At 42.7% G+C, this 215,524-nt stretch overlaps 2 protein-coding genes across 9 annotated transcripts; one reads left to right on the top strand and one right to left on the bottom strand.

Moving 5' to 3' along the window:
- Positions 1-2,164: 2,164 nt before the first annotated feature.
- On the top strand, positions 2,165-146,089 carry STOX2 (storkhead box 2). 8 transcript variants are annotated; one of them, XM_036381832.2, is made up of 5 exons: positions 47,592-47,901; positions 100,490-100,588; positions 126,356-126,508; positions 133,446-135,711; positions 140,350-146,089. In XM_036381832.2, the coding sequence occupies exons 2-5, from the start codon at positions 100,504-100,506 to the stop codon at positions 140,543-140,545; spliced, it is 2,700 nt and encodes an 899-aa protein (XP_036237725.1). In that variant the 5' UTR covers positions 47,592-47,901; positions 100,490-100,503; the 3' UTR covers positions 140,546-146,089. The 8 variants fall into 8 exon arrangements, with proteins under 8 accessions (XP_054370547.1, XP_036237725.1, XP_036237728.1 ...); XM_036381829.2 differs by lacking the exon at positions 47,592-47,901 and adding an exon at positions 74,143-74,880; XM_036381833.2 differs by lacking the exons at positions 47,592-47,901; positions 100,490-100,588 and adding exons at positions 119,534-119,549; positions 119,873-120,006.
- Positions 146,090-159,915: 13,826 nt separating this feature from the next.
- ENPP6 (ectonucleotide pyrophosphatase/phosphodiesterase 6) lies at positions 159,916-189,171 on the bottom strand. The gene is made up of 8 exons (XM_036382855.2): positions 188,916-189,171; positions 178,759-178,938; positions 172,675-172,786; positions 168,307-168,448; positions 167,233-167,412; positions 164,829-164,966; positions 161,838-161,961; positions 159,916-160,997 (listed from the first exon to the last, which is right to left on the bottom strand). Exons 1-8 carry the CDS (start codon positions 189,169-189,171, stop codon positions 160,774-160,776), a joined length of 1,356 nt encoding a protein of 451 aa, XP_036238748.1. The 3' UTR covers positions 159,916-160,773.
- Between the last annotated feature and the right edge of the window lie 26,353 nt (positions 189,172-215,524).

Below are 215,524 nucleotides of genomic sequence, written 5' to 3' on the forward strand. Positions count from 1 at the left end.
CTGAACATGTGTTTATGTCAGAGGCAGCAGAGGGGTCACAGATTTGGCTAGCACTTGGGATTTGGGGGCTGTAGGCAAAGTGTGGGGCTCCACATCTAAGCATTCAGGATGCAAAAGGCTAAAAACAGTTAAAGGGCTTAATTTGCCTCCTTTGTTCTGCAGGTTGGAATAAAAATGAAAACTCATCTAAGCCCTGAAGTTACCTGGTGACTCTGCTCAGCAGTTGAGATGTCAATGTGATGTGCTCCACATAAAAGCTACACAAAGGTGAGCCCTGCCCAGAGAACTGAAATGCAAGTATGATGGGTGAGATAAAAGCCTGATATAATACAGAAGAGGAAGGCACAAGGTAAGAATAACACGAATATGACAAGATCATGACAGTAGTTTCAACACACTGAGACTAGGTCTTTCAACAGACAACCAGTGGTTCAGTTGAACTTTGGGAAGCATTTTGGAGGACAATGAGGGTGCCAGAGGGGTCCTCTTGCAAAGCTTAATAAAAGACCTCCTTTGAAATCCTGACAGCAGCAACATTAAAACTATTCCTGGTTGTGGTGAGGGGCCTCTTGAGATCTTGCTGTGCTGGATACTTGGGAAGGGATAGAGACTTGCAAACTGAGTATTAATACTCTCTGCTCCTGGCTCAAAATTACTCCCAGTGTTTCTGGATAATTTATTTAACCTCTGATTTCTGTATGAAACATGGGTTTCATACAATTTGTTTCCTTGTAAATCTCTTTGGGATACTGGTAAATTTGACCTTCCACAATACAGTGACAGCACTGAATGAAACCCTGAGAAGGAATTGAATGAAGCCAGCTGGCAAGTGGCAGAGGATTTGAATGAGATTGCAACCAAATGGGTGATAGTTTAAGGGGGCCAAACATGTCAAGGGATGTTGATGTGAGTGAACTCAGAAGCAACAGGTAAAACATTTTTGTTTGTGCATAGCATGGAGTGTTGTGAGTGTAGCAGCTCTCATACTGCTACCTGGCAGAGAGGCTGCTGCCTGCTCCCTCCTCTCACTCACCTCTCTTCTGCCTGCATTCTTGCCCCTGCCTCTCTACACTAGATTTCTTCTTTGTGTCATTTGTCATTCTGGTGCTTTCTCATGCTTCACTGCCTGTGGCCCAAGTGCCATAGTGCCCTGCTCCCTGGGGCAAGATGAGAGTTGCTGCTGAGGACACCCACAGTTCACACACCACACGGAGTCCAGCAGCTACAGACCATTCAGAAACTCAAGAGTCTTTTCAGAATTGAGACTCAGTTATACTGTGGGTTTTCACTCCTATAGAAGATAGGAGTGAAATTCCTAAATCTGCCCTCTCACAAGCATGACCAGCACCTTGCTGCCGGCACCCGCAGCTCAGCAGCCACCTACCACCTTGATGCACAACACAGCTGCCAGCCTTGCACTGCCGGCAAGGGCTCCTCCAGTTCTGCTTGCACCTTGCTCAGCTTTGCTGAGCTCTCCCTTGAGCCTCACAGGCAGCTGTGATCCAGAACGCAGAGGAAGCAAAATATTAAATTTCTGGGAAAAAGCTACAGAAGCAAGGAATGAACTTTACACTTACTCAATATTTCAGTACTACTAAGACTACACAAAGTGACTCAGGACTACACCGAGTGAAGAGAGAGGCGTTTGGACATGGCAGGGTCAGTGCTGCTCACTGTGTATGTTACTTACAGATGTGTAGCGCCAGGAAGAAACAAAACCATAAAGAATTATAAGCCTTGCTGGGATAATCTGGCTGTGGCTGGGGAATGCTTCACTGGTGGAAGGGAAGGGTGAGGGGTCTCCCAAAGGTGGGGAGTGGGGATGGTGCCGAGAAGCCTAAACTACCAGCAGGGCCAGTAGCCGGGCTCGTTTCTAGGGATGGTGCTCCCGTGCTGGGACAGGGAAGCACCAGGCGGGGAGCGGTGGGTTGCAGGGCGTGCGGACTTCCCGGGACCGACAGCGGCGGGATGCCGTTCCCGCCTCGCCCGCGGCACCGGACCGCGCCGGGGGTGTGCCGGGGGCGGAGCGGGCCGGGCCGGGCCGGGCCGGGCCGCGCCGCGGCGGGGGCGGAGCGGCGCGGAGCGCGGACAGCCGCCCGCGGGAGGAGCGCGGCCGCGGCGAGCTATGTCCGTGTCCGTGTCCGGCGGCGGGCGGTGAGCGGCCATGCCGCGCAGGGTGGAGAAGTGCCTGCAGATCGCCCCGCACTCCCTGGCCATCGTCCTGGACGCCGCGGCCGGGGGGCGGCCGGGGGGCGACGGTGCCGGTGGTGCCGGTGCCAGTGCGGGGCCGGCGGCAGAGCTGGGCCGCCACCGCATCGGCTACGAGATCTTCGCGGACTTCAAGCGGGAGAACATGCAGCACTTCTGGGACCGGCGGGCCACGGCGGCGGTGGCCGAGACCTTCTTCCTGGGCTGGATAGACGAGCAGGTGCTGCTGGTGCAGGGCAAGGAGGAGCACCTGGAGGTGCTGCGGCAGGGCTGGGCGCGCCGCTCCCTCAAGCCCCCCAGCGGCTTCCACATCAAGTGCCTGGGTAGGTGCCGCCGGCCGGGCCGGGCCCCCGAGCTGCCCCGGGGCACCGTCCGCAGGGGCCCGGCGGGGTCAGGGAGCGGGGGAGGCAAGGGGGGGCCTGGTTTTAGCTCCCAAAGTGGATGTGCGCGGACGGGGTGAGCCGGGGTGGGAGCGGTGGCATGCGGCTGAGTGGTGCTCTCCGGGAGAGCTGCCGGCCACGGCTGTACGGTCGGTAGGAGAGGCGCGGTCCCCGTTCCCTTCGGCGGGCGAGGGTAGAAGCATAAACTGGAAGGGTTGGAATATACCCCTGCAGGGTGAAATGCCCGCTGGCCTCCTACGGGCCGGCTCCGCCCGCAGCGTGCTCCCAGGGCTGCTTGGCTCGGGAGTTAAAAGTTTTGTTCAGTATTTCCAGGTGTGCTGAAACAATATTTTCCTTTATATTCGGCTCTATGTGCTATATCAAACTTGTATCCCAGCGTTGCTGTGAAGGTGTCTTTCCCAGCAAGAAGTAGTAGTAGGAGGAGATGAATAACGTGTTTTTTTTTGCGGTGCAAGCAGGTGGCTTTTGAGGCTATCAACGACAAGGCTGTTGTGCCGTGATGGGCTGAAGTTTCAAGTTACAGTGTGATTCCCTAAGGGATTCCCATCAGTGAGCGTTGGCCTAGGACAAAGCACACCTCATCCTGAATTTTCTCTGGGAAACGAAAAAATCCTAGCATGGAGAGCAAAAGTGTTTCAGCACTTATTTTGACATGAAAAAAATGAACAAACATGGCCAAAAAAACAACCCAACCCCTCCACCCCCGTCCCCCCTCACCCCAAAACCCTAAGATATAAAGCTGTGGCTGTTTAGTGGGTATAAGAACAGCAGAGCAGAAGTTTTTCTTAAGATTTAAGGCAACTCAACATTCATCACAGCTTGAAACATGCAGCTTCTCTTGTAGAGAGAAGGAAAATGGTGAGAATTTGGTTTATTGCTGGCTTAATTACTTGTTGTGGCTGCTGCAGTGATGGTGAGGCAAACTGTCTCTTCCTTGTGTACAGTTTATATCATCTATGTCCTGTGCAGCAGGCGCCATGAACAGGTCACAAAACTAGAGATGCTCTCTCTCTGTGCTGGGAGTTTCAGACCCTTAAATCAGGATACTTCCATGCATTTATTTTTAAAAAAAATTAGCTGAGTAAGGTTCCTGAAAAGAATGGAACCTAAATATTCGAGGTTTCCCAGTTTCCTGTTTTTAATCTGGCTTTTGAATGTTTTTAGCTGCCTTTGTCCTTTTGAACAAGCAATGCTGACTCATATAATTTCTGGTTATTAGCAGTCTTGTCTCTTGCAGAGTTGTCAGACACTTGTCTGTCACTCACTATTTCCCCATCAGATTTTCTTGAATATTACCAATTTTTTCTGGGCTGAGAGGGGAGGTCAAGACAAGTTGCCCTGTTAAAAATGAGCTGTTGGACCTTTTTTCCCCATAATAGCAAATTTTCCTTTGAACCTCAGATGACAAGACAGTGTTGCAGAGCAGGGGGTTAATCCTGTTCTGATGATAGAAAAGTTTTGTGTGGTCCACCACTATCTGGAGAAGGGAAGGAGTTGGGCAGTGGTTAGTGCTAGCTGCTCAGCCTAGCTCATCTGGGCTTTTTGGCTGCAGTTGGATGGAGGATGAAGAGCTTTTGGACTGGCCCTGTCACCTGATGGAGTATCAGGGTCAGTGTTTGATTTCTGGGGTGTTCCTGGACCTTGCTCATTGGGTGACATTCCTCAGCCTGCTGCCCAGGAGGGCTATGGAAAGGTGCTTTCTGACCTTGACTTTACTAAAGCCACCCAGGAAATGTAAACAGTTCTTTGTGGCCTATCTTAAAATATGGAAACAAAACTTTTGCTAGAAGTTCACGTTAATAAGTAAGCTCACTGGTGTGCAAATAATATGCATTCCTTTGGGGGTTATCTTTGCTGCAAACTTACAAAAGACTGGAGCCAGAGTTTTTCATTCGGCTTTAAAAATAGCAAATGCCTCTCAGCATTTGATTTAAGGCTATGAAAGAAGAGCAGGGACCTGTTGGAGTCTTGCCTGTTGTGTAGTGCCTTAGCTGTGCTAAATATGATGGAAGGAACTGATTGACTTTATTTTTTTTTCCGTTGTTTTTTTTTTCCACTCCCAGACTGATAATTCAGGTCTTGTATCTAAGTAGATTCAACTTGCACTTACTGTAAAGTTAAAGAATTGTCAAAATAATGGGCTTGGCCTGTGGGCATGAGCATCTGCTTAAATGCATGTAATTGTATTTTCAGCATAATTAGGTAGCTAATGTGTAAGTGGCTGTGACTTATTGAAGAACTCTCTCACAGTTTATTATCTACTTTGTTTCATTAAAGCAGCAAACAACACATAGACAGGAAAAGCTCCAAAGCTTTTCAGCTTTAAAAAATGTGGTTGGTATCTTAGGCTGATAGGAAAACCTGCCTGCTGGGAGTTGCAGAATAGTAATATTTTACTCCTGTTAATAAATAACTGGTAGGGTCAAGGGGGAAAAGTGGCATAGTGTTTTTGATGAAGGTGACATTGTTGTTTTCTCTTGCTCTGGGTCCAGCTGGTAGTCCTCATGCTTTGGGGGCATAGGGGTTGCCATGCCTGGGCAGTGGGGGGGGGTGTGCATGGGGAGAACTGACCAGAGGGTCTTTATCTGCACCCCAGGGCCACTGAAATACCTGGACAATGCTGTGATGAGTTGTTGGGTTGGTTCTTGTCTCTTTTCTCAGCTGGCTGTCTCTTTGTGCAGTCAGGTGGGGGCAATTTTTGCCTCACCCACCCCTGGAGTCCAGCTGGGATGGAGTAGCTGGATGAAGAGCTGCCTGCCCCAGGGTGGGTGTGGGGACAGCATCCCAACCTCCTGCTGCTGTCTAGCATGGGACGAGGGACAGAAAGGTCTCCTCAGCTGCACAACCTCCATGCATGGGTAGTAGAGAGCCTTGGACAACACTTCCCCTATATTAAGTGCTAACTTGACCCAGAAATCACAACTGCAGCCTGGCTTTCAAGCCTCTGCTGGTGTTGCTGGTGTTTCTTTTACATTGTGGTCAAGTGCCTTGGCTCTGGTGGGTTGTGGTAGCTGTGGAAATAGTAACTGGAGGAAAATATAGCTGGTGAGGAAGAGGGAATGCTAAATCTCTAGTGTGCATATCATGTTTTCTGCTGCTGGAATTGTAAAATGTAAACCAGGAGAGACTCACTGCTGAATAGTCTTCCCACCTTTAAGTAATCCTGACTTGATAATGAAAAGTTCATGAAAGTATGCATGTAGTTAGCAGGGACTGGGCAGTCCTATTGTGATCAGTGCAGCTGTACCTGAGCTACAAAGTGAACGGATTAAAATCCACATGAGATTCCAGTCTCTGAAGATTTGAATTATAAAATTAGACCTGAGAATTAAATACAGGAGGAATATGAAGCACATGAGAAATTTGCTTATTGCATTGACATCTTAGGGCTGGAGGGTATGGCAGATGAAGTGATTCATGTGTGACTTTTAAACTTACTCCTCTGGCAGTTTTCTTGAACTAAATGGTTACACCATAAAAGCTTGCTCAGTTACCAGTTTTGCAGTGATCAAAGTTATTCGGATATTAGGAAATTGTTGGGTGTATCGAGGTTTATAAGTTGGCAGATGGGAAACTTTGGGAAACATAAGTAGTCTTTGAATAAACAGAATCCACAAACCAGCACTTGCTTAATATGTTGATTTAGGGGGTCAAGGAAGCTTTATGCAAATCTATAGGTCCAGTGATGAAATTCATTGTCTTCGGGAGCTCTCTTGTAACTTTGCAAGACTTTTGCAACTTAAGTCTTTAATGAGCGTTAGTATTTTAATATTTCTTTTTTTTGACACACCTTCTATTTGCACTCACAAATATTTGTCATCCTGAGAGCTGTTTCTTTATTTTTTTTTAACTTTTCAGCTCTTCTGTGCCAGGTGCTGTCAGTCTGGCAGGATGTTCCACCTCATTTTCATGTCTTCATCTCCCTTTGTGTTCCCAGATGAGACTTCCTTCTGTATCTCTCTCTCTTGATTTCTGTGTCACGGACAATGGGCATCTTTGAGAAGTTTTCATACGCTTCGCAGAAGGGCCATGCCCTTCTGTAAAGATTGCCTGAAAAGAACTGACCAAACTTTATAACAACCCTTTGGCCATGCCCAGAGCAATTTCTCCAATTAGAAGGCTGATGTTCAGATGGAGTTTTTAAGAAATGTATGTGCAATAATTAAACTAACTAGCAGGAGTTATAATTCAGCAAAGTTGGCAGGGCCAGGCTGTTGTGCATTGTTCCTGCTTGGCCAGGCGTAGGGGGGAAACTTTTTTTGCCACACTGGGAGTTGGAGCTAAGTGCTCCTTTTCTTTTCCTCTCCCTGCCATATCCTCTCATGCCACCAAAAAATTAAATTAACACCCCACCAGTTTAGGTTTGGTAATTTTCACAATAAGTTTTGCAGTCATTAGTGGATGATTATGGTGAAGTGTAGACTGTTGGACATAAAATGTTATTCATCTGTAGGCATTTATAAATCATGAAATTTTTCTCCCCATTATCTCCTTCATATAATGAAAATTTCTTTTCAGTGAGGGAGCATTAGGTTTCATAGTAATAAAACCTCCACTGACTTTACCACACACTCAACTACACCTTTTGTATGCCTGACATGGAATTGTATTCCTACCATGGGAAATTCGGTGGATTTAAACTACAATTTTTTTTTCTCCTTCTCTACCACTCCAACCTAGAGCCAGTTAGAGATTCACTAAGCACTTTTTATAATTGTGAGGTGGTTGTTGCAGCCTGAAAATAAAGGGTAAACTTAAGCTTATGGCCAGGCTGAAGTGCTTATGAATTTACTCCCAACTCTGAGTAAAGAACTTCACTGCTCACAAGTGTTGGGTTGGGCCTTTAATGTAATCTGTAAAAGCAGCTTTCAGAGACTGGGGAGACAGACACAAGAGCTAAATGAGTATGGACTGCATATAAAGTGCCTGATTTCTCAGTATGTGGTTTGTGCTTGTGTTGTGGGAAAGAAGTCTTAGAGTCAGAATTGCTTTCTGCTCTTTAAAGAAAACTGTGGATGGCCTGCGAGGCTAGTGCTAGTCATCAAAAATGTATTGTGAAAGTAAAAAACACAAGGGAAGGAAAGATATGGCCTATTTAATTTCATTTTTTCACTCCAAGCAGCTTCTCTTGAACAAGCAAAGTCAAATACACAGATCTGTGGTATTCATTGTGCAACTCAAGGGAAGGATTTATACGGTTAATAGCCAGCTAGTACTGTCTCCCCACCTCCTTCCTCCCCACAAAGAGCACCATTGTGTAGCAAAGCATCTTTTCCTGTGGCAGATAAGTCATCCAGCCCTGCAAGTTAAGTGCATGCTCTGTGTGAAAAGCAATGTGTAAAGGAGCTGTGGTGGCCGGGAGCAGCCCTTGGCCATGGGGCTTTGACAAAGCAAGAGATCTCTCACTCTCTCCATCTCTTTGCGCATGAGGGTCTGGTCTTTAATTAAATGCTCCTCATTCCCTTCCTCAAAGGGCCCTTGTCTTTGCCAGGGAGCAGCACAGTAGGTGTGCACTGAATGAAGCCCTTGTCAGGTGTTATTCCCAGCACTTAAGTGGGCTCCTGGGCTGCCAGCATCATGTGCCACCAGACCAGTCACTAAATCACCTTTCCATCTGTCCCACTCTTCTTTTTTACATAGTCATTTTTGGATTTAAGAAGACTGAAGTGAATGAGGTGTCCAGGGGCCATGCAATGGATAACCATGGAGCTGCTAGTCACAAGCACCTCCATCCTGCCCTCTCAGTTTTGCCATTTTGTGGCATGAAAACTCAGTTGTGTTTCCCCTTTTGTCCGTCTTTGTAATTTGCTAATAAGAGGCATGTTGTTAAATGGTTATGTTGTTAAATACTTTACTTATCAAACTGTAATGATTTTAGTTGACAAAGTACAGACCGTCTATGCATGTTGCCACAGTTTAAAATTTTGCTTTAAATGAGTTTTGATTCATAGAATGGCTTGAGTGGGAAGGGACCTTAACAATAATCTCCTTCGAACCCCTGTGCCGTGACCAGGGAACCTTCCAGCAGACCAGGTTGCTCAGAGCTCCATCCAGCCTGGCTTTAAGTGCTTCCAGGGATGGGGCAGCCACAGCTTATTTTGACAACCTGTTGTAGCAGCTCACCACCCTCACAGGAAAGAATTTTGTCCCAGTATCTCTGCTAAACCTTCTCTCTTTCAGTTTAAGGCATTTCTCTTGTCCCATCCCTACATGCCCTTGCAAAAAGTCTTCTCCAGCTCTCTTGCAGGCCTCCTTTAGGTACTGAAAGGCACTAGAAGGCCTTCCCAGAGTCTTCTCAGTGTGTCTCTATGAGAGAGGTGCTCCCTGAGCCTGGAGAAATGTGCATTAAGTGCACAGAGAAGGGTGCTAGGAAGGGTCATCTGTGTCTGAAAACACTGCTGTCCCTGGGCTTGACTGGCAGCTTTTTGTTTCAGCTCTTTTGTAAAGGCAATGATAACCAAGTTGGCGCTCTCCCCCAGCAATTCTGGGGCTGTTTCCTCAGGCCATGAGTTTGGATGGCAAATCTCTCCTCCTTTCTGCAAGTCAGCAGAATCACAGCTTGTCCCCCGACAGGATATGCCAAAGCATTGCCACATTCTCGTCTGCATTTTAGACACTCTTTTGGAGAGTGTGGCAGAAAAGGTGCAACCCAGGTGGACTGGGTGTCCTCCAAAACTCCTGGCATCAAAAGCTGCCTCCCAAGCAACATCACTCCTTCCTTTGGCTATGGCAAACATGATAGGCAGACTTCTCTTTCCTTTTAGTAGTCAAGGAAAGCCTAAAGTGTTCAGAGAAAATGAAAACTGCAACCAGATGGTGGTTTCCTCTGCAGAAACTGAGGCTGTGAAATGTGAGGATGGAAGGAAAACTTAATAGTTTTCTGCAGAAATTTAACAGGGTTCTGAAAATTCAAGCTGTCTTCAAACTTTTTCTTCTTTGTTTTAAATACAAAAACATAAATATTTTGATTATTTTCTAACTATGTTGACTGCTGGGAATGTTATTACAGTCTCTGGTTTCCGGTATTGAAACTGCTCCTTGGGTGGGCCAGATCTGGAAAGATTTTAAGGCTATTACATTCTTAGAATAAAATCCCTTCACCTAATATGTAAACATGCTTTCTTCTGTCTGCTGTACTTGATCCCTCTATTTATGACTTGGGATTTCACCTGAGACCTGGGATGAGAAGTATCTGAATGCAAAGAATGTACAAACACACATATTTTAATGAAACAAAGTGGTTTCATGTTGATATTCGAGCAGGTCTTCACGCCTCCTTTTTAAATTGGGGTCCTGTTCTGAGCCACAGTAGCATTTGAGCATGCATTCAAAAGTCAGCAACTACCCTGAATCTGAATAGGGCTTCTTCTAGTTGTGTTTTTTTTTCCTGTAACAGAAAAGCAATGGTGCAATATTACTATCAACACTTATTAAGCTATATTTGGTTTTCTTATGAAAGCAAGTTAGAATTCTGTGCACTAAATTAATGCACAGAGTAATTACTTCTGTAAGGTATTTTCTGGACAGAATTCTAATCCAGCAATATGAGACTTGGTTGTTGTTCTCACACGTGCGGTCAGGATGGGGTACCAAAATAGCAGGAGTTGGAGTAAAACACAGCAGCCTTTTAGCTTAACCTTGAATTCCAGCATCAGATAATTGATAAAGAGACTTGCAGGTGTATCAAACATTGCTCTTTTAGAAGTGGAAGCCAATTCACTTAAGCTCTGGGAAACAACTCCAAATTTCGTTCTTTATAATATACTGTGACTGTGTAAAATGCCTCTACCCAAAGAGCTTGGTTTGGGTATATTCCAGAAGCTTTAAAGCAATTTTTGGTAACTGTTAGTGCTTCAGAGGGTACATATTCTGGCTCATGCATGTCTTTAGAGGAGGATGAGAATGCTGAAGGACCCATTGCTGGCCCCAGTGTGGGGAATCCCACAGAGAGAGCAGAATGGGCTCTTGGATGGTGACCCAATGGCTTTGACAATTACATGGCCTAAACCACAGTGGCTCCAGGACTGGGCTGGCCACGAGACAGGCTGATTGCTCCTTCTGGTGCCAGCAGAAGGTGAATAAAGGTATGTTCTGGGGCTGGGCAAGTATCTCTCTTCCCCTGCACTGGTAGCAGGGCAGTTGCATTGCTGTGTCCATCCTCATCAGTAACTGCAGCTCCAGTAACTCCTGCTTATCAGCTGCCTTGCAGTTGCACGTGCTGCAATGTCTTCTCTCACTGGGTGTTCAGAGGTTCCTGGGAAGGAGTGAAACTGCAAGGACTGTGTTTTCACTGGAGCTGTAAAACTTGCAATGTATTATTAGCATTAGAACAAGCTGGGTGCTGCCAGTGTATTTGAGATTTGGCAGCAGAATCTTAGGTATTATTGAGGGGCTATAAAATGAGTATTTCTTTTTTAAAATGGATTTTTTTTATTTTGTTCTTTAAAAAGCCCTATAGCAAGTATAGCAAAACTTTTGGCTAAAGAAGAAAAATTAATATTCACTTTTTCAGATTATCATTGAAATATAATCAAGGTCATAATATCCATGGATATATTTCTATATGCAAAGAATATAGAAGAAGTACATTTCTGGATGCAGCAGCCTTTCTCCAGGTCACTGGGAAAAAGGCTTAATGGCCTAATAAATATCGTGTCTACTTACCTTGTGTTAACAGTATCCTTGGGTACATGAGGTTACAGAGTCCTGCTACTGTGCCAGTAGCAGGGCATACAGTTTATTATTTATGTCCCTTTACAAAGAGATCAACTTGACATAAATAAGGTTCATCATTGTCTATTAATTTCTTGTGTTTGAGTTCTAAAGGAGTAACTGAAGTCCTGTAAGCTCCATGTGATGCTGCAGCAAACTTCTGTATGTTTGGTGGGGCTTTTTTGTAGTTTTGGGGGTGGGAGTTGGGTTTTTTGGGAGGTTTTTTTTTTTTTTTTTTCTGTTTTTTTAATTGCTTTTCTTTCAGGGGAGTTTTACTCAAATGATTCTTATTGTGGTTTTTGGGTGCCAGTAGTCCTTCCATCCACTCTTCACCCTGTGTAGAACTGGACCATGCCCCTGACTCCCAGTCTGGCAGTCTGGCATTAAATGTTTGCTCTCCTGCTTGTGCATATTGCAGGGCTAAATGGGCTATGGCTGTTTGGGCTATGCCCAAACAAGTTCCCTTTTCACTGACAGATGAAATAACAATACCTGGCGTTAAGAGAAAGCCAAGTGTTTTCTTTGGGTTTCCCTGAAGGGCCTCCTTTGTCTCCACAGTCTCTGCTCAGGGCAACATGTACACATTGCTAAATCTGAGGGTGCTGGCTGGTGAAATCAGGAGTAGGTCAGCACCCATGTGAAGATTTCCATCCACTTGGTGTGCCTGCTACTCCTGGTAAGGCTTTGCAAGTAGTCCCTGTCCAGTGAGGTGGTCCAGGCTGATGTGGGCAATGTTGCAAGCTCAAAGCAGAGGGTGGAATATTCACAGCACCGGGAAGGAGGTCCTGGTGGACTGCCCTTTACGCAGTGTTTATATGGCTCAAAGGAGGAGAAAGTTATAGACAGCTGGATGAACCTGAGCAGATGTTTACAGATGCCTGGTATCACCTGAATGGCCCTGGTCTAGCTTTGGGAAGTCAGCAACTCACCTGGGCTATAGGGATGTCCTAGTTAGTCACATGTTCACAAGGTGGCTTAACCAGTTGAAAACCAGGATTTTAAGATCTATTTTAAAGCAGATACAGTATCCAACATCCTAGACATTATTAGCAGAAGGGGTTATTGAAAATAAATAAAAGGGAGAAGGCATTTTCTCCCTGGTTTAGTCATAGAAAAAAGAATTTAAAGGGGCACATTCACCACTCTCCCTGAAGTGGGGAGGGAAAAAGCTTTGAGGACACTAAACTTCACTGCCATCATTCCTGGTTTATCACAGTTATCCTATTGGATAAAAAGAAATATCTTATTGATGTTACTGATTGAAAAATCCTAGGTAGCTTGAGGGAAAAATTGTAGTTTTGTGAGAAGCTGCAGAGAGGAAAAGTCACAAAGGGCTAAACAGTGGATGAAAACAGAGTGAAGAAAAATAGCTCCAAAGCTCTGCAATCTTAGATGTTCTAGAAAAAAGTTTATTTTTCAAACAGTTATCTTCAGACCAGATGTCAGCCTTGTAGGGAATCCTCCTTTATGAAAATGAACATCTGGAAAGGGTGGGAGACCAAAAGAGAAGGGAAGGCAGCCAGCCCTTTTAGTGAAATGAGATAATCTTGGACATACTGTGGTAGGGAAGCAAGGTAGATAGGTGTCAGGTCTGTTCTGGTTTTATGAGAAATGGATACTTTTATTGTACTTGATGCATTCTCTTAGGGGGTCTAGCTACATGATATCTCCATCTTTTGGGAGATTGTGATGTGTCTGCAGCATGGGGATGGAAGAACATAGGGGTCATAGGGCCATGAAGCTTTGCAGTGTTTCTTGAAGAAATTTTGTGTGCTTAAGTATTCCCTGCTGAAAGCTTAGCGCAATTTTCAGCTGGGCTTGCTTCATATAGACATGTGTGTGAGGGTGTGTGTAGTGCTTTAAGTGCTGTATGAACAGAGGTTTTCCATTACTTTGAGTGGTCTTGATTCAACAAAGTACAGATCCCCACATGTGCTTATAGTAAGTTAAGTCTGAGTCTGGTAGAGGAGTCACCATTTTTGAATATAGGCATGTCATATATTCTTGCATTTACCTGACTGTTGTTAAGAGATTTGCCAGAGGAATCTCTTCCTGGTTAATCCCAGAGTGGTCATCTGTGTCTAAACCAGGAGCCCTTTGAGAATTCAGCTTGGGAATCCAAAACTGGTATTCTTTGCATTTGTATTTCGATGTATATAGTACTCTGAGAACTAAATAGCAGAAGAGCTTACCCAGCTTTTGTTGGTGACTTCAGGAAAATATGAAGAGGAGGTATTAATTAATACTGCAATAAAAATATGAAGAGGAAGTCTTAATTAATACTCTGTCACTAGATAAAAAGTCGTAAAAAGTAGGCAACTTGACCTACAATCATTCTGATTTCTTTCCTTGTGTAGGAATTAGTGACTATCATCTTGTCATTTTTTATTTATGGCAGCAGCTTGTAGCCTTTAGCTTATAGATTTCTTATTAATTCAAGGTCTTTGGTTTGGTTTCCGAGGTATTTTTTTATTGTTAGTTTGTCTTTGCTAGAGGTGTGCAGATAGAGCTCCTCAGTGAAGCTGATGCCAAATAGCTGTTGGAAGGTCTGTAGGGACTTGCTTCTTGGCTGCCTTTCAAGTGCAGTATGGTTGTAAAATGTTTCAGTGTCAGAATCACTACATCTATCATTGTTCTGCTTTTCTCTGTCAAACTAGTCTAATTCAATGACATATTTGTTCTTAAAGGGGGAAAGAAGATTCATCTGTGTGCCAGCACATGAGTCTTTTCAATTTTTCTGCTCAGATAATCATTGGGCTTCAGGTTTCAGTGGTTACTTAAATTAATCCCAGTGATATCTTTCCAGTCTCTTCAGTGTTTGCGTTGAGAGAAAGGCCAAAACATATCCTGTCTGTTGGGAAGCACTAGACACCAATCATCTGGTGAGATGGAAGAAAAGAGAGTGCAGGCTTCAGTGTTCATTTTTGTGATGAGTGACTGGGGTTAAAAGGAAATAATTTTGACAGAACTTTTCCCACTACCTAGGACAATATTTAACAACTGGGATGTGTTATTTCAATTTTTCCTTTCTTTTTGTGCTGGGAGCACTTTTGCTTGTTGGCTTGTGCACCCATTTGGGTCATTTATGCTACCTCCTGTCCTGGTGAGTAACAATCCACTAGTGTGATGATCTTCACTTTTCTTTAGTTTGCAGATTGCTGAGTTTCCAGTGAAAATACAGCAAGTGTAAGTGGTAATTTTCACTTTTATCTTTTTGTGGACCATTTGGAAAAGAGTACAAATCACTTGGGAACTTGCAGACCCAAGCTGAAAACTCCTGACCTCGCCCACCTCACCATTTTACACCTGAATGTGCAGGTATCTGCACAGCAGAAGCTTGTGATCCCCTATGAGTATGCTGCAGACTTACCAAACTTTCCCTTCAAATAATTCACAATTTATCGTCTGTGACAGCTACTCTGAGCTCTGCACCTTTTCCTCATCTTCTTTTCTTCAAGGACACCTGTGGTGGTAACATTTGGAGCAGCAGGGATGACTGGGAATTTGATGACTGCAGGCTGGAAAGGTTGGTCCAAGCACTGTTCCTTGCCTTGTGTTTGAGAGCACAAGTCTTGGGGCAGAGAACTTGGTGGCTCTGTCACACTGATGTGCTGGGCACTGCAGTGCTGAGCTGGGGCTAAAGCCCTTAGGTGCTCTCACAGTGCAAAACCTTATATAGTAATACACACATATGAGGTTATTAGTGAATGAGAGGTAATCTGGAAATAGGCAGCTAGGCAAAGAATTCTTGCTCAAAACCTGCCTGGATTTGCTTTACTTGTTTTCTCACCACTTGGGCAATAGTAATTACTTTTTGTGGCAGTCCTCAGCCTGCTCCATGAATGAGTTGCATGCATAAGTCTTGAAAGTTTTAGTAGAGCTGTGGTGAGTTTGCAATTGCAGATACGTAGATATGTGTTTGGCTTGAATCTGGAGCCATAAATGTGTAATAGTGCATAAATGGGCTATCCTTGCTTTATGTGCTCTGGTTGTTAACTAAGAAAATGGGAGCAGGGCCCAATGGGTCAAGAGGTGTAAGAGGAGACATGTCATACTGTCCCAGTCTGTAGTCTTGTACTCTTGATATATGACCAATATACCATATAATATGGTGATTGCACAGAAGGGGACTAGAGCTTCTCATGGTTTATATGATGTTTCTTTTAATAAACTGCAAGATAGTGATTCTCGTCTGGTGTTACCTGTAGCTTTTAGTACTGTATATGGCTTCTTGCAGGCTTGTTCTTTCCTAATTGTGGTAAGAAAATACGAAATTTGCCCCTCAAGACATCTCTGCATCTTCTACTGAAGAATGCTTGTCTGTGCAGTCCTTTTAAGGTTTGTCAGTAGGGTCTCTTCTCTCTGTGGCAATGCTCAGAAGTACATCTGTGGAAGTGAGCTACTCTTGTCCTGGAAAAGCAGAGGTGGAAAGAGAAGTGGTATCTTGTGGGGTATCTTTCCTTTCCCTTCCTGAAACCACAGGTCTCAGTGCTTCTGCAAGATGACTAAGGTTTCTTTCAGCCTTGGGCTCTTTGACTTTTCCTGCATGTGTTTCAGCTGAACATAAGTGTATCTGAGTTAGTTTTGAAGTAGCCAGCTCAGGTGTGGTTTGCATTCTTCAACTCAAGCAATAATTATGGTTTTCAGCAGTGTCTAACTCCCCTTGCTGCTCAGGGAGCCTGTGATGAGCTGCTGCAGTAAGAGACTTGAGTTCCTGGATTAAAGCCAGCTTGGCCTTATCCAGACTGCAGTGCTGGGATACGGTAACTCTCTTTTACAAACTGAGCTATTGCAGTGAATTCCTCAGGGCTTTTTGCTTCCTGCCTTTTGAATTTCTTTTTCTGTGAGCTTAGCAAGTTTGACTTTTACCTTTATCCATGACTGACCTTTTCTCAATGCTATCTCTCTGCTTAAAAGCTCATGCCAGCATGTAAGCTCTTGTCATCTTCTCCAGCAATGGCTTTGTGCCAGGATCACACCAGTCTGATAAAGTGCCCTGAACAGCCTATCCCTTCACAGCCTACCTGCCTCACTGCTTGCAGCATCATCATTCTCCTATTGGCTCTGCTCTACCTGCTTCTACCTTCTTCAGAGACATCTCGTCTTTCCTGATGGCTCCAGAAATTCCACTGGCTGCATTAGGTGCTAGCTGGGGCTGAGCCTTCAAAAGTTGCCTCTTGGTATGGATATGGTGATATCCATACTATGCTTTGAAGTCAGACCGTGTGTTTTGTAAAGGGCATGTTTTTGATTCTTAAAAACATGAGATGGTTAAGGCAGGGCATGATGCCAAACAGTGTGGGAAAAGTGGGGTTGAGAAACCAACCACAGGTGTTGCAGTGTGATGCCATTTCAGGTGTGCCAACCTTTCCCCTCCCCCTTTGCCCTCCTGCTAAGAGCCGTCCATCAATCTTAACATTCAGCAAGGGCGTCGTGTGGTTGGCAGAAGTTCAAACGATGTCCCTCAGGTCCGGGCTCATTGGCCTGTCCAAGTGTCTTTATCCCTTGAGCCTTCCCCTCCTCACACCTGGTTGGTGCCTCACCTGTCCCTTCCCCTCCCCCTGTCCCCGGGGCTTAAAAGGACACGAGACCATGCGGTCTGGATTCTGTTGGGAGCTGTTTCAGAGATCTACCATCCTGCAATAAAACTCTGGATTAAGACTCCACAATAGAATCCTCTCCTTTCTCTCTTCACCATCGCCTGAACCTTTTCCACCAGAGGTAAACTGAGTTCCTACTCTGCCTGGATTTGTTCCGAGTGCCAGCTGCAGCACCCAGCCGGCCAAAGGTATCTCTGGGGTGAAACACCACAGCTGCAGCCTTTGGCCCAGCAGCGAGGGTCAGACGAGGCCAGGCACGTCCCACCTGAAATACTGGAATTAATATTCCATACACAGGGACTTAGTAGATAGATGTGGGAAGTGCTTGAGTTGATCTGTGCCAGTGCTGTCCCTAACTTGCCATTTTTCTTTCTGTTTACACTTCATTGAGGAAGGCACAGGTCCATTTCCAGATGTTTGACTGCAGTACTGTAGCCCTCCTTATACTTAGCAGGAACTGAACTTCCCTCTGGATCTGCCCTGCCACAGTGATTTGAGCAGGTGTGGGTCAGCACACCTTAGCTCTGACATGGGAGCCCACAATGAGCCATCTCAAAGGTGAAAACCTAACCTGGAGTGAGGAGAGAGGAAAAGAGAGTTCAGGATAAATTACTGTGGACCTGCTGCCTTATCTTCTCTGCATTATAGTCCTCAAAAAATATGTGTGGAATCATAAGGTAATTTTTGTAGGAAGAGACCTCCATGGGTCTCTGCTCTGACCTCCTGCTTACAGCCATGACATTGGGGTAAAATGTTCCCATCATCTAACCTGTAATGCCCTGCTGAAGACAGCAGCAGCCAACAGAAGCTCTGGTGGATGATTTCCCCAATTCCCACATGTTTTGCTGTGGACGGGTGCTTTTGGAGCCCTGGCTCCTGCCTAACAAGTTCCCCTGGTCTTTCTGCCTCCAGCTGCTCTGCGTAATGGGGGACCTGGGAGCACCCAGTGCTGTCTGGCTGTCTCTTCCACCCACACTGTTTGGACACTGGCTTTCTTGAGGCACATGGAATACCTTTTTGAATGCACAGTTCTGAACGAGATTAGGCAGCTGTTGCCTTTAGTTGAAATGTGTCTAAAAAAAAGAAGTGTAACTCCTTCCCCAGCCTGCCTCAGATATATTTCTGTTTTGACAGATCCTTAAGGTGATTGACAGACCTCTAGTTGCCAGAAGCTTTTTATAGGAGCTTTACTTACCACGCTTGTCTTGGGAAAGATTTTTTTTTTTTGAACCACTTAATCCCTGACTTAAGCTTTTTTAGAGTCTCAGCAATACCTGCTTTAGGTGATCTTGATAGATCTTTTGAAATGTCCAGTAATCCTGCCCTTTCTTTAATTTTACATACTGAGAAGTTGTAATGACTTGGTGACTGGAAGTTATGGAAAATAAATCATTAAGTGCTTTTTCTTCTCTCATAACCTCATTTTCCCACTTCTTTTGGGACTTTTCTGTCTGCAGTTGACCTGCTCCTTGTGCAATCACAGTCTTTTTAATCAGATCATTAAATCATGTTCTTCATCAGAGTTTAGACTCTCAAACTACTCTTAGACAACATTTCTTCTTATCTCTTTACTTTATTCTTCCCTCAGCTGTGGCAGAAAGCACTTAATGGAGGCTGCAGTCCTTGAAGTTGGTCTCAGAATAGAGGGGAGGAGGAAACCTTGACCATTCATACTTTAATTAGTGTTTCTGCAGTCTGACAGATACCCTTTGGACTGTGAAAATGTGGCTCATCGACTTTCACAGAATTCATTGTCTGAATAAGTGACTTATAAAAACAAAAAGAAATAAAAGTACCCTAGATATATATATCCAGGGTATATCAGTACATCAGTAAACCCACAGAAAACATACAAGGTTTGTGAGCATTTTGGCTCATCTGCTGCAATTTCTAATACAATAGCAGATCTATTAATCTGCTCCTGGTGAGATTGGCTGTGTTCTGTGTGCCTGGTCAGTAGATTTGGGCATCTGCACCACAGCAGATCTGAAAAGGGTCTTGCTAAAGGGAGAAGCAAAGTAGATGGATGACCCTTGTACTTGTAGAAGCTGTTACTTAAACTGTGGTGGGTTACTGGAAGAGGCAGGCTTGGGAATTACAGATCTTCCCATCCCTTCTTACATGAAATATCCAACTTTTACTTCCATCAGTGGGAATTTCCTACTGATAGTAGGAGTTAGAAGGTATTTTCAGTGAAATGAGAAGTAGAGATGCTTCAAGCTAAGAGGAGCACAGGAGAAAAAGAATATATTAAACAAAGACTTTGCACTTTGTCTGATTCTTTCTTTAATATCCATTTCCTCACTTTTCTATTCTCTTTTGCACAAACTGTAGCTTTATTTGTGGTGCTAAAGTGGCTGTTTTCAGTGAATTGTAGAAGGGACAATGGATAAAATCAAGCAATTCTCTGCTCAGCTGTCCTAGTTACTCTGTTTGACGTTTAAGCAACTGAGAAGTTTATATGTGTAAGCAAAGTTTGCTGCCAACTGAGAAAGATTATATACCTTTCATTTGTATGGTGCAACTCATACAAAATACACTGCCCAAAGCATTGCTAGAAATGGGATATAGTGGCATTTGCAAGCCCAGGCAAATATATACAAGATTTTCTACATTTCTAAATGTAGAATCCAGAGCTGCCTGTCTGACTAATACTTTGGTAAGGGCATGCCTGACTTTATTAGATAGGAGTCTGTGTTTTGGCTTTATTCGATGGCACTTTTTTTTTTTTGTTCTGATTAGCTAGCAGTGTCTGGGCAAGCTATCTCACACTGTTAACTCCTGACATCTTGAAAGTAAAAGCACCATTCTGTTTCTTTGGAAATTTGCAAAATTTATTATTGTGCATTGTAAACAAGGAGAGGAAAATATAAATGTTATGTTAAAAGGATTATTGTTTGATGCAGTTTGTATTTCCTTCTTTCAGTCCACTTACCACTCATTTAAATAACTTCATTCCTCATCCCATGTTTGTGTTGGATGTCAGGTTGTCTGTTATTGTTTGTGGTGGTGACCTGGGCACCCACACTCCTGGCATTCATGACCATGCTGATGACTGGACAATACTGAGAATGCAGATGCACGACAAATGCAATTAAAATGTCTTTTTTCCTTTCAAGAGCATGTTTGTTAGGTATATTTAAAGGCAAGGGTGTGAATCACCTTCTAACTATGGTTAGGTTTATTTTTTTCTTTGAAGCTCACAGCTTTTCCATTGCAGGAGTTCTAGTGTTTTTTCTGGCTGACCAGACAACTGGACTAAAGGTTTTTGCTCAGTCTTCTTTCTGAAGTACTGAGGCAAAGGCAGCAAAGTACTTGGACATTTTCTGTCTAAAGAATAGGAAAATATTTCAGAACATACTTAAGTTGATAACAAAAAGATAAATTGAATAGAAATAAATAGAACAAAGGCAGGAACTTAAGCTTCCTCTTTGATTTTTTTGAAACTTAGTGTTTTGCCAGTTTGGTTTGAACTTAATGTATGTTTAGGAGTTTTTTTCCAACAAACTGATGGTTTAAGAACTAGGTAATAAAATGGAAGGTGGTAGAATATTAATTTTAAAAAGCCAGAAAACTAGAAGAGATGCAAGGACAGATATTCTTGAGGTTTGGAGAATAATTTTTGCATGTAGCAGCTATATTGTGGAGACCAACTGCATTATAAGTCCTGGGAGAAAAGAAGTTGAGCAATGATGTTTTTCTGTTTGGGCTTTTTTTTTTTTCTGATGTAAAGATTTGGGGCATCAAATTAAAATATAGGAGGTAAGTCTGAAACAAACGAAAGAGCAGTATTTTCAGAAAACATAATAAAAAATAAAATAATAAACATAATAAAAATAATAAGACAATGAATAAATAATGTCTTAGACTTCTGTATTCTCCATATCTTACATGAAAGATTTCTCATAAAAAACCCAAACAACAGAACAATCTGTTTCCCCCCAAACCTGAACCTTTTCTCTTCAAAAGTAAATGGATACATTCACAGAAGAAAAATTTGGCATACACAAGAACTTCTTTGTGTGCTGCCTGACCATTCCTGGCTCCCTGTGATCAATTTGGAGCTGGCTTTTGTAGTCACAGGTGGCTCCCAGCAGAGTTCCTGGGAGCTGTGTGTGGAGATGCTCCTTTTCTGCTCTGGGTTGTGCCAGTGGCCACCGAGTCTCAAGGGCCAGGGCAGTACCTGGCCTGCAGTCTCAGAGCTGTGTGAGTGTGGCTGGGCTAAGAGGGGGGCAGTAGGCACAGCAGGCAGGGCCCCTCCTCCATGAGAAGCAGAGCATGGCTGCATTGAGCAGGAGATGCCAGCCTGGAGGTGCAGGTTTGAATTCCCCTCGTGGGTTGAAGGGGGTCAGTGCACTGGTATGCCGCCCATTATACGATCTTCCTTCTGCTTTTACAGACGCATCATTTTCTGCATCTGATAATTTGCTTCAAGGACCAGAAAAGTGAGTTTAAGGAATTTGCCCCCAGTGCTGAAAGAAAAACCTGGGGACCTCTCAGGAGCTCATTATAGAGTTGTAAAGACCTACATGAAGCCAGGGGTTCTTGGTGTCAGGGGCTCCTTACGAAAGGAGGTATTTGCTACAGTATTGATTTCAAAATGGGCTGTTTTATTTAAAAATGCTGAGCTTGGAACAAACTGAGTTCAGCACATTAGTGGTTTTTGGTCTCTTCAAATGCCAGCAGAGGAGATGAAATGCCTCTTCGTAGGGATACTTACAATGACTCTCATGTTTACTCATGTGAATATTTTCCATAGCGTGACCATGAAGTACCATTTGGAATAACATGCAAACCTAGGGAAATGTAGGGAATTCTTTTGTCATGTCTGTTGAATAGCATGAGCAAGACAAGGATAACAGTTCATTAGCACCTCCAATAAAAAAAAATGCTTTATTGCTACCTGTGTGATGTGAAACTATTTGACAATTAAAAATATACTTGCTGAACTTCTGTGGAATACAGGATCTCACACAGGATCTCATTTAGGATTTTTGCTAATTTCTGATTGTTGCTTAGGAATTTTTTTGTTCGTTTTTGGTTTTTTGTTCTGTTTTCCTTTATTTATTTTTTTTTAATTTTCCTTCTGGAATAATTCAGCATGGCAAATGACATGGTGTGAGACAGCCAAAGTGGGCTTTTTTTCTATTGGTGTCACTCCTTAAGATTGGGTGAGCCAGTAAGAATGACTTCCCAGTTTTGGCTTGTTGTATAGCACTGTATGCAACAGGTAGTAGAAAGGACAGAAGTAGCTGGGCCCTCTATAAGTAATGTATTTCCAAGTAGCAGGATGCTCACTTGAGAGAGGCCTTTCTTACACCATCTCATGTGATGGTTTGAGCAGCAGTTACTTGGAAATCTTCCTTTGCCCAAATCTGCTCAAGGACTGGTTGAACAGGATGTACTGAGCTGAGGCAAGAGCTTTTCAGTGTGCTCCTAGGACTTACCTAGACCAGACACAACCTATAATGGTGTGTCCCCAAAAATTGCTTTACTTAGCCAGTCCTAGAGCAAACAAACAGCTGAGCCCTGCATATCCAAAATGCCAGGTGTGGTGGAACAGAGGAACGGCTCACTTCCATAGGTTGGGGAGCAAGGTCCAGCCCATGCTGGGTGTTGGGAATTTGTTGGGATAGTGAGAGGGGAAGCTGAGCATGTTAGGGACTGCACTCTTAGTTGCTCTGCTTGTGTGCAAGACAGACTTATGGCAGCTTTAGGAAAAAGGCTTTCAGATGTTGGTGTGGCAGACTGAGCAGAAAGAAGAAATTTTGGAATGTTTACTCCTTTGCAGTAGTTTTTCCTTGCTGCAGTGGCTTTGGCATTATTGGATATTTTTCTAAAAATCTTTACTTGTACCTGCTAGTGTGGCTTAGCCGGACCAAGTCCTACAGTGGCAAAGCACCTTGTGAAAGGCTAAATCCTAGGAGAAATCTTTAAATCCCATGCGTGCTTTGGGATAACCACTCTCTTATGCTTCAATCTGCTGGGCAGTGCACCAAACAGTTTGTTGACAAAACATTTATTGCACTGATACCTGCAAACACAAAGTAAGATTGTGTATTAAGGAGGATTTATGCTGCATCTACATGCAAGGGAATCTGGTCTTCAAGCTTAAGAAAATGAAAACTTTCAGAGGTGAATCCTGATATCAGAGCTTAGTCCTTTGCATGATCTGGCTGGCCCAGCCAACCAGATTGGTGGCCAAGAGACATCATCACTGTATGGGTTATGTCTGGTGTCAGTGTTATGGAGAACAGGGGGAAGAGAGAAAGGAAAGAAAGAAATGGGATAGTAATAATAAAAGTGAAGAGAACATCTGGGCTATAGATTCATTTGGAGAGGAAATCCCATGTAAGTCATCCTGTGGGTCTTGTACATGTACATGTGTATATTGTGCTGTGGTGGTGGCAGTATGTCCTCATTGTGGCTGGGGTTTCAGGGCTTTGGCCTTTGTGTAAGCAGGATGTCAAAAAGATTCTCTGACTTAAAGATTTAGAAGTAATCTGTAAGCGTAATGTGATATTGGATGTAGAGTATTTATTGATCAAAATGTGAACAGAATAGGCAAGAGTGGCTTCTTGAGGAGGTGAGTTTCATCACTGCATTTTGGATTCCCATTCTTCTCTCCTTCCAAACTATTCTTCCCCACTAAAAATCCCAGATGAGGTAAGATGTATTAGTGTGCAATCCAGTGGGCTTCCTTGCCATTGTGTAAGGTTGCTTTGCTGTGTATTTTGGAGGATTTATCCCTGTGGTGTTCTGTTGGCATTATGGTACTTGCTCTCCACTTCTAAAATAGAGGCAGAATGTTGTAAAATCAGGCCTTTATCTTTGCTGTGGGTAAACTTTATTACAGAGCAGCACTCCAGCCTGCATCTTCACTTGCATTGACCTACATAAACGTACTGGTTTCACCCTCTCTCTTGCTTCTCTCGTAGGTTGGACTTGATCTTGGAGGTCTTTTCCAACCTAATTGATTCTGTGATGGCTTTGTCCAGCTTATTAGTAGCCTTGTGGAAGTGCAGGTTTGTGTGTCTTGCTGGATGACTGGTAAAGCCTAACTCATGTTTCTCTAAGCCATTTCTTGGGTTTATGTTACAAAAGGCAAACCCCTTTGACGCAGTGCAGAACAGAGGGGCAGCTATTACGGGTGTAATTATCCCAGTGAAGAATGCAGGGTGGTTGAGTGCTGCTGTCAGGCTGGGCTGTGTTTTAGCCACAGCCCACTTTAGACACACACACTTTATCTGACAGGTAAAGAAGACTAAGAAATAGCTGTATTTTTCTCCCATGACCTTGTTTAAAGGTGATACAGGACCCTACCCCTCTTGCTTTTTCTCCCCTGCAAAATACACATATTTTGTTTAAGTGCTGATCCCACAGCCCTGTGAGCAGTTTCAGCCTGACAAGGAATGCTTGATGTAATCTTCTGAAATTAGGCATGTAGGTGTGTTGTGCTTATTAGCCTGCTAGTGGCCATTTAGTTATTTTATCTCAGTTATAATTAAAAGAGTGTTACCAGGAAAGGAGGAAGGGGAGGTGGGTCAGGAAGCTGAAGCTAGATCCAAGGGAGGATGTGTTTGGGTCTGTGGATGGGCAGTGTCTGGCAAAGATGTGCCTGCAAGTGTCTTCTAGCTATCAGACTACGTTTGTACTGAAAAAGGAGATTTTTGGTTCAAAAACATTCATTTTGCACTGTGATTTGAAGAGGTTTCTTGCCCCTTGGTGCAAACTTCTGCATAACTCTGGTCAAATCACCCCCATTAATGCACAGGGTGTTTAGGTCAAACTGAGATAAAGCATTTTCCTCCTATAAAATTATTTATTTTCCCATACAGAGAGATGACAAGGTGCATGGAATTTAAATGTGACCTGCAAAGCATATCTATTTGTTTCAAAGTATTTTGTTTTAACATCTCACACTGACCATATTTTTCCTTGTGACTTGTGACTGACTCTTCAGGCCTTGGGAAAACAAACTGTGTTTTTGTTTCAAGAATCCTCATCTACAAAATGAAAATAAAGTTGAAGACCTTACTGCATGTCCTTCTACTGTTATGGCATTCCCTTGGAGTAAATTTGACAGGAATGTTGATGGAGAGCCCTTAGAAGTGGCTGGTGCTCTCTGGCTCAGTGTTTATACACCCCTGGAGGATCTGCAACTAAGCCAGTTCAGAATTGCACCAAGAGATTGGGAAATCCCTTCTGCCTAAATTAGTGCATTTGATGGAAGTTTGCAGGGGTAAAATGACCACCCCTTTAAAAGTAACTGGTAGTGTCATCAAGGGAATAGTGTTGTAGCACCAAGTAGTGATGAGGAAGATAAATCAAAGCTGTTCTTGCAGAGAACATGCAGAACAGTCCCCTTTGCTGGGCAGACAAATAGACAGCCTTGTGTTACTTGTGATGGGCCAGACAGGGCCTTGTGCCAGAAATTAGTGATGGTTTAAAGAACCAGATTTTGTTTCTGAATGGGGCAGTAATTGTGTAAATGAGATTTTGATTGTTTTTAAAATTATTTTAACAACTGCCAAGTGAATTCTTTTATTTTGATGAAATTGAGGATTGAGTTGTTTCTGGTAGAAAAGGAAACTCAATTTTTTTATGGAGGGGGAGGGGGCAGAGTGCAAAATCCATAAAGATGAGACCAATGGCAGGTCTCTGGTGAGGAAGGAAACTCACTGTAGGTGTTGTCAAGGAAGGGGTGCTGCTTCTCATAACCCAGAGGAAAGGGTGTGAAATGTGGTAATAATTGTAGGAAATAATTGTCGTCGTTGTTCTGGCTGGACTGCGCCCCACGCAGCAAAGGGAAATAAACACGCATCTCTCTGAATCTTGTTACTGCGCTTGTTTAGTTTCATGGTGTAGTAAGAAAGGAAATGATGGAGTAAAAGGGATCTTGGCAGGCTTTGGTTTTCCTCTGCAGAGGAGTGGGAAGGAGAGCAGAGTTTAATTGTACCCTATAAAATGTGTATGTTTGGTCTGAAGTATTTCAGGCTCAGGCAGAAGGTAAAACACCAGTATAAACTCCTGCCTTGTGCCTGTGGGTTATGTCTGTTTGGGGTTCTGATATCTGTGATATATAAAAGTTCTGGGGTTTTTCCTCTGTCTTCCCTACAGTCTTTTCGCTATGCATGAGGAAACTTTTCTCCTTGAACTTTGATTTATATGCACATCCTTTCTGTCTCAACACCCTTTCTTGGCCAGGCCACTGTGACCTCTTGCCATCTGTGTTTGACTGCTTTGCTTTCAACTCTCCTCCTTCCTTATCTCTTGATCCTCACTGACCTCTCTGGATGTCTTGCTGGCCCTTGGTTCAGTTCTCCCAGCTCCTTTTCTGCAGATTCCTGTTGGCTCTCACCAGTCCAGTCTCTTGCCTGCTGTACTCCAGCCTGCTCTATGGTCTTGGCTCCCCTTTCCATACTGCTCACCTGCTCTCTTTGTTCATTGCTTCCCACTCAGCCTTTCAGTGCCTCTCTCTTGATGCTCCCCTCAGTAGCTTACTGGTGGTATGAGCCATTTCCTTACCCCTCCCTCCCAAATGCCTTTTCTTGATCCTATCACAGTTTTTGCCTGCCTATCCCATTTGGACACAAAGTGAGTGGCTGTTCAGTCTCTTGCTCATCCCTTGCGTCCAGACTACGTGCAAAACCGGCAGCTGCAAACTTTCGAGGAAATCTAATTCCATTTTTATGAGCTCCAACCTTTGCAGGCTATAATTACCTGTTGCCATCATCACTGGGACCTCTTTGCTGCCGGCTGCCCTGACGCAGGCACACGGGCACACACGTGTACAAATACCAGAGCCCTGCTTCCCCGGCCTCAGCCTGTGCAGCCATCGGCTCACCCGCACTGGACACTTGCTGTCACTGCCCCTTGGCACAGCTCTTTCAGCTCCTCCAGGCCCTGCCTCATTTTCCTCCTGTCTGCCAGGTATTGTTCCCTGTGCTACCCTTGCCCACCAAGCTGGTGAGGAAGGGCTCATTTGTGTGTGTCTGCAGTGTCTTTCTGGGCTGGCTGGGCCTTACTTTTGCTATATTGAAATGCCCCCAGTGGTTGCCTCCACTGGATACCTTCGTACCTTGGTGTGGAGATGCCATTTCTGTAGCATGTCCAGCCCCTTGTCAATGCCCAGCCTTGGCACAGCTGCTCTGATTTGTTGTTCGCCTTGGTTCTCCTTGTCTTGACCTCCTGGTCTAAGGCAGGTGGGCACCTTTCTACATAAGGGTGCTTCCACATTTTAGTCTAGCCTAGGAAATAAACAGCATCCTAACCTGGTACTGAAATATTTTTTAACAGCTCTGGTGAACTTATCCCTAGTGTGACATTGCCTCTCAGTGAGGTTAAATTCTTATGCTGACCTTTGTAAGAAAAAACAAAAAAACCCATCCACTTCAGAAATTACTTGCAGGGTGTCTGCAAATTTATGGAGGACATAAAAAGTAAGCTTTCATGGAGAAACATCCTTTTGTCAATGTACCTGCTTTTTCTACCCCTGGATGCATGGTGAGCATTGTCACCACTTGTTTCTTGGGTAAAATGCCCAAACCCTTAATATACAGAGCAGCAGAAGCCCTGGGATGTGAGACATGAAGTAGTGTTGCTGCATCCACTCTGGTTTGGGCATGCTTGTCTGATTTCAGAGTCAGTGGAGCAGTCATGGTATGTCCTTTTGTCTTCTCCCTGCTTCTCCTTGAAGGCCCTCTGGCAGGTCTTCAAGGGCAGAACTTGCAATCCAGGGTTGCTTGATTCAAGATTTGAAAGCAGAAGCCCAAGAAAATGTCATTTTAAACATAACAAAAAATCTCTGCATATCCAGCCCTTCAGCACAGGGCTCCCATGTAAAGGCTTCCCTCTCCTGCCCTTCATCTCTTGATTAATTTCCCTCATTTCTTGGTGTACATGAGTTCATCTGCTTCAAGCAGTGGGGCTGCAGAACAAAGCAGTTTTCAAAGGAAACAAACGTCATTTATATCTGGTTTTCATTTCCTTTTTCTTCTATTTGGTAAACTGTACAATATTTAATAACAGAAGACTTGCTCATTCTTGTGTCTCAGACTCTGAATTATTAAATCTCAGAATCTCTGATTCAGATAAAGAGTAATTAGGATATGCAGTATCTTCCTGACACGTGCTTGAGATGTAATCAGGAACCAAGGTGCTCTTAGCTCTTTAACAAATGCTTTGTTAAAGTATACTGTAAAGTACTATCTTAGCAGGAATGGAAAGAGCCTGTAGTCAAAGGAAAAAAAATCTTCTTGGAAGCTGAGAGCTTTGGGAAGGTGGGATCAGGTATATGTAGTGTTAGAGACAGTGCTCATCTGCTGGGTTTATCCTTCATTAAATTTTCAGCATAGATCCTCATAACATAGTGTCAGCAGAAACACAGGCAAAGCTTAAGGGATTACACTGGTTAATACATGGATGTAAGTTTTGGGTTTTGTTTGTTGCATTAGAGCTCAGGGAGTCATTTGGGTGCTTTGCTTGGACTCGTGCCCACAGCTAACCATATGGTACAGCAGTTGATGGAATGCAGATAATAAGTTCGTTTTCTTTGCTATTTAGGTTCAAACTTGTGCTACAGGTCCCCTCCCAAGCTTTGTTCCAACCCACTAGGTGAACCAAATAGGGAAATTCATCTCTCTGTGCCTCAGTTTCCCCATATAGCAAACAGCAATAATAGTAATAATACACTGCTTCTCTTTTCATGTGTTTGGAGTGTATGGATGAAAAGCACCAAATATGAGCTTGCTATATAATTATTTGGCCTACTACATGTACTCAGTTTGTCTGACCACGCAGAGGAACACCCATGTTTGGGAAACCTGGACTTCCCATATCTACCTGGACAGTGCCGCCAGCCTGCCCAGTTGGGTTGTGACCTACAGCATGGCAAATACAACTGGCATTAGTCAGCTGGCCACTTCAAAAGGTGAGGGGGAGAAGGAATGAAAACTTGCAGGGGGAAACCATGCTTCAAACCTGAATAAAGGAACCTTTTTCTTTTCTGACCAGGGAGCCTGGATACACAGGCAGTGCCACTTCCTAGGTAATTTTAAGATGTATTCATGTTTCAAAAGAGAAGTGAGTCAAACCAGCTAATCCATGTAAACTGTTGTCATAGGTATGTGGTGAAATACACATCTGTCAGCCCTGAGCAGTTGCTGTGTGGGTCTGGGTCAAGGCATATTAGTGCCCCTGTTTCCCTGGGTGGTATGGGAAGCAAGGTCAAAGGGTGTGGGAATACCAATTTCTCTTTCCCTAGCAAATTACTGATGAATGACTCTTCAGATCTGGGGTCTTGAGGCACACTCTGTGAGCGTGGATAGCATGTTGTTACTACTCTTTACAGGATCAAACTTATCCCAGGAGGAATCTGCTCTAGAGTAGACTTTAAAATTTGGAGGCAGGCTAAACCAGCCCCAGAGGGCTGATAGCAATGTGTAGCTGTCCAGAGGTGTCCTGACCTTCTGAGAACAGGTGTATATATTTATATTAAAAAAAAAAAATAGACATGACATGCAATAGCTAATATAGCTACAATATTGATACTTATTTTAAATCTTCCAATTTAAAAGGAAAATGTTTAAACCTTGAAAATAAACCAGTAGTTTAGAAGAAAGTGTAATATGGAGCAACTGTACTAAGAACTGTATTGTGCCATATAATTACACTAATTCTACCAAGCCTATAGGCAAAGGCTTATGCCTTGGATTTAAAGAGTATCCAGTGTGTCCTAGTCTCACTGTAGAAACCACATGTAGGAGAAGACAGTTTCAAAATGCAAGACTTGCTGTCATTAGTTGTTCCTCAGGCTCCTGACTCTAAGGCTGCTCCACCTGAAAGAGGCCAGCAATCACTTTAAGGGGTGTTGGAGCTGATCTTCAAAGTCATGTGATTTTTATGATGTTTTTAAGGAACAACCTGACTGCAGAGTCACGTGTTACTCCATGAAAATTTTGGGGAGATTAATATTTAAGTGTAAGTGGTTCTTAGTGCCCCTGAATTTACAGGAAAAGAAATATTTGATTTCATAGCTCTTATCCAGTTTCTGCCAATAGCAGTATCTTCCAGTAACAAACTGATGACCTCCAGATAGAATGGAGAATGCAGATTTCTCTTTTAAGTAGCTGAAATATAGATTTTTTGATGCGATCTGGAAAAAGTCTGACTTTTGGAGCATTCCAGCTGTTTGTGAGCTAGTTTCAGCCTAGCCATTTTCCTGTGTAGTGTGACCTACCTAACATATTATTTGCTTTTCCCCTTCTGCTTTTTTGTTCTTTTCTAGTTTCATTGCTGTTTCTCCTGTTTCAGGGAGATGATGCTAATGATATCTTTTCTGTGTGTGTACGCCACCATCTTTCCTCCTTCTGCTCCATAGGGCTTTTGTGTCTTCCATTGGCTGCCACAGCTTTTATGTGAAATAGAAGTTATTAAATGTAAATGGTATCTCAACAGCAATTGAAAGTTTAAGTACATATAATGAAATTGGTTTAGCTTTAAAAGAACAAGATGGAAGTGACCCTCTATTTGGTTTTATGCCATAAGCAATTGCTTTTTTTATCTGAATGGCCTGAATAACTTAGATACTGCATGTGGTCTGCAGATACCTAGGTTTTGAGAATTATTTTTGCACCAAGAAGTTCGTGATGATCACAAAGTTTTTGCAGGAATAGTGTTAGTTCTCGCACTAACTTTTTCAAGCACCTAGCCTACATACTGTGATTTTTTTTTTGCAGTTATGCCTAAACCCCAAACCCAGAACTTGTTTTTAAATACTGCCTAAATATTTTCTTGGTGTGCAAGCTGTCTTACTAATTCTGACTGAAGTCACTGTAGCATTAAATCACAGTGCAAAAAGCCAGAAATATGCAGGATCCAGGCCACTAGCTGTACATAATGAGGGAGGAAAACCCTGCACCATCCCACACTTAAAATTTCCCATTCAGCCAGCCCTCAGTTTAATACCTGATGTCCTCATTTGTGTTATGTGGGAGACACTTTACATGCCAAGAACTGGAGCAACTTGCTCTGGTCTATGATTTTGACATTGAAAAGAAAACATAATTTCTGGTTCCTCTGCATACGTATCCCCAGTGAAGCGAGTCTGGTGGCAGATGCCTGGCTGTCTTGGCAAATGCTTCCCACTGGTGTTAGCAGTGGTGAAGGTGAGCATGTGAGTCAGGCTTCCTGATTTCTGCTCTCATTAGTCATGTCACTTAGGTTATTACTGCTGACCTCAGGAGCTCTCCTTTCTTATCCCTGCCAGCCACCTCCACCTCATGGGAGAGGTATGTTGGGGGAAGTTGTAAAACAGTAGGGTAGAGGCAGTCTAGGCATGTACTAATTTTTAATTTTTCCCCCCCTGCTTAATGCCTTTTCCAATATTTTCCAAAGGTCGGGAACTGCAGAATGCTTGCTGTCAAGCTTGCACTTGCTTTGCTGCTTTTGAAATCTGAGCTGAGTTTGCCTTTTTCCAGACTTTCTGAATGACTGCAGGTCTTGGAGGTTTGATGCTTCACATTACTGAATAATTTATTCAAGTAGCAACTTGTGCTGTATTAACCCTGACTTTTGGTCATGATACTGCAGCCTTGTTTCAATGTCTGCTCTGTTTCTGGGGGTCAGTCACTCAGGAGGCAGCTTTGGTCCTTCTCTGGTAGGAAAAGTCTCACATGGCTCTTGGTGATGCTGTTGGGGGCTTGGTGTTGCCATCTTGGTATTCCTCTACGGGGACAGTGAGCGAGGAGGTAAGAATTTGCCTTTTAGCATTTTTAATGGTTTGGAGTTGTGTGAAGACACCCCAAGCTCCGTGTCTTTTCAAGTCCTGAGATCCTGGGAATGCTGCTGTGGTTGCACCCTGGGAGTCCTATGGCATCATGGCAAATACCATAGTCTCTGTGAAATGCATGCAATGATGTTTGCAGCTTCTGCATGCTCTGATCATGACAACTCTGGCAAGCTCTATGATAGCTGCTGGCTGCAAGTAGGTTTTGTAAGTTGTGGGAAGAAAATCAAATGCTACTGTGAAAATCTTTTGTAAACCTTCCTGTGTGTCCTTAGCTTGGCTGTGCCTGGCCCGCTCTGAAGTTCCAGAGCAGAAAAAAGCACTGAGCTGTTGAGGATGCTAGAAAGAGAGTGTCATGTTAACCCAGGGGTTTCTGTGTTTGGGGCTGCCTGGGACAGTCTTTCTGTAGCCCATCACATTGAGGGGCCACCTCTGAGCAGGCTCAGCAAGCTGGTGTTGCCAAAGTGTCATTTTTCTGATTTCCATGTCAGCCCTCCTTGGTGGCAGCAGCAGGAAGGCCATCCCTGGCAGATTGCTTGTGGTGAGGATGGGGTTTTTTTGGAAAAAAAAATCCAAACTGGGAGTGTGATGGGGTAAAAGCATCTGCCATGGGAGTGGATGTGGGGTACAGACTTTGCACAGATCCGTGTGTGTAGTGCTATGACCATGACCCTTAAACACTGCTGTTTCCCTGCTCTTGGGTGTCATTACCTGCCAGGAAACAGGTGGAAAAATTGTCCAGGAAAAATAGACCAGGCTTTTGCAATAGGCAATTTGGGTTTTGGCAGCTGGGGTGAGAAGACCAGTTTCCATTCAGCATCTGTTTCAATGTGAAAAATGGCAGGAAATCTGCTTTTTCAATCCTTTTGACCCTTGTCTATTCATTGACTCAAATGCCCCAAATATTTCACAGCTGAGATAATATCAATAACAAAATAATGCTTAATTTCAATGTTACAAATATCTGAAGGAACTTTTTTTTTAAAAAAAAATTGCCTCCATCCAGAACAAGTGTTGCAAAACCAGCAGTATGTGTAGCCCTGCATCATGTGAAGCTAGAAAAAGCTTTATCCCCTTTCCTCTACCCATTTGTCTTTGCCACCTGCTCCTCTGTTTGGATTTGGGCATCCCTCATGTTTCTCCATAACAAATCTTTCCAGTTCCCTTAATCACAGGAGTGATGCAAGGTAGTTGAAGGGTACTTAGTGGCAGTCCTGTTCCACTCCCTTTCTCTCCCTGAAACTTGTGCCTGCTTAAATGTGCTTTGCCTAACTGGCAGGTGGGCAAGACTGTGTTCCTGTGGAGTCAGGAGTAAGAGGAGCATCAGGAAACTCCTGTGCTATGAAGACTGGTGGGACTTCTCAGGTTCTGCTCTCTACTTGGAGATCAGGACAATTTCAGAGTCCTAGTTTTTTTGTACATTGATTAAAATGAAAACACGGAGTGTGCAGCTTTGAGCCCTGTGTCATTTTATGTATGGAAGAATAAAGTGGGGCCCTGGAGAGCAGGAAGCAGAACAATGGTCACAGGCTGCCTTGCTTCCATCCCTAGAAATACCCTGTTGTGTATTTTTTACCTCTACTACCACGGAGGGGAACCTAGCTTCAAGCCTGTGCACGTGTGAGCTGAGCAGGGTGGTGGATGACACACTGCCTGGCTCTGTCCTCAAGAAGCACGAGCTTCCTTCTACCTTCATAACCTCCTGTGTAAAAGTTCCTGGGCCCAGCTAACCCCAGCAAACCAATCAGTTTGATTTTCCTTCACAAATTACTGTGAAATCTTGATGCAACACAATACAAAGGACCACACAGCTTTTGTTTCTTCAAGACCAAGCCTGGACAGAATTTTGCTTCTGAAGTGTTGAAAACCTGCAAATGTAACTTAAATAAAGAAAAAAACTTAAAAGCAATTTTAGCTACTTACAATCTATGAAACCTTCACATTTTCAAAATGCACAGTGTACAACACAGGTGCACTTCCAATATCAAACATTTTTTATAGTGAGGAGGTCAGATCTCCCCTACAGTTTCCAGCAGGACTGCACCTTTCAGTACACATTTTTCCACCCCATTTTTTTAGCTGTTTGAACTGCTCTGGAGCAGAGATGAAAACCATTAAAATGACAGCATGACAGAAATACTCCACAAGTAAACAATCTAGGATTTTATAAAATATTTTATTTCCCCCTCCTTGACTGACTGCAAAAACAGCTGGAACAAAAAGGATCCAGCTTCATGTTTGGAGAAAAGAAGCCTTTGGACATTTCATCAAATAATTGCAGCAGCTAAGATTTTTAGCTGGCTGTAGGGCCCTTTGCTGTTCCTGTGTTCCTACCAGTCAGTCTGGATTGACTCAGGATTTATGGCATGAACTGAAAGAAGAGGCTGATGGCAGAGCCCTCTTGCAGAGGCTTCCAGGGCCACAACCTCCTCTTCATCCTCCATCACCGAGGCACCTGGCAGTGTGGTGATCTGTGTGGCTTGCAGATGAGAAGCCACTCCTCTCCAAAGAATGAGCTCAGGAACACCAGCCCTATTAATTTATTTTCATTGGCATTATTAGGAAAACGACCCAACCCCAAACCCTCTATTGTCAGGATTTTCTTTAAATAGCCAGTTCTGGAAACAGGAAATTCCTTTACCTCTGGAAACAGGAAACAGATCTGACTATTACATATTGGTTTTAAATCTTTCAATTATCCCCTGCTGCCCATCATCTCTGACTTTCTGCTGCTCAGCAAAATTCACTATTTATTTTTGATAAGCTAGTGTCTGGGGGTGTTGTGCAAGACTCAGCCATGGAGTAAATCAATATATTTTGTTTTAAAGCTGGCAGGGCTGGTGTCTTCTGTGTCCATCATATTCGTTATGTGTATGAAAACAAGAAGTTTTTGATACAGAAGGGTACAATCTGTTGACTAAATAAAATAAGAAGGAAGAAAATGAGAATTGGCATCACAGAAGTCAAGGAAGCACAAGATTTTTTTTGTTTTAAGGTTAAGAATCAAGGCCTACTGACAAGAAAGGGTATACCAGTGAAAATGGAATACTCTTAGAAACTCAGGGCCGGAAGCTACTTAAAGATATCTTCTAATCATCTCCTTGCCCCTGAGAAGGCTAGATGTTTATCTTCAAAACCTCTGATGAGGCTGATTTCATAACCCATCCACAAATCCTATGTTAGGTCTTTACTGTCCTTGTTTTCATGATGCCCTCAAAAATGATTAGGTGTATAGTAATGTTTTGTTCTTCTTTGTGCAGTAGGGCAATTGCTGACCATCCTTTTCAAACAGTTACCTGGCTTCAGGTCTCTATATTCTCAGGATGTGTTTGCCACCTCTGTAACCTCTTAAGCATCTGAGCTTTTTGCTGTAGATTGTGATTCCAAATGTTTTTGGCTCTTGTTGCTTGCTTTTTGGACTCTAGGCCAAATGTGCCTGCCTTTTTTTTTAAGGGTTATTTCCCAGATTGGGCAAAGTCTTCATCTGAAGCCTCACAGCTGATAGCAGAGAGAAATAGCTGCCTTTTGAATTGTGCCTATGATACCCTCCCAGTCTGTGCTTTGGGGGTCCTTGCAGAAGCTGTGTGGCATTGATGCCTGACCTGTTTCCAAACCATTTTATAACTTTAGTGGCACTGCTGCCTCTCTCTTCATTCCACTTTTGTTTCTGTGGAGTCCTTCTTTCTGAGCAGAGCACAGAGCTATTAACTGTTCTGGGAATGTGTTGGCTCTTAAATAATCACAAGTGGAGGCACTGTGCCAAGTTTTGGTTTGGAGTAACTGTTTTTTCTGCTTCCAGACCTTGATGTAGCTCCAGAGAAATAAAGGTGTTTACGGATGCATTATGAATTAGCACCCTGGCTGCCAGCCCTTTGTAGCCAGGTCCCAGCTCTGGCTGGGTGCTGTGACACCTCTTGTGCTGTGAACATGCTTGTGCAGGTGGGAGTCTCTCCATTGATCTGTTGTGTTTGTGTTCAGATTGTCTCCCTGTCATGGTGCACTGGGTCATCCTCAAAGCATTTTGGTAGCCTCTTGCACACAGGGTGAGATTCCTCTTTGCTGCCTCTGCCCTTGACACTGAACCATTACCACCTCCTGGCTCTTCCCTCCAATGCTGGCAGGGCATCAGTGCCTCACAGCCTCTTCTCAACCACCCCCTAAGAAGTGCAGAGCTGCAGCGGGGACAGGGCATCAGCAAGCTGTATCTGCTGTCCAGTCTGTGTAATGTTGGGCTGTAGAGATCTCTGGAATCAGAAGGGAGGAGGGCTCCCTGCTGCTGCCCAGCACTGCAGCTCACTCTTGCAGACCCAGGACACAGCATTCATATCCATATCACGCACTCCCTGTTTGTAACCATACTTGCTCCTTAGCTGACTTCCCCTGCAAGAGTCTCAATCAGAGACAGAGAGGTAGTAGTTAACACCAGTTTAGAAATGACCTGCTGCTGATAGATGCAGCTATTGATCTGTACACACCCTCCTGGGTAGCCAAGCAGGAAGTAGCTAACCCGGGGAAGTCAATCTTGTACAGTAAGCAACCATCCTAAACTTTAATTCACTTCTGGTCCTTGCTTTAAACATCACATCTCTGCCAGGCACCGTGCACTGCACTGCTCAGCCCTGCAGTTCCACCTGATCCCTGACATTGGTCTGGTCCAGGACTCAGGGCTTTTGATCTTAACTTCATTAGCTCTCAGCAAAGGGTAGCTGCTCTTGGCAAAGGATCCTAAAACAGTCGACACATTAGTAATGAATTAAAACAAACCTGAAATAACTCTTTGTTTTAATTCCAGCGTAGCGTGTTGAAGCAGTTCAAGTATGCTTTGGCATGCTTAGTAGTAATGGAGATTTTTTTTTTCCTGTGTTAGTTAGTTTGAAAAATAACGACTGCTTGCAGCTGAAACAATAAAGATGTGTCTTCCAGATCAACTGTAGTTCTCAAAGAGTCTGCACTGTTCACTGACTGTTCTGATACCTTCTTGGTCTAAATAAGTGTTATGGTTTTACCTTTGAAATATAACCAATGGGGGGAAAAAAAGTGATTAGCCATTAGTTGGAGAGAAGCTTCCAAGTGATGTCCCAAGAATGTATGGGAAAAGAACAAGAAATAACTTTTCTCATCCAAAAGAGTAGTGATATTCATTTTTGTCTTTACAAGTCTCTGGAGCCTGTCATGGTGTGTTCTAGAGTTTACCTGAGGTCAACAGGAGCCTTGCTGGTGATTTCATCATATCCCCACGCAGCTCTGTCATGGTGATGGCTCATCTTTCCAGCTCACTTGGGGAGGAGGCTGGAAATCCTGATTGTGATGCAGAGGAGTGGAATAGCCAGCTAACCAGCCTGGCTGGGTGGTTTTGGTGTCAGCTTCCTGGATTTCAAAAAGGCAGCTGAATCTGTTTTATTTGGTGTCCCTGAGCTGGGGTGCTGTGTTTGTGCCATTTAGGTGGCAGCTCTTGACAGTGTCAACTCAAATGTGTGTACAAATGTCATTTTGCATAGAGGCTGGGTTTCCTACTTATGCAGCAGTGGCTTGCTAGGGCCCCTGAACATGTACAAGAGCTAGGCTTGGGCTCAGTACTTGCTCTGACTGGCAATTCTTGCAGCTCTGCCCAAGGATGTGGCTTGTGGCTGTAGCAGAGGAGGAGGACTGCTGCAAGAGTAATCTCCCAGGCTGGCCAGATATGCCTCCTGTGCTTTCTTTACCTGGGAGTTGTATTCAGAGCTCATAATATTTAATTATTGCTCTTCCCATCAACAAATACAAAGGTCCTAATCATTCTTGTAGTGTTTCCCCAAGTGCTGGGTACTGAGCACAGTCTCTGGGACCACAATGTGTTATTTTCTAATACAGCCTTCCTGCAAATAATTTACCTGCAACACATGATCACTATACTCCTGTTGGTGTGTGAATCAGAAGACTCTTTTGGTATAAAGCATGCTAGCATTTGGAGCATGACTTCTCTTGAAGGCATTAAGTTTTTAAGGAGTTAAGTGTGTTCATGTGAATTTCACAGAGAGCTAAGTGAAAAATGGTAAGTAGGTTCCCTCTGCTGCCTTGAAGGAGGGTTGCTTTTATTTATTTTAAACATAGATGGCCTCTGCTGTCTGCCTTTCCTTTAAGTAAATGCATAGCTGGTAGGTTTGTTGCATTTTTGGTGGAGAACTATTGAAATTTGGACCTGTGGCTTCAGACATGTATTTTAAGCTATTTTGTTACTTTCTATAAAATATGAGTGGCACATTGTGTGAAACAGTCAAACGGCTGGGCTTCTGATGGCCAGGGGGCCTGCAGCATGTATTCTGGAAGAAGAGACTGAGGGACACGGCTTTGTTCAGCCCTGAGGAGATGATTTTGCAGGAGACCTTACTGCAGCCTGCCCCTATCTATGGGAAAGCTGATGAAACGATGTAGCCAGCTCCAAGGAGCAAGGATTGCAAACTGGAGTGGGATTTTCAGAGAAAATATTAAAGTAAGAATATCTCCATAGGGAAAATTGTGCATTGATAACTCGCCTAAAGAGACTGTAGGAGCTTTGTTCTCAGAGGTTTTCAAGGCCCAGGTAAACCAAGCCCTGTGCAGCATCACACAAAGTCAGGGTTGGCCCTACTTTGAGCAGGAAGTTGCAGACTTCCCAAGGTTCCTTTCCACAGTCTTATTTAGAGACATTATCCATAAATACAGGATTTGGAAGTGAGTGGAATGCAGTGGGGCCTGTGCTTGCATTCCCTTTGGTATTCCACTTCTAAATGGGGTTTAAAAAGTGACTCTATGTGATTGTGCTGAACTTGGTGTTAGTGGGAAAGTCTGTCACCACAAATGTCTCCATGAGCATTTGACTCCTGCCTAAGTGCATCCCCGTGGGGGAACACTGACAGGGTGAGCGGGGTGTTTATCTGTGATGCAGCAAATACACCCCTGGAATCATCTGAGCCTTCAGCCTCGCCGTTATCCCAATTGATGGGTGAGTGTTGATATACTGTATGAGCTGACCCAGCTAATGCTGCTAATCCAGGTTTCATTGCAGGAAACGGGAAGAAAAGTAAGATTAACGTTTTCTGGGCTATCTGGAGTTTGCTCACCCCAAGCATGCTGGCTGTCCAGTTGTTGGGGTGCATCTTCCAGAGGTCAGGGGCTGGGCCACCCATAGCTGGGGATGGCAAACCCTTGGCAAGCAGCAGAGCTGGTGTCCGTTGGGCGCGGGGCTGATGGCAGCAGGTGGGTGGCAGCCGCGGGTGGCTCGGCATCCTCGCCAGCTCCGCCTGGTTCTGCTGCTGCGCTTTGACCAGGCTCTGGGAACTGCAGCCCCCGGGTGTGCGGTGTGCGGGGTACCCCGTGGGTGTGCGGGGCGCCCCGTGGGTGTGTGGGGTGACCCGTGGGTGTGCGGGGTACCCCGTGGGTGTGCGGCGTGCCCCGTGGGTGTGCAGGGTACCCCGTGGGTGTGCAGGGTACCCCGTGGGTGTGCGGCGTGCCCCGTGGGTGTGCAGGGTACCCCGTGGGTGTGCAGGGTACCCCGTGGGTGTGCGGCGTGCCCCGTGGGTGCCTGCGGACGGTGCGCGGCTCGGGAGCGCCCGGCAGAGCCGCTAGAGGCCCCTCCAGGCGCGGCCACGGCGCCACCAGCGCCGAACCACGTCCCTGCCGCGGCCCCGGCGGGCGGCGCCGGGGGAGGGTCCTGCAGTCGGATCCGACCTCTTTAAAGATAGAGATCGTCTCAGCAGACCGGAGCAGGGGCGGTGATTCTGCCCCTCTACTCCGTTACCGTGAGACCTCCACCTGGAGTGCTGCATCCAGCTCAGCAGAGCCGTGGACACGTTGGAGGACGGCCATAAAAATGACTGGGGAGCTAGAGCACTTCTGTGGTGACAGGCTGAGAGGGTTGGGGTTGTTCAGCCTGGAGAACAGAAGGCTCTAAGGAGATCTTTGAACAGCCTTCCAGTACCTAAAGGAGGCTTATAAGAATGTCAGAATAAGCTGAGTTAAAAGGGATCCACAAGGATCATCGAGTCCAGCTCCTGGCCCTGGGCAGAACCATGCCCAAGGGTCACACCAGGTGCTGGAGAATATTGTTCAAGGGTTTCTTGAACTCTGTCAGGCATGGTGCTATGAGCACTTCCCAATACCCTATGGATGAAAAACCTTTTTTCTAATATCTAGCCTATGAAAGATGGGGACAGACTTTTTAACAGGGCATTTATTGATACTACAAGTGGTTATGGTTTTAAACTAAAAGAGGGATTTAGACTGGATACAAGGAAATTTTTACGAGGGTGGTGAGGCACTGGAGCAGGTTGCCCAGAGAGGAAGTAGATGCCCCATTTCTGGGAACAGTCAAGGTCAGACTGGTCAGCAAGGTTGGTGCTCTGAGCATGATGATCCAGTTGAAGATGTCACTGTGCATGGCTGGGGTTTGGACCTATAAAGGTCCCTTCCAACACAAAGCAGTCTATGGTTCTGAGAAAAGGGAGGCAATGCATTGTGGCCCTCTATTTTTGTGGGCTCTTTGGCAGCAGTCCCCTTAGTGGATCCTCAGACAAACCCCATAGGAGGTGAGCTGAGCTGAAACGTCTGCCCCAGCAGTGGACCAAGGCAGAGTCCTTTCCAAATCTGATCTGTGGCTCAGCCTCCACAGATCCCATGTTTTGCTATTTCTGCAAGCACTTGTCTTTCTGCTGACACACAATGTGAGATTGCAGAAATGTGAAGTTGAAAGTATTTCCACTATTCAGCTTTTCCTCTTTGCAGCTCTGGATTATTTATTCTGCCTCCACTTGTCATATTCTCTGGGAAATCTGTGCCACTTCAGGTCACTGGTACTCACTTATTCCCTATTTTCATTTTTGTCCTGCCTATCTTCTTAGTTATGAGGGTTTTAAGGCAGAAATTACTGGTGGTCTGAAGACTTCAGCTACATAAATTCATCATATGGATTGTGTTTGGCCATTGCAAAGTATGTTTGACAGTACTAAGGTAAGAGGCTAAATGCCTTGGTGATTTATAGTCGACTTAGGGCACAAACATAATTTTTCATTTACCTCATCAAAACAAAGAAGTTCAGCATTAATGAGGGTAGATCATCACAGCTCAGCTGCCCTGATGTAGTTTGAAACTCGGGGATCTCAGATGGGCTCTGGGAAGGGTGCAGAGAGCAGAGCCTGAGTGCTTGGTGTGTTCTCAAGCAAGGTGCTGCTGGGTGCTTGCCCTCTCCTTGCAGCCTGCTCCATTTGGCCTTGCAGTAATTGCAAGTGAAAAGGAAGGAAGTATGGGGGTTTTTTAACATGAATCTTCCTGGATATCTTTTTACTGGTTTTGGGTACTATTCTGCTAAGTGTAGTGTACATAGTCTATATAATAGCAAGCATTATGCATTTAAAATCTGTCCAAAATTGTTTTGCCAGTGTAGGGTAACCAGAGAGTATTGAGGTACTCCTTCCTTTCAGAAACTTTATTGAATTTTTGGCAAACACTTCTGTTAAAATGGTATGTGTGTAGTCACTTAAAAACAAGTGATACGTGATCAACTGATGAAAAGCATGTTTTACACTGTTGGTCCTTTTCTACAGCTCCAAATGATACCAGTTTTTATTTAATTTTTTTTTGTTTAGAGGCATGCCAAATCAGCCTTTTCAGTATAGATGCATTGTTTTCATAACCTTAAGTACAACAGCACTGGGAATGTAGTTCTGAGCTGAAACTTGAGCTCCCAACTTTCTGCCTTGCAGTCAGATTTTGTATTTGCATTTTTACGCTTGTAAAAACTAGGGAGTTAAAAGTTGTGCAAATGGTGCTTCAACATGTTTCAATAACACCCAGGCTCCAATGCCTGTCTACACAGCTCACCCCATCTGCCTGTCTCTTACCCTTTGCTTTTTTTCTTCTTTATATTGTTTAGGTTTGACTTTATCTAAACAGCAGGCCGGCTACCTATACACAATATCTTCTACTATTTTAAAGTGTAGATTTACAGTACAGAAAGACAGAGGAAATGCTTCAGAGGTGAGAAGAATGGTGAAAGGGAGGAAATCCCTTTGTGATCCATGACTTTTAAGGGATAAATGGGAGATACATTTCTATTAGCTCTACCTCATGAAGATTTTAACACACCATTTCCCATCATCTTATCATAGGAGGTCTTGGAGAAAAACTGACCTGCTCATTCATCAATCCATCAGCAGTAACCTGGTTGTTTCTTTCACAATCCCAGCTGCCCAGTCTACAGCAGATGGCTTGCCCTTCCACAACCCTCTTTGTTCTTTTTCCATTTTTTAGAGGTCAGCTTCTGTTTCCACCATATCTCTTCCTTCAAAGCTGCTTTTCACAGAGCTATCTGTCCTCATTCTGCATCTTGTCCTGCTCTGCAGCTCTCTTGGATGTGCAGTGCTCTATGGCTTGTTCCTGCACGTATCCCATGGTTGTGCATCTTGTTCCTGGCAGGGGGAATGGTCATCAGGATCCAGCAAGGAACCTGAAGGAGTCCAGCCAGCAGGCAGCGTTTTACCAGGTGAGTGTGCAATGTCAAGCCAAGAGAGCAGGAATGAAGAGCAGGAGGTGTGATGAAGGCAGCCAGGTCAGGGGTAAGGACTGCCAGGTTCCTGCAGCTGCCTTACCCTCAGGTGTGGTCCCATCCTGGGATGTGGCACTGGTGCCTGTCCGAGCCTCTGAGGCTTTTCTTAGCTTCACTCTAGCAATCTGAGACATAAATGCACAAAGGGGAAGAAAGAAGACATTTTGAAAAGTTTCTCATTGATTACATGGCAGCAAGTCAGAGCAGACTTGGCCTGGGGCTCAGCCCTGATATCCCAGTAATCTTTACTTTTTAAAGCACTAGAATAACAAACAGTGAAGTGTGCAAGAGAGAACATGAGAATCTTCTCTCCCTTTCTATCTCTCTCTCTGTCTGTGCTTTTCTTTGGTCCTGGGAATGTTCCCCTTTGACCAAAGAGGGTATAAATTATGGGATTTACTTCTGAGCAGCCCATGGAATAACCTGGGGCAAGTCATTCCTAGAAGGTGCTTTCCTCTTCTTAAATGGGTCATTAACGTTTGCAGCTAAATACCGAAGCAGGGAGAGGAGAGAAACAAATGAGGAAATAGTTTCCTGAAAGGAGGAAGAAAGAGCTGTTATTCATATTCCCTCACCAGAATATTCTTAGATGTGCGTGGGAACAGCCTAACAAAAGCAGGGAGAAAGAGAGAGGCAAGCCAGGTGACAGTGATGTGCCTGGGACAGTCCTGAGGGAGTTTGAGCCATGCCATCCTTAGGCAGAGACCTGGTAATTCTTCCTGAAGGAGGTTTCTTTATTTCCCATCTCGGTCCCCTTCTTGCAGTACAGGAAACTGTAGGACGGGGAGGTGTTTATAAAGAAATCCATCAGTTTTGGTTGCTGCTGTGTGAGTGTTAGTTGTGCTGTTGTTGTTACTCTGGTGCAAGGAGCTCCAGGGAGGCATTGCAATGCAAAGCTGATCTCGGGTTGCTCTCCTGGAGATCCCAAAGTGTTCATTTGCTCCAGTGTGCTCTTCCAGGGTGGCAGGATTGTGCCAGAGGAGCAGAGGCAGTTCTTGTCAAAATGATGGGGAAAATGTGTCTCTCAGAGACCTGGAGAAGCACTCTACACAGGGAGTTTGTGTAGCCTGTGGGGAGGAGAGCAAACTCCTGAGGGAACTGGTTTAGGGTTTGAGGCACGTTAGGAGAACAGCAAAAGATTAAACTTGCTGCCTCTCTCTGTTCCCTACTGTCAGATCACTTTTGACCCTAGTCAGACTTCATTACTCTGGATGGGTAATTAGCAGCCACTCTTACTCAGTAATTAGGGGAGTGTGTGATTATATTGCGGGGCGGGGGGACAGTTGTGCCTGCAAAGTCCAGCGGGCAATACTGCTTTCATTTGTGTGCAGTACCCAGTGGTACAAGGTCCTCAAATCCCTGTAGATCTTCATTCCCATGGCAGCAGCTGTAGGAGGTATTGCTATAGACTGCTTGGATGTAGGTTTGGCTTTTTTTTCCTTTGCCCCTGGCCATCTGAAATGAAAGAGTGATAAAATAGATTTTAGAAGATGATATGCAAGACAAGCAGTTTGTGGAAACTGTGGAAGTGCTGGCATTGCTCTGCATGGTTGGCAAGGCTAAGGGAGGTGGGAAGGGTTGTGCTGAACTTCTGTGGGAAGAGAACATGAGCAGTTTGATGGTCATCTCTCCAAGCTTTCATAAAATACTAGATCTTGGGCTACAGTGGCAGCATTAGGATTTAAATGCTGTGTCTATTATGCTGTAGCTAAAAGGAGACAAAGTGTCTTAATAGGTAGCAAGGTTTTGCACCTGCTTAATCAAATTATCCTTCTTTGCCATATTTTCACTCCTGTAGATGCTTCTAATAGGGGCTGATGGATCTACTGTGGCATAAGAAAATAACATTTGTGTTGCCTGTTACATTAATTTCCCAGATAAAATGAGGCTACCAGGATGACCCATCTGACTCCTGTGATATTTCTATAAAGAGCAAAGTTGAATACTGCTGTTATGATTAGTGTATTAAAAGTATTAGGTTTGTTGTCTTAGCTGTGCTGTGTTTTCTCATGTTCCCTCTGGTGCTGATTGCTAATGACAGGCTTTGGCAGGAGCTAGCCTAGGCACTCCTTCCTGTGATGGGAACCAGATGGATGGTTCTGCTCTGGCTGCCCCTCCCACTGAGCACCAGGAACAGGAGGGGGGGAGCCCTTTTGGGGGGTAGGGGTGACATTTATAGAAAACTCAGTGAATGGCAGAGAACCAGTTCTTGTCTATCCACCACTTCTCTTCCCTTGAGGCTCCCAGTTTTGCAACTTCTAACCTCACCCTTGGCTTCAACTTCTTGGCTTTCAAGTGATTGTGCTGTACGTTACATTTTCATTACTGGTAAAATTGATGGAAAATCACATTTTATTATGTGAAAAATGCAGTGTTCTTTACTGTCAAAGCTCCATTCAGCTGGAAAAAATCTATGTGAGGCACTCTTTTATATTTCATGTATTTTGTGCATTGGTTGGAATGAAAAAATAATGAAAGGCTGTATTTTGTCAACTTTTGCATCTGTCTGACTGGCAGCACTGACTGATTTGTTTTTTAAATGTATTTATTTCTTGCAGTAAGCACTATTATTCTCCACCCTTTCACGATAAATGCAAATAATATGTGGAATGTGCAAATAATAAGGGAAAAAGAGAGATGCAAATTATTCAGTCCCTCCAGGTAGGTCTGAGAAGAAACTGGAAATGTGACTGCAGCGTGAAAACGTGCTGTCTTTATACCAGCTGCAGCAATGATAACAGGGCTGCTGTCTGTCTGTGTTTCAGGGTTCTGTGAACACATCTATTGTATCTTTTTAATTTTGTTTTTTCTTCTTCTCTTTTTCCCTTTCCTCTCCCGCTGTGAAACTTTAAATGGGATGTGGGTACTCTGAATGTCTGAAGTACATCACTCCATCCATGAACCCTTCTGCCCCTCATGGGACCTCTGCTGCTCAGGTGTGGTGACCCCAAACTGCTGAGGCTCTTGGGCTGAGCACAGGGAATGAGCTAAAAAGCCTTGGTGTTAGGGAGCACAGGTGGATACTGCTCCTGAGATCCAGGCTGGAATACCTTTTGGCATGAATCAAGCTTCCCCTCAGGGGAAAAACGTGGCTTCCCTTGCTGCAGAGCCATGTGCCAGCTGTGTTGGTACGTGGGCATGAGTCAGATGGAAGGGAGCCAGACTGATTGGCATTGTGAGATGCTGAAGCTCTTGGGATATCTTTGCAGCAAGAATAGATTGCAACTGCCTTGCAATTGCCCCTAACCATGCTCCTGCCTGGGAGAAGTTGTCATGACACTCTGCCCTGCTGAGCAGTGGGGATGTGATCCTGTGGGTCCCCATGATCCAGTGGGGGTGTCATGATGAGCAGTGGGGACTCTGCACTGCTGAGCAGTGGGGATGTGACCCTGTGGGTCCCCATGATCCAGTGGGGGTGTCATGATGAGCAGTGGGGACTCTGCACTGCTGAGCAGTGGGGATGTGACCCTGTGGGTCCCCATGATCCAGTGGGGGTGTCATGATGAGCAGTGGGGACTCTGCACTGCTGAGCAGTGGGGATGTGACCCTGGTGTCTCAGCCAAGCTCCTGAGCCCCGTCTGAGGCAGTGACTGGGGGAGGGTGGTGAGGTGCAGCTGACAGACCCACCCTGCCAGCAGCTGGGGTGTACTCCATGGATCAGGCACACCTGCGATTCAAGATCTCCCTGCAAATTAAAACAGTGTTTTCTTTTATTACAGCTTTTTTTAAATGTCAGAATTGTTTTCTACTTAGATCACTGTAATTGCAATTTCAAGTGAAGAGCCTGTGAAAAGAGGTGTCAGGGTGTTCCTTCTCAGCATTGTTTCATTGTTGCCATGTGTAAAATTCACTCCCAATTCCAGTAAAGATTTTAAGTGACAACAAATTTTCAGTTATTCTAAATATTAAAAAGTGATCTTTTTATTCTTGATAGTTCCATATAGATTTTTCTATCAGTGCAAAAATAAAAAGAAAAAAAGTAAACTCTACAGTAAAAGCTTACGGACAAAGTAGTAGAAGTAAAAGCTTATGGAAAGATCTAGAAAATCCTTCTTTATAACTGAGACGTTGTTTATTTCTGCACTTTTTGACTCCCAGCCCTGTATGTGTTAGAAGCTCTTCACTGTGAGCTATTAGTCATTAGGAGAACCCTAGTCTGGAGACCTTCCTGGCTGGAGGAGGGTACCTTGCTGTGCTTTTGTAGTTAATTTGCTCCAAAATCCTTGTGAGGGTGCTGAGCTTGTGAGGACTTGCTGGCTGAAAAGTCAGTGGTCAGCAATGCATTTGTTTGAGTGCAGTCAAACAGAAGAGGATTCCAGAAGCTCCTTGTCAGAGCAGTGCCAGCTGTGAGATCAGACAAGGTTGTTCAAGGCTTGATCCAGTCAGATGAGACTGGGAAGTCTCCTCCAGAGATGTGGATAGCACATCCCTGCTGGGCAGCCAGTTCCAGGAAACTCTTGATATTTTGATGTTTGTTACCACGTGGCACTTAGAGTGGTCAGAGGTAAATATGTGGCACTGTTCTCTCTGTAGAAGATATTCCGAGATTCTTTGTTTAGGAGGCAGTGTAAGTAATGATCCCACAAGTCTAGGACACTTCTACATGGTGCTCCCTGCCATGAAGGGGTGGGTGCAAGGGATGAGGACCTGCTTTGTCCTTTTTTAGGGGGAGGTATGGGGCAAGCGAAGCCATCCTGCCAATCCAGGGGGAGAAAACCAGTCCAACCCCTTCTGTCCCTGGTTTTCCTTGACCTTTTGCCACAGCCAGTGATGCAGTAGGAATGGTGGTGGTCCTGGGCTGTCCTCCTTTCTCCCCAGAAAGTGATCCATCTGTCCTGGCTGAAATAGTCTGCCATGGATTAGCAACCTGGTAGCTGTCACTGCAGTTAATAGCAGGGCTGAGCCTTGGTGTCCACTGCTAGTGGAAATAATTCTCTCTTTATGTTCAGACACAGGGCTGGGACATGAGGCTATTGGAGCACCTCACTCAGGGCCTGAGATCCCCAGTCTAAGCCTTCAGATAGATGGGCACCTCCTGCAGCTTCAGCTGGGGGTAGAAGACCAAGCCTCACTGGCAGGAGGCAACCCAGGAGGTGCCTGTAGGACTCATTGCAATTTTGCATTTTTCTATTCTGCTGCCTAAAGCATTATCTTGCTTGCTCAGACAAGTCATCCACCACATCAGGAACGTGTGGGAAAATAACTCAGTCAGGATAACCAAAGGAAAATAAATGGTTGTGTAGTTGGCCATTTGGAGCTGAGCTAGCTTGGGAATTTTTTCTTTCAGCAACACCCTGAAAAAAGTAGTGCAAATGGGTGTGAAATATAAAGAGAGTTTGCTTCCTTCTTGCATAGGCGTATATCCAAAAAAAGACAACAGTAAATCTAGAGACATCTACTGCTAAATGCTTTGGTAGGGCTTTAAAGGATCTGAAGGCTCAGTGTGCTTGACTGGTAGGATATCGGATCTTCCCCACTGAAATGAGCTTTGAATACAAGGGAAATCTCTGACACAGCAGAGAGGAGAAGCCACAGTGATCACCTGGGGTGTTTTAGTGTGCTGCTCAGGCACCCAGACTCTACTTCACCCCTTGATTCTCCATTTGTGCTTGAAGAGAGGATTCCAGACATAATGTAAGTACCGAGGGGGAAACCATGTCTATGTTATGGGCAGCAAAATCAGACTGCAGTGGGTCAGATCCCAAAAGGCACTGATGTTTGTTACTGGGGTGCAGAAAAAAAAAATATGTTCAGGCTATGGCACTTCAGAAAAATACTTCACTTCTGTGAGATGTAAAGTGGATTTCACAGCTACTGTTTCTGTTGCTATTTAGGAGACATCAGTGAAAAAGAACAGGATAATGTCTTCTGCTACCGTAGAAATGCCAGTGTAAATTATTTATTTCCTAATTAGTAGACATTGCTCTAATGATAGAGATGTTTAACAACAAGTTATTTGTATCATATCAAACCCTGTATTCTAGAGATGGCTTTTTTCCTCTGTTGGGTGTTAAACCAGTTGCATGGATTAATCACACCATAATGCAGCCAAACAGCTCATCCCTGCTTGACTCAGGGAGAAGAGGCTTTTTGGCTTGATACACACACAAGGAAAATCACATCCTAGTTCTACAAAGTATATTTTGAGAATAAAAGCTGAAGTTTAATTAAAAAAAAACTAAACAAAACACCTTGTTTTTCCCAGCAAATGAGGTCATGCAGCCTAATTGCCTGGCCCATCTGTTGCTGTTCATAAGTATGTTATATTTTTTTAAAGGCCAATATTAAATGGTATTATGTAGTTATCTACTTTTTTTTTTTTTTAATTCCTCTTGGCTTGTCAAGCACTGTCATTGTACCAACCACTGTTCTTAAAACAGGGTTTTGGTTAAAATAGCATATACCTGCCATCTGGTTGAAAAATGTTAGCTTCCTACACAACTAAGTGGAGTTGAACTCGGTATTAGGAATAGCTCATGTTCTCTTGAAAATAGCAGCTGATGGCAGATTGCAGAAATCAGCCAGTTATCAGTTGTCATTAAGCTATTTGATATCTGACACACATGGAAAGCATGCTATTTATAAGTATGCAATTATGTTATAGAAGTATTCCTTTTTTTTCTTTTCCTCCTTCCCTTTAACCATTTAAATATGTTGGTTTGACTGGACTGGAAAGCAAAGTCTCCCTTGATATTCACAGAATAGATGTGCTGTAGACTGAATGTGTGCCAGACTGTTTGTAACATTTCTGTCATCAAAAAGTGATCTGAGGTGGGTATAGAGATAAATTTGGTGTTCCTGTGCTATATAGCTGTAGGTGTCTAAAGAGAAATACCAGCTACAAAGAGCCCAAGAAACAGAAATATGTGGAACTAGCTAGTAGAAGACTGCAAAGCTAGAAATCATAATGGAAAATATGCATTTTACTTTAATAGGTATTAGCGTTTCTGCTAGCAGGAGAAAAGAACTCAGGTCTTACCATCAACTAAAGCAGACACACTAAAAGCATAAGTATTTGCTAAACCTGGGCAAGGCACCACAGACTCTCAGAAGTGTAAGTTAGTCACTAACATGAAAGCTTAATGCTCAACCACTAAGCAAGGACTGGAGCAAGGCAGGGCAGAGGGTGCTGCTGGAGAGGGCAGCGGGGCACGGTGATGCTGTGACCTGTTCCCTTGTCATACCTTGTGAGGATGATTACAGAAAACAAAGCAGAAACAGCCTGCTCAAAAAGAGGGATTAGGAATTATTTTGTGAGTGGAAATGTGAACAAAAAAGCAGTCAAAATAGGATGGGGTGCTTTAAGACTAATAATTTTATTCAGAGGGGGTGTGAGGAGGTGTTATTTTCATGTGGGCTCAGGGTTAGACCCTGATTAATCTGCAGCAATGGCATTGAAATCTTGTGAGCACACCCTGCAAGATTTTGTAAAATATATATATATCACCTATAAATAAAATATAATACAAAATAAATTAAAATATAATTCTATATAAATAATATCTGATTATTCTCACAAATTTTTGGTTATATTAGACCAGAAATGTTTTGAGTACAATGAGGAGTTTGTTGACCCCACTGAAAAACCCCCAATCTCTTCTCCTGTATTAGTATGGTCTGGAAAATTAAGGTCTGTGGTGTTTTGGCTTCAGCACAGTCTTGATCAGGTTTGAAACTGTTGGGTTTGAATCTGAATCCTCTTGCTTTTCAAATGACATCTGAGATTCTGGTTGTGAAAGGTCTCTAGTCCTTTTGCTTTTAAAAGTTACTTCACCCATAACCATCCAACCATATTAAAAATGTATTCAGCTTCATAATTACAAGTTTTAGGTTTTACAGTCAGCAGAGGTATGTTCTAACAGAAAATTAGGTAGCAAAGGTGTGGGTCATAGGTTGCGGTTTGCTTTTTATTCGTTGACTTTTCCTCACCAGAGTATTTGAAAATTTTATTGTGGAGACTAATCACGTCTCCCTTGCTTCAGGCTTTTGCAGACCTTCTTAGGCCATCAAAGCAGCTTCAGCAATCTCAGCATTTTGGCAACATTGCAACTACCTTGACCATAAAAAGACTTGTTAGTGGTGCAGAGAGCACCTCCCACAATGGAGGGTTTGCAGGAATGAGGGACGCCCAGGAGCGATTGCGGCTCTCCAGCGCTCCTTCCCAGGTGTGTGTACCACATGCCAGCTCTCTGTGCTTTCCTGCAAACCAAGCTGCTGTTCCCAATGAAAGTCAGGGTCTGCAGCTGCTGGGGAGAAGCCTTCTGCTGGCACACAGGGAAGGCTGGCAGAGGAGGCAGGGGCAGACTCCCTACAGAGTGAAAAATGCAGATGTTTGTCAGTCTGGGGCAGTTTGACAGAAAGTGTCTCTTCCTCTCCACTTCCCAGACTGCATACAGTTATTTGCAACTCCAAGCTGCTTATTCTCTAACTTAGTAGCTAATGACTCATCTGCCCTGGTGTGCTCCTCCTTCCCTCCCAAGCCACCAGCTCTTCCTGCTTGTTCACTTGCTCACCTACCAACTGGAGCAAACCTGCTGCCTGCTTTAGTTCCCTTTGGCTCGGCCTTCACAGGTCCTTTCAGCCTCCCCACCCTGGCAAAAGGTTAGTGAAAGCCCATTTATCTGCCTCTCTTTCTTTGATTTTTAATTTTTTCATGTGTTCATCTGCACAGCAGATGGCTAATAAAAAAAACCCAATCAAATAATCTGAGTGTGTCTTGTGGGGGGTGGTTGGCAGAGAAAATTGGGAGGGAGAACAAGCACTTGTGGATCAAAAGTAGCTGTGTAGGCAATTTTATTTAAAGACAGAACACAGTATTTTATTTTGCTTCTCACATTTGAGGAAAAAAAGTTAAAAATGCTGACTATAGTTGAGGAAAACATTTTTAAGCGTATCAAAACTGGTAAAGGTGATCAGGAGTGGTCCTTGGTAATTAGATTTCAGGCTGAGAAGCATCCTGGAAGACAAGGACGTTTCTCAAAGGAGCTTGATGGTTTTGCAACTGCATAAAAAAAATTTCCTTTATACTGTAGGCAGATACCAAAAGTATTAGATATGGTGGCATGTTACACCTAGAATTTTTGTAAGGAGGTTAGGAAATGATGTAGCAAAAGGTAGTTGTTTATTCACATGGGCTCTAAGAGTATTGCATGTCCGGATGAATTCGTTGTGTCAGGTGTAAATGTGAGAATTTACTCTCAGCAGTCCTGAAGTACTAAAGTTTTCCCAGCAGAAACTTGTCTTGGAAATGAGCTTTCTGGGACATTGTTCTGGTATTGTTCTCAGGTTAATTGTTCCAGGTCAAGTTTTCATGTGGAAGCTTAAGTCATTTTCTCAGCTTCTCAAATTCTGACCTCTTTATGTCAGTGGGGAATCTGGTAACACCCATATTTAGGCCACCAGATGCACTGCATTATGAGCATGTGGGGCTTTTCCTTTTTTAGGGGAAGCAGGAGGTGAGAGAAAGGAACTCTAAAACTGGTTTTGTTTGCAGCAGCATATAACTTGCCTTTGGCTTAAGGGAGTATCTTTTCTTTGACTTGGGAACTTCTGCTTTTACTAAGACAGAGCTAGAAAAGGAAAATTTTCTCACTGTGGCCTACATTCCTTGAGAAACTTTAGTTGTGTTGGAAACTATGTGCTCTGTCTGACCACACAGCCTTTAAAGTAGCAGCAGCCAGAAAGGTTCTGGGATTGCCTAAGAAATTGCAAGACTAAGGAGAACTTCCCAGCAGGCAGTGCATACCTCAGGTACTTTGCTGAAGGGTTGACAAAGCCATCAGTTCCAGCTGGGAGCTGCCCAGGAGCACCCTGCAGGCCTTCAGTGCTGGGGAGGCAGCTCTCTCTTGCTCCTGGTCCTCACAAAGTAACCACAGCCTTTCCCCATCATCTCATGTTGCTCAAGATGAGAACACGTCTGCTGAAGTTCAGGATCAAGTTCCATGGGTAACATCCAATATAATCTGTCTAATCTGAATTTTTTTTAATTTAATTGAAGTTTTATGTCATGTAGTGGTTGCTGGTGCCAATAGGTATTTTGCATATAGATTACTGGGTATATTGCACAGAAAATTAGTGGTTTGGGTTAAGATCAGGAAAGAAGAAAGAATAACTTTTAAAGTCTGTAAACTTGGCACAAAGCACTCTTGGGGGCAAAAATGGTAGAAGCAACATGAGGCCCATCAGGGCAGTATGTTCTGGGATAATGCTTTCCACAATGTAACAAAGCAGATGTTTAGGGTTGTATGCATGTAGTGCAGGATGTGCAAGTAATTAACAGTCTTTCTGTTTTTCTTAAGATACTTTGGACATTTATGTGCTGAAACCTAAAGTTAAAATCTCTGAGGACAACTGCTTTCAGCTTAAGAAATGGCAGGTATTTAATTTCTGGTACAACCTAAAGTTCTGGTGCTCTCCTGCCTGCAGGTTATGATGGACAAAACCTCTTTTGGAGTATGTATATGGACTGTGCTATCTTTGTACCAGAATGTATGTGACATTTTTCTGTGATCACCAAAGTCCTTCAGGGAGGGATATGTTACAGTTGCCATTTTACAGCTGAGAGCATGACAAAATACATGACCACATACTGTGTTTTTCTCCAGGGCATCTGTTTCATACCAGCCACACAGGTATATGAGGGAAAATACCTGGGGATTCAAGTGAGGGATGCTTGAATCTGGGCTATTGTGCTGGGAAGGGTGTCCTTGTCCACAAGGCAATGCACTTGTGGCATTATTGCATCACCTCAGGGACTCAGACATCTTCTCACTGACTGGATATTTTCATAAGAAGGTACAGGGAGAACTGGAAGCTAACATGCTTTACCTGAAATTATGCAAGGATTCTTATTAAATACTTTCTTTTTGCTGTAGGGGAGACTTGCTTCATGACTGTGGTTATTATGTGCAAAAATAATGGTTGTGAAGCACTCATTAAACCCTGCTGAAGAGGATGATTTTGGTGTGTGTGTGTGGGGGGGGTTTCCCATGGGCTCAGGAGGCATTGTGCCCATGTCTTTGTCATTCTGTACTGTTCAGTGTGAAAGAGAAGTACTTCTGCTTTAGATAATATAAAGAACTATCAAGAGGCTTTAGAAGAACAATGTGCTTTGGACTTTTTAAAAATGAAAGCATAATAAAGATGTTTCCTTGACTACAGGAAAGATGCAGGCATTCATGTGTACAAGTGGAGCATTACATTACCTTCTCAGGTAGCAAGCAGAAGCCCACACACAGTGTTCTACTTGAGGACTGATTTGAGTTGCCCTTGGATCAAAGTCCTCTCTAGATTAAAGGCTCAAATTGAGTCATGTGAGGTGCTGAAACTGCATGCATACTCTTTGCTCAGGACAAATGTGAAGTTATTTGAATTATTTGGCATCTCAAGTAAAAGCCCTGGGGTTAATAGTGTAGAGAATGTTCAGCTGATGTCTGGTAGCTTCACTATTAATTGACTACTGAGAAAACAGGAGGAGTGTAGGTTTGTATGCTGCCGGGTTGGTTTCATTGCTGACAACTCCCAGGTAAAGCCTTACTTAGCAATGAAATGCAGGTTAGCTCAGTTTAAACCAGAACAGGCTGAATTGAACCAGCCAACATAGCCAAATTCTTGAGGATTGCCTGATGTGCAGTGTTTCTCAGCCCTGATTTAAATAGATGTTTGGCATCACCATTGCTCTGCTCCTGTCACCCAGCAGAGATGCCAAGCATTCAGCAGGGCTGCAGGATGAGCTGGATGGAGTGGCTTGTGACCATGGAGCAGATCCCCATGCATCTTGTCTCACTTTGGATCATCAGAGGGACTTCTAGGAGGCAGGAGTGATGGCAGTGATCTTTCCTTTTGTCCACTGTAGTGCCTACCATGCTCTTCTTGCTTCAGACAGACCCTACTGGAGCCCCTGGATTTCTAGGAAAAAATACACCAAAAGCTTAGGACTGGACTATCTGGGAGAATGCTGGCTTAGCAGGAATGAGAGAAGTGGGAAAGACAGCTCCCTTGCTTTCTTCCAGGGGGAAGGAAGCTGGACAAAGGAAGTCAGCTGGCTATACTTGTCAGTTTATTCAAAGGGAAAATGAAGGAGAACCCTGAAACTTGGCCAGTTACATAGATTCCTTGGGCAGAGCAAGCACAGCAATGATAACAACTGTCTGCCTGTACTCAGTCTGTGTAAGATAGAAAAAGGATGTATTAATTAATTCTTCTTCCTTCTATGAAATCTCCCTTAACCAGGCTAGAACAAGGATTATCAGTTTGGAAAAAGGTTTTTTAGAACAACTTTACTGCCATAACATCTTTGTGCCAGTTTTTGTTCAAGTACAGTGTGGAGATCTTGAATGCTTCATATCTCCTGCAAAATTAGATACCTTATGTTTTCACATCTTACATTTTTGTGTCTGTGCACATGTGTGGCATGCCTGTTTAATGCAATTTGAATGCGTGCAAATGACATTTTTTTATGTCCCCACTTCCTTGAACAGGTTTTAATCATGATCAACTGTTGATTTAGTTTTGAATAGAATGCTAATAAAGTATTTAAAATGCACAAACTTTACTTCTGGAAAATATGCTTAGTTCATTAAATGGATCAGAAATAATAGAAATAATAGTCTGCTGCAAAAGAATTTCCATTAATCTTCTCAAAGGCGGGAGATAAGATTTCAGAATCAGATTAAATATTTGTGTTCCACATTAGGAGACCTCCTCAGTTCTGTCTGACAATTAATCCTCTTCAGGGTCGCAGTTGCTCTCGTCTGCATTTACCTCTTTCATGTTGTGCATGAAGGACCTTTTATAGACTCTTAATGCACATTTATTTGGAAGTTGAAAATTGCACTGGAGGCTTGACCTTCCCCTATGTTTGTTTGTCTTTGTTTTGTTTCTTTTAGCTGAGAGCAGGGAGAGAGGGGCACTTCCCACTCCCCTGAGTTCCGTGGGAGTGGCAGGGGCGGTGTGTGGACCACATTCCACTGAGCTGCTCAGCTGTCATGAGCATCTCATGATTAAATCTCACACTGAGGGTGCTGTACACTCCCCTCACCCAGCACCTCGACTTGCTCAGCGTGCATTTCCCACTATGTAAGATGTGGGAGATGAGGTGACAGCTTGCTTGCAGGCAGAGCGCGGGATACTACATGGGAAGAGAGGATGTAAAAAGCACCTGCTTAAGCTGGTACTGAAGATATTTGCATAATTTATTAGTATTTTTAGAAAACAAGGGCAATTAAGGAAATAAATATTTGTCATAGATGCAACATATCGTGTTAATACCAGATGATGTCATTGTTCAGTGATGCTTTGCATATTACCTCTGTATGCAGCAGAGGGCACTAAGTGGTGCTTAGCTTTTAAAGTACAGGAAAATTCTGCATTTTTTTTTCCTTCATTACCCAGATTGCTGCCTTAAGAGTACTTCTCATAGGTCTCAATTACTGACTACTACTTTTTTGTGCGTCTTTGTCACATTTATTACATTTTGTCTTCATAAAATTTAGAGAGACAGCCCATCCAAGACAGTCTGTCACCAGGTTTACGTTTTGAAAAAAAAATATCAAATTTTATGTCAACTAATTTTCTGAGTTGATTTGCAGTCATCACTGTCATTATGATTCCTCATAAGTTTCCAGGCACAACCATGGGGAAACTGGGGAAAACCTAGACAGATTTCTCATCCTACAATGATGATGTAGATGAACTCCCAGAAAATCAGGGCTAAAGTCTGAAGAATTTGCCAGCCACCACAAGACTGGAGACAGAAATATTTTGATGATTTCAACAGCAATGATATTTTGCACAATGACATAATCACTTCTCTCAATATCAAAATAATCTAAACTTTTCTGGAAGCTGTATGATATAAAAAATGTGTGTGATGGTTCATTCCAAGTTTCATAGCCCTACACTAGAAAGTAGTTTATATCACTACCATCTTTTGAGTACATTCAATTTGCCTGGTTAAAAATTAAATTGAAATAAAGCAATAGTTCATTGCATTTACATAAAACATGTCAGGGATGAAACCATTCTTGATGGTAAGAGATGAGGTGAACTGCTTCTTCAGTTAAAATAATTTGAGGGGAAATAAAACTAGAGGGAGATGGATTTAAAAGCAAAAGGAGGCAATTCTTCATGCCAGAGGCAGGACCTACAGGACTTCAGATGATGCTGTGAGTGCAGAAAGTTTACACAGGCTGATGGAAAGATTGGGCACTCCTTTGGCAGAGAAGCCTCACAGAGACTACTCAATAGAGGAACCAGAGCAGGCACAGCAAATCCTCTGAGCTGAAAATGGAGCGAGACAGAGACTCTTACGAGAAGGTGTAAGTGCCACCTTATTCTCCCCTGGCTGTGTACTGCTGGCCTCTTTAGCAGACTAAATATTGGAGTAGATTGTACTGGGGATCGCTGGGGAGTTTCTTCTATTTTAATGGAGTTATGATTAAAATCTAAAAAAACCAGGCTGTTGAAAGCAGTCCTTGTGCAAATGAATCACAAATGTAAAGCAATTTCAGGTGCATGACGACTACGTTCATTGCTTTGCTATCAGACTATAAATCATATTTATAAACCCCTGCCTCTGGAAGAGTTCTGCTGTATTTATTTCAGATGGCTTTCAAGCCTCACTTAGGAATGTGTTTCTCCAAATGTTTCCAAATGCTACCTTCTTGCACTTTTTTGTTGAGTAACTTTCTAGAATGGTTTGAACCAAATAATTGTGCTATTTATGTTTCATCCCTACTCTCCTGTATTCAGTTGGTCCACTAATACATCTCCAATGTGCAGAATGTTCGATTAGTAAGGTGAATAGCTGCTTTCTTTAATGTCTTATCCTGACAATCATGCTATTTGAGCTGGTTACAAATGCCACCTGCTATTTAAATGACCAAAACATAGAATTCTGGACTAAATTGAAGCGCATCCTGTGGCCACAGTAGTAGGTCCAGTTTTGTCTCTAGCAGAAAGGCAGCTGGTCCTGGCAGGGAGTTACAGCTGCACGTCCCACACTCACTGCATCTCAGTCCAGCAGAGCAGTGCTGGTGTCAAAGACATGGCCTGACACCTTTAAAGGAGCCTCTCACTCTGTGTGGTGTGATCTCCCCTGCCCTGCACGGGTTGGTACTGAGGGGAGGAGCCCATCTTACTGGAGCTGCAGCCCTTGCAGGGGTTTGCACTGGAGGAACAGGGACCCAGCCTGTTTGTGGGCTGTTCCTCTGCCTGAGCAGCGCTCACCTTCCTGCCGCTGCCAGCAAGTGCCCGTGCAGGGCAGGGTGAGCAGATGCCAGGGGTACCATAATGCTGTGGGTGCTTGGAGCAGGCAGGCACTGGGGGCTCATGGGTGGTGGGTGCCATATTTTTGCCATCTTTTTGCTTGGCTGGGCTTTTCCATGGCTGGCTAGCCTGCCTGGGCTTGGAGGGTGCTCAGAAGTACATGTTCGAGGTTTGATCTGCATTGCTTTAATCATCCCAAACAAGCCAGTCCTGTCCACATGCAAATACTCAATCTGTGTAACCCTTTTGTGTTTCATGTAACAGTTTTGTATTTTTCTTAGTTTGGCAACTTCTGTGTCTTATGAGAATCAGAAACAATCCCTTTGCTTGGAATTAGCCCTTTTGCTTATTTGCATATACAGTTTCATATCAGCATCATTATATCATGTTCTGCTTTTTCCTTCTTTCTAGCCCAGAGCGGAAAGTGCCCGTGGTGGGCCTGCTGGGATGGTCTAGAGACATGCAATATGCCCCCTGGGAAGGGGGCTGAGGTGGGGCAGAACGTTTTCAGATGTAAGCTGATGGCAGCTTGAGCCTGGGGCTGGTGGGGCTTCCTCTGACAGGTGAAAGGTTTTTGTGTGGTGATGAGCTCAGTGAGCAGTCTTCCTTCTCTTCTCCTTAAGTCACTCCGGTGTTAAAAGCATGTTCCTTATTTTCTTATGCCCTTCTTCCCCATGTCGAACAAAACAGTTTTATCATGAAGTTGAGCAAAAATTTAAATCCTTTAATTTTTTTAAAGGCATTGTACAGGTGCTTTTGCATTAAAGATAAATGAAAGATTGAGATAATTTTTATCTGTGTATGTCAAAAGCTACCTTGTCCTTCTATCAGTGCTTGTTGGTTTAGGGAAAGCTGATATGTAGCCCACAGACAATAGATGCATGAGGAACATGTTTTTAATCTCATGTTAAGATGTTTGGTTGGCACTAGAAGATGTGAGGACTTTTTATAACACTGCTCCCAGCATGGTGCTGGGTGAGTTCCCTGGGACACTTGGGAGAGCAAGCAGTATGCTGGGGTGTGTCCCTTTAGGGGAAACAGTTGGAATCTGCTGGGAACTGATTTTCTCCTTGTTTTTTTGCCCATTCTGAAGCCTAATAAGAGCCAAGTGGTTACTTTTGCAGTTGTGGGACTTTGGGCTTCTGTTAAAAATAAATTTTAAAATATGATCCTTAAGGACACTGCAAATCACTGAACAGCTTTTAAAAAGAGAGTGTGCCATGTTGTGTGCCTCTGTCTAACTTGCTGTTGTATCTCCAAGAGCACTGGGGGGCTATTTCAGTTACTTGCATTCCAAGCTACAGAAATGCTGTAAGTAATATGTATCTTTTTTATAATTAATAGATGATACAGTTGTGTGTGATTATAATAAACCCCAGTGACATGACAACCCAAGTACTTGGAAATTTTTTTTCTTTTTATTTTGAAGTACAGATGTGAATAGGAAAATGATAGTTAGTGATTTCACATATTTAGGAAAAAGGTTTTTTTCCTGATCTGGATGGAAGTTTTTGTTGTGTTTGCATTAACGTATGAAATTTAGTGTTCTTTCTTTGTAGTAGAATAAAGGTACCATGGGGAAAAAAAATTGTTTCCTCTGTAGACTTTACATTACTGTGCAGATGTAAGTGTTGCATGTGTTTATGCCTATTAATTTTTATTGAAATAAGAGTTTCATGATCCCCCAGAGTTTTATGGTTTTTTTTGTTTTTTTTTTTTTTTAAGAAACACTGCAAGCAAATCCAGTTAGAATAACTAGAAGCAGTGTTACGGGAGAAGAAAAATATATTTTGATTTTGTTTTTGAATGGCTTGACATACAGATATGTAAAATGTAGGACTGTATCAATATGCTTAGACCATCTCAGAATATTACATGCTGGAGGAAGGGAGTCAAATGCCACAGTTGAAGCAGATGGTGTTCATGAGTCTGTCTGTGCAGCACTTCCTACACCACAGAGTGGGTGGAATGATGGGAGTAAAATTCTCTGCACTGTCACAGAGCTCAGATGCTGCACCAGATACAGCACCAGGCTGTCTTGCACCAGATGTTGGTGGGTCAGAAGGGAGCATCCTGCTTGGAGTTCAGCTTTTTTTCACTGTACCTGATTCCTTCTTTTGGGTTTCAGTCTCCTGACTGCTGCTGTGGGATCTGCTGTACCTGTGGTCCCACTCAAGTCCTCAGGACTGCAGGGATATTGTTGCAGGAGCTGTTTGGAGCTCAGTAGTTTATTCAAAGACACTCCCCTATCTATCCCCATGGTAATATACCTATGAAGAGGATCTGATCCTTAACCAGCTGATCAATGCAGCCATCCTACGTCAATGTTACCAGCACACACTGCTCTGTGAGGGTGCCTATAAACACATTCCTCATCACATTTACATCCTGGCAATTTGAAGAATCTACTGAAAAATATCTTGCTCTACTTTCAGGACTCTTCCAGTATATAAAATTACACTGACTACTTTGAATCCTTTACTTACTTTAGTTGCTCCACAAAAACACAGTGAAACTTTGCTAGTGGGAAAATAATGCAGAAGTTCTTTGTCCATTGCCTGCTCTTTGCCAGCTAAGAGGTGGTTATCAGTTGCCTTTACAATTAACCATAGCTGAGGGCAGTAGCATTCTTGTAATTGCAGCTAGAAAATACTTCCTGGTGATTTTCAGGGGGGTTAAATGGTCACACACTGATCTTTCCTGATTTTCAGCAATTTGTTAGCTAAAACATTTTAACTCTTTTTCCCAACACTGTGTTTTTACATAATTTGATTTAATGTCCTTAGAAAGGCTGCATTATTTTTCTATGCCCAGAAGATAATGAGAACAATTAAAGTGAAGATAATGAGATCAGTCCTAAAGAGGGGGTGAGATGATCTAAGAAGAATCTGTATTTTTGAGGCTGGTTCATTTGGACTCAATGACAAACAAATGGTGCCTGTTGCTTCAGGACCATATGACAGTATTTTTGTCATGCATCATGCAAGGTTAGCATGGGGGTTGCATCAACAGGGAGTAGTGAACGGAGAGAAGTAGCAGTTCCTGAGGAGTGTAAAGGATATAGCCACTAATTACAGAGTGGATGGTGTAAAGGGTATGGCCAGTAATTACAGACTCACTTCCCTGCCCCTGAGGACCTGAGCACTTCTGTCCTGTCTCCAAGCCACTGAGCAGGGCAGCTGTAACACTGATCCTCTTTTAACCCTTTCTTGAGCTGTGGTGTTAGACACCAGTCATTTAACTCCCTGGCCCTGGGAAGGGTCAGGTGTGACTTCATGGTTGTGGGAGAGCCCATAATTAGAGGGTAAATACCTATTTACCCTTGTGTTGAGTGTAGGTAGAGGTATGTACTGTGTATATAATATACATAATATACAATATTGCTGCTGCTAACATAAGGAAAGTTACTTTTTTTGCAAATATGTGAGTAAATAAACAAGTTAAGCCCACATAAGTCATCAGATCAGGAGTGATAACTCACTGGCCATCTGTTTCTCTCTGTGACTCTGTTTTTGTTGCTTGCTCTTTGGATACAAATATGTATCCAAATGAAGGCACTTCAGCTTGCCATCTTCACATAATTCTTTTGTTGCAGACATCCTTGGGAATGTTGAGTGTCTATGTTTTATTTCTGACTGTGAAAATCATGATATCCAGAAAAAAATTGACTTAAAAATGCCAAGCAAAACATGAACTTATATATTAATTATAAACATGATTTATCCAGTTTGTCTGAATAACTATTTTGTAGCTGGAGTTATTTAATTTTCATCCAGAATTAGTAACCCCCTGTTCAGTAAATGTGAAACCCTACCTTGTGCAGGAATATCTTGAAACTTGTGTAAACATAATTAATAGGAGCATTAAGTATCTGATAACTTGCCTCCACTCTTTGGGAGGTGTTGGTGCTTGTAGCTCTTCTTGGAACTTAGGTTCACGTTGCATTGTAATTTACATTCACATTGCTGTTTATATCTCTATAACTGACTCCATCCCTCTGCTTTGAAAAGGGATTGTACCCTTCCTGCCATCAAAGGTGCATAGTATCATATTTTTTCTTCAAGAAGGCAGAGATAGAATGTTTTCTGAATATGTTTTTTGTTTTGTCCACTGAATTTACTCACAGCTGGTATGCCTAAGTCTCTTGTACATTTTTATATGATTGTAAGGTTTCAGTTTCTTACCTGATTGTTCTGGGGTGGTGGAATACTGTTATCAGAAGTTGGATATGGTGAAATTTGTGTTTCTAACTGTCTTCTCTTGGACTAAAATCTATTGGTTCTGAAATCACCAAGCTTTGCACTGATTTTCAAGATTGTAGCAGTCAGAGAGAATGCAGTTTTCTGAAGTGGTAAAGATAAACAGGAATGTGTTCAGACATCCTCTGAACCAGGATCTTGTCACTTTTGAAATGGCCTGCTCGACACCGCAGCTCACTAAAAGAGAAATGTGTTATTGTAGTCACATGCTCAGAGGTCAGTGTTCTTGTTTGGTTTAGGCTTTTTTTTTTCTTTAAATAGGAACAAAATAAAATGTGGTGGAAATTTCTTTGACTGGTAACACAGAAACAAGAATACAATTTCATACAATTATGAAAAAATCTTACTTTTATAATGTTTCTGGTATAGATCTCATTAAAATGGACAAGTCTTATCAGAAAGATGTGGTTTTAAAAAACCCCAAATACTGTTGAGTCATCAACATTCTTTTGCAAATAATGCATGGTTGGTTACTTTAGTTGAGCACATAGAGAACCAGGAGGTTCATTTCATACTGAAATATTATCTTTTCCTCTTGGATAAACCAGGCAGACTGATGGTGGTTGATACTACGAGCAATGTGAGGCAAGGCAAGACTGAACTGTGTCAGTTGAATCATTGCTTCTCATTCCTCAGAAGTTCTATGGACCTGATCCCCTTCAAGAATAAATTGCCTTCCTGCTAGGGTTTCTTTAGGGATGCTTTTTTAGCTGTTTGCTTTGCTGAAGCCTAGGTTCAGGTTGCAACTGCTTGGAGTTTGTTCTTACTTGTTTTATAGAGGTAAGGAGTCCAACAGACAGGCAGAGATCACCGTGTATCTTGAGTTGATTCCTGCCATGAAGAGTGAGGATTGAATACAAGGAGCATTTTTGGCTGCCAGGGCTATATCTAGCAGTGCCTGCTCTCCAGATGCTTCAAAGGCTTTGTGCCACTTCACTAGCCTAAAGCAGGGAGTCAGGGCAAAGCCTCTGTTTCTGAAGACCCTCATCTTTTTTCAAACTGTGGAGAGCCAATAGTGCCTGTATGACTGAATTACTGAGGCATGTTTCTCTGTGTGCTAGTTTGGCATGTTATAAAAGATGTCAGTGATCTGTAATCATAGTTTCTGTGCTTGTTTAATCATTGAGGAACAATAATTCTGCTCACCCTCCTTTGCCTTTCATCCTCCTCTGTCTCACCTTGCCAAAAGCATGCGATGTTCCTGAGCTTGCTGTAACCTTTCAGTCTTTTTTTTTGTAGCTGGAACATTTCTGTCAGCAGGCTTTCCCTCCTGTGAAGGTACCCCAATATTAGACTGATGTCAAAAGCAGAGGACAGCAGCCTGTCAGACATGCATGTAAGTCACAGCAGTGGCAGTTTCTGTGAGCTGGGCTGTACTAATTTGCAGATAACCCAAAATTAAACAGCTTAAATGATTTCAAAGTGCCGCAGCCTGATTCTACAGGATCACCAGTGATTTAAGCATGCATTTGCTGCTGGCTGGAGTACTTGCTTCCATTAACCACTTCACCTAGTTGGAGGTTTTAAACTCCTGGTACCTTTCATGACACTGAAGTCCAAAGGCTCCTCAGACTGTGAACGTCACTATGACAACCAGTTACTTTTCTCCTCAAGTACACAATTTGTAAATTTGGGCAGGGATGTTTTTATGGATGTTTGGTGGAACATCTTGTCAGAACCTAGTACGGATAAGGCTCACAAGACCTTATGAGACAAGTAAGCCAAACACAAGTTCTTCAAAATGAATGTAAAAATGAATGTGAAAACTCATTTTATCATTGAGTTTATGATACCCAAATGAGAAAGGAGAGACACTGAGTGTTCAGGGTGAGACAGGGGACAGAAATAAGGCTTGTATCATCCTGTTTGCCTCCAGAAGAATGGAAGTGGACAGGAAAATGTAACCACCTCCCAACAGTTAGGAACCACAAAGCTCATTGCTTACAGCTGGCCCCTATGGCAGTGGCAGGGCATCATTGTGTTTGCCTGCTCCCCCACAATGCAAGCAAGTCCCTCAGAGTTTGAGATGACAGTACTTGGCAAAGCTGATATGCTGAACTGACTGCTTTTTTTTCCTTTTATCTACCTTGAAAATCCCATCCTGCATAATTACCTGGTTTTGTGGAGAAAAGCTGCAGTTGAAAAAGGCTTGTTAGTTTATGGGATAAGAGGGGATAAAACAGGTTTCTCAATCCCTGTTCCTTTTGTGCATGCTAGAAGGCTCTTGGCAGAAAGATAGCTGGATTTCCAGGGCAGCAGGGAACCACACTGGCTTCTATTGCAGTAATTGGGCAGATGCTACAGAAGATGATGCAATAAAACCTGTATGTTACTTCTACATAGCTGGGCTTTTAGTAATTGCTGTAGGACCATTTACTAGGTAAATAATTCGTTTTTCCAGAGAAGAATTAGGATACGATATATACATTGGAGAGATTTATGAGAGCTAAAAGGTAACAAATTCGTATATTGGCAGCTGTTTATAACACTAATTTGTGTGCTTTATTTAATTCCTGAATTTTATTTCAAAAGCTTCAGACAATGCAGGATTGAGAAAATGGTGGCTGGAAGCAAAGCAACTGAGAAATGTATTTGAAAAGCCTGCATATGATATCCATTCCTTTTGTAAAGAATATTTCCTTTATGACCTCCTCCTGCTTTGTATTTAACATTTCAAAGAACTTTGAGGGACTCTCTGTAGGCTGTGTCTTCACGAAGCCAGTAGCCAAGGATTTAGAGTATTGTCAGTGCTGGCCCAAAGCTGAAAACTGCAGGCGGTTTTAATCTCAGGGTGGGGGGTGGGTGTTTAAACCCAACCTTTTGTGTTCAGATTAGGGAGTGCAGGAGGATAGACTTAAGGGGTGTTAGGGAGAATTTTTTCACTGGCAGTTCAGTAATAGCATCAGGCTTTGGAAATACTTTTTTCCAATTCTTTGTTATTTCAGTAATTACTATGCGGTGGGTAGAAATCCATAGGGTTTGTGGTTTTTTTAAATACCTCGGGAATGACATGGGGATATGGGCAATTAAAAAAAGTACTTGTTTTTATAACTTTTTACTCTTGGATGACTGTGGGCACTTAAATGCCTTTTCAGATAGTCTATCATTGTTTCAGTCCTGATGTCTGTGTTTATTTTGTCTTGGTTCCATCAGCTGGGATAATAGTTAAGATCCATCTTTAGAGAGGAAGGAAGACAAAAACAATTTGACACTAGCATCATGCTCTGACAAATCTGAACCCTGCCAGTTGTTAAGGCAGATTGTCTGATCTACTTTACACTGTCTGAGAGATGGAAAGGTTACTAAACATCTCCCCCATTAAGAAAAAGATCAAAGGCAAGTCGCTGAGCACCTTGCATTTGGAGTTTCTTTTACTTCATACAACAATCTGAGAAACCTTTGCCCTGAGTATTTGCTGATTCCTGGAATAGCTGGGGGTACAAAGCACTTGAAATTTTTATGTATGGGAACATGGTGACTCCTTGCTGAAGTTTCTGAGATGATCACCATAACTAATAAGATTTACCACAGTTGGGTTGTGTAGGTATTGAGTTCAGCTCAATAGTGATCAGTTTTAATGAAGACTAAAGAGTTTCTAGCTCTTAATTTTGTACGTGATTCTTTCAAATAGAATTCTAATGCTAGGAAATTTTACTTTCGTGTAAATGGTCTCACTTAAGATGTTTGTTTCTTTTGAGAAATATATTTTTGGGTTTCTGGATATTTTAAATGTCAGTGGTTCTCTGTGCCTTACAAAAGTTCATTGTAATACATAAAGCATTTTGAAAGAAATTTTATCCTATGCTACTGTAATTCATGTGCTTTAAAGGATGTAAGTATGGTATTGTGGTAGATTGTGGTAGAAGTGAGGAGTACGCTTTTCAGAATTACAAAGGACTTTTCTTACTAAATTTTCTAATTTGATATTAATTTAATTCTCCTAATTTCACAATTTATTTATTTTCACAATAATATTCCTTTGTCATAAGAGAATTTTTTTCTCCATAACATCTTCATTTTTCACTTGTTATTATCCTTGATCTGGCCAGAAAGTTATAGGTTGCAAAATTCACACCAGAGATGGTTCTTGTATCTGGTGTGACAGTGCAGTGTTGTGCCAGAAACATTTTGCTAAGGTGAGGCTTTGGATGCTGCTCCCTTCCACTTAGCTCCACAGAGGAGTCAAAGATCTTGCACTGACCTGCAGAAATCTGGGAAGTAACTGCGCTCTCCTAGATTTAAGCCTCTCTTTCTGTTTAAAACAATATTAATTAATAACAAATCAACTGACAGCCCCACAGTAATCTAAAAGGATTTATAGAAATAGAAAGTAGCAGAGCTCCCTGGAGATGATACTTTTGCTTTAGCAGATTGCTACTGTTGTATAGGGTGTCACTTAGTAAGACAAAAATTATTTTGTTGCACTGGACCCCTGAGGAAGAAGTTAACTTTCTTACTAGGTGGTGGGAGAAGTTTGAGACCCAGTGCTATAAAATGTCTTTTTCTTGTTCCTCTACTAGAATACAAAAATCTCTGCATTCAGGAGAAGTGCTAAGAACAGCTTCTACAGAGGCAAGTGCAAGTAGTGCCTGCATAAACCTTCATCTGAACAGGGCAATGGGAAATTGTCTCTGGTTGCACACAGGTGGGTAATATCAGAGCTTCAAAGGCCAAGTGGGGGAGGGCAGCAAGCTGTGGTAACCAGGGCTTGTCAGGGTAGGTGTCCCAGGAGTGGAATTGTCCTTCTGATGGGTGCTACTGCAGAATCAGAGAAGGGACAAACTCCAGGGTCCTGCTGAAAACCAATGACTAAAGAGTACCACCTTCACAGGAACAAACTGCCTCTGCAGTGCTACAGTCTGGTCCAGAGGACAAGCAGACTGATGATTTTGCATTGATTTTCCAGAAGCCTTGGGTCAGGCATGTGTACAGTCATGTAATTTTTGTCTGTTCTTCTGATTCCTCTCTAGAGTTTTTTCATGCCCAAATGTATGTGCCAATGAGACAGCCTCTGAATCTGAGACTATAATAAACATCCATGAAGTGATTGAACTACTTTTCTGTGAGGTGGGAAATTGGTACTTTTTTATTTGTAAGTTTATCTCTTGCTTACATTTTTTTCAAACTTATTGGTAGAAACCATACATTTTCAGTACTAAACCACTATTTTGAAAGCCTGTTTAATTTAGACAGAGCTTTGTGCACATATGGAAGTAACTGAATGATAAGAGGTTGTTTACAAAGAGTGGAGTAGCCTCTTTTCAAGAGGCTACTCCCAATTTTTCTAAGGTTTTAAAGATCTCTGCCTCTTGTACATGCTATATATATACAACTATAAAATATAGTCACTATATTGCACAGCTGTATAAGCAAGAATTTTGAGAGGGCCCTTAGTACTGGGTTATTCAGCAAATGTTCTGCAGTGTTATAGCAGCTGCTGGGATTTAGTTTCCTTGGTATGCTGCTTTTAGGACTGCCCATCAAATATGTTCATTGTCCTCTTTGCAGGACAATGCAAGCCATGCAAGATGCAAAACACTGCCCACTTCTTACTACCAAGGGCCTTTTCTTCTTAGTGCATTTTTTCTTTAAGAAGTACCTGCCTGACACACAGAATCTCCTTGTTTGTATTGATGTAGCACCCAGAAGTTTCACAAGAGCCCAAGGCCTGCACATGCATGGTGCCATCTTTGCAACATAGACTCTGTGGAGGAATGAGAATAGATAGACACAGAGATGTGGGAATTAATGTCTAGGAAGATAATTTGTGATGGCTTTTACTGCTGGTGGGACCTACACTGGCTGTTGACTTCTTGCTCTCCATTGTTTCAACTCCCAAAGCAGAAGGTTAGGCTGTTATTCTAAGTTCCAGTACAGCTGGTCCCCATATATCAGTGTGTTACTTAAATACCAGGGTACTAATGATATGTGACACCAGTGGAAAACAAGAAAGCTGAGACCAACATTTTTGGCATATCTTTTGCTACTATATCCTCTGGAAGAACAGCCGGTGAATGAATTGACTTGTGATTTGAATTGCTGTAAGTCCACATCTCCAAGTTTTAGAATTCTGTTATATGTGAGAGGAAATTTGTGCAGGATTCATGGCTTGTCTCCCTCTCTTGTTAGTTTTGTACACTGAGGAGTTACAAGCCCAGCTTCCACTCATTATATCTAACTTGCATTGAGTCAGTGATAATAGGAGAAGAAAAGCATGCATCAAAACAAAAGCTGTATCCTACAAGTGTTCCTGCTTGTACACTGGCTTTTAGGTAGATTTGGGCATCCAGATTGAGAAACCTTCTGCATCAATTGTCTTCTGTGCAGAGGAAGCACAAATGCAATCAGAAGGTCTGGCATGAAAAAAAAAGAACGAAAACAGGGGAGCCTTTCTTCTCATTACACAGACAGGTTTTTCTTAAAAGTCATGCAAGTTAAAATAAATACCACAGCACATAAGGCAGCACACAGAAAAATGAATTGGTGAACTACAGCACGTGTGCAGCAGCAGCGCTGCATTCCTGTCATCACACATTCCCAAAGCATAACACTGAGAGAAATATGATCTGAAACTAGTTTAAGAGGTGCTGTAAGTAAGCCAGGATTACTACCATGGTATAACACAACCTGATAGCAAGACTGAAGACTTGCTTGTGATAGGCTTTGAAACATTTTTCTTTTTTCTATTTGGAAATTTTTTCACTTATACCTTTGCTCTTGGGGTTTTTTTCTTTCCCTTTTTGGTGGAGTTTCTCAAATGCTCTCTCCAAGAAGAGAGTTGTCTGGGCAAGCCCAACTTTTCCTTTGCCAATAAATCCATCAAGAAAGACTCCCTCTTTTTGTGACCTGGACCACAAGCATGGATTACAATTACTTAGCTTCTCTTGCATATTTGAGTAACAACAAGTACTAGTGAGAAGTTACAAATTAATAGTGTTAGTGTCAGAAGTCTAAGGACTGATGTGAAAGGGTGTGAGTGAGGTTTCTGGTTTGTTCTTGCTAGTATATCTGATTGCAAATATCTGGAAAAGTAGTGCTTCCTACAGACAAAGACAATTATGGTGTATTGCCAGACTGCCTTAACCTGTAAAAGATTGCTTAAAAACATGTCTTTCAGAGTTAGAGCTCTTAACCTTTGTTAATAGAGAGATAAAAGAATCCACACATGAAAATGGTGAGTTTACGACATGGAAAACTTTCTTCTTCGTGGATTTATAATGTTAGAGATGCTGGCAATGTATTTTCTCAGGAACTCGATTATGCAAGGCTATAAATCTAATAAACCTATAGATTACCAAACCCTGTGATGTTATACATGAGCTTGGGGTTTTTCACAAGTTCATAATTACATTTTTCCCACCTCTTCTCACACTCCATTTTTCCTCCTCCTCCTCTGCTTTCCAACTGTTTGTACTATAGGCTTTTTTCCCCACTTTATTTTTTTTTTATTCCTTTCCGCTCTCCCTCTCCTACTTTCAAAAACCCTGCAATTCCTTCCCAGAATCTCACAGCATCCAATCTCCCCCTTTTAAAATGTTACAGATTGTGATGGTTTTGTTTTCATAGGCCACAGAAGGACCCTCTGCTCCCTGTTTTACCTGGTTGCCTGTGACTGTGGCCTTCCTTAGTGCAAAGTCTCCCCTGTGTCCCAGTATTACCAATGTTATTTGTAGTGTTTGTTGCTGAGGCTGGGCAGGGGAAAAGGACCCCTATGATAGACCTGCAGTGTGATGCCACAAAACTCTGTGTGGCACTTGGCATCTTGGGAGTGTTAGCTCCTCCAGTGGTGTTGGGTGCTTGTCAGGCACCAGCTCAGCTGGCAGTAATAAAGTGAAGCTCTCCTAATTTCTTCCGTGAGGCAGCCACATCAGGCTGTGTGCCACAGGCAAGGTAGAGACAGGGTAAGGGAGAACCCAGGCTTTGAATGCATAGTTTGAGAGAAAATTATTTTAGAGGTGTAGCTTGTCTTAGTTAAGAGGGGGATTTCCTCCTTGCATGTCCTATTATTTTGCCTTTTTTATTTTAGTATTTGGCTTGTGTGCTTATTTAATTTGAAAAACCTCATGCAGTCAGTCCCCAAGCCAAGGAAGTAGCTAAGGCAGTAACGCCAGCCCACCCTCTTACTGAAGCCTGCTGCTGTCCCTATGGAAACTTGTTTGTCATAGGAAGGAAAAAAAAAGTAGTCCCAGCTGAAACTTGAAATACCACATTACATGAGAGCAATTGCCATATACGTACAAGCACGCATACACATACACATGCAGAGAAATATGTATACAGGTCACCATATTGTACTCTGCTACATAATTATTTTTCAGATAAGGAAAAATGAACTTTGAAATAACAGGTGAGATCCCAAAGTTTTAACACTGCATTTGCCACTGGTTTCCTACACTTTTCTGGGCAAGTTATGTCCTTTTCTGTTTTTCTTCTACAAAATGCGAACAGGCCTGCTCAGCAACTAGTAAGTGTTTATGAAGATCACATGCAATAGATATTCTTAGTAAGATTTGTTTTCTCACTTATTAAAAGATAAAACATATTTTCAGAAGCAAAGATTTTGAATTGTTTCTCCAAAAGACTTCAGGCTCCTTATGAACTTGGGCTGAACAAGGGTTTTGATGGAACATATAAGAATCCTTTGTAATGTCTGATATGGAACTAAGCTTCTTTTTTGAAATTCATACTGTTAAATCTATACTTTTGAAATGGCTGCTATTATATTGCCAATTCCTGATAAGGAATTGTTAGGTTATGAGGCAGGCAGGATGTCTAATTTTTGTTTAGTTCAGACCTTTTCCCCAAGATCTCTATGGTCTATTTATCCAAGCATCACCTCTCCCTCTAGTAATGCAAGATAGAGATGGTTCCTGTTGGACACTAAATACCAAATTATAAAAATGAATGCTTTATCTTATTCTCAGTAAAAAGCTTCTGAGTTTAACCTTTCCCTTATTAAACAAAAAATCTCCCCAAAAGAACAAACAAAAAATCAAAACCCAAAACAAAACCCCCTCCAAAAAATTATGGATGAATAAAAAAACCAAAACCACAAGCTTTGCCACCATCTCAATTTTTCTCATCACTACCAAGTGTTCAGATTCCCATTAGTATAATTCATGCCTGGAAGAAGAATTTTTCCTTACTTCTAGCAAGCTCTATTAGACAATTTCCATAGCTCAGAATCTTTTCCTTACTCTGCTCTGACATAGCCATACAAATCCAGAAATTTATTTTCCTTCATTAAAAAACAAGTAAACTTAAATGTCTCAGAATAAAATGTCGTGGATTTGTTTGTTCTTTTGTTTTGTTTTGTTTTTTTAAAGCACTTAAGTTTTAGCTTTCAGATCACATGAAGAAAATAGTTTTATTTCAGTTTGGCCACTGAAGCAAAAAAATCAATTACACTCAGAGTTCTAGCTCTTATTCCAAAGAAAACAGCCAAATCTTAAACTTGGTCTTTAATTATATATTTGATTCATCCCAGTAACAACACTTAACTTCAAACAATTCAAGAGCAGGAGGAAACTTGCTCTGAATTCCTCTCTTCAAAGAGGAGTACTCTTTCAGATACCATGTCAGAAGACTTTAAGCTGAAACCAAACAAGATAACTGTGAGAAGACTTGATAAAAGGAACTTTAGGTGACCACAGGAACAACGTCTCAATACTGAGATGTTTTTAAATTGTTTTTAAACAGATCTCCTCACATGTGGGAAGGGAAAATTGATCTTGCCAGAGGGCCAAACCACTACAGTTGCTTATTTCTCTCATTCCCTCCTCCTTTCGTAGTTGTAGGAGCAAATTATTATTCATTTAAAATTACCACACATTGAAAATGGGTCATTATCTGTACCCAAAACTGTGAACCAGTCTAATTCCTACAACTGATAAGTAGATGATACCATGTGTTAATTATATGTACTGTATGACTCTTGTGACAATTCATGGAAGTGTACAAATTAAGTCAATTAAAGCCACTTGAAAGACTTCTGTGCAGCCACCAGTTCATTAGTGCACAGCACATTGCTTGAAAAGAATTGGGATGTGTGCTTTATCTGACACTTGCAGAGCCATCCCATATTTTTTTATTTGATACTTGTTAGAATATTTTAGTTGGGAATAATTATACAAAAAGCCAGTGTAAAGATCACTGTGGCCTTGTTTATTGTCAAGAGTGTTTGTGTGTGTGTCCTGCTTTGTTCTGTCTTTCTACTTCTTGACCTCATTTTTCCTCCTCATTGCTGATTCCTATTTGTCTCTTGTCTCATGTCATCTTTTAATGGAACAGATTGATATCTAGGGCTGTGTCTAGACTAGGAGAAAAGTTGAGTTTAGTTCAGCAATAAGTTGAAGCTAGCTGGCCAACTATATCCAACCACTTCTTGACTGCTGGAAAGGCAAAGCCATCATTCATTCAATGTTTAGATAGTGGAATATGAATTTATGCTCCTAAATAGAATTTAATTTGCTTCTACATTTGGTAAAATAGGTACATTTTTTAGGTTTGATTTATCTAGGTAGTGCTAACCAATCTACCCCAACCTCAGCCTTCAAGGAGAAAAATGGAATGATTCTAAAAGTTCTTATGGTTTTTCTGGTCTGAGGGTGAAAACATGCTCTATTATAAGCTTTGCGTAGGTTGATGAGTAAATTGCTAGATGAGTAAGTTTCATGAGGGAAAATCTTATGTTTTTACTAGAGGAGCTCTAGGCCATCTTTTTTCTCATCTTAACTTTTTCCTGTTGCTACCAGTATACAAAGTATCAGTGGAAACATGTCTTTCCTGATTGCTATTCACAGCTGGAAAAAGATGAGGCTGAATGAGAAAGAACCCCATAGCATTTAGCTTTCAGTTTTCTTGCTGAGTTTCATTAATGTATATTCTATTCATATGAAAGGGACTGCTGCATCCGAGCCCTTGCATAATTCTTTGGTGTGTGTGCTGCCCGCAGCAGCGCAGGCAGATGGGCTGAGGTGGCTGCTGAAGTGACTCACCCATAGCCATGCAGCAAGGCAGCCCAGGGATAGTATCTCATGGTCCACTGCCTTTGGTATCAAGTTCGTTCACTGATGGTCATCCTTTTACTGGTTCACCTCTATTGAAAAGTGCCAGTTACAAAATTACAGCCCTCTGTTTTTCCATGCTCTTAGAAATATGACACAAGCCACTGTAAGAAGGATTAATTATAAAAATATAAATATATAAGTAATTTAACTAGGCTGCAAAAGCAACATTTTTACATCCCTGCATTGCAGTTGTCCCCATTGATAACGGTGGCAGCACCTGACAACACCGGGCGTGCTCAGAGCCGTCTTGCAGAGGAGGAACCGAGTCCCTTTGCACAGTTCTGGTTAACTGGAGTTCATAAAATGCCTGGGTGGCCAGGCCCCACTCAAGAGGGTGCCCTGGGAGTAGATGTGTGAGCCACTGTGAGAGGGTGGGAACCCCCTTCCCGCCAGCGAGGGGGCAGCCCGGCTGTCCTGGATACCCTTGTGGAGTGTGCTGGGTTTCAATGTGGCGGTGTGGCTGACTGGGCCCTCCTGGGGAGAGCCGCTTCTTCAGGCGCCCATGGGGAAAGGCGGCGGAGGATGCGAGGGTGAGCCCCGCAGGCTCTGCGCAGGGTGCCCCGGGGATGCACATCTGTCCCGGCGCCCTTCCCTCGCTCGTGTCCGCCCGTTCGCCCCGCGGCTGGCCCGGGGCGGCAGCGTTGCCTGAAGGGGCCGATGGCCAGGCCCGGCCCGCACGGCCGCCCTGCCCGCCGCTCTCCCTGCCCGCTGCCCGCAGCCCGGCCGTGCGGGGTGCCCAGCGCTGCGCACCCGGCCCGGCGCTCCGCCGTCACTGCCCCCGCCAGGAAGGAAGGAAGGACGGACGGACGGACGGAAAGGAGGCGGAGCGGGAGCGGGCGGGAGGGGGCCGGGTCCCTGCCGCGCACGGGGTTTCGTACGCGGGCGCCTGCGAGCCGGTGCCGCGCGGGGGAGCGCGGAGCCCGGCGGGACTAGCGCGGCTCCGGCGGGAGTGGCATGAGCCCGGGCGGCGCTCCGGCAGCGGCTGCTCTCAGCGCGGCGAGGCGGAGGGCAGGCGGCGGGCGGGCCGGGCAGGCGGGCGGAGCGGCTGGCGGCCTCCCCCCCCGCGCCGGCCCTCCCTAGCGCGGAGCCGGCGGCGATCCAGCCCCGGGGACGGGCGGGCGGGAGTCGGCGCCGACCATGGCGAGGCGCGGCGCTGCCGGGGGCCGCGGGCCGCTGCCGGTCGCCCGGGCGCCGCGGGCCTGAGGAGGAAGGAGGCGGCGGACGGGGGGGGGGGTTCGCGGCTGCATCCGCTCGCTCGTCCCGCGGCCGAGAGAGGCGTCTCTGGGCCCTCCCTCCTCTCCTCTCCCTCCTCCTTCTCCTCCCGCCGCTCCTCCCGCCGCGCCGGGAGCTGCCGCCTCCTCCCCAGCGCCGGGCGCGCCGCGGTCGGGGTCGCAGCCGGCGGCCGCGGGATTTTCCTCGTTTGTTTGGGCCTTTTGTGTCGGGGCTCACAGTTGGCTAAGCACGGCCGGGCTGAATCGGGCCATTGTTCGGGACCCCCGAGCTCCCACGCTGCACATCTCTCGTCCCCAGCCCCCCTCCAGCTCCCCCTCCCCCCCGTTCCTTTTTTTGCCTGAGAAGCCACATAACGTGCCTTTCCTCCACGCAAATCTGGGAGCTATAAGCCGGACCGATTGCAAATGAAGTGTAATGCATTGTGGGACGTGTGTAAAATTGGATCATTCGAGGGAGAGAAAAAAAAAAAAGGAAGGGACCCGCGGCTGGCGCCCTAGAAGAGGGAGCGGCGAGATGCGCGCAGGTTGCGGCCCGGCGGTGGCCGCGCTAGGCTGATGGCCGGCAGCGCGCAGCCCTGACCCATGCTGCGGCGGGAGGAGTAGGCTCGGCCATCCTCAGGATGAAGAAGACGCGGAGTACGACCTTGCGGCGGGCCTGGCCTAGCTCCGACTTCTCCGACCGGGCCTCAGACCGCATGAGGTCCCGCAGCGAGAAGGACTACCGACTGCACAAGCACTTCCCCCCAGCTTTTATTTCCCAGGCATCACGGGGCTACATGACATCAGGTTTGTAACATAATTTGTGTATGCGAGAGAGCTTTATTGCGAGGCTGCTTCGGGATGTGTGTCTGGCTGGGAAGGATGTGTTGGTGGGTACGGAGGGGAGCCTGCGATCGGGAGGCTGAGTTGTTAGGAATAATGAAAAAAAAAATAGCATACATCCACCATTTTGTACCTCTGCAAGATTCACAGCGGTGTCCTCGCAATATGGTGTTTAAAATCTATTAGTCTAGTGAAATAAAATGTATGAGAGAAACGGTTGCATCTCTGTTGCGGAAGAGCAGACAAAAATGACTGGATGTGCAGAGCATGGAGCCCTTTGCGCCTTTTGTGCGTAAAAGCATGTGCTGGATATTTACTGCTCTCCCACACATTCCTCTTAAAATGCAGTTAACTCTAGTTAATTCATCAGGCTTTCGTGTTTTTCCATTTTGGAAAGGAAAAGGGTTACTTGTGGTTGCAAATGCAGTTGTCTTGTTACAGTCTCTCAGGCTTTCAGCTGCATGTTTCTGCAATGTCAAGGCATGTGTTGGTGAAAATGACTGTAAACACATTTGCATTTATTTTTTGAGGTGTAGAAGGAGACCAGACCTCTGTATGTGGTGGAACGCACACGTGCATGTATATTCATTTGTCAGTGGCTTTCAAGGAAGGCCGTAGGGAAATAATGGACACTGCACCAACATGTTTGTGCATGGGAAAGAGAAAGCACAAACAAAACAAAAAACAGCGCAGGGAAAGGCAGGCATCAGGGAGAGGCTTGGCCTCCGATGGAGTGCTGGTGAGATTTTGGAAAGCCTCAGTACTATTTGTAGAATCTGCTCCATCCAGAAATGCATCTTAATGGCCTTGGAATTAAGGCATTTCATAAACATCCAAAAGACGACTTGGGAAAATGCTGATGGGGAGGGGGCCGGGGGCAGAAAATCCTGGAAACCTCCTTTGTTGTTCTGCTGCCTGTTTATTGTGATGATAGGACATAATGTTTCATTACTATGATGGCAAATCCCAATTTATCACAAAGGCACGTTTCTCCCTCTGAGGCACAATTTAGGTTGAGTAGGCAGATTCCTTGAAAGGAGAAAACTAAGGTATTTATAATGCATTACTGAAAACGTCTCCAGCCCTGTACTGCTGTCCCCCTTCCGCCCCATTTCTGCTGCAAAGATTGAGCCAAAGATTGTGGTTTTCAGTTATATGCTCACTTTCCTGTCCCTGGCCCTAATAAACATATCTCTTCAGTCAGGATTGGTTTTTCATGTTTTAAAAGTGCCTCGTGACTATTTTTTCTTTCATGCCCAAGTACAAGAGAAATAATGTGCATTTCATTGAAAAATCTGCCTGTGTAAGAGTATTGTGCCATTTTGGCAATTGGTGCTCTGGTTCCTGGGAAGTCACATAGTGAGTAGAAACAACAAGGAAAATTTATGCTTGGACAGCTGAAGAGGAGAATGGTTGTGTTGGTGAAGTGGTTGACTTGTTCCATTGGTGCTGCAGGACGTGAAAGTGTCTGGAAAGCTGAATCTGACAATACTGCAAATATTTTTATTGTTCTGGGTGAATGTCCTGGTATTCCCAGTGTAACATACCCTGTGGCAGATCTGTTGAAGTCAGTACTTTTTAGGCCCTTCTTTCAGTGTGAAAGGCCATATTTAAAAGAGAAGGAGCTCACGTGAGCATTTTGTGCCAAGTGCTGTGGTTCTTGCTTGTTTTTAATTCTTCAGCAAAGTGCTCTGGCTCTGTGAAAGCTTTATGTTGGCAAGATTGGTACCAACCAAGCAGACAGTCGAACACCGGCAATCTGCAGAATCAGATATGTCACCCTGCATTTGTTGGCAGATACCCGTGTCCTTGAGAGGTAGGAGGGGGCACAGAATTTTAATCTGCTACAGATATTTTAAAGTAATTTCCAGACCAAGAATACTTGTTTATGACTATAGAGGGTAGTCATTTCAATTGCAACAACTGAAGATAAGAACAAATGTCATGTTAAGTTCTACTAATTTGTTAAAGTTTTTGGAGGGAGAACATGTTGAAAATTAAAATCAGCAAATATTTGTTGGTTTTGTTGTTTTGGGTTTTTCTTCTTGTTGTTGATTTTTTCAACCTTAACAACAGCTTGTAAGGCTTTTATCTGGAAATGTAATTGTTCTCTCATAATGGAGAGTTGCCACATTAATTTTTTTTAAAGGATCTTTGTCCACTGCCTTTCCAAATATTAGTTTTGGGAGAAATAGCTACTGTGTACACTTCTCACTATTTGAAGGAAACTTTCTTCCTTGCAGGAAATTTGTAGGAAGTCCACTGGTGTAAAAATTGTGAGGATCAGAAATACAAATACTTTCTTTGTCACCCAGAGTGTTGTAGGGGAGAAAGTGTCCTGAAACACATGGGCTTTTCAGAGGGCTGCATTCTGTTTATCCAACCATTTAACCTCATCACCATTAACATTGTTGTGGTTATCTTTTAATTAAATGCCTCATTGTTTGGAATGGGGGTGGAGGGTGGGAAAGAAACCTTGGGGTTTTGCCTCAATTACTCTGCTTGGGGAAATATGGAAATGCATACAATCAAACAACCTTCAGTAAGATGCTAAAAAGCTTGAAATGTTAATATTCAAGTATGCCTGAATTGAATGGAGAAGCTATATATATTTCTTTCAGCACAGAGAAATACTGAGTAATGGTTCTGCAGTCAATGCCATGGTGTTTTGTATGAGGAAAATACAGTCCCTAAGCAGAACCATGTTTATTATGGAAGTGCAAACCTCATGCTACAGTGGTGAAGCACATCTGATTTTAAGCAGCCTTTTCAGTAAAACTGAGTAAGGAGCGGTTTGATATTTGCTTGATTTGAAGCCGCATTGGTGGCTGGCCAGTCACATTTTCAATACTCGGGGAACAAACTGCCCATAATTATAGAAAATTGATGCAGATGCAATTCATATGAAATCTAAAGATTGTTTGACAGATGAATGGAGATGGAAGTAAGGAGGAAAAAAAGCAGACAATTTAGAAAATCACACATTTTTGCTTCTGAATAATCTCTTGATACGTGCTATTAAATAGGCTGTACTCCAGGGTTTCTTTAGGCCTCCTAGCAACCACTAGGTTCAAAGGCCATGCAAGGAGTTCATTGTTCATGCAGAATATTAATTTCCCAGTGGAGGACTGTCTTGGAGAAAAAACACTGAAAAAGAAAATTACAACAATGTAGAGCTTCGACCTTGTGTGAGAAGAGAGGCTGAAAGTTTGAATCCAATACAATTCATATACATGTATACAGTACCTCTTACTGAAAAGGGGGAAATATACTTGAAGTTTGTGATGAATTGCTGCTTAATTCAAGGGAAAATAAAGAAATCATATGCAACTGCCAAGCAGGATAAAATTTAATGCAACTTTGGTGGTCTCCAAACAGTTAAATGAATTTTTATACATATATATATATATATATATATATATATATATATATCTTTTCAAATATTGGAAGCTTCTTGCCTTTTTTTTCCTCTTTTCTTCCTTCTAAACACAAAAGAAAATCCTGGATTTTGTTTTAGCAGAGAGGGGAGCTGCATCCTGTGATTGACCCAGCCATTAAATATTACTGGAACTGAGTAATGCTCTTGAAAGAAAAAACTTTTCCTGCAGCCTTCTTCATTTACTTTAATTGACAGTTCTGGTGTTGAAGGTAACATGTCAGTTTGAGATGGAGATGGTCTAGGGTAACAGTCACAGCATGAAGAAATGTCTGAAGAGCTTTCTGCAATGGAAAAAACTAATTCCAGAGCATGGTTGTTTGGAGGTTACCTTTGAAAAGTGTGCAGCTACTTTACTGCTCTTTGCTTTACATTTTCCTTGCTGAGGTTTCAGTCCTTCAAAGCTGAAGAATAAAATTCAGTCTCGTTGTCTGCTGTTACTGGAGTTTGATTACCAAGTTTAAGTAGAAGGGAAAGGAGAGAAGTATGTAACCCTGCTATCCAACTGATGGTATCTGTATGCAAATCAAAATTTGTAGGAGGAAAAGGTAACCTCATTCTCTCTTTCAGGAATGTTTGATGAAAGGTCTAAGATAAACTCTTGAAGCTCCTTGAACAGTAAGAAGGATCTTGGGAGTCATCTGAGCAAATTTGAGAGTCCTAAGTTTTTGTTTTGATTTTTTTAAAGCTTGAATCTGTAAGTCTAAAGATTAATATTTGGAGATAATTACACATGAGCTGAAGAACTCGGTTTAACGTAATTGAGAAGTGCCAAATACACACAAAGCTCATTCAGTTCTCCTGTCCCTTAATTCAGTTATCTAAAGGAATATGTTGTAGCTTGAAAGCAGCTGTATTGTAATTAATATTTAATGGAATAATCAGTATTGCATCACCTTCTTTTTTTAAATGTGGTATTCAGAAACAGCTTCCCATATATCTTCTTAACAGTAATGTGATCTCCTTGCTTGCCTGAATTCTGAGTAGTTTTGTGTTGTTTTAGGCCAGACCCACTGCTGGGACAATAAAACCTGAGAGTATATGGGTGTCAGTGGCTAGTAGGACCAGCTTTACCTCCTGGATCCTGCTCTGTCTCTTTTGCTTCAGTCTGTGGTGAGCTGGTGAACCTGAGGGGGTCACTCTGTTCAGTTAGTTCAGGGGCTGTGCCTGCTTTATTTCTTGGGAGGTTACTGCTGGGCTCACTGTGTTTTTCCAGTCCCTTTTGGTCTCTGTGGCATCCACTTACTGTGACAGAGAATTAGGAACTTTCATTGCATCCTGATATGGGGGAAGGATCTAAGTGTGCTGTGTCTTCAGACCACAAACTTGGTTCAAGTTCACGGACCAGTCATTTTTGTGCAGTTTCTACTTCATTTTGTTTTCTCCCCGGTTTCTTGCCTAAAAGAATTCAAAAGACAAGCTCTTCTCTCCTGTAGAGCCCTGGTTTTTGTTTCTGTGGTTGTATGTGTGGTTTAACTCACATACAGTGCTGTGCCCATGCCTGTGTGTTGTGTCACGTGTATGCCTGGTCCTTGCCCACCAGGTGCCAAGACATTTTCTGCATGCCCGTGAGTTCACTTTTAGACTGAGCTGTGGGCAGTGTCCTGAGCACTGCTTGTGTGACCAAACTGCAGCTGAGTACCTGTTGCTCTTTCTGGCTGTTGTGACCTATGAGTGTGGGCATCCGGAGTCTCTTTTCTTCATGGCATTAGAAGTAAAATCAAAGAGGAATGAATACAACAAAGAAAGAGAAGACTGTGTGCCTATCTTACCTACACCTGTTCATGTTTCTATCTCAGTTCAAAGCACTCATCTCTGCAGGGCTAAGTTCCAGGTTATTTTTCCTTCCTAGCCCCTTGCTCTTGCTTGCATTCAAAGTCTCCATGGTCTCTCTGCTGGTTTGCTTGGACCTTTGGCCAGGTTGGGGTGCACAGAGGCACTCCACAATCAAGTCACCAAAGGCTGTCATTGACATTTGTATTGGAATGTCAGTCTGGGTCTGAATACATTTCTAGTTGTGCTTTCTGGTAATCCTGTGACTGAAGTAATTTTTCTATATGAACACTATCATGATAGACTACTGAAGATACAGGAAGCTCCTCTTTCAAGAGTAGACAAGGGTTCAGAACAAACACAGTACTGATTCATCACGAATAGCTCCCAGTCTTTCACAGATGTAGAGGTTATACCCCATTGGTGACACTTGATGAACCTGAAGGGTGTTGAATATCTTGCCATTTTGGAATTGAATAGCAGCCACATCTTTGCAAAATGCGTTATTTGTTGGAGGGGCCTGAAATGTGAGGATTCTTCAGATCACCTTGGGTTAGCTCGATAACCTCCTCAGCTATGAGCAACAATAGGCCTTCATTTGTATGCTGGAAAGTTCAGCCCAGAGTAAACTAGTATCTTTGTAACATTCTTTGCACGGTTTAAAGATGTAAAAGTACCATCAGAAGACCAGAAAGATTCTATTTTGCTAAGCATGTTGTAGAAATCCTCCAAAAATTGGGGTTTTTTTTTCAGTTTTCTGGAAGGCTCTTTAGTATGACTGCCTTATATCCCATAGCAGGTTGTAAAATATCTCTGTGAACAGCATTAAAACAGAATCAAATCCAAATTCTGGGCCACGACTCAAGTAAAGCAGTGCTGAAAAAAATTGCAGGTACAGTTACTCTTGGATCCCCTTAAGCATGCTTTTACATAGTTGGAAGTGGCCAGACAGTATCAGCCGTGATCAAAAATTGTCAGCTAAGTTAGAGCTTGTATAAGAATTGCTGAATAACACAATGATATTTGGGTTTTTTCCTTGAAAAACATTATACTTTCCATTAGTGTAAATGACAAAACTACCATTAAATTACCAAAACTGGATATCTGATGGGTTTGGTGGTGTAGATGTAAATCTTCGCTTGGAAATATAGATTGCCCCTTGTAAGAAGTAGCTAATTAATGCTTCATGCAATTCTGTCCAACCATTGGGTTTAGTTTTTATCAGAAAAGGGAAAAAGGATAGACATCATTAAAACTGAGACCTGAGTGCCTGAACTTAAACTGAACACGTTCATTTGTAGGTCTTTTTTTCTAGATTAATTAGATAGGACAGGAAGCAGAAACAAGGGTTAAAAGCTTTTCTAAGAGTCTCAGGAATTTGTCCTTCTGTACTTGTTCTTGCAGAATTTTTGGTATCAAGGCCAGTAGCAACCAGAGTAGTCCTAGGGAAAATGCTTGAATATTGAAGTTGCAAGAATTTCCCAAACCAGAATTTGTTGCTCCCAAGTGATTGCCTGTAACTATGAAAGGGTATGAAAGTTGTTTATAGCTACCAGCTTCCTTTTTTCAGCATATTTTATTGAGTTGGCTGCTCTACTGATGCTGTTTTGTATCTCACTCTTGGATGACATATAGGTGCTGAAATTATCTTGCTCAAATTGCCTGTGGAGGGGGGCGGGGGAAAAGGAAGACCTGGCTTTACAGCAAGTATATTTGGGTGTGCAGCATGATGGAGTGGGTAGAGCAGTCTAGTTTAGACAGAATCCTGATCTGTATTGGCAGCTTTTAAACAGGCTGCAAAAGGTAACCGAAACAAGAAAACTTGATTTTCAACAGGCTTGAATTCATTATAAAGAGGATAGCAACTTCCCCTTTTCCTTCCCTCAAAGAGAGATTAAAATCACTGGGTTTGAAAGTTAGTAGGTGAGGGATGTATTCCCAGTTGTATCAGTCACTGACTTTGTTTTCCTGGGTACTTTTAACTGTTTCTGCAGTTCTCTGTGCTTCTGTTTTAATCAGTTCAGTAGGAGAACCTTTTCCTTTGTTTTATACTGTAATATTGCCCATCACAAAAAAGGATCCTTTCTCAACCCAGGCTTTGATTTGGTAATGGCAGGTAAGAACAGACATCCAGTAATAGGTGTGTTCAGTGTGAACATAGCAATCCTCATTCTGCAAGTGAAATCCCATGTTCAGATCAACAAAAATAGTTTTGTTTTTCATCAAATTGTAGATTATGTGATTCCTAAAATTTTAAAGTATATGTGCGTTTTTTTGTTGCTTCAGTGGGAAATACTATCTGCAGAAGATAGCTACAAATGCACAATTTATGAGAAATTTTAAGTTTTGATATTGAAAAACACATCTTGATGTTTTTATTAAATTTCATAAGGTGTAAAAGCACCAGAGTAAGAATAAACTTAAACTGCTTTTATTTTGTGGACCTTATGTGGATATTTGGGTATTGTGAAAAAGAATGAAGGAAAAGTTGATCACATTTATAGTAGGTCTTTTTATTTAACTAAAGGAGCAAGAAGAGACAGCTGAGGCATCTTGCCAGTCTTTCATTTTGCATGTCTTGCAAAGTTACTCCTAACTTTTGTTTCTGTGTGATACATTAAAGGTATAGGCAGTACAGTGCATTCAGCTTTCAGCTCTAAACAATTAAGCAGTAACTGCTTCTGTTTAGCAGTTTTTCTTTTCAAAAGTTGTCCAGATAACCTAGATGAGCTGTAGATCTCTCTGTTCCTATGCCTTACTGACCAGGGGTTTTATTTTGAAAAGCATGTCTAATGTGAGAGTAGAACAGGCCCACAGATACTACTTGTCATCTTCTCAAACATGATCAGAAGTGCAGGTGCAGTTTGGCTGGGATGCTGGAAGTGAAGGAATATGAGAATATCTTCTTGTGTTTCGGTGATATCTGTCCTCACTGTGGTATTTGTGTCAATGAAGGATCTTGTACACCCATTGTTCAGGTGCCAGTAGTGATAAATCTGCATTTAATGATCTCAAAACATCTTTTCTAGCTACCATTTCCTTTCCCAGCTATATTGTTTAAAGAAAAAAACCGGAATGGCTCTTTTTAGTGAATCTGACCTGCACATTTTGTGGCTTAGAGAGTATAATAGACACTTCAGAAATACTTAATGCGGCCTGGAAAAGGCAAAGTTCAGTATGAAAGCTGAGTTCATCATAGCACAGGAAGCTGTGCTGGAAGAATCTAGATTGTATAAATTAGTTTCTTTGCCCATTTGTGTTCTTTTAATTTCCTCCATAATTTCCTATGAGTTTCCTGTTGATGACCTGTGACCTAGTTTGTAGATGAACTTCTGACCATATGCAATAATGTTGTAAATGCTATAAATTGGACTGTTTATCCTGTAAGCCAGTAAAGATGATGTACTAAATTTCATTGTGATACTTGACTTTGCCTCTTAAATTTTCATGACATTTCAGAGTGAAGTACCATTCTTCATTTTCATAGAACATTCTAAATTCTGCTCTTGTGAGACTTTGCATTCTTGGACCATACTGTGGCCTGTTTCACAAAATGTGAGCCTTAAACTAAATATTTTTTTAAACGGAGTGAAGCAGAAATATTTTTTTTACGAGTTTTTCTTCAGATTTGTGTGCTTTTGGGTGTAATTACTGCATTGCTGGCTGGGTGAGTAGAGTGGCCAGAAACTTGAGAGAAGTTTATTGCCTGTAACATGAAGTTCGGAACAGCTGCAACCTCCACTTGTAAATTGGGCGTGTCTGCAGTACATCTCTTTTGAGGGATGGAGGACAAATTCCAGTGGCCATGGAAAGTTCACCCAAAGCCCGAGCAATCCCTCAGCCTCTGGTTTCAGGGCAGTTTCATGGATGAGGAGATGGGATTACAGGTGGGAGCAGATTGGCTGGCTGTTTGTCTGTGCACTGACCTCCTCCCCTTGCACTAGTCCAGTCAAAAATTATCAATAAAGGAAGTCCATTTTCAGGGAATATTCAGGGGTTTGTAATATGTTACAAATAGATCTTTAGTCTCTGCTTTCATTATGGATGGATGTAGTTACTTTTCTTTCTATTTAGATACAAATGTTCCATAAGCAATGAATTTCAAGAGTGAAGTCTTAAAATTGTATTTGCATGGGATGTCTGCATAGGAATGGATTTGACTGAAATGTTTTCACAGAACAGAGAAGCAAGAAATGGTTTTCTGCATTTTTTTCCTTCCAGTTTTAATGAAATCTCAGTTTCTGAACAACTTCTTCCAATTTTGTTGGAAAAATATATAGCCATCCCTAAATGAAATATTTTGCATTTTTTGCTTGTTGCTAAAATCATGAGGCGTTTTCCTTTGAATCGATCTTAGGTTCAGTCTGTGTAATTATTTTAATTGCAGAAATATTCTTCAGTAACCATAGGTGTAAAATTCAGGCATGTTTCAGAGACCTGGCTTTAAAAATCACATTCTTAACTACCTCTTTTCACAAGAGGCTGGAGTAGCTATGTGAGGCATTGTTTATATTAGAGCCACATACAATAACTTTTCCCCAGATGTGGTCAGCCATATAGCCTGTTGTGCAGCACAGTAAAATATGATTTATATAAGTTTATTTAATTGGATATGTGGCGAGCCTGTGCTCTGTGTGTGTGTGTGCTGATGGTTCTACATGAGAATGTACCTTAAGGCCCCAAGGGTCTGACTCTGTCCTTTAGTGGGAAAGTGCACAGAGTTTTGGTTGACTGTTTAGATAGGAAACCTTAACACACAGCAGTGATCCTTCCATGAGCAATGCATGTACTCATCTCTCTTGCACGTATTCCTTGCCTCCATAGGAGAATTGGAAAGGCTGACAAGAATGTAGTTGTAACTGCTGAGTAATTCTCCCTTTTAATTGGAGTCTGCCTTTGAATTAGGGCCACAGATGGGACAGCTAGAGAAACTGGGACAGGTTTACCAGAAACAAGGGCGGGTATGATGGCAGAGCACAAAAAGAGGAGTCATGAGCAGAATTGCTGTTCTGCCAGAGACGGCTGATGTTGTTGTGTTCTGGTCATGAGAAGTATGCTTCACTTTTACCAGCTCACCCTCAGATTTCAATTTAAGTCCTTAACCTGGCTGTATTTAAATCAGGACTATTGGTCTTTCATTTGCATGTCTCTGAGCTAATTTCAAAATTGATACAATATTTTTTCTGCCTACCAGATGATAATCTCGTCTGGTTTTCATTGCAGTGCTGATTGTTCCAAATAGACCAACAGGCTCTACAATACAACACTTGGCTTTTTATGGTTATTTTTTTTTATCCTAACAGTGATCCCTTTTTCACACCTACAACAGTGTACTTAAGTACAATGAAGTGTTTCACTGTAGATTACATTTAGAGTTAAATTATGAAAAGGTAAGTTAAAAGAGTTGAGGTAAAAAGCTCAACATGCCTGTGTCATCATAATTCATTCACTAATTAATGTTGCAGTTGAATAGGATGGTGTGGATCAAGCAGTGAGAAAGCATACAAAAAGGTATTGATACTGAATTTTACTAGTGTGTCCGTGTCAGACCAAGCTTTGTCAGTACTAGGCATGTCAAAATTGTCTGACAGCACAGCTACCCATGGGAAGTGTCATTTTATCTCTAATAGCAAATTAGCTTCAAACCTGCTCCTCAGATCAGAGCATTTGACCTCTTATGTACTCCTGAATGGATGGATGCATGTGTGTGATTGCTGTGCATAACTTTGGGAGGGGTATTTTGCTGTGGGGGACCAGCAAGGAGAAAAAAACCATCTAAAACCTGCTCTGGTATATGTTGTCTTTCAATAGCAGTTTTGGATTATGTTTTTCCAGCAACAAGTAAGAACCTGAGAGTGGCTGTGCCAGTTGAGACCCTGGTCTGCCTTGCCCACTCTGCTGTGTCCAACTATAACCACAAACAGGTATCTAAGGAAGTGGAGAGAGAAAGCAAGTGCATCTGGTGCTCCCCCTGGTATGCTTCCCATCCTTTGCTATTGGTTCAGGCAATACAGTTTGTTTAGCAGTCCTCATGAAGTTTTGCTTGCAGGTGCACTCTGTGATACCAGGCAGTGTTAGGGGAGTGACAACCTCGCCTTGCATGAGGGGAGCTGCACTGTGGCAGCCCCAAGTTGTGTGCATTGTCAGTACTAAACTAGCATTAGGTTTCATCCTGTCCTCTTTTGCTGCTTTTCCTAATAATGAGAAATATATGCACATGAGAAGGAGGTTTTCAGGTTCTTGGTATTTTTGGTGGTGGAAAAGCAGCAGATCAGTTGTTAGGTCAAGAGGCAGCGTTAATCCCATGTCTCCAAACAACATAGACATTGCAGATTCCTGTAACTGGGATTCATGTCATCACACATTCTCTTCTGAAGTCACGAAAGAAGCATTTGTTAATTATTTCTGTAATTCCATTTACTCCTTTCACATAGTTTTCTTCTCTTAGTTCCTTCCTTTCCTTTCCCTCTGAATTCTGGGCCTTAGGAGCCCTCTCATCTTGAAGGTGACATGCCTAGATGAAAGGCTTGCATTAAGCAGAAATTTCTTGTTATATCAACTCTTGACATTCCAAAAAAAATCAACTCCTGATTCAAATTCCAAGCAGGATCTGGTGCCAAGGCATTAGTTGTTTCCAAGTCTCCTGCTTATTGGTAAAGTGGAACTGCTGTTTCAAGACAGCTGTTGACCTGAGAAAAGGATGCAGAAGTGGATCCTAATGTTTCATGTCTCTAAGGTATCCCTTTTCCTTATTTTGAAGGCATTGGGGGGCTCACAAGATTGATCTTGGTTCAGCTAATAGCTAAAGGCCATAACTTTACAGCATGGCTTCCTGAGCCTATGACACATTGGGTGTCTCTGTAAAAGTGCTGGTTTTTTGAAGAAGGCAAATGTTCAGCATCTCTGAAGGCTGATGGACTGCAGGGATTTCAAAATTCACATACCTGGATTTTCATATGGGCCTGAACTAACTCTATCTATGTGCTCAGTGGGTTGCCTTTGAAAACACTGGTGGAGTGTGGAGCTGAATACAGTCAACATTCTCTCTGCAGAGCTGCCTGAGTATCCATCAAAATTATGTCCCCAAGCTCTGTCAATCCATAGACCAGCATAAGAGAAATAAGTGTTCTGAAATAAATTTCAGATGTGTTGTGTAGAAGTGGATGGAGACAGCTGTGTGTGGTGATTCTTCCAGAGATTGTCTGTGTATACACTGCACATGGTCCAGCCTTCCCAAGAGATCCACCATGCACATTCACTGATGCTCACAGGAATCGTCTTTTTGCTGTGTATGTACAAACCAACTTTGCTGCATGTACTGAGTGCCATAATATATTCATACATGTTTATATAATTTTACTTTATACATATATATTTATATGTATGTTCTTTTTAAGACTGCTCTTTTTAATCTCCACCCTTCTTGTGAAGATTTCTGTATATTACTTGTTAATGTAACATCAGAGCACATCCATTTAATATGTTTTACTTGAGGAGGCTGTGTTTTATACCAATATGAGTGTATTTTGTTTATGCTTTGTGTACATCTGCAGGTGTTTATTTAGACGTGCATGCTGTTAGTAATTGTAATTGATGTTGGAGATGTGTTTTCTAACAAGAGTAAAATATAAACATTGAAAAAAAACAATGCAAATGGTAGAAAATACAGGATAGAAAGCAGTAAATATGATAACAAGTGATGAAATTTTCATAATAGACTTCAGTTTAAAAAAAATTTAAGAATTTCCTCTCAGCACTCTGAATTTGTCACTTGTTTTATTTGCAGAACTGTTCTTAAACACCATTGTAGCTCTGAGATTCTCACAGGACATTGGTTTTCATCCATTCCAGTCCATGATCCAATCTGTCTAGTGAGTGCTTAATCAGAGTACCTCCAAAGTCCATGATTTTAGAGTCTGAAGCTACTATTCCACATTAAAAAAATAGCATTTTAAACTCTAGTGCACATTGAAAACATATAAAATGTCATTTGCAGGATTTGAAACATTTTTTTAGTAAATTTTTGAAAAAAGTATGTGCTTTTAGTCTCTCTTAGCTAATTTAGAAGCAGCAGCAAAGGTAAATTGTTAAATGTTTAATTTAGTTTCTCTAATTATAGGATCATTAAAAATCAGCTCATTTACCATGGGGTCAGATTCTTCTTTGTATACCAGTACAATTCTATTGATTTTTACCTGAGTTATTGCTAGTTTATGGTAGCATGAGAACAAAAGCAAGGCCGTTGAGTTCATTGCTGGCAACAGTAGGATGGTTTCTGTAGACAGAGCCAGGCAACAAAATTGGACTTCACTTGATGGTGCTCAGGGAAGACCAAGGATCATTTGCAGTATGAAAGCCATCAGGCTTTAGTCCTGCATTTATTAGTGGTGTTGGTTTATTCCTAATTGTCTGATTTAAAGGAAGATCATCACACTGCTGTGGAGTATCTCCCTTTGCAGTAGCTATCATTGAAAGGGGTGCTGTCACTGCTGTGGCAGTGGTGCCCTCAGTGTGCTCTCCCATGTGCATTGTAGGTGGCAATCCCCTGCTTGCACAGGGGTGAAAGGGAGGAGCTGCAGCTCTTGGTGCTCGGGTAGAGGGGAGGACCCTGAGGCACTTATGTCCAAAGCATGTTGGTGGACAGAAGGGGAAGACCTGGAGCCAGAAATGGTTACTGCTGAGTATTGTAGACTGTTCTAAAATCAGGGCAAGGTGCCTGATTTTGTGGTGTGATGTCGTACCTTGCTGAAATGTGCGCTGGTGTGACATCACAAAGTTTGCCTTTCCTTCCCATGATTCTGACCTGTGCCTGGCTGTCATTGCAATATGGCAGCGCCTCCCCTTGCTTTTTACAGCAGAAAAGCAGGCAGAAAACTGAAGTATTCAATGGGAGAATTCTTTGAGTGGAGGTTGCAGGACTTTTCCCTGGTAGTTACAATGAGCTATTAAAGTGAAAAAAAGCCAGGAAGTCTTTGTGAGCTGTGTTTTCCATCCCTTTCTCTCATCTCTCCCTTCCAGGTAGTTTGATGTCTCTTTGTATGTCTGGGCTTTGGCTTCAGTCTTACCTCAGTACACCTTGTGGTGGGTCACCAAGACTTGTGGGAACATAAGTTTGCTTGAGGCTCTCCAAGAGCTGTGATATGGAAGAACAGTGCTAAGAGAGCCAGCAGTGTCACACCACACATTCCATTATGAAACCAAACTGTCCAAGAAGTTTACAAACATGTCTCCTCTGTGGAGATCCTGATTTCAGATGTTATAATTTACTTAATAGTTAGGTTATAGAAAAATTATGGTTAGACCCAAAGCATTTTACTAAATGCAAAAGCTACCTTTAATCCCAATTTCATGTTCTCTTGACAAATTAACACATTCTTTTCTGATTTTCCCCTTTCCTCTTTCAGCAGTGGAGAGGAATAAGCTGGGTAACTGCTGGAAACCTGTAGGCTGTGCCCTTTGTTGTAAAGCATACGTGCTCCTTTCTATTTGAAGCTAGGATAGTATATTTAATGCAGCATCAGGGGGAACATTGGATGTGTAAATATTACAGAAGCGGACCATAAATAAACTTGGAACATTCAGCAGCACTTCACAACACTGAAATGAAATATATGAAGTGCAGTGTTAGCAAATGTTTATATAAAACATGCTACAGTATTACATTGAACAATTATACCTCTCTTATCTCAGGCATTTATCTGTAGCTAAAGCCAAGTGGCTTGCAGGTTTAAGTTGCTCAGTGTTTTTGAAGTGAGTGTGGTAATGACATATGCTAAGCAGCTGCATTTTATGTGTGAGCATTTTGGGTATTTTTCTTGGCCTGACTACTTTTATCTTTGAAGACACAAATGTAGTCAGAAGGAAAAGGCCAAAGTCTAATGAGTTTAATTGCAAGAACTGATGTTGGCACTTGCATTTAAATCTTCTCTTTAGTACTTGCATCTCAATTTTGCCATTTTTGGAAGTCTTTTGTATAGAAATACTAATATGAGTGTAAATCCTCTGCCAGCCCTCTTGTCACCTCTTTCACAGCCAAAAAGGGTTTGGATTGTATAGTCCTGGGTGGGCTGGTGGGACTCTGAGATCCCTTGCACAAGAGCTGATGACCCGCCATCAAATCTGTCTGACCAAGCATTTGTGAAAGGATGGGTGTAGTGCAAGCTAATTTGTTGAATATATCATGGCTACTGCTGTGTTGAAAAATTGTAAAAGCTGCCTGAAACCAGTTCAGAGCAGCAGTGAGAATATATAAAGAGTATATATATGGCTTCTTTAAAGTGATCTAGAAATCATAGTTATGCTCAGCTGTTTCTTGGTATGGGTAGGTTTCTTGTATTGGTTTTGTTCTTTGAAAAGGAAAAGACATAACCTGCTTTTGTAGATAAGAAATTCATGTTTGCTGCATAGTTTTTTCATTTAGTGTGTGAATCACAAAAGTTGGAACCTTATGTTGCTTGTCATGCATTCATGATTAGAGAAGATGACCTCATTGCGTTTGCAGCTATAATTTACACGGAAAAATAGCATTAAGGATCAAATTAATATTGAATTGATAGCTGTTCTTATGATAGTTCATCAAACAAGACCAGCCAGCTCTTCTTGTGATATTAGCAAATCTCTGTGCCTTGCCAGTAGTGCAAAGCTTGGAAATACTGTGGTCTGGCTTTGGAGGTCAAGGGAGGGATGTGCTTTCTGGTGATTCTCAGAGCATCAGCAGTATGGAACAAGTGAAGCCAAAAGTAGTGATGTGTGAAGGGATTTATAAGCTGCTTTTGGCAGGATTTATAGCCATTTTTTCTCAAAACGTCACTGACAAATCTTTCTCAGACCACGGAAACAAGTTGTATTTCAAAGACTGTGTCACCAAGAGAAAGAGACCATTTTTATTTGTTTCCTTTGCTGTTATCTTGTGGTGTCTGCTCAGACACCTTCATAAATCTCAGACTTTTGGTGATCTGACAGTGTCTCTATTCTGAATTATTTTCAAAAGCCACTCTTTAGATGCACTTCACCAGCAAGTTTCAGATAGTTTCCTGTTGCATTTGTAGAGTTTGACCTGTAAAATATCAGCAAGTATGAGCAGAATTTCGGAAAACTGTATCAAACCAATGATTTTGAGCTACTGTTATATCTGCTCTGCTTCTGGTTCTCAGGGATGAGAGTCCATCTGTGCAACATTTTTGCACCTGGCCTTTACCTTGGACCCTCCTGCTTTTATCTCACCCTCTCCTCTTCTGGGTGCTTGGTCCCACCCAATGACCCTGCTTTCTAGAAAAGCTTCCTTCCCACAACTTTGCCTTCTGCTGTTGTAAAACACAGGCAGAGCTAGAAGTACAAAGCAAGACCAGGTTTACTTTTACAGGGGAATCAAAATAGAACGCTGACTAATCAACATAAGCAAAATATCAAGATCTATTGGATTTGGGAGTACAATCAATTTCTCTTCAAGGTGGAGAGTATAATACTGTGAATAATAAAATACTGTATTTGGAGAGAGAATATTTTTGATTTTTGTATTAGTGGGTGGTGTGCATTTATGTACTGTCTTTATATAGATTAATTTACTTATGCCCAAAAGCAGTAGTGCTTTCCTCACACATAGTCAAGATCTTTTTTACTGGGATCCAATGCAGTGCAAATCAGTATCTTCTCAGTAGAGATCAACAAGAAGTCATAGCAAGTTCAATCTATTTTGAGGTTTTCTTGCTATCTTTTTATTAAAAACCAGCTTAATTTGAAAATCAAAACCAAATATTGTGCACCGATCATCAGCATGACTCATTTTCTGATTTGTGGGTAAGTTGCTTTGTTGATTTTGCTGATTTGAAGCTTTGTGATTTGGGGGAGAGTTAAGGTAGTTGCATTTATTGTTTGCACAAGCAGTGTGATATTTTGTCTGGAGATGACAGTGGTATGTTCAATTAATAGTTTAAAACTACTTAAGTAACAGTTTAAAACTACAAAATACCTGTTTGTTAGGGAAAAGTCACTAGCCAAAAGCTATAGCAAAATGATCTTGAGTTTTTTAAACTAACAAACAAACTTAATCCCAGAAATACAAATTCAGGTGTAGCATCTAGGATACTGTTGTTCCCCCATTTTTAGGCCATTCATTATAAAGAAAGAAAATAAAAAAGAAACCAGGAGTAAAAGCCTAAATACTCTGACTTTCAATCATTCTTCTGTGCAAAAATATTTTTTTTAGATCACGTGGCTCACTTAGGTTGCACTTAAGCTCTAGTGGCAAGAGTACTTGTTCAGGATTTAGTGCATTCAGGATTTTAAAGTAGTTGAATCAGACTTTTATATTTGAACTAAAATAAATAGGCATATGGCAAGTGGAAGAACATACAACCACTCTGCTGCCTCAAAATTCTTTTGAGGTCAAGAATTTGAAAACAGGAACCTATAGTGCAGTTTGTGAATACAATAGGAACAGCTGGTGCTCAGCACTTTTGAAAATGAGGTCACTTTATTCTTGGTTGAAATGTGCAAAATGGGTCATCTGGGCATAGGCTTAAGACAAAGGCTGAGCACGTGGCCATTTATAACCAAGTTGTCCATGTTTCCAGAACTAGTTGGTTAAAAGGATTCAGTGAAACAAGGAAACACTGGGATAGGTCTGCACTTTCCCAACTTTTGGAAGCATAGCTCCTTATCATCTACCAGGATAATAAATCACTGCCATGTATTTTCAAAGATCTGCTAATGCTGAGGATGATATCATCCATATTTTCCACAGTCACCCCTCCCTCTGATGCCTTTCTGCTCGTCCTTCACATAACCTACTTTAGGAAACACTGCTCTATTGTACAGTCCTTGGGAACGCTGCCTCTCCACCAGTCTCAGCCCTGGGACTTCTCTGGTCCTGCCAGCAAAACAAAGGAGAAAATCCCAAACATGCACAAACTCTGTAGCATCACTAGCAAAATCTAACAGTGCATTAGGCAAGATAACAAAAACACTACTTAGATCTGACTTATGATTTTTCATTATAAATATTCTGTTAAAAATATACATAGGTTAATGGCATCAAGGCCACATTTTACACTTTTGTTACTTGAACAGCTGTTGCTAACACATCCAAGATGATAGCATGAGTCATAGGATACAGGTATATTGAACTGGCAAATTTGAGACTGATACTGGTTGCTGTTGAGTGTTTTATGACAAGCATAAGAAGTTTGGCATGAGAACTTTTATTGCATTCAATAAGAGTGTGCAGGCTCTTCCAGACCCTGCCTCCAGTCATCCCAATAGCCTGTACAGACTGGCATTTGAATGAGCACCTGGAAGTATCAAGATCATAGGAAAAATTCACATTGGAATGGATCCCAGGTGATTGCAGTCCACTCTCTTCCATGTGAGGCCATGCCATTCCTCTCAAAAGGAGTTGAATCTTTGTGCTCAAACAATGCTTTTTAAATCAAAGTAAATTCTATTAATTTATTTGGGGAGCATTACATGCAAATCACATTGCTAAAGTACTACATGCAAAGCCCATGCTAAAGTAAAGTTAATTCAAGGACTACTCATTTTGTCATTAATGATCTTGCCTAGAAGAGTATTTTGTTAAACCTAGCCATTTATAGCTTTAGTTGCAAAAATAATGATTTTATTGATTGCATAACACTTCTGTGTCTTTGTTTGCATTTTTCATGCAGTTTCGGGACTTGTTGATGTTTCTTGGCCCAAGACAGTATGTAGTTACATTGGAAAGAATAAACAAAGCAGAAGGGGAAAACGCCACCCTGTTCTCAAATCCTGTGTATTTTGTCTCTGAAGGTGGACTTGTGCTGGAATTATTCAGGGCTGCATCTCATAGCTAGCACCACATTTCAGATGAGCCCATGGGAATGCTTCTCATTATTTTCTTATAACTGTAAGTTTAATTTACTGAGGCAGGCTTGAAGATTGCCTTTGTATGAGTGAGGTGATTTGCCTGTCTAAACCAGGCTTACATTTTGGCTAGTCTTTAACAAGAGCTGTCAAAACGAGCGTGGAGGAACACAACAAAGTGGTGATAGCAGCAGTACAAGGAGTTCTGGACTGGAAAAGCAGAATGCAATTAGACATTTCCATGGCTGGCAAAGTGCAGTGAGTACTAAGCTGGGATATCAGCACACATTGCTGCAGAACAATGTTGCTTCTTTGATGGAAGGAAACACTTTTCAAATCCAGACCTATAACACACATGGTACAACATGTGTGTTATAGGTTTGGATTTGAAAAGTGTTTCCCTTCTCTCAGAGAAACTTTCACTGAACATTGATGTGATAAATGACAGCTAAATACTTAATATGAAGATGCATAACAGGTTGGGGTTTGTTCTCTGTACCACAAGGCAGTCAAAAATAAAGGAATACTACTTTCTGATACCATGTGGCTTTATTACTTTCAGTTTGACCAGTGGAGGAAAGTGCTTAAAAAGTGCAGAAGATTCCCACAGTGTCTTTCTTGTTTCAGAGGTCTGGCTTGGATGAATTGCTGCACTGAAGTGTAATTAATCACTAGCTGCAAGATGGAACAAGGGTGGCTGGCATAGCAGATAGAAGAAAAATTGTCTGCAGGATGCACAGATGCATGGGCCATGTCTGGAGGAGCACTGGTGTTGTCTGTATTGCTGTCATGACATGAATTGTGTCTCTCTTTTGACTTCATCCCAAGTTTGAGTAGTTTTCAGGTAATGAGGGAGGCTGTTCCAGCTTTTGCAATCACTGTAATTGATTCTGGCTTTGCAGAAGAGATATTTAAAGAGTAATGGTAGTATTTAGTAGTCATTTGTATTTAATTTCATCCTCAGTTGAAACTGTCGTTGAATTAATGAATATAACACTCTTTAGGATATTAGGTGTAGTCTTTCAAGTCCTTGCAGAAGTTGCATGCTAAAGAAGTCATGTTTAATGTGGATCCTGCTTAGAAAAGAGCAGTGTCTGGCATCCCTGCAGTACCTTTTATGTGACCATATTTTCTTTATTAATCAGAGCTGAAAGCTTTGTGCATGTGTTATGTGGATAAAACTCTGTGTCCTACAAAAATAGAGCAGTGATTTAGGAACTTGGTATTTCCCTTGAGATGGGACATTTTCTTTTAAACTTTCTGTGCAGCCAAGACTTGAAAGCAGCCCTTCAGAAAAGCCCTTCAATACAGGTAGGCTGCAAGCCAATTCTAGTTTTGCTCTAAATATTGTCATTGAAAACCTTTGAACTGCTTGTGTCCACTTAATGTGGAACAAGAGGGATAGAGGTGTGTCTCAAAGCCTGTGATCTGCTTGAAAATAAACTGTCCTCAGCACAGAGACCATAAAGCAGTTTTAGGCATGCCTTTAGAGGACAGTGCACAAGCTCTGAGTTGGGTGACTATTAGGAAAACAAAAAGGTGTGTTCTGGGATAAGACTTCTGCATGCAACTTCAGGGAGATGGTTGAGATCAAACCTTTCTGAGACCACAGAGCAGGGCAAAGGGAAGGGCCCAGAAGCGATCCAAAGTTGCCTCCACCAATCTCTGGTAAGCAGCAACAAAAGGAGACTAGAGCAAACCTAGAGTGTGGGTATCTGTGCTGCAAAAAGAAAGACTGTAAAATCCATTGCCTTGGATTGTAAACTTAGGCATTTTAACCACAAACAGCTCACTGCCTACCAACTGCTTAGGTCAAACATAGGGCGCTTTGCTTCCTTAAGATAATGACTGAGTAACAGCTCTGATGTCTTCCCCTGTGAAATGCAGTGTTGCTGCTTGCCATACTCAGTCTTGGATGATTTGTCAAACCCCTTGATTCAAACAATATTCAGGGTGTAATTAGCATTGTCTGCAATGTTCTAGTGTTAACTGTCATAAGAAATATTACTGAACATCTTACCTGTGCTAAAATCTTATTCACATGCTTCAGACCTCCCCCCCAACACTTATGTTGACTGCAGAAGAAAAGTTAACAAGCAATGCATGTTTGCGTGTATGTGTACATATCACAAGTACACAGACATGTTTGATGCTGCACTTTTTCTCTTTTCTGTGCAGTTTTTGTACATTCTCTACTATTTAGTTTGTTTCAATGCAACTTACTGGGATACTGAACACTGCATCTCCTTTGTTGGGTTTTTATAGTATTTTCACATTTTTATTTGAAAGCTGTGGGGGCCTATGTAGATTCTTTGTCATGCATATGAGCACATTATGCAGGCTTACTTTATTCTATCTCCATGAGTCTTGTTTTAAGTGTTTTCTGTCTTCTGCTTTTTGTGCTAAATGCTAAATCACATGCATGATGCTTTCGTTCTCATTTTGTGGACAGATGACTCCCAAACTCTTGAGACCCTTCGTAATTCCCCTTGTCATTACAAATACTTATATCAATATATGTTTTTAGAAGCATTTACTATGCCTTATGTATCAGCACAAAATTTGCTTCAAATACTCTTGGAGAGCATGCACAATGTTTTGTTTATGTTGCTACAGTGGATTTTCATTCTTATTTCATTTAAGTAATACAGTTTTGCCCAACAATTATATTCTAGTTCTTCAACTGCTTGGTGTCAGATGCTTTTGTCTTAGTCTTTTTCAAGGGTATTTTGTCCAACAAACTTAAGTCTTTGCTGTTTTAAATTGATTTTCAGAGTAATTCTTAGGTATCTAAAAATACTTGTAAAAATAATTGTAGTTTGATTCTGAGGGGAAACAGTGGGAAGGACCAAGAGACAATTTCTTAGGACCCATAATGACATTGAAGTTTTGGTTTAGCCTGACCTCTGCTGGGTAAGTCTTGGACTTGGCTCTTCCTCCCAACACAGCACTGCTCTCCATACTGTCAGAAACCTGTCCATGACCAGCAATTCAAGTCTTGACTCTACAAGTACAGAGACTTCACCTGAATTCAGGTGCCTGATGTGTTGCTGAGGAGAAAATGCCCTTCTATTCCTGTTGTACTTATTTATTTTTTATTGCACTTGGATACCTGTTGTGCTGGGCACATAAAATAAGGGATTGTAAATGCTGCAAAGTCTTAAACTCTATGTACTGAAAGAGAAATAAGATGCAAAAGAGATGGAGGAGCAAAATATATGCAGAATAAAATATTCTCCTGCATTTTATACTGCCATTAAATTCTGTCAGTGAAATAATAGTGCAGCAAAGAAGAATCCAGATTATTAACTATTGTGTGCAAGAGAAACCTCACTTTGAAATTTGGGTAGTGTGGAAGAAATCATCCTTTGGGAGCCTGGGAGCTCTTATTCCCTCTTTTTGCAGCATAGCCATTACCTTCCTAATCGCTGTGTGTAACAGCTGAGTTAAAAACAATTTCTATAAATGATACATTCATTGAATTGATTTTTGTTTCAAAACTATCAAGAAGGCAAAAAGAGATAGGAGTAATTCTTAAACTTTGATCATTCAACCATTGTTTGATAATAGGAACCTGTGTGTGTGTGCATGTGTGTGTTAGGGAGTGTGTGTATATAAATGGAGAAAACTGTTGGTACAATAGAGCCTGTCCACTCTGAAATGAATAGTCCTGTCAGCAGTGAGGATGTAGGATGTTGTTTATCATTTAGGTCATCTCTTTCTATTGATTTGATGTTAATCCCTGTTTACCCAAGATGTTGGGAGAGCAATGGGCATTGCCTGTCTGCCTCCCAGTCTTTGTGGCTACCAGCAGGGCCAGAAGGGTCCTACCACAGTGCCAGGTGAAGTCCCTCATGGTCTGCAAGGAGAGACTCGGTAATGTTTGCCTGAGGGTTGGTCAAGACAAAGCTGGTTTACAGACCTGATACCTGTCATCACTAAGGAAGGGAAAAGGGAAAAAATGGAAATGTGGGGTACCATATTCTCACGTGTCAGTTTGACTTGACTGAACGGTGCTGTAAGGGAAATGGTGTGCATTTGCTGTTGTGGCACGTGTTCAGTATGCATCACTCTGCTGGGTGGTGGGGATGTAAGTGATACTTGTTTTATGAGGTATTATGGAACTTTGAGAACCTGTTAAAAGCTATGACTAAACTTGCTAATCTTTTTTTTCCTGAGAACTGACACCTAGAGACTGTGAAACTAGCTTGATTTGTTAACAAGTTAAAACACTGGAAGGGAAAAAAAACCCCAAAACCTTTTAAGGTTAATTCTAGCTGCTTGTACTCAGTTGTATTATTCTTTAAATATGTAAAGTAAGGGATGTCCTAGTGCATGGAGAAATAGGGCTTCTCATTTCTAACTAAGCTTATATTCCTTGTGTGGAGGTACAAACTCTACTGTGAAGAGAATGGGGTTCATGGAAGTGTAATACCAGGTTGTGTATTCTCAGGAGACGTTATGCCTGTGTAACTAAATGTATAACAAGCAATAGAGATTGGTAACCCATGGAGGCAACCACTGGAAAATTAAGTTACCTCTCAGGTAGATTACACGCCTAGACTGGGAGAGATTATGGGTAGATATTAACAGCATGTTGAGCTGACTGCTGACACAGAGCTGGTTCCCTTTTATTCTTGACTTTGAACCTTAATTACACCCTGATAGTTGACCAAGAAAGAAAAATAAAATATAAAAAACCCCTCAAAACAATCCTACAGCCCCCAAACCTCACCCACCCCCTCCAAACCAACAAACAAAAACCTGAAAATGACCAAACCTCCAATCTCCAAAAAAGTTTTTGAGAATCAGCTTTGGGTAGTGGGTTGTGGGAATGAAGTGAAGGTGCTGCTGCCTGGGAGGAATTCTGACTTCTGCTGTAAACTGAGCAGAAATTCTTCCTCTCCACACTATCAGGTTATCCTGTGATTAGCAGTGCTGAGCAGCATTTGGAGGCTGTAGATTCCACTCTGCTTCCAGTCCTGCCATTATCCAGGCCAGCAGCAGAGGCCTGTATCCAAACATGCTTGGAAAATGTGTTCAGGATGCCTGTTTAGCAGTGGTTCACATGGCCATCCACAGAGGGCCATCCCTTCATTCCCATAGCCAGCTGAAGAGCTTGTTAGTTCTGTCTCTTTGGTCTGGGTAGCCAAGGGTGCTGATGCTTGTTTGCTTGTAGGTCTGCGCTGATCATAGATTCGGTTTGCTGTGAAGGAAAATCATTTTCCAGACACCTTCCCCTTAAAAATTCAGGGCTTCATAATGCATGGTGTCAGCATCTACTGGAAACCTGCTCAGGATAGGTCTCTCTCTCACCTTTTACTTTAAATCTTTTGTTTTTTTGCCTTTCAGCTTAAATTTTAAAAATTACATCCATTTCCGTAAAGCTGTAGATGTTTTTTCTCTCATGAGTTTAAAAACTGTCTCTATTTTTTCTTCATAACTGTTGAGATCCCTTCCTGCTCCCCCTCTACCCCTGCTTCCTTCATTTTCCATCTCATTCTGGAAGAGCGTTTCCCTTTATTATATCATGTGTGCTCTTGTGTGCTCTTTTGCTGTCCCCCATCACTATCAGCCCTCCCCTCATCCTTTCAGGCAGGATAGAGCACACTTCTAGTTACCTGTACTTTTTATCTTCTTTCTGAATCTTAAGCAGAGCTTTTCTGATCTCTCTGTGTGTTCTGGAGCAGAACATGCCAGGATCAGCACAGGGTGAGGCTGAAAGTGAACTCACGGAAGCAATGATTGAGAGTCATCTTGAAAGTAAAAAGTTAACTTTGTGATTCATTATCTTCTTTACAAGAGCTGGAAGGTTCTTTCCATGTTTGTACATTTAAAGTGCTTGCATTTTGAATGAGCTCAGGAGATTATTTGAAGATGCAAGATGCTGGGATGAGAGTTTCAAATGCATTGTTCGAGCACATTTATGAGCTTTGGAGTCTGGCATTTGTCACATCAAAACATTTAAATTGTTTTCTGTTTTTTTTGGTTTTGTTGGGTTTTGCTTTGTTTTTTTTTTTTGTTTTGTTTTTTTTCTTCTTTTGAAAGAGGTGCAGAGGGGGTTAGTCAAAGAATAGGGATAATGGCTTTAAGAAACGGAAATAGTTTGTGTGAATAATTCCAGAAGCAGATCTTTATTCAGGCATTATTAGAAACACATTTTAAATCACTTTCACCCATATATTATTGTGTGCATCCTTTGAGTTTATAATAGCAGGTGGTACAAAATCAACTCCTAATATAAGGAATTCTCTTTCTGAAGAGGTTGCATGGCAGCATCTGGGGTATTCCTGAAGGATCATAATTTTTTTTCCTCTTTTTTTTCCTTTTCACGTGCTCAGAATTTACCTGGATTATTGTGGCAACTTTCTACAAAAGTACAAATTCCTGTTAGATAAAGCAGAGGTTCAGGATGAAGTTGCTAGCCTAAATCCTTTTCTGCTTCTGAAAGTTTACCTGTGTCTCAGTTTACTGCACTTTCAGAAAGTTGGTGCTGCTTTTTAATGGACATTTTATTTTTTTCAGCTAATAGCTGGTTAATGAATAGCCCTGACTGTTGCAAGGTTACGAGAATGATGCATCCAATACAAGAGAGGCATTTGGAACATGGGGACATTTCCAGTGGTATGTCTGCCTTGTTTTGTGAGACACTATTTATCATTAAATTGACATTTAAAACAGCTGGTGTTAGGTGCTTCACTTTGTGACAGGCAGGAATTATGTCACAGGACTTGTCTCTTTTACATATTGGTAATAGATAATGAATATTAAATGATGCTATTAAGGATCTGGGCTCCAATAAGAGGCAATAGAAAGACTTCTGGATAATCTACTGTTGACAGCAGACCTCAGGCATAGGATCACAGAAATTACAGAAAAATGTCTGAATGTTGTGTTCAGGTTTCAAGAACCTGTCCACCAGTTGGATCTTCTTTTCACAATGCTTGTGTATAATTGCTATTTGGTATGCTCTCAAGCAGTGAGAAAATGACAGCTTTTCATGGGCTTTGAGCATTGATGAGCTTTAAGACAAAACCACAGCAGATCTTTAAAACAGTTTGGGAACTTTTGCCATGCAACCAAAACTTGTTTTTCCAGGGTATTTTTGTATACTTTAGAAATGGGCAATACAGAATGCTTTGCTTAGTATGATTTGTTCACTTCCAGAAAGGTTACTCTTTCAGATCCCTTGAGCATCAAAGTAGGAACAAACTGAGAGCTGGCAGTCCCTTCCTACCTAAATGCTTGGTTAGGTGCCCCAAATCTTCTTCCCAGGAGCAAATTGTCTGCTCCCGAGACTCCCACCTCATTCACGGAAGTTGCTTAATCTGCAGCATTGTACTAGCTCCAGCCTGACCTGAAAAACCCTGCTAGCTTCACATTCTTCCAGCAGCAAGCCTGTGCTGCTAAGCTTGTCAGTGTCCTTCTGAGCCAATAAGCAACTTGAAAGGTGGGGAGGATGAAATCATGCTCTAGACAACATTGCCATTCTGGTTCCTTTGCTTGTGGCATGATGTTATCACTTCAGAATCAAGATGGAAATTCCAAAAAAATATTTTCAAAGCAGTCCTGCTGCCCTGCAGGGGTTTGTCTTAATGCTTGCTCCTTTGTAGCCTGTTTTCCAGGTATTCAGATGCTTTTCCAACTAGCATCCTTCCCATAGCTGCCTTCTGGTAGGGGCCTGATTCTGAAGATAGATGCACTTGGGGTCTTTGAGTCCCACCTCTTGCAACTGCTGCAGGTGACCGTTAAACCTTTCCATAAGTGATCAATTTTAAAACCAAATTTTGTCCCCACTGTTCCTCTTAAAAGACTCTGCCATCACTCACTGCTGTCATGGTCTCAGCTCCAGTCTGGATTTGCTGTTTGCTGAAGCTGCTGTTTTCTGGGTGACGCATGGTGAGTGTCTCCCCCAGTGCTGGCTGACTTGGATCCTTACCATTTGTTCTGCCTAAATGCATAGCTCAGCTTAAAGAGTAGCAAACTTCTGTGGTGTAAAATTAGGTATTTTTTAAGGTTTACATTTTAACTGAGAAGAAGGATTGTTTAGACGGTCACATTAGATGCTGAGTAAGTTTTTGGAGAGAATCTGTTCCATAGTATGTCAGCTGTTTCCTTTTGGTTTCTTTTCAGCTTGTTTTCTGTGTGAGTGTGATGAACAAGATCTCTGTCTCAGACTTAAAATATTCTGCTTTCTTCTTGTAACATTTCTTCAAGCTTTTTTTTCTCCTTCTTGCATGCATGAAGTACTTAATGCCCTCCATCTGTATGAAAATGTTTTGTATATAATTCTAAAAGCTCCCTTAGGACTGTAGACTTTTTTTAAATGAAGCAATTTAAACATTTTCCACACAAATGGGCACTTGGGGCAAATGTCATTATAAAAATCATTAGAATATTTGTTAGATATTTTCACAGATTATTGTTGGGGTTTTGTTTATTTTTTTTTTTCTTTCAAGACCTGCCTCTCCAGTCACAGTGGAAATTGCAAGTTAGAGAGAGTCAGCATGATTTATGTTACTGGCAGAGCAGTAAGGCATTTGCAAGGCTGGGAAGGCAGACATTAATAAGGAGGAGAAACAATAGACAGTCTTCTCTGCTTCAGTCAACATGGTGCAGGTGTTGAGGCTGATGTAATGCTGTTCCTGCTTTCCTACTCTGAATTGTACATACATATTTATAAACACATGCGAGTCAATCAAGACTTGTGTTCACAAGATAAATTAATCTCACACAGATTGAGATACAGAACAAGGCAAAAACGCTTCAATCCAGCTCAGACTAAATGAAAGTTTTCATTTTAAACGAATGTGTTAAGATTCTCAAGTTTCACATGAGGAAATACATGATACTGGATGTTCTTGTAAGGACATATGTTGAAACTTGTTTTGTAAAATTTGAAGCTTGCATACTGTTGACTAGTAGACAGAGGCTCTGTTTTGTGGAGGTTTTGGGATTCTAAGGAAATTGTTTTCTGATTTGAAACAGAGCTCCAAAGTAGACAGATTTCATGTGTAAGAAAATCCAAACCCCAGTATTTTTAGATCACATAGAACACTTAATTCCAGCAGGATCAGACTGGTTTGTTTCAAATTTGACTGTTTAAATGTTTTAAATATTGCTCTACCTAATGCAGTCTTTTAGAACAAACTAATTTAAAGGGAGAGAAAGAAACATTTCTTGCAGGAATGCCGTAACAGGAAGTTCTGACATTTGTCAAAATATTTCTCCCTCTTTCTAAAATTAATATGTAAAAAAGTATGGTTTTCTAATACAATTTAATATCAGTGGAATTGTATTCTACACAGTAGGATGTCTGCCATTCTTTGTGACTATGTCATCTGTGTTTTGGGAAGATATTGCAGCAGTGGATGGAGAAATGCAGGATCCTTCCTGTATTCTGCATGTTATATTCCACTAGAATGGTCAAAATCTGATGTCTAATAGACCATATTCCTTGGGAAGCTCAGTTATTGCAAGTGATGGTTTTTACCAGATCTTTGGAACTACTGATGAAAATGGGTACATGCTGTTTCTGTAAGAACAGCACTATTTTTAAACATATTCTTGGAAAGTGTGCTTGCTACTTATTTCCTTGTTTATTCCAGCTGCATGTCCATACTTTAAATCTTGATGGTCTGCTGGATATGACAAACAAAGCTTGCTTTTGCAAAACTTGCTCTTTGTAGTTGAAACCAGTGCTGATAGACCTGAACCCGGATGCCATGAAAATGAATGGAATTTTGTAAGCCTTTTTAAAGCCCTTTGAAAATTCCAGCTGTCACATGGACCTGCTGTCAGGATGGTGACTGTGTCAGTCATTTTAGTGATGAGTGGCCATATTACTGTGCAATTTTGTGATAACTGAGCAGTTCTTACCCATAACTGCCAGCTCTGAGAGCAGGAGGCTCTACTGCCTGTGCAGGCTGCCTCCTACTTTGCCCTGAGACGGGATCTCCTCTGTCTTAACAGACAGGGCACCCAGTTGGAGTTTGGCATACAATGGGGTTTTTTGTTTGTTTCTTTCTTTTTTGGTTTTTTTTGGTTTTTTTTTGTTTTTTTTTTTGGCAGGACTAGCCTTCTGCTAGGTTAGCTCCCCAAACTAACTCATGAGAGCAAATCAAGCATAAATGGGGGCTGTCCTGGCCTGGATGAGGACAGCAATGGATAGATAGCCTTTAGGTTGGGTAGCTCTGTTGTGCAGTTGGGCATCTATGATAAATGCCTTGACAAATGATGACTTGTCTGTGCAAGGGCTTTCAATTTCCTGTGGACAAAGAAGAAGTACCACAGAATACCACCAGCATGGTGATGGATTCCTCAGGCCATCTGAAGTAGTGATTATGATATCCAACATTATTTTCCAGATTTTCTTGTCAGGTTTTAGCACAGACAAGTACATAATTTCCGTCATACATTGATGTGAGTGTTTCAAGGATGGGTATGTTTGGTCTTTTTATTTCCTGTTTAACCCTATTACTCTCTTATAAATGAAAGATTTCTGGCATGGGAGATACCATTTTGCATAAACTATTCAATAAGGTTTTATAGACACTTAAAATTTCAAAATAAATGAAGTTTAAGGAGGGCAAACATATATCTAGGATATGGCATGTAATAGGAGCTGTATAGGCAGGCCAGAGCTCTCTCTGACCTGGTCAGCTCTGTTAATGTGAGCCAAGTAACTGCTGAACCACAGTGTTCAACACAGACTACAAAAACTGATGCAGATACATTTCTGTTAATTCCACTCACAGCACTGAATGCTGCACAGATGTCTTGAGTAGCTTTCCAACATCTTGACCATCCCTTGCTTTTGAATCAAAGCTGTTTTCCTGGTGCTGTTTAGGAACTAAAGTAGCCTGCAGGAGTTAGTAGTGTAGAGTGTGCTAGATCTGTCCTGGAGCTTTTCCTGGTGGTTGGAAGAATCCAGGTCTGCTGTTTGAGAAACTCCTGGAGTCCTTACTGGTAAGTGTGGGGTCTCAAATTTGGTTCATGCTGTAACTAATTTACTTGATGATCATTGGTTCAGTTCAGGTTGACATTTTTAAACCAGCATCTGAGAGGGGTAAGAAGTTGGAACAAATTGAGTGCCTAGTCTAGTTAATCTTTGCCATAATCTTTCCTATTTAGCAGTGAAGGAGAAAAGAGCAAAAACACTTGTAAGCTTACAGCTTCAGAATTTTAGTATCTGGGAAAATCCTATATATGGAGATAGTAATTAGATAATTCCAGGTTTTCAGTTAACAGAAACTATGTGGAGAAAGCTAAGGGATTCTTTGCTTTCAGATACTGCAGAAATATGTGACCATCAGATTATTTTGTTATTTTCTTGAAATACAAACAAGATGTGCCAATAAAAATTATGGCTATTAATTATAGGCTTATCATCCTCAAGCTAATATTCATGGCATATCTTCTGTGGATGGTACAATTTGGTTGAGCAGTTGCTAGTTTAGCTGTAAGCTGCTGTCAGTCAGCTTGTCCTCCCTAGTTGATTGCCACATTTTTCCTCCTGTATTTGAGGGAAAAGGGAATCATAAATGTTTAATAACTGAAGGTAGATGGTTGGTCCCAAGGTCAAACACCAAAACTGATAAAATAATTTTGAGCATTTTTTTTTTCTTTTTCCAAAAGAAATTTTAAAATAACAGTAATTGATGAGTATGTTAAGCTGAAGCTTGCAAGGAGAAAGTGATCTTACTGCTTCCATGGCCTCACAGATAACCATTGTATCTGAAATACGTTGGCTCTGTCTGAGCTCGGTTGAAAAGTCCTTCAGGCAGTACCAGTCATCCAGATCTTGTACAATGCCAGACAGAGCTGTTGTCATCCACCAAAGAACCATTTCCTCATATTTGACTTGTAGAGAAAGCAGTGGATGTCAGTGGCATTAATGAAGGAAATACAATTGCCAGCATGTAAAGGTCTTGGAGATTATTGGCAAATAGAAAAGCCAAAGCAATACTATGTGAAATTGATGTACAGGCTAGAAAATGTTTCAGCACAGTATGGTCATATGGCTCCTTAAAGCAACTTTGCACTGTCTTCACTTGTAGCTTCTGTGCTGAGTCTTGACCTGGGATTTCCTGTATGCCAGAGGTTGCATGATCATAGGAATCACCTGCTCTTGCTTTTTTATACTGCCTGGCATGGGGAAATTTGATTTATAGAGGGGTTGGTTGGTTGGTTTTTTCCACTCAGCTCTTCATTTATTATGAAAGGGCAGTGCCAGTGGTCCTGTGGGTATTGTGTGTGCATTTCCAGTGTGTAGTTGCCATTTCCAGTGTGTAGTTGCAGGGTGTGGGAGATCCTAGCACTTATGCTTCCATCCAGTAGTTCTCAGTCTTGCTTGGAGGGGTTGGGAATTGCCTTTCAAAATTGATATTACTCTGCTGAGTTACCTTCTTGATCTCTTTCATCCATTGTTCAAGTGGAAAGTTTCTGTTTAGTTCACCTCATCTCCAGTAATAGTTTGTATGTCAAAGTTTGGAATTAAAGCATTTGTGCTTTAGTGTGTGCACTAAAGCACAAATTGGACATCTTCCTTAAGTAATTAAAACAATGGATGAGCTTATAAAAAGAGGAATATTGAAATTCAAGCTGAATGAGTGGTTAATAGGCTGCCAATCTGATCTCTGGTCCCTCTGTGCGAGTGCTGGAGGCAGATGAGGTCATGGTGCTGATTCTTGACCACAGCACGCTGCAGACACCTCTTGTGTCTTACCAGTGTTTGCCCAGCTGTGTCCCAAACACCGAATTACTGTGACTGCTGCTTTAGCTTTCCTGTAAATATCCATCAGCTAGGTGTGGTTAGGCTGTGCATGTTGCTGATGCCTGAGGACCATAAGATATACCAGCCCTAAAAACCAAGATGTGCATTTACTCTTGTGAAGAAAGCCCTCAGCCCAGGTTCAGAGAAAGTTCAAATTCATGCTCAGGATCCACAGCAGGCACCTATTGTTACCCTGTGATTTGCCTTCATGAACTTATTCTCCTGCTTGCTTTTGATGAAGCAAGAGAGATGGACAATGTGGTTTGATTTAGCTTTCGATTTGCTCTATAGCTGTGGTTTTCAGCATGTGTGCTGATCACTGTTTTGACAAACCATATTTTGGTCATAGAACCTTCTGCATCCATTAAAAATAGAGGCAGTGGGTCTTTCTACACTTCTTGTGCAAAAACGTTTCCATTATGGTTGCCCTTTCAGACAGTAACTTCTAAATATAGGTGACTAATCAGCTGAAATTTTTGCACAAGTTCAGATTCAGATTCTACTCAATAGCAGCCAGAGAGGAGCATTTTGCTGTTGGTCCTTTGACCCCCTTAAACTCTAAAAACAAAACAGCAAAAACCTTGGATCAGTCCTGAAGCCGTGTTGAATTGGAAAGTTGCATAGAATACTTGATGGGTATTTTGAAGTACTTTTGAAGTGGGAGGTGGGTTTAATCGCAGTGGCTGTTCAGATTTATTTCTGGCATCAGCAGCACACATCCCATCACATCACTGCCCTCAGGGAGGCAGAGGGGTTTTTGTCCCTTTGTCCTGCTTTTTTAGATTACCAACCCCAGGGTTTCTTGTGAGTGCTTGTAGATGAATCGGATGGAAATCTGCTTTACCATCATGTAAGATCAACAACCTCGAACAAAACCAGAAAGCCCCACGACCTCCAGGCCAAAGAAAACCTCCCTTCTTTTATTTTAGTTTCCGAGTTCTCCCTGTCTGGGATTTTGGCCGTTCTGAAGCAGCAGCAGCAGCACGCAGGGGGTTGCATGTCCTGTGGGAGTTGCTCATGCATCCAAAATGGCTGGGGCGTGGGTGGCCTTTGCTAGGGGAGAACACTCTGCTGGCTTTTGGTTGAAAATGTCGTGCAAGGGTGGGAGTAACGTCCTATCTTCCGACTAGGCGCATATTGCTTTTTCTCCGTGTTTCGGGGCCCTGAAGCGTTGGCAGCTTTCGGGGATGGGTTCGGGATGGGAGCTGTGGGGGCCGGGCCCCGCGTTGCCGCGGCGGAGGGCGGGCAGTCGCGCCTGGCCGCTGCCGGAGGTGCCGCTCGGTAGGTACCGCTCGGTAGGTGCCGCGTCCCGGTACCGGGGAGCCGCCGGGCTGGCATGGGCGGTCCTTGCCCATTCGGCTCGGTTGCCCGCTTTGCTGCGCGATAAAAGCTTCGTCAGCAGCGCGGGGCGCTGTGAGGCTGCGCCGCGCTCCCGCCTGTACCGGCGGGCGGGCTGTACCGGCGGGGCAGCGCTTCCCCCGGCAGGCGCGGATGGTGCCTTGCCCGGTGCTCGGCATTAGCCTGGCCTGGCTGCGGCGGGGCGCTGGCAGGTGCCGGTGCCGGTAGCGGCCCAGCGGCTCTGCAGCGTTCCGGTGCACGGAGGCGGCCGCGGCGCCCCCGGCGCTGGCAGCGCTCGGTGCGGCTGAGCGCGGGGATCGTGTCTCACGGCACGGCTCAGCCCTAGGAAGCTGCAGAGCTCAGTGGCAAAGCGAGTAAGTCTGCTCTACCTAAGCACTTCCTTTGAGGTTCTTTATTGCTAGTGCTGGAGGGCAAAAGAAACAACGCTTTTAAATAGGTTGCAAAATTTCAAAGCCTATTTAAAGCACACTGAAGCATCTCGTCAGTCGTCTGTGTTGTTTTTTCTCAACGTTTTTAATAGCTGTCCTGCTGCAAAATAGAAGTATAAATTTTCCAGACTGATGGGTGAGACTCCAGGTAAAGCCTCGATCAGCTACTGCAAATCTGTCCAATGTTTTCTTCCAGTTCTAGAACTTAGTGCCTACCTCATAGTGCTGGAAGAATCTCCCCCTCCAGCTCCTGTAGGGCCTTAGTAAAGATTCTTCCTGAAGCTGCAAGATACTCTCACACTGTACAATTGCTTGCACCACAGGTCAGACTGAAGATTGTGAGCCAGTCTGTTCTAGGACTTTTAGATCTTAATCTTAAAATCTGGGACAGTCCCTGAGGGATAAATTATGCATACATAGTACACCTGATGTATTGGACCTGCTGCTCATGTGAGATTAGACTGTATGCATATAGTAGCTAGTTTCCAGACATCAGGCAGCCTGAGTTTCCAGGCGTCTAGAAAAGTGAGTAATTCAAAAATATGGGAAAAATCTGCATCTGTAGGCATGCATGGGCCATAGGATTTCTGTGAATAATGTAGGTGTCTGTTGTCACCTGGTATCACCCTTCCTTTTATCCCTCCTTCCCCAAGCAGATATTTCTAGACTTCCTTTTGTATTTTTTTTCTAGTCACTTTCTGAAACTTATTACTAGCTTTGAACACTTATGAATAAACTAACTAGCAGACCCTTGAGGAGAGTGGTCTGACTGATGTCTATGCTTGCAAAATCAAATGACTGAGGAGTCCAAAGGTATAAAAGTTTCAGAATTCATCTCCCATGTAATAGCTCAGGAGGTAGCCTGCAGTTTATTCCATTACTTAGGAGCTGTTAATGAAAGCAATATCTTATTTTACAGTATTATTGAAAAAAGGGTACATGCCAGACAAAGACAATTTGCAACCCATTTATTTTCAGCATTCTCTTAATGCCCATTATTTGGAGTAAAACCCATCTTCTGACAGACCAGCTTCTTAGTTCCCTTAATCCTGCAACAAAGTGATAATCCTTTATTTGTGACCTCATAGGCTGTTGCTACAGAGAATGCTGTGATATCAGAAAGCCAACACTGTGACTTCACTGTTGATGGAAGCCATAGTTGAAGATGACCCACTCTGGAGGCCTGGGGGCAGTTTATATCCTTTTGGTATTGTGCAAGTGCTTCCTAAGGAGCAGTATCTGGCAAACAGAACTGCATAATGTCTGTCTACCTAGGTGATGAATGAGACAATCAGAGGCAGTGTGAGAGGGGAAAATATGCGGTGATTATGTTTTCGAGGTTATTTTTGCCCTTGGAAGATGTTATCAGGAAGAAAACTGTCACTGGGAAGCTGCACTCAGCTTTTGTATCCTCAGTCTCCAAAGATATGAAGAACACCAGAACTGTACTCTCTAAAGCAAGAACTACTTACTCTGTGTACCTTAAGAATATAATTTTGTAACCCCCAAACTTTTCTTGGAAACACTAATTACATCAAAACTTCCATCAAAAAATGTTTATCAGGAGCAAGGCAAAAGACATGTAAATCACATACAAACCTCTATGCCCTAAAGTAGACTTTTAGGCTCTTGTTTGTAAACTGAAGTATGAAGGAGAAGTGTCCAAGACTTTCAGGTATTTCCAGATACCTTACATGCCTGGATTCTTTTTACATTTGAGTGTAAGCTTCTGTGCCATGTTCCAGAAATGAGTGCCTAAAATTAGGCACTCTTAGTAAGTCTTGATTTTAAGAAGTACTGATAGTACAGCAGCACTCAATGGAGATAAAGGGAAATGAAAACCCACATCAGGTTTGAAACTCAAGCTGCAACTATTAGAAACAACATATGGCAATAGAAGCCACATTTGCCTCCCTTACTATCTCTGCCTTTTCCTGTAACAGGAAGATTTTACAGAAATAGTACTTGCAACTCTAAATGTCAATGGTTATGTACTCTTGAAGACTGAAGCTATCAGAACCCAGAAAAAAAATACTAGTCGAGAGTTAATTCCTTTGTTTAAACATTTAGTTTTTGAATGCATCATGATCATATGATTGAACAACAGGAAGATATATGCTTGCCTGTAACAAAATTAGTATTTTATTTTTACTATTGTTTATTCCATTTTTAACTTTCACCTTTTTGTGCATGATACAACAGGTCATGCAGATGAATTTAGCAGGATTGTGCATGTACTACCAACCCCATTGATAAAACTTCTGGAAGTTTTACAAACTAAATCAGGTTAAACAAAATACTCTTACTCCAAAATAAATGGCTATTTATGTAGGTATAGTTACACCAAGATCGTTCTGACAGTAAATTAGTCTTTTAGACCAAAGTCCTGAGGTCATTTTCCATCTTATCCCCGTTACACAGGTGTTCTTCAAATTATGTTCCGAGCTTGTATCAAACTGGATACTGCATAACAAATCCATGTTGGAATAACTCAGTCAAATGCAGTACCAGAAATGAAATACCACAGTTTAAAGCAAAAATTCTCATGCATTATGCATAGGCTTTGCAGACCATGCAGGACACCCTTTGGGTAGCCTCACATTTTCAAGTTCGTGTGGATTACACCATCTTTTTATGAAACTACACGTGCATGTGTTTTTTTAAGAGCTGCTCAGAATGCAGCAGAACACTTCTAAAGACAGTATTGGTGATGACATGCTGAACTGCTTTCACGTGTTTCTGTTCAAACTACCCAAACCATTAACATGCTCCCTTAGTGATGTTGTATGTGTGTCTTATTAGCATGCACACTACTAATTTACTCTCAACTTTTTTTACTGTCCTGTAAGCTCCCACCCTTCCACTAGCTTTGATCTTTCATCATAAAAGCTTAGAAGCAGCTTTTTGGATATGAAGCTAAATGTTTCTTTTTAGCTATTCTGCCTGTTCCAGGCACTGGGAGGGGAGGAGGGCTCTTTCAAGGCAGTGTAGTAATATGTAGGTACCCTTGGCAGGTGCTTGGTGCTCTGCTGGGGATGCTGCCTTTCCTGGGTCATTGGCACCTGGGCTCGGGCTTGGGTCTGCAGCACAAGATAACATTTGTTCTTTCGGGCTTTTAATTGAGACTTTGAGTGGAGGCTTTCTCTGAATCCTTTGTGTGGCAGGGGGTGAAGGTCAGCCCAGAAAACAAAACAAAGGCAAGCACCAAGTGGATGCAAAGCACATGCAGATCAGCTGTCACAAAACAACTGTCCTTTGTTCACTTATTTCTTCACTGATACACACAGCCGTTCTGACTTTGCTTATTCCAGCAATCCTGTAGATCCTTATTTTTTCCCCAGCCTTCCTACAGCTGGAGGTACTAATTTTATTTTTTAACATTTGGTTATTATTTCTGCATCCATGTAGCCCTGCTAAGCATTTAGATTCTTTTAACAAGTCTTCTTTCAGAAGTAACATCTCATATGCTGCATTATCTGCTTTAGGAATAAAACAAAAATCAGCTCATTCCTCACATTTCCTTTTAACCTTCCTGTGTTCTTTCTTTCTTATACTGTTTCTTGTTTTTCTCTCCTGTCGTCTTCTGCTGCTAATTCAATCTTTATAGCCTAGATTTTTCCTTAGGTAGCCTCTGTATCAACTCTCTAAAGCTTGTAGCTAGTCAGATAGGAAGAACAGCAGGGGTTTCAAAAAGTGCATCCCCTGTAGAAGTGTCTGAGGGCTGGTCTGTGCCGCAGTTCCAGCCTCACAAAGGGAGTGGCCAGGTGAGAGAGGAGCATGTACCATCCCCTTCACCATGTGCAGTGCCGTGTTTACTGATAATCAGAAGTGCTTTTGCAGCAGAGAGCCTTCTCAAGCTCTGGTTCTGACCTAACTAAAACCTAACTTAGGTTTTCACCTAAGTAGGGAGTGCCCTCAGGCCCTCAGATCTGGGTGAGTTAAAGTACTGCCTGTGGAGATTGCTTGGTGAAAGAACACGATGGTAACTATAAGGAGTTTTTTCTTAATGGCCGAGAGTAAGAAATTACAACATGGTGACAAGATATAAGGAAAGACTTATTTTGTTGTTTTAATGTGTGTTAGAAAATAACTATCTTGCTATGGCGTAAAATGTAGTAATTCAGAGTTTGGGTTTATGTATCCTCTATGCTTTGATCTCAACCTTTTTTGATACATTATTTTTTTCTCACTGTGTCCTATGTTTGCTTGTGAAATTTGTTAAAGAAATTATCTTGCTTCTCCTTTTGCTAGCCTTTTGGTTAAGTTCAGTTGAAGGTGAGATCATCATCAGCTCCTGAGATCATCTCAGGAATCTAGCCTTGATATCCTAGTTTAGGTGTCTCTATACTGAATAAGAGGGCAAAGAGACAACTATTTTTATGTGCTCTCATCTTTCAGAAAACTGGGTCATAGCGACACTCAGGGAGCACAAGAACTCCACACTCTAGTGCTTTATAAATGCTTGGTGGAAGTCCAAAAGAAGAGTCTTGTCAAGCTCAGTTTAGTGTGGAGAAGAGAAAAAAGAAGGATGGCCCCTTCTGGGCCCTGTAAATGGTTAATGGTGCTTTGTGCAGCAGGGATCAATACCAAATGTTTGGGGTTTAATAGCTATACAAAAAATCTGAAGGATGGAATGTATAATGAAGTGGTAACCCTGTCTGTCAGATTGCAGTTGTTCAGGTTCATTAAGACTGCTGAGGAGGATTTCTGAAGAGACTAGCGACAGCTGAGTGAAACAGCTGAGCAATTCTGCAGAGTAGTGACATCAGCACTGTAGGATGAAGCAGTGCAGTGGGCACTGACAAAATAGTGCTTAAATTGGTTAAGTTTTGTGCTTTTTTAGGAGCATGGTCTCTGCGTGTTGCTGGAGACGGTGCATGCGTTAGATGAGTCAGGAGTGGTAATTAAAAGTCTAAACTTACGGCTATAAATGAGGAGGTATGCAAGAAGTCATACAAGAGAGGTTGCTCTGTGAAATTGGTAATTTTATCCTTTTGGATACTATGGTTTTATGGCTCCTGTACAAGGCAATTTTCAGATTTCTGAGATTTCATTTTTAAATGGTAGAGCAGCAGGTAGAGATGTATTGCTGTTTAAAAAGTAGTAGAATGTCTGTTGTAGGTTTTAGTTTACTGCTTCCTGTAAATAAGTGCTCAGTAAAATTCAAAAGTAAAAGATTTGTGAAATGGACAGGAGGAAATACTTCATCCAGTGAGTTGTTTAATTGTGGGAACCCCTGGTTCCAGGTCATTTATTTGGGGAGGTAGGTTTTGGTTGCTGCATTTGCTGATAGTTATACTCATTGGGATAAAAAGTCAAAATATGCCAGTCCCTGAGGATCTCAACTGTTTCTGGAACACGGGCATTTCCCTTTAAGGTGCAGTATACACTAGTGGTAATGTGTGCAGTTGGATTTCTAATGCTTCCTCTATAAAATGATTGATGAGCATGAGGCAGGCAGCAGATTTGGTGAGTTGCTGAACTGTTGTGCCATGGCATTTCCTTTGTTCCCATCCTCACAGCTAATCCCCACACAGGTGAGACCAAAGGACACAATTTGAAAGAATTTCGAACCACTGTGGGAAGCAGGGGTCATTGCATCTACCTCGTGCAGGTAGAGCATAGGGGCAGAATATACTAATACAGCTTCTTCATGTATTGAGGTGTAAAATATTTCAATTTCACTTTAAAGTACATCTTCTTAAAGGTACTCCAGCCATATTGAAAACTCTACTCTCAACTACAGGGAAAAAATGACCCAGTAAACTCTCAACTGCTAAGTCTTTGGAGCATCTAACCTTTTCTTTTTAAAAGCACTTCGGCACTAAGTTAATTGATTCCATGCCTGGCCTTTTCATCAGTTCTCTCCTAGCCAGGAAAAACTGGGCTGTTAAAGGCTGCTGCAGTACCATGGGACTTGTGTTCAGTGTTGCAGGTTCTTATTTTAACCTGATGTTATCTGCCAGTCATCACTATTGGTTTGAAAAGCTGTAACCACTACAGTACTGTCTTTGGGCTGAAAATCTTTTAATGGTTACAGCAGTCAATATAAATGAGAGAGAGTGCACTATGTCTTCGGGTTGTGTTGCTAATTATCACTTCACCTTTCAAGAATTTTTTCTGCTGACTAGATTCTTGCTGAATGTTTGCTGCAGCATCTCCAGCCATACTGCATATGTTCTGGCTAAACTGAAGAGGATAGTGAAGAACATCTTGTTAAGACCTTCAACAACTGTGTTTTGTGCTTTCAGAAGTGTTTGGAAAGGAGCATTTTTATCTGTGTTTTTAAAATTTCTATAAGAAAACATCTAGGTTTATCTTTGTTGGGTTTTCTTTCTTTTGTTTCTCATTTGCTTACTCTCTCTTGCCAAACCTCCTCTAGTGTCAGGTTTTTAAAATGCTTCTATCTTTCCTTTCATTTGCTGTTTGCTGCCAGAGAACAGGCAGGCTTTGTTTTTGAGGGAGTGGGGTGTTGGTATGGTTGATTACAATATAGCATTAACATGAGTCAAATTAATTTGATAGTAGCAGATTTTCTATGAAAAAGCCCCAAACCCTCCTCTTATCTCATTTTGTGGTCCTAATGACAACATATATGTTACAGAATTCTTCTGTGTGGTTTAAAATATCACATACTTTCCAGTGAGCTATAATTTAAAGAAGACTCATTTAGTAGTTGAATTCTAAAAAGACACAATTGTTTTACCTAGTGGGCTTTTTGAGGGAGGGACGTTGCTTGCCTTGGTTCTCCCGTTAAGACTTGATGTTTTCATTCAAATGCTGTTTCCTGGCTGGTTGTATTAGCAAGTGTCACACTGGATAATGATTCTGTCCTGCATTAGGTAACACTTAAAGCATTGTTTGTTTTTGGTCCTAGGTTTTGAGATTCTATTTTAGAATGCGGTAAGCAGAGATGCTTAAAAATGGCTAACAGCTGAGAAAAACGGGATGATCAAAGATCCTTAATCATATCCACAGAGCGAGCTGTTGAAGATCGTGGTCTTGGGAGTCAAACCTAGAAATATTTGCTTCAAACTCACTTGCAGTCAGCATAAAAAGGTTAACTGGAACTGCTTACTCAGTTGTAGGGTGGCAGTGAGCCCCCAATAAAATACAGCTGTGGGGAAAAAAGCAGGGTATAAAGTAGGGTATTTCTACTAAAAGTAAGGAAATTGCAATTTCCCATGCAGGTGGGAGGTTAGCTGGAACACTAGAATATGGTGTAGAATGCTGGTTGTTGCTTTTAAAGGAAAGTTACGTAAGTTAGAGTAAATGTAGAGGAGTCCTCTAACAGGATTAAAGGGACAGGAAGGGCAGACATAGAAAAGAACTCTAGAAGAGTGTGATTTTTAAAGGCCAATGCACTGAGATCTGCAGTGTAGGTGTGTTCTCTGCTAATAAACTGGCGTGTAAGCAGCAGGAGTAAGAAAAAAAAAAGAGGAAGGATATTTAGCTCCTAGACAGCTAGCACAGAAACAGATGGGCTTTACTTATTGAGATCTTAGTGAACTTAATACCCTGATCATGTTTCCTCTTGTGATTTCTTAAAGAACCAGGAGATTTGTTCAGGTAAGTCAAGCGGAACTTATTAGCATACTGCAAGTAAGTTGTTAGTGGAGCACTAATATGTCAGAATTTCTTGCATTAAGAGATTTCCTAAAGAAATGGAAGTGTAAGTTGGTATCTTTCTGATGTTCCTCAATCTGGTTTCTTCTGAGACCACAGGATTCCTGGGCTGTGTTCCTAGTGTAGTGTCTGGGTGGTTCCTGCTTTGTGAAATTCCTTCTTGTGGAGCTGATCATGATGACCAACACTGAAATTAGCTCAGTTGGTTGGAACATGGTTCTAAAAACACCAAGGTTGCAGGTTTGGTCTGTTTATGAGCTGTTTACTAGTGTTGGACTTGATGATCCTTGTGGGTCCCTTCCAACTCAGAATATTCTATAATCCTCTGGTAGATGATTATGGTCTCTGCAGCTACAGTTGCTGAGCACTGATAGCTGATTTTAGCCTCTGAAATTTGGGTAACTGGCAAGATGGACTTGCACTCTTGATAACCTTCTTGGCTTCTTTTGAGCATGTTCTTTTTTAAGCTTTTTTATTTTCTCTCATGTGTTACCATGTGTGTGGGTCTGTGTGTGTGTATCCCCATTTTAGCATATTCCTTTCCTTCTCTTGAGTTTCCCTCTAGTGATCGGGAAAGGGCTGTGGCAAAGGAGGGGAATCCCAGGCCCCAGCTTGGGAAGACTGAAGGATACATGCAAGCTAATGTAGAGTTTGACAAAGGAGTGTGTGCAAACAAAGAAATTGGGATTTTTACATCATCTGCTTCCTCAGTGTGTGATGAAGATTGATGTTAAGCTATACTGCATTTTGTACTGGTCTGTTTGGATGCACATGCATGCATGGAGTTATACAGAGAGAAGCATGTGGTGTATTTGTGCTGTATCCTATCAGTAAGGCAGCTTTTGTTTTAGTACCAACCTCCGTCGTGCTACGGGGGGAGATGTGGAATGGGGGAACCAGCATCTGCCCTGGTTGGGGAGTGCATGTGGGATTTTGGCTAGGGCTTCTTCCTGTGAGGCCATGTCCTGTGACATCACTGATGATGGCAGCACTGGTTTGTCCATCAACTTCAGCTCTTCTAAACATTCTCATTTATATTTTCCCCACTGCTGGTCTCTCACTTTTGCTCTCTGCTATGCTTGAGGTATCAGGTATTTCTTGTTGTTAATACTGCTTAAAGGGCTGTGTAACAGTGCTGTAAACTGAGGAATTTGAGTAAAGGCATGCCTAGGTGCATGCACACAAGATGTCTATGCGTGCTTGGTGCATTCCAGGTATCTATAGGCATCACACATACTAGAGGAATTGTCTCACTGAAAGAGCTTGCAGTTGTATCAGTCTGTTCAGAATACTTGAGTTGGTCCTGAGCATATAATATGGATTCAAGTGCTAGAGAAATTTGGTAGAGAGAAAAGCTATTTAGGCTGCAGTATTACCTTTAGCTTTCTTCTGCCAGTGTTTTAACTTTGCTGTTAGTTGCAAGACTGCTGCAGCAAGAACTTGTGCGTGTCTGTGAAAACAGTGCTGCATGCATGAGCCCATTTAGCTTTGCATGGCAGTTGTCTGGTGCAAAGGGGAAGGAGATCAGAACTGTTGTTTTTACTTTCAATAAGTGCTTGTTCTAATTCACTTTTTAAATTTTTTTTCATGGGATGGGTTTTGTTGCTGTAAAGTGGGTGTGTACTTAGTAGACAACCAAAGTTGCTGAAGGACAATCCTAGGGGACCCAAAACATTGTAAATGTCAAGTTGGATTCAATAGAGGTGTTGTGGCTGATGCTGCAGTTCCAGTGAAGGCAAAAATTCTGTAAAGCTGAAGGAAGATTTGCTGGAAGGAGGCCTTTCAGGGAACACAAAAATTGTTGACTGTGCGTATAGCAAGCCCCCAGCTTTTAATGTTGAGATTTTGGCTACTGTGTAACTACCAGTGTGGTACACTTGTCAATCGATGTGTATGGCTTTGCTGCTTAACAACCCCCACAGACCTGGGGCCAAAAGTGATGTTTGTTCATATAACAAACTGTAGCTGTATAACCCAGCTATTTACTTGTCCTCTTGAAACACACAGACCTGTTTAATGCTTGGTTGGATTCTTTCACTGCCAGGGTTTTTGAAGGGCCAGGGTGGTAGTGACTTATGTATTTCATTCAGTCCTAAGCACCTGGTGTGTTCATTTGGTGAAACACATAGGGGAACTGCCTGTTCCAGCATAGCACAGGTGAGTCCTAAAGTGCTGTGTTTCAAAGTTCTGTGGATTATGTGCCTTCTTTGCTTCAAACCATTTCAGAATGCATGGAATGTAGGAACCTTTAAAGAGGTGCTTTGTAGCAAAACTTCCTTTTTCCTTTTGCACCTCCATTTTGGCATATTGGTCTGATTTTGATGGTTAGGTCATGACTAGAAATAGTTCTTTTACAGTAAAGTCAATTTTAAGTGTTTCCTTCTTTTAAAATAATATCTCAGAACAACTAAAAATGTTCCTCTGAAACAGCAGCATCTGTCTCTCATCTTGTACACTATTCCTATTTCTTCTGTGTCTTCCTGATACTTACCTTAGCATATCCTCACCAAGTAAAAGAAAACCTAGCACTGGGAGTGAGATCCTGACACAGTGACCTCGTTCTGAGCATTACCTTCTTTGTCAGTGGTAGCAGAAGCCGAAGCAGCTCTGCTGGCCCTCGGCTCTTGGAACAGTTTGACATTTTCTGTCTGGCATGGTTTCAGGGCTCACTTTGTTTTAAGCCCAAATGGTGAATGGGATAATGAAAAATAAGCTTACAAGAACTTGTCCACTGCTTCTAATTTTTTGATTAACAGTTCACAGCAGCACAACTTTGATCTAGTGTACAGCAGAGCTGCTTGTTACATTTAGATCTGCAGCATTCTTCAGGACTGACAAAAGAGAGTAAATCATTCTTTTTAATTAATAGACCTAAAACTGGTAAGTGTCATGAAAAATAGTGAATAGTTAAAGAAAATACTGCTCTGTGTAAGTATCTGTATGCCCATGTATGTCTGTGCATTTACGTTTCTGTGTATAGGGGGAGTTGTGCATTACATCAAGAAGATATGTTAAGGGTGATTTTTTTTATCTTGACTAGAGGGTTAAAGCTTTAACTTGTCTGTGCTAATGCATGTAAATAGCTTTCTTGTCCACTTAATGAGAAGGCTGGCTTGTTATCCTGTACAATGCAGCTGGGCACTGTTCCAGAAGCATAGGCACTTCATTTCAAAGACAAAGAAGCCAGCGCAGACACAGGGAGAAACCTGGAACATTGCGCTGTGGATTTTTTCAGAGCGATGACTCATTTCAGTTCACAAAGGATTCTGGGCAGGGTAGTGAGAAGTCAGGTTGGCTGATCCATTCCTATGACTTCACTTTGCAGAGAGCCAGGGAGAAGAGGAGTGACACTGCAGAATCCTGAGGCACTGCAGTGGAGAGGTGCTTTGCAAAGACTGTGAGTGCCTTCGGAACAGGGGGTGGTATCAGAACGTGATTTCAGCCATTCCATGGAAACAGGGCAAAGAGAGAGAGATGTTTTCAAAACACTGTGTGGGAGTTATATTTGTAGTCCCTTTTAGATTCTTCTCCACCTACTCTGTAATTTCTTAACCATTTATTTCTCATGCTTATATGAGAATTGCATGAAATAGTGTTCCTTTCAGTGGACCTGCATAGATAACTGTATTTTTTTCTTCAGTTTGCCCCTATTTCCTGCTTTGAGAGGTGGGTGTTCAGCATATTAATGCCTAAAAGCATGCTTTGTTTTCCTTCTTTCAGGTCCTGTGGCACTGACCTATGCTGCATTCAGCCAGCTTCCACAGTGATATAAAGCCCCAATATGCACATTGTTGTTACATCACAGCTTCTCTGGATACTGTACTGGAGCATGGAACCAGACCATAGGGGTTCAGGTAAGTCCCCCTTTTTTAACATATTGTGTGCCAGGAATACAGACATGGACATTTATTAAAAAATGCATTTGAAAAATATTGTTTGGGGAAACACATTCTAAAGCACACAATATATTAAAAAAACACAGTCCCCCCACACCTCCTTCCCAGGATAAGCAACGCTACAGAAATCTCCTCAACTGAATCCTCTGGGAAAGTTCCGTGCTCCAGCAGAAACTTTTTATGATCATAGTTGTAACACGTGCTGGTATATCACTTTGGATCAGGAGGCAGCTGGCCACAGGACATGAACAAAGAAAAGGAAAATTAAAGCACAGGAAATACACAGGATGAATGCATGTGAGTCTGCTGACTGTGGGTAATTTAGCACCTGTTTCTGAAAGTTGGTGCCACTTGGTGAAGCTGGAGATCATGATTTTAGCTGGTTCTGAATGATTAAAAAGATCAATTTACACAGTTGAAGTTAATAACTAGTAAGGAACTAGAACTCTGTTTAGGTTTGTTATATTGGTTATGGTAAGTTTGATATGTTTTCTTCAGGCTGTGTAGATTTGGAGTGGTCACGCTCTTGGAAGTGTTCATTATTTATTTTGGTGGGTGTGCATTTCAGAGATGCAGAGGGAACTTGCTGGTTAGTGAATGAATGTATTACTGCATTTGTGGAGCCTTTGTTTAAGCTGCTCTTAAACAGGAATAAATGGAAAAATCTTTAATGTATTTTTTTATTGTTGTTATCCGTCCTCTAATATGTATATCTGTCCAGTAAACACAACCTGCAGCGTTTTTCATAAAATACTCCAGGAAATGTAGCTTAAAAGGAGGACTTAGGCTATGTCTGGAAACAGAACAAGCAACATTTCTTCTAATTTTCTTTTTTTCTGATTTTGTCAGTGAAATGTGATCTTTTCTGTGTTAGCATGCTAGTGCAGATTCAAGGTACTTCACAGTAGTCTGATTAATACCAAAGAAATCTGCATATTCCTCCTTTTCCCTCCTTTTGTTCAGTCAAATGGGAATGTCTAACTTAAAATGGCAATTCCTTGTTGTGAATTCACATTAGAATAGGTTTGCTGCATCTACTTACAAGGTATTCTTTAATTAGCATAATTCAGTCAAGCTGGGGTTTGGGGCAAAATGGGGTAATTGTGCAACCCAGGCCAGACATTTAACTTCTTCAGCATCTGTCCCTTCATCAAGTAAATCTGAAAGTGTACTTTTCTAGAAGAGACTTTTTACTTTCAGTATTATTGAGAAAAAATTATAATATTCTAGGCCCTCCTTTGCCCATTTCAAGTAGTTTTGTTAGAAAATCACCTTTCTGTAGTTCTTCCCAGGATGAAATCATAGACAAGTGTTGATGACAACAGGCTGTTTGCAAGAAAATTTTTGTAGGGGATTTCTGTTGCAGCCACCACTATAATCATGAGATGCCATGAAGTTACTGTGCTCTAGCTTGATGTTTTCTGATTAATAATGTAGTTCTGTAAGCAGCAAAAGAAGTGAAGTCAGAGTTCCCTTGTCAAGTGTTTTTTGACTGGATTCTGTCCTGTGTAGTGGGAAGCTGCTATGCCTGAAGCTCTGTATAGATGTAATGTGTAGCATCTATACAAAGTATTCATCTATACAAGTGTAGCAAGCACTTGTTTTAGAATCCCTACTCTTGTCTAGTGAGGCTCAATCTCCCCGACACATACAAACACACAGATTGTGATTGTGCAAGCCTCATTTTCTGTGTAAACCAGGCTAAAAATTGTGTTTAAAGGTTGTCTTGAGCCATAGGAAACAAAAGATTAAAAAGGTGTTGAGTGCCTAAAGAAGGGCTTTGACTTCCTGTACTTTACAGGATGCAGTGTGTAAATCAGAGGGTCTCCTCCCTGTTTCAGAGAAATAGGGTGTATAAATTCTAATATAGTATGATTTTGCACTGTAATTTCTTTAATTCATTTACAGTGGTTGTACTGAATTGGTTCCATTTGTAAGTCAAGAGGTGATTTTTCAAGTAATCTTTATGCAAAGTTCATGAGACAAAGAGTTTGACTTCCAGGTCACTTCTTTCCAGCAGTAGAATCACTAATAAAAAGTCTGTCATTGGTATGTAGTTGATAGTTAATTGCTGATACATGGTACAGAATGTAGTCTGCCTCATTTCCTCTCAAAATGGTGTTACCCAGACTTGCAGAGAACAGACACACTAGATACCCTGGCACAGGAAAAGTTCTGGCTGGTATGGGTTCAGGATGTGGGTTTCAGCTATGTTAGACCATCAATTTCTCATCTGTATGTTAAGGATAGTTATGGTTCCCAGTTTTTCAGAGTGTTTTAAAACCACTGAACAAAAGTGCTGTGTAAGAGCTAAGTGTTTATTTTATGTGCTACATTATCTTTTGTTCTAAGTAATAAAAATAATTTTCCCCCCAGGCCAGCGATACAAATCCCCAAGGCATAAATGAGTACAATTCCCGTTCACTGTTTCTTATGTGCTTAGACATTCTTTAAAATTGAATGTCACTTAATACAAGAATTCTAGAAAACTTTTTTTAAAATTATTTAGAGAGAGGTTTGGAAAGACATTGCAGAAACAGAGCTGAAGCTATATATATATATGTATATATCTCATATTTAAACAAAACATGCAGTCAGCTGGTGAAAACTGCTCTCTGAGCTCTAGTTTTCATTTAATTGGGAACACAAACATATGAAAGTTGAGGCTAGTAATTTGATTTCAAAAGAAAGCTACTTGAGACAAGCATCAGTCAGAGCTAACAGGAGCCATATGCTAGATGTAAGGGATGTGGTCTTCAAAAAAATTAGGAAAAGCATATTTGCCTTTTTTTTTTTGAGCAGATCTTTTCCTAAAGAAGTTGTAGCAAACCTTCTGTTCAACACCCTAACAGTATTTATGTGTGTAATTGATGTTAATGTATTATATTATCTCATAGATGCAAGATATTTGCTGTTTCTGTGCATCAAAGAAGTTTGTTGACTTAACTATAACCACAGAGTGTGTGTGATTTCCCAGAGCCACGGGACAGTCAAGATAAAATCTGGCAAATTAGAGGTTCCCTGAGTGAGGGGAGTTTGGCTTTCTATCACTAGGTCTGCTCAAAATATGTGCTAGCCTTTTTAAACAAGAGCTAGTAACTATCTCCAGCAGACAGTTATGAACAACAAGCTGTGGAGATCATTCTATCACAACAGAGCTGAAACAAGTTTCCTTGTCATAATGAAGAAGGTTGAGGAGCACTCAGTGGAAAGGAATAAGGCTTAACTCACAATATTCCCTTACAAACCAGAAAGGCCCTCACATAAACCAATATTTTTTAAACATCTCTATTTCATTTAAAGCCATTTAAGTTAAAATTTAATGGGCAATTATAGTAATCTTTGTAATTAATTAAATGGTTGTTAAGCTCCATATATTTGCAAGCAGGGTGTGTGTTACCCTGGTATACTAACTATAATGTGCTGTGCTAGAAATTGTGTTAACATTGAGGAACCACTACTGAATGTTTCATATTGAGGAGTTATGTGAACTATAGTTAGTATTGCAGTGGAAATCCCTGGCTTGTTCCTGGTGACAAGAGCCCTACTGGCAGGGGGTCAGTGAGTGTTTTCTGCTCACTAACCTAGAAAGCAATTCCTTGCTGAAGGCCTACTTTAAAAGGGAGAATTGTGTGAAGTTACTAAAATCAGGTAAATTTTATTATTTCTTAGCTTGTACTTAGCCAGTTTTCAGTTAACAAGTCCCTACTGGAAGTGATCTCAGAAGTGGATTTCTGCAGGCTCTTGGCAGTCATGGGAGAGGGATGGGCTACTCCTGGACATGAGCAGAGCAACTGGTTTCTGAGTTCTTGTCCAAGCATCCCTCTGTGGGCAACTACAAGGCTGCAGAGCAAAGCTTCAGGTATAGAACTCCTTGAGTCCCTTTCCCACTTCCCAACCAGTAGGAGGCTAGTTATGGTATTATGGCCCCTTCTCTACATCCTGAGTATCATTCTGGTTAGCTGTGAATGGATCATTCCCATACCACGGAAAGAAAGAGGTCTTCCTCCTGCTTTCTTGTCCTGGCACCTGTGTAGGTGGCAGTGAGAGTGCATGGCTGGGAACAGGCACAGGGATACTCCTGCCAGGCTGCTTAGGTTTGAGAAATTGCCAGGTCTTTGATGATACAGATAGAACAATTAAGGAGTTGCTGCCCTTTACCTGGATGCCCTTAAAGCTACTCTATCCCAGGCAAAACCAGGACACCAGAGAGCCCATTTCAGTGCCCTGTGAACTTGATAAGATTATCAGCTGTGGCCACTATATGCCAATCTGTCTGACATTGCACTGAACTTAATTTAGTAGTTCTCCCAAGGATACCCATGACATAATCTTTGTGTTAAAGACAGTAGTGTCTTAAATTATTTAGCTAAATCTACATAATTCTTACCTTAATTCTGATGCTTCTTAGACATGAAACTAATCATTAAAGAAACTGATCCTCTATACAAAGTGTATGATGACTGGTGATCAAAGTTGGTAAACTTATGTGTCTGGCTGATTACAAAGATTTGTCTAAGAATGAGTCTAAACTGACACAGCAGACATAATTATTAGTAAATATCAATATAATAACTGTGATGTTCTTTATCCATACTAAAATGATGAGGGAACAAATGGTGTTGCTCCCATGTCACGTGGAAGCATATCTCTCATGTTTCCCTGTAAGCTGTGTGTCATCTTTGCTGTTCTCTGTAATGCATGGGGCAGGAACTTTTAGGTGTATTTAGTAAAAAATGTCCAGAGAATGTTATATTTTAAGGTCATAATTCTGTGTTCAGATAAGAATGAGTGGGATCTTGGGCTTCACTGTGTTGAAGGGGGAGGATTGCTGCTGTGCTGGGAAGGGAATGCAGCATTGATCTGGTCAGGCCTGATTAAGCAAAAGCAATCAGGAGATAGCATAGCACAAATGTATTGTTTTAAATCATTCTTGTGCCTTGGATAATGTGTATCACTGCTGTAGAGCAGATTGTAGAGCTTGTGATTGAAACATGTTGCTCATAAGTCTCACTGAGACAGCTATGCAGTTTACTACTCTCACCAGTTTTTTCCCACCAAAGTGCTGAGTATAATGCCAGAGTAAATGCATTTTGATAATCAATTTTGGAAGCTGCTGCTCTTGTTTAGTAGACATAATAGGAATATAGAATTAATGGGGCAAATATTAGATCTTCTGAATTGAGAATGAAAATTTGAATTTTAATTAATTTCTAGTAATTTGATTCATGGTGTGATCACAAGGTGTTGCTCTGTGACAGCAGAAATAAGATGATTTTTGTGACATTTCAAAGCCATTTATGTAGAACTTAATCCCTGGCTATTGACTGACCTGTGGGCAGAATAGGATTCATAATTAAGTGCCCTTTGTTCTGTCTTTTACTCTTTATTACTCCTTTTTCACTGGCACGGAAAATATTTTAGCCTGTTGCTTTCCTCTCTTTGACATCACTGGGGAGCTGTTACCACTTCAAGAAGATTTACAGAGCAGAATCAAAGATTTATGTACTTGGATAAAGCATGTTAAAATGGGCTTGTATATGTGTAGTCGTGCCAGTATTATCAAATTGTAATTTCTCCCATAACTTTAAGATCTTTTAATGATTTTTTTTTAATTGTAGGTTAATGAATAGTTTGTAAGACAACATGAGAAAAGTTACAACAAACTCACTTTTCAGGCCATCTTGAAACCACTAAAACTTCTCTTCTAAAAAATATATAGTTTGTACAAAGACATTTGACATGTAGATCCGGGAGAGGTTTATTCAGGATATCAGTCTTAAGGTTTTTTGATGCTTTTGGACCTCTAAAGAGTTCTGTGCTTTATCAGCTGAGTTAAAATGTTATTCATTAAATTAGCAACTTTTTTTTTTATCTTTGTTACTATTAATAAAAAATACTATATCGAATGGGAATGGTGGGTGATCTATGCTTTGAAAGGGGAGTGAAATTTCCCCTTTTATGTCCAGAGAAATACATGCAACTGTTTTGTTTGTGCAGTTACCTAGTAGCATGTTAACAGGAGGTTTTACAACCATGAGTGTTAATTTATTGGCATTTTTCTGAGTCTGTCAGTTGTACCCTTTGAGAAACTATGTCTGCATAGTGTGCATCTCCCTTTTTCCTAATTTCTCCGTGTCTTAAGTTTTGAAATAAGGTGATGGTTCTCCATTGTAAGGGTTTTATCCCCAGCTCAGTACAAAAACTAGAGATCTCTGAATTTTCATCAGCTGGATCTCTACCTCTTTGTCCTAGGAGCAGATTTTTAAACAAAATGCTTCATTGCACATCTTTTGTCTTTTTACAGGTGATGTATCACCCATCAGCATGTCTCCCATCACTCAGTCACAGTTTATTCCACTTGGGGAAATCCTTTGCCTGGCCATCTCAGCAATGAACTCTGCCCGGAAACAAGTCACACAAGAAGCACTAATGGAGCACCTAACCACCTGCTTCCCAGGTAACCAGTCATTCATAAATCATTAGTCAGATGAGCACATGGCTGTAAAAAGGCAGTTAAAGAATCCTCAGTACCTTCTGGATGGGAATATTGACTAATATTCTAACCAAAAGTAAAAGGAGACATCAGGGTTCTAATCTTGGAACTTGTTCTTTATCCTTAAACATATAGAGAATTGAGTTCTCTTTGGTAAGACCACTCAAGTGGAATGCATTTTGCAGAGCAAATTCCTCACTTGATATAAGTAATAAAAATTACTTGGTGTACTAAACAACAAAATATTGGCTTGTTTCTTTTTTCAGACAGTATCAGAATAAGCTTGTTTGTGATTTTTTCTCACAAAATAACCTTTTTTATCATCATAGCCAAAGGAGTGAAGGGTTCTTTAGTAACTATGGGAAACTAAGTATGACATGTCATGGCCAGAGCAAACTCATTTCACCTTGTGGCTTTCAAGCTGGTTGTAGTAACTTATAAGGGTTCTGTTGGCATCATTCAACTGGTTCAAGAGTCATTGTCCAACCTCTGAAGAGGTAACCTCATGGAGATCTCTGTAGAGATCTCCCTTCTAAAGACCAGGTTTCCCACACAGCTGCATGTCTTCCTTCACCTAGAACAGGCTCTCAGTGTGTGACCTGATGCAAGTAGTAGAGTCCAGTAACAATGATGTGCCTGTTTTGGGGAGAGGTTATATTTAAAGTGAAAGGACTGTGTCAGCCTGCATTCCAAGAGTTCTCAGATCCTTCCTGGACACAGTACTGGCTTTTCCTTCTGTACTGCCCTTGCTTGAAAAACAGCAACAAAAAAAGACATCTCTCTCCATGACTAAACTAAAAGTTTTGGAGAGCTATAGATACACTTGCTGTGTTCACAAATGCTGGTGTACTGTTCAGAAGGTATTGTTGTCTGCATTTGATATTTCTCAAATGGTAAATGGAAATTGTCTTGGATTAGAGATACTGTAACACCACAAAAAGGGAATCTTATAACAAGAATCTACTCTTGAACATGCTGCTTCTCTACTGGTTGTATCTGGAGTGGGTGAATAATGCAAAATGCATCTAGTAGAGACATTTTGCATTGAGGCACTAAGGCACTGGGCAGAGGTTTTACGGCTCAAGAGAGCAGAACTTCTTCATTTGTGCTTTGTATGATCCTGGGCAAGATGTTATCTGTTCTGAGTTTACAGTTCTCTAAAGTAGCTGAGAAACTTCTCCATTGTACTACTCATTTATAGCTGCAAAAAGTAGCTAATTAAAAATGCCTCAGTAGGAAAATTCCTGATGCATCGGTCTCATCTAGGCAGCCCAACCACAGCCATGTTTTGATGTCTGGAATTTTTTGCTTACATTTTAGAGCAAGAGTTACTTAAAGCCTTGAAATTTACATGTCTTTTGCTATAACTGATGCTGAGTTCTGAGAATTTAATAATTCTCAATTGAGTGCTATGTTTGGAATAAACAATTGTCTGACATTTAATTATTGCACTTTGAAAAAAATACTGCAAGCGTATTTTGTAAATACTGGCTTTCTCTCCCTATTTGTTATTTTGTTTATTAGGCTGATTTTGAAAATAGTGGTAAAAATTGTAAGGGTTAGAATGTGAAGAAGGCAAAGTTCACTATTGTAATTCTCTTAATTAATTTTGATTATTTTTTTCCCAAGTTATCTTTTCTATGTATGCTATGTACTAGAAGAATTTCATAGATTGCAAGTATTTTTTCAATTATTTGATCAATATTTTTATATAACCATTTTTGCATGGTGGGAATAATAATTTATTGGTGACATGCCTTGAGTTTCCTGGGAGCATGATTATCAGTTCACTTGGTGTGTTGTGCTATTCTTGTTAGACAGAGCCAAACATGAAAAATTGTTCAACTGGCTGGATTATTTTGTAGACGTTGCTCAGACGAAGCCTGAGGCAAGTTAGCACATAGTCTCTTGCTGCCTTTTTTTTTTCCACTAGCCATTATCATGTGAATTTCTCAAGTCTGAGATTTTAAAAAAAAAAGGAAAAAAAAAAGGGAGAGCCTTACTTCCCAAAATGTAGATAAAGTTATTTGAAGAAAAAAAATCCACCCTTTGTTGACCAATTTTTCCCCTTCACTAGAGAAATGCCTTTCTCTCCCAGCCATGACATATTTAATATAGCAAGCATACATGTTCTCTCAGTGTATGAGGATTATCCAGAAATTTTCTCCTTTCCAATAAAAAGAACTTCTTGTGCTGACACTTTTCACTTCTCTGCCCAAATCCCTGTAATAAATAATATGTAGCTTTTTGAGCCTTTGTATTCTTTGTGGCTATTGCAAAATAGCCTCTCATATGTTCTCTCATATTCTGATAGTTTATTTTTCCTAACTAGGTGCTGATGCTCTGAGGGAGAGAAGAGCATTACCACTGTACATGTGTCTGTTATTATCACATAACCTCTCTGTATCTCTTCCTGTAGCAGCACTTGTCTGCCTGTGTTGTTTGTGCTTTAATGAACAGATGCTTCACTGCGTTTCATGGTGAAGATAAATTTCCTAAGACCCCAGATGCTATTTTCAAAAGTGCCTAAGAATAATAAACCTTTTTCCTCAGTGCAGGCTCTTACAGTTGCTGTCTAGCCCTCTAGTTTGCTGAGCCATTGTGCAGGCATAAATCTGGGCCATGGCTCTGTCTGAAATAAGGTATGCTAATTATTTATAACATCACATAGCAACCACTCCACATCTTTAACTAGTATTTCATGAGCCAATCAGAGTATTTCTTTTATCCCTTGTTAAGCTTTAGCATCAGCTCAGGAGAAAATCATTTTAGCAGATTTAACACCATTTAAGTACTACTTCAGATGTATTTTTCATGAATTTATTTTATTCAAAAAGTTTGTATTGATAATGCACATCTTATTTGTGGTTTTTGTTATTTTTTGGGTTTTTAAAAAAACAAGAGGGCTGCTCCTGCACGTGCTTCCATTATTCTAACTTAGAATTAAACAATGAGATGTTTGTACAGCCCTGCTTTGTAATTTATTGACCATGGTTTAAATCCCATACATTAAATGTAAATCTTTGAAATCCAGTATAAGGAGCTAAGAATGTAACCCCTGTTCTGTCTTTGGCAACCAGACCCTCTTATCTGTATGAACCTGGACAAAGACAACATCAAACCTTAGTCTGTGCTGCCTTTAATAAGGATATTTGTCTTCTTTTTTTTTTTCTTTTCCTCACGAGTTCTGTCCACATACATGTTTAAATAATTTTAAGACCTTCAAAATTTTGGTGTAGAAAATACTTGTGTATTGGCCTAGGTTACTTTTGAAGCAAGCATTTTTCTGAAAGCTGGCAAATTCCTCTGACAATCACCTTTATAACTTCACTCTTTAAATATATGAATTATATGTGTAGCACTTAAAAGAAGTGTCTTACATTAACTGAGTTCACTCTAGGTCAGTGTTCTTTGTGAGCAGCAAACAAGACATAATCTTCTGTCTGGAAGCTCAGTGGATGGCATAGTAGACTCTCTTGAGATACAGAAAATGTACATGTCTGATGATTCAGTGTCCAGACAGTTTCTGCTTTTGAATTATTAAACCACTACATAATCTTAAATAACACCACTGCTGTCATGCAATATTTTAAGGGCTAGAATCTGTAAGTCACTGGGGTTTTTTCCCTTGTTCCTATTTAATGGAGGAAGGGAGACCATAAGGAGACCTTTGAGTGCAGGGGGGTAGATTGCTTTAAAGAGGAAAGTCTTGAGAAAGCCAAGAAATCTGTATTCACTCTGGATCCCACTATTCCTTTTTTAATGTCATTGCTCCTGTCTGCGTGCAGGAAAGCCTAAGCTGAGTTTGGGTCTGTTTCTACTTTTGTAAGTACCTAAAAGAGTTTGGAATAAAACCCATAGCTACTCTTAGCTGACAGTGCTGAGCTTCCAAGATCTGCATCTGCTGTCATCCCTGCTGGTTTAGTGAACCACAGCCTGGACTGTATGCTGGGAGTGATAAAAGTGATAGGCTTCAACTCCAGAGAGAAGGCTGACACAATTAACTTTACAGCATCATTGACTGCCAGGCATGCTGATTTTTTTAACTTGGTGTTTATTTGCACATTCTCCATTCATAGGAGTTACTCAATTAATGTAATTACTGTGCATCCAGTGTTTAGAGACTTACCCAACACATTGTAGCCCTTATGGTTTACTGGGTGAAAAATGCATATTATTATTTTTGCCATGTATTTGCAGTGCATTTTTGCCTAAATTGCTGTAAAACATCGATACATCCATTTCAATCTCTTTCCCTAACTTTTCTCTAAGCTCCCAGGAGAAGTACTTTCATCCCTTTTATTTGTGTTGTGATGTTTTTGAAACAGTATGTTAAGAAAAGTCTTTTTAGTAAAATAAGGATGAAAAGCCAGGTTCTCACAAAGCTAAGTATGTGTTGAAGTCTTTACTTGTAAGCTTCTGAAGAGTGCAGTGGGTGGGGCAGGTTGTTTGTGTAGGGGAAGGAAGAGAGGTTGGCTGCCACAGGGCAGGTGCACCTGAGCTGGACCATGGTTGGACCCTGCAGTGAATATTCAGCACAGGATGGAGAAACAAATGAGCTTGAGTCTTGCAGTCATCCATGTCTTGTTGTGATGCACATCATCATGTCAAAGGGGTGGCGTTGCCCAAGCAGACACAGCAGCTCCACTGCAGGAATGAAGAGTTAGGTGACCACTGGTTGTTACAGGGATTGAAATCACTCTTCATGTTCCTATGTGAGTTCAAAAGCTCATGCAGAGGACAGCCTGCTTTGCCTCATAATCCACAGGAAGCTAGCATATTGTCTATTTAGTCCAGAGAGATTCAGAATTCTGGGCTCGGGACAAATAGCCCTTCTTTTCCCCCAGCTCTCTGGATTTTAGCTTTTCCCACCTGTTGCTGTTTCTGGCATTTTAACTCATCTAGAGATTCTGGGGAATCTTTGTTACTCTCACTCAGATTATTACAGAAATTGTGGACACCTGCATGAAAAAGGAAGAAAATGCAAGCTCCTGATTCTCCATATTTTTTTTCTAATTTTCATTCTCATTTATGCTCTCAAATTATATGCTATCTTGGTGTCTCACTTCCTGTGTCCTCAGTGGCCCCAATATTTCAGCTCTATGGATTGTGGATGAGCTGTATTAACTCTACCCCAGTCAAAACCAGCACATGTCCCTGTGTACTTCTTCCTGGTGCCTTTTGTGCTGTAACTGCTTTTACTGATGTCCATGTTGTTCCTAACCCTTTGTGTTTCCATTTTAAGATTTTAGTTATGGATATGAGTAGTATGGTCATGTCTCTAAGTTCAAACAACACTCAGAGTCAGACATAAGAATATGTTGCCTCCAACCCAGTTGCAAGAAACAGGATAAGTCCAAATTCTCTTTTTCTTGTTGCTTTTAATGGGTGTTGCTGTCACCAGGAGATCAGTGAGCTTACAGGTTCCAGCCTTTGACATGTTGGAGAAGAGTTGGTGACTGGACACTGTGTGCCCCTGGAGATGCTGTGTTTGGGGCAGGTACCCCGGCTGAGATTTCTCCATAAAGTGTTTCTGTAAAAAAGCATATGCTTCACTGAAATGTTTTTGCATGCATTGAAATACTATTCTTCAAGACAGAGTTTGACTTGACAAGGTCCTGACCAGCCTCATCTAAATTTGCCAGGATTTGAGTAGAGATGCTAACCAGATTAATTCATGAGTTCTCTTCCAAACTAAGTTGCTCTCTGATTCTTTTTTTTTCCCCTAAATTACTTTTGTTTAAAACTAAGACCCAGAATAAATAATTTCAACTTTTTCTGTTTAAAATAGAGCATCCAAATGTTTGAAAAAAAGTCCTTCATTCTAAAAATGTAAACCAGAGTAATACTCAGAATTAAAATGCTTTTTAGTTAAAAAAAATGTATTGATTGAAGATAGCTTTTTCCACTTATAACATGGAAGTATTTTAATTTTTTATTCAGCATGAACAAACTTTTTAAAACTAGTTTGTGAAGTAAAGTTGTTTTTTCCTTAGCTCTAGATGGAACTTACCCCTATACACAACATGCAACTTAGTGTTTTATCTAATGAAGTATTGAAGACTTGGTCAAGCATCACTGAATCCGGCAGGTGCACTGGTAATGGGAAGGATCTGGCTCACAGTGCCAAGTGTATCATATGCCATTGGTGTGGGGTAGTCACACTCATCCCTCTCTTGGTATGCAATACATGCACTTAGATAGTGTCCCACACATCTCACCTGAAAGACAAGGAACTCTGAGAAGCAAATTTTTGGGACCTAAATCTGTAATTTCCAGTCTGATGGAAAAGACTTTCTGGGTAAGATGAACTGGATCATTCAGAATGTCTCTGTTTTGAAGCAGTTGATGTGGTTGAAACATATTTTAATGGGAGAGCAAATCAGTTAAATCAGGTTTGTGATAAAGGGACAGTTTGAGGAACTTTTTTTTTTTTTCTGTGTAGTATTCTGTGGGAAAAGCAGCTTAGTCATCCAAAGTAACAAATACCTACTGCTTTATATGTGACAAGGCGTTATAAGAATAGTTCTTGTGAATTTGGATATAAATGCTTTGTTGGAAGAAGAATAAAAGTAGAATATTTCTCTTGACACTGATTTTCAGTGATTCCATCTTTTAGCTTAAGGTCACCTGCACATTGGAAGTGACTAGAGCTTCTCTTGGGGTTTTTTTTTAGCTCTTTATTAATGGCCTACTATTTAATTAATAATTGATATGTCTGAAGTGTAGAGATAAGTGGAGAAATAAACAGAGAAGAGAATACCTAACAAAACGCTTTATGTTTGTTCAGCATATTCCAGCTTGCACATTGGGAAAACTAGCTTTTTGCTGGGAAGGGGGAAACTAGAGAGTCCTACACAGTTTTATGCACTTCCTGATATGTGTTTACTGTTATTTCTAGGAGTTCCAACACCCAGTCCAGAAATCCTTCGACATACTTTGAACATGCTTGTACGGGAGAGGAAAATATACCCAACTCCGGATGGTTATTTCATTGTAACCCCACAGACTTACTTTATAACACCATCTCTCATAAGAACTAACAGTAAATGGTACCATTTGGATGAGAGGATACCTGACAGGTCTCAATGTACCTCTCCACAACAAGGAACTATAACTCCCTCCACCTCGGGATGTGTCAGGGACCGAACACTACCCAAAAACCACTGCGACTCCTGCCATTGTTGCAGAGAAGACATGCACAGCATGCATGCATCTACCCTGCAGAGGAAATCAGCAAAAGACTGTAAAGACTCATACTGTCCTCCTTCATTATGTCAGGTCCCACCTACTGAGAAAAGTAAAAGTACTGTCAATTTTTCATATAAATCAGAGACACTCACAAAGCCTAAGGATGTAGAAAAGCAGTCTAAGAAATTTGGACTCAAATTATTCCGATTAAGTTTTAAGAAGGATAAGACCAAACAGTTGGCAAATTTCTCTGCCCAGTTTCCTCCAGAGGAGTGGCCGCTAAGGGATGAGGACACCCCTACCACTATACCTAGAGAGGTAGAAATGGAGATTATTAGGCGCATTAACCCAGACTTGACTGTGGAAAATGTCATGAGACACACTGCACTAATGAAGAAACTTGAAGAAGAAAAAGCTCAACGAAGCAAAGCAGGGTCTTCAGCTCACCACAGTGGACGAAGTAAAAAGAGCAGGAATCACAGAAAGTCTCATGGGAAATCGAGGTCGCACAGCAAGACCCGGGTGTCCAAAGGAGACCCATCAGATGGCTCTCATTTGGATATACCTGCTGAAAGGGAGTACGAGTTCTATGATCCCTTGACTCGATCCCCACGGGAAGGCTGTTTTATAATAGAACACAAAGGAGATAATTATATAATGCACAGCAATCCTAACATGATTGAATCTCACTTTCCCATGACACCAGAGTGGGATGTGTCTGGTGAACTGGCCAAAAGAAGAACTGAAATGCCTTTCCCTGAACCTTCCAGGGGAAGCTCCCACTCCAAGGTCCATCGGAGCCACAGCCATACACAGGATAGACGATCAAGGAATGAGCGGTCCAGTAAGGCTAAAGAAAGGTCTAGATCCATGGATAACTCCAAGGGACCTCTGGGCTCAGCTACTTTAGGCACACCTGAAGATATAGGTGAAGGCTGTAGCCCAGATGACCAAACAACTAGCCAAACCTACATTGATGATAGTACCTTAAGGCCATCTCAGTCGCTCAGTCATCAAAGGGCTCTGATTTCATCTGCAAGCTACAAAGAGACTTGCATCCCTGAAATAGCTGGGGGCAGTGTAGAAACCCCCAGTTCTTGTAGCCTGTTGGAACAAGGCAAGCCTACAGAGAATTTGCCATCATATAGTGAGCTCAACTCCTGCACAACAAAATCTGCAGTTGATGACTATTTTCAGTGCAACACATCCAGTGAGACTGTGCTTACCGCTCCATCACCACTGGGAAAGAATAAAGAGGATCATGATACGCTAACAGGGACAGATGGGCTAAAAAAAATGACTCCTACAGAAAGACAGTCTCAACATATTGCTAGGGAGCCTGGTGTGCACAAGGAGGAGTCCCCAAAGGGCCCAAGCAGTGGTTCAGTGATTGCTGGCCAAACTCCAGAGGTGATTGCTAACGGGCGGCTGGTCCAGCACCATAGCACTGAATCAAGCAGCCTTGATAAAAGGAAAGAAATTTTTAGCAAGGATACACTCTTTAAGCCTCTGCACAACACTCTTTCTGTGAATAGTTATCATAAATCTAACACCCCTCTGCTAAAGCCCCATCAAAAGACCCCCTCTGACACATTGCCTGTCAGATGTGAGAAACTTGAACAAGCGATGGTAACCTCAGTCACACAAGTCATGCCTGTTTCTCAGAGACAGCAGGAGACAACCGGGAACCAGGAGGCCTCCTTTGACTACTACAATGTATCTGATGATGATGACTCAGAGGAAGGAACCAACAAAAATGCTGAGGAAGAAAAGAACAGGGATGATGTTGGTACCATGCAGTGGCTCCTAGAGAGAGAAAAGGAAAGGGATCTGCAGCGTAAGTTTGAGAAGAATCTTACTCTTCTCACCCCAAAGGAAACAGAAAATAGCAACAACCAGAGAGCCACCCACTCAGCCCGCCTGGACAGCATGGACAGCAGCAGCATTACTGTGGACAGCGGGTTCAACTCTCCACGGTAGGACTGTCACATTCATTGCAGCTTTACAGACTAGGAAGTTCCATTTATGGTTTTATGGGTGTGTGATATTGGTGACAGAATGTAGGGCTGTATTTAAAAATTTCACACATTTTCAGACAGTGTTTTTTCTACAGCTCTGGAATCCTCTATTCAGATGTGTGGGTTTCCCACCATACAGTGAGAAACCAATGACCACTGGTGGCATTGACTCTGTATTAGTTCATTTTCTGTTTGCTGAAAACCTCCCTGTATCCTTCTTTTTCTATATTAAACTTGTGTGTGCTTTTAGAATAAAAGGGATGAGCTCCTGTATACTCTTCCCTTTCCCTCTAAGGCACCGTCAACAAGACTAATGGAAAGACTAGGCATGACCAGGTGGCATAATCTTTGGCTCAGCCAAAAAGAAAACCAAATGATATTGTTTTGTGTTTGGGCTTCCTTGTTTGTTTTCTTCAAAAGTTTTGAAAGTGTATCTAGTCACAATTTCAAGCTGGTGAAACTGGAATAGCCACTCCCCCTACAAATTAAAAGTGCTCAGGATATTTGAACTTGATATTTGAGATGTGACTTAGCACTGCTGAGAGAGAGGTGCCTTGTCTAAGATACTTGGGAAGAGAGTCCAGATGTTTGCATGTGGTGGTGCTGGTTAGTAATTACTATTCCAAGGATTTCAGGCATCATGGAAGTCTCAGTGTGCTAGAAGTCTTAGAAATGTAGGGAGGAGAGAGTTGTTGGTGCATGCCCTGCCCTGGAGATTTCAAAAGTTCATTTCCAGGTTAAGAATCCTTTATGCTAGCTTTCTTCCTTGTCTGTCTGACCTTTGGCAGTCCTTGATGGAACGGAGCATGACCTGTTTTGTTTGGCCTGCATAGCAACTCATCAGAGTTCAGAACAATGACTCTAAGAACACAGAAATAATGTACAGTAGTAGTTCTCTTAGAGTGGCTTACTTAAGCTTAAATTATTTATTGCCTGTGTTTAAAAATAAAACCTCCAAGACTGATTTTATATTATGTGAAAAAAATGTGGGGTTTTTTTGGTGGGGGTTTTTTTTTGGTGGGTTTTTTTGTGGATTTTTTGTTTTGTTTTGTTTTGGGGTTGTTTTTATTTTTTGTTTGGTTTGGTTTGGTTTTTGGTCACTTTTTTTTTTATTTTCCCCTGTAAATGGTGTTCTTATTCCTCAGGAGTATATATATTTTTTACATCAATAGCAAAGGTTCTCAGGCATGTGAAGGATGTCCTGTTTATACACAGGACTAAATTTCAATTTCAGTCTAAGTCCTGTCACTCTGGAAGAAATTCCTTTGCATTTGATGGTTACTCCCTCTTATGTTAATGATGAGAGAAATTCAAGAGCCTGATGCCGCTTGCAGTGATGTATCAAGCTAGAGTGAGATTCTAATGAATGAATATTTTTTCCTGGGCAAAAAAGCTGAAAAATTATTTGAGTAAATCATACCATTAACACTGAGTCTGCTCTAAAAAAGAAGCTTGAGAAGGCTTTGAATTTATGTTATTGATTGTTCTGCAGATGCCTGACATCTTTCTCACATAGAACTGTTGTATGAAACTGTTTGCACTTTTCTTCTTTAAATGCGATGTCTTCCAGTAGTTGAAGTGCTATACATGCAGTCAGTTTTTGTGGGGGAGTATGTTGTGGTGTTTGCTTCTTGCTCAGCCTGTCTCACTCCAGAGTATGAGAGTCACCTCCAGGACAGGGTGGCAGCTGGATTAAATATCAGTTCTTGGACTACTGTTTTGTATGCTAGCTGTATATCAAACTCGTGTTTCTGATTAATGCAATGGTAGACATTTTCTTCCCTAATTATTTACACAAAAGCTAAAATTTCTGTTTATGTTAAACTTAGCTAGCAAGAGAACAGGATGTGGTGAACATACTGGATTTAGTGCTGCTATACCACCTTGTTTAAATCATAGAGGAAACAGATGAGCAACTTTCAATTACATTTGTGTTCCACACATCCTTTTTTTTTTAAATTTTATTGTTTACTTATTAACAAATACCATTTTTTGGCAAGGTCACATAAAGTAAGCTTAAAAACAACCAAGCCAAAACATTCTATAGGGTATTTTGTTTTGGGAGACTGGCATATAGTTAGGATAGGATATTTCAAAGCTTTTGGATAAGCTTTGCATGAAAATAATTAAATTTGGGGATTTTGCTGAGTTTGGGTCACTTCTTCACATAAGTCTCCAAAACTAAATTGAACTGAGGGTGAGTTCAGCCCTTTGGCTAAAAGTACCATGTTGTTATTATTATCCTACCTTATAATAAAAAAGGTACTCCACTTCCCTTTTCCAGGAAATACAAAGTAGCCATCCAGCATCCATCTGGTAAGATTCAGCTAGGTGTGACAATGTCCTTCAGAAGATGCCATGGGAAGAATATAAAAACAGCTTGTGCATATAGTGATGTTCCTCAAGTATATTCTTCTAGCTTCCACTGGTTATGTAACTCTGCTTCCTGAGGTGGGGTGGTATCTTTTCATTCAAACTGAAGTATACAACATTGTTTGGGGAATCAAAATTACCAATTTCATACTATAAAAGAAAAAACACATTTTTAAAGTCTGATAAATTGAAAAAAAGGACAGTAAAAAAAATCAGAATGAAATGGCTGCAGTTAAAGAGATTTGCAATGGTCATTTGACTTCCAAAGTATTTGTGTGCAAAATGTGTGAAGATATTAATCATCATTGGGAAGAAAAACCTCACAATTTTTCATGCATTGCTTTTATGCAAGTTATATATAGGAAATGTTAGCTGTCACGATTAATTTTATTCCTTTATTTTTAGGGCTTATATAATACTGTTGCTCCTTTGTCACCTAAAGAAAGCTAATTTTGACATTACTCTGCATGCAAAATTTTCAATGCGGTTTTTGTGTATACAAGTTGTAATGGTCACTTTGTAATATCAGAGTTGAGCATGTCTGAAGATCTGGAATTGGTGGTCCCAAAAAAAAAAAAAGATACAATACTAAATCATCTCTGAAAACTGAGATTTGCATCTGTTTTCATTAAAAAGCAGAGGAAGAGGAATAAAAAAATGAGCAAGAGAAGTGCACCATACATCATTGCAGCTCACAGGAATCATTTACTCTGTGTGTCACCCACCATAGCTCTTTGGAACTATGGAATATAAAACAATCATTGACAGAAGAATATCAGTACCATCCATTTCGACCAGTTTAAAAGATCTATGAGAGTTCTCCTAAAAGCCTCATTGATTTTCCAGACTCAGTCAGTTTAAGATTATTTAAGTCTGTCCTGATGACTAGGAACAGTGTTTTTTCCTTCCCTTATGCCGTGCACTCCCCTGCCACATTTAAAGCCGTGCATTCCTACTCTTCCCTTGATGCTAGGACTAATTTTTTATTTTTTCTTAGGGCTAGTATTTAACTGAGAGTGGTCCCTGATTTGTCTGGCTGCCTGCAAGGCTTAGTCAGGGAAGCAGCAGAAATATGTGGCAGGGTCAGGTCCACACAAGGCAGGCAAGAGCTACTGCCCCTTTCAGTAGCAGGTAAATTTAGGTTGACTTTAAACTGACTATGAAACTTTTGTCATTAGTATCCTCGTTTCTAGTGCTTATTTAGTAACTGCATTCAGTCCTCTAAATCTATTCTGTGAAACATCTCCATAGCAAGTGGTGATGTCATTTTACAAAAAGTAGGAGTACAGTGAAGGATACATGACCAGGGGGCCACATGGATGTTTGAAAGCAAGTCTGTTCCTGAACAGGCACACATTATTTAGAGATCAAAAATTATTTATTAGTGTAAAGACAACAGAAGCAGAAGTACTGATGAAAGTACCCTTAGCATGTCATGGCTGAGCTTTGTAAAAGCTGTAGACTAAAATACAAGCTTCTCTGCATTCATAATTAGACGTATCATTAAAAGGCCTAATCTTTAAAAGTGTTAAGTGTCCTGTCACTCTTGTGGTTAAATTATATGTTAGAACTAAAGGAACATTGTCCATTTTGTGAATGAAATTGCAGCACTAGTTGTCCAAGGCAAGATCACAGACTAGGCAGTTAAGATTTCTCATTGTCTTGTTAAGTTGTGATCATCTCAGCTGCAAAGCAAAATTGAAGTGTTGCGTTTAGAAGCATTGGGTTTAATGCAAAGTAAAACTTTTATTTAGTATTTTGCGTACAAAAACATAGGTAGAAGAGGAGACAACAGAGGATACTGTGTTATATGATTGCTGTCCTAACTCTGCCTAGTCACAGAATTGATTTGATGAAGCTACTTTGTGCAAAACTGCATCAGCTAGGAAAGAAAACTAGCACATTCCAAGTGCAAGATGGAAGCTATTTCCTTGAGTGAAAAATCCAGATGCTTGATACTGGTTCAGCTTATAGTCTTTGTGACAGTTTGAGCTGTGCTTAGTGCTATACCTGTGTTACGGTATGATGATTGCTGAGCACCTCTGGGACACATTTTGGGAGTAACATATGTGTTCTATCAAAATGAGATGTTTCATTGATGTGACATTACATACAAACACAGGAAACCCATTATAAAACACTCTGTTCTCCTTTCCTGTCTGGTCCATAGATCTATAGGCATGTCATATATGAGTGTGTATATATATTTCTTTTCCATTCCAGTACTCGTGAGAGCCTGGCATCCAACACTTCAAGTATTGTTGAAAGCAACAGACGTCAGAACCCCGCTCTGAGCCCTGCACACGGCGGCGCAGGCCCAACGTTCAACTTCCGAGCCACTGCAGACCCACCCACGAGTGAAGCTGAGAAACTGCAGAAACCTGGTAACTGCCTGCAAGCTTCTGTCACTAGTGTCTGATAGTCAGCCTGCCTCAGATCGTCTGTCTCATCCTATACAGCAAAGTTTACGACACTGGGACTGATGTTTACATCTTTGGGGAAAAATAAAACAAGCATCTCAACCACAGTTTTAGTGTTCACTTAAACTGTGCTGCTACGTAGACTAGGGGCAACAAAGAAGTCTTTATTTCAAAGTATTGCTTTTCACATTTGCGGCTCTGTAGCAACAGAATAGCAGTAGGGATAATATGTACACTTTTTGCTTCACTTAATTGTAACTGAGCACATATATGAAAGTCTAGACACTGTAAGTGTAATCTGCATTTTCAATGTCCATGCAGTTGCCAACTTCATTTAAAAAATGCCACAGATGTGTGATGCCCCTGGTCAGAGGCTAAACTCTGCTGCAGAGTTCATCATTTTTTTCTTCATAAACTGAGCCACTGCTGAAAGTAACCAGCCAGGATCACCATGAGGAAAAACAATGCCAAACATGACAAGTCATGACCTCAGCTCTATATGTGAATTATTAATACTAATCAGTCATTTTCACTGTGCATTTTTGTGACACAATTTTACAAATACCTAGTTAAGCGAGTAAAAGGAGGTTTGAGGTTTGTTTTGATTTGCTTTTTTTCTAGGTATGGAGGGTGGGAAGGGAGGCAGCTCCTCCTTTTGTTTCAAAAATACAAGAGATGTTTACTTAATGAGACCTGCTACTTGACCTTCCGTAGTCACCCGTGAGGAGGTGGGCCTTTGCAGAGTGGGGGGAGTGGGGAGGGAAGGGAAAGATGTAACTGTCATGGAGCCACAATGTGGAGTGACACGAAATATATTAAATGTCTTCAGTATAATTCACTTATTTTAAAAAGATAATCTAATTCTTGTGTCACTTCTGGTATTGCAACTTGCCATTAATATAGAAATCAGGATAACTAATTTCTTGGAACAAAAATATACTTTATGATATAAATGACAAGTATGGCCTGAAGAATTGATTTCTTTCTAGTGGAAGGACCTAAAACTATTTTATGTAGCTTATTAAATAGAGTGCCTAAATTAGGCTATTAAAAATAGCATACAGTGTAATGATTATCAGAGAACAAAATTTAGAGAATTATAAACTTCTGGCCTTTTTATTCAGTGGATGTTATTTGCAATTTACCATTTTATGGACATGTCTGGTTTCTAGAAATTCAATGTGTCCACTTGGTTTGCAGTAGAAATCTGAGTCCTGCAGGCACGGTACATCCTAATTGCTCTCCCTAAACTGTTACTCCAATGTAATTAGTACTATGCTAATTACTGCAGAGTAAATTCTACAGATAGTTAAACTCCAAGAGTAACTTTAGGTATAGGGTCACATTCTGCTCATGCAACCTGGTAGTGCAACAAACTGACTTTTTTATCAGAACAGACGAATTGGTGGAATAATAACAAAGATACTAAAATGTGCAACAGCCCAAATTGTTCCATAGAAAAGGGACATTTACCCTGTCTAGCTCTTGTAGTACACAGGTATGAAACCCAACTGTACATATGAAAACCCAGTATTTTCATCAGGTTCTGGTGACATTTATTACTCTGTATACAAAGTCATTTGAGCTTCACTTATGTTCTCTATTGTGATCGGAAATCTTTACTGACAATTCAGCCTTATGTTACACCATGGGATATAGATCATTTGCTTATGAAACAGCTTTCTAACTCTGGACACAATCAGTTCTGTCAAGAATACACAGTCAATGCACAGGTCTGTTTTCATTGATTTCAGTGTATAATTTCCATTTCATAGGAGCAATAAGACCTTTCAGTGCACATAAAGGAAACTATTGTGCTTTTGGTTGGTTATCAAAGTCACTTGGCCTTTAGCTTTCTGCCTTATCATACCTTCCAAGATGTGCTCTAATCACCATATAATGCTTTGCATGATGCATCTTCTTATTCGATATGTAACTCCAGCCGTACTTATTCCATGCGAACTGTAGAGTCAGAGTTCTTGTGGGGAATTGTCATATACTATGCAGTGGCTGACTGTGATTTTGTTTCTGAGATGAGCTCTGACATCAGTACTATGTATCAATTCAGTAAATAGAAATGTTGAAATGGTAAAAAAATTTACAGTGATGATCTGAAGTACTAATGGCAGTATTAAAATGTGAAGAGCAGAAACAGGTGTCACCTTTGGAGAAATAATTGTTTGTCATAAGCTTATCAGAATTTGTGCAGGCAGCTGGTTGTACAGAAGACATAATTCCAACAAAATGTGATAGTACATACCTATAAACTGTATAGTATGTTATTTCCTAAAGTTCCCAGAGACCAGCAGACAACATAAATGTCATATTAATGTTGACATGGCATTGTACCAATATTAATGTGACTCTTGGAATATGGAATGTAAACAGAAGTTTCAAATAGAAACGTTCTAATCTTGATTTTCTTTTTTCCTTTTAAAATCAACAATGGAAAATAAGAAAATTCCATCTTGAGGTTCTGGTAACAAAACCACGAGAGTGGAGCTTGAGTGCTTTATGTCACCCTAATCCTTTGATGAAATCATAGCCTTGTATTATGTGGTTGCTTATCTATCATTCTAATGTATCAATTTAAAGGTTTACAGAGTTAGATTAGGTTGAATCTGTGTTGTGTTCAACTGTAAAGGGTCAACACAAATCTGTCGGCATTTTGCACACTTAATATGTATTATTATAATACAACATGTTACTTTTATGGTAATTTTTTTTACACATATAACTACCTCCATGAATTTGATGAAATGCAGCAACATGAAAAGTGTATTGTACAAAGCAAGATTAGAAACTTTGAAGCATTAGGTCATGGCGTTCTCTTGTGTGTCAAAGCTTGCATATGAAGTCATCATGTTTCCATTGCCACAATTTCCTTCTACAATGTTAAGAAGATGGCTTTCAGATGAGTCACTTAAGACTTTGACAAGGCTGCATAATTGGGATAAAAGTGAAAGGGAGGCTGAAACCTTCCATCCTCGCCCCAGTTACTGCTAAAATTTCTGCCTGGTAGAACTTGAAAATGTATTTGTAATTTAGCAAATTAGAAACATCTACAGTCTGTGAAATATGATTGACAGTTTGGGGTTTAACAGAAGACACTCTGGGTGTTTTCTTGGCAGCCTTCAGATACTTGGGGCCCTGTTCTGCCTCCATCTTTGTCAACATTAGTACGTCATGGTTTCTCTGAACTGGCAAGGGTGTTAAAACAACTCTTCCTTTAATGATGTGCACTCTGGTCTCTAGATTGTGTGCATCTAAAACATTTGCTCCTATAGAAATTACCAACAGCCTTTCACTGATGTTGCTGGGAGCAGTATTAGGGTCCCTACTCGAGGTATGTGCCTATTGTTCAAAGAACATGGGCAAGTTTCCAAGAGAAATTAAGCTGGCTTTTGAAAAGTAGCCCGCTGCAACAAGCCACCTTTCAAGAGGGAAGAAAGAAAGATTTTTCCAAAAACCAAAGGAAGAAAGTGGCAGTTGAACCTAAACAGGTCGCATTATATACAAATCCCGATTTATGAACACCTTTCAGCAATCCTAGTACCATTATCCTGATGCAGATTGATAAACAATCATCAGTTGAGCTAATTTTGCCATTTTAAGTATTTCAGTTAAAATTTAGAAGAAATCATTAGCCATTTGACTCCCAGCACCACTGTAAAATGACTGTTATATGTGAAACAACATTCACTCAACTTTAAAAATAAAAATGTATTGGAAAACAAACATTTTAATTAAAACCGTGGCCGAAGTGCTTGCCAGCAGTAGTCATTGTTAGGAAAGAGAACAAGCAAACCAGTATTCAGAGGCCATCATGAACACAGGTAATACTTTGCACTTAAATCACACCTTTTTGCCTGAGGGTCTCAAAGCACTTGCCTGTGAGGTAGGCAGAGTTCACTGACCCTACTTTTTGTCTGGACCCATTGGAAAAAGCAAAGGCTAAGAGTCTGCAGACTAATTTATTAACTAGTTGCTTTTTTAAAGTTACTGAAGTAACTTAACCAAAGTGTTTAATGTTTATATTTTGAAATTATTCTTTTGACGCATTCAGTTTGTTTAAGCAAGAAACTACTTTACAGCCCTGTAGACACTCTTGGATTAGCAGTTCCAAAAACAATTTTGCAGTCATATGAGTACTGGCAGCAGTGGTTTTAGAAACAGTCATGTTAATTAAAAATTTGTTTTTCAAATACATTTTCTAGTGCTTTTCCCAAACACTTGTTCAAATTGTTGTGCTGAGAAAGCAAATAGCACTCCTAATCTGGTGTCATACCCACAGTTTACAATTCTCTTTGCTCTTCTGAAGAAAACTGTACAGTATTAGAGAGAAAAGTTCTATTTTTTACAAAATTCTTTTAAAAAAAGGCTATATATCTAAAATGTTCCCCCCAGCATAAGTAAAGTGCATCATTACTGCATGAGACACATGCAGTGGACCCACCAAAAGCCAAGCTGGTGCTAGAAGAAAACGGGACTATCACATGTCTTTTATAGTGGCGCTCTAAACATTGGTTCCAGTTATGCGAGTGTGAATCTGGCATAACTCCCCTGATCTCTGAGGATCTGAGAGATGGGAATGGGTCGTTAACTCCATTGAAGCTCAGTTCTGAGCTGAGGGTTTCCGTGTTCCTCCCCCCGCCCCGAGACACTAAAGGCAGAGACGGAGCAGAGGGCGACGCACCTGGCTTTGGCAGGGCAGCCTGGGCTGAATCCCTGCTGGAATGCACCTGGCTTTGGCAGGGCAGCCTGGGCTGAATCCCTGCTGGAATGCACCTGGCTTAGGCAGGGCAGCCTGGGCTGAATCCCTGCTGGAATGCACAGCCACCCAGCCGGGATCCGGGCCAGCCGCCAGCGTGCCCTGCCTTGCAAGGGTGATTCTCCACGTGGTGCACTGCCCTCGGTTAGAGCCACCCAAAGGATACCCACCCAGATGTATGAAAGGGCCCTTGGAGTAATTGGCACAGATGTTACTTTTATGTGTGGAGGAGATTTTAAGTTTAAAGGGATCATAATTCTGCAGGTAATTTTCTGTGAGTGACTGAATGTGGCTGTTGCATTAGGTTTAAATGAGTTAATAAATGCAAGTGGGACTTACTGTATGTTAGAAGGGAGTTTTGCAGCCAAGACTGCCTTGTATAAATGTGTTTGCACTGAAAAAAAAATTTAAAAATTACTTGGTCTCTGGTTGCTGTAAAGGTCATCCAAGATGGATGTTCTGTTTATATTGTATAGTATTTCATATGAAATAATTGCAGTTCATGAAATGTCTTCCCTAACGTTACTGATTTATAACAGCACATTTGTAACATGGTTTTTATTGTGTCAGTGTACCATATTGTAAATGATGATTACTTGTCATGCTTAGTATAATAATTTAAAGGAAAAAAAAGGACAGGGATTTTTGTAAGTCTATATTTGAAAGTCCCTCCATATGGTAATATTGTGTTCATGTTGTTTATGTAGTGTTGTGTGAAATATCCATTTTGGATTGTGTTACTTTTTAAGATATTAAATAACATTTGGTTATATGTTCTAAGTGGATTCTTTGCACTCATCGGTGATTTTTAGAGAGTATACTTATATTTCCATTTAACATGCCATTTCTCTCCCTCACTTAAGAAACCTTGCACAACAAACCAGAAACCTCAGATAAACAAGCACTGTAACAACTCACTGTGTTCCCCTGTACTTTATAAATGCTCTTTGGGCCATTAAGAGTGCAAGAGAGAAAATACACCTTTTTTTCTGGCTTGGACTGGATGTGAATTTGACAGCTGCAGGGGGAGAGTGATCTCCACTGAATGTGAGTGTCCCGCTGAGATGCACCCAAGCTCCAAGAAATGAGAAGTGCATTAGGACCTCCTGATGCCAAGGGCAACGGGTGTCAGGTCCCTCATTTCCTCTCCTCTCCATCCTCATGAGCTAAAGAAGGACCTGGTGCATCCAAGAGAGAGGGTTCTAGGAAGGAGTTTTTTTAACATTCTTCAAGAAAACTGATAGCTGCTATTTGGAAAGGCCCAAGTGGAGAATGTAACATGCAAGTATCATTTTCCAACCTTCTACCACCACCTGGAAGAAAGTTTGGAGAAAGTTTAGAGTCCAGGAGATTTGCCAGAGCTGTGTCATGACAACTGCTGTTTGCCAAGGTCAGCTATGAGAATTTACAACATTTATAAGATAAAAAACAGAGCAGCATCTCTTGAAAATAGGTGCTGTCTGAAGCACCTTGGCTTGTCACCTGCTAATGGCACATACTAATACCACACTGTTCCTAGTCTTAGCTCATTCCCCTTCATCCATCTGCTTCCACTGTAATTCATATTCATGAAATTGTGCATTTTGAATTACAGGGGCAAAAAAATCCCCAAACCAGACAGGGTTTGGTTAGGGCTTTATGCCAGCACTAGTGCTTTGCACAGGCAAAGTCAATTTTGGGTTTTTGTAGACTCAAACTTTCAAGGCCTTTTCAGTATTACTGGAGAAGTTTGCAAGCACTATTTCCCCTCACAGAGCACTTTGTTTTTGTTTCTCTCCTTATGGTGTGCTTGTATTTTAGGTGCTAAATTAGCCGAATCATTAATTAGAAAGAAACTACTGTTGTCCAAAGTTACCACACCGTGCACTTTAAAACTTGCTTGCAAGCCTGGCTTGAATTCTCTTTATACTTACTCTGTTGACAGGTAAACTGAAGATCTTGATCAAGTGACATCTTTTTTGTCAAACATGGTCTGTAATATACTGAAAAAGTCTAGGGCCACTGCTTGGCTGAAGAAGTACTCTCTTGCTGTTAGGTCACACCTTTCTGCTGAGAGCACTGAGTAGATTTACATCCCTCAGTATCTACAAATATCTTACCTCTGTAAGATAACTTTTTTAAAGATCTTCTCTCCAGATTTTGTCTCCATCAGCCTCTCAACTGTTTCTTTAGTCTGTTGTTTTCCTTATAACTTATTTTCTATAATACCCTTCTTCTATTAAATCCCCTCATCTTCTGCTTCTTTTTGACATTTGCTTTCCTTCAGGTTGGGGTTTTATTTCCCTACATATTACTTGACAGGAGGGTTCTTCTGGCCCATTTCTCATCCTACCCTCTCAAAACCTCATTCTAATCTTAGAGCCTAATCTTCCACTTCTCCATTACTTTCCCTTTTTCAGTTTCCCTGCTCCTTAGAGAGACCTTAGAGAAGAAAAGGTGGTCAGCTGCTTCAGGATAGGTGCAGTGCTCCTGTCAGCACTTCCTTTCAGGCCATGCTGTTGCAGTTTATAATTTTAAAAATGTTTAGGAATGTAAATATACCCCCATATTTTAGTCCTTTCTGTTCTCTTCCTCCTTTTGTCTGCTGCTCCTGGGGTTTTTGTTAAGACTATGTGCTATTCTTTCCAGCATCTCTGTGATTTGAGGGCTGAAAGAGAAGACACAAAACCCCTAACTGTACTGGAACACCAGGTCACATCTGTCTTCCTCAGGGCATCAAGCAAGGCCTCAGGTAAATGCTTAAAAAAGCAATCTATTCAGCTGTGCTTTGCAGAATGGATTTGAAGAAAATGGCCTCAACTTACTAGCCTGTCCTAAACGGCAGGGAAGGAGCCCATGGCTCTGACACTCCTGTTCACTATAGCTGGTACTTAAAGAGATAAGGGTTTTGAGCAGTCAGTGATGCTGGTGCTTTGATAATTGCCTGTTGTTTTGTGTGGAGATGGCTGAGCTTGCATTTATAAGCAACTTCCTTTCATGCCCATAGGTCCTCATGTTTAACAAAGTATTTTTAGCCCAGCTGTCACAGAAGTGATGAATGAGGACAAGGAACGGGAAATCCCACATACTTTTATTTAACATTTTTTTTCTTCTCTCTCATCCTAATAAGCACATAAAACCTAACCCTGTTCTGCCAGCTATGTGAAAGTAAGCAACGACAGTAAATAAATTCACCAACATGGCTGTGCATACACTGAAATAGTTATATATGTTGGTTGCTTGCTTGCTTAGGGAAACCTGAAGCCTTTTGTTTTGAGTTCTCTCAATCTCTTTCTTCTTGTCCCTGTACTTGTTGCTGGTAAATTAGGCCGGTTGCCTTTTAAGTACCAAAGAGGGTCACTCTGGCAGGAAGCTGCAAAGTAGCAGCTCCCAGTGTGTTCCGTAGTGTACCAGTAGTGAGAGGACAAGCAAGAGCCAGGGGCCTCTCCTGTGGATATGGGCTTTCCTCATGCAGAGGCCAGAAGGTACAGCAGCACTGCCACTTGAGATGAAGCAGGGCTGTGCTCCAGCAAGGGCTGTCCTGGGTGCCCACACACTCTGTGACTCTGTGCTGTGGCTCCAGTTGCAGTCTCAGCACAGATGGGCTGCACCAATTGCTGATGAAACTTCTGTACCAGAGGATGCACATCAGGAGCAGAGCCACAGCACTACAGCCTTTTTGGGTCCTGTTAGCTGGGTTTTGGAAAATGAGGACCTAAGTAATTAACTTAACAGGGCAGCTTGTGCACTGGAAGGGTTTGAATGCAAACCCCACCCATGACCCATGTACCTGCACACACTGAGCATGTACCACTGGGCAGTGACTGCCAGCGGCCATCAGGACTGCAAACTTAGGAACTCAGAAGTGCAAACCTTTGGGCACGGTGTGCCTTAGGATTATGGGCAGTGACAAGGAAAAGGACAGCAGGGAGGGACATTTGACTTTCTGGTTATGGCAGATGGTAGATGTCCCTGCCTCCACAGTGAGGTCTCCCCCTTCCCTCTGCACTGCTGTTCCTTGCTCAGTAGCCTTGAACCAAATCCCCAGTCTCAGCTTCCTCCCTGAAGGGCTGTGGGGCCCCAGCCCCTTGCTGCCACTCACGCCCCTCAGCCCATTAAAATTAATTAATGAGGAGGCTGTGCTGAGGGAGAGGCTCTTCTCTGTCCAGTTTAGTGCAAGCCTCTGGCTTGGCCCCAAGGTGAAGCTGTCAGAGCAGCCCTATTGTACATCCAGCTGCTGCAGTTTAATGTGCTTCTGTGTGACACAAGCTGATGGTGACTTTAAGATACTTGTAACTGGTCCAGCTGTAAAACTCACCTAAAGCATGACCCTGGCACAGCTCAGTAAAACAGTAACCACCTATTTTTTTCCCTCTTCTTTTTTAACCTGGACAAAGCAGTATGTTTTTTTCTTTTCTTCTAAAGGAGTGCTGTGACACAAGCATCAGGGCAGGCAGGAGGAGAGGGGCAGGAACTATTTTGTCCATCATGATGCAAGTGCACGAGGCCACCCTGGTGACCAGCCTGAGGAACAGAGGTGATAAGTCCACAGAGCAACCCTCTCCACTTGCCTTGCCCCATGGGGGAGGAGGACACCTCCAGCCCATGAAGTAGAAAAGGAAACCTAAAAAGCTCCTCAGCTCTGTTCTGCTGTCCCATGGCTCCTGCACCTGGCAGGCTGACTGCTCCCCAGAGCCCTCCCAGCATCATGGGCTCTGTCCCATCTAGATGGGACTAGTGTCCCATCTTATCCCCAGTTACTTCTTACTTACAAAGAAAGTTATTCTATCTTGTAACCACAGTGCTGTATATGTAAGTAGGTGCCAGTGGACCCTGGAGATTTATTATTAATTCATGATGAAGAAACTAGAAGTCCTCAGACCTAAGGCAGGCAATATATTTATTGCTCCTCCTTAAAGGTAGACCCCTTTGCCTTTATGGTTTTATTGTTATCTAGAACCCAATATCAAGAGACAATTACCTCTCATGCTTTGCTGTTAGGAACAAACAAGTTTCACCAAATCACAGGGAAGAAAACCAAAGGGAGAAACCCACTCATTTTTGCACACAGAAGTAAGGAAAAAAAAATCCTAGAAAGCTAAAGCTGTACAGAATGACAAACAGCTTTGAAAAGCTCTTTCACTGCATTTAAAACACTTGCTGGGAGATGTGTGGACCTTTTTTGATCCAGAAACTAATGAAAGACAATTGCCTTAAAATATTTAGACCATTGCAGTTTCAGAACTGTTTTTTCTTTCTAAAAATGAGTTGCTTGGGATGTTGTGGAAGAGGAAGCTGCCTTTTTTGACACTAGATTAGTAGCAGGTCGTCAGGTCCAGTCAGTTGAGACCACCAGGTTCTCAGGAGAAGAGCAAGGGAGTTAGTCTCACCTGCCAGCCTTTTTTTTTTTTTTTTGTAATTTTTTTTTTTCTTTCTTTCTTTCTTTCTTTCTTGGTAAAAATAAAAATAATAGTATAATCTCTAGACTATATTGGCATGTACTATGTGAATTCTGTGTCTCCTGACTGCTGCCTTGTGCCATGGATAATGCAGTCAGGGGTGCAACTCTGGCATGGGTCTCCATGAACAGACGGGTCAGCAGGCAGAAGGAACCAGCTTCTGCCCAGATTTCTTCCAAATTGGGATCTCTGCAACTCAAGGGGAAGAGAAGGAGGGTGGATACTGTTCTCTATAAGGAAGATGAGGGAATTGGAATATCAGGGCTTAAAATCCTGAGAGAGTTCACCAAATAAAGAGGAAAACTTGAGGACAGAGGAATGTGAGGATGTTCTTCAGTAGCAGGGGATTCACAGTTAGGACCAGCAGCTGGAGAAGGAATATCAGTTCAAGACAGAAGAAAAAATTCTTTGCATTATTGGGAGGCTGGAGGATCCTGAACTCCCAAAAGCCAGCTGAGGTGGGGAACTACATGTGCCTGCCTTCATGGTTTATACAGACTTAAAATAAATAGGAACTGATACTGGAATGTTCTGAGGTGTCTGTGGTGGTACTGTAAGCATTGGTGTCCCTGAGTGATGCCCAGCTGGGGCCAGGAGATGGTGCAGCCACTGAGGGAAGCAGAGGTTGGCTTTCCTGGAGGTGCCCTCTTTGTGGAGTCCTGAAAGCCCTGTGGGAAAGGATGGAGAGAGATCCTGGTAGGAGCCATCTGGCAGTCCTGCCATGCGGACTCCTCCTCTCTGTGCTCAAGTGCAGTGGCCCCTCCTCACTCCTGGTTAACTCCTGGCCTGAAGAACAACTTGCCACCCTTCACCCAGTAGGTAGGAACTAGGCATATCTTGCAAACCTGGTGAGGTATTCCCCTCTGCTCAGGGAGGCCCCTAAAACACAAGTCATAATTGCTTGTCTCAACCTATCAGCCTCCCCCTCCTCATGTGTGCAGGTTTCTGCTCCTGAAAGTTTTGGTCACCGTCAAGGCACCCACATTTGTCTTAGAATAAAATGCTCTCCCTTTTCCCCCCATTCTTATCATACATGCAATAGCTTGCTGTTCATTCCCTTGCAAGGCCTGTTAAGTGTCTCCAAACTTATTTTGTGTCCAAAAAACCATCTCCTCTCTCCAGCAGAAGGTCTGTGGTGCATCCCAGATGTTTGCACGTGGCTGCAGTCACCAGTCACCACAGATTACAGGAGAAAATGGATGAGCACCAAACAATTTCTTCTCCTCTTGTCCCTTCTTGGAGGCTGGGAAGTTTTGTTGTTGGCTCTGCCATGCTGGTACATGAAACTTTTTAAACATCACTTGAAAGCTTCTCCATTTCTAGCTGTGATTGTCAGGGGAACTGGAAGGGGGATGCAGAACAGGTTCAGATCATTCTATAAGATTCATCTTATATCTTCTCTTTGTTTACCCACTGCCAGTTCCAAATTAGCCCATTACCATCACTTCAAAGAGAGGAAAAGTGCTGGCAGAGATCGTCTCCACCCTGTGGCTGCTGGTGGTGTGCTCAGTACAGCCTCAGGCTGTGTTCACGGCTCTCTCTGGTTGCATCCTTTCTCCCACCCTTGCAGCATTTTTGGCAAAAAATTCCTGCTTTCTGAGGCTGGGTTTGTTCCTGGCCAGCTGGGGCCCTTGTCCCTGGCTGAGACCCTGGATGCTGAGCTTGTTATAAAAGTTATTCAGTCTTAGGGTGTGTTTATCATATAAAAGCTGCTAGGCCAGAGAGGGTTTCTGTGCTGCAATGACTTCCTGTGCCCAGGTACCGAGGTACTGTGGATGGTACATTCTTACAGTGAATCTGCCCTCCTGCCTTATTATTTGGCATTCTGGCTAGGATGGCACTGTTAGGACTGTCATGACCCACACTGGTGACAAGCAGCAAGTGTTGAAGGGGAACACAGAAAGAGAGCTCCTTTTACACAGAAAATTTCCTATGCTTCACGCTGTCAACACTGTGCTGGAAATAGGTCCCACAAAACAAGAATTTTTTTTTTTTTCAAGAGAGAAGAGAATACTCAGCTTCACAGAGCCAAGCAAGTGGCCGAGCAGCTCTTCACTAGAGAGATCTTTTTATTTATTGCCAGTTGAGACTGGTAAGAACCTGTCTACTCTGCCCTTTTATCAGCAGTCTCAAATAAAATACTGTTTGCTCATCTTCCTAGAAGGATGCCAAAGCTTAACATTAACAGGAATACACCTTTCCTATGGATAAGGAGTGAAAAAAACCAACCAAAAAAGTAATGTATCATGATCTGTGCTGACAGCTTTTTCTGAGAAATAGTCCATAGAATTCACAACAGGAAAGAGATTTTTATCAACAAACTACTTTAGAAGAATAGACTGATGGGACCAGTCCCCCAGCCTGCACTTTGGTAGAAGGTAAATTCTGTCCCAGTGATGCCTCACACACACTGGATGTGTGGAGAAAGGCAGAGTAGGAGTAGACGTGTGAGGAACAGCACTGAGCAATTGTGATGAAAATCATGGGGACATCATTTTCCAAATGGGATGAGGAGCTCTGGCTTGTACTGATACACAGTTTGTTTGCATAGCACTGTTTATAATTTTGCTCACACTTCCTCAGTGGTACTCCTAATGGAATGTCCTTATAATCTGTCATGTGTCTGAATTATTTGCTGTATTTTCAATGGGACAAACTACCATTTTCTTGACTGATTCAGAACAGTGAACACTGGAGACAATTAACTGACCAGAACAATGAAGCACTGTATGTGAAACTTGGCTGGATATTACCTGTTGGATTGGAGCTCATTGAAGCTGATTTGGGAAAATCCACCCTTGACCTCATCCCTTGCCATTTCCATCAGAGGGTACCACAGACAATTTCAGATGTGCCCAGGCCATCTGCTTCAGACATCCTTGAATGCCACTGTCCCCTGGGCACCAGGGGAAACTCTGTGACACACAAAGCAGGAGCTCCTCTGGTTTTTGGGGTCCTTCAGTGAGGGGTTCATTTGAAGCCTGTCTCTGGCAGCTCTCCAGGGCAATGGGGATACGTGGCTGTCCCCCTTTGTGCATCCCACATGATGAGGCACTTCACCTGCCATGGAGCAACCCCCTGTGGAGAGCGGGTCCTGTTTCTATTGCCTCAGCTCCTACACCATTTATTCCTCCATCCTCCTCCTTTGTATTAATTTCCTGAGCTGCCCTAGCTGTCACATCTGCACAGTTACCAGCTGGTTTCCCATTTTTAATTGCCCTCAGAGGGCTTTTTCAAGAGTCACACCTGCTTTTGTGGGGGTCTTAATTTGTCACTGTCCAAACCGGAGCAGCAAGCATTTAAAATTCAGCCTCTATGAGCGTGTTGTATTTCTTCAAGTGCGTGATTAATTGCTAGGCCTTTACAGGCACTCAGCTATTTCTGCTGAGTTTTTTCCTGCTGGAAAGCTCCCCACCTTATGGATATTAAATATCTTCTTCTCTGTAGGACCTGGGTTTGTTCGTCCCATTTGTTCTTGACAAAAGAAGTTGTATGAAACGCAAAGAAAGCTCAGTGCCCTCACAATTTTATTCTGTTTAGAGGGGGGAAAAATAGTTATTTTTCTCTGTCAGCAGTGTTCTTGTAAGGAACCACTTGAGATTAAGGCAGGAGGGAATATTTCAGGATGTTTCACCCAGCCTCTGCAGCAGTGTAAGCAAGCAGTTTGTATAATCCAGCTCAGAAACTGCTTGAATCCTACCTTAAAAAACATTCAGCTTTTTTTTGGTCTTCTTCCACAGCTGCTATTTGAAGACTACTACAAAATCTTAGTTTTTAAGCCCAAAAATATTTCCTTGTTATAGCTGTTCTTGGAGAATCCCTCCATGGATGTGCAAGGGCTGCTATCCCTCTCTCTTACAGAATCTACTCAGTTGAGATGGGGTCAGCAGGATTACCCCTCTTTTAGCCCTCACATTCTCATGGACAATGAATGAGCTGTAAGATGAGAACCACATTGATGCCTACCATGGAAAGCAAGGGCACAAAGTCATGCACACCAAAGCTCCGCCAGTATGGAGTGCATGGAAGAAGTATCAAGGGAGTGTGCAATTTACAGATGGATGGATGGATGGATGGATGGGTGGATGGATACATTGGGAGGCAAATAAGCCCTTCCAAAAAAATTAATCTTCAATTTGTCAGAGCCTCCTTCTGCCCAGGGATCATGTAGAGGGTGTGAGGCACCTCTCAGGAATCAGAAGCAGGCTCCTGCTGAGTCCCTTGGTATGGTCATGTCCTTGCAGGGCTAAAATTAACCTGAACAGGGGGTACAGTGCATGCCAATGCACTGCTTGTTTCAGTGTTGTAGGATGAACAGCACGTGGGGCTGCTGAAGAAAGGTTAAAAGTGCCTCTAATGGACACATGGCCTGGTTATATACACCTATGTGAAGCCTTTGCCTGGAGGCAGCCCAGAGAGAGCAGCAGGCTGAGTGATGTTCAGTAGGGATTGTGGATGATCCCCTGCAAGCCTGACCTATGCGTCCAAAGACTTTGCAACAGCTGATACCACCTCAGCCTCCCTTTTTCTGTCTGGCAAGGAAGAAATGACAGTCCCCAGCCAATTTTGTGCCTTAATTAATATTTGTTGAACAATGTGTCTAAGTGATGAGCAATGTTTTAGTGTATTATTAATTTCTTGGGAAAAGCAGAGGTCTGCTCAAGAGCTGTCAATGCCCATTTTGGCAGCCACAGAAATTTGGTTGGTCGTGTTCCCAGCAGAGAATGCTGACATTCTGGGGCTGGCTGGCTGGTGAGGGACGGAGGAACATCCTCTATGCGTGCACTGGTGTCCCTTGCTCCTGAAGACAGATACAATCCCAATACTAAAATGCCTCATTTGCTGAGACCAAGGGAGGATCAAAATCAACTCCCTGGAGCTCAGCTAAGCCCTGATCTGTGCTGGTGTGGAAAGTGGGCACTGAATTTCCTCTACCTCAGCCCATTCTTCCATTTCTTTGCTACCTGTGACTGTTGTAGTCCGAGTTCCCCTGTGCTGACAAAGGCTCAGAGTTCGCAGTGTGGCACTGCTGGACATCTGACCCAAGGATTCTGCGTTCGAGCCAAGCTTCAAGTGGACACAAGTAGCAGAGCAACAGGTGGGTGACCCCCCTGCTTGCCTCGCCTCCCCTCCCCTCCCTGCTTTTATGTGTTTTGTTCCCCACCAGTGGGATCAGACTACAATGACAACAAAAGCAGCTGGAGACGCAGCCCAAGTCCTGAGAGTGGGGATTACATCCAGCTGGTTCCTCTCTTGGATCATTTAGGGCCATGTACACACGAAGGTCTTGCTCTGCCCACTCATCTCCCGTGGAAGCAGGAGCAGGTGGGAAGCTAGCTCAGAGTGCTACATGGAGGCAGCAGGTTTGGGGTGAGGAGGAATCGGCCCTAGCGCAAAGGGTACCAGGAGAGTTAAAGGGGAGAACGAGGAAAAGCTGCGGTGAGAGTCGCAGAGGGAAGGAGAGTCCCAGTCCCTCCTCCCCTCACCAAGGTACGGATCACGCTTGTCCCAAGGCGCGGTTGGCGGCAGGGCCGCCAGGGGGCGCGGCCGGGCCGGGCTCCGCGGCTCCTCCCGCCCGCCCGCCCTCCCTCAGGGCCGCGGCCTCGGCCCCGCCTGGCGGGCGGGGAATGGGCAGGAGAGGGGGACAGGCGGCGTGTGGGGGAATCTGTGTCCTGTTCTGGGCTCCTCGGTACGTGAGAGACGTGGAGCTCCTGGAGCGGGCCCAGCGGGGGGCAGCAGACCCGCAGCAGCCTTGGTGCGGTGCTGCGGCTGCTCAAGGCGTTCCGCATGTCGGACAGACAGACACCTGGCTGCGGTGGGACAGAGCAGGGCAGGCCCCCTGGCCGCTCACAGTGGTTTCCTGATGAAACTGGGCTGGCAGGGCTGAACTGGTGTAATTGATACGGCTTTGGGACAACCTCAACTGGTTCTTAAGTCCATATCAATTTCCATGTATTTGAAATACCAGAATAATCCATACAGTCCATATAATCCATGCAGTCCATCTCAATGAAGCTGGAGAATTACTGTGTTCAGTCAACTGTAATTCTGAAATGTTCTTATTTTTGAACCTTGCCTTAACTTAGATTTATTTCAATACTTACACAAAAAAATGTTTTTCTGTGTATGTGACAGTTGTCTTTTAAAACAGCTGTTAAAAGACTTCTTATGCTAAAATACAGGGTTTCACACCTTCCTCCTCATTAGGCCATGTTTTCTTAAAAAATTCCAGTTGGATTTGCTGCTACCTGCCCTCTCTGCTACAGCCCTACAGGGAAAAGAAGGCGAGGAAATGTTACATGGAGCTTTTCCAATGCCTTTCACTTCCCAGTGGCCAGAGCTTGTTTGGTCTGCAACTCCCCTGGGGTGTATGGGCTAACATCTGACAGATGCCTCAGCACCAAGCCTGACAGAGTTCAAGAAGCATTTGGACAATACTCCTGGACACAGGGTGTGATTCTTGGGGATGGTCCTGTGAAGGGCCAGGAGTTGGACTTGATGATCTTTGCGGCTTCCTTCCAACTCAGAATACTCTGATTTTGTGATGTATTGTGATGTATTAGTTAGGAGACAAGGAAGATGACCTGCACCGCAAAACCCTCTCATTCACCCCTTATTTGCAAAGTCTCTGTACTTGTGAAGGGTAGTGTCTGGGCCAATGGAAAGTGTCTCCATGGTGCTGCAGTCTGTGCAGGCAATGCAGGCTGCATCCAGAGGGATGCTGGAAGGTTCACCCGCTGAGCCTTAGCCAGCCATGCCACTTGCATGGCCACCAAGGTCATTGGTAAAATGGACTCATTTTAGTAAGCTGTGAAAATGCCGTTTTTGGCACTGTTATGGGGAGCTGACAGACTTATTCCTGTGCAGGTAGTCCCTCAGCACCTCCCTTTCCTGAGGACCCATGTTCATGGAACATGAGGGGAACATCTCTGGCAGACCTTGGCAGTGCTCCTGGTTCAGAGGGAGTCCTGCTGGGAATTAAAGGACTTGTTGGCATACCTGCACTGGTCCTCCTCCATCATCCACTCCCTGCTCTGTGGTCAGTTAATATAAGGAAAAGGAGATAAATTCTACTGGGTAGGATTGGAGACTTGTTTCTATTAAATTAGTCTCTTCCATGGACATTGTTGGTTTGTGGAGCTTAGAGTAGAGTAGGGGCCCCTTGTCCTTGAGGCCTCTAGGGTTGGTTTTTGAGGTCTTGTTGACATTTGCACCATCTCCCACTGGGAAAGGGGGGCTCTAGACAGCCTGAGCCTAGTGCACCCTCATAGCAGGGACAGTGTTCTTAATTTCTGTGCAAGCAGCTGATGTGATGGTGACACAGGAGGCTTAGAGAAGTGGGTCTGGAGAGAACATCCAGGGCTCACCTCTCTTCTTAGAAGTGCAAAATGTCTTGTCATGTCCATTGCCTAGTGGGAATGATGTGCTCCTGAATGGATGTTCAAAACATTAAATAATGAAATACATCTGGAAAAAATGACTGCATATAAGAGCTACATCATCTCATGTGATGCATTTAATGTCCTTAATTTACATGCTGACAACTTTGCCATTTCTAAACAATGTTATCATTCGTCTTTCTGATAATTAATCAGCACAAGCTTCAAACACTGTTTATCACACTTTGATGCAGCAATTAGACAAGAAAGGCAAAGTGTTGAAGGGAAGGTTTTGGGCTATTTTTTTCTTCAAAAATCGTACAGTATTTACAAAGAAGTGCTTTTTCTAACACCATTTTTAGAATTCTTCACTCATTCACAATCAGTCATTGTATAAAAACATCATTCAGAAATAGGTTTTAAAATACACCCACCTCCATTGCATAGTATACAGAAAAATAGGCGAGAGTTAAGACACTTGATTTTTGAATGAGAATGTGAATTGATTCAGAGGTATGACATTTCTGAGGAAGAAAGATGCAATTTCCAAAAAATAATGAGCTGTAGTTCTCCTGAAGCTAGTGAGCTTCTTGAAGGTCTGCCATCAAATTTTGCTTTTATAGACCAAGTATCTTTTACCATACACACAATGCTTGCATTAAGGTCAAACAAATAATATTGCAATTGGATTTACCCTTCAGTATTTGCATGTGGACCCTGACAAAAATGAGTTACACAAAGTACTCACGAGAATCAGTGTTGGTTTCATGTGTCATGGCCCATCCATGGAACAACTCAAGGGATCCAATTTGTTATTTTCAGTTTCTGTTTGTATAACTGAGGAGCTGAATGTACCCTTATACTTTTAGAAACATTTCTTCTGTAAGAAGACCTTGGCTTCTGCTCTCTGGTAAGACTTAAAATGGCATGTTGTGGAGGGGTTAGCAGGCACTGATGGCATCTTAACCTGATGATTTTCAGATAAAACTTGGTAATTTAGTTATCTTGTGTGCTGACTTAATTTTTTCTTTTTTTCTTTTTTCTTTTTTTTTTTTCTTTAAAAATGTGCTCCAGTGATTTCATTGAGCCTGGTCCATTAAAGAGCAACAGGGAACTCTGAACAATAGGTGCTTGTTTTACAGTTACTGCAAATGCTTCGAAAGCACTAAATTGCCTTTTATACTCAACAGTCTAATAACAAAGCCTGATTTTTTCCATTTTTCTCCCAACTGATTTGATGGTTCACTTGAGCTTTAATAACACATTACATAAATCTTTACAGCTATTACAGAAGTCTTTTGTCAAGTTTAATTTGGTGTTTGTTTTTTTCCCCCCTCCAGTGTAATCATTCACCCTTAAATGCACTGTAGCACACATACCAGAGTTGTGCTTGTCCCTGGATCCAGAAGAGTAGTGAGTCCTAGAGGTTTGTTTTACATGGGGAGGGACCTCAGTCCTTCCAAAGGCAGTTGTTGCTGAAAGCTCCTGGTTCAGAGGTATATCAGATAAAGCGCTGTGCACTCCCAAAGGCACCTCTGGCAACAGCTCTATCCTCTCCTGCTGTTTAATTTAACTTTGTCGTTACAACTTTGCTTGTGCTTGGTAGCCCATGGTGGAAAAAATCACCTGGATTAGCTGGGAGGGTGGGAGATCTATCAGTGTAGACCTCTCTCCCTGCTGCAGAATAAAGGGAAATGTGCTGATGACCAGGCAGAGTTGTAGAGAGCAAAAGCTGATAAAAGAGCAGTAAATGTTGAAAAAACTTCAGAAATGCAATTGGGTATAAAACATGATCAGATGATATTATCTTGACCAGGAAAAGCAGAGAGGCTGTTAAATGCCAGGCTTCCTCATCCTATGTTCTCCTGACCCTTGTGTGTCCAGATGTCTATTCATTTTCCCACTGGCTTTGAAGTGGAGGATTTCTGTCACTTTCTTCTTTCCCAGCCTTTCCCTCCACTGTGGTCTGTGAGGAAAGCCTGGCCCTGGAAATGGCAGAGCCAGGACTCGTGTTGGTGAAAATAAAGAAGGAAAGGCTGAGAGAAGCAGGATGCTCTCACTGCTCTCCTGCTGACCCACCTCTCTCAGCATTATGGTCCCTTAGCAAAGCTCTTGGCTCTTTAAGGACTGTGTCTGTATAGACAGGGCTTGGCTGGTGCTGTGAGGAGAAGATGGGGCTCTGCTGCTGCTGGAGCTGGAGATGAAGGGGTGAACCAGGATGATCCCATCTACACACAGAGAGGTTGTCTCCACTCCTGAACTTCTCAGTATGGCCAACCAGAGTGAGCTCCTCAGTGAAAGATGCTGGGGTGAGATGTGTTTGATGCTTAGAGATCCCCATGTGCACCCACCAGAAAACTTTGTGGACACCCAGCCAGGATTGTGCCCTCACTGCCAGTGCTGTAAATCTAGGTGAGTGACACCATTGTCCCTAGCTGTGTTTGGAGCAGCACAAAACCTGGCTTCATGTTAAAACCATTATAAATGCAGGATGGGTCAGATTCATGCCTGGTGGAGCACAATGGAGGAGTGGGGGACAGTCCTCTATTAATGAAGCTATTATTCAAATGAAGAACTTTTAAAAAAACAAACAGAGAAGGATGGAGTTGCTGGTGACACTGACTGACATTGTTCAGGGATCACAGTAAGGAGATCTGCCTGGAGAACAGGGAGAGCAGAGCTAGTGCCAGGACACAGCTGCTGCGCGGGGGGAGTGGTGCCAAGGGGGCTGTGTTTCGGAGCATGCACTCCACCCTGGACCAGGAGCCATTGTTGGGCAGTGGCTGTACTCCTGCCAGGCTGCACATGATGTTGTAAACATCCACAGATCTGATGGGAGGCGCTCGGTAGTTGGATCGGAAATCTGCAGGCAAAAGAGAGGAGTTGGCATCAGGCAACCCTGGAATGTGGGGTGCTGTGAGGCAAGGGCTCCTTTGCCTTTCTTGGGACTGACCCACCAGGCTGGGATGTGGCATGCTATACAATTTAGAGCATAGCTCAGCAAAAGCATTAATTTAAACAATTTTATTCATTATTATTACTTCTAGGCCAATTTTATTATAAAAACTAAAGAAAGCTCTGAAGTTTTAAGTACAGGAGTTACTTTAGATGTGCTTGCATGTGTAATTTGGAAGCAAATTAGAAGCACACTTTGCATGTGCTTGATAGGTGTAATAGCCTGACATAATTGTATTGCACATTCTGCTTTCACTGGTGCAATACGATTGCCTGGTGCTCTGCCTGGTGCTCTGCCCTGTTTAAAGGGCCTGATGAAGTAGAAACCAGGAGTTATGTGTCTGCCCATCAGACACATGGGTGAGGTATGCTGCAACCTTCCCAAAAAAAGTGCCCTGCTGTAGCGAGTCTGAATTCCCCGACAAAAGCAGGATTCATGAGTTTCAAATAGAATTGAAAATTTTGGCCAAAATTTAGGAAAATATGGCAAAGAGTTTGTGACTGCACTGGGACATCAGAGAGAGGCTGACTAAATCCCTTCATATCTCTCTGCCCTGTTTCTTCAGCTATAAAATAGATGCAGTGCAACAACCCCTCCATTGTGAGGAAATCCTGCCACCTATTTGTAATTTTTGGGTGTCGCAGAGTGCTACATTGGGGTCCTGATGTGCCAGGGGCTGCAGGGCTGCAGGGGTGAGGACCATGGGGCTGCAGGGGAAGTGGAACACCAGGGATGGTGGCGCTGTACCTGGGCCATATGCGAGGAAGAAGCCTCTCATGTCCATGAGCTCATTGTCGTAGCCATGCCAGCCATTCTGCCAGGCCTCCTTCCTCCCCGTCCCGTTCTCCCAGTAGGGCAGCTTGTCCCTGCTCTGGGTGACAACAGTGGAGCATGGTTATTGCCTGCCTGCTGGGCTGTGCTGGGGCACTGTGGGGTGCCATGCTGTGTCTCCATGTGCTGTACCACCCCTTCAGGCCCCACACTGTGCTGTCACCTGCACAGGAGCTCATGCCCAGGAGGGGTGAACCCTCCTGACAGGCTTTGCTGCCTCAGTGAGTAACCACCTCCCCCTCCTCAGGGAGGGGAGGACAACCCATGTAGATTTCTGCCACAAACACGAAGTACCACAGTCGTATGTGACTTGTGTAAGGAAGGTGCTGTCCCTCTCCCCATGCCTGCAGCACTGCCCTCCCACCCAGCACCATGCACTTCCATGGGTGTTGTTCTGTCCCACATGCCATTGACACCTTAAAAAAATAAGTAATTTTTTGCTCCATTTGACTATTCAGCCTAATAATATAAATATTCCCCCTACTAGATATTTTCTAATCATCATTTCTTCTCCCCACTTGTTTTTGTATTAAAGCAATGAGGTTTGTTCCAGGGAACACTGGTTCTGACCTGAGACAGTCCCACTCTCTGTGGCCTGTGCTCTGTTTTATTTCCTTGCTCAGTGGATCTATGCTTTATTAATTTATCATTATAAATCTTGTTCTTCCTAGCCCATACTGCACTTAAGATATACTCTTAAATTCCTTCCTTACTTTCTCCTGCTTTGTATCAACAGCTTGTTGCCTACAACAGTGCCATATCTGTCAGAGCAGCAGTCCCTAGGGGCTGATCAAATGCTAGACCAACCTGTCCATGAGTTTCTCCTGTCCTGTGCTCCTTAGGGATAGCAGCAGACAGATGTGGCACTCCACATTATCCCAAAACTGTGGCAGGAATTTCACTTGGACAAAGACCATCAACTGACAGTTCAACAGACCCATGACACTAGTTTCTCTGATAATTACAGAGAAGGAGCTGCACAGTCCTCTAGAGTGTCCAGGTCTAGCCTTCTCACTCAGGTACAGAAGGACAGAAGATGCCCCAAAAGAGTTTCCCACATTCCCACTTCAGGCAAATGCTGCAGCTCATGCAGATGGTGAAACAGATTAAATGAGGATCCCTTTCCTTTTATAAACATTTATTTTGTCTGATTTTTATCTTCTTAAGAAAGAAAATTGAGTGTGCAATGCCCAAAGGATGGGGACCACTCACTCATGTGAAAGGAACAATGGCATATGAGCAGATCAGCTTTGATACAGCACGAAATCCCTCCTCATCCTGCTTTAACCAAAACATAGATGGGCTTCAGTTCCTATGCTCCGTGATGAGGGAAACAACTTTCCAGATACACCCCCTTTGTCTCTTTCAAAAGCCACCACCATCAAAAAAATCCCCTTTTTCAAAGAGGTTTTAGCTATCCACTAGCTAACAGAGAGTTAAAAAGCCCTGGGAGCATGACAGGGAAGAGCTGCATATCCTCTCTTCACTGGTTTGGGCAGGAAGTATAATAAAAGGCTCAATAATTTCTTTAAAAATATGACAGGAAACTTTCATTTTCATATCCCATTCACAGATAATGAAAATGTACTGAAGAGAAGGAAAATCTGACAGCATTAATGAGAGGACATTCTTGAAAATCAGAAACAATGGGAAGGAATGGGCAGAGAGACAGAAATAATTATCATAGCAGCAGTGTTTGCTGCACTGTTATTAAGGTTTGTCAGACTTTCAATGATTTTTAAAGTGCTTTTTTATTTTCTACAGAATATGTAAAAACGTTCTATTTTGAACTTATGTACGAGAGAGTTTAGTTGTATTTTTTAAAAGTAATTTTGGAGAAAAATGTTTCAGATCCCTACTTTACCTGTCTCAGTCTTAACTCTGTTTTTTTATACTTTTTTTTTTTTTTAATCAGAAATGTGGTACTCATCCAGCTGTATTCAAAAGCCATCAGGTTTTTCTAGAGGTGCATTTTTATTCAGCTGTAGAAGCTATTATGCTAAATTCATGTTGGCTAGTGAGAAATGTTGTAGTGTGGACTGAGCAAAGCTTGGTGAGCGGTAGCTCTGAAGGCCATGAAAGGTGCTGAGCTAGTACAATAACCTACAAGGCAACAAAGTGCACTGACTATTCTGGGACACAAAAGAAACCCAGGACTCCGTGATTCTGTTGCCAACTTACTGAATTCATGTGTGGCCTCGGGCAAATCACTTAATACACTGCTCAGTTTACCTCCTTAAAAAATACACACTTGTCTCACCCTCTGAGCTGTGCTGAGCTGCAATTAGTATCTGTAATGTGGTGGTGCCCAGTGGTGACACAAGGACAAAGTAACAACAACAATTCATAGTAAAAAAATAAGTTAGTATGAAAAATCTCTTCATGTTTGTGTTCTCTGTTTAACAAGTTCCCAGGTTTTCAGTGTGTGCATGGGAATCTCTGAGGAGTAAATCTCCAGTCTGACCCTTTTGAGACTGGTGGGCTTGGGAGAAATGGGGCATTTTTTAGGACAGTCTGATGGGAGGAAAGCCAGGCAGAGGGAAAAACTGCCACAAGGTACTGCTGAATGAAGCATAATAAGGAGGAGGAGGATAGTAAGGACTTGAAATGGAAACACTCTTTTTGTCTGAAATGAAAGTAGATGGCAAGGGGGGAGAAGAAGAGTAAAGCAACAAAACTGGAATGTGAAATACAAGAACTACTGCTTTATGACAAAAGAGAAAAAAGAGGCACCTTGACTATTTAACTGGTTGCCTTTAGGATAGCTGCAATACATTTAAGTTCTTTTAAGCACACAGCAGAATTTGACATTTGTTTTGTAGTCAGACCATTGACTTTAACTCAATGATCAGTAATATATTGCACCTTTCCACGCTCCTGTCTAAGTATTTTGCTTCTATACTTTACCTCTACTATGAACCATCCTTCTTCAGCCACGAGAGTTAGTGGAGACACAAATTTTCCTTTTTTGTAGAAAAACCTGTTTGGAATATCCTGTATGTTATAAACATCCATGTGTTCCACAGCTTTTAGTTTTTGATATATCTGCAAAACAAATGAATGTTAGGACACCATCTGGCTGTAAAGATCATAAAAACACTAATGGGTACATGGAAACACCTGGATTTGCAGAATGGCTAATCCTCTGTAATGGTTAATCCTCAGCACATTCACACCAGGACTTTGCCTGTCCAAAGATCATGGCTGGACAAAACCTGCCTGTGTGTTTTAGGGGATTCTAAAAACTCGAATCATAAACACATGGGAATGCATGAATTCATGTATTGTGTGTATTTATAATACACATGTTCACAAATGTATACATGTGAGTGTACCAGCCTACAGAAACAGACCAGGAGAAACCACACCTGTGGAGACAGGAGGCAGTGAGTGAAGTGGTGAGACACTCAAGGGCACCATGTGGACTGTGGACAGGCATGGAAAAGAGATACCATCTTTACTGTCTGCCACTCATTCCCTCTGTGCTCTTGAGTGGAGAATGAATGTCACCTCACCTGTGCTTCTGCACTCACCCAGTCAATCACTATCAAGGGATTGATAGTGCTCAGTTATCTGCTTCGTTAGTTATCTGATGTGAGATTAATTAGCCAAAGCCTGCAGCTTTGAATCTGCACAATGCCATACAAGTGGTTTATTAATATTAATTATACTGTCTGGAATATAATCACACAAATGTCATTGCACCACAAATTATTCAGTAAATAGATTTTAAATGCCTGGAAAAGATGTTCATATGCCAAAGAGAAGGCAGCTCTTGGAGCCTCCAGACTCTATATTGTTCTTTAATAAGTTAAATATAAATAATCTTCAGGAATAAATAGCTCAGTTCTTCAAAGAATGCAAGGTTCTTCACTAGCCTTTCAGCTAAGTCACCCTTGTGTGTATATGTGTGCCAGATATGTGCACTGATGTGCAGTGACCATAAAGACAGCACCAGGGTGTGATGACACAATTTCTCCCACCATGACCAGAGCTAGAGTGTGGTCACCAGTACTGGTGCTTTGAAATGGGGTAATTCTTAGAGATGATAACCACTATGTTATAATATACTCCAACTCATAAACATAGCGCTTTAAAATTCATTAGAAATAGAGAATATAGCTATTGGGAAACCGAAAATCAACTTCATTTTGCTTAAAAAGCATCCCTCCAGTAAGAAATCCTAAAAAGAAATGAAGGAAAGAAACAAAACAATAGTATAAGGCATTGTACTTTATTCTCCTTAGGAATATTAGGGTGTTTAACAAGAGAGAAGCATGTGCTAAAGAGCTTTGTTGGATGAAACCCTATGGCTGTGTGAAGTTGCAACTTGCCTTTGTTTGAAGGTCTGGCCTACAAAACCAGGGAGTTCTGGGTTAAGCACATCAATGCTGTGATCTCCTGTGATGCACTTGAGAGTGAATTGCTCATTCATGCCTCTAAGACAACTTTCAGTTCTGGCACTAATTTGAAATGTTCACAATATCACAGACACACAATTCCTAAAGAGATTGGGTGCAAAGATCAGCAAATATTCTCTTTTAAAAATTGCACAGGCTACAATATACTGTAACTGGATAAAATATAATGTAGAAACCAAAATTATTTGCCTGGGGAACAGCTTGCCCATTTTGTACATCCACTCATCTATATTCTGAGAACAGCAGTAATGACTCCTCATGCATTGGTTTTGGGTTAAACTATAATGTACTTGTCTATTAGTCAGAGAAATTACATTTTAATTCTTTTCAAGTGGTTTTCAAATATTTTCTCTATTGTTTTAATTTATCCCTCAAAACCCTGAAGCTCTAGCACTGAGCTTTTATGGTTGACTCAATCCAACATGCTTCATCAAAAATTCCTCCAAGGACAATATTGCAATTCTGGTCTAATGGAGTTGGTTCTTCAGTGAAAGTTTACTGGAATATAAATACCTGAACCTGCTTCAGATGGTTTGAACATCCTAGCTAGAGTGTCAATAAATTGACTAATATATATAAAATCCTAAAAGTGCATTTTGAACTAAAATCTTTTAGCTATTTATCAGAAGCTAATGAGGGTGGAGTTTAAAAGCACGTGTCCTTGCCATGTAACAGTGTAAGTTCATGCTTTTTAATTTGCCTGGTGTTACTTTCCTTCAGAAACCAGCATCACAAGGATGTCACAGGATCCAAGTCTGACTCCTGATAAGAGTTGATTTTTGCACACATCTCTGAGAGCAGTATTTGGATGTTAAGAGAAAACAGAAGACACAACTGGCATAAAAACTGAGAAAACACAAAACTGAGGGTTACAACTAGGCTGTACTCACCTCTGCATGCTTCTCTGGAGCTGGCCAGAGGCTCACAACAGGACCTCGGTCTTTCATTTGTATGGTGTCACTCATATTGATATAGTTTTTCAGCTCAATCACTTTATCTGCCCAAGAGATGTCTGTCATCCCATGATCAGAGAAGAGGAGGACGTTGATATCATTCTGAAGGCCTTTGCTCTGTGAGGAAAGTGTATGACAACGTTTAGGGCCATGTAAGAGCTTGGCACTGTCTGTGCCTGCTGGAAAATGTAAATCACCTTTTGACCTCCACTGTTTCTGTGGAAATTAACCAGAAGGATCACATCCATCAATGTCCTGCAATGTGCTTTGCCACCACCCATAATGGTGGATACCCACTTTTACTTGCTGCTCTGCAAGAGTCTGAGAGGTTAGCACCAGAGTTTTTCCTAAACAAGTCCGCACAGCAATTTTGCTATGATACCACTTGTGGAAGGGGTGTTTCTCTCTTTCCCTCCCAAACATGAGCACTTAGCATTAGAGCTTTTAATATTTAGTGAAATTGAAGATGCATATTCCTCTCTTCACTGAAACACATAAAAACTCCAACATGCATTTATCATTGTCAGAAATATTCATAGAATTGCCATTTACCCAAAAGATTTTCTCGCTGGAAAATCATTTCAATAACGCTTTTTTAAAACCAAGTTTAAAGTACAGAGTTCTGAATGCTGTCATAAAAGCTGCTATAAAAGTTAATAGTCTGATTCTACAAACCTTAGGAAACACAGTTTTGATTTCTTCACCTACAATGAAGTCCAGCTGGCAACACAAGTCATAAACAGAGCAACATGTATATTGGTTTGTGGCTTCCTGGGGCTACTGATATAAATCCACCAGGAGGGTTATAATGCCATCAATGAAAATAATAATCAGGGTAATGGTGCCTTGACTTCCACATGAACTCAGTAACCTGTTTCTCAGGAAAGAAAAATTTACAGCCACCTGCATTCAGTTACAGGTGTTAAACAGGCTCTGGGCAGTGCCACGAAGACCAGTTTTAAAAGCCTTGTCCAAAGGCACCCAGGAGCTGGGTTTATGGATACCACTCACCTTGATGAGTGAGATCATGTTGCTCAAGGCTTTGTCCACTTCCTTCAAAGCCTTCTTGCGCTGCTGGGACGAAGGGCCGTAGTGGTGGCCTTCCACGTCGATGCGCTCGTAGTACACTGCGGCCATCTCGGCACTGTTGTTGCTGGGGGTGGGAGAGAGCAGGGAGTGAAACGCTGACACACATGGAGAGCTCCTGGCTGCTGGCACTGTTGTCTTCACAAGCATGTAGAGCCACAAAACCCCATTTTCTGCTTCCAGCCTGTGCTGTCCTACCACCTATTGCACTGCTGAGGTCATTATTCACACCCAGAGTCTCCTGAGTTTGCCTGAGACTCCCATCAGAGGCAGCAGGTGGAAACTGCCATGTGCAGGCTGGCCTGGCAGTCCTCTACTAACCTATTTGAATCAGGAAAGAAGCTTTCCCTTTAAGAACAAAGAAATTCTGATTTCTGTGCTGAATGCCCCTATTAAAAGGATTATGGGAATTACCAGTCAAATGTGCTTTAATTAAAGTTTGGCACTTCTCGCTTTCTCCTGTGTGAGGTCTTCCAAACCACAGAGGTCAACTCAGGATGTGCTCTGCCTTACAAAATACCAAGCAGTATGAACTGGGATGAGATTTTCGGAAGGAGTTTTATTCAGGAACATGAGCAAGGGAAACGAATGTAATCTCAAAATTGCACAAGTTTAGCTGATCGCACTTTTCTGCATTGATTGCTGTCAGCCTCATTAAAGGGGATAGTGCACACATCAGTGCTTAATTTCATTTTCATGACCACTTTACTGTTCTCTGTAAATCTCCCTGAGAGAAGTTGTGTGGATAAAATCACAAACCTATACTCCTGAACCTAAACCCAATCTTTTTGTGTTGTACTTAATATATGGCAGAGCATGCCATCCATATTACATGCTCTCATCCATATTAAGATCTCTACAGAAAGACTTGTTAGTCCAGCATGTATGATTAAAGACACCTGGGTAGTCTGGTGTAATTAGTGGGACAGAAGAGGCAAAATCAGAGATGAGGGATTGAGTGAATGAATTAGGGTCTGTCATTTGCATTTCTCAGTTTGTAGAAGGCCTCAGAGGAGCAGTCCTGTGAGAAGCTGAAGATGTCTGCTGGGGTGGGAATTTCTCCACTGCTGGTCCTGCAGAACAGTGTTGTTCCTCACTCTTCAAGGTTTTAAAATAATTTAAATGAAGCGGCACTCCCGTCTTCCCAGTTTCATTTTAAGCATTACTTTCCATCTGTATGAGGCATAAATTATTTTCTAAAATTTGACCCTGTAATTTCTCTATTGCATACACAGTCATTGAACCTATTGAAATAGTTCTCTTCTGTTGCAGTACCTGTGTTATAATCTATGTAAACTAATTTATGTCTTCTCACCTAAAAGTAAATTATCATTTTGACCAAGATAGAAGCTAAGAAAGAGATTTTTTGCATAAAGCAAGTGATCTCATTTAGGCTGTGGTGAGATTTCTCCATGAGACCTCAGTTCTGTAAGGAAGAATATTTAATTACTTCTATGGGACAAGCTCCAGTAATGCAGCATGCTTAGGAGTTTGCAGGATTTGGTACAGCATGTCTGGGGCTTGACTTTGTTTCCATTTTTGCCTGTTTTTCTATGGAAAAAAGGGGTTTTCTAAGTTTTCTAAGAAAACCCTTATCATGGCTTGTATGGGAGAAGTATTCTGTCTTTAGACAGAAACATTCAGTTAGTCCTGTCTTCTTCCATCACCAGTTACTTTCCAAATAAATGACTTAGAAAAGAATGCTGAAGAAAGCTGGACAGCATTGATGGCAACACCAAAAAGTATTTTACATTCTACCAGCACACTTTGCAAGTACAATGCAGACCTCATGACACCTCCCCAGGAAGGTAGGTCGATTACAACAGCCCATAAGTTACAGTTGTTGAAAAGATTCAAGGGAGGTTTCACTTGCCAAAAACAGATGCTTGACTTTGTTTTGAATATTCTTGGTCCAAATAGTGGTCTTGAAGCACCTGTTTGAAAACACTGGAGAGTATTGCTGAAGGCTGATTTCCTTTGGTTGCAAGAGAAGCTCAGTGGCTCCCTGATGAGTTAGATACTTTACCCTGGAGTCCCTGCAAGGTTTGCTAATGGTGGGAGCACAAATGCAGTTCTTTAACTACTAATACCTGCCATTAGGGCTGCTGAGCAAGGCACTGCTCCAGGCAACAGACTGCCCTTACACAGGCTGTTTTCTCACACAGAGCTAAGGATAGTCTCAGCCTAATGGGCTTTTCCAATTACCTAGGGTGTGGAAAGGAAACACGCTGCATTTGCCAGCCTTTGAACAGCTCCAGAAGTCAAAAGCACTTGTGAAAGATATAGATGACAAGCTGAAGGCTCTTCTACTGGAGATGCTAAATCCTCCTAAATGAATATGACTACAATAAAAGCATTTCAGAGGCTTTACTTCTTATGGGCTGGCATAGCAGCATGGAACTTCTTCTAAATCTTAAAGAAATAAACAAAGAGGATGGATGAGAGAAAGAATAAGGAAAATCTACCAGATTTTTAATATTCTCATTCTCTACCCTCCCTTCTTACTTTAAGTCCCTGCAGTATTCACACCCAAACCTGATTATTAGTTTTATGTAAGACCATTAATTTTTCCTCTTTCACACCTTGTTGGATACAGGGCACTTAGTTCAAATGAAAAGAACTTAGGAAGAAATTCACCAGGGATGGTGTGTAAACAGACACCAGTGACAGGACCTCCTGCTGCACTGGGATGATCTGTGGGATTTGGGCACTTCAGAAGACTGTAGCTGTTATTTATGACATCTTGGTGGGAGGGATTTACACTTTTCTTGAAATCATCAGCTTTCACCTCTTCCAAGTTGTTCCACCAACACTGTTGTGTCCCTTTCCTTTTCCACCACAGACAGCAACAGGCAGCCTTGTGGCTTGGACAGAATTAGCTATTGAAACTCTCCAACTACCCAAAATAACAGCTTGAAGTGCTGGTACTTTTAGCAGTTTGTGCCTCATGTTTCACCGTGTTCACAATTACAGAGCTGAAAAACAGCACTGAGCACCCTTACATACTGTGCTTCACAGAAACCAGGCAAGAAGCTTCAAGTATATCTTGACCCATCCCAAAATGATACCAGACCAAAAATCTTTCTACATTAATTCTGGGTTTCCACCAGAAGTCAGAGCCAATGTCTGTATTACATCTTCCATTCCCTTTTTTATTCACTGAATTAAAAGCATTGCAAAAGCTCCAGAAAGCCTCCTATTACACATATGGCTTCCTCATGTCACATGCAGGTAACTTTCTTTAAATCTAAGCTAAATAATTTCAGGATAAAACCTCTCACATGGTCTCAGAAAGCTTCTGTCTAAGCCCATGCTGCAAACAGCACTTACTTGTGAGCCTCTGTGCAGCAGGACCCAGTGTGCAACTGGGAGCAACTTCCCCAACAGCGCTCTCATAAACTTGGAGCCTTTATTTCAAGAACAATCAACACTCACCTCCTGAATACAAAATTTTTTGGATTCAAATTGCTATGGCAGTTGCAAGTATTGAAGCAGAAGGGTTTCCTAGGATTGGATTAATTATGGAACCAACAAGGCTTTAAAGGAGGAGCTCAGTTATTGCCCAAGTAAGACATTGGTGCTGCATATGATGGTGCAATCTTCCCTGATTTTATACCCTATTTGGAATTGTCTTTTGTAAATGTTTGGATGAGAGATGGTGGAACTTGAAAGCTGGGTCTGGAGCATACATTTTTCCTAGGAGTTGTCTGAGAGATATATTCCCATCAGTTGGACTATATGGCTGTTGTAGGTCCCTTCCAACAGAACTATTCTATTCTATTCTATTCTATTCTATTCTATTCTATTCTATTCTATTCTATTCTATTCTATTCCCATATTTGCACAAAATGAATGCCCTGTCCAAAAATATTTGGCTTGAGATGTTCTAAAATGAAGAAAAAGCCAGACCATCAGTCTCATAAACAAGTGACTGGAGCTGAATTTCAGATTTTCCAAATTCCCTCTCTAAATACAAGCATTTCAAACCCTTTTCTTGCAGGAGTAGACATGCACAGGCTCATCCTGAAGTTGTTTGAAACAGCAAATTACAAGCAGTTAAGTCAGGATGTCTCCTCCTTGTTGCAGACTACACAGAAACAGAGGAGCACATCTTTCCCTCCACTCTTACTGTCTATTTCTGTTATGGTGTTGTTTCTATGATGATACTATATAAAGCACTCTTGGCCCTCATCTTCCTACCTGGAAGCTCATCCTGAAAATTTCCCTGATAGTAAATCCAAAGATTTGTCCCAGAGAGAGGAAACCCCACACTGCAAAAATCTCGTGACGTACCACAGAGACTCGAGGGCATCGCTGATGGCATCTGCAAAGTTCCTGTCTGTTGGGACACTGAAGTACTCGCGGCAGTAACTTGGTCTGACTCCAAGGATTTCCACCTCGCAACCTACGAGCAAAAATGTGGTAAGCTCTGCTATTTCACCTTGATCACAGACCTCCCACCCTGGTGTCCATGTTCAGGTCTGTAAATTCCCTGTGACATTACTTACCGTATGCCTTCCCTGCAGGAAACCATGTGGTTGGCAAGGGAAAAGGGGAGAGAGGTTGGTTTGACAAGTGCTTGTAGCAAACTGTACATTGGACTCTTTTATTTCCCTCTCTAAAAGGAAGGTCTCTGTGTGACCTGCCCACAATAAAATGCTTGATTCCCTCATGGCAAACCATTTCCACCTAAATCACCAGCTTGTTTATATTTTAACTTCTGTGGCCATATAGCCTCATTTCCAGGCTTCCAACATAATAGATTTAGATATTGTTCTCTGAAACTTCAGCAAATACTTTCCAGTTAGACACACTGTCTCTTACGTTGCAATATCCTCTATAAACTGTGTTTTATGATGTGATACTGGCTCTCCACTGTTATATCTGTTTCCCAGGAGGTCCTATTAAAACAATGTAAACCAATTAACTCTCTTGGTAACTTGCAGCCTTTCTTGCAAAATAAAGTCTGCTTTGTGGCCTAAAAATTTATGGCAACAAATCCTACAGGAGAACATGGCCCTGAACATAGAAAAACATGTTTTTGTGAGGTTTCTTTGCCCTTTTGCTCGCCAGTTACTATGCTGCTGAATACTATTAATATTTAAAAGAAGTATGCTTCCAGAAACACTAGATTAATGCAAATTATCATTCCAGAACCCCAGAGTCCTCCCATCACAGTTAGACATTTTCTGATGTATTCAGAAATACATCAGAAAACAAGGGCCACAAGGAGGAATCAAAACCAAAAAAAACCCCACCTTTTGCAAAATGGCCTCTGCATACAGCAACACAGTCTGGTCAAAAAGGCAGCTCTAAGCCAAAGCCTGAATCTATACATCTGGGTCCCTCTGCTTCTCCTTTGGGAGGAAAGTGAAATGCATTAAGGACTGTCATGTGTTGACTTGTTGCTGGGGGTGTAAGAAGGAGGTGTAAGTAGAGAGAGGGCCCTAGAGCAAGTAGAGCTACCAAGAGAGGTGATTTACAGTGGTTTGCTTACTGGGACACTCAATAAAGAGAGTCTGTCAGTCTTGCATCTCGGCTCCCATGAGCTCACATCACTCAGGTGCAGCGCTGGGACGTAGGGAAAAGCACACCGCTTGCAGGCCAAGCTGGCTAGGAGTCTTCTGATCTGATAGTTCAAGAGTACTATGAAAAATTAGAAAAACTTATGTATTTAAGCTTAGGAAGTTTTTAAAACCTTCAATGATTTGCAGAAAGCCAGATAAGTCAGATGGAAATTATCCTTTCCAAAAGTAAAAGGGCCATAGCACACATGACAGATTCAGTCTCTGCCTGTGGTAGCAGCTCCCAGGTCTCCACATGCTTTGTGCATTTCAAGTGACCCCATCTGTTATGATTAATTGCTTATTTGCAATAATAAACATCTAATGTAGTCAACTGATTTATTTTCCTGTAAAAACACATTTGCCTACTCTTGAAGCTACATCTAATTTTTATTTGTATCAAAATTGTGAGATGGTGCTTACTTTTCACACTTCCCCTGTTGCCCCAAACATAGGACTTATCTTCCACTTTCTGCATGAGAGTACCTCAGTGTTCATCTCTCCACCATGATTCCCCATGACAGTTGTCTGCAGCCTGGATAAGCAGCCAGCAGATTATGTGACAATAACTGACTGTCTAGGTCACCCCACAATAAAACTCCTTTACATCTGCACACAGTGTCCCCAGTAAATTACACTGTGAGCAGAGATGGGTCTGAGCTGATACTGAACCAAATCATCAGAAAAATGTATTCCATGAATGGCCTGAAGTCGTACCCAGGAAGTGCCCTTCCCTGAGGGCTCAGAGATCCAGCCTTTTGTGGGGTGTCCTGGGTGCTACCAGCAGCAAAACAAGGGCTTTCAGCTACCTCAGATGCTAGAGGTGATGCAGTTGTCCTCTACAGGCTTTGCTGGTATTTCAGGACTGAATTGGAACTTTGGAGCCAATTTCTCATTTCATACTTGAGTCTGGCTCAAGATTGTCTTGAAAAACAGGCAAGAAGTTAAGAATGTGTTTGGAAAGTCGTTAGAAGTACCTTGTGTTTAACTGCAGCTGGATAACTGCTCATAGCCAGTGACTAATATGATCATTTTGCCTCTTCTTTCTTCAGATACTGACATCAGATTGTAATTTTCTCAAATAACTTTCCTCAGAATTACTCATGAGATAATTTTAACTGGGAGCATTAACCTCTTGGGGATCTGGGATATTTAAGTTTCTGAGCTATCTTTGCTATTTCTAGGTTGTCAAGTGATGAGCATGACGTAAAAGACTACAGGGTAGCAACAATTAGAAATAATTTAAACATTTTGGCCATGAAATAGTGGTTTTCAAGTGTGCTTCTTCTTTTTTTCTTTTTTTTTTTTTTTTTGCCTCTATGATGAATAGAACTTAAATTAGGGTTTTTAATGTCAAGGCTTGTTATAAGTCCAAAATAGTGGCTATGAAGACCCTTTAATATTTAAATTTCATTTTGGAAGAGGCCAGGACAGATGGTAAGTTTTTTCTTTTAGATATTATGGGAAAGAAAATTTAAACAGATTTGGAGGCAGCCAAAGGGAATGCCAAGTTTTTCTTGGTTAAACTACAAATAGTTAAGCTGTATTTACTAAGATGTAATGCTAGATACCTCTGCATTGTTTTGTATGATGCTAAACCTTTATTTAAAAACCTGAACTACTGGTGCAGGAATAAGGACTTCTTTCAGAGTGATAAACCCCTCTTTATCTATCTGACATGGAGACCTGGATCTCTGCCAGCTTTAAATTACATTTCTAAACATTTATTTAACAGTTGGACACTTCATGTCATAACAAAAGATTTTGAAAACTTTCCAGACTAGCTGTATGGTCTGGTAAATATTATGTTTAAATAGCAAAAGTTGAGTTTAGAGTCTTTTTTCTTTGCCCCTCTGTCTCTCATTTCAGTGTTTAGAGAAGTTGTCACTGCACTTCAGCTGAAGTAGTTGCATGGGCTGCTGGAAAATGAAGGAGCTTGAGCATCTGGGATGATGGCACTTACTGGGCTGAGGGCAAGGACCACTCCAAGGTTTTGACCAGGATGCTCTTGCGCTCCTCTGGGCATTCTCCACCTGCTGGAGCAGCAGTGCTTTGGACAGGCAACCTGGGGGTGAGGCTGTTCCTTTCACCCCACACAGAGCATGAAGAAAGGAGAAAAACATCCCTACAAGGCAAGGCCTTATGTTTTGGCAGAAGTGGTGTTTGGCACCCCCAGCATGGTGATAGTTTGGCTCCTCTGCTTCTAGAATCATGAGATCTCAGATGCATTCTGCTCATGAGTTGTCTTTGCTGGGTTTATGTTAGGCTCACAGATAAAGCTGTGTGATTGTTTGCATCCCAGAGCTCTCCTGTGTTCTGTGTTCCTGTGTGCTGGGGTCCGGATTTTATTTCTTCAGGCAGTGACTACACATGAGAGAGGAACATAGGGAAGAAAATGAAGCAGCAGATTTTGGGTTTAGACTTTGCAAAGCTTGGAACTGGCTCTGAGGAGGAAATGACACTGGTAAAAGTTAATCTTGGGAATCAGCACTCTGGTCTTTCCAATGCATTCCTGCTACGGTTCATTGATGTTGTTTGTCTCTATTGATAGCTAAAGAGAAAATAGCATCTTCCAGAGCAAAGTGGAATGAATTTGGCTACATATTGCAGTTCCTATTAAGAGTTTCCCAAACTTTTCTGTTTGGATCTTTATCATAATTGCAAGAGTCATTACTAAGCAGCAGTGTGTATTTATGCTGGAAAGCTAATCACTAATAGCAGATCATATGCAGTACAAATGCCTGTGGGACCTCTACTCACCTTGGTTATTAAATCTTGGGGTTTTATTTTCATTTTGTTTAGTATCGCTCCCCATTCAAATGGCTTGTTAAGAATTTAAGCTTTAAAATGATAGATGTAGAATTTTTAGAAAGGATTTTGTCCTTGCTATGGAACAAGAAAATGCTTGGGAAAAAATCATAGGGAAAACATAACAAATGCTGTTGCATTTGAAGAGACTTCTGTTCACCCCAGTTATACCTGGAGTCCTACTGCAGCCCAACAGCCCTGTATTTTAGTTCAGTAGTTCCACATTTCACTCTGCTTCCTGTGTCTGACCCTGTATGGCCAATGTGTCCTTTGAGACCATGAGTACCCTGAAAATAAACATGTGCTTCATGCCTTTGCTGAACTGAAGTGCTGATGGCTTTGCCAAAGGTCAGCCATCACAGATAAATAATTAAGGATAGACAGAGTTACATGTCACAGTCCACAGCTAAAATGCCAGATCCATGCAAAAATTCCCCCTCTGTGTCATAAGATAGTTCAATGCATACATTTGGGAGTGTAAGCACTGGGGAAAGGGGGTCTCTTTTGTTCCTTGCAATATTCAGCTAGAAATTGCAGGCAGAGTGAAAATATACAGGGGATACATATATATTCCCTGGGAAACACTGCTCAAAGGGCAACATGAAGAGCTAGGTGAAGTCCAAAGGCATTTAATGAAAAGTGATACTGGTTTTTTGGATTTCAACAGCTCTCTGTAGGCTGTTACATCTATTCAGTACATAATTATACCTATTGAGAGCAATTACAATAGTAGTTAAAAATGAATAGTCTACAGAAAGAGGTATTTTTGTAAATTTTTAGAAGAATTCGTACATTCTTGTATAATTTGTATATCCTACTATTTGCCTTGCTGTTAGATCACTTGAGACATCTTCAGTAGGAAGCAGCCTTTTTTCAGGGCTGATGTAAACTCTTTGACTGCCTCTGAGTCCATAAAGCAATATTGTCACCCTCAGATCTTTTTGCTCCTCAGCACTGTAGAAACACTCTGGATGGCTTTTCAATGTTTTCATCTTGGTTCACTCTTTCTTCCCATTCCTTAGAATCATGGGCTTTTTGCCAGGACACCCTTAGCCACATTGCATGGGAAGCCTGTGGCCAGGCACACGTGCACTGGGATGCAGAGACAAGCTGGCCAGGAGCCCATGGCATGAGTCAGCTGCCACTGCCCTGTGCTGTGCTGCTGGCACTGGCTGTGCTCTACAGCTCTCCTAACAGCTCTCTGGTCCTCCAGCCTGTGCTTGCACATTGAGGGTATCTGCAGACTGCTTAGGGTAGGGAGAAGTTAGAAAGTAAAAATGTTGAGAATCTGGGTGCTTTGCAAGGGATTTGGTCTGGTTGCTCAGCAGGAACATCTATTTCCATGTGAGTCCCTAAACGTGTGGTCTAAGGGGATACAATACTTCTGTTTGATAAAAAGGACTCATTATTGCACATCCCTAGTCATTCCAGTGGTCCAATATCTAACAAATGAGGAACAGAAAGGCCAGTCCCTCCAAATAATGGCCCAGACTCAGACCAACTGGGACCACAGATGAATTAACAATGAAGGAGGACCAGAAGACAAGGATGCTTTGCTTTCAGCTGGATTTTCTTGTTCTCAGAGAGCAGATAATCTTCAGCTCTCAGCTACTAATTTCCACACTAAAACCAAAGAAACACTGGGGGAGGTGGTTATTGTTTAACTTTGATTGGACCGTGAACCATGGAGCAACCATTCAGCATAGCAGAAGTTACAGGTGGACAAGAGGAAAAAGCAGTTGATGGAGGAGGGGATGCTCATCAAGCCAGCACCCTCCTGAAGCTAGCATTTAGTGGAAATCTGCCTCTACTGAACTTCAGTTTTCTCCTTTCTAAGCATATGCAAATTATCATGACTGAAGAAAAGCTAATTAATTTCTATGCCTGCTTAGTAAAGCACATAAAATTCCTGTCTGTATTTCAGAACTGTATTAGAGAGCCGTTCTTACAGCATACGGAGTGCTCAGATGTCAAGGTACATTGTAGGAATTTTTCACATACTAACCTGGCCAGTAGTACATGGAAACGTTCTTTTTAGCTTTCATCATAGTGACCCACAGAGGCTCTGATCCATTCCACCAGAGAGGCAGCAGGCTTTCTTTATTCACACCAATATCAAATGATACATTTGCCTTCTGGTCCCACATGTAGTTTCCAGTCATCTGATGGACCTCGCAGTGGCGACCTTCGAGAGTGGAGACAAAAGCAGCACAATCAGACTGGTGTTCTTCAGTAGAAGGATGCTGGCATCACCACCACTGCTACTACTGGATCATCCAGCAAATCAGCTGAAAAGCCCTGTCTTGAATTCCAGGATCTCTTACCTTGCAACCATTCATGAAATCTCCCTGACTCTTACCTTTCACTGAGGTGCTCCAGTTTGATTACTAAATCCCCCAGTTCAGGCACCCAAAAGTTAGTTGATAAAGTTTTTCAGCCCCCTGTGTTCCCTTCACAATCAACAGATAAGAAGAGTCATGTCTAGAAAGCAATTCGTGCCACCCTAAGATAGGCATTGGGGTATCTGGAGGTGCACACGCTCTCAATTATTGGTAGAGAAAGATCACAGCCTTTTCTCAGCTTCAGGCAGCCAAATTTTAAACAGCTGAGGCCAGAAAAAACAAACCTTGCACCCCGTGTCCTGCTTAACATTTCAAACCCAGCTCCACACACAAACTATGTCAGCAGCAGCCCATGGGTGCCACATGTTTGGCTGACACCTGGCTCCTTCAACACACCCAACACCTGCCAAGTCTGAGGCCATTTTAAGGTACCCATCAGCACTCACAACCTGCTGTGGGAAGCAAGCTGTGAACAGAAGGTGATAAGAGCACAATCTAGAAACAAAGATTGAGAAATTTGTATTTCTCCTTCTTTGATCCATAGGGCACACTGTTTTTCTGCAAACAGGAAAAGCCTAGGCAAAAACATTTATATGTTACTGTTATTTTCCCTTATTGTTCATTTTTCTTTTTTTTTTTCTTGCAATGATCATGCTTTGTTCTTGCTTGTGGGCACAGCAATAACTTCATCAGACATGTTCAGGCTTCTTACTGTACTGAGGGGCCCTTGGGCAACTTCATATTACAAGAAACTAGTATATCATAACTGAGAGAGATCTTCTACTTCTTGTACTTCTTGACTTCTTGGATAATTTTCAGAAGAGAAGATGCTATATTTTAATAATTATTCTGAAGATGAATTAACATAAATGGGAAAAGAAATGTTGAAGAATAAGTTGTACTGGAAGTTCCTTATTTACATATCTTAAAAAGCAATGACATGTGATAGACACTGTCCTCATTAACTGGTGAGTCATGTTATTGCAGGGATTCAGATAACAGGCTTTGATTATTTTGAGCCTGAGCATGGTGATCAGAACTGAAATAACCTTGGTATTCTTGTTCTGAAAAGATGTCATTTCATGCAGAGGACTCTCTATGCTTTGGGAGCATGTGATCTTGAAATGGATTTTGAACTCTCCTTCCCTACTAAAAAGTATTTCAATCATGCAGAACATTTCCTCCTTCCCAGAGGAAAAAAGTGGTCCCAGTTTGTGGCAGTCAATACTTATCATACTAACCCAAACAGGTTTCATATAGGAGAACTGATGGATTGGATGGGCAGTGATCTGTTCTCTTCAGGCTGCCAAGTGCTCTCTTTTCTGTAAGTCTCAAAAGAGAGAGAAGGGAAGTCTCTAGAGTGCATCAAAAGCACAGCTGTACAATTTACAGGACAACCTCAGCTTCTTGAATCCCATGTATTCCTAAGCATCTATCAACATGATAAAGTGCAGCAGGCAATTTGTGCCAGCCTGGGAAACTTACAGGTCAGAGCTGAAGCTCTATCAGTGTGAAACCTACATATTAGGGATCTGTATGATGTGTAATGTAGTCTTCATATAGAGCTAATGAGCTCTAGCTGCTACTCATCCTACAGGACTTAAGATCTGCTGTTTGTCCACTTTTTAAAGGAAGAGATTGGAGATGGTTCTTTGTAGTATTGTTGGGAAATTTAATTAACTGTTTGAACTAATACAGAGGACGGTGTTCTGTTCTCCACATTTGATTAGTTCAGCTTTCTATGGACTCCAAATCCTTTCTTTTACTGTTGAAAAAGAGACCTGGAAGACTGTAAGGCATCAGTTTTCATTGCAGACATCCCTGGTTCACAGGGTCAGAATAGAAGATCAGGTGAGCAACACGTCAAAGACATGACCATTTAATGCCATTCATGCCTGCTTACCTGTGGCCTGTGTCTCAGAAAGACCCTAGACCTCCTTGGAAGACATCAGTAATCAAGCAATTAACCTCTTCCTCCCAATATTTGTCATCAGTTAACAATGTTCAAAAGTATGCCTGATGTCTAATTTTATTTTTGACCTTGGTAGTCTTTAACCATGGCTATTCTGAGCCTTGCTCACTAGATTGAAAAGCCCTGGAATAACTGGAATTTCTGCCCCTGCCCCCTCCCCCCAGGATACTTGTACACAGAATTTAGGCTATTTCTCAAGTTTCTTTTGGGTCACCCGTCCAACTCTTTTTCTTTATATCCCGTTTTTACTTGTTTTCTCCAGCCTAAGAAAACTGCCTTTGGTGTACTTCCTTAATCATTATCAAAATAGCAACATGTTGTTAGAGAGTCACCATAACATTCAGAATTTATTAATTCTTCCGTTACTGTAGCTTTCCTCAGTAATCAAACATTATCTTAAGAGTTTCAAAAATAGAAACGGGGCAGAAAGCAATTTCAGCATACAGATGTCACTATTTAAACTCACTGTAATTGTAGTAAAAATTACTCCTTTCTCAAGCAACAGATGAAAACAAAGAGGGTATAGTTCCCAAGAATATGATAACTGCTGTATCCTTCTGGAGGAGAGCCAGCAAAAGCATTTGCAAGTCTGCATGCTCCAGCTTACTTGGACACTACACTTCATACAGCATTTGTCTAAAGCACATTCCCGTGTCTCCAGGCACTTTTGTCAGCATTCAAATGAATCTCTGCAAAACAAAGACGAAATTTAAAAAGCCAGCAGAACACACAGCCACTGGGCCACCCACAGCAGCAGCACAGTAATACTGAGTGCTGTGCACCCTGCCCTGGCTGTGTGTGAGATCCAGAAACCAGCGTGTGCACTCCTGGGGCATCTGCCATCTCTGCACTGAGCAATGCAGATTTATCAGAGAACCCACAGTGTGTCTATTAGCCAATGCAGCAAAGGTGCCACAATCTGATGGTGAAGACCAGTACCTGCATTTAGCTAAATGTACTATGCAATATTATATGTGTGCCTTGCTGCTATGGTGGAAGCTTTCCTCTCATCTTCCACCGCGATGTCCCCACTCTCTGGAAAGTGGCAAGAGTCAGGGGGGCAGCTGCAAGCACTGCAAGGCTGCCACAGGGCTATGCAGTCTGGGGAAGAGTGAAATTCCTCCATGCAAACAGCTGGATGACTTGCCTTGGGAAATGCTCTGCTCTGCTCATGCTGCCTCCTATAAGGATGAAGAAAGCAGGACTTAAAAGTCACCAGCACCATATTCCTGTTCCGGAGCAGATATAGCAGTTGCTGTCCCCAGGAACTAAGCTTTGATCTATGCACTGCTCTGCTGTTCCCCTGATGGGTGTCACCTGCTCTGCTTTGACAAGAAAGACCACAGGGTAAAAAACCCTTGTGCTAAACCTTAAGGAGCCTGGAGAAGGCCAGAGCTCATGAGAAGTCTCGGGGGAATGCTGGCCTGGGCAAAGTGGCCCTGCCATCTGCAGAGCCCTAAGTAAAAACAGTATTTGCATGATGTGCATGGGCAATTCATGTTCCAAAGGAGTTTGCTGGCAAAATCTTTCCAAATTTTCATGACCTCTAATATCAGACAAAGCCAAAGCATGAACACCTTAGCCTGTGTCAGGCAAGACTTTGCAATTCACGTAGGATCACATCAAAAAGCACAGAAAAAATCTCAGCTATACACAGCATTATTTTTTTCCTTAAAGGGAATTCATTTAGTAAGACCTTGAAACTCTTTAATGCTTTCATAATGGGGCCAGGGCTGGGGTGCACAAAAATTGCTAATAAATCATCCAGCTGAGGCTTTGCAGATGCTTTCTTGTGTGGGAAGTCAGGTCTTGTGTCCCTAGAGAGCCAGGACTCTGAGCTGTTGATTGTTCTACTGAATTGTGGTGGGCTCAGGGACCACTCTGGGACCCCTGAACCCCCAGAGGTGGGTGTGACTTGAGGGCACTGAAGTTCCAAGCACGGGGCAGAACAATGGGCAAAGCTGCTGCCTGCATTATTGAGCAGAGTATGAGCCTCTGGTAGGGACTTCAGCTCTGGGCTAAGAAATACCTTGATATGTGAATGTCTACTTAGCTAACAGCTGGCAGTAGGTACACTGGTTGTGAGCTGTGAGATTGTAGCTAATGAGGAGAAAAAAAGCTCTGTATTTTAATTTGTAGTATTGTTGTTACTTGAACATGGGTTAGAAAAAACTTTCTGTTCTACATTTTAGGAGTGTTTCCAATTTTTTAACTGGTAGAAGCAAACACAGATTTTTGCAATATTTTGTCTGAGAAAGAGAAAAATCTTGACGCTTGGCATTGCAGCTTTTCTGCAGGTGGTGAGTAAACAACGTGAGAGGAAAAATGTGGAAAAAAAAAAATCCTCCTGGTTCCCACTAACTTTTCCAGCCTGTTCTTGCTGTGACAGTACCCTTTCTCTGCCAGTTAACAGTATTACCACAGCTCATGCTCTTTTGCTTCCCAACACAGAATTTTAGAAATGGAAAGCTAATGAATCCAAGAAGAGACTTGATTTCAGAGCTTTATGTCACAAACAGAATCTTTTAAATCTCTGCTGCTGCTGACATCTGTAGATGTTTGAGAAACATCTTTGAGAAAAAGTAATTTTCCCTTTTCACTCATCGTGCACTTTGTGTCTTTCTGGATTTTTTCTAAGCTTCTAGCTCATAAAGTAGAGATAGTTTTAGTTCATGTGTATGTAATAAACTTCCCTGTTGTACTCCTATCCTTCCTTTTTTTTTACTCCTCAGAAAACATGCAGGTATCACTTACACAGAATTTGCTTAACTGCTGAACAGAAATTGTCAGCATCCTTTTCTGGACCAGGCTGGAGTCAGGATGCCATTACCTGTGCAGCAGAAAAGAGGCATCCACTAGAACCATCACCAGGCTGGGCTTCCTTCAGGTACTGGGTGGAAGGAGCCTGGAGCTGCTGTATTTTTAATCAGGAAACCTCTCACAGTAAACAGTACGAGTATGTGTGCACATCAGCCAGACTGCAGGGGATTCCAGGGTTGGGAGCCCACAGGGTATTTTCTCCCAGAAAACATGGAATAAATGGGGTGCAGTGTATGTTGAGTTGCTGTGCTCAGGGGAGAACAGATGTAGACTGTTTGTTAGACTTTGGCATCATCCACCAAAGCCCCTCAGCAGTTAAGTATGCCAACATCAAGAGTGAGGAGCGAAGGGAAGATTGTTGAAACATGGAAGATGGGTGAAATCTTCAGTCTGGCAGAGTGGACCTTGATGTCACCTATCTGTGGGAGCTCTGCCATGTCAGCCCATTCCCTACTGGTATGCAGAGGAAGAGGTCATGGCATATGTAGGGATGAGCTGCAGTGGCTGAGGAAACACCACAAACCACCCCTGTATTTTAGATAACACCCAAATGTGTCATCACTGTGTGACAGCAAGTCTGGGCACCCCCGCAAAGTGCCACAGCCCTCACTTGGGGTGCAGGAGACTAAAATGTCCTCTGGTCTACCTTTTCCTCCACCCCTCAAGCTTCAGGGGACCTCACAGCCCCTCTGCCACTTATTTAAGATCAGGTCCTGTCCAAAGAGGCACATGGAGGCGCCTTGCTGGCTCCTCTCCAAGCAGTTCCCCACCCATCTCTGCAATCAGGGGCTCCCTTTGCTTCCCATGGAGGCCAAGTGACTCTTGGATGTGGGGCTGCACAGCTGACCAGGCAGCTGGCACACCCACATGGAAGACCTGCCAGAAAGACTTCATTTCTAATTATGATCTTGGAAAAGAAATCCTTTTTGGATTTCTATCTCAGATGTGATACTCTCTGTTCATGTTTAAGCTGGCTGGAAATGTGAGGTGCCCCTGAGTGCTCTCAGCTGGGGGAGACTTCAGGAGAGCTGGTCTGCAGGGAGTCCTTCATCACCCCTCCAACACCTGCAGGTTGTCAGGTAAGGGAGACCCAACCAGAGCATGAGCAGCTTTTCTTGACAGATGTGGCTGAAGTGCTCTGAAGCAGTAACTCCTGCCTTGCAGTGCATACAGGGGAGACCTCAGATTTTCCACTGAACTTGGCATGAGAGCTCCTTGCAGAGCCAGGACGCAGCAGGGAAAGGGAAAAATTAAAAACTCCCCACAGGATAACAACCCAAGATGGCTTGTGGTCTTAATTCCTCCCTTTCCAAAACAAACAGTACATGGTATGATTAAGGGAGCCTTTTCGAATAGACATATTTGGACTTCTTACCTCCCTTGCCAAGCCCACAGAGTCCTGCAAAAGCTCTGTCACAGCTGTAACATCTCCTTCTACCTAATTCTCCATTTCATGTTTTTCAGGTCAACAATTGCAATATTGTAACGGCACCATGGAGAGCCAGCACACCAGGCAGGATTCAATCCAGCAGCTCAGAAAGCAGCCCAACCACCTAAAAACGAGCCTTTCTGCCTCAGTAGAAGCAATACTAAGAAACACAGCATGCTAGAAGTTGCCAGAGAAGACTGCTTTTCAAAGAGTTGGATTTTAAGCTAGCACATCCATGAGCTACCTTGCACAGCACCAGGTTTTTGCAACAAAACAGCTTCTCTGGTTGCTTGTCAGTGAGATCCCTTTGCACCAGCCCTGATCTGGATTTTGTATGATGCTTCTTCAAGCAAATAGCAGGTCCTGATGCCATGCCCTGGCTTGCAGGAAAACTGGAGCTTCATCCCAAACTCTGAGTTACTTAGTGATTTTACATTTTTCTATGCTCTGGTTTTCTTTCTCATAGTTGGGGTAGAAAGGAAAAGACCTCTGGGCTGGGGCCTTCTGTGTGTCTTGGGGAAGCTCCAGCAAGTATCTTCTCACAGGTTAATAGCAGCAGGAGGAGGACCCATGAAGTGCTCTGCCATAGCCCTGCAGCGCTGCATGACCACAAGCAAGCCACGTCCCTCCCATGTTTTCCTTCCAAAATTTCCAGAGGCTGGACCCTGTTTGTCCTGCTGTGTCAGTGCTTCACCCAGCAACTCACCTCAGCAGAAAGGGGTGTGGTTCTCATGAGCTGCTTTTAGATATGTGGCTTCTGGTCAACAGTTATGGTTTCATCTGCTTGGCATCTGCGCTGAGAAGCCCTGGGGCTGATGCTGCTGATCTCCACAACCTCTGCCTGCAGGTCTGGGCAGGAGGAGGAGCTGAGTTCATGTCTGAAGAGACTGACCAGTCCCAAGAGTGATGGTATTTGAGGGGCAGAGTCCACTGTCCTCCTCCAAAGCCACAGAAACGAGTCAGAACTTCTCATATTTGGTAACAACTCAACTGCTCTGGAGTCCTGAAGGTTGCATGGATGTGGGGTGAAATGCAGTAGACAGAAAGGAAAGGCCTTGCTCACAAGAATGAGCAGAGGCAAGTCAGATACACACAAACTACAACTCTTCTATGCACATGTTGTCCAAGACCTGGCAGCCATGAGTGCTCCTGTGGAGCCATAAGGCCTTGTGAATGAGCAGAGAAAGAAGGGACAGGAGTATTTATCAAAAAAAAAACAAACACAAAAACCCCAAAGTAGGAAATCATGAACAAGCCAGGCAATGTGCAATTTCTTAAACTGATTTGAAAGACTCCAATATACTACAATGAAGACAAATGCAATGTTTTGGAAGTTAAAATGAGACTTTCTGAGTAGCTCCTGAAACAGCAGTGTAGGACAAGACACGAAAAATAATTTGTTCCTGATTTCTCAGAAGAAATTATGGCAGCATTTAACTCCCAGACATCCTAGTCACAAACAGAACCAAAAGCAGTTACAGTTGTGTCTGCCTGCAGCAGAGGGGCTGCATGGCTGGTGAGATGTGATGAAAGCTTCCCCATGCCCATACAGCAGCACCAGGGAAACAGTAGCTTGCCATTCCCAAAGCAGGTCACTATGGCATGGTGCTTGTGTCCCCCTGCCATGCTGAATTTTCTCCAAAACCTGTCCCAGCTTTGCAAATTTAATGGATGCAGACTAAACACAGCTTAACACTACATCTGCCACAGGCTCTGCACTCCTAACCCCACCATCCATAAAATCTCAGTGGAAATGGCACCATGGCCCCAAAGGGTAAGAACAGTGCAGCTATGGCAGTTACCCTGCTGTCATGCCAAGACACAGTCATGGGGTTAACTAACACCCCAAGGGCCAAAGGGCAGACTTGGATGTTCCTCTGGGCGATGTTCCTCACCTAAACTTAGTCCTCAATTGGTTCCTGACCTACTTAATACTACTGTGACTCATGTGTTAGGGAGGTGAATTGCTATTTGCAATTAAATTGTATTTGCATTGATATCTCTATCATAAAGTCAGGGAGACTTGCAATAAGACTGAGTTTTGTCTCACAGACTATCTTATTGCTTCAGACTGAGGTGCAAGACTCTACTAAAAATATGAAAAGTCCAGCAGTGGTGTTTCATCTCTTACAACAAAACTTCTTTCCGAGTACAAAGTAGGAGGTTTTCAAAACTCTTCAAAAGGCTGATAATAGACTTCACTTTATATATATATATTTAATAGGAATGATGACTAAATGTGGTTAGGAGTGAAATGTCGCTCACTTTTCTTCTTCTCTTTAACAGCTCCATCCAAGTTTTTTTGCACCTACGAAGTGTTAGGTCGGTTTGCCTACGTACACCTAAAGAACATGGCCTGGAGTGGAACACCTCTGTTTTCTGTCACAACATTTATTCTGCATTCATATATTTGCACCAAATAATGAAAAAGAATCTAAACCAGCCGTGTGATGGTTTTATACTCTTCTCTGATCAGAGATGAGCAAGAGAAAAGTGTTTCTCTTGAGAGAGAGGGAAGAAGGGGTTAAGCAGTTTCAAAACAAGCTGGGCACAACTGATGTCAGATTTTTGTCTTACAATGGCATCTATTTGCTTTCCCAGCAAGCAGTATATGAATCACTGGGCACTGCATTGTTCCAAGAATAGCGGAAGATGCCACATATCTTAGGAGAGGATAGATTTTCTTACATCTCCTCATTGGTTAGAAACTCCTGTTTATTCAATAGTCCCAGAGAAAAATCCAAGTAGAAACTCCAGAAGAAAAAAACAAACAAACCAACCTGTTTTGTTGGGTGTTTTATTTAATTTTTGCTTCCTTGGTGTCTGCCTCTGAAGGAATTGGCCCAGCTCTGCTCTCTGCACCTTCCTAGTGTCACTATAATCATGTGTCCTCCACATAAGATTAAAAGCAAATCAGCATCATGAAAATTATGTCTGTCCTCTCAATTTTCTAAAAGCCTCCTGTGGACATTCTGAAAAACTGCAGGGGAGGAAAAGCAAAAATCCTGACTGTTTTTCCATTTGGCTATTTTGAGTTATTACAGATATGAGGACTTGTAGCAAACTTAAGAAAACAGAAAATCTACTAAATTTAAAAAGAAATTTAATGCTGAACTTGCCAAAACTGCTGACTGAAATTTTCAGTCAGACCTGCTGACTGAAAATAACTTCTTAGTGTAGCCACACTTGGTTCACATGCATTTTTATTAAAGCCCCTGAGCAGTCTCTGTATTCATTTCCCACGTAATCCCAGTTGTTTCTATGTTCTATATATATGCAGTAGTCCCCTTGGTGCTTGCACCAGGTGGGCTGGCCGTGATGCTGAGCTGGCAGCAGGCTGGGACCCAGCTACACCTTGCATGAGCAAAAGGGAACTTAGAAAATTAATTCCAGGTGGCATTTCCAAATTTGGAACACATTTCAGAGAAACAATTCTGAGCTGTGATGCCACAGTGCTTTTAAACTCCCAGCTAAAAGCACGACTTGGGTTATTTTTATAACTTCTTTGGAAGAAAAAGTCACAGGGAGCTGCCTTCCACGTTGGCACAGGGAGCTGGCAGCTCTGAGGAGCATCTCAGCACAGAAATACAGGTACTCACCCGTCATCAGCGTGTAGTAATTTGGGTAAGAGAGGCTGGGGAAGTCTGGGGTCATGTAATCCACCTTCACCCCCATGTTCACAATGTCCCGAAAGCCCGGCAGATCCTCCAGCTCGCTGTCATCAATGTAGTCGAAGCGAAAGCCGTCGAGCAGGAACACCAGGAGCTTGCGGTGGCCCGAGGAGGCGGCGGGCAGCGGCAGGAGGGCGGCGAGGGCAGCGGCCAGGAGGGCGGCGAGGAGGCTGCGGCTCCCCATGGCAGGCGGATCTGAGGGATCTGAGCGGCTCCGGGCCGGCCCTGGCGCTGCTGTCCCCTCCGCTCGCAGCGCCCGCGTTAAAGCTACAGCGCTGCACGCCAGGCGTGGGAGGTCACTGGTTAATTGCAGGCAGATGATTAACCTCGAGCTGAGGAAAGAGCTTGGTCCTGCCCAGCTGCAGGAAAAAATGCTTCGCACCGATGGGGAACACCCAGCATAGAAGTAGCCGGAGCCTTTCAGGACGCTCCGCAGACGCTCCCGAGGCAGCGCGGGCGCCCTGCCCGCCGGCCCCGGCCAGGAGGGACCGGGAGCCCGGCGCGCTCCCACCGCCGGAACGGCACGGAACGGCACGGAATGGAGCGCAGCCCGCTCACCGCCCAGCACAGCCCCGCTCCGAGCCGGGGGCTCGCAGAGAGGGGCTGCAGCCTTTGAAACACAGCCTCACATCCCCAGCAGCGCGAACGCCGGCTTTCTTCGCATCTCTCCGGCTGTGGCTTCTGATAGAACTCAGAGCGAGGTTAAGACAAAGCATCTCCCCAACTGGGAAGTGCAGTATATGTGAGTTGAGGTCCAGCATTTCGATGGCACGGCGGTACCGCAGAGCTCCAGCTGAGCAGCCTCTCCTCTACCTGGATGCAACTCCCTGCATAGGTTCCTGTCCTCTCGGTTTCGTCTGTGCTGCCCTGCTCCTGATGTACCAGCAGAAAAATCTAGCTTCAGCTAGATAATAATTGATACATGTATTTTCTGGCTGTTGATATTATTTAAATATTCGGTGCTGGATGGTGCCTAATTTCATATTAAAAATGAAAAAGTGCTCACATTTTAGTCATGAGTCACCACCAGGTGCCTCTCCTTCACAAAAACCTAACTATACTTCTAATGCAATTCCAACACCTGTTGTACACCATAACTACACTTTACTTTCTTTACTTTATTTCTTTTTGCCAAATAAAAGAATTTCATAGCATTGATAACATAACATCTAACTGTGGGAAATGCCTTTTGCAGATGTTTCCACTGGGGGAAGGTTGCAATGGCTGGCCACCGCTCCAATGTGGGCATCTGAACTTCTCCTTGCTCCTTACAAATCTCCCCATTGCACATCCAGCACATCCAGTTACCTCTTACCAAATACTGTGCTGGTGCAAGCTCAGCAAGACAGCTTTCAGCCCCGTTTGCACCAAACTCTTATTTAGCCCCTTGCAAACCCTCCTCATGTCCTGGCCTGCCTTTTGCACAAAAGCTTGTGCCTTTTGCACGATGTTGTACGGGGTGCTGGTGCCCATGAGCCAAAACTGCTGCCTGCAGGTCACTGCTCCCAGACATGGCTGGGGATGTTCTGTTCATGCCTTCCTCCCACAGGGCTTCCAGCTCCAGAAAAAAGATGCTCTGTCAGGGAAAGGGTGCTGGGACTTTCTGTACAAGGTAGTCATTCCAGGAAGGTGGAAGAGGATGGAGTATGAGTGCAGCCCAGCAGAACTGCACAGGCCCTTCAGCTACTGGTGCTGTTGTTCACCTTTTCAGTAAAATTCCTCACGCTTCCTCCCCATCAGCAGACTAAATGCACTCTTTGTCGACATTTCCCTCTGTGTCATGTGCCCAGCCACTTTTTTTTCCCCTTTTTTTTCATGTGCCCCTTTTTCCATTCCCATCTTGGAGTCCAGCACTTGGGAGATACCCTCACATCAGTTAAACCTGAGGCAAGAACTTGGAGCATTTCTAAGCTCCAGCTCAGGCATCTTTAAAGCAACATAGGGACCTAGCCATTTGGGGCTTTATCCCTCTTCACATAACATTTACTTTGGAAGCCTTGCATTGCTAGCTATCATCATCTTGACAACTTTAATTCTATGTTTTGACTTTTTTTATCTTGCTTGGCTGTAACTAATTTATTTTCTCATAGTGCAGCAGCAGTTTCCTCAGCAAAAACCAACCTGGGGTCACACAGCTGTGCCACACCTGTGGCAGAGACAGCTGAGCCCTGGGACCATCCATGAAGCTTCCTGTCCATGAGAGGGCAATCTGGACTGTGGTCCCCGGGATGATAAAAGGTCCTGGTCCCCTGAGCAGACATGGGCATGCTCTAGCCTGGATGTGGGAGGAGAACACACCAATCCTGCCGTGCAAGGGAAAGCCATGAGGCTGCGTGACCGGGCGGTCGGTCCGTGCTCTGCCAGCGTCCCAGGCTGTGCAAGGCTGCCCCTGCCCTGCCCCCAGGGATGAGCTGCAGCTGCACCAGGCTGCTGGGAGACGTGACAGCCTGGGCACTGCTCTGGGCAGCTGCTGGCCTGAGGGATGGCACGTGCTGCCTGGCACACCTATGGAGAGACACTGCTCATCTCAGCCAGCTCCAGACTCCACGGGATCTCAGCCAAGGATCTGCCATTTCATCCACCTCCTGAGGGGAATGTGCACATCCTTCTTCTGCTGCCCCTGGCTGGGCTTCCAGGATGGGAGGTAGCCCTGCAGAACTTGTGTTCAGATACAGCACTTCACTATAGCATTTTTTGCTATAGTGAAAATCCACAGTGAACACTAGTGCTCACTGTGGATTTTCACTATAGCAAAAACTGGATGTTATGGGCTTGGAGCCACCTGTAGTGTCATGTCTTGGCCAAGCCACTGTGGTAATTTATTATGTCCATACTTATGTTGAATGAAGTCAGAAATACATCCAGAAATGGGGAGGGAAATATTATTATGCACCTCTTGGCAGACCCACGAGGTCATTCACACTGATGGCTTGGCTTGGCTTGGCCTCTAATGTTTGGCCTCTGGGCTTAGCAGTAGGGCTCAGCAGCAGAAGCTGCTGCTCATGAAGGAATGGGATAATAAAGGAGAGACAGTAAAGTGTCTGAGATATTCTCTCACCTTGAAAGGATGACAAGGTTTTTGAGGTGGTTAGACCAAGAAGACAGGCTTCTATCATGGGATGGTACAAAATATATGTCTTCTTATCATTGTAAGGCATTATGAAATAATGCCTTCCTTTCAAAAGGGTTGCAATCTTTTATTTAACAGCCCCTTAAGAGAAAGCTCTATCTGAGCTGACAGTGGCATGAGCAACAATTGGAGCAAGGTATCAGAGCTCAAAGTCTGCCTTAAGAATTGGAATTTACAGGTTTCCACTCAACAAATAAGAGTAAGGCTTGGGAGGGGTTAAAGGACTAGTGAGCCATGTAACCATGATGCTGTATAATACCAACTTGTGTTTTGACAGACAATCCCCCTGAAGAGTGGGACTGGAGCCAAACAGTCTCTAGCTTGGCAGAGACAGATCCTAGCAATACATTTCATTCATGCCAAGCAATGTTGATTTGCTTTGGTTCACATTCATTTGTAAGCACCCTGTCTGCACAAAGCCCCAGATGGCCGTGGAGACTCCAGCACAACAATATTTTGATACAAATGCTCTTACAAAAGCTAACAGAGCCTGAGCTGGTGTCTAGGGACAACAGTCCTCACTAGTTAGCTGTTAGACAGGGTTTAGGAAGAAGCATGCATAAAGGAAAGAAAATCCCTCAACCCAAATTGAACGTGAGGAGACACCCCATTGATCCAAAATTATTTGAGAAGAGATCCTCAGCCACTTAGATTTTTCAAAAAATCCTCTTGGCAGAAACTGCCTCCAGTGTCCTTGAATCTATCCTTTTTTTCCCCCAGTCCTACAGAAATCACAGACATTACAATAGAAATGAAAGAAAATTCTCTGGGCTCACACCAGCAGCTCAGTCTGCCTTGTCAGATACACCAGCCTTCCTGGCAGTGCAACTCTATCTGTGCTCTTAGGTCCAGGAGCGCATGCAAGAACAACAGCTGCTAAAATAAAACAAAATTTCCCTTTTTCCCAATGAACTAGAAAATCTAAGAGGAAAACTTGTCCTTCTTTCTCTTCTCAAAGAAAGAAGAGAAATCATAACATGACTCATTGACAGCTTGTAGTTCCTTTTCAGTTCCCGTCTCCTTCACACACAGTAGTAGTTGAATACTTTGGCCAATACAGCCTGACTAGTTTGGTTGTTTCTTTTCTGTCATTAGAGAAGAATGCAGGCCACATCCAGACATATAAGCCTTGAGCTGCTTGCATTTCTTTGAAGAAGAGGGTTTGTGCCAGTCTGAAGTTTTAATTCTGCTGGTCTAAGGTTCTTCTTCCTCTTCTCCCCCCCAAGCCCAAGATAAAAAAGTCACAGGTGGTACTAGGCCCACTGCTGACTTCCACAGAAAACCTCTGGCAATACCTGTATCAGCTTCTGAGCTGACAGAAGGTCTTAGCTTGGTAGAAGTCTTGGGCTGCAGGAGTTTAGTATCACTTTCTTTGCTCTCCTGCCGTGTGCATTCTCACAAATGCTTCTGCATGGAGGTGTGCATTAGGCAAGGCATCTGCTGTCCCTTAGCTCTTCCTGGATGATACTTTATGTCAAGTCAGTTATTTCTGTGATCTTGTGGTATGCAGTAGTTCATCCATGAGGAATTCAAGACATAAGAAGCGGTTTGCTCTTGCTGTCAGTCATGTACAGGTATATATGATAAAGTCACACACTTGTTAGCTACAGAGCATTTCAAAGCCAGAAACTCCAGCTTTCCTGGAGAAAAGCAGGGATCTTTCCCTATTTCTTGAGGCAAAGTTTTTCCTCTGACCTAACTATCTGGTATGAGACTTGCCTGACTGAAAACACTCACATGCCGAATAAGGAGTACATCAAAGTAGGAGAGTGACCACCCTGACTGACAGCCAGGGGCTGTTTAATGTTCTTTGAAGTTCCTCAATTCAGGCAATTGTGACATTTAGAGAGCACCTCTCCAAATCTCTTACTCTGTCCTTCACTACAACAATCACATCAATATCTTTCCTAGGTGAAGAATATCTCTTGGACATGAAGAAATTTAATGAATTAGTGGAGACCCCTCAATGGCTCCCAGTTTCCTTGCAAGGAGCTGCATGGGCTTGGTACATCATTGTCAGCACTGCTCTGTGAATGCTCCCTGACAATGGTGTCCTTGGGGAACAGGCTGTGCTTTCATTAAGTGTAACTAGAATGAACAAAGAGGTTGGCTCTTGGCACCATAGCCTGCTCGGGTGTGCAAGGCCTTTTGCCTGGAAACCCTGACTGCTAAAACCTTAGGTGGGACAGATTCACAGGAAAAAAGGGCACCCAGGGCTGGTAAACACGATCAGCACACACTCCAGCCATCCTAGAACTTTGTGTTCTTACAGAGGGTGAACAGGAGTATTTAATTACTAGGAGAACCTTTCAAGTGTTTTGCTTAGCACCTCTCTTAACCCAGTGTTGTATGATCACTACCCAGAGCTCCAAGAGCACCTTCTCTTAATGGTTTCTCTTGGGCACTAATTGCAGCTCACTCTTGCCCACTTTACACAGATATCTGAACTGCTGCAGTGCACATTCATAGCCAAGAAGAGAAGAAAAGGGTTCTGGGGCCAGCAGCAGGGGGGATGTGTCTCCAACAGGACTGAACCCAGGCAGTGCTGCCTGATGTCAGCCCCTATATCAGAGAGGTGCTGCCCAGCAGGAGAGGCTGCACTTCTGCACACCTGAGGTGGGAAGGAGAGGATGCAAATATCACTTCAAAGGAGCTCCCAAAAGAGGTCCCTAAGGAAAAGCATGCTTCATACAGCTAGTGTGGGCTGGAATAACAGTTTTGACCTGAACCCTGCAGAGCCACGGAGGGTTATGAATTACTACCTAGTGGTTGTGAAGGCAATTAAGAGAAATAAACAGTTCACCAGTGGGCTTAAACTCACTACACAGGGAACCTCTGTCACTGAAAGATATGTAGGAGTGCAGGTCAAAAATCCCTGGGAAGCCTGCACCAGCAGATGGCTGCATGTGACACAAACCCACCTCCTCCCTCAGCCCATGATGTGGCAGCCTGAGCACACGACTGTCCAGCTCAAGGGGACTCATTTTCTTGAACTGAAACTAGTCTTCAACCCTTCCAAAGAGCTTGAGTTTTGCTTGGATATCAACCCATCTCCACCACCACTATTTCCCCAATATTTCTAACTCACATCTCTGCAACATTACTGCTTAATTAGCCCAAGACTGTGCTTGTCTGAACATTGGTGTTCTGTAACAGGAGATAAAAACAGGAGGTTTTATCTCATTGAGGAAATCTTGTGCAATGCATTTCTCTGTTGAAATCAGAGAAGTTAAGTTTGCTAGACAGCAAAACCAGATAGTCACTCCTAAGCACCTGGATACTGTATGTTCTACTTCATCTATGCTGTGTGGTCATTTCTCATACAGGGGAGGACTGTGGTGAAGGTTACTGCTGTTCTAGAGACTGGTGTCAATATGTAATAGTGTGAGTGGGAATGAAAACTTGGCAAGCTAAGCAGGTTGATCAAGATTATTTCATTTATTTAGTGTAAAAATACAAAACTATAATCAGCCAAATAAAGTAGGTGTCACTAATCCTGCTGTGCAGAGACACTAACATGTTCCTCAGCACTTGAACTCAACACACCTATTCATGTGCCAGTGGCTCCTCCAAGAAAACAACAGGGTATTCTGCACGTCCACCAGTGCCTTGCACAGCAGTTCCTGCCAGTTTATGCTCTTGCTCGAGCATCAGCCTTAAAATATGAAAGTATGAGATTAAATCCAACAATCTTGCACAATCTTACAGCCATCTAGTGCTAGTCAAATGTAGACCTATACAGAAAAGTATTTGGGTTTCATATTTTCCCATTAAATGAGGGGTAATTTGAGAGGTTAAAATATCTGGAAAAAATTCCAGTGCCCACTTTCCAAGAACAAAAAAAATTTCTATGTTTGATCTTTCTGCTAGATTTCTACATGGAGCACAAAGAGACTTAAAACATTGGCTTGAACTTAGTATACCTACAAAGTAAACTATCCAGGTCTAGCATAAAATGTAATTTTAAAACTCAAAAAATATTTGGCATTTGGCATCCTTTATAGCCCAGAGGTTACAGGGAGTTCAGCTTTAACTTTTGACATTAGTGCTTAGAACTGAGGGAGTTGGAATTGCCTCATGATCTAACAAAGAAACAGGCCTTTATTCTGACAGTAGTTATTTAAGCTAACCTGAGAATATTTATAATGAGGTGCCAAAGGCTGGTCTCTGACAGGCTGCCTGCAGCAAGCATGCCCTGTGCTGAGAGAGTTTGCTGCCTACAGCTGCCTTCACTTTTTTGGTGTGTCACCACAAATTGTCCATCTTAGCTTTCCTATTTTTGATCTCATCAGTCCTGGCTTTTCATTGCTGTATCTTATTCATTAGTAAGGCTATGCTGGAGGTTGAAATCCTCACCTGGAGGACACAAATTAAAGTCTCAATTTTGCCCATTGTTCAGAAACTACGAGTGTCTGGTTCTCATCTTGCTGAGTGCGGAGTCACCCCTGGGGAATTTGCTCCCAAGAGAAGAGAAAGCTGTTTTACAACCCAACTGCTGCTCTGGGTAAAGAAATATTCTCATGATATCTGTTTCCCAGCTTTGGGTGTTTCTCCATCAACAAGCTACAACTTCTCAAGCAAAGCCTTATCTGCATCAGATTTTATTACAGGCAAAGTCCCATCCCTGCCCAAGCACCATGGATGACGTCCTTCCCTACAGGAAGGCAGGGTCATATCTGGTCATCAGGATCAGCATTACTTTCTCTCACCAGCTGTGGGCTCAGGTTGGGAAATCCTAACATATTACTTATGGCTGGAGCTGGTCTCAGTGATGGCAGGAATCTTTGATCTGAGGACAGGAGCTAGAACAGCCCTCAGTCCTGGGGTATCTGATCTGATTTTTCCATCTGAGTACTCAGAGGTCTCTGTCTGAGACAAATTCCCTTGATTTCTGTCCTCATTATCTCTTACTGCAAGTCCAAGCAGACTTCAGCAGGATTTCAGTGGGATCTGGATGTTGCAGATAGGATGTTTAGTCTGCTCTGAATTCACTATGCCACATCTGCATCCTATTTCTGTTACCTTGACTTTGTGGTTTTGTATTACTGCTCTTCTCGCAGTACTGGGATTTGTAATCACATTTTTCAATTCCAGTAGTGAAGACAGTCTGTCATTTGACATTCTTCTGCTCTCTGTCAAGGCCCTTATCATAGACTTGAGTGAAATCATACCTTTATTTTCCCTGAAATATGCCCCCAGTGTGGAGGCTCCTATTTAGTGATATGCAAAAATACTTTTCTCTTTGTATGGACACCCTGAAGTCAATATGTTTTCAATCAATATCACCATTTCTAAAAAGCAACAGTTCATGCTGCCAGGAGAAGCTGAAAACCTGAAGAGCCCGCCCTTTCCTTTTCTCCTTCTTTTGTAAATGACTCTGGACTCCAGGGGCCATCTCCTGCCTGTGGAGAGACCTCCCTGCCTCCAGCCAAGGGGATCCTGCTTGTCCTGCTGTTTTACACATCCTCTGTGGCACAGCTTTTCCTCTAGCCCAGATAAGCCCATCTGGATGCTGGCAAACAAGCCAAGGGGCAGCATGTGTGAAGCATGTTTGTACATGCACAGTGTTGCCCCTTGTGCCTGAGTGACTGGGCTGCTCTTGAGTGCTCCCTTCAGCTGGAATGACTCAGAGGAGTTAAAGCTGCAGGTAGTTTTATGGTTTTCTTGGAGAAGAAAATAAACAAAGCTCTGGTTACCTGAAGTGAAGAGAAATAAGCAGTTGGAAGGCTTACTTCTTCTTGGGCAACCATCATCCCAGGGGATCCCTGAAGTCACAGTACTTTGCATTCTTTCTGAGAGGTGCTTTTCTTCTGGTAGCCCTCCAACATCAGCTGCCTGATCTATCACCTGTTCAGGGGACAAGGAAGGTTGTCATGAAGCCAAATCACTTCAGGCTCTTGTTTCCCCATACTGTTCCCTGTAGCTATCTATACCTGAGGCTGACCCAGGGCAGGGAGGAGTGGGATGGGCTGGAAGGCACCACGCTGACCACTGACAGAGAAGCAGGTGAAAATGTGCCCTTTCCCCTGCTCAGGATAACCAGTAAAAACTTGCCATCCTTGTCATCTTTCCTCTTTTATCACCAAAACAAGTAGCCCACAAAAATGGCACGTGCATCTTGACAAAATGACGTGCTCCCACTGCCACTTTAAGTAGGCACCACAGAAAGCCACGGCAAAGTAGTTCATGTTCCCAGAGTTCATTTTCACCTTGTTTCCAGGGAGCCCTGTGCTGTGCCTGTGAGTGCTGGAGGCCACAACTGTTTCCTCTGATATACTGTGTCAGAAGCAGTCAGCCCCCTGCCTCACCATGCTTTTTGAGTGAAAACCTATTTGAAAAAACGGCTTCTTGTTTGCCACGGGCCAGGGCTGACCAGCACTGTGGTACTGGGTTCTGGGCTGCATCCTGTTAGGCATGACCCTGGCCACCTCCTGTGCAGAGGAGAGGAAAAGCATGGCTGAGGCCACGTGGGCAGAGCAGGGGCAGCTGGTGGCCCGAGGTGGAAAGCATGGGTGGTTCCTCCAGCACCAGCCCACTGGAGCAGCCTGATGCCAACCAAGCTCTTTGCTCAGTCTGTTTTAATAGCATGTGGCTCATATTTTCTGTGTTTTTCCTCCTGACATTATGCTGATGTGTTAATCCACAGCATGGCAGCAAGAAACGTCTGAGATTTCCTGCAGCACTCTCAGCTCCTGGAACTGGACACCCTGTAATAACCTCCAGGGCCAATGGCCCTCTGCCTCCAGTTCCCAATAAGATTTATTTTCCTTGGCATAGCCAACACGTGCAAAACCTCATTCTGAGGTTTTTTTTGAAAGAGAAAATAGATGGCAAAGTGCTTAGCTCTTTCAAGGAAGTTTGGAAACGATGGAGAGCAACCACGTGAGCACTGAGTGTGGCTGTCCAGCTTCCAGCACAGAGCTGTAAATCATCTCCTGAATAGCTGTCACAAGCACACCAGGTCCCAACAAAGCAGCTATTTTTCTTTCATCAGGACTGCTCCTTCAGGATACAACAGCACTGCTAGTGCGTTTCACAGGTGCAAGAAACATTTGAAATGGATATCTTTTTTTCCAAGAAATAAGGTTAAGAGCTTGTTTGCTCTGCTTGTTTTTTGTTATACTTCCCCACAGCTGCAGTTTCCTCCACAAGCTGGAAATGGTTGCACCGGAGGCAGCAGAGTCTCAGAAAAAACAGGAATATTTCCAGTACTGCAAGCAGGAAGGGAGCATCTCAAACTGTGTCCACCCTGGCTGGACTGGAGAAATATTGAGGTCCCCACACCTGGGTGTGAAGCCCAAATCCAGGAGATGGTCCTTACCTGTGGAAGCACAGCCTGTGCCAACATGCAGTCCATGCTTTGTGCACAGTGCTGGAGTTATCCACTCCCTTTCCTGGGGGAAGGAGTCAGTGTCACTGAGGCTGACACCAGCTTGAGTCTCTCTGATGTGGTTTCCTCTCATCTGGGTGCTGGCAGCTCACACTGCCCCTTGCCAGTCACTGTGCCACTCCCCAGGCTCTTCCTTGTGCCCAGCATCTCCACCATCCCTCCTGGCTCTGGTAGGCTGGGAAGGTGATTTCCAATTTCTGTTCTCCTTTGGGAACCAGTATTGCACAGGGGTCAGGCACATCCCTTGGGAGTGCTGTGGGGTACCACTCCCTGCTCGTTCAGTCCTCATAGCATAGCACTGCTGCCAGGGTGGAATATGCCACAGGAATCACCTACAAGTGGTAGAATGGACCAATACTTTCTAAACATGAATTGCAAGCATTGTTATTTTAAAATGTGTGACATGAGCATCTATTAGTAAGACACTGGATGAATAGTAATTAAAGATACATTGCATGAGCCATTAAATGTTTTCCTGCTGATGACACTTGAAGCACATCTGAAGCCAAAGAAACTGAAAGGTAAATGCTGCTCATACCCCCGTGTGAAATATTTTCCTTAGAAAACTCTCTGTGGGTGGCACAGCATTGTTGCCATCAGCCAAAAGAGAGAGACTCAAAAGTGGCCTGGAAGCAAGTCAGCACTTCCAAGCCGCCAAAACACTGGACTGAGCAATTCCATCTGTGGGATACTGATCACAGGAGCTTAGAAAAGCTCTTCTGAGGAAGAGAAGAGAAGCATCAGTCTCTGAAGCAGGTTTCATGCTGGATAGCCCATAGGCAGAAACTCATGATTACTCATCCAAAGTTGTTTTTTATGTGGCCCTTGTGCAGCTGCTAGTATGTCTTTCCTCAAAACAAGCATTAAATGGTTTTATGAAATGTGAAACCACTAATGCTTTACAACACTCAATTTAAAAGAATACATGGTAAAAGAGAAGTGGATTTTGTTTTCTTTTGAGCCAACACATCAGATTTAATAATTGAGGTGTGGTCTCAAAACAGCCCCTTGTGCTGCAGTTTGCCAAGGCAGAGGCAGTGTTTGCCCAAGTGGGTACTTCCAGCAGCAGCTGGCTCAGGAATAAGGCTTCTGGAAGAAAACTCATTCTTAAAGTGCTATGATGGCCTTGGTATCACAGAAGAGGGTTATGAAACCCCAGCCTTTGCTACTACCCTTGATGTATCTTGTTTGTGCTGTGTCAGACCATTTTCTCCCTGGAGGATGCACCATCCAAACCCCTTAGCATCATGGCTGAGCCAGGAGGAAACCTGTCACTGAAGGATGCTTTCAGGAACTGCAGGGCTTGGTGATAGGCTTGTTCCTCTCCAGAGGTTTGTTTCCAGTGGCTGTTTCTACATGCCAAGATCAACTCTCTGGTGTTTTGGTTTTGTGCTGTGGAGGCAGATTGCATGTGGAGTGATGGCAGCAATGTGGCCATGAAGATAAAGAGAGGGTCTCTATCAAACATAAACAGTGGCCATAAATGCATATATGCATATATTTGAATGCTTCATGAAGTAAAAGATACTGTAACTAAAACAATATGGGGGATTATTTTGTCCTTAAATGGGACAAAGTTTAATATAAAGTATCTCTGTGTACATTCTGAAGTTCAAGTGTGTGTAAGAGCAAACAGTTTATGGTTCCACAAGATTCCCTGCTCCATCTGAACTTAAGTATGAATTCCCTGGCTGTCTGAAATGGGCTATCTGATGGGAAATCTGACAAGAAAGACCACATATTTAAAGGTTAAACAGCAACAGGAAACTTCCTGGGGAAACTTCAATGGCAGGATGCCTGCTCTGTCAGGATGATAAGATCTACTCCTGACTCTGTCTGATCCTTTTAGCAAAGCCAGCTCCTGCATAAACACTATAGACTTTGACCAACAGGAACCCTCTTGCACAAGAATCTATCCCAGTTTTCTGGGGAAAGTAGAGCACAAACACGTTTTCCTCTTCCTTCACAAATTTACAAGCCTGAAGTCTGTTTCTGCAGCTTCAGATAAAATGCCTGCTACAACTTTTTTTTTTTTTTTTTTTTTTAATGTATCATGTGGAAAGGTTAGAACAGATCTAAATCAAAAATAGAAAAACAGAGGTGAAAGGTGACAGAGGGTGATAACTGTCCAGCCAGGGACAACTGGAAGACCCCAGGCCCGAAAATAACCACTGGAACAGGTAGGTAGACTGGAAGGGTATAGAAGCCCAGGGGTTCCTTTGTTTGTGGTCCCTCCCTGAAGCACCCAGGCTGAGCTGTTCCTATTGCTGTAGCAATCAGTTATCTCATGTTTCCCCCCTGCTGAAATCAGACCCCTGACACTCTGCTGCAGGAAATCTGGGCTAGGGAAATTTCCTTAACAATATTTCTTTCCACTTCTGAGCGTTCTGTGATTATTGATTCTGTTATTATGATTCGGTCTTTAACGGAGCAAAGATACTCGCGGGTTTATGGGTCAGGTCTCTAACCAGATTAAAAGTACTAATCCAAAGCAAACTCCTCTTCATTCTTCCTGCCAGATCCCCTGTCGGGAGGGAAGGCTCGGTTCCATGCCGACACTAGATGTCAGCCCAAACCCGCCGGAGCTTCTGCTCCGAGCCCGAGCACGGAGGAGCTGCCGGGGAGCCTGGGGATGCGGCAGGAACCTGCACCTGCACGGAGCGGCCAGGGGGAAAGGAGGGGTGAGCTCCCGCGGCCTCGCACTAACTCCCTTTTAAAATAAACACGCATTTATTCTACATTTGGAGGCGTGCAGACTCGCGCCCGAAGTTGCTGCCCTTGTGCCAGGCGTGGCAGAAGGCGGCTGACACCTCCCGGAGCCCATGAGCGGCCCTTCCCCGCTCCCCGCCCGGGCTGTCCCGGAGGATCTGGCTGCCAGGGAGGGCCGCCAGCCGCCAGCCTTCGTGGCCATGGAGAGGGAAAGCAGCTGCCAGTGCTGCCCTGGAGAAACGCTGGGCTTCTGTGGGCCAGAAACAGCCCCGAGCTGTGGGCTCTCCTGAGCTCAGGCTGATGGGGCACCTTGGGTTTTCCAGCGAGGGAAAGCAGCGGCAGGGAACAGCACTCACCGCGGTACTTTTTGCAAGTAATTTAAAGCTCCAATAGTGGTTTTTTTTTCTCCTCACAGCATTGTTGTCCCAGACTGTTTGGCTCACAGACACCAGTTACCAAGGCTAGTGTTGACTGAAAACCCTGAAAGAAAAACAGAATTTGCCAAGTGAAAGCATAGCATTTCCTCATGTTTCCATTCTAGGGACAGAAGCAATTTCCCTTCCCTTGTTTGGAAAACAGCCTTCCTTCCCCATTTCCCTCTCATTCTCCCAAACTCACTCTCTGGCAGGCCAGCCTGGCAAGGGCTACAGGCTGCAGAGGTGAGATGCCCTTGTGGAATGCAGGGATTAAAGGCTGGCAGTTCATACCTGCTCCTTCACCTCTGTTCCTCTTTTTCACCCTCTGGGTTTTGGTTTTTTTTAATGTGTGAGAGGTTCCCTGCCCAGCACCTGTCTTTCCTTCTGTCCTGTCGTGCAATGAGAGGCATTCAGGAATCAGCCAGCTGAGTTGCAGCTCCATAGGGTGCAGGGTACTTCTCATATGCTTGTTTGGGACACCCCTGGCCTGGCAAGGGCTCCCCACAGCAGGGATGAGGTTCCTGCATCTGAACTGGCTGGCACAGGAAGGGCTCAGGCATCCCTGCATCCAGGCCTCCTGCTTCCTTGGTGAATTTGCCCCTCATGGAGACAAACCTAGAGAGACCTTCAAGCTCTTGCACTTTTGAAAACCCCTCTTCTTTCAATGAAGGGATTTTCAGCAAAGCAAATGCAAACAACTCTGGGTCAAAAGAACAAGTATTTAAGGTGCCCCAGCCTGGTATCCTGCAGTAGGTAGCCTGTTCTGTTGGCTTAGCTGCTCGGTAAGATGTGTTTCATTGTCTGAACCACTTCCTTAAAGAACAAATCTAGATGAGTGCTGGATACAATTTGTTCTTGATTACTGCTGGGAGAAAGAAAGAACACAGTGGCACAAACAACCACATGCACTGGTTTGAGCAGTGACTCTTCAGCTGCTGCTCCTTGGGTCAGCAGTGGCAAGACTGAATTGCAGGCGGCCCGTGTGGGAAAGCACGCGTGACGCCGGGCAGAGGGGGGACTTGGACTTCATTGGCTTGACATCATGCCTTTCCATGGCTTGATTTTTTTTATTTTTCATTTCCTTTACGAAGCTCTGCTCCTGGATCCTGGCAACACTTCATTACACAACAACAGTTGCCATGGCCACTGAAGTGCAGGCAGCAAACAGCGCTGCTGCAGGGCTGCAGGAGCTGCTGCAGGGCTGCAGGCGCTGCTGCTGTGGCTTCCCCGGCACACGGAGTCGTGGTGCAGGGGAAGGTGGGTGCACGGGTGTGCAGGTGCATGAATGCACTGCTGCACGAGTGCATGGGGTGGGAGTGCATGGATGCAAGGGCAGGCATCCCACTGGGGGCACAGCACCCCTCTGATCACTTGCAGGCATGAGCATGCCACAAAGGACCACTAGCTGGGAGCAATCCATGCCTCACAGCAAAGGTCTGATGTGAATGGGCTGAAATATTTTGCATGAGCTCAGTATGGGCATCTGCAACTTCATGCCTGCTTTAGAAATAGGAATGAGTGCTGCAAAGGGAGGGGGTGGAGCTGCAAGGATGCTCGACACACTGCCAGCTCTCTGTGCATGTGCAAGTCATGAAGGTGACAAAACACAAGTAGGCACTCAGGAGTTCAAAGGTGGGCTACTCTGAAGAGGCAGCCCACCCCTCCTGTTGGTGCTCTCTCCTGCTGTGCACAGGGCTTGTGAAGGAGCGGGAGAGATCCTCTGAAATTGTTTGGGCTCACTGCTCTGCTGATGCCCTGCAGGTAATGCAGCCAAGGAGGACAGCAGGGCCCAGCAGCTGCTGGTCAGGCAGCTGTAGGGAGCAGGTGAAGTCATGTCCAGTCCATACTGGAGCTGGCAGTCCTCAAAAGAGGGGTTCTGGTGTGGGGCACCACATCAAGGAGTTTGCTTTTATTACCTCACCTCCATACAGATTTATTGAAAACCCCCACAGAGAAGCTGCTGCTGGGGGTTACTCACAGCAACAAGAAGCCCTTGCTGGGGTAGCTGTGGAAATTGCCAACCACTGTTTCCCCTTCATCCCTGCACTACTGGAGATATTGGGGCAGGAACAATGGCAGCAGACTGCACTGGCCACCCAAGCTCACCCAAGTTTGGCGTGCCCTTCTAGCCTGGAAGAAGTGAGGATTCAAATCCACCATGCACGGGGCTGCCAGTGGAGGGGAGGCTGCCCTGCCTGTCTTGCTACTGCCCCTGGTGTAGCTGGGATGCAAGAAAAAGGACTGGTAACTTAAATCAGTGCAGTGAGACCTGTGAGAGTTAATTTTGCAGAGCTCTTTGTTACTCATGGCACATTCATTTTGTTTATATTCTGTTCTATAAAACTAAATAGTTCCTCTCTCAGTGGTTTTATAGTCTCTAAAGAGCTCTAGCACATTGCTCATCCCATTTTACATTTGTTTGCTTGTTTCTCAAGTCAGTTCTTCCAGTGTCTCCTAAATCACGTCTACTGTTGTTTGAATCCCTTCCAGTTTCTTGCCATCTTCTCAGTGCCAAAATGAACAAAATATTCGTGGTTCATAGCAATATTCACTTTGACACAGAAACAGGAGCCTTGTGCATCGGAATTTCTGGGCCTCCCCAGTCAAACAGCATAAGGATTAGTGCCTTTGTGGCTATAGTGAGTGTGCCTTTTTAAGCTTTTAACTCAGAACAAGTACGTAGGATTTCCTTCAGTTAGATTTTAAATCCTCCCCTCCCCTTCCCCTCCCCCTTCCCCTCCCCCTTCCTTCCCGCCCATTCTTTTTCCGGAATCCAGGAGTTGCACTTGTTTTGAGTTGAGAACCCACAAAGGCAAAGCTTTAGGCCTTAGCTCATTGCCTGTTCTGCCATTCCTGATCTCTGCAGCATGATCCCTTACTTGGGCAGTGGTATTGTGTTCTGCAGTCTCTTAAATGTAACACTTTTTCATGGCTTCAGCCATACAGTGCCCTGAAATCTATCTCTGACCTCTGTGGTTCAAAATTCCATATGGACCTTTCAGTTGTTCTGGAGTCAGAGGGGGTCCTGGTTTGTTACATTTCACGCTTATTTTGCTGTCAGAGTCCCAAGAGAAGCTGTGCCCCCTACAAAATCCTGAGCAAGCCACTCTTTTGATGTGTGTTCAGTCACATTTTGCTCTTCTCAGATAACATAATGTTCACAAAAATCATCCTAGCTGATCTTACCATTCACCATTAACTCCTGGAAACTGTGAAAATAATTTTTTCTTTTAATCCAAGAGTGAGAATTCTCACCCGGCTTTCTGCCTAATGACATGTCCCATTGTGTTGTGAGAAACCTGCTTCAGAGCAAGAGAGCCTGGGGCAGGCTCCTGGTCACTGCAGCCCCTCTTCTGGGAGCATGAAACACAAGCCTTCAGATGTCACTGCTCTTCCTTCAGGCAGCTAGGTCATATTCTCAGCTGCAGATGAAGCTCCTCAGCCACACCAACCTCCACAATGCAGTGTCAGCTTTTGGCACACTTTGGGGCAGGGAAAGGCTGACCCATCAGAGACAGCAGCTTGGAGCACTCCCTTCAAGACACACTGGGCAAAAGCTCCATTTTTGCTTTTCTGGTAGTCTTGGGTTTCATAGCTGTTACAGGACCAGGCAGAATTCTCTGTAAATGTTACTGTTTGCTGTGTCTAATCTATTTCACAGCAAATAAAAGTGCACATGACAGTTATCCATTCCCTCAGAGAGTAATGCTGATTCTTAAGCCTTCCCCTCACTTAGCCAAGACTTTTCCCCTCTGCTGCTCTAAGTGTGACATTTTTCTCTGAGGTAGTTGACTTTACAGCTCTGTTGGCTAACCTTGGTGAAAACCTTTTCCCAGAAGTTTGATGATGATTCACTGCCATTATCCAGAGCACAGATTCTCCTGTTTAAGCAACTCACACAATTTCTGTCAGCAGCATGTCTGAACACCAAAAATTGCCAAGTGATGACAAGCCCAAGAGGGGTTGGTGTTGGCAGAGCAAAGTTTTTTCCTGTCATGTTGAGGTTACAGATACTTTAGTTTGTCTGTTGTGGATGCACAGCTGTAGGTCCCCTCAGGAAGCACCTTTTCTCCCCAGTAAGATCATATCAGAGAGAAGTATCAATCTGAATAACAGAGAAAATATTAAAGCTGGATTGCAGAGTGGGCTGTTGAAAGAAGCCTCAAGTGAATATCTGTGATTGTGTTCAGGTCCTGCAGTCTTCTGCTCTTGTTTCCTCCTGTCTTCAGCTCTGCAAGTGAAAGCGAGGTTCAGTGCAAACATTGGACACTTTGTTCCACATTTAGCTTCACATGTAGGTGGGGAAAGGGCCAAGGCTGAATTTTTTTCTCTGCTAGTCTCTATAAACAACCTGAACATCTTGCAGCTGTCAGAGCTCAGACCATCACATCTCATAAACCATCTGCAAACCTCTATGTGATATGGAAGATTGAAAGAACAGGCGGTGCCTGTGAGTTGTTCTCGTTAAAACATCTAATTCAAGTCAGTCTGATGCAAAGTTCAGTTTTTCCAAAGTGTGTACTGGCTTTGGAGTATGCCAGTGGGTCATGGGGTGGTCTCACACCCACCTGGCAAAACAAGTACTCTCTGATAACCTTCCCATGGGGACATGCACTGCAAGAATGATCTTAACACTCTCAGCCTGCTAGGGAACAGTAAGGCAACCTTGGGCTATGGGACGGTAACTGGGTTTCTGCAAAAGTTTGAGCAGCACATCCTGAAAACAGAAATGGTAAAAATGCTTTGGTGGAGAGGGGGATGGAAATGCACCCACCTCAGGGCAGCCATACCTGATTCTTCCTTACACCTCATCTGAGGACTCCTGTGGAGGAGTTGTTGCTGCTGGGGCTGTCTCTGCTCATCAGTGTCACATTCATTCTGTATACTCTGGTCCAGGCTGTGGCACACCTACTTTGCATCTAAATCCACTTTGTCAAAGAGCTTGCAGTAGTGGAGATTCCAGTGTTTCTTCTTCCCTCTACCCTTTTGTTAGAGATAAATTTCAGTTCCAGAATATAGACAAGACAACACCCCAGCAGCAGCTTCACTGGCACCCTTCAGAGTATCTGCAGAAACTAGCTAGAAAAGGTTGCTCAGTTCATGTTGTACTGAGCAAAGCTCTTGCCTCCATGACTGTCACAGCCAGACTCAGACACACCTCAGGGGATGGGAAACTTGGGCTGGCAACAAGAAACCTATTTTTAAACTGTCTCTGCTGCATAAAGTAATATGAGATTAAACTGCATGATGGTTACTCCCTAATTGCTCGGGGTGATGATGCCACAGGAGGCCACAGGGGTGGTGGCACTGGGGTGTTCTGCCACCCCTGCATCCACCCACTGCCTCCCAAGGGCTGCGGGAGCTCCATCGCCCCTGAGCTTTCTGTGCTGACGGTCAGACTTTCAGGGCCTGCCCAAGAGCAGGTTTTTCACTTTCTCAGGCATGCAGTGACTTTTCAGCAGGGTTTTCTGCATGGCTTGTACTTTCTAAGAAAGGAGCTGAAGCGAAGCCCAAGAGTGAAGAAGCAGCTCTGCTTACTGGCCCCAGGGACAGCACACACGCGGAGAAAATCCCTGCAGATCAGACAGAGATGTAAAACCCCATCAAACCACTTGAGAGAGGGAGTGAGAGGTTTTTTACACTGTCAACTTGGATGAGATCTCTTTTAAACTTAGCTGAAATGAAAGGAGGGTGGGGAGTTTTTGTATTGCTACTGGAAGCATTTTTCAGTCTGCCCTAAAAATGACATGAAACTCCAACCTCAAAGTAGTTTATTTACAGGTTTGGGTTTAAAGAAATCTCTGTGTGAGGGGGAAAGGTTATTCCTCAGCCAGCAGGCAGAACTGGAGCTGGGGGTTGGCTGATGGTTCTGGGTCCTTAGGTATGAATTAGGTGGGATTGCTGTTGGTAACTAGAGCCAAGAGTAAATATTTGGGTGAGGGAGCTATAACTAGGCATGCCATCTAACCAATCATAAGCTGGGTCTGGACAACAGAAAATAAGAGATTTGGTGTCTATCTTCCCATGAATGCCAGGGGCATATAACTGCTTAATGAAGAGATGGTATAACTGCTTTAAAAATGTATAAAAAGTCAATGTGGCAGCATGCTTGGAAAGCTAAAGATGGGGTAAGGCAGGGTCTTATGGTGGTATGACCTTTCATAGAACTAATAATAAAATTGGGGTTTTGGACTGACATACTCTAATGTCTATACCAGCTAAGGGGTAAATGCTCCAGGATAATGTCTGGACCTGATGAAAACATAAACTTTCATTTAAATGGAGGTAAAACTGTGTAAGAACATGGCCCCAGGGCCCTCAGCTGAGCACACCAGATGAAGCAGGTGCTGCCCCAAAATTGTGGGGTTGGACTGACACCATGCTCACAGAGGCACCATCATCCCTGCTATGCTTGGCTGCCTATGTCTTTCTGTGTTCATGTGTTTACATTTCTATTTAAATCTACCTGTAAGTCTGATTTTTCTGGAGTTTTAACATACTTTGTTTTGATAGATAATTGCTAGTCATGTAATATATTTTACTTTTGGGGTTTATTAATCTGCTTCCAGCTATAATTCCATCTTAGCCTAGTTTTGTCTCAGAAATAGGAAATGTTTTCTTATTCCTAGAGCAACAGATGTGAATATCATCCTAAGGATGGGAAGCTTATCAAGTGCCCAGCACAGTTTTTTTCAATGATATTTCAAGAAACTCTTTATCCTGAGTCTCTCTGACAGGAGACATTGGTTTTTGATCCCTGGATCACAATGAAGTTTTACTGTATGGAAGCTGTGGGGGAGCATGCCATAGTTTTCATTTATTTTCCCATGGAAATTGTAAATCTGTGCATCTTTCATGGCTTAGTCATATGCATTACAGAACAATGCTTGTGGTTATCCCATTATTTTTCTTTTGCAATCTGAAAAAAAGGTTACCTCTTTTGATCAAAACTGGTTTTGACCGCATCTGGAACATGCAGTGATGAAACAAGAAGAAAGATCAGGGTCCTTTTCACACTGGAGCAGAGTTTGCAAGTGCCTGGTGATACCTGTGAGATCACTGGTCCCTGCTAACATGTTCTCTTCCTAGAGTTTAATAGGATTGCAAGCTAGATTTGCACTAGAGTTGATGCTAAAAACTTCCTGACCTGCCATTCAACCTTACCACCCACCCACTTTTGAAAGTCCCACTGGGTGTGAGCTCCCACTATGCTGCTCTCAGCCTTCAGAACTGAAAATTGTATGAACCATTCATCTGAAGATCAGGCCCACACTTCTCCTGTGCCAGAGTTTTGTGAGCGATGCAGGCACTGAAGAATAGTCAAGGTGCTGTTTCTTTTTTGGGCTAAGCTAAGTATGTGATATGTCATACTAACCACAGTGGGTGTAGAAAGCTGCTTCTACTTTCATCCAATGCTTCCCTAGTAACTCAGAAGCTGAGACTTTCATACTTTTTTTGCTAAATTTCACTCTAGAGATAGTCTGAGATTTCCCTCTGCATCAGAAGACACCAAGAGAATGTTTCATATAATGCCAGCTGGTAATTAATACAGATTAGTGACAGGAAATATGGAGCTGAAAATGTTGCACTGAATTAAGCCATGCCTCCAAAGACTGTAGCATAGGAACTGCTCGCTGTGAGGTTAGGAAGTTCAACAAGCTTTGTTAAAAACAGTCTCTTTTATTTAACTTTCGCTTCTTCTCTCAGTTTTGGGCTGATGTGATTCCAAAGAGAAGTTCCTGTTTCTCTTCTCTCCTCCCTTCCATCCAGCAGGCCTGTGCAGTTGCTGCAGGAGGGGAAGGAGGGTGAGCAGGCTGTGCCCAGGCAGCCCTGGCACTGAACAATTCCAGCCAAGGGGTGCTGAGAGGGAACCAAGCCCTGCTCCTCAGCCTGTGCTGGCCTTGTCCCGAGGGTCACTGTCAGCAGACAGCCTGGGAATTACTGCTGCTCAGTGTGCTCCTTCCCAAGGCCACACAGAGCACCCATCTGGGCACAGACACCATGGACACCCTGGCTCAGCACACACACAAACCACTGCCACAGAAGGTGAGGGTGGGTAGTGGGACCTCTGCCCACATTTGGGAGTAATTCCTGTGTGATGAAGCAGCATTTCATCCACAACTGCTCTGAAATGGTCAAAGTATGTGTTGGACAGTGAGATGAAATAAATCTCTGGTTAAAACTGATCACCTGTCTTTATTTCTTTGAAAAGCCTGTGAATAAGAAGGAAAAAAAAAATTGTATTCTGCCAGGTTTGTGGAGAAGCAGGTGGCATAGCAGTTAATGAATCCTGCTCAAAAGCTTCTCAACCCAGTGGCCACTTTCACTCAAGTAGGAAAGAAAGGGTAACCAAAGAAAAGGACAGAGAAACAAGTCAGTATTACCTTCCTCTCCTCTCCTCTCCTCTCCTCTCCTCTCCTCTCCTCTCCTCTCCTCTCCTCTCCTCTCCTCTCCTCTCCTCTCCTCTCCTCTCCTCTCCTCTCCTCTCCTCTCCTCTCCTCTCCTCTCCTCTCCTCTCCTCTCCTCTCCTCTCCTCTCCTCTCCTCTCCTCTCCTCTCCTCTCCTCTCCTCTCCTCTCCTCTCCTCTCCTCTCCTCTCCTCTCCTCTCCTCTCCTCTCCTCTCCTCCCCTTTCCCATCCCAGTCAAGTCTAGACTTTTGGATAAAGCTTGTGAGACTCCCCAAGTACAGGGTGCCATGTCCAGCCATGACTGACAGTGACACTTGTTTCCAGGCCCGTTTTGTCACCATAGAAATTTCTCTTTTATCTCTTTTCTACCAGGCAGTAAAAGGTGAGGAGAGCCTGCTGCCCTTCACGGGGCAGGGACAGCCTGTGTGCAGGGACACGAGGGCACGGGCACGAGCTGTGCCCCTCTCCCCCTGGGCTGCCAGGGGAAGGGGCTGCTCCTGCTGCCACCCCGCAGGCTGGGAGGGTGTCAGAACCCAGGACATCCCTCTGGCTGTCCAGAATGGCCAAGACCCCTGCCAGGGGGCTCAGAAGCCCTGGCACAGAGCCCAAAACACCTGTGGTTTTGATTATGATCCCTGGAGCAAGTTACCAACCTTATATGAAGGTCAGCAAACCACAACAGCTTAGGTAGAATAATAGTGAAGTTATCACAAGGTGAAAAAGTAGATTTTGGGGATTCTAGAATGGGGGTTCAGGGGACAAGATGGAGGGATCTGGGTGTGTCCAGCCTTTTTCCTTCTTGGCCTCCATCTTAATGTGTGGTGTTGGCACTCACAGATTGGTTTAGAGTAGAAGCTCACTGTCTAACATAGGTGATAGGTATTGGAAAGTAATTGTAAACATTGTAAATGTAGTTTTTAGTATAAAGACATAACACTGCCCCAGGGGCAGACAGAGTGCCGGGAACTGTCCTGCTGGACCTCAGCAGGGCTGGAAAAAATTTTTTATAGATAAGATACAATAAACAACCTTGAGACTGAGAACTGAGAGGTCTGACTCTTTCTTCAAGCACTTGGGGTGGGAAAAGAGACTTTTAATATCCTCAGGGTCATGGTGACCAGCAAAAGATCCTGAGGAGAGGGGTGCTCATCACACACAGCTCTGCTGAAGGCTTTCTGAAGGCTTTCTGAATCAGGCAAAGTGGGGCTGAGCTATGGCCCAGTGTTCCTGCAATTCCCCCTCACGGCAGAAACAAATCCTTTCTAAGCACCTGCCTCCTCTTTGAAAGAAAGTAACACTCCTCAGTGAAAACCAGAGAGCGGTCTGAAAGAAAAGCTTTTTGAAAAACCTCAAATATAGGTTTGTTGATTGCACACAATGAGCTATTTTCTTTGCATAGGTGGAAATAGAGATGTACAAGACATTTGCATGCACTGTCTCTTTGCAGAGGGCCCTAGCCCATGGTCAGGCAGGGAGCACAATGGCAGGGAGCTCCAGAACGCTTCCAGAACAGCAGGGATGGGTTACACAGTGGCTGTGTGTAACCCATCTGGGAAATGTGAACATATAGGGCATGTCATCACTTTCCTAGCCTGTACATCTGACAAAATCAGAATGCTTGTTTGATGGTTGAATTGTCAGGCAATTGCTCTGAAGCAGTTGAAGAGCAGTGCTTTTTTACACAATGTATATCTGGATGAAGAAACTCATTGTCAGGGAACATCAGAGGGCCCATTTGCGCAAAGTGTTTCCATTGGGATTAAATAATCAGTTGGATACAACCTCCAGCTCACAAACTCTTCAAAATGCTGATTAGCAAATGGCAGGGGGATTTACCAAGGACAAATTCACTCTGGCAAGGCATATTCACTTGCCCTAGCTCCAATAATCTTGTCCAAATACTTATCCAAAATCTTGGGGACAGGATACCGGTCCATTCAGGCCAGCAATCTGACGCACATCCCCGTCCTCCTGTTGTAAAAGCTACGGCATGGCTGTAATAATTAATCAGCTGGAAACAGCCCAAGCCCAAAGAACAATGTCATGGCACTGAGTACATATTTACTCAGTCAGGGAAAGCAATGAAAAAAGGAGTTTGACTCCAAGCACAGCAGAAACACCTACCAGAGATTCACAAAAGCAGAATGAGGATGTGGTGTCAGTGGAAGATACGGTTGGACTTTTGCAAAACTGCAGCCCAATTGTGACAAAAATGGAGTTGAGCTCAATGTTGTTGGGCAGGACTGCCCATCTGACAGTAACTGCACCCATATTTGCAGGAGACAACCAGTTTGGCAGGATTTTAAATAGAAACGGGGTCAAAGCAGAATAATGTTTCATTTTTTAAAGAGTTTCTGAAGTATTTATACTGGTTTTTTTGTAAGCCTGAAGGTAGGCAGCTTGGGAACAAGGTGGGCAGGCTCTTCCCTGGATCCTGGGAAGCAGAGGTGATAGGCAGTGTGGGGTTCCCACTGCAGAAACAATCAAATGTGAGTTTTCAGGGCAGCACTGCAGCAAAAGCAGCTACAGGAATGTTCTGGATGCATAAGAAGGTGTGCAGATTGTCAGCTGAAGGACGTTACTGCCTGGACACAGCACTCTGTACTTTGTGAAAGGTGCTGCTGCTACAGTAAGGAGCATGTAAAAGATCTTCAGATGAAGCTGGAGGTTATGGACACTACTAAGAGTAAGGTCTTCATCAATTTGGCCTCTGCCAAAAATCCAGAACGGCCTCAACCAATGCATATAAATTTTATTAGGCAGATAAAATTCTCAGCATAAATTTGGCACAAACTTTTCTTCAAGAGCATGATTTACCCTCCCAAAAAAGAGGGTCCCCACTCTTTCCAAACTGACACAGCATCCAGAAGGGTAACCTGAGCTTTGGCCAAGCAGACCTGGTTTGCTGCAAGGAGAGGTGTCTAGGAAAAATGCAATTGGCTTGTGAGTTATAGCAGTTCCTGCAGCCTGAGCCCTCTGGACATCAGGGTATGGCCATCCAGGCCCTGCACCCCAGATGCAGAGGCACCCCAGCATCTGAGCTGATGTGGGGATATCCTGGAGGATATCCTGGAGGATATGATTGCTGTCTCTGTCCTAACAAGGAACTTGAGGGGTCACTTAGCACATATTAAGGGACATACAACATGACAGCTGGCGTAGCTCTAAGGGACAAACCATGTTCTTGTCTCCAGATCAACAAAAGCCATTGGAAAAATTGACAGAGGTGCTGGGCAGGATGTCCCTCCTGTTGTAAAGCTATGGCTGTAATAATTAACCAGCTGGAAGATCCCATGACAGCAGTTCCCTGGAAACCCTCAAGCACACTTTTCCTCCATGCTTGGTCTCCAGCTGGGTACAGATTTATCTGGGGCTTTGGGGTTGTACCTGATGACCTGACAGCCATACCTGACACCTTCACCTCTTCCACTGGGGGCAAGTGGCTTAGGGCAGGCAGCTTGCTCTTCCTCACACTACTCTTTGAAGCTGAAGCCTATCTTCATAACAACTTACTTCAAGTTAGCACATTAAGAAACATCCAAAGGAGGACCAAAATAACCCAGGCAGCTTCATGCCTGCTGAAACCAGGCTTTCTTTTGTAAGGTAATAGAATGGCTTGGCATTGTGTGCCATTTAGCACAGGAGAAAAAGAAGCAGCTCTTGTCTGGAGGGTGCCAGTCGCTGTTGGACAGCATGCATCTGGTCACAGGCACCGCTCCCGGCGCGCTGCTGGGGAGGTTTGTGCTGCTGCCAAGGGAAAGGAAGCCAATGCACATCCTGCTGCCTCACCTGAAGTGACCCAGCTGGGACATTGTTTCAGCTTGGCAGGACTGTGGTGATTATGTGCCCAGAGAGTGAGAGGGGCAGTAACTCTGATGAAGGGGGCTTGGATACCACTGTCCTGCACCTGAGTGCTCTGAGTCCCACAGAGCAGTGAGAAGCTTCTTTACACAAGAAGATGGTGTTTGGTTAAGGAAAGCGTCTAAATAAAAATCACATCACCCTGACTTACTGGGATGGATGTTCCTTTAGTTAATCCCTTTTTTTCCCTTCATCGAGGCTATGTTACCACAAATTAGCATTTGCTGCAGTCAAAGTGGATCAGTGGGATAGGATGATTTGTCCCTGCAGCTAAACCTGCAGTGAACTTCATTTATTATCATCTGTCTGCTTTTAAGGACCTTGTTCAGATGGAAACTTAAGAGATTTAAGTAAAACTATTTAGAACCCAGTTAACCAGATTTCCATGAATAAATGCAGACTTGCTGTAAATGTAATTCCTTACTATTTATGCTGCTCTGGTTTTGATTTTCTTCTATCCCATCTGGAATCTGAAAGTATAAAACCATAAAATGAACAAGCTCAGGTGAGGATAGCTTCTGCAGAGGTGGCCACTGGGCTGTGTGATGGAAGCCCTGCTGTCCCAGTGTCGTGAGCTCCCCAGCTCACAGTTTCCAGTTGCTGCGCCAGGTGTGAGGACATTG

This window comes from Molothrus ater, chromosome 4 (genome assembly GCF_012460135.2).
Source record: "Molothrus ater isolate BHLD 08-10-18 breed brown headed cowbird chromosome 4, BPBGC_Mater_1.1, whole genome shotgun sequence".
NCBI lineage: Eukaryota > Metazoa > Chordata > Aves > Passeriformes > Icteridae > Molothrus > Molothrus ater.

Coding starts and splice junctions, on each gene's coding strand:
- ENPP6 (XM_036382855.2), bottom strand. CDS start 189,171: ATGGGGAGCCGCAGCCTCCTCGCCGCCCTCCTGGCCGCTGCCCTCGCC. Junction 168,449..172,674: donor GATGCCCTCGAGTCTCTGTG/GTACGTCACGAG, acceptor TCCCACCCCCAG/CAACAACAGTGCCGAGATGG. Junction 164,967..167,232: donor CTCCAGAGAAGCATGCAGAG/GTGAGTACAGCC, acceptor TTTGTTTTGCAG/ATATATCAAAAACTAAAAGC.
- STOX2 (XM_054514572.1), top strand. CDS start 2,165: ATGCCGCGCAGGGTGGAGAAGTGCCTGCAGATCGCCCCGCACTCCCTG. Junction 126,509..133,445: donor CCTAACCACCTGCTTCCCAG/GTAACCAGTCAT, acceptor TGTTATTTCTAG/GAGTTCCAACACCCAGTCCA. Junction 135,712..140,349: donor AGCGGGTTCAACTCTCCACG/GTAGGACTGTCA, acceptor TTTCCATTCCAG/TACTCGTGAGAGCCTGGCAT.